The sequence below is a fragment of the Sceloporus occidentalis genome, unplaced genomic scaffold (assembly GCF_023333645.1).
Source record: "Sceloporus occidentalis isolate IW3139 unplaced genomic scaffold, rSceOcc1.0.p SCAF_42, whole genome shotgun sequence".
Classification (NCBI taxonomy): Eukaryota; Metazoa; Chordata; class Lepidosauria; order Squamata; family Phrynosomatidae; genus Sceloporus; species Sceloporus occidentalis.
The window spans coordinates 3,170,445-3,455,833 of NW_028317022.1; the positions used below are offsets into that span (position 1 = coordinate 3,170,445).

General features: G+C 39.5%; 1 protein-coding gene and 1 pseudogene across 1 annotated transcript; one reads left to right on the forward strand and one right to left on the reverse strand.

The window, feature by feature from the left end:
• Positions 1-14,070: 14,070 nt before the first annotated feature.
• Positions 14,071-16,546, forward strand: LOC149289876 (zinc finger and BTB domain-containing protein 2-like). Its single transcript, XM_089490173.1, has 2 exons — positions 14,071-14,243; positions 15,178-16,546. Exons 1-2 carry the CDS (start codon positions 14,071-14,073, stop codon positions 16,544-16,546), a joined length of 1,542 nt encoding a protein of 513 aa, XP_089346299.1.
• An 18,593-nt stretch (positions 16,547-35,139) lies between these two features.
• Positions 35,140-216,557, reverse strand: LOC149289877 (syntaxin-binding protein 5-like; annotated as a pseudogene).
• Between the last annotated feature and the right edge of the window lie 68,832 nt (positions 216,558-285,389).

Genomic DNA, 285,389 nt, shown 5'->3' on the forward strand with positions numbered 1-285,389 from the left:
CGAAGATTGCCTACCCCTGGCTTAGGATAATATGGCTTACAGTACAAAGAAGCTTGAGGTGTTATATAAGCTTATAATACATTTAAGAAATCCTTTACAGCTAAATTTTGACACACGTACAAAATGAAATATTTTTTTGAGACCTAATTTTTATATTTCATTGCTTTCTTTATTACTACTGATAGACATATTACTTTTTTAAATAATGGCATCATTATTTGCAAAATGTTTAGCTTTACATTGTGTTTGTTGCTACATTGGTTTTTGTATGAGAAAAAGTACTGTTTGTGTGTATCTGTGTGTAACATCAAGTCAGGTCCGTTCTGTTGCACCACAGACCTCTGTTGTTGCTCTCACGTGGCCTCCTTCAACTCCTACTGCTTTTTCATGTTGGCCCAATAAAAAGTTTCAACTTTAAGTTGTTTATGTTTTCAAATACAGGACAGATAAATAAGTGTTTTCGTGCCTCATCACTTCCAATGGCCCTGCATTTTCCTTGACAGCGATTCTCAGTTTACAGTCTGGTGTTCACTGACCCTTGGTGCTGAGTGACAACACGATATCAGATAACTCCCCGAGTCTCACTATTTAGGGGGATGGTAGCTAGATTTTGAGTGTTTCTCTCCTGTGGGGTAGTAGAAGTATTATTAAACACTCATTTACAGGCACCAGACAAGCCAGAAGGCTTGTTTTTCCCTCAGAAATGCACCTCATGGTGCTGAGGGAAAAACAAGCCTTCTGGCTTGTCTGGTGTCTGTAGATGAGTGTTTAATAATACTTCTACTACCCCTTAAATTTAAGTGGAAGGGTTTCCATCACCTTTTACCCACCATAACTTATGTAATGGTATCTCCTGTATTTAAAATACATTGTGTCTCTAGCAATACCTGCCCTTTACTTCCAGTTCTTTGGCTCATAAAGGTCTGAAGAACTGGAAAATGTCCACTTCTGCCCCAAAAACATAAGTTATGTATAAGCACTCTGCTGTCATGATTGGTGTATTAGTAAATATCCATAGGTATCCTGAACTGGTAGCATGCAAGCATATTCATGAAATAAAATATTTTAGTATGGACTGAAAACAGAAAATATACTGAAAATATAAAATGTGGGCAACCGTCCTAATTATTGAGTTTTCCACCCACACCCATTGCTAACAGGTATAAATGATCAAGCACATAGGCAGCCATCTCCAAAGGCAAAGTTTGGCAGTAGAATGGGTCGTACTGAAGAGCTTAGTGATATTAAATGTGACACTGTTATAGGATGCCACCTTTTTAATACAAGTCATGTCATGGAATTTCTGCCCTGCTAGATCTACCCAGCCCACTGTAAGTGCTGTTAGTGTGAAGAGGAAGTGTCTAGGTATAACAGCTGAGCCTCCAAGCAGTAGACCATGCACAGAGTGGGCAGCTGATTGCTGAAGCACATACCACATAAAAACCACCTGCGGTTTGCTGCAGAACTCACTACAGAGTGCCAAACTTCCTCTGGAAGCAACAAGAGCACAAGCACTTTGATTCCGTAGCTTCGTAAAATTGGTTTCCATGGCTTAGCTTCTGCACACAAGATGAAGATCCCCTGCACAAATCCAAGTGTCAGCTGGAGTGGTATAAAGCACACTACCACTGGAATTTGGAGGGATGAATTGCTCTAAACTATCTGAAAAGCTGATGGCTGAATCTTGGTTTGGCGGATACCAGGAGAACGATACCTACAAAAATATATATAGTGCCTAATGTAAAGAGGGAAAATGGTCTAGCGCTGTTTTTCAGGGTTTGGGCTAGGCCCCTTAGTTCCAGTGAAGAGTAATGTTGATGTTACAGCATATACAGACAACTTTGTAGCACCAGTTTGAGGAAGGTGCTTTCTTGCTCCAGCATGACTGTGTCCAGTCCATAAAGACATGGTTTGACCAGTTTAGAGTGGAGGAAATGGAGCGGCCTGAAAAGAGCCGCAACCTCAACTCCATCAAACACCTTCGGAATGCGTTGGAACACAGATTGCGAGCCATGCCTTCTCATCCAGCATCAGTCCCTGACCTTACAAATGCTCTACTGGATGAATGGGAGAACATTCCCACAGAAACACTCCAAAAATCCAGTTTTGCAAAAAGCAGGGAGTCTCCATATTAATGCCCATGGTTTTGGACATCCAACAAGCTCATATAGGTGTGATGGCCAGATGTCCATATACATTTGGTCACATACGTTAATACTGTATGACACCATCCTCCCAATCCTTTATTTTTTACATGAAGTCATTTAACAAAAGAAGACAAAAATTACAGAATTTAAAACTAAAAATTCTATTATATTTTTTGAAAAGCTTCAATTTGTTCTAACATGTCCAATAAAAGAAGTAATAAAAGTACAAAGCCATAATCTGCAGCTTTTTCCAGAGCTTTTGGAAACCTCTGAAGAAGAGATCTTAGGTCCCCATAATGTTATCACTTTACATCTTTTTTCTGTGTAAGCCCAATGAAATAAACTAACTAGGTTTTATGCATCAGATGGCCCCTGTCTGTTTATTAAAGGTCTCATCTGACAGCAAATGTATGGATGATATGATACTTATTTAATGCCACTTCAACACATGGACAACAGAGAAACAATAAGTGCATGCCGCATGCTTGACCCTGCAGCATTGAGCTCTAGGCTACCCAGTACAGAAACTGGGTAGTTTGGAGCTCATTTACAAATGTTTAGGCTGTGTGTGTCTTAGACATACACAGTTAAAACGCAATGCTGCCAGTAAACAGTGTAATTGTAACTAGGCAGTATTTTTATGCCTGGACAGACTCGAATTTGACTGGGCAGGACCCCCAAAAACACGACTATCCTGGGAACTATGGGACTGTTGGCGGGTATGATGCAGGCACCAGAGTGTGTCACCACAGTCAGAACCACCATTTATGAAGCACAGTGCATCGACTGAGAAAGACATGCTGACCCCTATGACATTTTCCTAGGACAATACCAATGTAATTATTAGATATGCATAACTCTCTTTCGTCACATAGCATAAATGTTTTTAGTAACCTACTTTACTTGGGGGCTGCCTTGGATCCTGGTTCAACCAGTCTTATTCGGTGCATATTTTACATGCCTGTTTGGTTTTTTTTTTTTTATCTTTTTAACGCCTCCTTTCAGTTCTCTTTATTAGAAATTCTCTTTCATGTTTACACCTAGTGTACTAATATAGATTATTTTTGAAAAACTGTCATTATATTACTGTTTGGAGCTATACTAAGTATTTGTATGAGACTCAAATAATAAAGCTGAACCTTTTAAGGGGCCTCCAGACAAACTGGTTGAAAAAAAAAACCTAGCTTAGAAATGGCACCAGTGAGTCTGTTCCCCTCTCCCGTGACCTGCTCTGTGGTATCCTGCGGTGCTGATGGACTTTCTTTAAAGCATTTGTCAAATTTCCAGATCCTACAATCTACAGTTCATCGCACTAAGTAGCATGTAATTGCGATTACAGATACAATATATATATATATATGTATTAAAACCCCAGTAAATATGCGTACCATGGCGAGCAACTATTTTAGCTTCCTGTTCATTTGGGTGCTTATTCCTCCCCATTAAGTTGTTTTTTTTCCGTGTTTGTTAACGTTCTTTACCTAAGCAATTACAGGAATTGTTACAAAACTGCTGCAGTTAGTATGATTATAAAATGTAATTATGCTAATAGCTTTGATGCCAACAGTTCCCCTTAAACCCTACATTTGTAAATGTTATCATGATTAGATCTTATCTAATCTCTACATTACATCTTCTAAAGCACAGTGTCCAGCGGAGACTGTAATCCTTTCCCTTGCCCCTTTCCAAGTGAGTTTGAAGCATAATGCACTTTACATTACCATGAGAACTGTATCTGTTGTACATTTTTCTTTTTTGGTCTGATGTTTTTGTATTGTTTACATTATGCATTTGCACTTAGAAACATAGAAAGTGACGGCAGATAAGAACCATTAGGCCCATCTAGTCTGCCCAACCTCTGAGTACTTTCCTTAGTACCTGGCCTTATCCTATATCTAGCTTGGCCTTATGCCTATCCCATGCTTGCTGTATTAACATCTACCACTTCTGCTGGAAGGATATTCCATGTGTCCACTACCCTTTCCGTAAAATAATATTTCCTGATGTTACCATTAAACCTTTGCCCCTCAACTTATGACTATGTCCTCTTGTTGTGGTAGTAGTTCTCCTTTTAAATAAACTCTCTTCCTTTATCGTGTTGATACCCTTTAAGTATTAAAATGTTTCTATCATATCCCCCCTGTCACGTCTTTCTTCCAGGCTATATATGTTAAGATCCTTTAACCTGTCCTGGTAAGGTTTATCCTGTAATCCATAAACCATTTTAGTAGCCCTTCTCTGAACTTTCTCTAACATATCTATATCCTTCTGGAGATACGGTCTCCAGTACTGTACACAATACTCCAAGTGAGTTCTCACCAGTGATCTGTACAAGCACTTCCCTCTCGCTATACAACCAAGTATTCTGCTAGCATTTCCTGGTGCTCTACTGCATTGTCTACCTACCTTTAAATCTTCAGAAATAATTACCCCTAAATCCCTTTCGTCGCACGTTGAGGTTAGGACAGTATCAAATATTCTATACTCTGCCCTTGGGTTTTTATGCCCCAGATGCATTACTTTGCATTTATCCACATTAAATGCCAGTTGCCACAGCTCTGACCATTTTTCCAGTTTACCTAGATCGTTTGCCAATTGGCTTCTCCCTCCAGGAACATCAACCCTGTTGCAAATTTTTGTGTCGTCAGCAAATAGACATATCTTACCATCAAGACCATCTGCAATATCACTAATAAAAATATTAAAGAGAATGGGTCCAAGTACAGATCCCTGAGGTATCCCACTGGTAACAAGACCTTGCATTAGGTAACATTACCTTTTTCATGTTTAGAACATAACATTATTCAGGATGTTTTTTTTGTTAGATTTTTGAACACTCGAGGTGCCTTGTGCATTTACCATATCAGGTCCTCAGTTTTCTTCTTCTATGGGGATATGCAGTGCATTCCCTTCCTCCCTGTCCAAAACTTAGGAAGGGTCAGCTCTCCTTGGGCCCCCCCCCCAGGAATGACCCACTGGCTGAAGTCTTCAAGGAGGTGGTGACCAAAAGACACAACCCACCACACACCAAAATCAAGTCTTCAGGGACCCAGTTCCAATGTAGCGTTTTTCAGTGAACCAAAAATCAATGTAAAAAAAAAAGAAAAAAAAGTGTAAAAAATGCTTCGGACAAATTGTTTACAGAGAACTAATTTTGTTTCCTGTCCTTTTGGTTAGAATGAAATTCGGAGTGCTTTACTCATTCAGAAACAAAATTTGTCGTCACTCACACACTCTGTCTAACACGCTCTCACTCACTCTCTCACATGCTCTCTGTCAATATCTCCCTATATTCTCCATGGCTCCGCTTCTCCTTTGCTTTCTATTTCTTCTTTCTTCTGTGGTCCGCATCTCTTGGCTCTCTTTAGTGTTATCCCAGCCTAGTGGAGCAGTTCTTTGACAGGACAGAGCCTCTGCACACACCCTCTCCCCTGATTGGTACGAAAGCTTGATCCTGAATTTTTTTCTGTCAGATTAGACTCTTCACTGGCTACCAGTTTAGGCAGGTACCCAATTTACAAATAACAGGTTACCTGCATTGGAACTTGTCATCCATTCACTGGAACAGCAAGTCAGTAGATGATTTCCTAACATATTTAAAGGCAGTTCTAGGGATCAAAAATAAGAAACATTTGACCCATCTAGTTTGCGCCTTTTTCCTGATATAAAGACTGAAACCTTCCCATGCATGTTTAAATTTCCTTATTCTATTGTTATCTACCACTTCTGCAGGAAGGCAGCTCCACTTATTTACTACCCTCTATGTGCAGTAAAACTTCCTCACATTACATCTCAGCCTCTGACCCTCTAGATTTAAATTATGACCTCTTATTCTAACATTTCTCCTCTTTTGAAATAAACTCCCCTCAAACGGGTTTAATCCTAAATTTGCTTGAGCAAAATGTATCAGGAGCATTCGAACACAAACTTCAGTAGTGTGCTAGCCTTTTTGTACTGCCCTAGGTCTGTTCCAGTCCAGCACCTCCAGCTGCCCCCTCTGCTACAGAGTGCCGACAGAGGGGGGCCATATCCTGGCCCTCTGTGTCTTAAAGAGACAAGGCAACTTTTTTAATGCAGTCTAGGGAGGCTGTGCTTAGCCTGGAACAGCCTCCATAGTGTAAATGGGCCAGTTGGGGAGATCATACTGAATACATAGTAATTCTGCTAAGGCTTTAAGTTCAATAAACGTTGTTTATATTCAGGTAAGTGCACTATTAGCAATGAAATATATTAACTTGTGCAATTGACTGTTACAAATTATACCTTCTTTTATTACAATTATTGCAATGACTCTTTTGGGAACTTTCTAAAAAAGTAATTTTTGGTTGTGGAATGCAGATTTAATCTCCCAGGAGGAATGACTCCCCCAACTCTATTCACCAGCATTCACACAGAATGCATTCCTTACATCCAGAGGATGCATAGTTCCTGAGTTTAAATCAATATGATTAATCACAGTGGACTCTAAGATGGACTCTCTTACAACCATCCACCAGTGATTTAGAAGTGACAACTGAAGTAGCTAAACTAAGTGGGATCTACAACACTCTATCTCCTGTCTGATTCTGGACCCATCATTAGTGCATCAGGACTCATTTAATAAGATCTTTCTTACTCCCAGACGTTTGGTGCCTAGACAAGCCATAACGCACACATGGCAAATCCCTGGTGTCAGGCTGCAGACTATTTTTCAGTGACCGAAATGATAAAATGGCATAAGCTCGACCATTTGAAGTGCCTGGGGCATTAATTTGGCCCATACTATAGATTCAGCTAAATCTCAGTTATCATGGGCATTCAACCTTGTGAGCTGCAAGATTTCTACATTTTGGATGTATTCATTAAGAGCGAAACCTGATAAATTATTGCCCAGAGATGAAAATGTTCACAAATTCCATTAACAGTTTGCATTTATCTGTGTTACATTTCCCGTTTACCTTTAAGAGTAGTTAAAACAAAAGTTTGGGGTCATTTAGCAATACCCTTGTTTTTGATGGGAAAGCAGATATCGTCCTTTTGTAATAACATAAAATCGATGAAAAGCTAGAAATGTATTTTCCATGAAAACAGCTAAGTGACCCCAAACTTTTGATTGTTTGGGTGTGTGTATGTATATCACTGTACTAAAAGAAACATTCAAATGTTATCCGACTACAAACAAGATTTATGTTAAAAGAATATCACTATTTACATATTCTGTGGGATATAATGTGTTATTGCTGACATTGATGTTGGTATAAAAAGCAAACAAGCAGAGGCAGAACATAAAATGTGAGCTATAGTTTTAAAAGGCAGAATGCACACATGGTCACGTGATCATTTGTTCAGGCAAGTAGAAATTATTAGTATAACAGAAATATGTTTCTCACTTCTCTCCTCTAGGGGGATTTGATATAAATATGTGATTTAACAAAGAGGGAAGTTTATTTCAACAGAAGAGGAATGTTAGAATAAACGCTCATAACCTAAAACTAGAGGGTCACAGGCTTGGCAGTAATTGTTATTATATTTTGTTTATTCAGCACCAACAATTTACACAGTGCATCTTACAACAGACACATTCAACGGGTAGCCCCTCAAGTAAGCTAATCTCCAGAGAGAGTGATGGATACCTGGAACAGAGGCCAATACAGTGAACAAATTAAAACATGCATGAGGTAGGCATGAAAGCTATACTGTGTCCAAGATAAGGCCAAACTTTTTGCTGCAGGGAAAAGGGCAGAATAGGTGGGTTGAATGGTTCTTATCTGCTATCAAATTTCCATAAGACCCCATGATGCCCAGCCAGCCAAATTTTTGTGTGATACTTGCTGAGCATCATAGGTAGTTCTCAGCAGGATATACTGGAAGCTATGCTAGTCTGTGTCCCACTATACAATGACAGAAGTCGTGCTGTACCACAATATGTGTATAATTATAGCAGTTATAGTGTACCACAACGTCCTGCTCAGTGTATAGTGATGAGAGTTTTGGTATCAGCAACTGGCTCAGTATATAGTGATGGGTGTTATGCTGTACCATCATCTGTGTCTGGCTCATTATAAGGCAGGAATCATGCTGTACCACCCCTAGTGTGTATATAGATAGGAGTCATGCTGTACCACAGTCTGTGTCTGGGGAAAAAATGTTTTATTATGCTTTTTTAAAAATTATCTGCATGTGATATATTAAAATAAACTACCTGTGTGGATATTTTTGGGACTGTACAAACAGCAAAGGGAGTTACAATGCTACTATAGCGATCATAATTAAATGGACAGTTGAGACAAAACATCTTCCTTGTATCACACAAAGAAGTATAAAGGAGTGTCAGCTCTCCCTGTAAACCATCGAATAAATCTGTGGAACATTTTGTCAGAACGGGTTTAGAAAACAAAACAAAAACATATTACATTTTAAGACTATTATCCAAAATATTAGGCCTGCGTGTGCTTTCTGCCTCGTGTGGTGGGCCACACACATTTACATGAAAGTATAAAGTTAATAAAAATGTAAATGATGGAAACCATCATGGTATCTATTCACACGTCAGTTATTTACACGCAAACAGTAAAGTATATATAAAAACAAATTTAAAGTACTGCGATCACCATCAGACAAGCTTGTAGATGTTGACTTTTTTTTTTATTCCAACCTTTATACATTTAAGAATTGTGTGACAAATTGTTGTGATTTTCCAGTTGCAGCTCTTCCGTGTTAAAGTATGTCTTGAATACCCAATTTTAGAGTTTCAAGCGATAATGGGAAATACATTATAATTCAGACTGCGTGCTGTTCTTTCAAGTGGAAGGAGGGGGAAAATTGGTATACTGACTGGTGCAATAATTTGTACATTTTATCCACTGTTAAAACAACACACACAGCATTTGTGTTTTATTAAACACACAAAGTTACATTTCCACTACTGGAATTTGTAACATAATCCTGAGTCAACACATGTGCATGTCAATGCATCCTGGAAACATAAAAATGACGAATAATCTAACAGCATCGACAATTTTTTTTTTTTTACAATAACCAGGAATATACATTTTCAAATTTGTGTTTTTAAGTAGCTTATGAACGTTTTTGTATAAATAATAAGCAACAACTTTAAAGACAGAATGCTAAAGTGTACAAATTACAAAAAGCGGTAGCAAAAGCTCTATTTTACTCGCAGTGTCAATAGCGTATCTAAAATATGTTATACGCCAGGATATGCATTATAAACAGCGTTAACTTGCCAAGTAAACACTAGTTTTGCAAGCAATTTGTCACTTTACCATTTCTTGGGCTTACGTACATGCGATTTTTTTGGTTAATAAATCATTCCCAATCAGAAAGCATGTGTGCGCATGTTTATTAATATATAAATATATATAAATAAAAAACACAATGGATCCGATCAAAAAATAAAACTTCACTTAGTATTGAACCTGTGGCATAGATCACGTACAGCAGATAACGTTTTATTATAGCGCCATCGTATTCTGCAGCACTGTACAACACGTAAGCAAGGCGTAACAAATACCGGTATCACACGAGAATCTGATTTACAGAAACAGGGGGGGTCCGGATCAAAAGAGCTGACAATCTAAAAGCTAATATGCTTTTAATGCATTGGCTAAAGAGAGTAAAAAAAAAATCAGAAGTTGGCATTTCCTAGAGGTCGCATGCAGATAGAAAGAGACAGTTGTAATCATATAGAGTAGTTTGGCAAACTAAGTGATGTGTGTAGAGTGGTGTGTGTTTAGGATCAGGAGAGAGTGTGTGAGTGTACAGGCTCTTTTTATACATTAGCGTTCCTGGTTGTGGTTGGTCAAATAAGAGCCGTGAAAGTTTGTCACAGGCCAATAAAGCAAACGCCATGTGTGAGGCTGCTATGAAGCGCTTTGCATGGGAACGGCTGAAACATGGAGCACGGCGAATACAGAACGAAATGGCGGCGGCGGCGGGGCCGAGCGGCGAGCAGCCTCGCTTGTCACGCATTCGCGCTCATACACATTGGGAGGGTTGCCCGCGGGGGGGAGGGGGAAGGCGGCTCTCGTCTAAGCACCCCCGGCGGGACAGCTTGCAAAGCTTTACTGCACGACTTTACCCTCCTCCCCCGCTGCCGGTCATGTGACCTTAACGTAACCGGACAGGAAAGCACCGACTGTTTTTTTTTTTTTTTTTCTGGTGGACTCCCCTCCTCTCGGAGAGAAAGAAAGCTGCGACGGAGAAGGAGGAGACGGTGTTTTTCTCCTCACGGAGCACGGTTCGCGCTGCCGCCGACACCTCTCCCGTAGTATCCAGCTGACACGAGGTGGGTGCAAACGGGGCTCGCGCACAGGCTCGGCCACCACGTGGGCCCTATACTGAGGGGAGGGGGGGGACTCTATTGGGCCTGTACGGTGAATAGACGTTGGTATTAGAGGAAGATGAGGTGTTTCGTGATACACGAGGTGCGGGTGGGAGTAACGCGTGACCCCGTTGGTAATAACGGAATACCATAAACGCAGCTCACGCCTTCTATGTGCAGTACCCGTGTGTATAGCCACGCGTGGTTTGTGTGGCGAGGCCCAAGCCGTTACATATGCGTTATCGAGTGCGTTGTGTGGGGGGCATGCAATCTGGTATTCCCTACGTGCGACCCTTACCCCCACCTCCGTTATCCGTTCGTGCAAATGGCTGGCGCCGTGCTGTACTAAACGTTAAGGAGCGGGTAGTCGCTAAACCCTGGTGTCCCGGGCCGCGGACAAAGGGAGGCCGAGTGCAGCCACTGTTCCCTCTCTCCTCTTCGCTCCCCCTCCCTCACCATACCACAGTCGCCGCCATGGGTGTGCGGCGCCTCCTCCCCTCCATACCCCGCCTCCTGCACCGCTCAGACCACAGCCAAGACGGGAGCCATCTTTGTTCGTTATTTTTTCCCCACTCTCTTCATACAGCTGCGCGGAAGTGGGTTGCGCGCTCTGGCTCCTCCCTCGTGTCGGTGTGGCCATGTGTGAGACTCACGCCCTTTTCCTTTCAATGGCATTCACTGCTCGGGCGGGGCTTGTTTCGTCGGGTTAGCTGCGACCCGGGCCTTGTCTGCTTGTGCTACGTCTAGTGGCGGGTGTTACCGCATGCAGGCTGTTTGTGACACCCACCAGCCGTCCTGCTTACCGAGGCCAGTCGTGCCTGTAAGGTGCAGCAGACAAAGGGCTCAAGAGATCACAGCCCTGTAATACAGCTCCATGTAATGCCGTTTAACATTCAATGTAACCGCTCATGCTTACGGAAAGTACGTAACGCAGAAATTCCATCACTACGCATACGATTAAAGATGTCATTACCAATGGCAAAGTGTACATGGCTGGTGTGATAGTGTATTTTCTTTTAGTGGAGTGTAGTAGGTTGACTTGTAGTATCTTTACAATATTTTGGTCCATCAGTTCAGGCTTCAATTTCATCAGAATGCACAGGACCTGCTGGTGTGTGTACATCGGCTCGCTCCACATTTTCACCTAGGGGCACCAAGTGAAGCCCTGCTTCTGTTTGGTCTTTCTCTGGCCCGAGGATCAGTGGCCGCGCTTTCCTTTCGCTCTCTACACACAAAAGGCTGTGGAGGACAGCCTTGCCCCTTCACAAAGCCACTCAGGAGAGTAACCATCCTTCTGAAGTATGCTGATGTGATTACCAAGGCGTGAGTGATACTGCCACCACCGCGTTGTTTGGTTTGTGTCACGCATAGCTTGTTCTGTTTTGGCCAAAAGCTCTATCTTGACCTTGCAACCAAAGTCATTTTCTTACCTCACACTCTAATGCGTTGCAGAAGATCCCACACATGATGCCATGATAGGGTTGACTGGTGCACCATAAATCTGCTCCCAGCCCCTGAACTCAGTAGCCTCTTCAGAGTTCTTATTGGCCTCCTTGTATCTTTTCTCACATGTCTTCTTGTTTGAGGGGGGTAACATTTTCTTGGTCTAGCAATACAATGGATGGACAGCTCTTCATTTTCCTTCAGATACCCAAGCCTAAACAATGAGCCTTCAACAGTGACCTATTAAGACATTCTGCTTACGCTCGTAAACTGGAGTTGAATTCTTATCCAAGCAGCGTTTACTTTATTCGCTACACATGGTTTTACCAAAATAAAACTGCCACCTTAGCAATAATTGGATTTGGATTTCATAGATTTTATATATATCGTATGGAACAAAACCTCAATGTACTATTGGTAATTCAGTAGCATGAGAAAATTGGTAAAGGGTCTGAGTGCTTTTGCAAGGTATTACATTTGTTTCAGGGAGGTCTACATTTAGCAGTCGGTCTTTGTATTGACAGGAAACACTAGCCACATACTGGCTTCTCTTTATCGTTTAGTAAAGGAAGTGCTGGTCGTTTTCCGTTATTTGGTAAAATGGGCCAGTATGTTACCGGCCCAATGAAGTAGAAATAATGCATGTATATTGGCATTGTATACAATCAAAGCTTCCCTCCACTTATGTTGTGTTAAGGAAATGGTATATTTGCACCTAAAGGAGTAAGACAGTCCAATCAAATAGTGTAAAAGCAAATTAACATTTTAGTTCTATGCTGACTACTAAGTGTCTACATGATTATGTTTTGTGAATACGCATGTGAAGTTGTGTCAAATACGCTGTGAATACACATGCATCTATTTGAGTTGGATAGATAGAATAATTTTTTATAAAATAGTGCTTGCCAGTAATTGAAGCTCGGTCACTGGAAATAAAAGTAATACTTATAAAATATACACAGCTTGCTGTCTGGTTTTCAGAAAAATGTGTCTTCACAGTAGTACATATGCCTATCCTGTATCACATTGCCACTGAATGCCAGGCGGCTGAGGGAGGCAGTTTCTTACACACTGTCAGTATTCCAAGATCCCACAATTCCAAATAAACACTAAAACCACTACTTGTTTCAGATCAACCCAGTGCCAAGCAGAACTTGTATGTCAGGCACATTGATACTTGGCGTGTAATTCCCTTTCTAAATGGGTGCTAGTAGGGATTTCTGTATGCAGTGGTCCTCTGAATGATTTTTGTATTGCCATTGGTTTAACACTACGGGAGTGTTTGCATTTTATTGCAAAGTAACTATATTCTAACTAGTCTTCTGTATGTGTATTTCTTGTAATTATTTTTTTCCCACTTTGGAAAGTTTCCCAATAAAAAGTTTAAGATCAAAGTAGAACAAAAACCGGGTAAGGTACTTACAGCACCAATGAGAGTAGGTGAAGGGTTAATCCCATGCAGTTTTTCTATCCAAAAATGTAAAACATTTTGTACTTGGTTCGAGTCCACATTACACAGCATTTAAGACAGCTATGAGTGATGCAATTCCCCCAGTGTTTTACATTTTTAGTAGAAAACTTTGATTCCCTCAACCATAACATCGAACACCTGAAGAAACCACAGTGCCCGAATGGCCCACATATTTTGTGGAATCTATTTGGGTGATAATCTTGGGAGTGTTTTTAATTCCATTTGACTGCTTTACAGGATTTTCTTGTTCCTCCAAGCGTATTCTGGAAATGGGCTCTGTAATAAAAAAAATGTTGTCCAAAAATAATATTCTATTTTAATCACGGGCTAGTAGTCGCATTTGGAACACTGCAATGGTCCTCTTATAAGTATGAGCAACAAAAAAGTGTAGACACATAACTGCAAGACTCATTGCATACATTATTTAATGAAGGTAAAAAAAACCACACCTGACACATTTTAAACGAGATGACAACTTTACTACCTATTTGAAATATTCCTACTTGTAGGGTTTTTCCCCTTTCTTCTCCCTCTTGCTTTATGTTATATAATCCTGTTTGAATGGATGTTTTCTTCCAAGTAAATAAGAAAAAAACACGATAGTTGGCCCCAATTCTTAAAAAGGCAGACGTTGGCGGGTATAATCAGTTGATTTCTGTGTTCTTCTTTTCAGATTGCGTTTAGTTAAGATGGATTTGGCCAACCACGGGCTTATCCTTCTGCAGCAACTCAATGCCCAAAGAGAGTTTGGCTTCCTGTGTGACTGCACAGTTGCCATTGGTGATGTCTACTTTAAAGCACACAAGTCTGTCCTTGCATCATTTTCCAATTATTTTAAGATGCTCTTCGTACACCAGACAAGGTAATGCTAAAATTGCAGGTTGTTTTGTTATTCAATGTAAAGTACTACATATTTATTCCTGACCGTTCTAATCCAAATCAGAAATGTTATCTTCAAATTACTGTACTTTATATGGAGGGCGTTACAGAGATTGTGCCACAGTTTGTTTATAATCATTGTGAAAATAAGACCCTGAAGTGTAACAAATCAGTCATTAACAGAGAAAACCCACCGGACCTTTCCATGAAATATACACACTGAGTTTGGCAATATACATAGTTTCACTGATGCCTCTGATTTTTGCAAACATCATCGTACACTGAGCTAAATTCTTGTTTGTGACCAACGCTAGATTTGTGTAAAAAAAGCACAACACTCCCAAGATCCTCTTTTAAACCAACCAATGTGTAGAAGCCAGTGTCAGTTATCCAAGTATGTCCAAAACCATATCTGTATAACATTGTGGTCGCTGTACCATATACCAAAACAACAACCCCATAGTCTGCAAATCTGGTTTTGTCATACATAGTATTTTGTCATACTGTAAGAAGCGCCATGTAAATTGTTGGCATTATATAAATAATAATATCTATGGAATAGCTGCAGCATGTTTAACGGTACAGAGATTAAAACCAATGAAAACAAGGTTGCATGTTTGGAGTTAAGTTCTACATGAATTTGTCCATTTACTACTATGTTTTTATACAGTACAGTAATAGGTGTATTTTTAATGCACAGAATGCTTGTGTTTTAGCCTGGGAGACCAATTGACTAGTGCAAGCTTGTGGCGGGAACCTCAAACAAGTTTTGAATCGTGTTGCCTAATAAAAGACCAACATAAATGTCTGAGTAAACTTGTATGTTGGGTTCTTATATTACATGGCAGTGTGCTCATGGCACACTTTAACAGAAGATTTTTTTTATTTTTTTTTTAAGCATTTTTTTTTTCTTACAGTGAATGTGTCCGCTTGAAATCAACAGACATCCAACCAGACATCTTCAGCTATCTTTTACACCTGATGTACACTGGCAAGATGGCACCTCAGCTCATCGACCCTGTCCGTCTGGAGCAAGGCATAAAGTTTCTGCATGCATTTCCTCTCATCCAAGAGGCTAGCCTTGCAAGTCATGGTGGGTTTTCTCACCCTGATCAAGTTTTCCCACTTGCATCTTCTCTATATGGTATTCAGATTGCAGATCACCAAATAAGGCCTCCAGCAAAAGTTGCAGCTGCTTCTGAAAAGGGGAGCCGTGATACTCGGCCACAAACTTCTAGGTTAAGTCAAGATACTGCATCTGAAAATGCTCAGATAACGCAGCTGTCATCTGCACTACCTGCCGCAAACCGGACAAATCTCACATTTTCTGAGCCTGTTAATACGCCGTTGTCTCCTGAGCCAGCCTCTTCTGTACTCCCCACAGCTGCCTCTATAGACGAAAACAGTATGGAGGAATCCCCGAACGAGGACCAGAACACTTCTCTGACAATAGCTCATGTTAAGCCCAGTATTATGAAAAGAAATGGAAGCTTCCCCAAATACTACGCCTGTCATCTTTGTGGGCGGCGCTTTAACCTGAGAAGCAGCCTACGGGAACATCTTCAGATCCATACTGGAATACCATTCACTACCACAACTGGCCAAACAGAGACCAGCCTTTCTCCTACATTCTGCAACAATGGAGCTGAAATTGGAAAAGAGTCAATGGATACAGCTGAGGCAGGTATCATTAGTGACAGTGACATGCCACAGATCTCGGACTCTCCAAACATTGATGGGCAGCAGCAGTCTGACACCCCACCTCCTACAGACATAGCAGACATAGATAATTTAGAGCAAACAGATCAAGAAAGAGAAGTAAAGCGAAGAAAGTATGAATGTACCATCTGCGGGCGTAAATTTATCCAGAAGAGCCATTGGAGGGAACACATGTACATTCACACGGGCAAACCATTCAAATGCAGCACCTGTGACAAGAGTTTCTGTAGGGCAAACCAAGCTGCTCGCCATGTGTGTCTTAAGAGCTCGGATACCTACACAGTAGTGGACAAGCAGACTCTGGAACTGTGCTCGTTTGATGAAGGCAGTCAGATGGACAACATGCTAGTCCAGACAAATAAACGTTACAAATGCAACCTTTGTGACAAAATATTCTCTACACCCAATGAGGTGGTCAAACATACGTGCCAAGGCCAAAGTTCAGATGTCTTTGCATTGGAAGAGGAAGGAAAGTCCATGTTGAGTGGTGGGGACTCAGAAGCTGCAGACAATGAGAACTCTATGATAACTTCTATTAAGAAAGAGCAAGAAACGGTGCTAGATTAGTTTTGATTGCTATGATTTTTTTTTCTTGCTAAGTACTCCCCTACCCTTAAAATGTCTAGAATTTTCCGTCCCTTTTACCATTCTCTGCAACATAGGTTTTGGAGTAGAGGGCAAATCCCTAACTTTTTCCTCAAAATGGAGAGGAAAAAATGCAAAACACCTGTCCTTGGTAAAACGTTTATAAACTCCACAGTGTATTGCATATTTTATATAATTATGATTTTTTTTATTTGATTTTTTTTTTTGTAATAGAACTGGAAAGATTGAATGGCCTCTGTTTATGTCCGTAGAACTACTGAGGTTTAATAGATTAAAACAAGTTATTCGTAGATGGGGATTGTTGAAATGTTTTTGTGTATAATGGGAAGCGAGTATTCTCAGTGAGATTACATTTAATAAATTTAAATAAATATACATGTTTATTACATCTTGCTTCTTGGTGCAAATGGGACAAACTTCATTTGTAGAAGACTGTTCATGGTAAAACAGATTTAGACAAGTCAGAATAGCCCTTTTAAGAGATTTTGTTACTCAAAGGTTACTTTAATTGCATCTTCAACTCCCTTGTAAAGAAAACTTGACATAGTTTATTAAGTCCAATTTATAACCATAGAGGGGGTATTTTCTTTCTTTTATTTCTCTATCATTGACTTCATTAATATTTCATAGAGCTGTTGTCAGGTAGGACGGCCACCACCAGGATCACATTTGAAGTGTGTTAAATACAGTCTCAACATGAAATTTAAGATTATTCATGTCTGTACCTTTAATGCGGCTCCAAAACCTAGAAAACTTGGAGTAGTATTCCAAAAAGAAAAGCCATATTTTAATAATGGTAAAACTTTTTAATGCCGTTTTTCCATTCATTGTTTGAAAATCTATTTTACAATATGAATTTCTTCCCACTAAATGCCACTGTTTTTTTATTTTTATTTATCTTTAATCGAATGCATGTATATTGGAACATTATTGTCAATTCCAAAATATTTTCATACTAGCCTGTTGTGCCTTAAAGCTTCCATAGCTACCTGCATTGATCAAAGTCATATTCATATTTCTTTTTTAGGTCATTTAATTTTTAATTACAAAAATAACTAAAGGTGAGGCTATGTCCTGCACACATGATCCTTTTTTTTTCTTTATATTACAAGTATTCCATTGTCACTTAACACCTGTTTTCGAAGCTTTATTTGTTTTACTTCCATATTTCGGAAAGAAATCTAAATGTGAAATATTGTGGGTTCTTACATGGCTCCACTTTTTTAATGTATGTAATGCTGTTTTATAAACCTTATTGGTTTCTGAATGTTTCTGGGATGTTCCATTGTTCTAGTTACTAGCTCCTTCATCGAAAACAGCATGGATTGTTTTTTATAGTTTTGCTATGTCGCCTTTATTTTTAAATAATATTTAGAAGCCGCACGTCTAGGAGAGACCCTTCCGTTAACCTGTTGCTTGATATATGTTGTCACGCATATGAATTTTATTTTCTTCAAAATAAAGCAATTTTTCATAAAAAGTTTAGAATTTTTCAAACCCACTTGGTTACTATTTTACTAATATCTTCCCTTTAACCTCTTCACGACTGGTTTTTTTTTATTTTTTAACCACGTTTGCACTAAAGGACCAGACCGTTTTTGTCCTTTTGATTGCCCACTAACTCATTTAGTGCACCTCCACACATTATATATTGGGTTTTTTTCAGCACAAGTAGGGCTTTCTTTTGAAATAATAATAATTATTTATATATAAACCATCATTTAGTATGGAAAATATCTAAAAATGTAGGGAAAGGTATGGGAAAAAAAATGAAACTATATATATATATATATATATATATATATATATATATATATATATATATATATATATATATATATATATATATATATATATATATATATATATATATATATATATATATATATATATGAGTGCAAATGGGAAAAAACCTCCAAAAGTGTACTTAGGTATTTGTCCTGTTTTTGGTAGCGCCTCATATGCCTGGTATTTTCATTTATTTTGGCACTTATAGGGTTAAACTAGATTTTAAAAAAAATTGGTATGCTGGGAATAGCGACCCAATAGCGGACAGGGAAAAGAAACTGCTAAACAAAAGTATATATTTTTTGAAAGATGACGTCCCAAAGTATTTTACTAGGGGCATTTTAACACTTTTGATTTAACCATTTTAGTGCCAGTATATCCTAAACATTGCAGTAAAATTTCATTTTTTTTGTTTTTCTTCATTTTTAACAAACCCATTCTATCCAAACACAGTATTTCAGTATTTTTTTTTCCTGGGTACATAATCACACAACTTGTGATTTGTATTTAGAAACACCCCCCAATTATAGGAATACCCCATATACATGGGTAGGGTATGTCTCTTTGGCACTGCAGGTTCAAAATTGGAACATGCGCATTTCAGTTTTCAAACATGGAATGCTTTGACAGATCAGTTTGTTGGGTCCAGGTTTCATATTTGGGTCCAGGTCCCATATTTCATTTTAACCCCTAAAACTACCGTATTTGCTCGATTATAAGATGAGGTGGTTTTCAGAGCAAATGCTCTGAAAAATACCCGTCTTATAATCGGGGTCGTCTTATAATCAGACCTCAAATGGGTCTGACTATGAGACTAAGATCCTCCCCCCCCCCTTACCGGTGCTTCTGAGTCCCCGGTGTGTAGCCATCTACGAGATTCGCGTAGGCAACTTCCGCTGCAGCCGCAAGGAGGTGCGGTTAGCAGCGGGGGTTGTCTGCGTCTATCGCGCAGACCTTCCCCGGCTGTCAGAGATCAGAGTTCCCCTCACTGGGGAATTCTTTTTTACTCTTTTAATGCTGATGCTCCAATGGAGCACAGCATTGACTGATATTTAGTCCCCACAAGCTTGTGGCAAACCACAGCAGCCGAGCCCTGTACAAAACTGGTATTGAAGGGGTTAATGCTGCACTGGCGCTGTCATGGAGCGATCAGGCAGCAAACAACCCCCTTCACTGAAGCTGCCTGTGGCAGCTGAAAACACGAATGCTGGTTTGCCGGCGATTGCATTTTGAGCCTACAGAATCGCTCCGTGGGAGTGACCAAAGGCTCTGGGTGGCTGTGATGGTCTACCCAGACACCTGGGCAGACAGCAGCGGCACCCCCGCAATCACCACATTTGTGGCGACGTGGGGGCATTTTTTTGGGATGACGTATCTGGTATGTCCCGGTCTGCAGGTACCATATAACCATGGCGTACCAGGTATGTCCTGGTCTCGAAGGGGTTAAAGTATCTTTAACACCTTTTTTATTTTTGACTACAGCCAAACCTCAAATCCTACCCATGTATATTTCTTATTTTACTCAGTAAGCACAATAAGGTAGGTTTATTTTGAGTGTAGAACTGTAGAGATTTCAGAAAAGTGACAGGCCTGCATAAACACCATAATTTTAGTCCCCATAGGCACTGTGGGTCACAAGAGAGTAGTTCCTTCCATCACATGGAAAGGAGGATCTAAACATATTAACACCTCTCCTGGAGATCAGTGTGTTTTTCTAACATAGGTAGGAAAGCAGTACTCTGGCCCAGTTTGTTGTTATTGTCAAGGCCCCATCAGGAGCCTTCTTTGCGCCTACTTCCCACAGTAGCAACCACGGAGGGACAGTGTGCTTGCGCATTATATACAACGGCTTTTGGATATTCTTGGTCCTCTATCCAAAAAGGTGAACCTCTGAATTCTTCAAGGAGTGGTCGCAAGAGTACTGTATGCCCTGAGGCTGGGCAAGTGAAGAAAAAAATAATCTTATTGCTTTTGCTCCCCTTACCACCTCCATCAGTATGTGCTCAGATGTATAGCTAAAAAGAAAAGTACTAATGTCATGCATCCACATTTTTGTTACCAAGGTTTAGATATTAATGGCTGTGTGTTGAGTTATTTGTAAGAGAACAGCAAATTTACACTGTTATACAGGCTGTACACTCACTACTTTACATTGTACCAGAGTGTCATTGCAGAGTTGGGGTAAAAGTGTGGCTGTAAAGAAGGCTCTGGGGTAAGGTGTGTGTGTGTGTGTGTGTGTGTGTGTGTGTGTGTTAACATGAGTGTGTATATTAGTATGAACGTGTATGCTTCCAGTGGTGTAACTAGAGGTGACCTGTCCCGGGACGACCTGTTGTCCCTGTCTCCTCTGTTCAAAATTGTTCAGAAAGGGCCTTCCTTCTCCAGACAACTTTGAACCAGCATGGTGATACAGGAGCGCAACAGGGTCACGTTACGTTGCGACCCTGCTGTGAAACCAAGGCCGCTTGTACGCCTGCAGGTAAGGTAAGGTGTAGTATGCGTGTGAGTGTGGATGTCTATGTGTAAGTGTATATGAGCATTAATGTCTAGGTTTATGTATATGTAAATGCGAGCATGAATGTCTATGTATAGGTGTATGTATGTATCAAATCTTATTTATGAGATTTATATTCACCTGTAGGTTATAACAGAATGGCACAATCATAAAACAAAACATGTCAACAAAGAAAAAATGAAGTGGCCCCTGTTCAAAAGTCGGCATACCCTTAGTTCTTAATACCGTGTATTGACCCCTTTAGCTTCAATGCCAGCATGCAGTCTTTTGTAATAGTTGTCTATGAGGCCCCAAATTCTTGCAGGTGGTATAGCTGCCCATTCGTCATGGCGAATGCCTCCAGGTCATGCAAAATCTTTGGCTGTCTTGCATGAACAGCATGTTTGAGATCACCTCAGACTGGCTGTATAATATTAAGGTCAGGATACTGTGATGGCCACTCCAGAACCTTCAACTTATTCTGCTGTAACCACTGGAGGGTCAACTTGTGCTTAGGGTCATTGTCGTGCTGGAAAGTCCAAGAGCGTCCCATGCGCAGCTTTTGTGCGGAAGAATGCAAATTGTCTGCCAGTATTTTCTGATAACATGCTGCATTCATCTTGCCATCAATTTTCACAAGATTACCTGTACCTTTAGAGCTCACCCCCCACAGAGGGGATGGTATTCTTTTCACTATAGGTCTTGTTGACCCCTCTCAAAACATAGCGGTTATGGTTGTGACCATAAAGCTCTATTTTGGTCTCGTCACTCCATATTACAGTGTGCCCAAAGCTGTGAGGCGTGTCAAGGTGTTGTCAGGCATATTGTAACCAGGCTTTTCTTGTGGCATTTGTGCAGTAAAGGCTTCTTTCTGGCAACTCGACCATGCAGCTCATTTTTGTTCATTTGCTCATTTTTTGTATCATCGTATTGTGCTCCTTGAAACAACCACACCGTCTTTTTCCAGAGCAGCCTGTATTTCTCCTGAGGTTTCCTGTGGCGTTTTCCTTTGTGTCCCGACCAATTCTTCTGGCTGTTGTGCCTGAAATCTTTCTTGGTGTATCTGGCCTTGGCTTGGTATCAAGGGATCCCCAAATTTTCCACTTCTTAATTAGTGATTGAACAGTACTGACTGGGATTTTCAAGGCTTTTGATATCTTTTTATATCCCTTTCCATCTTTATAAAGTCCCATTACCTTGTTAGGCAGGTCTTTTGACCGTTCTTTTCTGCTCCCCATGGCTCAGTATCTAGTCTGCTCAGTGCGTCCATGTGAGAGCTAACAAACTCATTGACTATTTATACACAGAAACTAATCGCAATTTAAAAAGCCAGTTGTGGGAAATAAACCTTTAAATGATATTTTAACCTGTGTGTCTCACCTTGTGTGTCTGTAACAAGGCCAAACATTCAAGGGTATGCAAACTTATGATCAGGGCCATTTGGGTGATATTTGTTATCATTAAGATTTAAAAAGGAGTCAAACAACTATGTGATATTACATTTTCACATGATCACTAGCCTTAAATAAAAGACTGATTTTTTGCATGATCAGTCATTTTTAAAATCAATGTCAACATTTCACAATTTCTGCCAGGGTATGCAAATGTTTGAGCACAACTGTATGTATAAGTGTGTGTTAACATGAATCTGTATGTGAAAGCATTTGTATGTACGAGCATGAATGTGTAAGTGCGTTAGAATAGATGTGTATGTTTAAGTGTTTGTGTGAGAATGTATGTGCGTGAGTGTATGTGATAACAAATGGATGAATGTGTATATATATGTGGTTTGAGAGGGAGTGTGTTAGAATGAGTGTGAGCGAGTATGAGTAAGTATGTGTGTTAGCATGTGTAAGGGGGAAAGAAGGCACAGACAAGCTGTTTGGGGACAAATATAGGACAGGCAGTGTTTGGGAGTTAGCATGGCACTGATCTACTTGGGGAAAAGGTGGCACTCAAAAGGTGTTTGGGGGCAAATGTGGCACTGTGGGACATGTTGCTTGGTGTAGTTGGGGTTTCTAGTTACTCCCCTAAATGTGTGTGTTAGAGGGAGTGTGTAAGGGTATGTTAAAGTGCCTGTTGGTGTGAGTATGTGTGTATGTTAGTGTGAGTGTATACGTTTCTACAAGTGTGAGACGTGTGTAAATGTGTGTGCCAGTGCATATGTTAGTTACCCGGTTTGAGGGCAAGTGGCTGATGGGGCCACTTGACTTTACCTGCCCCCCAGGCCAGAAGGTGCCCTTCTCCTGATATTTTCTATACAATATACAATTTTACCTGAAAAATAAAACAAGAACATTACATGTTGTCTGGAGAGATTTCAATAGTTTATTTTGCCCAATAAAGAGCCCTTCAGCATAATGACACATACATAATGAACATTTTTTTATTTTATTTTTCATTTTGAGCCATTAACTTATAATACATTTTTAAACACATTTGCTGCAAGAGTCTCCACTTTCTATGCTCAGAGCAACTCTCGGCAGGTCTCTGTAATACTAATGAATTTAACCGTTTGAGTGCATAGGAGGCGAGCAACACGTTGCCCTACAACCCATTCCGCACTGTATGGGTTAAATTATGTTTTACACCTATTCAAAATGTATTTTTTTATTTACAAAAATAATCATTTACCTAAGGTTACCCCCCTTTTTTCCCCATTATGCTGACATTGTTTAGTTCAAGTACACGTAAGTAAATTAACGCTACACAATCTAAAGTATTTCTGTATTTTAATCATTGTTTTGCTTTATTTTTTGGATCAGATGCGATTTACACACGCAGAATTGCAAGCCCTAGAAATGCATATCCCTGTAGTAACCAGAGCTTTTTTGAGTCACATCTGCAAAGAAGCCTGTGTATAGAGCAATTACATCTTGACACTGCAAAGATTAATGCACGCATTTATTCATATATAGGAATAATAATAAAAAAAAAACTGCAATAGGTATTTTCTTTTTCCAAAGTTGGGATAGATATTAATTATGTACAATTTCTTAACCATGCCTTTTATTGGTAACTTTTGTCTATACATGTTGAGCTTTTACAGTGTTCAGTATTAGAGCAAGAATCGCATAAAATGGAGTGAGCTACTACATTTACTCACTACTCACAGCAGGAGGCGAGAGAGATCCAAACTATATAATCATAAACAGACAGGTAATTGGCGTTTACTTAATGGTTTTGTATCAGTTTGGATATTTTGATTTAAAAAAAAAGAAAACTTGTTTCAAATTGAGGTAAATAATGTCATGATAATTAAAATAGGCCACTTATTTTTTATTTTTTTTTAAGTACTTTTAAGTCTAGAAACAAAACACTTTGAAGTCACTTAATTTCTATCACCAGTCTTGTAAATGGCACTGCTGATTTTCAGTCGAACGGATGACTTTTTTTTAGAGACAAAACTCTAAGAGGACCTTTGCCAGTATCACAGCACTTTGCATGGAGTATTACACACCTTATTGCAGCTACATTGTTGTTTTATTTAGAAAATAACTACTGGTAGGTTGGATGATGGTTTCTAGTACTAACAGTAACTCTTTACATCGTGGATTAACATTTGACAGCAGATAAGAACCATTTGCCCAATGTAGTCTATGCCAGACCTTAATCAGTCCTTGGTCTTGTCTCAGGTTTGAGATAGCTTGCATGTTTATATTCCCTTACTGTCTTAATTTCTACTACTTCTGCTGCTAAGCTGTTCCCCTCTTACCTACCACCTTCTTAGTAAAGTAACCTAAAGGTTTGGCAAAGGTGAAACAACCCACTTCCTTCAAAATTGTGGGTTTTTTCTTAAAAGGACATTTGCTGGTGTAGTCAACATTTCTACTAGATCACTGTATCAGAAAAAAATGGTTCTCTTCAAGAGGAACATGAACCAATTTATGCAATTAAAAGTATGTAGCTATGTTCTCATTACTCGTATATAAAAACGGTTACTTATATAAAGAATCCAGCGCTAAAAGCGTGTTTTCACCTGCCCACTGGGACCTGACACCATTGACTCTTCTAGTTGACTTCTACACTGTGCAGTGGTGTCCTGTGCCCTTGGGGTGAAAGTGGACAGGTCATATACCCTATATACACATATATAATTGAGAAGTCCACAATTCTAACAATTAATAGCAATTGTACCGGTTTGAACATTTAACCCACATCTTTTCACCTTTTAAAAGGAAACGGAAAAATCCATATTTGTGCTTAACAACATCAATGCATTGGCTTATTATTTATAATGGCAAAATGTTAAAACGAGGGAATTGGCATGGGAGTTGTAAAGGTATATTTCTCCTTCTATCTTGTCCCAGAAATGATCCACATTTGCCTTTTTCTAAAACTTCCTGTTTATTATATTATATCATTTATGACGTCAGAACTCTCTCTGGTACCTATATACTAGAACAAAGCGTGTAGAGCAAATATAGTAGACAGAAAATTGGGGAATCGCCAATGTCTGCCCCGCTTTCAATAAAAGTATCTGTGGCAAGTTTGTATTGTGTGGCAGGGAGCTTCTGGTTTTCCTTTAATTCTACTGATGAGGACACCAGTTGAGTTAATATACTAAATTTCTGGAACATTTGAAGGAAATGGGAAACATGGCATCTTAAGTAGTCTAATCCAGTTTGATAAACATGACATATCAGTAAAAAAATACATTTACCTTTGATGATTAAAATACACATTTTTTCCAACTTTTTATTACACTTTTGATCCATTTCACAGTTAATATCTATTTACAGATTCTTTGATTGTTTAACTTTGAGGCAGCAGATAGTCACACACTCACAGAATTGAAAATGGCACATTTTTTTGTATTTTTTTTTTGTTTTTGTTTACCATTAGGCTAGAGTGAGGGATGGCTGATTATCTACATTAATCTACATCAGGTAAAGACGCCAGCTGTGTTAAAGAGAAACAAACATAAATAAAATACTCTTTAAGAGAATAGAACATGGTTGCCATCAATGTGGAATGAGTACCAAGTCAAGCAAACTACTTTAGAGGCCACTTCATTTGGCAAAACATACATTTCCGAAGCAATTAAAGAAACATATTATTAAGTACGGTTCTATGTCTTAAGTCTTTTCGCCAGCAACCAAAGACAAGTGATGAGCAGCCATTTTGTAAGCAACCTTGTCCACTCAAACAGCTGCCTGATGGCTACACAGCTTCCCAGAGATTATACAGTAAAAACAACAAAATTATTTCTTCAAAAACAAGTGCGCTTTAATACATTTCTTTCTAGTAACATATACTTGCTTATTTACAGGCACATACATTTAATAATGCCCATACCTAGCAGGACATCCGGTTGTAATAAAAAAAAAAAATTAATCCAAAAAAATCTGGTTAAATAGAAAAGAAAAAAAAGTCAAGCCTACAATGTGAAATACATTTATGTCCAAGAAGGGCATAACATGTAGAAGAGACTGAACAACTTTATGATGGAAGGAAAATTGTACAAGACACAAGTGAGAAGAATTTCGAGCAGAAATTAGTGAAAAACTGTTGGCCTTTCATTACATGTCTTGAGTAACATAAAAGTGAAGGAGAGGTGGCGGCCAATCGTACTTTGTGCGTTACTCGGTCTAAGACCAGCCATGTCACTGTCTTATCGCCCAGGGTAAATGGTGACTTTTTACATATCATTAACGTGGTGGTGCTTGGCCTTCAACGGGGATCTAATAATGAAAAACTATAGCGAAAAAGGACAAATGTAAATGATGTGCAGTTAATTTACACAATCTCAAAATATCTTACCGACCATAAACCACTTCCACCAAAAAAGCCATAACTAATGCTAAAACAAATTGGCTCAAAGGATGTCAGACAGACAAAATGGCTGAATGGATGTCAGGAGCCTTTGGTTACTACTGGTTGAACGTTAGCCAATTGAATAATGGTTCTTAAATGTGTGTGTGTAAACGTATATATATAACTAGTTTTTATAAACATATAATATACACTAATGCTGGAGTAGTAATAGCCTGAAAGCACTCAAGTGTTTCACATTTTCTAGTTTGGTAGGATCAACACATAAAAAACAAAGGGACTTGTGATTATTTAACCGTTTTGAAAGAGGCTATAAAGTGTGCCATTATAATTAAGTGTAAATCGGTTCTTTTGATACAGGTCCTGCAAGTAACACAGCAGCAACTTAATACATAGAAACGCAGCCAATTATGATTGTGCCATGCACCGGAAAATCGAATAGCTTTGTATATATTGTATACATATTTGATCCGTTTGCATCACAAAGATGCTTGTCGCTTTCAAGAAAGCTATAGGATCAGATCTGCAAGTACAAATATTACAGGTTTCCCCACCTGTAAATAAAAATCAATGCATTTGTAGGTGAATTGCGTGTAAAGAAATATAGTCAGGGTCTAACCAAAGGTGGGTCAACCTAACACTTATCCACACCAACTCATCTCAACTGGTGCTCCTAGCGCTCTACCCAAGCAAATTCGTTAAGACTAATGTTTACATCATCTATTTCCCTTGGACATTCGTTTCACATTTAAAACGTGATTGATATCATCTACGTGACAGCAATGTTAGATACATGCATTAAATACGGTCTACAACATGGAGATTTTTTCCCCAAATATGGCAGCTGCAGTAGAACAGCCCTTATATTATACACATAAATAATTTCTGTATACTATATTTTAATGTAGATTAAAAAAAACAATATAAATTCCCTAGTTCTTTCATTCTAAGAATTATCTTAATTATCTTTAAAGTTTGTTGTTCATTCGTTATATTCGTTGTTGTATAAGGATCTGAAAAATAACTTTATTAACACGTTAACGCTGTGAACATTAACCGGGAAGTATACAGATCACATAACTTTCAGTTGGAGACAAATTCAATATGCTCTTTTGTCTTTGATAAGGGCAGCTGGGACTGGCCTCAAGAGGAGGGCCAGAGTTTGCAGGGGAAGGGGGTCTGCTTGGCCTGCAAAACAATGATCCAATTACAGGATGTCAAGAAGGGCAGATGGGGAAGCTCGACAATTATGCTGAATGCGGGGGCTGTCAAACAAGGCAGCCACACTTAACTAGTGTAACAACACAGTAGCACTGCCCTTTTGCACGCAAAAAAGTTGTTTCAGATAGGAAATACAGTATTAAGTACTCAATAGGTAAATTCGCACATAGGCCATGCCGCCTTTAGAACATTTCTTACATAAGTAGCTGCCACAGTTTCATGACCACTATTACGGGGCATCTCTGGTATGGCCTTGCATGGCATATCTAGATGCCTATGCAGAAAGAGTTAAATGTATGTATGGCATATATCGTTATAACATATATACGCTACCAGGGGGGTGGAAATACCGGCTTGAACTGGGGTCATAGTTCCCCTAATAACTGCCCTGCTAATTTCAAGGCATTCACCATAAAACGAATATATGTCACAGTGTTTGGGACATGCATTTCGAATTGGAAATAAATAACCAAAACATTAAATGAACCATGTCCTCTTAGCAACACTATAAAAATACCATATGCAAATTAACTACTGCACTGCAGCTCTTCATTTGCATATGAAGTCAGATTTTAAAGTCACAGAATAGCTATTTCAATGAAAACAATTTTTCCTATTAGTATTTTAACTTAATATTGAGTCTGCATTTGCCATTTTTTAACACATAAAAACCTGCCCAGGACTGGTTTTGATAAAATATTTAATTTGTTGGCCCATAAGGTGCTGCATTATGATAACGGGAGTAACAAGGGTAAGGCACAAAATTAATGAAAATTAATGAAAATTGTATTAATTATTAGACTTGTAACTAGAATCCAACAATTTAATACAGACATTAAGGTATATAACTTATAGGAACATCAAGCATGCTCATGATGCGCATGCTCATGATGCTCCTGCTTACACCTATGATAATTTTTCTTAGCGTGCCTTTTATACGTAAATTTCAATATCACTGTTTTAATCATATTATCCTAAAAACATAATTAAACTGGCATTATATGATGACATCAACACAATTTGGGGCTAAAACATTTCAATAATTAATCAGAAATATTAAATGTATATAATATATTTATATATTATGTATGTATATATATATATATATATATGTTTAGAATACATATATTTATTTTTTATATATATAAAAATACAAATTAAACAGCTACTTTAGAGAAAAAATATGAAAATATAGGGGGTTATTAACATAAAGGGGGCTATATTAAATATGTCCAATGGTCTGTTATTAAATATGGCCTATAATTTGTATAGCACTTCCAAACATATGAAAATGATGATTGACTAAGATCAGTAACATCAAGTATTACATAATAACTTATTTTAAATTAATATTCCAAATAATTTAAATGGATTCTATACTATGTGTAATCAAATACAGTTTTTAATTGCATTTTGAAGCATTTAGGTGTATAGAAGTTGTATAAGGAATTCTGTATATGACAATGGAGTTAACCTCTTAACATCAGGCTAGCTTGCAACAATGTCACTCTTATACTTATATTTACTGTAAAATAGTACAAGCAAATAAAAATTCAACTGAGCTACTGTCAAGAACACCTTACTAAGACTGTTGGTCAGAATTAGTAAATTAGGTTTACAAGTTTTGCCGGAATAATTACGATTTACTAAATCAGTAAAGTCTACTTAGAAAAAGTTTGGCCTGTGTGTCCTTGGCTGTGAAGAAGTGGGACCTGGTACATCAGTGATCTAATACAGTATAATCCATGTGTTTCAGGCTATTTGGGGCCATTAGGTTCATCCTAGCGGGCCACCATTTTAAGAAAACACTGCCTGTGCTTTTGTCGGTTACCAAATACCAAAATTCGAAACGCTTCTCCATTGAGCAGCCCACAACACATGCAGGTATCATATTATAAAATATGTTGCTTTTCATACCTTTCCTAATAGCGTAATAAAAATATAAAACACTAACATACTCAAGATTTCAGAGCTTTAAGCATCTTGTCCAATTACACAATGAGAAGTCTCCAATAAAAAAATATGCCATATTATCGATTAAAATGAAAGTTAATTCCGGACTGGCTGAATCTGATGGTAGAGAAGTAATGAACCAACCAACCACATAAAGACCTTTATTTGTGGTGCTGTCAATAACAAGCCAACACCAAGCACTATTATGTGGTACGCTCCATTAAGGAAGCAGCGGCAGAAGTAATCGGTCACTGAGCAGCCCGTTTTATGATGTCAGATTTCTAAAATGACAGATGATGTTTGTATGGATTTAAATTGTAAAAGGTTTGGACTCAAATACTAAAATCAATACATATTTCACTTTATTTTTCTGTAACATACTACTATCTGCGTTCTTCCACTTGTACTAAAATATGTGTGTGTACATACTTGGGATCTTCTTAGGGAAGGTTACCTGGAGCACACCCTTATCTTGGTTAAGGGGCAGGGCTAGCCCCACCTTTAGTGGGTGGGAAGTGGCAAGAAATGGGCGTGGCCAAATAATGCTCCCTTGCCTGGAGAAACAAGAAACTGACTCCGAGACCCGGGTTAACAGGGCATCATGGGAGAGTTACCAGGTATGTGTCTATTTGTGTTGCTGTTGCTAGCACTAGTTGAGAGGTTACTGAGCAAGGCAAGGTTCCCCTGTACATAGATTCCAGTGACCACCACAAGGCTTATGGTTTCTGCTGGGAATCTTGTCAAATGTCAATCACAAGGTCTACTTCTGGTACTGGAAGCTGGCAGCAGCTAACGTACTCAGATATCCTAAAAAGTGCTCATTATTTATTTGGCTCTGGTTTCTCAAAGGTTTCACATTTGTCCAAGAACAACACTTACTATGCCTAATTCCACACGGACCAAGCTAATGTCTGATGCACTGCTCTAGACAACAGATTATTATCTATGTTGGCTAAATTATTCTACTTTACAAAGAATTTGGCACATACTCATTTTAAGTATGAAATTGAAAGAGAAAAAAACCCACAAACATGTAAATTTAACACAGACGCTACCACGTTACAGTATAGAAAACATTTACAACGCAAAACAAACAATCACACCATGTTATAGGACACTGTGGATCACAAAAACAAATATAAGGCAGCCATTGGCAATTTGCTGTTTATATTAGAACAAACAAAAAGAAAAATTAAAATTTGAAGGTTGCTATTAATGGTTAGAATTTCACAAGCATAATTTTGTGCAAAATAAAGTGGCTATGAGGATATTCGTAAAGTATGTCCTGTTGCTGCAACAATGTTAGATAGCGGTTTCTCCTAAAGTATTGGTGAACGACAACTCCCATGATCCTTCACCTGCCATATGGGATAGTTTTATGGAAGTCGTAGTTCCTGAGCCTCTAGATATGAGAAAAAACCTAGGTCTGTTTGTATATGAAGAACTCTGTAGCTTTGGTATACATGCAAAATCAGGCTGGATTTTCTTAGCTGTTAAATATGCACCACTATAATTTATTGTTTAAGTTTTTAATAAACCTAGTTGGCTAAAACCACAAATACAGTTATAATTGCTGGTTCAAGGGTTATGGCTGTTTGTTGACATAGCTAAAAAGAATTAGATTAATGGATTTCCTGCCTTTTTTTACATTTTCCAGTGGTACAGCATGATTACATTTGTGACATGCCACCAAATGTTCAACATTAATTCAAAATGAATGTTACGCAGGTTAATGAGAACATGCAAGGTGTGATGTCATACATAAAGCCATTTAACTGGAAGTAATGGAGGAGAAAAAGGTTTATCAACACAAGTTCATATCTACAAACTTCACATATAGGAATCTATTCAATGAGCACTTTCCAGGGCCAACTCAACTGATTAATCCATGGAGGTTACATACTCTTCATTATTCTGGACTGCTCAACTCATTAGAAAATATCTTAAGTGTCTAGCGTAACCCTTTAGTTGAGCTACTACATTAAAACTCGATTTTATGAGAAATTCAAGGCAACTTATCCAGAGGCAACAAAGAATTGTTGGTCATACCAACTAAGCATGTGGCTCACTGGGGCAATAAGATGCCCTTAGATCAGGGGAGTTTTAGCTCTACTAACAATTAGCGGTCATTGATTTCAGGCCTTAGGTTTTGTTTGCTTGTTTTTAGAAAGTAATCCTTTTGGCATTTTCAGCATTGCTTTTGTGAATATGATATGCAAAGAATTTTAAAATGAACTATATATATATATATATATATATATATATATAACACGGACATAAAATATATCAAATTGCAGAAACATTGGATTTTTCACTTTGTTTATGTATTTTCTTCTTACCATTCAACTTCTGTCCATTTTCTCTCAATTTCTTGGTTCCAAATGTATTTCTAGCCAGATTTTAATATGTAGATACAACGTCATGTTTCTATCTAACCTCTTTCACAATCTCTTCCTATCTTACAGTACATTGGACAGTTCTGTGGCTTTTGGACGCACTGCCCAAGTGTGACAATGTGTGCTGCCTCACAGATGTGCTTATCTACAGTCTTATCGACTGTGAATACGTGCAACACCACTAACGCTGCATCAGTTCTATCAATGCTATTTTTTTTATTATTTTTTTGGACCGTGGGCAGCTTTTACCTTTCATTGTGATATGTAATCACGGGCAGCCGAATCTGTCTTTTTTTTACTGCTGCAAAACAGATATAAATCAAGTATAATACAGAAACCCTTTTGATAGCCTATAAAACCAGTTTTGTATAGGATCAGATTTTGTACATTTGTACAACAATGTCTGTCGCTTCACAGAGACAACATGACACAGAAGTGTCAGGGACGTAACGAGATATAAGTCAAAGTCCAATAGCTACTAAGTTTGTATTTAGTAACCTGTACTGGTGTCCATTGGAAATAAACTCCAATGGGCATTGTGTGTAGCTTTAAATGGCCTTAGATCACTTGAGAACCCTATAGTATTTATATAGTACATCCCTGTATAAATTCTGTCCAGTCCTCCAGAACTACCTCTTAAAAACCATAGTTAGTACTATTCTAGATATTTAAGTAAATTTCTTCCAGTAGCCTAAAATATAGAAAGGCTTGGTCATGGTCCCTTCTGCAAATGGCCAACAAACTAGTTTCCCATTGGCCTTAGTGCTCATTGCCGTGTTGCATACGACCATAATGAACATGTTCTGTTCTTCCACCGAATGCCGAATCATGAGACTGATTACATGACTAAAACTAATGGTTTGTTCTGCTACTGCAAAATTAACTGCGGTCACTCAAAGGGCTTAAAATAAAAGAAAAAAAATATCTTTTAAACTGCAGGTACCAAAATACTGATAATACTGTTACTCTACATGCAACTACAAGTGTACTTGCTGTAATCAGAAAATTAACTGCAGTCCCTAGCAACTTTAATAGGCACTTAAAAGAAATGAACCATTAACAAATATATACTGTATCTCAGCAAATAGATCACATGGATGATGGGGAAAATAATAAAAACTATTCCTAATGATCAACAATGTCAATGGGTAAAAAGGTCTATGGAAAACCCAAGACAAAAAGGGCAATGAACATAGTTCTATTAGTAACTATACATTAAATTACACTTATTTGAGCAGGTTAAAAATAAATTCCCTTTTAAAATATTACATGATATCCATTGGTTTCAGAATAAAAATTAAATTTCTTTAGTAAATTACATTTTCAAATACTGGTGTTCAATGAAGAATGACAGAGCAGTCTTATTCTGTCTTTAGAGAAACACTCGCATAAATCTAACGCTGCCAAAGTAGTGTTTTATCTACAAGCAACTTAAAGATGCTTAAAGGTACTATGATTATGTATCAAATATCTTGTGGATAGCAGTCTAAGTAGTTCATTTTGTAAGAAACTGGCTTATCTGAGCTATATTAAAATATGAATAAATAGCATATATGTTTTAGATGAATGGGTCTTTTTTATTTTTTTTATTTTAGGACCCATGTTTAACTTAAGTCATTATTTGGAACATTAGAAAAAAACATTTATCTAACTGAATGTTGTGAACTTATAAACACTCCTAGTAGATAGATCAGGTACCTTCTAAATGACAGATGGTCATATCCCCTTATTAACAATAATTTAGAAGAAAGGTAACTTAACCAGCAATAATTAAAGAATGACGTAATTTACTCAAATACTATTTTTAAACAACAATCTGTCACCAGCAAAAATTTTCTAATGAAATAAACCACCCCAAAAAATTATAGTTTTGATACAGAAAATTTCCTGTATCACATATATTTTGAGCATATATCGCTGTATCTAAATGTCCACTAAAGAAACAATGGTAATCAGTCATAAATAAGGTACAGGAAATGGATTTATATATACATTTCTGTGCCTATGTTATGTTTTAATGGCTTAAAGAACTTAAACACACAATGGCAGAAGTAATATGCACTACCTGTTCTTAGCTGCGGAACACTGTTAAATACCAAAACCTTTTGCTGATTTATTTGATAGTGGCTAATAGATAACGCATTTATGCATTTCCTAGAATGGCCTGTATTTTAGAAGGCTTATCTGTAAAATGCATCATGACATAGTCAACACAAACAGTGTTATTTTTCTGTTGGGTAGGGCAGCAAAAAGGATTCATAAAACCAATGTTCTGTTATTAAAGCGTGATTGCAGAATACATTAAGGTTTGTGGAGTGTCTTCATCATGGTTGAAAATGACCACATACTCTCCAAAGATGAAAAGTTTCAGGGAATCTTCTTTCCTTGTGAAGTTCTAGAATTGTTTCTTACCCCTCCCATGTGTACTGAGCTAAACGGAAAGATCAAGGTTTTTGATGGATGAAGCAGCAATGCTTAGGCTCTTTGTCTGACTTTTAACTTCTCCGTTCAACAAAAATGATACACCCGTAAAAGACACAAAAGTATAGAAGATGCTGACATTTTAAACAGAGAGTGAGGAGGGGGTAAAAAAAGCTTTTTTTTCTTTGCCTGTTATCTCTTTTGTAATTTGTAGCCTCTCCATCCATTATCACCATCAAAGCACAGCTCAAAGACAAATACTGAGGTTTTTTTTAATGTTTTTTTTGTTTGTTTTAATGTAATGCTCCTCAGTGAAAGCCACAAGACCGAGGAAAGACAGTATATGATTTGTGCTAGGAAACAGTAACCAAAGTTGAACGTTTACTCCCTTGCTCCCAACTGTCCTGCAGAAAGAAATGAAGAGAAATGGATGCACTTTTTTGGGGGGGGGTTTAGGTCTTCGTTTCCAATGAAGTTTAACATATGCCATTTGGAATGGGGTCGCATCAGAACTGATACCATTTCTTGTCTTTGTACTTTAACATCATCTGCAAAAAAACAATGCAAATAAGTGAGTACACTCAAACAACACAAAAGATACAAAGAGGATGTGAGTATTAATAAACGTGCTATTTAGTCCATATTCCAGCAAAAGCTCACGTGACAAACCTTTTTGGGAAGGTTGAGACTTTGATCCAAGTAGATGAATAAAATAAAGTGAATCAATATTTCCTGGTAAAGTTTCTTGGAAGCTACAATTTTACCTAGGCCAACGTACATCAGTCAAATCATTTAAGTAACCGTACCTCATGAGCGTGCTTTGAGAGTGAGTCTGCGCTCGCAAGCATGGCGGCAGTCCTTTCCTCTGCTTCTCCTAACTTCTGTCCTCTCTCATCAAGAGCCAATCGGGCACGAGCCAGGTCTGCCGCTATTCCTGAGGCAGCTCCCTTTACTCCTTCAATGCCTCCTGGGCCAGGTATGTGCTGGGCAAGGCTCCTCGGTGCTTTTCCAGATACAGTTTCTCCAACTACAATATAGAAGTAGAAGACTAATTTGAAAACATATGTTGTAGTCATGATAATAACAGAGATTTGCATCTATTGTAGAAACTCTCTAACATTTAAAACATAAGTAAAAACTGTTTTTCTTAAATCCCCGTAGCAGTTTAAAGAAATTTTTAACATTTTAAAACTCACTACAGTAGTACTTTTATTTGTCGTAGTAATGACATTCACCTATTAAATACACATATTATATGTAAATAGTTTTTCTATTGGCGCTATAAAACGAGCCACTAATCCAAAACGTCACTCTCCGTTCTAGATTGGTCGCTAATAGAATGTTAAAGCTAAGAGTGATAATTATTCTGATCCTGATGCAGAGGGAAAGACTGACAGTGTATGAAAAGTTAAGTACGACTTACAGAGATCCTCTCGATCAAGTGACTGTGCTCCTCCACCAAACAAGCCTTTGAAGAAACCTCTGTTAGGAGCTTCTGGTGTTTCGACTGGAGTGAACAGCTCCCCTAACATTTCCTGTGTGATAGAAGACAGGAACCCCATATCAATGTAGACCTGATAAGATACTAATGAGGTCCAAACATATGATATGTTTCATCATTCTCCAAAATGGAAGAATCTTAGCTTCACACCAGTATACGTATTACAATTCTTTGTTGTTCTAATAGAATGCTAATATTAAGTATTTAGACTTAAGTATGTTGCTTGTTAGGTTAAGCTCGGTTTTGTGATTTGGAGTCATGGCTAAAAAAAAAATACAATTCCAAATCTGCACAAATAATTTTAATTATTGGCTTATTATACAACTCTGGTAGGTAATTACCTGTAAGTTCTCACATGTTTCTTGACTGTAGGTAATTCTCTGTATTTCTGAAGGTGAGACAAGGTACAATGCTTGTCCATTGTTTGTGAAGCAGAATGTCCGTGCTATCCGCATGTTGGTAAGCGGCAAATAATTTACATCCAACAGCGGCCTTAAACTTGGCAAACTTTAGAAGGAAACAGAATTATGGTCATAAAACAAGCTTGGAAAAAATCTACCATAGAGGTCACTGCAGCAAAAGAACTATGCATTATACAGGGCCGAGTCAGTCCTTGCTAGAGCGGAAACTTTCCAATGACGGCACTTCATCATACATAACAAATTCAATGAGCTGAAACCACAGAACTCCTGTAAACCTTCCTGGCAACTTCCACTTTAGTGAATTAACACCAGAATGTTTAATCTGACCTTAGACATTTGTAGAAGAAGATTTTGTGTCCACTATCAAATGTAAAAGATAGTGGTCAACTCATGACAAATGATATATGCATTGAAATCATAGGTAAATTATACTCTCTTCTACTATTGCAGGTAAACTATAAACAAAGGTTGATCACTAACCGTTAAGTTGAAATGATTGGAATGTTCTAGTTGTTCAATTATAACATGTCTGATGCAATGTTGTTTAGCTTACCTCTTCTCTAATTTCAGTACATTTATAATTTCAGCACTGAGACAACCTACTTATCACTCTATAAAAAATAAAGTGATACTGTCACTTATTGTGATATTTCTCATAATTATTCTTCTATAAGTTATTTACCATATTTGTGGTTTCTTTCATACAAATACAACATACATTGTTTTTGAGTTGCACATCCCATCTGAACAACACATGGCACGTATAAACCAGTATAGGAGCACCTTCAAAGTGTTTAAAAGCAGCCACTGCCTATGATTGGCAGAATGGCAGCTACAATGTAGGTGGTCACCAGTTCCTTCCACTAAAACAAGCACAGTGCTTTAATAGAAAAATAGCAAACCATGTGAGTTTCCGGTCATTCAACAAAACATGGAAAAATACAGCATGGTATGCTATTTCCTAGTTGCTTAAACCTCACACACATATAAGAATAGGACATAGAAATAATAACAGATTCTTACCTAAAAGTCATAATATGTCCATTGGCACAGAAACATGCAAGGCAGGTACCATTATTCAATGACACTATGTCACCACGAAGGACAAAAGAAGTCTCTGTTATGTTCTGTTTATGAATGCAGTTCTGAGATGGCAATGAGATCACTTTTGCTTGCTTTTCAGAGCATATCACTGCATATTGGTTTTCACTGATTTCCTGAGAGGAGGATGGTGACACTGAAACTGGCCTCCGTTTTTTCAATCGTTCCTTGTCTTCCTTTTCATCAGGAACGTTGGTTTCCCTCCAGGATTCAAATGCTGGTGGAATTAAAACCCCAACAGTATCCAGAAATGCCATACGTAAAATTGCTCCCTTTAGTCTCAGTATTGTTCCTACAAATAAAAACAGAAGAAAAATGATAGAGAAATCTGGGCATTACCTTCCTGTAGTGTCAAAGCTGGTACTACAGGAAGCATCTGTTACTGTAGTAGAAGATAAACTAAACAAAGAGAGAGAGATAAGGGTCATGTTGTGTCCTGGTTTTATGTAGTTAAATCTCTCCCCTGTGGTTAAATGTTGATGAGTGGTTTAGGAACCCATTGTTTGGGTATAAGTGAGGACTAGACATGTGCAAATGGCCCATTGGTTTTCCGGCCACAAATTAAGTTCCCTGCCAATTCGGTTCGGCCAAAAATCGGGAACGAAATTCGTTGCCTGGTGCCCACATTCACTCTCTCAAGCTCTATTTCTGTTTCCCTACCTTCTCGCCGACCATGTCTGCATCTTCTTTCTTCTCTCTTTTATCTTTGTCTGCATCTCTGCGGACATAACCCAGTGTGAACTTCGGCCAAAATGCTGGCGCTTCCGGTGACGACCTTTTGCCCCATTCTCCTATCGGGTAGGAGGATGACATCGAAAGCGCTGCAATTTTGGTGGAAGATCACTTTAGGGTCAAACTGCAGCACTTTGGGTGACATCCTACCACCTGATTGGAGGATCGGGGATAGAAGACGTCACTGGAAGCACTGCCATTATGGCAGAAGTTCTTGCCAGATTACGTCTAATCTTCAAATCGGGTGAGAGGACGTCATCAAAAGTACCACCATTTTCCACTAAGGTGAACTACTGCCAAAATTGCTGCACTTGTTTGTGGCAGCTTACAGGAAGATGCGGAAGCAGTCGGCAGAGAAGGTAGGACATTTAACGAGTGTGAGCCAGAGAATGAACGAGAATAAGATTGTGAATGGATGAAAGTGTGAGTGAAAGGGCCCGTGAATTTCGGACGAATATTGAGAGCTTTTTGCTTAGTTTTCTTCCGCTTCTTGGGTGGTCTGGTCTCGTTTTCGTGTTGTGGTACAAATGCAAATGCACAAGTCTAGTGAGGACTTCGGGACAAGAAATTGATTAGATAATGGCTCTGCCATAGGCTGCTGTTCACAGATTCCACAAGGATAAACGTTTAAATTACAGAACTCCAAAACAATTAAACTGGCAAACAAAAAGTAGTTTTAATTTTGGAACTTAGTTAAAAGCTGTGATGGTGTTCCCCTGTAAGTGCAGCATTCACAGAAGATTGAGTCTTTCTATTTTCTCATGTTAATTTCTCCTCTTATTTACTTTCACTGACATCATCTTGTCTTTTAAAACCCCTCGTTTACCAAAAAAGAGGTAAAGGCAAGACAATGTATTAGTACTTGGTAAAAGTACACCAGACAGGCACGTAGGAACTCACATTTTACATACCTTTCAGTACACAGAATGGTATAGCCTATACATGTTACAAGGGAAGCAACTAATTAATACTTAAAAAAGGAGGGGGGATCATATCAAGACAGACATCAGAACTTCATTAAGGCGGACCGTGGTTAGTTAGATTTATTAAAATGTTATTATTTGGTTGTAATCTTAAGGTTACATGGACAGGAGAAGTTTAACAGAGAATTCCATTTCTTCTTCCATTTTTGAGAAATGGTCTGGATATGGCACACACTATCGGCAAGTTGTTTCACTCTACAACTAAAAGATAAATAAAACAAACTTTTATATCAAACTATACAAACAGATCGAATTCTTATTTGCCTTGATATTATTTTCTACAGTGCGTTGTATGATATCCTGACCAACTCACGTAATTATTGTTGTATCAAATTGTATGATATGTCAAAAACTAATAAAATGTTGAAACGTAAAACCTCTTTTGATTCCCCCAGCACTTCAAATGACCCTGTAGGTCCAAGGCTCTCATTAAGTGTTCCATTTTGCCCCTGCCTGTGTACATCAATGATTACTACTATTACAGCTGCTCTTACCTCCCAAAAACAATTACATGATAACTTAATCTTACTAGTTATATGTAGATTTTCGAATTTTCATATGAACATCAACTTAAAGTCATGATCAATTAAAACATATTACTGTCAATGGTGCATCAAGAAAACTTTTACCCTAAGAATGACGGCTGTGCAACAGTCAAGAAGTTATTTACTATGATACATAAACTGGTTGTGTGCCTATTGTGATTTTAATAATAATAATAATGGTTATGACCAGGCCCGGACTGGCCATCGCGCACACCGGGCATTTGCCCGGTGGGCCGGGCGGCCCAGGGCCACATTGATGTAGGGGCTGATGGAGCTGCAGCTCCAGGCCCCTACCTTAAAATAGGCCCAGTCAGGACCGGACTCACTAGACCTATGCGGCCTCTACGGCTGTCCTTAATGCAAGGCAAAAGGGGCACCTGCCCCTTAAGCCTGCAGCAACTGCGACCGGGCCCGCCGCTCTAGTAGCGGGCCCGCTACTTACCTGGGAGACGTGCGCGAGCAACGTCTCTTCTACCGCCAGGGGGACGCAGGAATCCAACGGAGTCACGTTACGTATGTCACATGACCCTGCTGCGCGTCTGCTTCCCCTGTGCGGTAGAACAGATTGTTCGCGGAAGTCTGCGAGCGGCGCGTACATCTTCAGTTCAGGTAAGGGGGTGAGGGAGGCTGTATGAAGGAGTATGTGAGAGTGAGTGAGTGAATTAATGAGTATCTGTGAAGGAGTGAGTGAATGAATGTTTGTGAGCTGACATGAAGAGATGTTTACTCACATTAATTTTTATTTCTAACAAAAAGGAAATTGCTTCAACCATGTTTAAAAATACTGCTTAATGCAAGCACTAATATTTGTGCTTAAGAATGAAAGGTGCTTTAAAATACATGTTCTGATGGTGAAAGCAACAAAATATTTGCAACAGTTCTGCAAACCTGAACATCTGAATTTTGTAGTAAGACCAATTTGCACCACATCAAGTTGTCACGAGATGTGGAACTCATTGTTTATGAACTTGGTGATGTTTCTAAAAGCTCCAAAATTATCTCCTTTGAATGAAATGCTGAACATAACATGATTGAATGATCTAGTGTTCCAAAAATAAATTATGAGCCAAAAAAGCATCTTATGAATTTACAGAATTTTAATATTGTTCAAAAAAAAAAAAAGTGGAACAAGGACTATAGTGTAGAGAAGAAATAACTTACAGTCCATTAGAAGCTCAAACGGGTAGTAAGAACGTTAAATCAACGCAGGTGGCTAAATCATTTAGGGTTTTAATCTGAATGAGGGAATTTAATGGGTATCAATGTATGAATGAATATCTGAATGAGTGAATGATTATCTCTGAATTAGTGAATAAATATCTGTGTGGCATCGACCATCACATAAATTAATACCAAAGTGAAACCGTCTGTGGAAACGCTCCGGATGCGGGTGGCAGTGTGGCAGAGCCTGTCCTGGTGTTTGTGTGTCAGTGTGGCAGAGCCTGTCCTGGTGTGTGTCTGGGTGTCGGTGTGGAAAAGCCTGTCCTGGTGTGTGTGTTTGGTTATCTGTTTCCTGGCACTTAATTTATAGTAGGAACTATTTCATTTTTACTTATCCAGAGATAAAACGCCCTCCTGAATTTGTAGTGACTTCAGGGGACAAAACATTCAAGGCCCTGAAATCATTTAGTGGAAAAGATAAGGTATTGTGTTATTTACTATATAATATTTATTTCAAGGATTAGTCGCACTAAATTGTGGCTTCAGGCTTCCCATGTTGAATGACCAAGTATTATGTATGTATATGTGTACATTTTTGTTTTTTTAGTAATATGATTTAATGGTGGAAATTATTAATGCCCCCCAGTTTTGACTGTGGTATCTTATGTGCCCCCCAAATATATTGTTTCTAGAGTCACAACTGCGCATATTGCAGTTCTGGGAGGATGGTCATGGTGCTGCATACTTACCTGACATCACATTGCTCGGCCTAGAGGATTGGCTGAGCACGATGTGACAGGCTTAGTTGGGCTGGTCTGAGGTGTGAGTTTCCTCCCTGCAATGCTGGGCCAAAGCTCGTTCTGGATTTTTTTTTGCCAATTAGAGCTCGGCTGGCCCAAATGAGCGCCGCAATCGTGCAGTGGGATCGCATATGTGGCAGGGCTGGTCTGAGGTTTCTCCCTGCTATGCTGTAACTCACAGCACTGTAGAGAGGAAACTTCAGATCAGGCCAACTGAGCCTGTCACATATGCGATCTCGCTGCGATCACATCCACGATTGTTGCGCTCAGTTGGGCCAGACAAACTGTAGACTTGGTCTGCATAAAAAAAACCCAAAAGTGATTTATCTCCGAAATGGCAGAGAATTGAGCAGTGAGACTGCCGGGAGATGATCGATACACGAAAACGGCCTCATTAACTTAAAGTTGTTTTGGTGTTTAGAGTACCCTTTTAAGTAAACGAGGCTTAGTTTCTAAGTGAAAGTTTGTTTTTTTACAAAGTTTCTACCTCTTTCTAAGTACTAACTAAATGGTCAGAGTTTCTTCCCTGCTGTGCCGTGAGTGAGGGTGATCTGACCAGCCAAGGCCCAAGGAGTGCCACACTGCCACTAGTTTTTGTTCTAAGTACCAACTAAATGGTCAAAGATTAGTTACTGTTTTGAATCTTTCATTAAAGATATAGCACTTTATAAATTGCATGACGTTATGATTCATTTATTATATATTTATGTAATGCTAATTGATTACAGTGACAAAAGCATGCTGAAATATAACTAATAGACAACAAGAAATTGTATATTAAATTTGTCAGAATTTGGTTTAACAAAAAAATAAATTAAAAAAATGGGCTGCTTAAATGCCCGGGCCTATTTTTTGTCCTAGTCCGGGCCTGGTTATGACTAATTTATTGACCGTGTATGTATTAAGATTCTATTGACCAGAAAACCAAAAGTCATCCTTATGTTGTTGAACAATCTTCATCTTCCCCCTTTTAATGTATTCTATTCTGCTACTCACAAAATAACACCCTGTAATGCATGGTCCTCACGAGGAAAGGATGCTTGGTTGTGCACATCTCTAATTGGACTGTATACAGCGAATCACAGATTTATCAACAGCTAGCTAATTTGCACACAGAATGGGAGATAAATCTGGATGTTTAACTAAAAAAAACAAAGAAAAAAAAATATCTTACCACTTGGAGACACAATAACTGGCTGAAGAAGTCTCTGATCACCTCCTGGTGGCAGATTCAGCACTATGACTAACACAGTACCAAGGGTAGTTCCAACCCATAAGCATGGTGATGTTGATATATCAGGTTTTCTGGTGAACGTCTCACAAAAATGCAGAGCTGATATGGCCTCCCGTGATTCCTTGTCGATGCTTGTTACACTGGAACTCCGAGATCGACTGAAGGAATTGTCTCTGACATCTGTAAACACTGCATTAAATTAGTAATTAAAAACAACGACAATGCAGTTTGACCTGAGTGAATCGATCGAGCCAAGAAAGGTCATTTAGAAGCCAGCATTGTTCAGTGTATAATAAAATATTAATTTGCTACTAGGCAAAACCCAAAATATAGATAGATAGATGTCTTGTACTTAAATATTTGCCTTATGTATGTTTTGGTCATGGCTTCTTTTCCAATTCTTCTTAACAAAGATACCAAGTCATCCTTGCCTTGCTGCACTGTGGCCTTACTAGAACTCTCCCAAAAGAAACACCCTATCCCACTTATGAAGGACAATGAGGCAATGAGATGTATAACTTCCTTTGTGGTTGGGGCCGACACACACATTTTACAGGTGTCCAGATAAAGTTTAAAACATGATTGCAAGATCTGAAACTTATGGTTAACAAATAAGCACCATGTTTGTGTGGCTGCGTGTCGTAATCGATGTCAGGGGTGAGGGGGGTCACTAACAAGCAAGTCGCCTAGCAGAGCAGCAAGCTCTCTGCCTCATTAATCGTAGACCCCTTCACTTCTGATAGACCTCAATGTGCTGGCTACTTAGATGCAGAGTCCGGGATATAATAGTGGATAAAGCATAGAAGACAGAATGTTGTGGAAAGAATTCTAAAAAAGCAAAGTGTGAGGTGTGCCAGGACTTGGAGCATGGTCTTATCTGCACCTTCTGCAGCTCCTATAATTATTGTACTGAGCTAAAAAAGAAAGCTTACCCAATTCAGGCTTTAATTCTGTCGGTAGGCTCAACTTCCTTGACATCTTTGCTGAAAAGAAAAATAATTTCTTAATCAGGAAAATTTGTATTTTCAGCCTGACTGAATAACAACCAGTCCACATGCATTTAGATTAATCACAGGGTAGATTTTACAGACTGAAAGCAAAAATTGGTTAATGCATTAAAACTTCTCATCAAAAATAGGTTACTACTCTTTTGATATGTAAAGCTTTGGTTCGTTAACAGTGTCGCTTGTTAAAAAGGAAGTTCCAGTACCTGCATTTTAATGACATCACAGCAGCGATTCGAAGGTGCTTGTATTTGGTACATTTATAAAGACAATACTGTCAATTATAGAACAGAAACAAGTAGAAAAAAATGCATCTATAAACGGAGAAAGAAACTAAGAGAAAATCACATATAAAAGAGTGCGTGTGACACATACCAAGAGATATATGTATAAATGAAGACGGAGCAGAAAAAAAACATACAGGCAAACGCCAACAAAAAGGCACAGACAGGCTGAAATCACTGGCAGACGCAGCTAAATGCTATAGGAGTCCGTTGTTCACTAAGAAATTTGATATCGTCAAAAAGATCAATTACAACACATGCTATATACTGTAGATACACAACATGTACGGTGCTATTTTTGTGGAATATCCAATTACACTTTAGTAAAGAACTTAACTTAAGTACCCCTGATAAAATAAAGGCTGCTAAAGAGCCAGATCTCAATCAGCTCAGAATTCGCTTTAGAAAACTTATTACATTAATAATTTTATTTTTATTTATAGAAAGCACATTAGACCCAAGAAATAATGCAGCTGTATGTGAACATGGCTTACTTCTTCTAGAACTGTGATATATTTAACTTTCTATACTAAACATACAAAGGTGATTTGAAAACATATGACTAGAAGCATGATCTAATCTAGGTAATGTGTCTGGAAACTTCTCTAAAGATGGTAGCAAACCTGGAACAATATACTAAAATACGTATTAGTTGACATACGTCATATCAAACACACACAAAATTGCAATATTGATATGGAATTTACCATAGTGCATGGGCCAACATAATGTGGAAAAGACCCACAAATCCATTTTTTTTGAATTTACAAAAATGTTTTGATTTTTAATATACTTTTCTTTCCTTATGCAGAATGTCCCAATAATCAGCCATTTTTATCTAAAAGTCAAAATGATGATACACCCAACTCATTGGCATAAGGACATAGACCACAAAGGAACTTAAGGGTCACGCTACAAAATATAATTACAAAACATCTGTGAGAACTCTACAAGACGTGACTGGAAAATGATTTCTTACAAGAGGTTATGAGAAGTACTGTATACCAAGACCCATACCTCAATATTACTTGATAAAAGTAATCAATATATACATAATATAGCTACACTGTCTTGTTAAAGTTATCTAGTCAGACATATAGACACGGGATATGCTGTACCACAGAACAATTTATTTACATATGAATGTATTACGGGGTTGGAGATGATCATTTCACCTTTTAGTCCAACAATAAATTAGATTATTCCTGCCCTACATGTGTTCCAAATAGTGTTAAACACAGTCTTTAATCGCTTGGTTTTATAGATAGTTTGTAAGGCCTGTAATGACTCCCAGAATTAACAGCAGGCAATGTTTTCACTACAAACCTATAAACAATATAAAGTATAAGGTCCTCTCTGTTGATCTACTGTATATTTAGTGTGAAGAAAGAATTACTATTAACAGCAGCATATTGGGTACTTAAATGGTTCAACTTAATGGACTTTATTCAGTCTGATGGTCTTTTATTCAATTAACAATGTCATTTATGAATCCTCCAAATGTGCAAAGAAAATACCTAAAAATAATATTAACCATTTGAATATAGGGATTGATATGGAGATAATAATATGAGAATGTAGATACAGGTTGACTTTAGGGCTGAAACAACTAATCGATTAATCGAATCGATTTTTATCGATTATAAAGAGGTTTTTTTCAGAGCAAATGCTCTGAAAAACTCCTCTCCTTTATATAATCCGACCTCAAACAGAGATCGGATTATAAAACTAGAATCCAGGAGGAGCCAAAGTGATGTATGGGAGGGGAGGAGCCAGAGTGGAGTATGGGAGGGGGAAGGAGCCAGAGTGGTGTATGTGAGGGGGAGGAGCCAGAGTGGTGTATGTGAGGGGGAGGAGCCAGAGTGGTGTATGGGAGGGGGAGGAGCCAGTGTGGTGTCTGGGAGGGGGAGGAGCCAGAGTGTTGTCTGGGAGGGGGAGGAGCCAGAGTGGTGTATGGGTGAGTTATAGTGGTGTATGGGGGTATTATGAATTTCAGGGCATATAGGGGTATAAGGCATATCGATATTAGGCATATCAGGGGGGCATAAAACATATCTGGGGGTAAAAGGTATATCAGGGGGCTCAGTTGCATATCACTGGCATATAAGGAGTATAAGGCATATCAGGGGCACAGTGGCATATCAGGGGGCACAGTGGAATCTGGCATATAAGAGGTATAAGGCATATATGGGGGCAGAGTGGCAAGCTGGGGCCCAGATGTGCATAACCGGGGGCAGTTTGGTAAATAAAAGAAAATTTAAACAAGGCTTTTTTCTCATAGTTTTTATTAAACATGAAAAAGAGTTAACATACGAATTAATATTTACTAATAACTTTGTATTAAGACCTAGTTTGAGAAACACTGTGTTTGGGTTCTTGTTGCTCATTATTATGTCAGTAAAATAAGAAGCTGAATAGAGAGAGGCCATTGCAATAAAGAGATGAAAGTGTAAATTGTACGTTTTTTATTACATTATTTTAAATTGAAAAAAATTGCATTTTTTATCCGATTAATCGAAAAAATAATCGGCCAACTAATCGATTATTAAAATAATCGTTAGTTGCAGCCCTAGTTGACTTTTCCCAGGAACAAGAAAAAATGATTACACCTTGAAATTGTCACACAGTAGGTGCTTGTTATTTCCTAAGACCGAAACCCACGAAATTAATGTTGCTCTGTCACTTGGCACGAGCTGCTTGATGGATATACATGTATGTATAGTGAAAATACACTTCATATTTGAACAACCTGAGAAAACCGGAGACACTATGGTCTGGCATTTTAACAGTTCAGTTTAAAAACTGTAGCAGGTGCTGCTGGTTGATTCATGGGATAAATTTTTGATGTTTAAAACCTTGCAGTAATGAAAAATAATTTACTGTAAACATTAAGTTTCAAAGGAAGAATATTCTATCTCTGAAATCATATGACATACAGTGTATTAGCCTTTGTGCCAATCTTATATATTTTATTGATTTTATATACAATATCGCATAGGTTTCTTATCTCTCAGGTTCTGCTACCTAAAACAACCCACTGTAGTAAACCACAGAATGGTTGGGCCTTGATCTATGAGGAAAATACCGTATTGGCTCGAATAAAGGCCGCACTTTTTCCCCCCACTTTAAGTCTTTAAAGTGGGAGTGCGGCCTATATTCGGGGTCTAGCGCCCGACGCCCGGGACATGCAGTTAGGATACAGATCCACCGCAGCGGTGCAGGGGACCTGTATCCTACTCTCTGATACGCTCAGACAGCCTCCCCTGCCGGCACTTCCCACGGGGGGGAGTGCCAGCACGGCAGATTGTCTAAGCGCATCGTGCAGACGTTCACCGGCTGCGGCGATGAGCGTGAACGACCTCCGCTGCCGGCACGTCTGCTCGGTGTGCTTTAACAATCTCCCTTGCCGGGAATTCCCACAGGGGGATGTCCCGGCAAGGGAGATTGTTAAAGCACATCGTGCAGACATGCCGGCAGAGGAGGTCGTTTACGCGCATCGCCGCAGCCAGTGAACGTCTGCATGATGGGCTTAGACAATCGGCAGTGCCGGCACCGGAAGTTGTCTACGCGTATTGCGTAGGTGTCCCCTGCCGGTCCCGCAAGACACACGGGAGTCTGCTTTGGTAAGTCGTGGGGGGGCCACATCTTGGGGGCAGAGTGGCATCGTATCTCGGGGGGGCAGAGTGGCAGTATATATCGGGTGGAGGGCAGAGTGGCAGCGTATCTCGGGGGGCAGAGTGGCAGTATATATCGGGTGGAGGGCAGAGTGGCAGCGTATCTGGGGGGAGCAGAGTGGCAGTATATATCGGGTGGAGGGCAGAGTGGCAGCGTATCTCGGGGGGGCAGAGTGGCAGTATATATCGGGAGGGGGCAGAGTGGCAGCATATCTATTCTACGTTTTTTTTTAACTAAGAAAAAAGCACAGTGTGGTTTGTGGACAGATGGTGGCACAAACATGTTACAATCACCCCTCCAACCATCATAGATCCATCACTACTATAACTGGTTCATGGGGAATTTACACACACACACACACATATAACAATAGTTTACAACAGGGGATAAGCAAAAAAGAAGCTTGCCAGCTGTTACTCATGTGTCTCTGGTGATCTCCGGCTAAACCCAGGTTAGCTGAATTTTAGATTGACCACACCTGGAAAGCTACCCGTTGGCTCTGCAGGTCTACCGATTAAGAAACAAAATATAACTACAATGTAGATCAAACATTAACGTGTCACCTTGACTCCAAGGAGGTCAATGCTAACGGCAGCATGTATGAATGGGAAGCTAGGATAATTTAACAGATGGCTCCATTAATTTGACAGATGGCCCTACTACCCTACTAGTTTCACATTTTTTTTTATTTAGATACATTCACAGAGTTCAATATTTTAAAGCTACGTATATTTCATTGTCTGGAAGTTGATACCTACATATCTTCACATGGACACTGAATCTATTGCACAAGTACCCTGTAAGGATCCTTGATGAACCTGCACAGTTGAATACTGTGAGGGTATTATTTTGAATCCTTATCAACTCCACTGCAAGAACCAAAGTCCTTGAATGCCCTACAACCTCCTCTTTGACGTGTGATTTTTCATCTATGAACCACTGGGGAGCTGCTGATCCCTCGCTAATTAAAATCAGATCTCATTTTACAGTTATCTGTAGCATAAATACTATACCTGAGAATGAAGAGGACCTGCTGGGCAGCTCTCCGTGGTATACTTAGAGTCAGAAGCAACAGTCAATATAGCCAATAGTATCAATATTATTGGCACAAAGAACATCACACACACAAACAAGTTTGCAAACTGCCTCCCGAAGTATAGACATAAAGCACCTCAGCTGAATGACTTGCCAGTTGGCAAGAACCAGCGCCCCAACTTGTACGTCCCATTCACAGACTGGTAAAAGAGCAGGGTTCAATTCCAAAATATGTAAATAAAAGAGACATTCAGAAAATGTCTGCATAGGATGAGGTTTCCTTAAAGTAAATTATCTGTACAAACCATGAGCATGGATGCTAGTGACTAGGTTTCATCAATGTAGTGATTGAACCTTGCTAGTTCCCAGACATATTTTTCCCCAAATCAACTAACAAGTTATTCATTTGCGTATAAGAAATTAGAGGGAGAATTATATTCCAAAAGCCCTTGATTATGGTTAATGAATCAGCATCCAAACACCAGAGCAGAAGAAGAAAAAATAGTGATTACCCTTTTTTTTTTGTCTTAATTAAAGAAACCATTTCCCCGGTGGTTAGTTTTTGTAAAGAGCAAGACACTGGAAACGGGCAAAAAGAAAATTTCTTGATTTCCTACCTAGATCAGTGGCTACGGCCTTGGAAAATTTTCTGCCTTTGCTCTTAACTGCAAATAACATTGTGATACAAAAGGTCAAAAGCTAATAATGAGGAGGATTTGGTAAAAATAAAATTGTGTAATACTGTGAACAACAAATAAATACTGTACCCTTTTCTATAAATTTATTCATTGATTGCTCGTCATCAGAAGATGTGGGTGAGGTAAAACCTACACGTAAAGACAAGATTTAATAGACAAAAACGATAAAAAATTTAAAATCATGCTGAAAAACATAATTATGCCACCCATGGTTTAGAAAAGCAGCCATAATGACAACTATTAATTAAATCATTATAATTTTAAGCTTGGTTAGATGCTTAATGACCTGCCATATGTAATTAGATGCAGTACTAGTATGCGTTCTTCCATTCAGAAACATGGGTGCTATTTATTTCAGCAAAAGTCAAAGTCGATTCCTCTTAGTAGTGCAAGACAGAGGAAGATGTAAAGTAAATCTCTTCTTTAGATTGATTCCATCTAAGTTCTTCCTTTTTTAAGGCTGTAGACTCTATTTTCTCTTGGACCACCATGGCTAAATCCATCTAATTTAGTAATATTTGTAAAGAAACATTTCATTAGGTGTCTTGGACACCCAAGCGTTATATGCAAAAACCTTACCTATGCCTTTCTAATAAGTTATACACGTTTTCAGTCTAAATGATAGACTAAGCTGTGACACAAACTGTCCGCTGCTGGTCGTCACATGAGGATGTCACTACTTAGTGGTCATGAAAAATGTAATTAAATACATAAATGATAAAAGAACCACTAAAACATGAAGGAGTCAACTAACAGTCATCTGTAACACCCTATAACCAACACTTTTCCTCCATTGATGACATTACCAACTACAATGAACACCTGCCTGCATATGGTGGCAGATATGAAGGATTACCTGAACAACAGAATCATCATTTTTTAGGTAAAGCAATTCCCTTCAGAACAAACAAATAAATAGTACTAGTTTCTTATTGAATAGGATTGTATACTGTCTTAAACAATTTGCCATTCTCTTTGTTTCTCTCCCATTTTTATGATGACATACATAAACCTGACTGCTTAAAACGTGACCAGTGGATCACACTTCACAACTTCTTCCGAAGACTGTAAACAAGGCACAGAATTGTTTGTTGTTTTAAGGGTGGTGGGGAAAGCCAATTTTTTATTTCTGTAACATAATTAACAGCACTACGTGTTTATAGCTCATGCATACAAAATCAGGGGGGGGGCAGGTACCCTACCTTTAGAATGCCCATTGAAGAAAGCCTTGCTATTTTACATGATCTGCACATAAATTCAATGCAGTGGTTTAGAAAATTACATTGTGCCCAAAACTGCAAGTGTTAATTAAAGACCATAGATAATCTGTCTAGGTTGAAGATATACAAAAGTAATAATCCATTAACATTTAACATTAATATAATTTCATATAAGGTTATTGTCTGATGTATGGCAGCTCCACTGGATAATTGTTGGTCATGCATCTATAATTCAGCTTTCATTTATATAAGCACACCCCGATTTGATGTCAGCATGTAAGGATCGTTTTTCATTATATTTTATATATTTCTACAAAAAGTCCAAAGTTGGCAGTTCTAATTAAACCTATTGAATCTGTCCAAACATTGCGGAACTGAGTTTCAGCGAAACAAAAATCTCCCAAAATCAGATGGATGCATTTAATAATTTACCAACGTAGTTCTTTGTAGCCTATTGATAAAACGTAGGAATTCAACGCAAGTGTTATTTAACTTCCAAATCAATAACAAATTGTAGCGTATCTTAATTTTGAAGGGTCGTTTAGAACATTTTTGTTGACACTGTTCTATATATCAGTGTTTAAAATACATTTGTGTTAAATCCATGCTTTTACATGTACATGGATCTAAAAACTGACCAGACAAAAAAAGCAAGCAAGATCAATTATAAATTGGTTCTGTGAAGCTACTAGATTTTTTTTCCGCACAAAAGCTTAAGATATATACAAAATTAATTTGGCCCTGTATATTGGAACACAATATTTTCATATACTGCAAGATTAAGTTACCAGAACACTCTAATTATTGATTAACATAGTTAGGCCATGAATCACTTCCACCTACATGGTTTCTTACAATTATAAAACCATTGGTATTTATTCTCTTTTTTCCTTTTTGTTTTCTTTCCTGGGTTACTACCTTTTCTTATTCTCATTATCACCTTTGATTAAGACCATGGGCGAAACGCGCCAGTTTAACTTGTTTTTTTAGTATATTCATGTAGTGTATGTACTTGCACACATTGTTTTTAATTCTGTAACATTTGTAACCAGCACACACATCAGTCATCTATACCATATTGTTTTCTCACTGGTAGTGTTTGCTTGGGTTACCTCATTTTTATTCTTTTATTCCTTTTTTTGCTCTTTATCTAATCTTATCACCATCTTTGGTTTTCAATTGGCGTAGATTTATACAGAATTTCCAAGATTAAGTTGTAGGACAAAGAGTAATCGTAAACATAGCCCTGTCCAGAATCTCTACATTGGGATCATTACAGGCCTTACAGAGGTGAGCTAGGTTGTATTTTCAGAACAAAACAAAAGTTTGTTAAACAATGAATTCACCAGCTATATTGCTGTATCTTGAACGTAACACATATAAAATATTGCTTCATCTGTTTTGCGTCTAGCAAAACAATATACAGGTAAACCGTTATTCGTTCTTTGTACAATGTATGCCATGGTTAGCCTATTGGTTCATCAGTTGGTGAAGGATAAATCCTGTATTAGGTTTGCAAAAAGGCAAGAACAAGTTCTGCGGCAAATTAGCCTGAGTGTTAACGCGATTATTACATTTGCTATTAATAATGAATTTTGAACATATGCACCATTTTTTTTGCAGGTGAAAGTGACAAACTGTTAGATAACATTTACTATATCTGGAATTATGTTTCTCATACATCTCTTCTGACACTCCCGAGGCACCCACTACTATGCTCTTTTAAAGCATTTGTAGAACACACCATACATAAGAAGAAAGTCCCATCTCTCTTCTCCAATTTCATAATTACCAGCATAAGTGGCTGATGTCCTCCACAGCAAAAATAAAATATGGAAGCCTTATTTATCTTTAATTTTAGGAATATATCCCAAACTCATTCAAAGAGCTCTGTGAAATCACAGTCAACCAAACAATTTCAGGATGTTCCTAGTTCTCAAGAGTTGAGTTTTCAGTGATGTCAATGAGGCATCAGTTTAGGTGATAAGCCAAGTGCATGGAGAATTGTAGCAGGTTTTGTACATTGGACTTGGCAGTATCCATAATTCACATGGAGCCCCATTTTCACCAGTAAATCCCTTGACAACAGTATTTACTAGATAGATCCACTATATCTTCTAATGTATGGTGACGCATATCATCTATTGTTCTACTGGCATCTAAGGGGTATACATAATAAACTTTTTTTTTTGTTAAAGAAATTCTGAAGTTACGCTGTGTTATATAGTTAGCTCATTAGAAAAACATGCATATGATTTAAAATTGGTTTGGACTGTAAACATATTTAAGCTTACCTGAAGTAGGGGATTTACAACGGTCTTCTGTTGTTACAGTGGTTTCATTAATGTCACAAAGACCTGCTGAAACATTAAATATGCAATCAATGATTATTAAATTGCAGACGAAGAAGATTTATACCCACGTCAGACTCTAAGACAACACAGATGGAACCAGTTTAGTCAGGCACTCTTTAGTCCGTCAGCAATTGCACGGATTTGAAAAATTCTTAGTTTTGGCATAAATCAGTAACCCAGAAATATAATTTTGAAGATAGCATTGTCTGGTTCCGTTTAGGCCATTCTAAGAAAGGCTCAGCTGTACTGAATTATTTTTAGTTAGTATTTTCAGATGTGTTTATGCTTTTGTAACACCATGATTACAAACACCATCAAAAGCAACAATTGGGTTTAATTAACAATTACCGTATTTGCTCGATTATAAGACGACCCTGATTATAAGACGACCCCCCAAAATCTGAATATTAACTTAGGAAAAAAAGAAAAAGCCTGAATATAAGACGACCCTAAAGGAAAAAAGTTTTACCAGTAAATGTTAATTCATGTAAACTATTTTTTTTAATAAAAGCTATGATTGAGAAAAATATTTTTTTTGTTTTTATTTCTTGTATTTTCCAACCTGTCCCCCAGTTACGCACATCTGCCCCCAGGCTTGCCACTCCAATATGGCACTGTGGCCCATGATATGCCTTTTAACCCTCTATATGCCACTGTGCCCCATGGTATGCCTTTTGACCCCCTATGTGCCACTCTGCCTCCAGAAATGCCTTATACCCCTATATGCCACTCTGCCTCCAGAAATGCCTTATACCCCTATATCCCATTCTGGCATTTAGGGGGTTAAAATGCATATTATGGGGCAGAGTGGCATATAGGGAGGTATAAGGCATTTCAGGAGGCAGAGTGGCATTAAGGGAGTTAAAAGGCATTGTATAGAGCACTCTGCCTCCAGAAATGCCTTATACCCCTATATGCCACTCTGGCATTTAGGGGGTTAAAATGCATATTATGGGGCAGAGTGGCATATAGGTGTATAAGGCATTTCAGGAGGCAGAGTGCTCTATTAAATGCCCCCTTAACGCCACTCCAGAAATGCCCTATGCCCCCATTTAACACACACACACACACACACACACACCCTATACCCCCATTTAACTAACACACACACACACACACACTCTCCCCTCCCCTCCCCTCTCAGCCCTCTCTTACCGGTGCTTCCAGCCGGGGCAGCGGGTTGACGTCGCCTTCTGCTGCAGCCGGAAGGAGGTGGAGTTGGCAGCGGGGGTTTGTATCCGTCCGTCGCGTATACTTTCCCCGGCTGTCAGAGATCAGAGTTCCCCGCACCGGTGCGGGGAACTCTGATCTCTGACAGTCGGGGAAGGTTTGCGCGACGGACGCAGACAACCCCCGCTGCTAGCCACACCTCCTTCCGGCTGCAGCGGACGTTGTCTACGCGGATCGCTGCCCCGGCAATACAGCAGGAAGCACCGGTAAGTGTGTGTATGATGGGGGGGGGGTGAGACAGGAGGATCCAGGTCCCCTGCAGCGGTGCGGGGGATCTGGATCTTAGTCTCCTAATCAGACTCTATTTGAGGTCTGATTAGAAGACGACCCCGATTAGAAGACGAGGGGTATTTTTCAGAGCATTTGCTCTGAAAAAAACCTCGTCTTATAATCGAGCAAATACGGTAGTCTAGAAAAAATATTGAAACTTTTATTGCTTTTAGTTGCTAAAACTCAATAAGAGCACACATTTCCAGAGCACATGCCATAAACTCTTCCTATAAATCCCCCCCCCAAAAAAAAATCACTGCAATTAATATAAACAGAAATGTAACATATGACATGTAACAGATGACATGAAAACACTGTTATAAAGTGATATATTCTTCATATTCAGCAATTAGCAAGCAGACTGTTAACAGTGTTTGCCACAAGAGGGCAGAAAAGAACTTTGCGAGCAGCGTGGATATTACAAGGATTTGGTATGATCGTCTCTGTTTTGCCTAAAAAGAACCACTTATAATAAGCCGGCTTGGTTTATTGAAGACACATTTTTAACACCTTTTTATTAAACACAGATAAAAAAAAAAATCGGAATACTTTTGTTTCTCCATCATGAACGTGTCTTTGGTGTTTATCCACTAAAAGGAGACTGTTGTTGCAGGCGAGTTGTTTAAACTCACTTCACTATTCATTTCAAAGAGCCAACGCTGGCAAAGGTTCTCCAGAAAAAACGGCTGAGCCAGCCTCGCAGGACCAGCCAAGCTCACTCTGGCCGTTCCTCAGAATGTATAGCGAAGTCAAGCAGTTGAAACAGCTCTCCCTGGTGAAGAGAAGCATTTATTTAACTATGTGCCTGGTGCCAAACGCGACATTTCTTTTCTATAACGTATTTGATTTGAACCATAATGTTACTTATTGTAACTATGGCTTACTGATCCAAGGAGAAATCTGACTGCCATTTTGGGGTCAAGAAGGAAATTTTTCTCTGGTTAGTGCAAAATTGGAAAGAGCCAAACTGGGGGGTTTTTTGCCTTCTTTTTGGAACAGCAACAAATTAACAGATATAGGAAAGGCTGAACTTGATGGACGCATGTCTTTTTTCAGCCTATATAACTATGTAACTTCTTTAGTCCATGTAGGAAATGTCATAAGTAAAGGCACCTCAGTGGGTTACGATATTCTGCTATATAAGACATTTCTTATATAAACCAGAAGCAATACAAAACATATCACATCACGCTAGTACGCTGGCATAACATGATATTTTTGTTCAGTGTTCCACATGTAAATCTTCTGCACACATCTCTGTTAAGTTAGAACACTATGCATTGTGTGTGTCCCCTTGTGATTTATGAAAATGACATTAAATAGGAAAGCTGGAGTATCATGGGTCATGCATATCCTTGGAGCTGTCCCCATTAATTTATTGATGTGCTTTCCATTGAACGTAATATCTTGCCATTTTCAATTCCAAAAAATATGGTGTAAGCAAAGTCTGAATTTACGGCACACAATAAGCATCCATAATATTAGGCAGCAATGGTTATAATTTTACATCACTGCAGACTATATACTAAACCTCCTTATTACCAGAAGAAAAATAAATCTTAGGTGCTTATATAGAGCTCCCTACATTTCAAATGGCCAAAGCAGCACACTTCTGTTCTATAAATAGCAATTTTGGCACATTTTCTGGTGTCTCCATACACATTTTGACTTTTAGGGCTGTAGAAGACTGATACACTCATACCTAGCAAACATTCTGAGCTCATAGCAAAAGAGAAAAGGAAAAAAGCATATGGATTTGGGTACAAAAGAAGAAATGCTGCTCCTAAAACATAACACATAAAAATCTAATGTTCTGAAAATAGTAATCTATGAAGTTATTTACGCACATCTCCTTTATACACCTCTCCTTACCGCTCACATGGGCTACAATATAAAAAAGTATTGCATCAATGGATTATGATTGCCTGTAGTCAACAAATGATTTTAACTCAACTTATAGTAGTAATGTGGTTCAGCTCATCAGGAATCAGACAAGAGGAAGCCTGGCTACAACATTACATATTTTGACCATGGCAGACAAGATATCACTGGAAGCAAGTTGGTCGTCTTTGTTTTTATTTTTTACAGCAATCAATACCTCTATATCAGAACCTTGCATGGGGTCTGATCTAAAGACTTGAATGCTGAGAATGTAAATCTTTAAAGGAAAGTATCATAAAAAATTAACCATGACGTCCTTACTTCACACGGTGCTATGCTTTCTGCTGCTAGGATGTATCGATTACCCTTCATCAGGTCTCTAATAATGGTGGCTTGGAAATAAACAATGTATATTAGACTTTGTTAACATTAGATCTGAGTGGTAGGGGACTTCATGGCCTCGTCAAATGACCACAGTTGGAATCATCTGTGTCTAAAAATCAGTGCTACTGGGAATATGTAAAAATGTGTCTTCAGAAACTCAGACTTCCTTAATATCACATGGATCGACTGCCATTTATAGCCAGAGCTAGGCAAAATATTAAATATTTTGGCTGCTTCTCTGCAGACTTAAAATGTGGCATAAAAAGAGCATTTGTCCAAAGGTCCAAAATTTACTAATGTTATCGTAGTTACAAAGTTTCTGCAAGTTGCAAATATATCAAACAACATGGATTTGATATCAGTGGGTTAAAACTATAGGCAATTTGCAGAAACCCTGTGGATGAAAATATTTAGATGGTGGCTGGAAGAATCATCATATTACCGTTTATCACCTACTCAATTGAATGCTTTTCGCTATATTTTATATATAAATAAATAATAAATCTACTATAATAATTAAGTAGCACTGTGCTATGTGTTTGTACCCATGGTTTATAGCATGGAGAAGTTAACTACAGGCTGTAACCCTGACAGTTTCCGTACAAGTCACTTCAAAGGGTTGCCATCAAAAGGAAAGGGAGCCACAAACGTATGGAAAACACGTTATATCCATGCTGCAAATGGTGACCCCTAAAGGTGTTAGCCACAGGCCGTAATCAGTACAGATATGGCATTGATTTCATTATATCCCACCCCTCTGCCCACGTGTAGATTACAGGCTAATCCATAGTCTGTTACGAAATAACATTAATAATTCAATTTCCTTGTCCACAGACAACCTAAGTAAGCATTCAAATGTTTATTTGTGGTGTGCGCACATGGGAGGAGAAAGTGACATATGGATTTGGGTACAAAAGAAGAAATGTCGCTCCTAAAACATAACACATAAAAACCTAATGTTCTGAAAATAGTAATCTATGAAGTTATTTACTCACATCTCCTGTGCAAATCATTTACAGGATGTATACAACTTTGCAACTTTGTTATGCTAACATGACATTATATACTCAAAGAGTTTTTCTGATTTATTGATTTATGTAGATGCCATCATATACTATGGAATACTGCTTTGGACGCCCTTGTCTGGGAGCTATACTGACAATAAATAAACGTTATTGATAACTTGCATTCTAATTTGCGAAGGAGGATTCTGAGAGTCAGAAAGCAAATGGGAGGCAAACACGTTCATAGTAAGAAAAATGTTATTTCATTGCTGCGAGATGACTTACTTACGAAGGAGGTGCGAAGTTTTTTCACAGACTCAGAATATAAACTAGAAAGACCGCACATGCAAGAAGCCACTTTCAGCAAACCTTAATGAGGTAATGGAAAAGACAGACACAAGAGCAATACAAGCAACAGAGAAATCTATTGAACAAAACGAAAAAATGGCATGTCAGATATTCTTTACATGGAGAAGAGAACACGCTGGCGGACCTACAGCTGTTGCTGGACTCTAAGATCGTAAGTCAACATCACCTGGGTTGCCACCTAAATGGTATTTTACTCGCATGTTATTGATGAGCCAATCTCATGTAATTTCTTATCTATTTGGATAGAAGCTAACTGATCTATCTGTGCTCATCTGGGGGGTTCCTGAAATAAGAAATTGTTGAGAGCATTTAAGAATAACATTAAGAAACCCTGCCCTAAGTTAGCCAAGGCAGTTTTTTAGTCCAACAACAGTTTGAGGAAACCGCTAGTTGCTGTCATCTTATGTACGGAGCAATGAGAAATAAAAATAACACACATAGATGACTAAATTAGACATGGTAAATGACAGTTTCATGACTTAAAACACAGCCAAAAACAACATATCAAGTTCCCTCTATTCCTTACGACATGGCATTTTATGATTTAATATGTCTGGAAGTAGCTAAAAATTCTGCTGTGCAAATTAAATGGTGGCCAGAGATTTTGCCAGTCCCCCGATGCCCCTATAAAGCCGGTACCCTATGCCTTGTGAGTCCTAAGGGAATTAAAGCTGTGGTTGATCTGTACACTCTTTTTAAACAAATCAGATTGGCTAAGTGATATTTTAAACAACACACATATTGTGGTCAAGCGGAATAGGAATCATGCATGTGCTTGTGTATGCATGAGAGAAGACAGCAATTATTTGGGTTAGACATCTATAACAAGCGTGTACCTAACTCACTTCAGTGCTTAAAAAACAGGCAAATACTGCTTTCCAATTTTACACCAATAAACATTCACATCACACAAAAAATTGTTCCTGAAAAGTTTGACAAAACCTTGAACAAAGATAATCATAAACAACATTTACTGAAACAGTTTAATCTATGTGTCTCTTGATTCATGAAAAAAGACTTCTATTATACTTCTAATACTTCTATTGAGGGAACATTGCTAAAGATAAGCTTGTTTTCTGTGTTTTTTTGGTTGCACCGGCCATTAACCATTGTCTCCCAATTACCCTTGTTTTCTGTATTGCATCTCAACTAACTTGGGAGAGCTACAATCCAAGGCTTGCAAAATATTTGTAAAATGAATTACCTCCTGAGGGCTGCCGTGTCTTCCGGGGTGACCTTGGCTGTCTCTGATAGGGGTCATTGGAGCCATAAAGTTCAACTGTACCAAGATTCAACAGAACTGTCTTCTGGATGTAGTCAACCATGGCAATGCCATTACAGTTGCCAAAAACTACTCTGAAAGTTGGGTAGAGAAGTAAAAGAAAGAAACATAAAATTAATTCCAAAGATTAAATTAAATTCATAAAAAGTCAGTTCTTACTGACTATTTCCCTCTGAAAGCTTTGTTTACAAACATATGCCTCATAAACCTGTTACTCAATCTTTGTATGAAGCCAATATAAGAAAGGTATATACACCATATGGACAATTTTATTGTGACACCTGACCATTACACCAACAGGCACCAGATGACACAATATGTCTTGGTTTGTCCCCTCCAGCATACCGAGACATTTTAGCCAATGTTATACTTCCAACTTTGTGGGAACAGTTTGGGGAAGGTTCTTTTTCTATTCTATCAGGAATTGCATCATGGATGGCGTCCCGTTACCTAAAGCTCAACATCTCTAAAAGCGAACTCATGGTAATCCCGCCATCGGCTATGTACACTTTTCCTGACATCTATATTACTGTTGATAACTCCACTATCCATCCAACAGACCAGGTTCGCTGCCTTGGTGTCACCCTCGACTCTGCTCTCTCCTTCATCCCTCACATCCAGTCCCTCACCAAATCCTGCCGCCTCCACCTGAAAAACATCTCCCGAATCCGCCCTTTCCTCACACAAAATACCACCAAGTTACTAATCCACTCCCTTGTGATATCCCGCCTGGATTATTGCAACTCCCTACTGACCGGTCTCCCCCTCTCCTGCCTTTCACCGCTTCAATCTATCCTCAACACTGCAGCTAGATTAATCTTTCTCTGCCGCCGCTCCTCATCTGATGCTCCACTATGCCAATCACTTCACTGGCTCCCCATACCCTTCAGAATCAAATTTAAACTTCTAACCCTGACCTATAGAGCCCTCAACAACTCGGCACCCCCTTACATCTCTACCCTCCTATCCAAATACATCCCTACCCGCCCTCTTCGCTCCTGTCATGACCTGCTGCTTTCTTCTACTGTTGTTACCTCTTCCCACTCCCGTATTCAGGATTTCACCCGTGCCGCTCCCCTCCTGTGGAATCCCCTTCCCCGTTCAGTCAGACTTTCTGCCTCGTACGCGACTTTCAAAACCTCTCTGAAAACCCACTTGTTCAGGGAAGCGTACAACATTGCTTTACAGTGTTCCCAACCATCATCCTAATCACATCCATCGGAACAAACGGCTTCAACACATCAGAAGCAGATCAACTCATCCTCACCCAAGCTGTCCTCTCCTATTGTCTCACTCCCCTCAACCACTGACTAGATTGTAAGCTCGCAAGAGCAGGGCCCTCTTCTCCTTTGCACCAGTTTGTTATTGTATGTGTTATTGTGTTTGTTTATAAATTGCGCTGCGGAATCGGCCGGCGCTTTATAAATAAATGTAATGTAATAACTGCAAAAGAGGGACCAACTACATATTAATGTCTATGTATTTAGAATGCAATATCATAAAAGTCCATGCTGGTGTAAAGGTCAGGTGTCCCAATACTTTTGTCCATATAGTGTACCAAGGTATACGTTTGATCCAAAGATTTAGGGGAAAATAGCTACATTTCTTTTTCTATTGTAAACACTAAAAAGATTTTTCCCCAAAGAAGACAAAATGTTCTACAGCAATGACTTCTCGTATTCCCATGTTTTGGAGAACATTGCATGAGAAATGTCTTCAGAATAAAGGATCATGTTACCTTTTATATGTTGAAAAGTGGCATACTCCATAAACAAATCAGTCAATTACAATAGACAAGACAGATGGGACACAAGGAATTAATTTGTTAGAGATGACTTTAATCAGTACGAAGAAACAATGCTGTTTAAAAAAACTAATTTACTTACTACACATTTAACTCAATCTTATAAATTATAAGAAAACACCACCCTGACAGGGAATGGTTTATCCTTGCAGTAATATGTACACGCATAGACAAAACTAGGCTGCTAAAACTCCATGGATCTCTTGGTACACTTTAGCCATGTTGCTGTCCACTGGACCATGCCTAATAATGAGAATCAGAGCAAACTCACTATTAGGCATGGTCCAGTGGACAGTGAGGCAAAAGTGCCAAATAATTTACTTCTTGTATGGCATAATATGGAGCTTGGCTCAAGCACTCTTCATTGGACATTGGCTCTGAGTGGACACTTTTTTACAATTCAGTTACAATGGCTGCTGTCCTAAGTACATAAAAAAAAACTCCCTTTAGACTTTTTGGACATTAAAATAATACAATAATCAAACTTTGTATCAGCAAATTAATGGACTTTATTCAAAGTGTACAGTTTGAGCAGTTTTTCAAAAACTCTTAATACGGAACCTTGAAGAATCTGAGGTATTGCCAAGTTCACTTTAAGAATCTAGATGAGTCAACTCTGATGTTTTAGTATGATCCCAATAACTGTAAAATTTTCAGCCTCTAAAATCATGCTTTCCATATACTGCAACAGAATAATAGAAAACAAGCGGTGTGTATTGGAATAGGTAGCCAATACTCACAGGCCATAGGCAGAGTTTATGGCCAGACTGGTGATTTGCTGTGGAGGTTCTCCGCTGACCCATACAAGCTGTGTAACCAGTTCTACCTGATAGCCTGGGGACTGTTTTAAAGGAGTGCTTTTAACCCTGTAACAGAAAGAATAACATTACACATGAAGACAGGCCACATACTGAGAGACAATCAAGTTTTATCATCTATCCGTTGAAAACAGGTTACAACAATATGCTTAAAACATATGGTTCTAAGCTACTAAATTAGATGTGATATAGCAATGTTTTGATCCAATTAGGGATACCATTTTTTCTAAAGTCTCCTTTACATTGTGATTGTAATTAGTGCTGTGCTTCCTATTTACGAAGGGGCCTAGCCGAAACCCTGAGAAACAGCCCCAGACCATTTTCTCTCCTCCACCAAACTTTGCAGTAGGCCCTATTCTTTCAAGCAGGTAGAATTCTCCTGGCATCTGCCAAACCCAGATTCATCCATCAGACTTCCAGATAGCAAAGCATCATGGAAACCCATTTCATGAAGCTCCTGGCGCACAGTGCTTGCACTAATGTTGCTTCCAGAGGCAGCCTGGAATTCTGTAGTGAGGGACGCAGTGAGGAAAGGCGATTTTAACACACTACATGCTTCAGCAGCCCTGCTCTGTGAGTGTGCGTGGTCTACCACTGCTCTTACTCTTCACAGTAATAGCACTTACAGTGGACTGGGGTCAGATCTAACAGGGCAAACATTTCATGAACTGACTTGTGGCAAAGGTGGCATCCTATGACACTGCCACGTTTAAAGTTACTGAGCTTCAGTTAGACCTATTCCACTGCCATTGTTAGTCTATGTAGATGGCTGCCTATGTGCTTTATTTTATACACCTGTTAGCAATTGGTATCACTGAAACAACTAAATTCAATAATTAGGAGGGGTGCCCACATACTTTTGGTTATATAGTGCACGTCAGACTTTGGGTGGGCAGCTATTTACAGTCATGTGAAAAAGAAAGAACACCCTTAAGAGAGCTGTGCATAAACAAATGGCCTCAAACCTCAATAAACTGAAGCAACGTTGTAAAGAAGAATGTGCCAAAACAATGTGAGAGGCTGATAAAGTCATACAAAAAACTATTTCTTCAACCTGTTGCTGCTAAAGGTGGTTCTACAAGCTATTGAATCATAACGTGTACTTTTAACAAGTGGCTTCTCCATTTTGGCTTTATTTTTGTTGAATAAATCATGACATGGTATAATATGCCATGTGTTGTTGTATTTACATCATTTTTAGACCTGCTAAGGAACAAATGATTGTTATATCCTGATACGTAAAAGTTCTCAGGTCTGTTACTTTAATACTGCCAATAAACAGTAAATCCAAAAAAGTGATTTAGATATAATGCTTACATTTCAAGTTTAGATATATCACTACACTGCTTACCTTAAACAGGGTACGTTATCCCGGATGCCATCAGAAGAACTGCTGCTTGTGGATGGGTGAGACTGAAGAACAATGGGCTGAGAGTTGGGACCTCCACTTGGAGTTGGCACTTGTTCAATGTCAGGGGATTCTAGGTCATTAATTTCATACAGCAGCCGCACTTCCAGCATCTTTAACCAAAAAGCAACACACAACAAACCTAAGTACACTAATACCGATAATGGAAAGTCATGTCTAGTACAGTGAGGTATGAGCATGGCACAACAGAAATAGCCAACACTGCATTATAAAGATAATTCTAGAACCACATTAATGAAGACAACACTAAAAGCAGTTTTGGGGCAAAGTGCTAAAAAAACCAATCAATCCACTGCTTTATATGGCAATTACTCCAAATGTCTTGATAAACATGGACCTGCACACAATACCCTAGTGTTCAATCTTTTTTCCCATTACCATGCGCAGAAATATTACATAAATGTTTGACCCTGTTAGTATTCTTACAGGGGAGGGCAGGTACCATTCGTCCCAAGGGTCAAGCCCAGCCAAGTGGCCCAGTAATACAGTAGCACATTTGGAACACCGTAACCAACTTAAATGTAATTATACAGTGTACAGTGGATATAAAAAGTCCACACACCCCTGTTAAAATGCCAGGTTCTTGTGATGTTAAAGAATGAGACAAAGATAAATCATGCCAGAACTTTTTCCACCTTTAATGTGACCTTTAATGTGAACAATTCAATTGCAAAACAAGCTGAAATCTTTGAGGGGGGAAAAAAAATAAAGAAAAACTCACAATAACCTGGTTGCATAAGTGTGCACACCCTCTTATAACTGGGGCTGTGTTCAGAATTAACCAATCACATTCAAAGTCATGTTAAATATAAGTCATTACACACCTGCCATCATTTAAAGTGACTCTGATGAATCACAAATAAAGTTCAGTTGCTCTAGTAGAATTTACCTGACATTTGCTTAGTTGCATCTCAGAGCATAAGCCATAGTCCGCAGAGAGCTTCCAAAGCATCAGAGGGATCTCATTGTTGAAATATATCAGTCAGGAGAAGGGTACAAAAGAATTTCCAAAGCATTAGATATACCATGGAACACAGTGAAGACAGTCATCATCAAGTGGAGACAATATGGCACAACAGAGACATTACCAAGAACTGGATGTTCCTCCACAATTGATGAAAAGACAAGAAGAAAACTGGTCAGGGAGGCTTACAAGAGGCCTACTGCAACATTAAAGGAACTGCAGGAATTTCTGGCACGTACTGACTGTGTACTACATGTGACAACAATCTCCCGTATTCTTCATATGAATGTGCTATGGGGTAGGGTGGTAAGATGGAAGCCTTTTCTTACAAAGAAAATCATCTGTTATGGTCTGATGAAACCAAGGTTGAACTTTTTGGTCATAATTCCAAAAGGTATGTTTGGTGCAAAAACAACACTGCACATGACCCAAAGAACACCATACCCACAGCGAAGCATGGTGGTGGCAGCATCATGCTTTGGGGCTGTTTTTCTTCAGCTGGAACCGGGGCCTTGGTGAGGGTGGAGGGAATTATTAACAGTTCCAAATACCAGGCAATTTTGGCACAAAACCTTCAGGCGTCCGTTAGGAAGCTGAAGAGGAAGTTCATCTTTCAGCACGACAATGACCCAAAGCACACATCCCAATCCACAAAAGCATGGCTTCACCAGAAGAAGATTACTGTTTTGGAATGGCCCAGCCAGAGCCCAGACTTGAATCCAATTGAACATCTGTGGGGTGATCTGAAGAGGGCTGTGCACAGGAGATGTCCCCGCAATCTGACAGATTTGGAGCGCTTTTGCAAAGAGTGTGCAAATATTGCCACGTCAAGATGTGCCATGCTAATAGACCCCTACCCAAAAGGACTGATTACTGTAATAATATCAAAAGGCGCTTCAACAAAGTATTAGTTTAAGGGCGTGCACACTTATGCAACCAGGTTATTGTGATTTTTTTCCCCTCAAAGATTTCAGCTTGTTTTGCAATTGAATTGTTCACGTTATAGATCACGTTATAGGTCACATTAAAGGTGGAAAAAATTCTGACATGATTTATCTTTGTCTCATTCCTTAAAATCACAAGAACCTGGCATTTTAACAGGGGTGTGTAGACTTTTTATGTCCACTGTAGTTCTTGGTTTAGTAAGGGCATAGTGAGAGTGCAGGTGTGACCCACTGATGGGTTTCTTGCATGATCGCACCAATGCCACATAAGGTTAAGTACTAAACACATGTGCTACTTTAAAACCCTCTTAGCAAAGCAAAAAAGCAAACTAATATCTTTACCGGTATGACGTCTGCCGTCACTTCCTGTTTGCTGAATCTGTAAACGATTACATGGGCAGAGACACCTGCCACACACAACATCCTGCTTTCTGGGCACCAAGAGATCATCTGAATGGCATACGGATCTTCATCTACAATATCTGTACTTGGTTTGTCATCTTTATTTCGAGATTTCTCAAAAACCTTGGCTGTCTTCAGCTTGTAAAGGACTTGCAGTGTTACTGAAAAGAGACACACATAAAGCATAAGAGACATAGGGGTAACAAGAATAAGCCTAATATGATGAATCATTTTGAATAATGTGGAACAATAAGATACACACGTGCTCGTGTGCAAGTGTTCCTTAAGTGGGCAGCCCAACTTGAAAATAGTTAAAGAGGGGGCTAATTTTGAAAATGCCTCATACAAAGTTCAATTGAGCATCTATGCTTCCTGAAGGCTGATTTCTTCTATAAATCATTTTTAGCTCTGGGGTGCTCATCCTACCAGGCGCCAGCTTGTGTTTAATGCCCAAACTTTCCTCTGAAATATATATTTTTTAATCATGTTAAGAGTTTGTTATCTGCCAAGAACACTTAGATTGTTGCCATAGAAAAAGCACCCAAACATTGCTATGTTGCTTTTAGTGTGATTAAACCTTCAGGAAGGAGCTAAATACCCGATATATTAAGGTTTATCTGCACCGCATGCTACAGAACTGAACTAGCATATTGTAGAACTGGAAAAAAACACCAAAAGAAGGGAGTTGCAATGAAATGGTCAAAAACAGTATTACAAATACAAGAACCATGGAATTAACAACCAACTTATTATTATGTAGGAGATATGCCACATGTAGTTTGTGATAAATTTGTTTTCTTGACAGTTTCCACACAGTTGACTTGATGACCTAACATTCCTTTAGCGTGCATATGCAAAATGATATTTTCTTTTTTTATTTTAAAATATCCTGACTCAATACAACTAAAAATGACCAATTCCAAGTATTCATTCATTAAATATTACAGGACTTATAATGAGTAAACTTACTCGCTGAGGCATCCCAAAACTTAATTGATCCATCCGCATGACTGTGAAATAAAAAAAAGAAGCCTCCATTAATAAACACTATACATATATGAATTACTGGCATAAAGCATAAACAAATAGAATCGATATGACAGAAATATATTTATTGTATAAGGTAAAGATTTACATGTAGTTTCACGTAAACCCAATAGGAATGTCCCTCTGAAATATTACACATTTCATTTTAAGTAACATATTGCTTTACCATATACACCTCTATGTGTATATATTTCATTAAACATTTCAAGACATTTTTCTCATATTATCTAGGCAAATCTAGAAGGGCAAGTCATTTTAAAGGGATATTTTCTGCCCCACCGCATTACTTAAAATGAAATGTGTAATATTTCAGAGGGACATTCATATTGGGGAACATTTCTACTCCCTGATTTCATTGTGCATTATGAAGGCCAACCCTGGTGTTCACCTTTACTGCCAACTCATAGTTTAGTGTATGCAAGGGAAGTTATATTAGCCCATTTGCCTGGGATGAGTAAGAAAACCAAGAGACATATATAGAAAACTGTCTTTTTTTGTATAACACAATATTGCGTGGACTAATAACATTTCAGTGCTATCACAGCACATATTTAAAGAATTGTGCCATTAAAATATGCTTTCTCTATTAACTGCCATCACTGACTAGCTAATGATAATATTATTATTGATGCTATTATTAATAATATTATTGATAAAATGCCACACAATATTGTACAAGTGGCAGGACTAAAAGTTAACATAAAACGAGAACAATTTACTTAAGGTTTTTCTACGTACCCTGTGATAATTATTTCCGGATAGCTTTGTGTCCCTACTCCCCAGTTTCCGCCACTGATAGGCCATTCCTGAAAGAAACAATATAAGACAATTACACTTCATCCTGGCTGATTAGTATTTCTGATGGAGAACAGCTTAATTATTAGGTACCTTTTTACTGTAACCTTGTCGCTTTTGTCTAGCGCCGACCGAGTAAAGTGCAGGAATGAGGTCCACGGGGCAATCAGCAAAGTATTCACAGCATGTAACAGGAGATTCGTGTATATTCAGAGGATAGGGGTTTTCAAATATAGGATATCTTAAACAAAGACAGATGTTGACATTTATTCAATAAACTTTTAACAAGGCCATTCAAGAACTTCAAATACTACATCCCACAGTGTATTTTAAGTGCTGTACCAGGCTCTATCAGGCCCGCCCTGTCCACCCACCCTCTTGTAGGCACTTACATGTCTTTCATTTCGTGTAATACATTTACAAGATACCATAATTAACCCTTAAACATTACACAGGCCATTTTTGTCCACATTGTCATCACCATTCTCTTTGTATGTGAATAATAAATGACTGAAAGCATGTAGTTAAGAGCTTATTAGGTACCCTACCTTACTTATTGATAGATAAATATGTAAAACAAGTTTGACCCCCTTATTTATAGAACACTTATCAGCTTCAGAAACACTAGGCTCTACTTCATTCAATATTCTTTCGAACATTCTTACCCATTTTGTGCAAGATCTATAACAACTAAATCTTTTTCTAGGAGGACGACCACAGCATAGGGTTCTTGGAAATCTGAAACAGAAGATAAGAATAAAAACGATTCAACGGTGCCACACACACTATGTCTTAAAAGGACATATTTTTCTATAGTAACTGAAAGTGAGTTTAGTCATTTCAATGCCTTCTTCTTTTAGAAAGCCACAAACATTTTGGTTAGTATATCGAGAAGCTTTGTTGAGGTCAAGCTCTGGGAAACCCCTAGAATGGAAACCGGTTATTCTTAGCTTTCCTCCGAGCTCCCAGGAGGTCCTATTGGTTATCTGCTGACAAACACGTGAAATCAAATATTTTTTCTGAGCTCATCCACTAGAAACGGGAATACAATCCCTAGATGACACTGCAGTTTCCTTTTAAGAGAAGGCAGAAAGTATTGATAGCTGGACGACAGCCACAGTGATTTGCAATAACAAATGTCCAAAATAAGTACATTACCAAAAGGAATTTTCTGGGGAACATTCAGAATGATAAAGAATGTCAATCCATAGTAATAGGTCAACCAGGCTGTAAACTTAATAGGGGTTGGAAAAGCAGCAGAAAGAAACCTAAATCTAAAACAATGGAGCTTCAGTTTCTAGCAGGTGAGAAGGATCTATACTAGAAAGCCTCATTTTCTTTAAATTGCTTAGAGTCTTTAAACAGTTCAGTCACTTTAAGAATCAAGTGTGGGTTCCTGTCATTGCTACAGAAAAGTGGTCTTTAGAAGCTTACGATACCCACTAGTTTGCCTAAATTTACACTGTATTACATAAGGGTATATTTAATAATATATCAAAAGTTATTCATTTGAATCCTCAATTTCTAGCACAATTTTAATTCAAAAACGTTTTGCTTTTACCAACTTTTACTCAACTCTGTACACATGAACAGCCTACATATTCACTGTGGGATTTTTTTTAAAACTCTGAACATGATATTTTTTATTTTGAATATTTGCAGGACAATGATCAAATAGGTAAAGCACCTATAACACTCACCATTAGAATATGGAGTTTCGCAAAGGGTTAGAAAATCCACAATAGAATAATCCATTTCCAAAACAGCTGTACTTTTACCATGCATGACCGTTAAGCATGGTCTTCTTCCAACTGTATCATATGCTAAGCCACCAGATAGTATTATAAAGGGCTCCCTGAAATTAAAAAACAAACGATTATTGGGTAAAACATGCTATTTTTTTTACTTAGTAAAAGAGTAATGGACTGTGAGTTCCAAGATTAGGATCAAGCCTGAAAATATATCATCAGTTACAATTGTATTACTCAATCTATGCCTTATACTTAGTCATATGCTAAGTATTATTATAATAAAGTAACATCGACAGCCTTCAAGAACCAGAGATTGACACATTCGAATGTCAATAAAATGTAGCATCCATCAATGTCAACTTCCTTTACACAGGACTATACAGCAGACTTCTGCATTCGGATTCATACAAATTGCAAATTTACTAAATTTTGGTAAGAAGCCCCCCGAAAATGAGACCAGACCCCCCCCATGAAACGATCAAAAAATTGTTTGCAAATTAGTTTTATTTTTTAAGCATACTATTTAGTCTGAAACAATATGTCAGAAAAACACCTGTAAATTTACCAGACTAAACTCACAATAAACAAACAACATGATTAAATATTTAAAATAAAAACACCTGGTTTCAAAGGGAAAAAAAGCATGTATGAAATACATAAAGCAAACTCAAGGCTAGTTGAAATAAAATAAAAAAATAGAAATTGTCATTATCAGTTCACTTTTCTTATTTCTTATGATGAAAGAGCTTCATGTTTCCATTTCTTACCAAAACAATCATGCTCCATAATGTAAGCAAAACGGGGTGGTTTAGCAGCTATAAAATCTCTTCCTCGTTTCCAGTTCCTGCAACATGCAGAGCTGGTGGCAACGCAACCCCTGGGAGTAAAGCCACTGTAAGGCACCTACCTTAAGTAGCTCCCGGCCGTCCTCTTCTCCTCCCCGGCAGAAACGCCGGCACCGCAGACTGGAGCTGGAAGCAGCCGCTCGCGCACGCGGCCGCTTCATGAATATTCATGAAGCGGACCGCCGGCTGGATTCCGCTGCGTCGCTATGGCGACGCAGGACGCGATCACGTCCCGGACGTCGGGGAACGCCCCCCCGGGCTATTTAAACCTCGAGCACAGTATCCTCAGTGCTCAGTTATACTGGTTCTGTCCGTGTTACGTGAGCTTCCCCCGTATCCTGTATTCATATATATCTTGTTCCTGTTCTCCCGGTATCCGACCCTGGTCTGCTAAACGGCTTCCTGTATTTCTCTGGTTTCCTGACCCTGGCTCTCCCTGCTACTACGTGTACCTCTGGCATCCTGACCTTGGCTCTCCAACCCGACTACGTGTACCTCTGGCATCCTGACCTTGGCTATTCGACCCGACTACGTGTACCTCTGGCGTCCCGACCCTGGTCTTCTAAACGGTTGCCCTCTGACCACTCGTGCTTACAGCTACACCACCAAGTGCCCTGTTATCCTCTCCAGGCCCCTTGCGTGTGTTCTGTTCTTGAGCAAGTGTGTTCCAGTCCTGCATATCGGATTCCTTCCGGTAAGACAAACCTTACAGAATAACTGAGCCACGACATGGAATCCGCAGGAATTTCTGATGCTCTTGCAGCCATCGCTGGACAGATTACTGCACTTACTCGCTCCTTCCAGGACCTCCAAGCCAGCCATGCGCATATGCAGCACCAGCTTCATGAACTGCAAACTAACCCCCCTGGCTCTGGGGCACCATCTCCTGCTCCCGCTCCGCTTCCACCAATGGAGGGGCCCTCTGCTGCTGCTGCTACTCCTGAACCCAAGGCTATTCTTCCCGAGCGCTTCTCAGGAGACAGAGCCAGTTATCGTACCTTCATGACGTCCTGCCAAATCCTGTTCTCTCTCCAACCCAGAACCTACGCCTCTGATCATGTGAAGGTACGAACTGTGATTTCTTTATTATCAGGGGAACCACAGATCTGGGCTCACCATCTACTGCGCACCAATAATCCAGTCCTGAACTCATGGACCGAGTTCAGTCACGCTATGGACACTTTATTTGACGATCCTTTTCGCACTACCTCTGCACATGCTGCCATACGTGCTTTACGACAAGGGAAGAGGCCAGTAGAGGAATACGTGACCGAATTCCGAAGCTTGGCTATGGAAAGCAAGTGGAACGAACCAGCACTGTTAGATCAGTTCCGTCTGGGTTTGGCCGAAGGATTGAAGGATGAACTGGCTCGCGTGGGCATTCCTGATTCCTTAGAAGACCTCATACACCTGGTCATACAGCTTGACCGCAGATTTCGGGAGAGACGCCTGGAACGCGCAGCTTCAGCCATTCCTACCCCGAGACGCCACTTCCCTCCTACGGTTCATACTGCTCCTACGGTTCCTACCGGTCCTCCTCTCCAGTTTCCAGCGATCATGCCTCCTCCAGAAGAACCTATGCAGATCGGAGTGGCACGTGGCCCACTATCAGAAGCCGAGAAGGCCCGTCGTCGGAGGAACAATCTGTGTCTATACTGTGGTGAACCTGGACATCTGATATCTACCTGTCCGCGACGCCCTCCCAGGGGTAAGCCTGCACCTGATAAAGCTTGCCTAAGTTCCTTCCCTAAGGACGGTTCTCCTCACCTGTACATCTCCTTGTTTTTACAGTGGACCAATAATTCTACCACCGTTTCTGCTATCATCGACTCGGGAGCCAGCAGTTGCTTCATGGACCAGGACTTTGCCAAACAACTGCATATACCAACTTCAATTAAGCCAACTCCCATACATATACAAGTGGTCGACGGGTCCCCCCTGTCTACTGGACCCGTTACACACGAAACATCACCACTTCATGCTCTATTGGGGAATAATCATACGGAATACTTGAACTTTGACCTTATTCCGTCACCCATGTTTCCAGTAATTCTTGGCCTACCCTGGCTAAGACTCCATAATCCTACAATTGATTGGTCCAAGGGGACCATCTCCTTCCAATCCCTGTTTTGCCGCAATCAATGCCGGACAGACCACCCTACACTTCTATTGCTTCCTGATTGTTCGCCTCCTCCTCCTGATCCACGTATTCCTAAACAATATGCAGAGTTCCGTGATGTTTTCGAGAAGAAGGGAGCTGATACACTTCCTCCCCAAAGGACTTATGACTGTCCCATTGATCTCCTCCCTGGCGCTCCCATCCCATTCGGCAGGATATTTCCATTATCCGAACCTGAATTACAGCACCTTAAGGATTATATCCAAGAAAATATAGCTAAAGGGTTCATCAGACCTTCCACTTCTCCAGCAGGCGCAGGAATCTTTTTTGTAGAAAAGAAAGATGGGAGTCTGCGACCATGTGTAGACTATCGGGAACTAAATAAGATCACCATTAAAAACAGATATCCGTTACCTCTTATTCCTGAACTCCTGGATCGACTAAAAACTGCGCGGATCTTTTCCAAGATTGATCTCCGAGGGGCTTATAATTTGGTCCGCATACGTAAAGGAGATGAGTGGAAGACCGCTTTCCGAAGTCGATATGGACATTTCGAATATCTTGTCATGCCCTTTGGGCTCTGCAATGCCCCTGCTACCTTCCAACATTTTTTAAATGACGTCTTTCGGGACTATCTGGATGTCTTTATGGTGGTCTATCTGGACGATATTCTCATATTCTCGTCAAACCTATCTGATCACCGCGACCAGGTCAAAATGGTTCTCGACCGTCTACGCACACATCACCTTTATGCTAAGCTGGAAAAATGCCAATTTGAAGCTGATCAGGTAGAATTCCTGGGATTCATCATTACGCCTGGAAACCTACAGATGGATCCTAAAAAGGTGTCAGCTATCTTGGAGTGGCCAGTACCTTCTGATAAAAAAGGGGTCCAACGTTTTATTGGCTTTGCTAACTATTATCGCAAATTCATTAGAAACTTCTCTCATGTTATCGCGCCCATCACCAAGTTGACTCGTCAATACTCCCGTTTTGCCTGGACACTAGAAGCACAGAACGCGTTCGACGCTCTCAAACAACACTTCACCACTGCTCCCATCCTTATTCAACCCATGGTGGCGGAACCGTTCCATTTGGAGGTGGATGCTTCGGATCTAGCGGTAGGAGCAGTTCTGTCCCAACGACATGGGGAGAAACAAAATTTGCATCCTGTGGCCTACTACTCGCGTAAACTCACCCCGGCCGAGATGAACTATAGTGTGGGGGACAGAGAACTACTGGCCATCAAACAGGCTCTGGATACCTGGCGTCATCTGCTAGAAGGGACTCAACATCCAGTAACGGTATATACTGACCACCGGAACCTGGAGTATCTTCGCTCCGCACGGCGTCTATGCTCCAGACAGGCTCGGTGGGCTCTCTTTTTCACGAGATTTAACCTTCATATTACGTATCGCCCTGGATCCCGTAATACCAAAGCAGACGCCTTGTCTCGGTTACCTACTGTATCGAGTTGTCCCGAGACTCAACCGGATACTATTCTTCCTTCCAGCCTCTTCCTCACACACCAACCATCTCTCATGGACTTCATTCGCTCCTTATCCCGCAGAGCCGTAGTTCCGAGAACTAATCCTCCGGTTCATCGTACCCGAAACTTATTATACTATCGGGATAAGATATTTGTACCGACCCCGGCCCGTTTAAAGGTTCTACAAGCATGCCATGATTCTCTCCTCTCCGGACATGGGGGCATTAAGAAGACTACAGACCTCGTTCGACGTCAATTCTGGTGGCCTTCGCTAGACCAAGATGTGACCTCGTTTGTCCGTTCATGTACTACCTGCGCTCGTACCAAGACCCTCCGTAGAAAACCAACGGGCCTTCTCCGCCCATTACCTATTCCTTCGGTTCCCTGGTCTAAAATTTCTATGGACTTTATTGTCGATCTACCACCCTCCAAGAAACATGACACAATCATGGTGGTGATCGATAGATTCACCAAAATGGCACATTTTATTCCCACAATTGGCATTCCTTCCGCTTCCATCACAGCCACCTTGTTCCTGGACACAGTGTTCCGGCTTCATGGATTACCACGAACTATCACTTCAGACCGTGGAGTGCAATTCACATCTCGTTTCTGGAAGGTGTTCTGCCGCAAGCTGCACATTCGTCCCACTTTGTCCACGGCCTTTCATCTGCAAACCAACGGTCAGACCGAACGTCTAAATCAAATATTAGAGCATTACTTAAGATGTTACACCACGCACCTTCAGAATGATTGGCTCCAATTTCTCCCTTCCGCAGAATTCACCTATAATAATCAAACACAGCGATCTATAAAGATGTCTCCATTCTTCGCAAACTATGGTTACCATCCTATCATGATTCCAGGTCTGCCAACCGAACCTACGATTCCCGGGATCTCGGATCGAGTCACCGTGCTAACAAGACAATTTCAAGTCCTGAAGCAAAACTTAATCAAGGCCAGAAAGGCCTACAAATCATATGCAGATCGCCACCGTTCCAGTCCCCCTACTTACCATTGTGGCGACAAAGTCTGGCTGTCCACAAGTCATTTGCGCCTACAGATTCCTTCCAAGAAACTGGGACCTAAGTTCATTGGCCCATACACTATCACGAAAATCATCAACCCAGTGACAGTGCAATTGAAACTTCCCTCTAGCTGTCGGATTCATCCGGTTTTCCATGTATCGCTGGTCAAACCTTGGGTGGCCAACCCTTTTCCTAACCGGGTACCTCCTCCTCCTGCACCAGTGGTCATCGACGGGATTGAAGAATACGTGGTACAAAAAGTGGTAGATTCCAGGATCCGTCGAGGGCATCTAGAATACCTTATACAATGGAAAGGATATAGCCCAGAAGAAAGGACCTGGGAACCGGCAAGTCAAGTTCATGCTCCATTATGTGTTCAAAAGTTTCATAAACTACATCCTCTCAAGCCAGGCCATCCTCGCCCCCGGAGGTCGCGTCTTGCGGGGGGATCCTGTAAGGCACCTACCTTAAGTAGCTCCCGGCCGTCCTCTTCTCCTCCCCGGCAGAAACGCCGGCACCGCAGACTGGAGCTGGAAGCAGCCGCTCGCGCACGCGGCCGCTTCATGAATATTCATGAAGCGGACCGCCGGCTGGATTCCGCTGCGTCGCTATGGCGACGCAGGACGCGATCACGTCCCGGACGTCGGGGAACGCCCCCCCGGGCTATTTAAACCTCGAGCACAGTATCCTCAGTGCTGTTATACTGGTTCTGTCCGTGTTACGTGAGCTTCCCCCGTATCCTGTATTCATATATATCTTGTTCCTGTTCTCCCGGTATCCGACCCTGGTCTGCTAAACGGCTTCCTGTATTTCTCTGGTTTCCTGACCCTGGCTCTCCCTGCTACTACGTGTACCTCTGGCATCCTGACCTTGGCTCTCCAACCCGACTACGTGTACCTCTGGCATCCTGACCTTGGCTATTCGACCCGACTACGTGTACCTCTGGCGTCCCGACCCTGGTCTTCTAAACGGTTGCCCTCTGACCACTCGTGCTTACAGCTACACCACCAAGTGCCCTGTTATCCTCTCCAGGCCCCTTGCGTGTGTTCTGTTCTTGAGCAAGTGTGTTCCAGTCCTGCATATCGGATTCCTTCCGGTAAGACAAACCTTACAGCCACAATGCAACAACCAAAGTGGGCACTGTGAGTGGTGTCTTGCAAGTTGAAACGATGTATTGAAATGCATCTATGCTTAACCAAGACAACATTTCATCGAGCTCTATGCTAATAAAGTCCGTTCCTCCATAAACTTTCATCAGTCAGAGCGTCTGGCTGGGTGATTAAGACTGAACCATTCTGCTTTTTGCGACAGGCAGCGCGATAAGGAGCCAAGAGTGTTTATCGAGTAGATTTGGCTATGATCACAGAGTTTGAACACGTACAAATGGATAATATGCAGCTGTCTGAAAACATTATGCAGAAACTACAACAATACAGCACAATATTTCTGAAACTGAAATTTGAATGGCCTCTGGCCAAATGCCTGGTGGGCTGCTGGACAGCAGCACTGCTCGCCCACCCGAGCTGCCTCTCCAGTGGCAGCTCGGGTGCTGTGGTGTGCGGCTACCTGCTGGATATGCCCTGTCGCAATTCTCATCAGATGGTCACCTTCTCCATCACCAACCCGGCCCTGGTGGACGTTTGCCTTTAACCTGGGTTTTTTGGTTTTTTTTATAGCAGTAACTAGTGTTGGTTGTCATATTTGTTATCGCCAGTAACTAACACTTGAAGGAAATGCAGAATATGCCAAACAGATTTAGCTTTTTTAGACACACATCAATGTAAGTTTCTTATCATGCACCACTTACCTAAAATAACTTTTAATGAACTATTAAGCTCAAATAACCAATGTTCTCTGTTCTTATATCATGCTATTCCCCTTGGCCCAGCTCATCCTCCCTGTTCCAATCTATGATTCCTGTCACACGTTCCCATCTCACTTTACTCACTTGTCACCAATTGTGGCTCTGCTGCGAAATGGCTTTTCATATGCCGTGCTATAATAAAGGCAATTTTACGCCTCGATAGCTAAATCATTATGTTGCACGTCGTGACAGCAAAGTAATATATCTATTTTTTTTTTAGTTTTATACATTTTGATTTGCAAACTTCTATAATATAATACTGCTCTAATAGGTTCTCACTAGTCATGGCACAATACAAACCACGAGAGCAGCTTTAAAAAAAAACCCCAAAGGCTTAAAGATATTTAGAAAGTATTATATAGAGATACAGGATTATAATTATTTTTCAGACTTGGTGATGCACATTTCTTTATGCAGAAGTCCTAAAAAGGAGAGACATCAGGGGGAAAAAAGAGATAGAAGGATCTGGATTATTCATATGGCTTACTATCACTTCCCGTCATTAATATTATATTTTATTTTCTTGAGTGCCAGCAGATTCTGTAGCACTATTTCAATAACAATAATATCAAAACTGACAATAACATTTAAACACGTAAATATATAAAAGAAGAAAATCAGGTGCAAGCTCTGCTCTCCTATAATCTATGGTCTCCAGTTGTGGTGGGAAAAGCCATATGGAATAACGGTGGATAGTGACATTAGATATTGAGATGATGACATGACTATGATTTCAAGAGTAACTGGCCATCTGGCACACTGTGTGAATGCACCGACACTGCTCCATATGCACCCACGGGCAGACTGGGCGCTCTAGTGTGCGGCTACCGGCTGGGTTTGCCCATAAACATGTGGCCTGTCATATGCAGCCGTTGGCTGCACTTACGTCATTAGGCAGCCAACACCAGCCCTAAAATGCCTGGGCCACTTCGCTATCCCCAGTCCGGCCCTAGCAGGAGTGAATACTAGTCATAACTACTCTATGTTTGCTTCAATATATCAGCACGGTTTGCAAATTAGCAACACTTTTGTAAATTAAGATGAATTCAAGTAAATAAGAAAACTTTTTGTATTTTGTTTTTGGGAAGATACATTTAAGCTCTCTCTTTTGAATGTAGATGTTCAATACCTAATTAAACATGTGTACTTCCTGAAATCAGGTACCATACATCCTCTAAGTAAATCGATAAGTACGGGTTTGAAATGGCCTTAGAGAGCATGGACATTATGCAAGACCTTAGATGTCCTTGCACAAAATAATGGGACCTAATTACTGGAAAGCCATTAACCTAAATTTAGCATAAGGTTTTATTGATTGCAATACAGAGTTCACACTGAATTATAAAGCAATGATTCTTGCTTAATTTCAGGACCTCGTATGCTGCACACATCTACAACAAGACAAACAATGAACAAAATAATAAGAACATATTCTGCAAAGTATAGCATAGGAACAATGGTGTATATTTTGGTGCCTTTTCTGTAAAACCCCTCTCATAATTAACTTGATAAAGGTTCAAATAAAGCCTAGCCAGATTGATGTCCATCTGGGCCATTTAAAACTAAAAAGTGATCTCCACGCAAAATCCGCTAGTTGGCAAGATGCACAATCATGGCCACTTGCCCAACAGTTCCAATTCATCAATCTTTCATAAAAATATTAAGGCTATTATTCAATAAAAAGCATAAAATATTAAACAATATTCCTCTAATTTACAATACCTTTTACATTTGCTTTTTTAATACAGCATTCTACTAATGTAAAAGGTGCTTTTAAAGGGTGTGAAACATGGTAATTAAACATTATATTTCTGTCTCAATGGTCAATAACAGGACAACGTATGCTAGCATGGACTAAGGGTGAGTAGGAGAGGACATCAGTGTTTATATATCGGAAAGACCTTCTTTAGCAACAAGAGAAGGGACATCATCGACAGCAGAGGAAGCCGCCACTGAAAGCTCATGTGACTCTACATGTTATGTTGTAGAAGTCATTAAAGTCTAAAAATTTAAGGTATATGAGGGAAAATGCATGAGACCCATGAGAGGAGGGAAGCATATGAGACGGTAAGATGTTAGGTGGATATTCTGGTTCTAACACCTTTTATAGCTTGTCAATCTTCAGTCGCCTTTACTGAAAGGGTTAACACACACTGCAACCAGCCTTACAGCTGCAGCATGAGCGTTAGAGTGAAGTAATTATAAGTTGTCTTAGCATTTGTCCTTCAGAATAAAACAGAACATTGTACTGATTGAAGTGTTACCATTCGTTGTATCCGATAATGATCTGCACAGAGAAGGGGGGAGGACAAATCTATATAATATCTGACCTTGCCTGGGATGGAGATGTTTATCAGCATGTTGAAGCACGGAGTGTGTTAATTTCTAAGGTTGATAAGCAACTCATTGGATGGGTTTTTGAGTAAAATCTCATTTTAGGTATCCACGAGCACGATTACTGCATAGCTGTAACACCAGGAGAGGAAAATGGGACTTTGGGATCTTAGCCCCAAAGAGGGACTGTGCCTCCTGCAGAAGGGCACTGGGAATATATGTGTACATCATTTAAAAACTTAGCCTGTTAAAATGCCGTAATCAGGCTAAAAAAGAAAACACGAAATTGGGGGTTATAACAAAGTACAACATTAATCAGGTGGCAACATCACAATCATTCTCTATAATGGAAGTAAATATTATAAGACACATTTAAGAATCGTTTACATTTCTGATTAGAATGATTTATGCCCATTATTACTTCTATTTTCGAAGGTAATAAAATATAATTTAATGTAGACTAAAAAAAAGAATTATTAGCTGTGTAAAACCCAGATGCTGCAAAGTCAAGGCAGTGATTCAGAATATTAAATTATGCATAAGCCAAGATTCACTAGTATGATTCTATTTGTCTTGATTCTGTCTATTTTACTTGTTATAATACAAACTTTATTTCAACATAATAATAAAAGACGAAATGGTATATTTCAAAGTAATAAGAGAATCGTATTGATCACACGTCACAGATGGCAGAGTTTGAAATGTCTACAATAATGAGAGCTGGGGTGCCGTAATGCTCCAATAAATGGCCAAGAGAGCAAATTGAGAATGTGATAAAAAAAAAACCACTGCAAATGCTATTCAAACATGACAAAAAAGAAAATAATATAAAATTAGGTAATTACAGCAGGCAGCAAAACATTGCAAGACCTAAAAACAGACACTATTAGCACACAAGGTCAAGACCTCTATGGCATTACACACAGACATAGCGGAGTTAAAACTGTGTGCCGCTTGGACTATTTTTCCAGATCTTTATTAAAATCGCAATTGCTACTTCTGTAGCCTTTCTCCAAGCTCTTATACAAACGCAAGGCAATTCTTGGTCTATAAATCAAGATCCAGACAAATATGTCTAGCCTTGCAGTAAGTGTTTATTTCTATTCGATTTCTTGTATTCATGAATATTGTTTTTATTACAGAACTATCTAGAAACCCATCATGGCTGCTTGATCGACAATAAGGGAACGAGAACAAGCCTCTGAATGAACAGTAATTAGAAAAGGTGGAATATCACAGGAAATTCTTTTTTATTCCCCTAGAAACCTTGGCATCCCATGCTAACATGTGCACTGTGATACTGTATTCATTTGTTTCCCATAGCAACAGCAGAATAATTTACCATAAAGGTAAATGGTCCTCATAATAGATGACTATTTTATAATTTGTTGCCCTAGCTATAGATTCTGAAACGTAATTAGAGATTTTTTAATGTCCATCAAAGAAAGTGGGTTTGAAGTTGTCCCCCCCCCCCCCCCCCGATGTCACTATTTCACTCCACCTGCCACTGTGTTTTGCTTGGATGAAAGCGTATGGGACGTAACCGAGGCATCTACACTGTAGTGGCTGTGCGTGAAACCAGAGTGATTTTAATAGACATGACATCCTCGTAAATTAGTGCCTCAGTCAAATAAAACCGAATGCCTACTTTGAGTAAGTTTAGGGATACCTCTTAGTGGAGTGTAACATGAATAGTCACAAAAAGGCCTCAGCGCTCCCTTCTTCACACTTTTAATCATCTACAAATCATCTAAAGCTGTAGTGTAATCCCTGTGGTATCATGCTAGATGTGAGCTGTAAAGAGCAATAGCGGTAATGTGACTTTGCGCTCCTCCTTCAAGAGGGAGTACCAATAATGGCCATGTATGCAACTTTTCTGACAGTATAGTAGAATTTTTTTTTCTCTGCTTCTACTTTCTGTAACATAGAGAACTAGAGATTACGCAGCCCCTGAGAGAAAACACCAGAGAAGACTATATGCACAAGTAAGGCTCTATACAACTCTATGGTATGTTTTATCAACAACTAACTAGCATTCAGTAGTCAGTAGAACACAATCCTCTACACCACACTTCCTTTTCGCCTTCCACTTACTCATCACATACTTTCTTGTGACAAAGTATATTTTTGTATGACAAACAATCTAGCTCCTCCACATGCACAATCTTGACTATACCGATTCAACATCCCCCCTAATCCCATTAATGCTTAGCTGGGATGTTGGTAAAAAAGATGTCCTCACATTTAACCTTCACAGCTATTCTTCACCGCATTAGATATCAGTGACTGCATTAACCTAAATAGAATCTGAAAGCTCTATAAATGCATTCTGCTTTAATCAGTTTGCTGTGATAGCCGATTTAATGGGATCAGTGTTGGAAAAGGTTGAGTCCTTGAATTCGGAATATCTCTAAAGCACCAAAATCTGTAAAATGTTTACCACTGTTAAAATTGTATAGATTTACAATGCACGGGGTGGTGGTTTTGCTTTAACTGGAAATAAAAAGGGACCCCTCTGCAGCTGAAATTATGTGACACCAAAATCTATTACTGAATCATTCTGAATGAGATCCATTGCATGCTGTCAATATTACAGTGGTGGCGCTACGAACACTCAACACATTTCATCCAAGTAGTGCCTGTGAATCCTAAAAGGTAATCGCATACACCTGCTATTTCAAATTTGGTTTATTAAAGGGACAATGTATCCAGCCTCACCAACAAGGAATTTATACTAAAGTACTTTAATGTGCAGACGTTGCCTGTAGAGAAGCTGCAAGCTCTGGAGCTGCACTCTACAGCAACCACCATTGTCCAATTTTCAAGACAAAACCAAGGGTAGTGCTTTTCCATATGCATAGGGGGGTCTCTTTAGACCCCCTGGAAGTCTTCCGTGAGCTAGCTCTGGAGCTGGTGTTGGGTGTACCGAACGTACGCACCGGCAACCAAGAGATGTGTTCGGCTGAGCCTCCTTCGGAGCAGGGAAATAGATCAAATGCATAGGGGGGTCCTAATCAATCCCTTCATTACTTTGCATAATTTAAAGTGGACATTCATGTATCACATGCATTAAAGTGCACATAATGGTTGAAGTGTTCCTTTACTTATACATTCTGCATGGTAGCAGTGCTCTGAAGTAGTCAAGGGATTTATAAAAGGTCCCTTTAAAGTAACCTATTCTACCAAAGTCGGAAAACTAACAGGCTGTACATAATATAACAACAAAGTTAGTCACTAATAACCTTCAGTTGAGTTGGGGTGAAATATTTCATTTTCACTGACATCACTGTGCACTGTAAAGGGCAAAACCTGTTGGGATTCTCCTGCAGGTGTAGTCAAAAACTAACTAAGAGGCATGTCTTAAGGTTTCCTGAAGCTATAGGGGACAAGAAAAATCTAAATCCCAGTATGTGGTCAACAAGAAACTTTTTAATGTAAACCCCTTTTAAATTTTGCAGAAAAACAAACATGGGTACAAAATAAACTAAAAAAAAAGCAAGAAATAAAATGAAGAACAGCTCAATCCATTCACCGTTGCTAATGCCAGAAATCAAGTACATATCCATCAAAATCCTTTAGAGTTTGAACAAATGATACGTACTTCAATCAAGAGGCAATTATAATATAGTCTCATAATTATTAACACAATACATAATAAGCTAAGCAAATCCTTCAGACTGGAGGAGGAAATAAAACGTTAGAAACATTGGCTTAAACAAGAACCCTGTGTAGACCTCTTCATCTAGCTGACGAAAAAAATTTACCAAAGGTCATTATTATCAACATAACTGCAACTGCAAATGGTGTGAAGACAGAGATACCCAGGGGAGTTGATTTATTAGTTGATGTAAGTCTTCACCAATTTGGTTTTTATAAAGAAGCTTATAGTGGCGTGGACATGGAACAGGAGGATGGGATTTAGGGAGCAAAGATGGAATGCTAAGGGTCGCTGAACAGATTGGAAAGGGAGAGCAACAGGCAAAGCTCCACCACATAGGGGCAAAATACTGTCCCAAACCCAATTTATGTGGACTGCACCTACCCACAAGTGATTGATTCATTAAAGCCTGATGACTTCCAGCTCATGCCTGGGTGAAGGTTTGTACAGACTTTCATGTTATAGATTCACCCAATAATTCCTAGTTACTATTCAGGATACATGCTAAAGCATGCATGACACTGTTAAAGATATTTAAGGTATTAGAAGGATATCTAATATGTGGATTTCACACTGTTACTTACTACTAAATTGTTTATGTATTTATTCTAAATTAGAGAAAAGCTGTGAAATCAAGGTTATTCAAATTGGGGGTCTAGACCAAATACTGGATATTACAAGACACCTTACCTGGGTCTCATCTAGGCTCTCACCGCTCTGTACAATAGCATTTAAGTTGATTAATGTCTTCCAAATTTGTTTTAGGTGCCAGCCACTGTAGTACTGGGCTACTTGGCTGGGCTTGACCCATACACAGTAGCGTACCTAGCGGGGGGCGGGGGGGGGGGGGGTCCGCACCGGGTGCCGCTCATCAGGGGGGTGCCAACTTGCCGGCACCCGGCACCCCTCCAGAGACGGACAGCAACCTGGAGGAGCAGGCTCGCGACTCAAGGGAGCCGGAGGTCTGTTAAAGACCTCCGATATCGCTCCCTTGTGATCCGCGCGGCAACAGCTGCTGTGCGCCGGGATTTGTTGTCAGATCCCGGCGCACAACACTGAAGCCGCGCCCACTGCCGTCCGTGACCTCTGACCCGGAAGAAGACAGAAGAACTGAAGAAGAGGAGCGAAGAGGAGGAAAAGAAGCTGTAAGGAGAAAAGAGGAAAGTTAGGAAAGCATTCAGTGAGTGAGAGTTGATTGGTATGTGTGTTGATTGGTATGTGTGTGGATTGGTATGTGTGGATTAGTATATGTGTGGATTGGTATGTGTGGATTGGTATATGTGTGGACTGGTGTATGTGTGTGGATTAGTATATGCGTGGATTGGTATATGTGTGGATTGGTATGCGTGTGGATTGGTATGCGTGTGGATTGGTATGCATGTGGATTGGTATGCATGTGGATTGGTGTGTGTGTGGATTGGTATGTGTGTGGATTGGTATGTGTGTGGATTGGTGTGTGTGTGGATTGGTGTGTGTGTGGATTGGTATGTGTGTGGATTGGTATGTGTGCGGATTGGTAAGTGTGTGAGAGTGATGGGCGTTATGCTGTACCATTTCCAATGTATTTTTCATTATATAATTATGCTCTAGTACATCATAACTCCCATCACTCTATACTGTTCCATACAGTGGCAGAGCTGGGAGACAGAGGCCTTGCACCCCCACCGCAGGACTCCCGAAAGGTAAGTGAACTTCAAAGTGGGAGAGGGTAGATAGTTAGGAGGGGGTAGATAGGGAGAAGGGAGTGAGACGGGGGGATAGGGAGAAGGGAGTGAGAAGGGGTAGGTAGGACAAAAGGGAGTGAGAAGGGGTAGATAGGGCAATCATACTCCTATCATGCCAAGTCTGCGAGTACATCCTGGAATCTGGGTATGCCTGGGCATGATAGAAATGTGATTGCTGTTAACAATCATATATATATATATATATATATATATATTAATATTGTTATTTAATTGTTTTGTCCTATTTTGGTGTGTTACTTACTTGAAATAAAAGTGTTAGATTTTTTTTTATGGTGTGGGGGGCCCATATTCGGTTTCAGCCAGGTAAATGCTGCATTTTCGGTTTCAGTCCAGAATTCGTTTCGGTGCATCCCTACTACTAATGAAGTGGTAGGCCTACACCACATCAATGTTTGGCTTAGTATATAGTGATAGGAGTTATTGCACTATTGTCAATGTCTGGCTCAATGTATAGTGATAGGGATTACGCTGTACCACCGTCAATGTGTGCCTCAGTATATAGTGATAGGTGTTATGTTGTACCACCCTCATTGTCTGCCTCAGTATATAGTGGTAGGTGTTATGCTGTACCACCGTCAATGTCTGCCTCAGTATATAGTGATAGGTGTTATGCTGTACCACCGTCAATTTCTGCCTCAGTATATACGGATAAGTGTTATGCTGTACCACCGTCAATGTCTGCCTCAGTATATAATGATAACAGTAAGTGTTATGCTGTACCACCTTCAGTGTCTGCGCCGGTATATAACGGTAGAAGCTATGCAGTTTTAAAGTGTGGGGGGGTGCCACATACATGATCCGCCCCAGGTGCCAAATACTCTAGGTACGCCCCTGCCCATACACCAAAAGTTACCTGCCCATCCCTGTATGCACAAGAGTGTATGTGATACTACTGCACTGGGTCACTGGAAAACGAGTCTGAAGAACACTACTTTAGAAAGTATGGTGGTTCAGTGGTTAAAAACAATTCTGTAAGTTTTAACAACTTCAAAACCTGTTCCTTTTTATATAAGTCACCCTCCCATAGCCATATGAACAGAACTCATTGTTGTCTACCACCTCTAAGAAAGTACAAAACAAATTGTGTTTACAATGTTGTACAGATGGTTGGTGACGAGAAGTAGCAAAATTGAACTGTATATCCTTTTTGCACAAGCACCATGGCAGAAACTGAAACAAATCATAATTCAACAAATCACTCAAGGTGAAAATCTACCACTTCTTATCCTTCTGCAACCTGGAAAACAGGTTTCATGAGGTGAGAGAGTGAGGTGTGTTCTACGATTTATCTAATGTAGGGCACACCTTGATTGTTTCAGAGTGAATGGTATTTTTGCTTAATGTAATATAATCTTGTAGACCTCTTGTAGACATCTGGGGTTCTGACAACATTGGGGTGGAATGGATACTTTTATTTTAATCTTCTCAGGAAGAACAATATATTCAGTTTGCTGGTTCATGTTTCAGCTACACTTCATTGTGTGGACTCCAATACTCTATGCACACACAAAATAAAGCTTGTGATGATCCAAAAGAATCAATAGTGCTCACCCATATCTTGTTGTTTTGTATTCCACTTTAAGGATAGGCTTGCATGGCTCTGGCTTTTTACCATCTTTTATCTGTTTACCTGGAAGATAAAAATACAATCAGTAAACCATCTAAGGAGAGCATCAGAGGGAACACACACACAGCACATTCATGGGAAACATTAACAATTACTATAAAGAAAAGGTTTTCCGGACAACGCTAATCCACTAATAATTCATTTTTTGAATGGGTACAGTATAATACACAGACTTTCCATTTGGTGGCAGTACAGTTTAGTGAGGCAACCACTGCTTGCATTACGGATGCCTAGACAAAAAGGTGCATTATTGTCATGGCCAAAGATCATAAACATCAGCATTGTAGATAGAAAGAGATCTGTATTTTACCCAGGTTGAATAAGAACCACATATATCAAACACTCTACATCAGCCTAGTATATTTTACACCTCCGTGTTCTTTTGATGATTACAATGGGTATATCATAGTCTGTTTTTCTTACAATCAATGGTAATTAATAAGAAACAGCAATTAAAATCTTCATGTTGTGGGTACTTGATAGGAGAAATCAAGTATTAAAGCTAGTAAGGGATACATTAAAAAGCTAAACATTAATAGTAAGTGCATAAAAACCTAAATATAAACATGGTAATCTTTAGACAGCATTAAAACCCTACAGCTAAAATAATGTTATCAAATAAAATATGTAAACGCATTTTTTTTACATTTAGAACCTTGTCTCCTTTTCAAAAAGGTTAGCCATATCTCATTTTGTTAAACCTAAAAGAAAATTGATATATAATTCAAGATCAATTTATAGGAGACATTTAAAGATTAGCAAACAAAATCAAATATTGTAAATTTATAAGTTATATAACCATAATCCATAGAAATCAATCCTGTTCTCTATAACTTCTGCTTTAAAGTGCCCATATAGGGAACAAATCATGCAAATTTCACTCTAAAATTCTAATAAATGACAGTTTAAAAGTTTAGAACAAAGAATGGCAATTCCATTTACCCCCAGGGGAAAAGCAAGTAAAAAGTTTAACAACAAAAATTGAATGCACACTTATTAGCAGGTAAGGATTTCAAATGCTTTGGGAATGACAAGTTAATGTGTTTGAAAAGTGTTTCTCATCAATCAGCCAGGTGAATCTCTTTTAGAGAAGAGTTATCTTTAAAAATGTGATATGCAATTTTCCCTTCAAAAAGGTGACTAAAAAACTCAAAGGAGAGGGAATAACGTTTTCAGAGAAATATAATGGTTGAAATTTTCTTAAAATTGGGTTATTTTATTCATTGTTTGGGGGGAAAAATTTCTTCAACGATCAGATGAAGTCTTTCAAGAGGTTCTTCTACAGCTTTTAAATTCAGAAATGTTATTCTGTGAGAAATGTGCAAATTTTCATATTGGTCACTCAAACTGTAATATATAAGAATCACATTTATCTTTGTAGTTTAGATTATTCTAGCAACCTCATACTTTTGATAGCGCAATACTTTACTGCATTCAAATACACAGCTGCATGTGCATAAAACTGTTAAATGAAATTGCCTCAGCCTATGACTATTCTCGATAAATTCAAAATTGTCAAAATCAGATATCCATTTAATCCATATTCACAATACACAGTGGCAGATTATCCATTACGTAGGTGCCTAGAGGACCTGAGCTCTGGTCTAATGGATAATCTGGCAATAGACCACCACAGGTGATCGGTGCAACATTTCCTATCATGCTGGAGCAGGACAGGAGCCATGCGCTTCAGAGGTAAGAAGATTTACGTGTATGTACATGTGTGTAGTATGTAAACGTGTGTCCTCATAATACACAAACATTGGTTGACATCCTATTTACTTCAAAGTAAATCAATCAAGCAGTTGAAAAAGAAAAGTGGTTCATGGCGGTAGGTACGCAATGAAAACTCAATGAGACATCATAAATCACACAGGGCCGCACGTAGGTCAGGGCAAGCGAGGCTCATGTCATGGGACTGGCATTTAGGAGGACATGCAGCGATGCTACTTACCGCACTTCCCACTCACACCTGTGGTCTCTGCATCAACTAGGGGAGCAGATGCCAAGACCCCAACCCCTCATTGCCCCAGGTCCTGCAAACAATGAGGGTAGCCCTGCACAGAACTCATTAAAACTTTAAAGATATACTATCTCTGATACGGAGCAGATGCCCTCAGCTGAGTCACATTCTATATATCATTCAACCATTGGTCTCAAGATATGCCTTTGGAATTTCCCAGGTCATTCCTTATTAACAAACATCCCAAGATACAAATTTCCAGACTTCCTTGTTTAGACAATGGCACCCTAATGAACATTACTGGTACATACAGTGATCTGGTAGCTCCCACTGTGGCTTTGTTTCTCTCAAATAATAAAACAACATGACAACTAAGCATGTGTGCTCTAATGCATTTGGATAAATCTGATTTAGAATTTACAAATACATTACAAGAAATTACACAGTTATTATGTTTCATCTCCGAGTGTACCTTGTCAAGGCTATGCAAAAAATGACTTATTTATTACTGTGGATGATAAAATAATATGTCTATATTTCACTGTGTTTGGACAATAGGCAACGAGTTTTCAATTTACAATAAGCTACACGACATCTCTGCTGTTTCAAGTCAGGATGCGATAATGTTCAGTTTGCATGTCGTTTCCATGGGGATGATTATTTTCCACACTCTAATTAGAGCCATAAAGGAGTATTTAGTGCCTTCCATTAATGTTCGGAACTGAATTCCAATACAGACATTGACAAAATGATAATAACCCCCTTGTAAACATATACCTGCCTACACACATTATTAAACTTGTTAAAGCATGTACAGTCTAGTGCATTATCCTTCAAAAACAAGGCACAAAGCAATCTGTCACAGCCCCAAAGGATCAATATTACAAAAATCAGCCTAGACGTGAAGCTTTTGGTATTAAGATTCTGACAGTACAACTTGAAAATTAATGTAGGGAGAATGAGCAACACTCCCAATGTATGAAGGAACACAAATAAAGGAGCGGGAGAACGTTAAAGCAGAACCCCTCAGATACACATATTGGTGAGAATTTTGTTAACTGGTACTACTATGTTACAACATATACTTTGTATACTATTCTATGTCTCTGTAATCTTTTCTATGTTCCCATCTCTGAGTGTATTTCTGGAGATCAACTGTAGCTTTCTCATTCCTAGAAACTTTGACCACCCATGAAGTACCGTATTTGCTCGATTATAAGACAAGGTTTTTTGAAAAATACCCCTCATCTTATAATCAGACCTCAAATGGGGCCAGGCTGCTTACCGGTGCTTTGGTCGCACAGTATGCGAGCAGCATCTCTTGTACCGGTCAGGAGAACAGGAACCCAGCAGAGTCAAGTGAATGCACGTCACATGCCTCTGCTCCCCTCCTTCTTCCTCTGGGGGCGGGACAAGAGAAGTTGCAGAGGGAAGAAGCCGGGCCCCTGCAGAAGTCTGCGAGTGAGAGATCTGCAGTTCAGGTAAGGGGTGGGGAACGGTTTATGAGCAAGCATGCGTGATTAAGGGAATGAATGAGTATTTAAATGTTTGTGAATGAGTGTGTAGCATGGCATAGGGAGGCTGTAATCACACTCCTATCATGCCCAGGTTCCAGCATGTACTGGCTGCCTGGGCATGATAGGAGTGTGATTGCTGTTAGCAATCATATATGTATATATGCCTCCAGAGTGGCATATAGGGGATTAAAAGACATATCATGGAGCACAGTCGCATACAGGAGGGTATAAGGCATTTCTGGAGGGAGTGGCATATAGGGGGGTATAAGGCAATTCTGGGGGCAGAGTGGCGAGCCTGGGGGCAGATGTGCATAACTGGGGGGCAGGTTGGCAAACAAAAAAATATTTTTCTCAATCATAGCTTTTATTAAATATGAAAAAAAAAGTTTACTAGTAAAAGTTTTTTCCTATAGGGTAGTGTTATATTCAGGCATTTTCTTTTTTTCCTAAATTAATACTCTGATTTTTTGGGGGGTGGTGTCTTATAATCAGGGTCATCTTGTAATAGAGCAAATACGGTATTACATTTCTGTTGTGAATTGACTTTTGTTACTGACCCAAAAGCAAGTCATTCTAAGAGCGTTGGAAAGATTCAGATCTTTAAATCTATGGCATTTGCTTTACAGAAGAGACAAACACTGCTGATCAAATCAGACCTGTTTTTGTGCTGTTTATGGTATTTGGACCCCAATACTTTGTTCCAGCAAACTAATAATCTTCAAATAGTTTTTTTTTCTGCTAAATTCAATTTCTTTCAAACTCCTGTCATCCTGTGGAATAACAACGGACACATGAACTACACTCATAAATGTTAAGAATAAGAATGTAGCCTCAAACTTTAACAGAATAAGGTTAGATTGGGTTTGATGGATAGAAAGATAGAGTATCCTGGTCCCATGCTAGCACTGTAATCAACTGTGTTGTAATATTGTGCTCTGTCTGCCCTATGTGTTGTGTGGAGGCTCAACACCACTTTTTTGATTGTACTTCTGGTAGTTAAAAAACATCCACTCTCCTACAGACTTTGGGGTGTAAAGCATGCGTTTGCAGGATAGTCGTGGTTCCAATTCATTGAATCACTATCACATTGAATACATTATGAAGGACCAACCTTGGCAAGTTTCCTTGTAGAACTAGACTTCCACTTCTAACCACTCACCCACCTGCTTAAGTTGTCTGACTAGCCCTGCCTGCATCACTGTCCTACAAGAAGAGCTAGCGTGGCCCCTTAAGATATATTGTTGTATAAGCCATCTCATTGATCTCACTGCATAATTTGTATTACCAAACACAGCTCCTCTTCTGGAAAAATAGAAAACGTACAGCGCTTTGCCCTGAGACTATGGGTTAAACCAGGAGAGTTCCCAAATATTGATATTAAAACACAGTAGAAGAGTTTTCAAATTAGCATGCGAGAACTCAGATTACTGAAGTATGCACCAAAAAGACTCCACTGCCAATTTATATTTTTCTTTTATCCTATAATTTTTTTAACATTTACAAAGAAAAAATCTCCAAAAAAAGAACTATCAAACAAGCAGGGAGGGGCAAAAAAATTTGTGTTATGGGTTTTTTTTGCTGTTGTCTTTAACATCCATTCGGAACACATTAATCCTTCCTTAAAGAATGGGGGAGCTCTCTATTTATTTCCAAAGCGTTTTCAAGAGTATTGAATACACTTAGATTTCTTCTGTCACTCTGAACACAAAACAAAGCATGGTGCTTTTATGCCAGGCCTTTAATTAAGCTTTAATATTCTGCAGTTCCTGTTGTTCACATGTAGCATTTCATTGTGGTTGTGATCACACAATTTTCTCCTCTTCTCAAGTCCTAGATAACGCGCTTCTCTGCAGTTGCCTCTTCGCAGAACTTTCAAAAGTAAAACTCTTCAATAAATGATAAACCTCCCATAAGAATGACGAATGCCAATGTTTGGCTCTAACGTCATACACAATAGCTATATAAAATCAGGTGAAAAATTTACTCAGAAATGAAGACTTAGTGCCAGGGGTGTAACTAGAAATCATAGGGCCTCGGTGCAAAAATTGCCTCAGGGCCCACCGGTCCAGGTCCTTTTCTGAATAATTTTGAAGCGGCATGAGGAGACAGGGACAAGTGGTCACAGGGGTCACCCCAGGCCCTCCTACAGAGATGAGTCCCGTCACCATTGCAGCCCCTGTAGTTACACCACTGCTTGGGGCTTAGAAATTGTCAGGTCACCTAGAAAAATTCCAAACTCAGGCTGCCTTTTGGTCTTACTATTTCTCTAGCACACTATAATCCAAAGGGATACAGGAGCAAATAAGTTAGGCATTCTGACTAACAGGCCTTTTCGGTTTGACCAGTCCCTCTACGAATTGTCACAAATGTGAAGGATTTTTTGTCTCTATTTATTTACCAAATAACGTCAAAAGAACCATCAGCTTGGACATGAGGTCAGATACCCTTACCCCAGCTAAGACAAACATGAGCACTATGAAGTACCATACAATAAAATCATCCAAGGAGTTGACCTTGATTGAACGCTTAAATTAACAGTAACACACATCTGAAGGGGACTCTTAGTATCAATATCCCAGAGTTAAGCCTAAACAAAAATACATCTCTATCCCATAATACTAGGGCTGCAACAACTAATCGATAAAATCGATGATAATCGATAATGAAATTCGTTGGCAACGAATTTCATTATCGATTAGTTGAATCGATTTTTATCGATTATAAAATGAGGGTTTTTTCAGAGCAAATGCTCTGAAAAATACCCCTCGTGTTATAATCCGTTTAGTGTGACTCACAGGAGTCACAGCAGCAGTTGCTACTTACAGTTCCTTTTTCCAGTCCCTCCCTGCAATCGCTGCTGGAGAAAGAAAGGGGCGGGGCCAATCGGCAGTGACTGCAGGGAGGGACAGGGAGGATGAAAGGGGCGGAACCAAGCAGACGATTGGCTCCGCCCATTTCCTTAGATTCGCCATGGCTGTGACACTCATCTAACTGCGAGTATAAAATTAATATTTGGGCTGCTGAAAGTTAGGGGAGGTGGGGGTTAATTTAGGGGCAGTTGTAGTTAATAGGGTGTTTAGGGTTAACTTAGGGGAAGTTATAGTTAATGGGGTGTCTAGGGTTAACTTAGGGGCAGTTATAGTTCATGGGGTGTTTAGGGTTAACTTAGGGGCAGTTATTGTTAATGGGGTGTTTAGGGTTAACTTAGGGGCAGTTATAGTTAATGGGGTGTTTAGGGTTAACTTAGGGGCAGTTATAGTTAATGGGGTGTTTAGGGTTAATTTAGGGGCAGTTGTGGTTGATGGGGTGTTTAGGCTTAACTTAGGGGCAGTTATTGTTAATGGGGTGTTTAGGGTTAACTTAGGGGCAGTTATTGTTAATGGGGTGTTTAGGGTTAATTTAGGGGCAGTTGTGGTTGATGGGGTGCTTAGGGTTAATTTAGGGGCAGTTGTGGTTGATGGGGTCTTCAGGGTTAATTTAGGGGCAGTTGTGGTTAATGGGGTCTTCTCTTCAGGATTAATTTAATGCTGAGGACTGAGGGTTAATTTAATAAAATTAACTTAAGGTGCAGTTAGAGGTAAAGGGGGGCAAACTGAGGGGAATCTAACTCCTGGGGGCAGTGAAGATTAATCCTGTATTTATTTATAAAAGTATTGTGTCTGTGAACGAGTCTGCAAATCCTATGAGGGCACTATGGCATATCAGGGGGGTATACGGCATACCTGAGGAGGACAGAGTGACATATCAGGGGGTATAAGGCATATAGGGTATATAAGGCATATGTGGGGAGGGCAGTGTGGCAAGCCTGGGCTCAAATATGCACAACTGGGGGGCAGGTTGGGGAAATAAAAACAAGAAAAAAAATTTATTCTGCTGTTTGTTTTTTTTTGTTTTTTTTATAAATTCTCCGTTTATTAAAAGGTATGAAAGCAAAATACAGACATGTCAGCAGTAGCATACAGACATACAATAACAATGGTCTATGCACAGTCAATGGCATCGGGCCGATATCAAAAGAGAGGCAAGTACAAGTGCAGCTCAAGTATAAGTGTCACAGTACAGCGTATAACACGTGCCCCAGTACACATAAGAAGCGTGACTAGGTATCGTATCGGAAAAATACAATACAACATACGAGGAAGTCACCAGTGCCTACAAAGGTACATAGGCGGTGTGCATACATGACAGTTGAGTAGCAGATAGGAGAATGAGCACATAACTCAAATACAAACTGAAACGGAGAAAACCATAAAAACAAAAATGGGAAGTTCCGTCCGGCGGAGAACCAGAAGACGAAGGAGCAGAACACATGTCCTAAAGAAGACTCATACCGAAGACTCGTAAGGTAAGCGTTACAAGGCAAGGGAAGCGGTCCAAACCAAACTGTATATATGGAGATTATAAAACATAGCATGCGAGAGGCCAAAGGAAATAGAATACGTAACGTAAGGTTAGCAGAACTTAATCCAGAGAGCAACCCCCTAGCATGGCAGTAAAGGAAGAGGAGGCCAGAAAAGAATTCCACGGCAACCACTTCAACCCATGTTTATACGCCGAACCCCTCGAGGAGTGCACTAGTTCCTCCATTTGCTGAACGAAATTCACCCGACTCAACCACGCAGAAAGCGGGGGGGCCTTAGCCTGCTTCCAGAATCTAGGGATCACGGACTTCGCCGCATTAAGGAGATGGATAGAGAGGGAACGTTTATATGTTCCAATGGGGGAATCATTGATATGGAGAAGTACACTAGCGGGAGTAAAAGTGAAATCGGTAACTTCCACATGTTTTATAATCCGAATAATAACCTCCCAGAAGGGCCTCACCAAAGGACACTCCCACCACAAATGGAGGTAAGTCCCCTCAGGGGAGCCGCACCTCCAACAATCGGGTGGAACCTGCGGCAAAAAATGGTGGAGCACCGCTGGGACCCTAAACCAACGTGTCAGCAATTTATAGGCGGACTCCTGCACCCTACTGGAGGTAGAGCAACAATGGGTCAAAGCAATAGCCTTATCCCATTCAGCCGCCTCCATCGTCAAGCCCAGGTCGTCCTCCCAGAGACTTAAATAATATAGCTTAGTGGAGGTTTGAGTATCTATAAAGATTTTATACAGCCGGGACAGGAGATGAGAGGAGCTGGCGGGATCGTCACAGATGAGTTCGAAAGGCGTCAGAGGTCTGTCCATCGAGCAAAGCGGGGCGACAGAGGAAACAAAATGCTTAAGCTGGTGGTAGAGAAACTGAAGCCGAAAGGTCGGATGCGCGTCTCTCAGGAGGTCCGTAAGGGGAAGAAAGCGCCCCCCCCGCAATAGCCTAGAAACCCTAAGGACCCTGTCACCTGGTAAAAGAAACGGGCGGGTAACCGTACCAGTCATTGCAGCTGGGAAGGCTGGGTTAAAGGACAATGGTAGGAGAGGACTAGGAAAGGCAGTGAGATTGTATTGACGCTGCGCTCGTTTCAGAACCGTGAGGGTGGGTCCTATGGTGGGATGCGGACGCACAAGAGGGACCCAAAACTTCTCCGCCACCCAAGGCACGACCGAGATGGGAATATCAAAGAAAGAGGCCTCCAGCTGCACCCAGAGCGCAGGGGCACCATGCGTCCATTCCACCACCCTCCGCAAGTGCGAGGATACCCAGTACCCCTCTATATCCGGCAAGCCCATACCCCCCGCAGATTTAAATCTAGTCAAGTAGTGGTACGCCAATCTGGGTGATGTGTCGGACCAGATATACCTGGCGAAGGTCCTGCGACAAGACTTAAAAAAGGCCCTAGGAACAAAAATGGGAAGAGATTGGATCAAATACAATAAACGCGGCAGAATGTTCATTTTAAGGACCCCCATCTTACCGAACCACGAGATATGTTTATAGGACCATTTCCGCAAGTCCGCGGAGCATGAGGTCAAAAGAGGCAAAAAATTGTAAGTAAACAGGTCAGCGGGGTCCGCCGTGATATCAATCCCCAAATACTTAATGCGGTCGGCCGACCAGCGGAACGGATGGCTATGGGCTAGAAGGGAGCGAAGGGCGGGAGGGACGTTAATACCAAGAATTTCTGATTTCTGCAAATTAATTTTATAATTAGAAATGGAAGAAAAAACGTCAAGTTCGGAAGTGACCTGAGTAATGGAAATGCCAGGATCAGTGACAAAACACAACATATCATCGGCATAGATGGCCAGTTTGTGCTCCATCCCCCGTACTGTGACCCCCTTAATCAAGGAATTAAAATGTATGGCATTGGCCAGTGGTTCTAACGTAAGAATAAACAGGAGTGGGGACAAAGGGCATCCCTGCCGCGTGCCATTGGAGAGCATGATCGTGTCCGACAGGGTCCCATTAACACGGACCCGTGCCGAAGAACGCGTGTACAGAGCCCTAATCTGTTGAATGAAGCCGGGACCAAGTCCCACAGCCTCAAGGAGTTTAAACAAAAACGGCCAAGACACTCTATCGAACGCTTTTTCAGCGTCCATAGAGATCAGCAATAGGGGAGTGTCCTGATGCCTAGCCAAAGTAATCAGATTTAGAACTTTAATGACATTGTCCCTAGCCTCCCGCCCAGGCACGAACCCTACCTGATCCTTGTGTATCAGTTTAGGAATAAACGGTTGCAGCCTCAAAGCAAGGACCTTCGCCAGGAGCTTCAAATCGGTGTTAATGAGTGAGATTGGCCTGTAACTGCTACAGAGCTCAGGATCCTTCCCCGGCTTGGGAAGAACCGTGACGTGGGCAGTGTTAGACTGGAAATCCAAAGGAGTACCCCCGGCCATCGCACCGAAGAGAGAAATCAGACGTGGCCCGAGAATGGGCCAAAATTTCTGGTAATAAAGGGGAGTGAACCCATCCGGGCCAGGACACTTCCCCCTTGGCATGGACTTGAGTGCGCCAGACAGCTCCTCCAGCGTTATAGGAGCGTCCAAGTCAAGTTGCGCGTCCCGCGGGAGTTTACAACGAAGATGTTTCGCCAAGTAGGCTTCGGAAAGATCCGACGGGGATGAATGCGTGGCCCGATCGGGAGGCAAATTATAGAGAGTAGTGTAAAAATCATGGAAGCATTTTGCAATCTCACTAGTTTCATGGTGGAGGACGCCCCCGGAGTCTCGCACCTTAGGAATAAAGGTGGCGGTCCTCTGTGCCCGCAATGCCCGAGCTAGTAACTTCCCAGGCTTATCGCCCAATTCATAGAAAAGACTCCTGGTGGCCAAAAACTGCCTCTTTACTCTAGAGTCAAGAAGAACCGAGAGACGGCTCCTAAGAGAGGTCAGTTGAGCCAGGAGAGCCGGGTCCAAGGAGAACTTATGCCGGATTTCAAGGTCTGCAATTTGTCGTGCCACCGATACAATAGACAATTGGTCCGCCCTTTTGAGCTTAGCCCCCAACTGAATGAAATGACCCCTAATGACAGCCTTATGGGCCTCCCAAAGTGTCGGGATCGGAGTACCCTCCAAGTCATTTTCAGAAAAATAAAGTTTAAGATGATTGGAAAAGTCAGCCACGTGAGCGGGGTTATCCAGCAAATTCTCATTAAGACGCCAGCACCATTGCCTTTTAGGAGCGTGGGGTAATCGGAGAGCAAGGTGAATGGACGCATGGTCGCTAAGAGTCTGGGAGCCTATAGAGGTGGACCGCAGATAGGAGAGATGTTTATGGGAGATAAAAAGAGTGTCTATACGCGTATACCTGTCATGTAAAGAAGAATAAAACGTATAGTCTCGGGTGGTCGGGTGTTGGGATCTCCAGGAGTCCGCCAGCTGATTCACGAGTAACATACGCTTAACGCGCTTGATTTTCGAATAGGAGATGTGAGGTTGAGGTCGCCCCCAAAAATGGTGAGACCCTCCTGATAGTCTGCCAACCTCGAGAGTATTTTCACCAAAAACGGGACCTGATCCCTGTTGGGGGCATAAACAGTGGCCAAAGTGACCCTATGTAAGCCAATATAACCCTTGAGAAATAAGGCCCTGCCCTCCTGTTCCCTCCAAATGTCGGTACATTGAAACAGAACAGATTTATGGAAGAGAATCGCAACCCCTTTAGTCTTGGAGGAGGGCGAACTTGCAAAATAAGCGGAGTGGAAATATTTATTTGTTAACGTGAATTGTTTAGAGGAGAGGAAATGTGTTTCCTGGAGGAACGCTATATGAGTATGAGAAGACTGTAAAGTATAAAGCAGTTTGGACCGCTGTTGAGGTTTATTAAGACCCCTAACATTTAGGGATGTAACCTTGAGTGAGTCTAGAGACATAGCACAATATCAGAAAGGCTAAAACAGGAAAATGTCATCATATAGAACATGTAGCATATGGTTCTCCACCGGGGAAGGAACGGGTAACATAATACAGATAAACAAAACCCAAAAAACATATTCCAACCTGGGCAAAAACTAAGCCCGATGCCTAAGCATCCAATTGTGAGCCAAAGGACCAGGAACATGGTCAGTAACCCAACCCATGCCCAGAGAAGGCAAGGAGGGCAGGCTCTGGTGGGGGTATGTGTGGGTGCAGAACAGAAAGAGGCAACAGAGCACTCAAAAGTAGCATAACACATAAAATGTAGTGTATGAGGAGCATGATGGTACCTGCAGCCTCTCCGGCAGGCACCAGAAGGTGCCACTGTGGCATTAAAGCAGTGCGAGCAGTAATGCCCCCTTAAAGGGGGTATAGACATGGGGAAGGGGGGGACATCCCAAGTATAATGTGTGTAGTGTAGTATGAGAACTGGACAAACCAGTGAGTATGAGTGCAAGTATGGGCAGGCGCATGTCCTAAATAGAGCCCCCCTGGTGCCAGGGACCACAGATCCCAATGAGAGACATATGGCCCTAAGGAGCCGAGGAGGCAAGCTAACAAAACCGGGACTCGCGAGGAGAGGCGCATAGCCCCGAACTGGGTAGCCAGAGGTGGCATATCATAAATGTGTGAGATAGTGTAACGTGTGTACATAGCGCAACGTGTGTGTGAGGAGCATGTAAGACAGCACATGGGGGAAAGACACTCAAAGGAGGCAGATCTCCTGCAGCACCGGAGTGTCTCAGTATCATACTGCATGGCATAAATCAGACAACTAAATAAAAACGAGTCGGAAAAACAAAATACATAGCGCGCGGCAAAATAAACAGTAACGAGAGACCAAAAAAGAAAGGAAAGAAAGAGGAAAACAAAAACAAAACAAAAAAAAAAAACAACAAAAAACCCCAGTCCGGGCAGAAGCCATGGGCATCGAGGTGGCAGTCGACGGCACAGAGGAAAGTACTCATACCGTCTAGTACATCAACCACCAGGATGTCATAAATCCACAGGTGCTAAAGATGTCCCAAGGGCGACGATGAGCGGACTCAGTGAAGACAAAAGGCGACAAAGTGCACCCCAAATCCAGAAGGTGAGTAGAAATTGCAGCAACTCCACGGGAAAGACGAGAAGGTATCCAGACGAGAATCACGGACGCGGTGTCTTTTGACGCTTGTGTCTCCTCGGCTTGGGAGACCATTCCAGCGAGGGATCTCGCAGAGGCTGTGGCATTTCGAAGGAAGATTCCCAATCCGGGACATGGATTGTAGGGAGACCAAGGGCATCCAGAAACGCCGGCACGTCTGAGATCTGACGAACGATGTGAGTAGCAGAGCCCCGGCGAACAATAAGGGCAAATGGAAAGCCCCATTGGTACGGTATGGAAGCTTCCCGTAGAACCGTAGTCAGGGGTTTCAGGATCCTCCGATTTTGCAATGTGATAGGAGACAAGTCAGGAAACAAAGATATGTCAGAATCCTGCCATTTGAGGATCGTGCGAGAACGACAATTGCGCATGATCTGATCCTTAAGAGGATAGTCGTGCAGACGACATATAACATCTCTCGGGGGACCCCCGGAGTCTCCTCTAGGACGCAAAGCTCTGTGAGCCCGATCAAGCTTTACCGGGGTATCCGGGGGCCGCTGAATCAAATCATTAAATATATGCTGCAAAGCGGGAGCAATGTCTTCAGGCGCTACTGATTCTGGTAGGCCTCTAACCCGGATATTATTCCTCCGGCCCCTGTTATCTAGATCCTCCAGCCTCCGTGAGAGGAGTTTAATAGTTTCGGTTTGGGAGGAAAAGTGTTGCGAGAGGAGATCCACCGTGCCCATAATGCGTACATTATCCTCTTCCGTAGCCGCTACTCGTTCTCCCAACTGCCGAACATCCGAACGAATTTCAGACAGGGTCTCTCTCATACCTTGTGTAGCTTTTTCGATCAGTGGTATCATTTCGTCTTTCGTCGGCAGGAGCTTCAACACTTGACGAATAGCTGGATCCTCTGCAGGAGACAGTTCAGAAGCATTATCATCCACGCCGTCCTCGTGGGAGCTGGCGGGAGAAGGCGCCATCTTGGAGGCAGAATCGCCATACTCCGGGTCAGACAGACCCTGAAAATATTTCCTGACCGAGGTATGTGGCCCCTTTTCTTTCAGCGGTTGTGTTCTAGGGGTGCCAGGCAGTCGGTTGTGCTTCCCCATGGTAGAAAAAACGGAGAAGAATCGCACTGGTAGCGTAATATAACGGAGAGAAACTGCAGAGCTCAAAGCCTAGGCAGCCATTCCGTTGAGCAGCCCTGCTGTTTGTTTTTAACATCCTATGTTACTTTATTAAATAATTTAAAGCAAATGAAAAATTTATTTTTTTTAATCCGATTAATCGAAAAAATAATCGGCCAACTAATCGATTATGAAAATAATCGTTAGTTGCAGCCCTACATAATACCATGCAATATTGCACAAAAATCAAACTCTTCCTAATCTAAATCCTTATCTAAAAATGGCTCCATTTAGTTCCTCATTAACTGTTCTATGAAAACATTATTTCTGAACATATGAGTCAAAAGACCAGTTGTTTTACTCAAGCATATGTTAATAATATAATGAATCACCAGTCATCACAACAGACTGTAATGTAATTGGTAATCTGTTTGAATATTTCTCATACAGTAAATGTATTCTTCAATAAAAAGAGACTGAATGTTGAGGTTTTACCCAATATGGTGAACTAGTGTGTCCAAAATGTTGTATTTTACACAGTATATGCATAGCTATCAAATATCTTAATGTGTGACATATTACGCATTCTTCTTCGTTAACCATTAACTGGTTTTAACTATTTGTATTTTTACAATTCCAGAAACACTATAGCCATAGTACCATATCTTACCATGTGGTACGATTGTCTGCATGGGCCTGGCTGGAGATCGTACATTCCATATGGTCAAGGTACCATCTGAATGGCTACATATGAACTGTTTTCCTTCGTGATGCCAAGCAACGGAATGGATAGCCTGCACAAAAAAAGGATAAAAGGAATTACCACTAATAGGAACCTCTTACAGGGAACTAGGTGTCACAGCTTTTAGCATAACCATTTAAAAACCTATAGCTTGTCATTTTTGTTTGGTAAGCAATTTAATCCTTTTGGACGCATAAGGTTGTGTGAAAAAGTAAGTACACCCTCTTTAAATTCTATGATTTTACATATCAGGCAATAATAACAATCATCTGTTCCTTAGCAGTATTGGTGACCTTAGTCTTTCACACGTGGCTTCTCCATTTTGGCTTTATTTTTGTTTAATAAATCATGACACTGTGTAATATGTCATGTGTTGTTGTTCATCTGATGTTGTATTTACCTAATTTTTAGACCTTCTAAGGAACAGATGATTGTTATTATGACCTGAGATGTAAAACCATAGAATTCAAAGAGGGTGTGGTTTCTTCTTCACACGACTGTACTTTTAAAAAAATCGTATCTCATGTTGAGATCAGCAGTGCCAGCATGATGTAAAGTTTCCTGTCCTGAAGTTTGCTCACATCCCCACAGCAAGAGCGGTTTGAAGCAACGAACATTATAAGCAAAGGAGAGATAACAGAAAGAATAATGCAGATCCCCAGAATAATTTGACTACTCCCATGGTATACAGGTCATGTGGGTTTCTAATACATTCATATTTCTTGCATATTTTACACCTACTACACTTTACTACTAACGTATAGAACAGGAAAGTGGGACAGATATTGTTTAAGGAGAGTGTAATCCTTAACGCGGCGCAAAGCCTTATCCCACTGCACGGGAGGCAAACTTTCATTCCTACAATTAGGGATTGGGTCCCCAAAGTGGGAGAGATCTGCCAATTGGAGGACTTACCTTCCTATTCTACAGAAAATAGAGAGATACACAGCCATCTGGTTCTGTTGGCTAGACTTCCTGCCCCAACACACTTCTATCGCCCTACTATAAACCTTAGCTGGCCCAACATTTTGAAAAAAAGAGACTGTATTTCTAATATAAATACATAAAATATGACACAGAGAGAAACTTAAATGGGAAGGATATTTTCCTTCTATGTTTTCTATGCCAATCATCCAGTATTTTAGAGAAAGAATATAATAAGAGTGGGAAAGTAATGGGCATTATAAGGCTCAAGTGCCTTAGATCTTGCTTAACTTACATAAAAAAGGTATCACAATCTAAAACTGACTCTCTTTAACAGGGACACTTGAGAGGTATGTACACTACATATACACTACAGTTCAAAAGTTTGGGGTCACTTAGCTGTTTTCATGGAATCAAGGACATTTCTCGCTGTATAACATAATTGTACATTGGTTTTATAATGATCAATTAGTCTTTTAAACTAAAACTTGGGTTAGCCAACACAACATGCCGTTGGAACACAGGAGTGATGATTACTGATAAAGGGATCTGTAACCCTATGAAAATATTCCATTACAACCGTTTCCAGCTACAATAGTCATTTAAGACATTAACAACGTCTACACTGTATTTCTGATCCATTTGATATTATTTTAATGGCCAAAAACAAGGACATTTCTAATTGACTCCAAACTTTGGAACAGTAGTGTACATCAGTATGCACGTAGACTTCATCATTAGTGATCTTCAGCTTTCCAAGATGCATGGCATATAAATAACTGCTACACTTCCGCATTCAGAACCGCCGGAAAAAAATAAGAGCACATAACATTCTTCGTATATCGAAGAAGAAAAGTCCACAATACTCTAGTCCTGATCATATATATTGTTTGGTCATGCTGCAAGATCAGTTTTAAAGAAACTGGCTAATTAACCCCTGATTCAGAGTATGGTTTTTAGGATCAGTGTACAAACTATGACTTGAATTACGTTTTCAGCAGATTATCTGCAGAAACAAAAGGAAAGGCTCATCTCTCTGTAATCTGAAGATCTATTCTAAATTATTAGTAGCAGCTAGAAAATCAAGTGGGATTAAACCATCTGCGGAAATCATAGTAATGGCTTCAGATGGAAGCTACAAAACATTAGGAAAAGTTAGTCAGTAGGGAGTGGGCTTATGACAGATGCACATGAAATCTCCTCACATGACCTTTCAGTGCTGTTACTTAACAGACGGAGTATTAGCTGCCAGATGTTAATCCCCCAATTGGCATTTTCTGCTTAAAGAGGTTATCTTCTAAGCAGTAACTATACTGTGTTAAGACTGGATACACGGATCATCAGGAATCTACAGGAACTATGCCCAGCAAAACTAGCGCAATTCACTAAGCTCTTCTTGTTTCTGGAGAAAAGCATCAGGGCACAGCCGACTCACTTCTGAGCACACGTGCCATTCAAAACCTTTGTGAGCTCCAAGTGTTAACTCCTCAGATCAGACCAGTCAGATCAGCACGACACATATCAGAAGTTGATATAAGGGTTGTCAGAATGGTGAGCATAACATCAGATGGCATGCTCAATAAAAGCACTGTATATTCCAATATAGCTACATAGAATGATTTTGTTTCTTGAAACTGGACATCTTAACACCATTGGACCAACAAAAACAAGACAAAACAGAAAATACACTGTTGGCAAAATTTCTAAAAGAGCGCTGCTGTCTAATAAGCAAACCATTCCGCCCTAAAACAATTCATTGGAGTCTGCAGTGATGTTAAAAAAAATAAACTCAACATTTAGGTCAGCATTTATGATCCATGTTTGAGAAAAAAAACACTATTTAAACCAATCAACAACAGGAAACAAGTAACATAACAGGGAAGAATACCCACCGATGAAAGGAGGTTAAAATATTATTGTCATACATCTTAGGAGGGTTTTTTTTAACCTACGTATTACATTGTACATTGTATAGTGTATAGACGTACAAAAATGTAGGATTTGGGAAAAGTGACTGATTTTCAACGCTTTAACAGTACAAAACAATGATCTCCTCTTGGGTTGCTGGTTAATGCTTGCATGCATTTTCACCAAAAGGGGGTCAGTGCTAAGCAAGATGTCTTCTTCTACAAACAGGTTTCTAACTTTTAATTTGTAAGCGCACTGTGCACCAATAACACTACAAACATTTAAACAGACAAACCTCCTCAGCATTTGGTTTACCTCATCATAGGTGTATCTGTAATCAGCCTTCTTTGATTTGAGATCCCATAATACGACTATTCCACTCTCGTAACCAATCAGGAGCTGGAAGACCGAAATGAATATTGTTACCTATTACCTGTAACATATATTTCCAAGGAACAGAGCTCTCTAAGATAGAACTGTAGTAGATGCAACATACTGAGAAAGAGTTAGAAGTCTACCATTCTATAGAAATCAACGAACAGACATATGGAGTGAAGCTAGAAAACAATGCTCAGAAAGAATATTTATGGGATTTGAAAAATAAACTGGTCCATAGAAATAATGGAGGTAGCTTCAAATATTGTAAGTGGGTAAATCACATATCAGCAAACTGAAATAAAAGACGTAGTAACACGAGACAAGCCCAACGTTAAATATGACACGTAATGAAGAATGCGCTTCAACACTGAAAATAAATGTCTAAAATAGCTATAACTGGCTAAACGGCTAGAACTTGATGGACTTCTATCAGGCACACTCAACAGAAATACATCTCTGTGGACAGGGGCTTTGCCACCAGACAGATCAAGAGTGCTCCACGTCTTGCCACCCCACGGGCACCTGCCCCTCTTGAGAATTTCTCTGAGGGAATGCACTCCTCTTATAACCAGAGTTTCATACTCTTGTGGTTGTTAGATGCTGCCATGAAGAATGAGAAGTTGTAACTATGGCTTCACTGGCACCAGCAGCATGAATTTAAATATGGTATATGTATATCTGCTTTAAATTAGGGTTACCATATGGATTTTTTTTTATGAGGGACACATATACACGTTTGATGTTGCTGACCAACCCTGCAGTATGTTGGATGTTTAACACATCCAATATTAATGCATCCTATTGTGACTATACATGAGACATACTGTAGGGAAACACTTTACTTTGTGTCCCTAAAAAATGGTAAATATGGAAGTTTCCTAAGAAAAAAGTTAACGTCATGTCAAAAGTTCTCTGAATTAGACCTTAGGCTAGAAGTATACCAAATTCTCACATATACTCACACCTTTCATATCTTTTGAGAAAGAGGGTGGGACCAGGTTATCAGAGAGAGAGAGAGAGAGAGAGTGGAGGACAAGTCTGGATCACAGCCAAGAATGGCAGGGTTTACTAGACTTGAGTGGGCTGGGGTATTATGTAGTCCCTGCCACCCAAGATCAACATTTTTTATTGTTTGTTTGTAGACAGAATAAGGTATATTATATAGGTAGGTAAAGACATTAGAAAAAAATATTACTGCTTGTCTAATGCCAGACTTTTGCTAAAGACTTTTGCTACATCAGATTATAGTCTATAAATGGACTGTAATGCCCATGACCCCTTAGATTATATTTTTGGGCCCTACAGACAGATTGCAGCTGTAGGTCGACAGGTTGCTTACCCCAGCAATGTGGCGGAAATGATTACAGTTGAGACTGCTGCATGTTGAAATGACTGCCGCTTTTGAAATGAGGGTCAAAATCACGCTATGTGCACAGCAGATGTTCAAATTATACCGTGAAAGGCGCTAATTTTTATTTAGCGAGGAGAATTTAACACTTGTATTGTTATTTACAACAGACGTCAGCACTCAAGAGAATAGCTGATCTTGTTGCCTGTCTGACTAATGCATACTTTACCACATATTGAGATGAGTGGAGAAATCATAGTATGACCACACGCACATCAACAGCAAAAATCTTTACCGAGGATGTGACATAAGGTACACCGCATACAAGAGACAGAACTTAAACCCATACTAGCTACCCTTTCCCATATTTAAAAGCTAGGATATTACAATCTTCACTCATCGTCTCTCTACAAGTTCTTTTCTGACCCTTTCAAGAAGCCATTATCACTAAAGTGTCTCTTCCAATCTCATTTCCTGTCTTTTCAGAATGTACTTAGAACAGAACATGGTAACATATACTAACGTGAACTGCCCCAGTCCCTTCTCTATATAGACACTCACCATCGCGAGTTTAGTATATAGAATCATTTATGTGGAGCCAATCAAAATAGCTTTTATGATAGCATTACACATATCTGGAATGTATAGACTTATGGAAAGGAACCAATTAGTCAGCTATACATCTCTTCCAAACGGCAGGGCAGCATTATGTAAAAATTATGTGTGTTCTAGAAAACATGGCTGATGTGGTCACCTATTGGGAACTCCCCGGGGTAGGCTACCTGGAGCTCTCCCTCTTATGGGGGAGTGCTTTGCAAAGGGTGGGATTAGCTGTGCATAGGGGCAGGGCGAGCCCCAGCCTTTAGTTGGAGGGGAAGTGGATGGGAATAAAAGGAAAATATATATATATTGAAGTGGGCTAAATGCCACTCCCCTGTCTCAAAAGAATAAACTGACCTGAAGACCTGCCAGGTAAATGCTGAACAAATTAAACAAAGTAACTTCATGCTGTAAAGGTGGTAGATAAATGGAACAGTTTCCCAGCAGAAGTCGATAGAGAATAATACACTACAGGAATTTAAAGATGTATGGGATAGGCATATAGCTATTGTGTATCAGTTTTAGACTTTACATCAGGAAAACTAGATGGACTGACTGGTTCTTATCGTTTGTCAAATTCTATGTAAAGAATAAAAAATAACAGGTAAATTCAATGGGTAGTTCTGACCCTACCTTTCCCTCGTCCATTGGATTATCGCTGATGTGCACAACAGGCCCTGGGTGTGATTTGGATGACCTGAAAAATAGAGAATAGAAAAAAAAAAAATAAAGAGTTAAATGACTTAATTTACATACACACTCAATAGAAGGGGGGCGGGGGGGTAATGGATGTGGAACCTACACAACTTCCCACAAAGGAACAAAATGCACAAAACTCTTTATTTTGTTAACGTTTCTACCTGTCAAGCTCTCTGACATTTTAGGTTTCTGTTACTTGTTCTCTCCAGGGAGTAAACTACCATATTTGCTTGATTATAAGACAGGATTTTTTTTCAGAAAAGAATCCGTGCACAGCTGACTAATTCTAGGGGCTTACCACTTGCCCTTACTCAGACTCACTCTCTTTCTCAATTCCTCTCTACCTTCTCTGCCGACTGCTTCTGTGTCCCTGTCTCCTTTTCTACATCTCATCTTCTTCTCTTGCCTTTTCTTGTTCTTCTGTATTGTTTCTTTGCCCCCTCTCCCTAGTATCAGCTCCGTTATACAGATACTTCCTCAAAATGGTGGAGCCTCTGTGCACCCCCCCTCCCCTGATTGGAGGAATGGGAGAGGAGCCTGTCCCCGAGCTGTGCTCCTCCAATCACAGGAAAGGCAAGAAGAGATGCGGAAAAGGAGACGGGACATGAAAGCAGTCTGTGGAGACGGTAAGGAGACATTGAGCAAGAGCTTGAGAGAGTGAGAGAGCAACTAAAGCAAAAACAGTGGTTCTGATTTCCCCCCCAATAGAGTCATCTTATATTCACGCCTTTTTTTTTCCTTTCATTAAAATTTTAAGTTTGGGTTGTTACAAATACAATATTAATTGTTTAATAATGCCAGAAGTATATTCGGTTCTTCTTAAGTTACAAGTTTCACTAAAACAGTATGGACAGTTTTATGCTCCGATGACAGTGTAAAAACATCCTCAGCAAAATAATACAGTTATTTAAGAGGGATTTGATTTAAAGTAAGTTATTTAAAGCAAACTATTGACATATTGATTTTTTACATTTTAGTATTTCGTTCAACAAGGAATGCAATTATTAGTTTGCCCTTGATGGGTTATTAGTTCTGTTTTACCTATGGACAGTTATAGGTTGTTTGGGCCGTTAAGCAAAATAAAAAGATTTAGAGCATTAGAATATTGAATAGACTATACTAACTGAGAAACAGAATATATTGATTTTTGCGGGGAAAAAACATCTTAATTAATTATGTTAGACTTTTGCTTTATCCATCATCAATTGTTGGGCCCCATAAATAACAATGACCCCAAGCTACTTGATATGCTTACATGGTAGTGTCAGTTCAAGTAAAACCTGATATTTTTGTGATTTAAGGGGAAGACATTAGTAAAACCATACTATTTTTAAACTCAACAATCTTAGTTCACCAATATGCTGTAAAATGGCAAAATAATGAGATCACAGGTCACCACTCAACACAGATGTTATTGATAAAGTTTTCAATGAGAAACACTGACTCTGTTTCAGTAAACAAGCTATATTTACAAAAGAGGGCTGCTAGGTCTAAGGTCAAAATGCGGAGCAATGGAGTGCTCTTTCTGCTAACTACTTCAAATTTAACTACATGCCCCAGAATTGCTTGTGTGCGCGGTCAGTTATAAATACGTGCATTCACATGTTTTAAACAGACGTGTGCAAACGGTCCAAAAACGATTTGGATACACTTTTCGGTTTGTAGCTGACCCGTTCTTTTCAGACCACCTGTTTCCTGCCCATTCATTTCAGACAAAAGTCAGGGGGCTTTTAAAATTGAGAAACCAAATCCGCTGTCCGACGCCCACATTCACTCACACTCTCAATCGCTCTTTCTATCATGCTCTCGGAATTTCCCCCTACCTTCTCCGCTTCTTCTCTAGCACCCTCCTCATCTTCTTGTTCTTCTTTCTTTTGTCTTCCATCATCTTTTTTTCTTCAGCATCTCCGTGGACATGGCATCCCGGTAAACATCCGCAAAATTGGTGAGAAGATGAGAAGCTTCATCATTTTTGCGGACATTCATTGGAGGATATCTTCTGGCTATCTTCCGTGCACACGCTCTCCCGCAATCAACCATTGAGGAAAAAGGTCACTAGAAGCTCCGTCATTCTTGCGGAAGTTCACCAGGAAGTCATGTCCGTGGAGATAGGGACGAAGAAAGAAGATGGAAGACGGAAGAGATAAGTACAAGAAGATGCTAAAGAAGAGCAGAGCTGCGAGACACAGATGTGGTCGGAGGAGAAGAAACATGAATGAGAGTGTGAGCGAGTGGGAGTAAATGAGCTCACAAAATTAGAACAAAAATTTGTTGCTTTTTGCTTAATTTTCGTTCGATTCATGGGGGGTTTTGCCTAATTTTCAGAGATTCATACAAACTGACAAAGTATGCAGTTCATACGAATCCAAATTAAAAAATTCTAGTTTTAAATTATAAGAATTTTCAATGTTTTTGTAAATGTGTTCCATGTAGACTATATATTTTCTTTAAGATCGTTTCTAAATTTTCAGTTATGTTGAGTAGAAATCATCCTGATTCAAATTTTAACACAGTGTCCTCTTTTGGTCATTTAAAATGTTGAGAGTGATGATTTTTTGTTCCAATCCATTATTTATGGCTCTACATATATCCCTATATATATTCACATATAAATATAAGCTCAGACTTCCAAGTATTCCCAGTTCAATCAACTTAATTTGCTAATTGTCATAAGCTTTTCATTTGGCAGTACAATACTGGATATATGATGACCCCTAGGACATACCTGGGACATTTCCAGGGTAGGCTACCCAGAGCTTGCCCTCTTCAGGGGTGGCTTCAGGTAGGGGTGGGGGCTAGTCCAAAAGAGCCGTTAGTGAGAGGGGTCTGGGAGGGGAGAATGGGAAACATGGCAGAAGATAGGTGGAGAGTTGGCATGGCCACATGCCATTCCCCTGCCCAGAGTAAGAAGAAACTGACCTGGAAATTCCAGGTACGGATAGAAAGCAATAGCTTTTGAAAACTTTTGCCAACTCAACTTAATTGACCAGATATCTTCACATGTACCTCGTGATTTCTAAATACCATGATAAGAAGCAGCCTATTTAAATCTTGATGCATGTAAAAATAAAAATCTGACACCGTAAGTTTGCTGGAATTCTGATTATAATGAACATCATTTATTGTTGTATCTAGCGCCATCATATTCCATGCTGTACAATGGGTAAACAGGACATACCAAGTAGTCCATAACATTACAATTTGACTTACAGAAACAAGAGGTAAGAACGCCCTGCTCAAACAAGCTTACAACCCAAAAGCAGGACAATAATCAATACATTTTATATTCAATAAATTTGGAAAATATGTGGAATATTGAGGCCAATATAGCATACATATTATAAAATGAACAAGGCGCTGCTTGCATTTACAATATGGATTAGCGGTTCTTGCTGCCATATTCTGGCACACATGAAGGTAACAGAATTTGCCTCTTCATTACCCAGCCTTTTGATTTTAACATGGTATATGCATGCCAGGTATCTATATTATAATATATACCAGCTCCCATTATGATCCTATGTATGTAAGTCTGATATACTATCCAATGGAATGAGCTGCTCTGAGTCTTCTGAATAACTGTGCTGACCTATTTCAAGCACAGGCAGTCCGTATAATACTTTTCCTAATTCCAATGTTTTATCATGTTGCAAAGCACAAATGAATAATTTTTGCCCCGACTATTTGGCCTGCCATCTCCGGTTTGTCACTGTCATAACATATTTGAGTTTCTTGACAGGCCTTGCTGTATATATATATCACTTGGTCATCTTTTTTCTGTGTAAAAAAAGCTTTGCCAAGCATTAAAAACCGTTGTGGCGTGTCAGAAAGAATGGAAAGCAGTGCAGATCTTGCATTTTATTCTGTGCAGCAAAGAATAGAATAATAACTTTAAAAGATAATGATATGGGAACAATTGTTGAATAACTGGCATATCCATGTGCTACTTATAGCACCAGTTATGATGCATGTTGGCCTTTTTGGATGTGTGCCCTTTAAAGTTTCCCATGTTAAATCAAAATACATACTGTGGGCTGCCAATGGCATATAACAATACAATTTCTCAATAAGTATTACCAACCAATATTGCTTTTATTTTTTTTAGTAGTTTAAGTAATATTTATGTTTATGATTCCAAACAAAGGAGTATTATTGCCTGGAGTCCCGGGACACTTGTTGAGTTCCCCAGGTATGATGTGTGCACACAACAGAGACGCTCACACGGCTCACTGCATTTACAGAGAAAAGGGAGACCTGTACAAAACGACTCAATGGGACCATGTGGTTCTCTAGTGCATTCGGCTTAAAGACTTGACATTTTTTCAGACTGGATCTCTAGTGTTGCCTGGCCTTGGCTTGTTTTCCTTGACAGTGCTTGTGTTGCTTGGGACTTGTTGGCTGACTTGTACTTCTGTACCTTGATTCCTATGCCATTTTGTATCTGGCAGTTTCCTGCATAGGGCAGCCAAATCTTTCTTAACAATTATCATACTGGGGTATACCACGGTTGATAATCCTGCTTCAATATTGGTGGTAAAAATATATTAATCTCGTGACGAGTAAAAATTTTTATAAGCATTGTTATTAGACCAATTTGGTTGCCACTGTCAACTAATTGCAACAGTGGTCTCTATGTGATTGACTATTGAAGGGTTAATACTTTATAAAGATCCCAGGTGTATATACAGTATTATGGAAAAGTTTTAGGCAAGTTTGAAAAATGCTGTATAGTAAGAACACTTTCAAAAATAGACATGCTAATAGTTTATTTAACAAAATGTAAAGTGAGTGAACAGAAGAAAAATCTAAATCAATATTTGGTGGGACCTCTCTTTGCCTTCGAAACAGCATCAATTCTTCCACAAAGTCGGAGATTTTGTCGGCATATAGTTAGGGGTATGATTTAACAATTATACCAAACAGGTGCTAATGATCATTTATTTAATATGTAGGGAAAACACAAGAATTAACTGAAACAGAAACAGTGTAGGAGAAATAAAACTGGGTGAGGAACAGCCAAATACACTAACAAGGTGAGGTGGCTAAAGACCGTTTAATGTCAAAAGTCATACGCCATGACAAAACTGGTATACTTTTGTGTTTTTCTTGCTGCTATCTCACAGCTGAAATTCCGGTTTGAAGACTAAGTTCACAATATGTTTACCTTCAAAGCATGGTTTTCTTAAGGACTATAGTTAAAACTACCTTTGGCGAGTTAGCGTAGCAGAATTTTTGTGATGGGTTATTAAAGGGTTAATTATAATATGCTCTGGATCGCCTCATCTAAACTGTTCCTGGGTACGACCATTTGGTGTATTGACATCACACAAATACTAGACTTCGTAGACTTCCAGTTGCTCAGTTCTAGCTTTGCAGGCAACACTGATATTTATTCACTGCACAGGGAGTTGTGAAACAATGTTTGGTGAACAACCCCCTACTATTGTCTTTTCCTGTCTACTTATTTCTGAGGAAAAAGGGAACACATTAAATTCATAACAACTGCATGTGATAAAACACATATGCCCCGGCACCCAAATCCTAATTTAACACATTACCTTTCCGTACTTCAGATTATTCCAAGTAGCCTACCATAGCAACCCCTTACACCATAATCATATAGCAACACACATAGGCATACATCTACTGCTGGTTTACAATACGGCTGCCAACCAATAATAGCTTTTTGGTGACTAGTTTCAGCAAAGTCCTGCACAAACCCTGCTAGAGGCTAATATTTAGAGAACAGTAATTGGAAAGTTCAAACACAACTTGAAATCACCCAATGAATCACTTTAAACCTACAGAAGCCAAATAGTGGTTTTGTGGGAAGATTCAGTAAAGTGGTCATTTTAGTAAATCAATTATATTATTAAAAACAAAAAAAGTATCTGAACTATTGTAATTACTATGCTATGTAGTGCTAACCTTGTGGTATAGCCCAATTTTAACTGTGACATGACTTATGTAGTAATTTTATTTGGTAAATAAAATTTTACGACTTTTGAAAGAAATATGATTCATCCTATTTTTTTAGAATTTGATTTGACCATTAATAGGCGATGATTCATGCACAACGTAAAACAGATTTTTATTTTCTTTGATACATCAAAAGTTTTATTGCTTAATTCACAAGCATAAAACCTGTAGAAGTATTAAAAAAGTGGATTCCAAGCAAATTTATCCATCTCAAATAACGTGTGTGGGATAGTACCACAAGAGTGCAAGATTAGTTAGTACATGTAATTCAAGCCTTTATTTACAATGGTATGTATTTTCCTCGCTATTCAGTTTACCCCATTGTAATAATGGCAAATATTGGTAATAGGTTAAGAATTTCTTTGTTTACCACACCATAGTAAGGCAGCGAAAATTCCTCTAAAATAACAAGAATAATAGCTTAAACTACACATTCAGTTATCTTCAACAATCAGTGACAGCATGCAAGTTGGCAGAGTATGCAAGTTCTTACAAGTATATTAATATCCAATTCCCAGATTCCCTTCTTCACATTTGTATTTGTAGAAGTTAACATGATACACAAACTTCATAAGGGTTGAGTTGATTCAAATTCATTAACCCGCATATTGCTTGCACGCATGATAACAATAATGGCTAAACTACATAATCAGGTCTATTCAACGACCAGTGGCTGCATGTGAGTCATAAGAGAACAGGAATTTGCAGAGGGAAACTCTTACAAGATGTACAGTGTTGTGAAAAAGTATTTGCTACCCTCCAGATTTCCTCTATTTTTGCATATTTGTCATACACTGCTCAAAATAATAAAGGGAACACTAAGATTACACACCCTAGATCTGAATGAATGAACTAATCGTATGACATACTTTCGTCTTTACATAGTTGAATGTGCCGACAACAAAATCACACAAAAATTCTCAATGGAAATCAAATTTATCAACCCATAGGGGTCTGGATATGGAGTCACACTCAAAATCACAATGGAAAACCACACTACAGGCTGATCCAACTTTGATGTAATGTCCTTAAAACAAGTCACAATGAGGCTCAGTAGAGCGTGTGGCCTCCACGTGCCCGTATGACCTCCCTACAATGCCTGGGCATGCTCCTGATGAGGTTGCGGATGGTCTCCTGAGGGATGTCCTCCCAGACATGGACTAAAGCATCCGCCAACTCCTGGACAGTCTGTGGTGCAACGTGGCGTTGGTGGATGGAGCGAAACAGGATGTCCCAGATGTGCCCAATCGGATTCAGGTCTGGGGAACGGGCGGGCCAGTCCATAGCATCAATGCCTTCCTCTTGCAGGAACTGCTGACGCACTCCAGTCACATGAGGTCTAGCATTGTCTTGCATTAGGAGGAACCCAGGGCCAACCGCACCAGCATATGGTCTCACAAGGGGTCTGAGGATCTCATCTCGGTACCTAATGGCAGTCAGGCTATCTCTGGCAAGCACATGGAGGGCTGTGCGGCCCCCCAAAGAAATGCCACCCCACACCATTACTGACCCACCGCCAAACCGGTCATGCTGGAGGATGTTGAAGGCAGCAGAACGTTCTCCACGGCGTCTCCAGACTCTGTCACATGTGCTCAGTGTGAACCTGCTTTCATCTGTGAAGAGCACAGGGCGCCAGTGGCGAATATGCCAATCCTGGTGTTCTCTGGCAAATACCAAACGTCCTGCACGGTGTTGGGTGGTAAGCACAACCCCCACCTGTGGACTTCGGGCCCTCATACCACCCTCATGGAGTCTGTTTTCTGCACATTTGTGGCCTTCTGGAGGTCATTTTGCAGGGCTCTGGCAGTGCTCCTCCTGCTCCTCCTTGCACAAAGGCGGAGGTAGCGGTCCTGCTGCAGGGTTGTTGCCCTCCTACGGCCTCCTCCACGTCTCCTGATGTACTGGCCTGTCTCCTGGTAGCGCCTCCATGCTCTGGACACTACGCTGACAGACACAGCAAACCTTCCAGCCACAGCTCGCATTGATGTGCCATCCTGGATGAGCTGCACTACCTGAGCCACTTGTGTGGGTTGTAGACTCCGTCTCATGCTACCACTAGAGTGAAAGCACCGCCAACATTCAAAAGTGACCAAAACATCAGCCAGGAAGCATAGGAACTGAGAAGTGGTCTGTGGTCACCACCTGCAGAACATTTATTGGGGTGTCTTGCTAATTGCCTATAATTTCCACCTGTTGTCTGTTCCATTTGCACAACAGCATGTGAAATTGATTGTCCATCAGTGTTGCTTCCTGAGTGGACAGTGTGATTTCACAGAAGTGTGACTGACTTCGAGTTGCATTGTGTTGTTTAAGTGTTCCCTTTATTATTTTGAGCAGTGTAATTTGTCACATTTTAGATCATCTAGCTAATTTTAGTATAAGACAAAGACTAAGTGAATAAACACAAAATGTATCTTTTAAATTATCATTTCATTTATTGAAGGTAAAGAGTTAATGAAAACCATCTGAAAAAATAATTGCCCCATAAACCAAATAACTGGTTGTGCCACCCTTTGCGACAACTGAAATCAAACATTTGCAATAACTGGCAATGAGTGCTTTACATCTTTATGAAGGGATTTTGGGAACTCCTCTTGCCAGAATTGTTTTAAATCAGTTACACTGGAGGGTTTTTTAAGCATAAAGAGTCTTTTTGAGGTCATGCCACATCATGTCAATCAGATTTAAGTCAGGAGTTTGACCAGGGGACTTCAAAAATTAAATTTTGTTTGTTTTGAGCCATTCAGAGGTGGACTTGCTTGCATGCTTAGGATCATTGTTCTGCTGCACAAGCCAACTGTGCTTGAGCTGTAGGTTATGAACTGATGGGCATTCTTCTTCAGAATCACAGAGAGCAGAGTTCCTGGTTCCATAAATAATGACGGGTTGGACAGGTTCTGAAGCAGCAAAGTAGCCTTAGACCATCATACTACCACCATTGGTTTTGACTGTTGGTATTATGTTTTTATTGTAGAATGCGGTGTTAGCTTTTTTGCCAGAAGTAAAGGGACACATATCTTTCAAAAAGTGTCACTTTTGACTCATCTGTCCACAGAAGTATTTGGGGGGTCATCAAGATGTTTTTTTGGCAAATGTGAGCTGAGCCTTGGTGTCTTTTTTGGTCAGCAGTGGTTTTCACCTTGCAAATCTCCCATGGATGCCTTTTTCTTAACTTTTTCTGAACACTGATCATAACTGAGGCAAATGAGGCCTGCAGGTTCTTACATGTTAGTCTGGGTTCTTCTATGACCTTTGGATGAGCTCTTGGAGCTTCAAGGTTTTTCTCCATTTGTAGACCTATCACTGTGGTTTGCAGGAGTCTCAGAGCCTTGGGATTGGCTTTGTAACCCTCTCTAGACTGATAGATGTCAATGACTTTGTACGTCTGTTATAGAATTTATTTAGACCCCAACAGAATATGCTCCTTTTTGAGACCTCTTAATCTACTTTAAGACAACTTCTATATAATTGAGGATAACTAAGGGAGCAAATACTTTTTTTCACAGTGTCAGGTTGGGGTGGATAGCTTTTCTCCTTCTATACATGTCGTCATCATTTAAAAACAGCATTTTGTTTACTCAGTCTTCAAACATTTAAGTGTTTCAAATATGCAAAATAAAAGACACTGGGAAGGGGCAAATACTTTTCCACAGCACTGTATTAAAGTCCAACTCACAAATTCACCATTTCCACCTCACATTTGCACCGACATAAATGGCATACACACTACCAATTGAAGAAGGATAAAAAAGCACAAGCAACGCTTCCTTAACGCACAAATTGCTTGCAAGTTGCAAATACAAGTCTCATGGTCAATGAAATAGGAGGTTAAGAGATAATAAACTATCTTATGGGAGGTACAGAGCTCATCTTCTTTCTCCCAGTATGACCTGCATCATATTTCTGGTGGGGTAGGGGGTAGAATCACTGTTAGATACATAAAACCCATCTAAGAAATGTCCCCATCCCATGGCTTATGAGATTATGAGGGGTTACTTTACAAGTTTAAAAAACTCCACCCAGATACATTCTAGGTGCCAGGAAGATAGACCAAAAAAAGTAGTTACACAGGTCATTTAGTTATCCACATCATTGACAGTTCCTTGGACTTTATCTTTGGTCCAAGGAAGGGGACTGGCCTTCAAAAAATGGAAAAACAAAGCCTGACTGTAAAAAAAAAAAAAAAAAAGAAAAAAAAGAAAAAAAGAAAAAACAAGACCAAATAAATCATCCTCTCAGGGCTCAATGGCCAGCAGTGGCCACAAAAGGATGCAGGAGGCATTGCATCCTCCACAGACCTGAATGTAAGTAGCAGTCTGTTCTATATTTGCAGCTTCTCCTCTCACCTACCCCTAGCTACCCCTTTATGACGGGAAGAGGTCTATTAAAATATAACATGTCCAAAGTAAACAGAGAAGCCGGATACATGGTGTAGTCTGTAAGCCATGAATCAATACGTGTAACAAGATAAAGTTAGGTCAGGTTACGCTCCAGAGAATCACAAGGCAAATCTAATTGCAACTCGTAAGGGATGAGGATGTATTTCAATAACGCAGACAGTGGTGAATAATCATCGTGTTGTGGATTTTTTTTTCTTTTCCTTTTCAAATGGTGATAGAAATACAAAAAGGTTAATTCGTATTTATTTGTGTTCCATTAAAGTGAATCTGTCACTTATCCACTAAATAAACGCTGGGTTTACAGATTAAAATGAGCAAAAAATGTGTGTTAAAATCAGAACCGAGAGAAATGTTTTGCGCATATCTAAATACCGACAGAAAGTAGCCATTTCTGCCTCATGGAAACTTTAATGAAACGGTAATGGTAAACGAATAAATAATAAATAATGACATAGATAGAGGGTATGGTTTAAAGGTTCTCTTCCACTTGGGGGGTCTTTACAATATCACTAGATAAGTGCTGCATCAGGTACAGAGAAGAAAAATGAATCTGTCATTTTGCTTTTCTCTTAAAAACCCCCTGTCACTTAAAAGCGTGTTTAAAGGTTTATTGAAATACTACAGTTGCCTAAAACAGAATTCTGTCATCCCTACAAAGCCCTCTTCCCTACATCACTGGTGGGAGCGAGTGAAGTGTTGTGTTAGTAGGTGTGATGGGAGTCATGTGTGATAGGTGTGAGGTGGTTTGGGTGATAGGTGTAAGGAAGGTCCCTTTAAACTAGACAATCTTAAAGATAACGCCAATTTCGTGATCTCAGATATAAGTAGGCAGAGCAGTACTAACAGGTGCCCAGCTGAACCGTTTCCAAGAAGAAAATGCAGCAAAACTGTACATTAATAAAGAAATATGTTTATTTAAGATGCATACCATAGTAGAACACAATAACATAAGAATCTAGGAAAGGTGGGGGGGAAACACCTACGTGGAACAGTTAAACAGTGGAAGACTGAGGCGTACTGTGTGAAAGCTCTACCACAGAGGGTAGTTGACACCTGAGATACACTTCCAGTGGAAGTAGTACAGGCAAACAGAGTCAAGAATTTTAAGAAAGCTTGATGTGTACATAAAGCTATTCTAAAAGGTTAGTAAGTAAAAAGTGAGTTAAATAGGGCAGGCAAGATGGGTCAATTTATTCTTCAACAATATGTATGAGTTTTTCAAAATTATTAAAAACCCACCTAATGTGTACCCTATAGTGAACTTTAAGTTCCTTTTCTCAAGATCTGGATGGCCAGTCACCCCATTGTGTCTTTTATTGTTAGCTAACTGTTGGGTCGGGCTCATCTAGCATTTAGTTTAAATTCAAAATCACAAAAAAATGAACATCTTTATTACAATTATCACCAGGCTTTATTGTATATTTAACTTGCCAAAATAGGGTTGGACATTAAGTATGGTACTTAAGTTATTATCATAGAAAATGTGATGATTTAATTATAATAATTTAAAACAAAAACTATTAGCAAATGTTTTAATTTTAGTGTATGACATGGAAACGAAGTAGCCCAGTCGTTAAAGGACATTTTGAGAATTAAAAACATTTTGTCTTTAAAGAGAATCTAATTTGGGTAGTTTACAATGTCTATAAAGGCCTTAATGTGGACCTGCTATCATGAAAATGTGGTTCATTATAGCATGGTCATTAATAATATTACTACTAATGTTAAAATGACAGACTAAACAACTATTTAATAAAACAATGTTAGACTTCATATGCATAATTCAAATGCAAAGCCTTGCGGGCACCAAATGACATATATGCTATGCTCTTACACTCTTAAAGAATGCAGTCGCGTGTATCCAGTAGTCGGTAAAGGTATGTTTTTTGTGGCACCACCGATCGCTGGGCTCAGGCTCAGACTCAAGCTTGCATTTTATTTTCAAATGCAACAAGCTCATGCAATTACTGGGTGCATGGCAATTATTGGGTGCATGGGAGCCTAGACCAAAATTAGAAAAAAAACCTCATCTGCTATAATTCCCTGGATAACGTTCCGAGTCTGCGACATAAATTCTCTTTTTGAGGAAATAAGCAGGACTGTTTTCTCCTTAAGTTATTATTGTTAGGGATATAAATTCCTACACAGAAATTATAATATACCTATTGAGGCCATTTTCCAAATGTCTGACATTCACCAGGTAAACAGTAGCATGGGTAAGATGGCATATTATATGCCTATGCATTTGTTTAGTAATAGCGGTTAATCATCAAAATACTAATTATAAAACAGTAACAGGATCTGACCCAACTCACATTGGTCTATGTGACCCTTCAGACTCGATAAGGCACTGGAGCAATATAGTAAATCCACAAAATACCACTATTTCTTTTTTTTCTGTGGCTGCTGTTACTGCTTGGATCTCCTGTCCACAGTTTTGGGGCTATAGTTGGAGGTGCAGTTCCTATTGCCTCACCTGGTGTCAATGTAAATCAAGGCAATACTATAACCTAGCTACCCAGATGATATAGATTTTCTACAAAGATACAGTTTGCAGCCAATCTTAAAACGTCTAAAGCTCCAGGGGGGAGGGGGGAATGTTGGTTGAGCAACGCTCAATAGTCTAATGTCCCCCTATTATAGAAGAATGCATAAAAATGAGAATGAGTAATATGCATTCTTCCAAAACGAAAAAAAAATAAAATAACTTAGCAGATGCAAAATCATCCTTATTCCTCTATGATCTTAAATTTCTTGTCACTGATTGGCTAAAGGGACTCCAGCATGCAGCGTTCAGCAGAGGCAGCGCTGGAGCTGAATGAAGGTGGGTACATCAGCAAGATGCAGAATCCCCCATGCATGGACCACAAAAAATGTAAAGGGACCACATATCTATCACATCCATTAAAGTACATATGATGGCTGGAGAGGAGAACTAGGCAGTGAAACATTTCACATAGAAGAGTCAGACAGCAATTATGGACTTCAGAGTACACTTTGGACCAGACCTACAAGGTAAGCTTGTACTGGATTTAATAATAATATGGAAGAAATCCTGTATAATGAAAATCACTAGTTCATAATTGCAAGCTTAATTTACAATTATTAATAGGCCATTTTATTTTACATGTGTGCATAGGGACAGAATGGTGAAAAATAAAAAAAGTGCCTAGACATTTATATCAGACCAGCTCATAGGTTAAGGGGAAATACTCAGTGGCTCACCGGACGCTAAATTCATATGCCCTATGATCCGTTCATGCCTGCTGGTATATAATATACACAAGCTTTCTCCATGCACTAAAGGGAAAAATGTACTATGCTGTAAACACATCAACATCATCAAAATATATTGTTTTCCATACTAGAGTAATTGCACTATGCCTCAAACCATATCTTCGCTAGGTTGTCAGGTAGCTCGTAAGCAGCGCAAGCAACTGCCACTCTAGAGTGATTTGTCTTACATTATGATGCAACATGTTTCTATAGATTTCTACAGATTTCCATGCTTTAGCTAACAGATTAACCAACTGTGGCTCAACCGATTTATTAGAACGCCACAAATTAATATGGCGGGAAAGCGTTGCACAATTAACTGGAGAGAGCCTTGGCAATTAATGAATTAGAGATATGCAAAGTGTCTATCGGCACTCAAGGGGCCTAATTAAAGCTTGCAGACGCCATGAGAACTGCTGATCATTCTTAAAAAGGCTCTAATCCATCAAAAAAAAAAAAAAAAGTTATATACCCTTTAACATTTCATTTTCCAAACACTTCTATTATGGATAACGTAAACACGATGGACAATAATACATATGTTCTATTTAAGAATAAGACAAAAAAAAAATCTGTTCTCTAGATTGTAAGCGTGCAAGCAGTGTACTCTTTACTAATGTATCAGTTTGTCTTAGACTGTCTAGTTTTGTCATACCCTTTGAATGTTTGTATAGTAAGTAGCGCTGGATAAATTGTTGGCAAGATATAAATGAAATATAATAATACTCACAATACAGGAAAGATGTTACTTCCTAAGCTACTGTATACCCAGCCCATGACTTTAATTAACCTGTAAGCACGAGCGTGCTACAAGACTCACTGTCTGCATTTGTTTCTAAACCATCAAAGACACTCATGATATTTACTGAGTGCTGAATTTATCCAGCACTCTGCCAGTTGGACACGATTTCTCCCATAGAGCCAGCTGGACGCTGTTTACACAGCTGGTTTGAACAGTGATATAGTTTATACATGGCGCACATGATTGGTAACATTTACCAAGAGGAATAGTGCAACTGGCTTCTGTTTGTACATTCACCAATCACAATTCCATACCGTAACCATTGCACGATTCATGTACAGTACGTCCCTGGGACACGGAGCCCTTAACTATATTTAGCTTTCTAAAACAGGCTACCGTGTAAAGTCTGAGATTATGCCCAAGAGTAGTTAAAATCACGCAGCTGTCAGAAGACTTTAAAAAAAATAATGAAAGCAAAAGAAAATTTCATAGCGGATCTGCGTAACATGGTAACAGTGTTATGCCATATATATATATATATATATATATATATATATATATCTGCTGCAAGTGATTTTTATCTGCATGGATTTCTCGTCAGTCAGTAGTCAAGCCTCCAAAAAGTAATTAGCTCTCAGTGCAAGTACTGACGTTATATAAACTGATAATCTAGTGAGGCATCGGATTCTCTGCAACCAATTAGAGGGAATTTAAGCATCTTTTACATGGCTTCATGCCATTATTTCCAGAGGGCTGCTCAGAGCAACATCATGCAGCCCTGGCACAGACATCCTCATTAATGTCACTCGCTACGTAGAACTTACAGTTCAATGGCTTTATTCCACATGATGACGTAGCCTGAGAGAGTGAACGACTCCACGTTGACTATGTGAATATTTCCTTTTTCGGTGCCCACGTACAACCATTTGCTCTGGAAAGGCAGGTGGCAAAATGTTATCCTGGATAAAGAAAAGAAAATCTTATGAAACAACAACTCAATCCAGAGAAGCTTCATCCATTATACACATTTTTTCAACAATCAATTGCAAAAGAATAATAACGTGAAGCTTACTATTGTTATTTGGAATAATATCCACCCACTACCTTATGTTTTTTTATTATGCATTTCTCTTTATTTCAGATACACTAAAAGTATTTTCAGTATATTTTTAACATATACTTACCTATACACAAATTATATACATACTCAAACACACACATAGTCTTACACTTCTAATTTAGACAGGTGCTACTCCAAACAACATCACCAAAAGTATAAATATTAGGAAGCTGAAACATTCATAATTTCATCACAAAGACACACAAACACATTGGAAAAGCCTTGTCCCAAAGCCACTCCTCTGATCATTTGTAACATTGGGATATGTGCGAGTACATTATATATATATATATATATATATATATATATATATATATATATATATATATATATATATATACACACACACACACCGTATTTGCTCGATTATAAGACGACCCCCCCAAATCTGAATATTAATTTATGAAAAAAAGCCTGAATATAAGATGACCCTATAGGAAAAAAGTTTTACCAGTAAATGTTAATTCATGTAAACTATGTGAACAATTGTTTGTTAATAAAAGCTAAGATTGAGAAAAATATTTTGTTTATTTTCTTTTTTTACAACCTGCCCCCCCCCAGTTATGCACATCTGCCCCCAGGCTTGCCACTCTGCCCCAGAAATGCCTTATACCCCATATATGCCACTGTGCCCCATGATATGCCTTTTAACCCTCTAAATGCCACTGTGCCCCATGATAGACCTTTTAACCCTCTATATGCCACTGTGCCCCATGATATGCCTTTTGACCCCCTATGTGCCACTCTGCCTCCAGAAATGCCTTATACCCCTATATGCCACTCTGGCGTATAGAGGGTTAAAAGGCATTTCTGGAGGCAGAGTGGTATTAAGGTGGTTAACAGTCATTTCACAGAGCACTCTGCCTCCAGAAATGCGTTATGCCCCCCATTTTACACTCCCTCCCTCCTCCAAACTTACCGGTGCTTCTGAGTCCCCCGGTGTTTGGTCCGGGCAGCGTGTAGAGCTCTACGCGATTCGCTTTGACAACTTCCGCTCTACACGGTAAGTAGGGGGGGCATAACACAGGAGGATCCAGGTCCCCTGCATCTGCAGGGGACCTGGATCCCCCTGTGTTTTGCCCCCCCCCCCAACTTACTGGTGCTTCTGAGTCCCAGGTGGCTGCGCTCTCACGGATGTGTATGAGATATATAAAAGAAAAAAAAAACACAATAGTGCAATATGTCTCAAAGCTTATTTGTGTTTGAAATAAAGGCCAAAAAGGGCTACTCACATTTGGTAGGGGCTTCTTCAGTTAGCCCCAAAGTATACGCTTGGGCGATATAATCCTCGCCTTAAAGATTTCTTTATTATTTTTATCTTGCTCCTGGACCTTTTTTAATTTATAAGACAAAATATCTTGTCAGCCACAACTATATCCTTGGTGGGGATTTTACCACCTATGCGCTGAGGAGTGAGCAACTCTATCATTGCTCACCAAAAAGGAACTGTGGACACTCCAGACTGCTTCAAAGGCTGAGGCTAAAGAAATTCCAAGGCAAGGATTATACCACCTAAATGCACATCTTGGGGCTAACTGAAGAAGCCCATATTACATAGTGCTGCCAAAGAAATCTTTAAGGCGAGGATTATATCGCCCAAGCGTATACTTTGGGGCTAACTGAAGAAGCCCCTACCAAACGTGAGTAGCCCTTTTTGGCCTTTATTTCAAACACAAATAAGCTTTGAGACATATTGCACTATTGTGTTTTTTTTTTCTTTTATATATCTCATACACATCCGTGAGAGCGCAGCCACTAACCCCCTTGTGAACTACTCTACCTGTCTAAGCCAAGAAGAGGAAACCTTGGCAAGTGGTTCTGCTGCTACATCATCATCTATAATAACTTTGTTTTAAAAAGGACTTTTTTATTTTTTTTATTTTTTTATTTTTATTTTTTGCTGTTGTTGTTGTTGTTGCTTTTAGCGCTTTTATCCTACCCCTTTTAAGTTTACTCTGAGTCCCAGGTGCTTAGTCCGGGCAGCGTGTAGAGCTCTTTATAAGACGAGGGGTATTTTTCAGAGCATTTGCTCTGGAAAAAACCTTGTCTTATAATCAAGCAAATACGGTATATATTGTGACAGTGTAAACCCCAGGGAGATGATTAGCATGGCATCTGGGTACAGCTGCTATGCAGATTATACATATGGCTCCCTGGGGTGGAGTAATTGGAGAGCAGGGTGGGCCAATGCTCCGTTTCCCCATTTTGTGGAAATTCCATGCCGGGTATTCCAGGAGACAAGAAGTCTGCAGGATCTGGTCCGGGATTTCTATGAGGCCAGCATCAGACACAGGTGCTGAGCATTAAAAACCCCTGGAGCCTGAAACTCAGATAGACTGTTGGGGGAGGAGGAAGTTCCCTGCGCTCCCAGGGCAAGGAGAGGCCCTGAACAAGACCATCCCTGAGCCAAGTGAGGCAATACCTGCCTGGACCTGTGTGTGCTGTCTGGGGGAGGTTTTCCAGAGCCTGGCGTAGCTGGGTCTGGCTGGGAGGTTGAGGTAGTGGGTGATTAGGCTGGTCAGTCTGGACCAGCATAGTTTAGTTAGAGAGGGCTCCAATTGGGAGCTAGGTTTTCTTTTTATGATTTGGTTTTGGGGTTTGAGCGATTAAAAATTAAGCACTGTTTTGCTACAAACTGGTGTTCCTGACTCTGATTGCCCTAGAGGACTGTGCTTAAGACCCCTAACTGTGACGTTTATGGCCCTCGTGCTACAGGGGTTGTCACAATATATACACACACACACACGCACACACACACACACACACATACATGCATGCACACAGTGGCAAGAAAAAGCAAGTGAACCATTACCAGCATTTTTGTATCAATTTGTCTTACAATATGATATGATCTTCATCTTAAGTTACAATAATGAACAAACACTATCTGTTTTAACCAATAACATACAAATTATTGTATTGTTCTTGTCCATATTGAATACATTATTCAAACATTTACAGTGTTAGTTGGAAAAATTATGTGAACCCCTAGGCTAATCACTTCAACAAAAGCTAATTTGAGTCAGGAGTTAGCATACTTTGAGTCTAATCAATGAAACAGGATTGGATGCGTTTTGAACTTTGACAGAAAAACACTCAAACATTTTGAGTTTGCTATTCATAGGAAGCATCTGCTGGTGTGAACCATGCTTCACAAAAAAGAACTCTCAGAAGACCTACAATCAAGAAATGTTGATTTGCATAAAGCTGGAAAGGGTCCCAAAGTAGTCTCAAAGAGTTCACATATCCATCAGTCCACAGTTAGGCAATTTGTTTGTAAATGGAGACAATTTAGTACTGTGGTGCCTTAGCCAAGATGACTCCAAGGGCACATCACAGAATGCTCAATGTCATATTGATGTCTCTTGAGGAAGCCTACCGGGCGAAACGTGTCAGAAGGGATACACAGGACTTTTCTCTGATTGAGTTTTGGTGGACTTCATTTTACCTTACGCTTTTATATGCGCTTGGTGCATGGATAAACTGTGAGTGCATTCTTATCAACTCCAATCACTTGTATTGAAGATACTGCACTATTTTCAGTTTTGTTTTTATAGATTCAACATGAAGATTTATTAAAGATATTTTGTTCAACACACTTTTGATGGGCTGGAAACATATTTGTTTGTGAGTGCAACTACAAACATCACCTATCTAAATTAGCATTTATACATGTTACACTATATTTTATTTTTTTCCTTACATGTACCTGCACCCCAATTATTTGTTCAAATTACACCACCATGGCTGGACACCACGGAGGAAGCTGTTACTCTCCAAAAAGGCTGAATTGTTTGCAAAGACCATACAGTGCTACGCATAACAACATGAGTTTATCAAAGTATCATACAGGATAACATCAGGATGGCTGTCCGCCAGCTGAAGCTCAGCAAGAGAATGACCCTAAACATCGAAGTAAATCTACTGCAGAATGGCTTTAAAAAATAATTTTGGAGTGGCACCGTCAGATCCCAGACATTAACTCATTACAGTTGCTATGGAAAGAACTCAAGAGAGCCATTTACATCCAAAATCCTAAGAAAATGACTGAGCTTAGGCAGTTCTGTAACATTTCTCTTGAACGCTGTGCAGGTCTGAACTATGGAAGCCCTTTTTTTGAGGTTATTGCTGCCAAAAGAGGTTCGACCAGTTATTAAATTCAAAGGTTCACTTACTTTTCCCACCAGCGCAGTGAATGTTTAACCAGTGTGTTCAATAAAGACACAAAAGATTATCATTGTTTGTGTGTTATTAACTTTAGCAGATTGCATTTGTCTATACTGGTGACTTAATTAATGCAAAAAAATCAGGTAATTCCAAAGGGTTCATTTAATATTTCTTTACTTTTGAAAGATTATTCAAAAGTAGTAAACATTTAAGACAGTCACCAATCTTCCCAGGAGTGGATGTTCCAGCAAATCCACTGCAAGGTCAGACCATGCAATGCTCAGAGAATCGCAAAAAAACCCAAGAGTTACATTTCAGACTCTATAGGCCTCAGTTGGCATGTTAAATGTTAAAGTTCAGGACAATTACAATTAGAAAAAGGAAAGGTTTTTTTGGAAGGGTTGCCAGGAGAATTCCTCCACAACGATGTGAGAGACTGATAAAGTCATAAAACTATTACTTCAAGTTATTGCAGCTAAAGGAGGTTTTACAAGAAATTGAATCATAAGGTGTAGTTGGTTTTTCATACATGGCTTCTACATTTTGGCTTTATTTTTTGCTGAATAAATCATGACATGGTGCAATATGTCATGTGTTGTTGTTCATCTGAAGTTGTGTTTACCTAATGTTTTGACACATACACACATCATAATCTTCTCAATAGTGGAGGGTGATAAAATTCCGCAGTAGTTTCAAGGTCAAAGTGATCAGTGGTGACCTAAGCAAATACCTTTTTAGGGGCCAATCAGTTTCTCCTTTCCTGTAGAACAAAATTTATCAGACTTTTTAATTACCAAGAAAGACAAGGTCAGACATGAAACCAAGAATAGAACACTTTATTCTTTTATCATCTAAAAGAACTTCCTGAGCCTTTTTATGATACTGTATCTGGAATGCACATATTTAATGAATTTTAAATGCACAAAATTATTCTGCAGTATTGTATAATGGGGAAAAGCAGCACAGAAATTTCATACAGTCGGAAACAAAAGAAATAGGTGACGTTAGATTAAGATTCCATGTTAAACACTTTGTTCATAACACTGAGTGGATTAAATGTTAATCTGTTCAACACCCCTAACCCACTGTAGTCCTCATATGTCACTGATGGTCAATATAATTAAACAAAATATCTCTTTTCTGTAATTAATGCAAACTCTAGTTCCTCAACTAATAATGTAAGGAAGAAGCAAGGTAGCTCGTTCAACCGTGTTTTATTAAAAAGGGCTAATAGAGATATTTGATGGCTTATAATTTAGAGATCAACTTTTACACCAGATCAAAGTATTTAAAATATATATCTATGGTGTTGGTACTATGTATGTTCAAATAATATGACAGGCATGGAATGATATGGTGCTTTGTTATGCATTAATAAATGCCACAGCCTTTTTCATGCATTAGATTTTGTGTTGCAATTTTTTCTTCTTCTTACACTAACCTTTGTGATATATCATTATTTTGGAAATATTGCTATAGCCTAGAATGCTATTTTCTGTGAATTGTGATCTAGGATGTTAGGACAGGGCCTAGGGTAGTCTATTGTTTCATTTAAAACAAGCATTAATAGACTTAAGATAGAGGGTCAGTGGTTTAGGTGTAATGTAAGGGTCTTTTACTATACTTAGAGGGTGGTAGATAAATGAAACAGCCTCCCATCAGAAAAGGTTGATGCTGATAGAGTGTGGGAATGTAAACATACATGGGATAGGCATACAGCTATCCTGAATCTATTTCAAGATCAACGACTTGAGTCTCACAGCAGGAAAAATGGTCAGACTAGATGGGCAAAATGGTTCTTATCTGCCATCAAAGTCTTTGTTTCACTTAGAGGAACACCATTGACATGAATCGTTGCCCCCCCTTCTGTCTGAACCCTTCCCACGAAGTAATATGCCTTTATTTCAGGGGAACATAAAACTCCAACTCCGTTGACTTAATCATTTGTACACTCCTTGGGGGGAAAGTGCACAACACCAGGGTATGATGGTGGGTTTTTATTAAAATAAGGAGGGTGCTCTGTTCCTAGAGACAAAGATATGAAAATGAAGTTGGTGAGGAAGAAGTGAATAAGGGTTTGGGAAGGGACGCAGAAGTAGATTTTGTTAAAGAGACTAGTTTAAATGTTTGGCTTGATTTTCAATTGGAGCATGCCAGTTTGATGATCAAATCCCATTGAAATGAAATATGGTTCTAGGAAAGAGATTGCTTTAAGGGGCACCATCAGAGAATGCAATACACAGATTCCAAAAGTTGCATCTATTTTAACACTTGTGATCACAAGGATTAGGTTCCTGTATCATTATAATATCTTCCCAGTGTGGGAGAGAAAGGGATTTGAAGAACAAAGACAGGTAAAAAAATGGCTTTGGCAGGTGTGTGCATTTGGTCAGGCTTTGGGTAGTACAAAAGCTAAATACATCCCTAAAAATGCCTATTATGTCCCTGTGGAACAGGATTCATTGTAGCTTTAGAGACATCCACTATGATTAGAAAGGATGGTGTGTAATTAGACAGAAAGGCTGCCAAAACAATGGAAATAACACCTAACTAGTTTTATGGCTGTTTTGCATGCTGTGAAAAAGATAATGCTAAATAGGAGATGTATACTTTTATAGTGGATCTGTCACCTACACAGCCATACGCATCGTTAAATGCATTTATCTAAGCTATCTGTGGCATGGGGTTTCTCACTTTCAATCAGTGTTACTGTTTTTACAAAGACTCCAAAAACATCACTAAGTGGAAGCGCTATATTGAGAAGATACAGTTTTCTGGAAATAGCTATTGGAAGACTAATTTTCCTGTAATACACCATCCACATTTGAGACCTAGACAGGGACGATTTCAAAGTGCACGGCAAGGAAAAGACAATCCAAGATAAGGTCAAAAGCATACCAGAGGCCAAGGAAGATAAATCAAGAGAAAGAAAGACAAAGATAAGTTACAGGCATTGAAACACTAGAAAAAAAAAAAAGAAGCACAAGCTGAGAAATATGGGTTCCTCTAAGGCAAGCATTACGAACCGTGGCCTGTGTGCAATGTAATAATGATTATTTTAAAATCAATTGGTCTTAAGAAAGTAAAAAATATACAATCACTGAAATAATATTTAAATTAATTTATATTAAATGAAATAAACAAAATCTAAACATTTTCATGTTTTTTTTTTCCCTTTCCTTTTTGTAGTCCACTGAACACTGGATATATTTAAATAACTAATAAAATAATGAATTTCCTTTTCTGGAAGAAGTTAGAAAAGCTTTGCAAAATAGTAGTTAAAGGCAAATGAGTATAGCGAATGACTCATGACATACATAGATAGATATTACTTCAAAAAAAGACGACACAAAAAGCCTACTTAGGAGATTATAGAGGTGTCACAAGCGGAACCAAACATCTGAACTTCTGCTTTCATGCATGTCTGCATTTCAAGGACACAGAAGAGCTACCTTGAAATAATGATTCATGTTTCCAGATCAACTGTTTTTCCTCTCACAAAGGCGGATGTCAAGGTGAAAAAAAATAGCTTTCACTAGAGAGAGATCTGCAAATAAAAGAGCTTTCAAGAATTTTTCACCAAGAAAAAAAAAACACTTGCCAATGAACAGGAAGCAAAAAATGTTGTAGATTCCTTGGGGAAAAAGTGGAGCGGGGGATCGGCCTTGCTTATTGACAATCATTTACTATTCATTATTCCTAATGTGAGTACGTCTAGGTATAATGAATATCATCCTTGGATTTGTCAAGATTGCACTAAAAAGTGAAAGCAGTTGTCACTAGCAGCGAACTTTACAGGGACGTTTATACTATTCAGGAACCTGCTCAATTTCATTTATTATTCTATTAATCTGACTCAGACAAGCTTTCTGGCCAGAAAATACAGACAGATACAATATGAAATTTTATTAAATAATCTATAATAAGGAAACTCAACGATTAACTCCAACTAACATTAAATCTTGACGTTAGTAAACAGTGCCCTTGTCACTTAAGACAGTTTGCACATGTGATTGTCTTTAACAGAGTATACGTACAGGGATGAGCCTACGGTTAGTGACGCCTGGGTGCAGTATTTTTTTGGCACCCCTTGGAAAATAACACACATACAAACATACTAACATGCAAACTCACTCTAACACCATCCACTAACACAAACTCACTCTAATACCATATACTTACGCATACATATAGATACTCTCTCCCTCTACCAGGGGCTACTAACCCTAGGCATACCCCTGACACAAACACTATATACTCACACACAACCTAACACTTACAACAGTATACATCCACACACTCACGTTCCCTCTCTTCTACTCTTTCTATCTCACCCTGTCCTCCTTTCCCTCTCTCTCTCACATCTCGATATCTACCTTTCTCATCCTATCCTTTGCTACCTCTCTCATCCTCTACTTCTTTCCAGCTCTCCCTGCTTCTAACCTCAGATCCTTTAGTGCAGCTTGCGTTCTCTGTCCAAGCTGCCACCACTACCTCGAGCACTACCTCGAGCACTAACTCGGTTATAGGGGCACATAAGTGCCATGAAAAAACCAGCTCGCCCCTGTTCACACATATGGAAATGCTGGTGTCTGGCGATACACCAACAACTCCTACCTTGAAGCAATGAGCAACAAACTAACCCCAGTCATCCCATGCATGTTTGGTAATGCTTTGGGGTTTTAAATCATGACATAACAGGTATATTACCTTCCCTCAAGGACAAGTTTTTTGGTACATCATCTGTTGCAAAGTGAGTTATGTATCCAAAACTAATACTATAAAAAGTTTTCTATTCACAACTGTAAGCTAACTGAATGTGGGTATGAAAGCTGTGTGAAGATTGCAGTTATGTATAACAAGTTATCCTGGTATATGTTTTTAAATTAGTCTTTATCAACAGAATCTTGCAATGGTCCTCAGGCTACCAAAATTCACTTTGATTTCATAATTACTTTTCATAGAAAAACACATGTGAGTGAGGTATGCATGCAAATCCACACGTTATGTAATATTCAGGAATTTAATATCTAATGTAATGTGTAGTTTATTGACCTTTTTTTTTACTGCATTTCCCTTCTTATATTTGTAAAAAAAATTCTAAGCAATTAGACCACACAACTAAAGCCCCAAACAAATATCTATAATGTGGGGCCAGATTTAGCAGATTTACTAAAATTAGCTTAAAGGATGGAGATGTCTTTTCATTTCTTCTCTTTCTTGCCCTGTCTTTTCTTTCTTTTTTCAATAACTAAGTCTAAGGATAGTAAGCTCACCTCCTCAACTGTACAAATGAATAATTCAAATTATGCTGCAAATAACTCAATAAAACTGAAAGCAATAAATAAAACTGGCGTAGAGTGCACCTTACTGTCGAAAGTATTCTATATTTAGCATAATACAAATGCTGTAAAAGTCTTTTTTTTTCTCAGTTTTTCCCAGCACTCTTTGCTTTGTTTCTAAAATGCCTTTAAATAAAATTTTCCCACAAAAAAGAAAGTGTTTTGGGTTTAAAGACTTGGAATCATCTGCCTCAGTAATTATAACAATGGCGTTCAAGCCACGCGTCCATCTTGTATACACTGATTTCATCTCAGCAGCAAGACACAGATAATGGTTTTAGAAAATATACTTCTTTATGAGTTAATTAACATGGATCTAGACACACAAATCAATAGAGATCAAACAAATCTGGAGCCACTCTAAAGGAAATAGAAATTTTCAATGTGACACCATTTTTTCTAACTTCTTATTAAATATGTGAGATATCTTATTCCCTTGTAGAGTGGTGTGCCAGTCTTTAATTCATGGGTCTCCAACACGTTGCTCACGCGCTACTGGTAACTCTCTTGCTGCCACTAAGTATCTAGTTTTAGAGAAAGGCACATTCCATGTCTGAGAATGGGGGGATATCTATTCAAGCACATTTAATAATTAGAAAAATATTACATTTATATAGTAGCTGTTAAAATGTACATTAATTAGATGTAGCTCTTACTGAAGGTTGGAGCCTGACCTGCTTTAAATGTCCAGCAATCCCTACACACATAAAAACGTTGTCACAGAGGAATTGTTGGTGATGCAGGACGGGGCTTAGAAACCAAAGTGCGCTTCGCTGTATGCCCCAGCCATACAGCAAAGTGTCCCAATGTGCATGCTGGGATTACCGTTATTATTGTTCCTAGTTTTGTGTGCCAGAGGAGGGGGCTGCTGGAAAGTGTTGGGTGAAGGAGGTGGAGTTGAGAATCTACTGGTTAGTGTTGTGTGAAGACAAGGCAGGGCCTTCTGAATAGTGTTGTATACCGGGAGGTACAAGCTGCCAGACTGTGCTCTGTGTGGGGTGAGGATCTACCCACAAGTGTAAGGGGAGGGAGACTCAAAAAATGGACAGAGAGGGAAAAGGGAAAGGGCTGAGACAACAAATCTATAAAATCAGTAATAATCCATAATGAAAATCGTTGCCAATGATTTCCATTATCGATTAGTTGTGTTGATTTTATGGAATATAAGATGAGGGTCTTTTCAGAGCAAATGCTCAAACAGAGGTCAGATAATAACACTAAGATCCAGATCCCCCGCAGCGCTGCAGGGGATCTTGATGCTCCTCTCTGACAGCCGGCGGGCGTCTGTGCGATGTGCGCAGACATCCTCCGCTACTGTCCTCCACTTCCGTTGGGGCTTCTATGATGGAGCACCAGCGCGACACATTCTGGTGCTCCATCATAGAAGCCCTGGTGGAAGTACCAGCAGCGGTGGAGGTTGACTGCGCGCATTGCGCAACGTTCGCCAGCTGTCAGAGAGGAGGGTCCCCCGCAGCGCTGCAGAAGACCTGGATCTTCCTGCGCAGATGTTCACCAGTTGCCCCTACTAGACACCAAGGAGTCTGGAGCACAGGGGTAAGTCTGTGGGGGGGGGGGGTGCAGAGTGCCATATCAAGGGGTATAAGGCATATCAGAGGGCAGAGTGGCATTTAGGGGGTTATAAGGCAATTCAGGGGGCACAGTGGCATATAGTGGGTATAAGGAATATCTAGGGGCACAGTGGCATAACAGTGGTATAAGGCATATTTGGGGGCAGAGGGGCATATCTGGGGGGCAGAGGCATATAGGGAGTTTTAAGGCATATCAGGGGGCAGAGTGGCATATAGGGGGTATAAGGCATATCAGAGGACACTATGGCATATAGGGGGTATAAGGAATATCTGGGGGCAGTGGCATATCGGGGGGATAAAAGGCATAGCTGGGGGGCAGAGTGGCATATCTGGGGGTATAAGGCATATCAGGGGGTATAAGGTATATCAGAGGGCACAGTGGCATATCAGGGGGGCATAAGGCATATAGGCGGTATAAAGCATATCTGGGAGTGTGGCAAGCCTGGGCTCAAATGTGCATAACTGTGGGGGCAGGTTGGCAAATAAAAACAAGAAATGCATTTAACATCCAGTTTGTTCATTCAATTATTTTAAATAAACAAAAATTGACTTTTTTTTTAACCGATCAATCGAAAACTCGAAAAAAAAAAATCGACCAACTAATCGATTATGAAAATAATCATTAGTTGCAGCCCTAAAAAAGAGAGGATAGTGTAAAAAATAGGCACACCATTTTAGCAATGTGCACATTGCAGGTCGAGATGCAGGACTAGTCTTTTTTTTATTTTTAAAGAGTGCATATTAACGTAGCCATAAAGTACTTTAATATGCATTCTTCTTTAGTTAGGGTGTCAGATATGGCAAACTGTCCTTTTAAGATGGATGTCTCTTTAAGCTGTGATTAAATCAGAAAATACATGGGGAAGCTAATAGTATGTTCTTTCATATATAGCATACTTATCTTTTACTACTACCACACCTTTCAATTCCATGGTTGACAGCTCAGGGTGGAACCTGGACTAATTAAGTAGCAAATAATGAGAAAAGATAAACAGAATAGAATAGGAGTTTGTAGGATTAAGAAGACACATATCAAGTAACTGATTGAAATTCAATGCTTTTAGAGTACATGATCAGGTTAAGGATTGAGACACCTCCTACAAAACATACTGACAAGGATAAGGATAAAGTGGACTGTATTAGTATATTTCACGCTAATCTTAAAGCCATTATTCAGGCAATATTACAAAACAGAAATGCAGACTTAACAGTTCAGCCTTTAATTTACAGTCTTCTGTCACAGTTGACACCTTTTAGTGGGCTAAAATGGAAAAAGGTATGTAGCTTCAGAGGTCTTTTAGATGGAAACAAAGAAGGAACCTCTGTGGTCACGAAAGCTTATCGAACGCTAAATGGTTTTATATTTTGGCCCAATAAAAGGTATCAACTTCGGCTAAAGACTCTATTTTCCTTTTGACCAATAAAGCTATATCCATAAGCAAGTCTACAGCAGACTGGGCGAGGAACAAGAAATTCAGTAAAAATCTGAACCCTGCTGAGATGTGTTAGCACCTGAAACAAGCACTTCATGCTCAAAAACCCACATGGACTTCTGCATGAAGGAGTGGGTCAGAATTCCTCCACGTTGTTGTGAGAGACTGATCAATAACTATATGATGTCTGGTAGCAGTTAGTACTGTAAAAGGTGGCATTGCCAGATTTTGAGTCTGAGTCGGTTTTTTTTCTTTAAACAGCCATTTGGTGTTGCATAAAAATTTCTTTAATAAACAAAATAAATTACATTAATATCAAAAAAAGTCTTAATTCTTAACTCAGGCTCCATATTTTCAAGTAGGTCCTGGTTGAGGATCTAATAATCAAAAAATGATGTCCACGTAGCACCTTGTATTTTAACACAATAACAGTAATAGTAATCTAGTAGAGGCTCAAACAACTCACTACTGAGCAACAGCAATAAGCAGGAAAATAACTATAGAATTCACCAGCCGTGAAGTCTATTTTTACAACTGGTTAAGAATCTGTTACGATGAATTCTATCATAAGTTCTTTTCTTAATTTCCTTTTTTACAAACCAACAGACACATGAGTATCATGTTGTAACATAGCAACTTAGTTGATTTTAAACTCTTAGTTGAGTGTTTATTTTCTGAAGATCTCATAATTGCCAATGCCAAAGAATATACAACGCAGAAAATCAGAGAAGCTTGCCTACAAGTCATTGATCAGTAACTGAACCCCTAAGACAAGCCCACTTAGATTCCTAGCTAAACCCCTCTATGTCTCTGTACGCAGCTCACCGTGTGGAACAGAAAAGAAGCTGAAAGCACCGCATTTAAAAGTGGTCTTATTTCATGACACAGGGGAGTTTGGCTGGGGGTCCATGGTTCAGGGTCTGTCTTTGTCAACTTCATACCATGTTACTGGCCAGCTCAGCCACCTACAAAGCTCTGCTTGATCATCTCTTAGATAATTCAACGATTCCCTTTGGAATATGTACATGTTTGGAAGAATATTCATGCCATTTTGTCTGCATTCGTGTTTAGTATTTATTAAGGCCACCCACGTTTCCCTTGCTCTGAATAGTAGTTCTCATGAAGCTTTGAGCAAAGCCATTTGGTTCCACTGCTTTACCCCTTTAAAGCAATTTGAATTCCCAAGGGAAGACGTACACTGATGCTCTCCAGGCAAATACCGTTGTGTCTTGTAGATTAAAGATTGATTTAACTATTAATGGCGCCTCATTGGCTCCATTAATTGCTTATGAAAAGCTCTTGTAGAACATCATCCACCACATTGTCTTTATACACCTACATCACTTTCAAAATAAAGCCAGCTAATAAGGCCTTTGCAGCAACATAACATGCTGCTATATACTTCATGCATCATCTGATCCACCTTAAGGAGTGACCCGTGACTTTATTCTCTGCAATTCTGGGCTCTCTGCTGCAGTCATTAGGTAACAAAAATCGATCAAGCAGAATGGCTGATGTAAGAGAGAAACAAAACCATTGTTTCTCTATTTAATTGTCTTCTAGCGGTAAGACAACAACAAGAAAAACAATAAACAGTGTCACAGATTAGACTAACAAAAGACTTGGGAATATGCAAGTATTTGCAGATTTCTTATATACTACATTGGGAGCACTGAATTAACAACATGAGAGTTCCCCATGAACAGTTTCTTTAACCGTCCAACAACAGAATTTAGATGTATGGATGGATACACAGACGACTATAACATATATATATATATATATATATATATATATTTATATATTGCAATCATATACAGAGTCTTTGCGGTTTGCGGTTTTTTGCATCACTAAGAAAAGCAGAGCATTAGATACGACATCACTTCTTACACGTCATAAGCAATGACAAGGCGGTGCCCACCTAAGAGTAGAGTCCAGGCCAGAAGTCCTGCTTGACCCTGCTGAAGGTGGATCTGCCCCTCAGAAACATTTGCAAATCTAGTATTTACTTTTAAAGCATTAGTCACATGCCACTTTACAAAACACTGTATTACAAATACCGTATTTGCTCGATTATAAGACGACCCTGATTATAAGACCCCCCAAATCTGAATATTAATTTAGGAAAAAAAGAAAAAGCCTGAATATAAGACGACCCTATAGGAAAAAAGTTTTACCAGTAAATGTTAATTCATGTAAACTATTAAATTTTTTAATAAAAGCTATGATTGAGAAAAATATTTTTTTGTTTTTATTTCCTTGTATTTTCCAACCTGCCCCCCAGTTACGCACATCTGCCCCCAGGCTTGCCACTCCAATATGGCACTGTGGCCCATGATATGCCTTTTAACCCTCTATATGCCACTGTGCCCCATGATATGCCTTTTAACCCCCTATGTGCCACTCTGCCTCCAGAAATGCCTTATACCCCTATATGTCACTCTGGAATTTAGGGGGTTAAAAGGCATATTATGGGGCAGAGTGGCATATAGGGAGGTATAAGGCATTTCAGGAGGCAGAGTGGCGTTCAGGGGGTTAAAAGGCATTTCATAGAGCACTCTGCCTCCAGAAATGCCCTATGCCTCCATTTAACACTCCCCCCCACACACACACACACTTACCGGTGCTTCCAATTTCCTGCTGTATACCGGGGCAGCAGTTTGTGCCGGTGCGGGGAACTCTGATCTCTGACAGTCGGGGAAGGTCTGCACGATGGACGCAGACAACCCCTGCTGCTAGCCACACCTCCATCCGGCTGCAGCGGAAGTTGTCTACGCGGATTGCGTGGACGTCAACCCGCTGCCCCGGTATACAGCAGGAAATTGGAAGCACCGGTAAGTGTGTGGGGGGGAAGTGTTAAATGGGGGGGAGACAGAAGGATCCAGGTCCCCTGCAGCAGTCTCATAGTCAGACCTCTATTTGAGGTCTGATTATAAGACGACCCCGATTAGAAGATGAGGGGTATTTTTCAGAGCATTTGCTCTGAAAAAAACCTCGTCTTATAATCGAGCAAATACGGTACATGCTTGGACAGGAACAAAATCATGTGGAAATCACGGGCAATTCAGACACACATTTTATATTTCTATGTATCGTTCATTTAGGTACCATATTATATTTTTTTCATGAAGTCATCATTTATTATGAAGTCCCTACTTTCATTGAACTGTATATTTTGTCTCAAACCACAGAATACATTTTGTGGTTTCTATTTGTCTGTAATGACAAAATTGGTCATGTATAATGTTAACTATCATCTTAGAGACATTTATTGTGAATAAACGTGACTTAAGTCTATGAGAGCGTCAAGGTTAAAAGGGAATTGTATGTTACCATTATATGTAACAGTCAGAGACTACTACACCCCACTCCGCTTCACCAAGCTGCATCAAGGGACAAAAGGAATGTTAACTGCTCCTTTTGCAAAACTTCTCTCTGTATAGCAGGGATGTCCAACCTGCTCCTTACCTGGGCCAGGTCCTTAGCTGAAAGAGCATTATGGGAGATGTAGTCCTGCAGCAGCTGGAAGGCCGCAGGTTGGACACCCCTGCTGTATAGGATAATGTCTGGTTAGAACATATGCTGCATGGCTTGGAAGTGGGAAGCATTGATTGGACTCTCTAGCAAGCTTTTCCCCATTGGCCCACATCTGTTTTGTGTCAGTAAGCCTATCTGTCTTTACCCTCCTTATCAAACTCTTGTCTGGTTATTAGAGGGGATTCAGCTGAAAAAAAGCTATATTTTACTCACCGGTTTAGGAGCACCGAGAAGTAGAAATGCTTACTAGAGGTAAGACTGGCAATGATGACCAGGTAACCCACGGCCCCACAGGGGTCTGGTAATAGCCCTTCTGGTTACTCTCACTCAGTCTTAGCAGGACTTTCATGGTAAGACACCAGCCTCACAACCCATAAAACCTGTAACAACTGAGACGGAAGTCTTGCCGCATACAAGATGCGTGGGCCATTTTCAGTGCTTTTCTCAGTCTACTGATACTTCAATTGTTTATCCTTTCATGTGCAAGGAAGTTCATCATTGAACACATTTACCCACAAGGCTCTAAATACCACAGGTAATGGCAGCAATCCTTAAACTGCCTGAATGGAGAGGGGGTTAAATACACAAAAGGATCCCTATACACATATCTTGACATATGCTTATTATGAAGGGTTACACAGGTAGGACATACTTTAATATGTCATGCTGCTCACGGGTTTCTCTCAGCTCTTTGCAGAATCATGTATTTTAACAATAATTATAGCATTTAAAAAGACAAAACAATACGTCAAAGACCATGCCAAGCACTATAAAGAATCATTCTGGGGAAAAAAACATCTTGTTAACAAAATCCCCAACATATCTTACCAACTTACATGCATCAAATAGTATTTTAAATTTAAATAAAATTAGAACATAACCGTTAACAAAATGCTAAAACCAATATGCAAATGATCCTTTATATCTAACATTAAAAGTAATATGCTACCTTGTTTTTCCAGTCACTTATTCCCACTGAAGGATTTTCCAAATACGTACTTAAATGTACTATTTGGTGTGCTGGAATCTAATAAATTCCAAGACATGGCAGACTATTCATTCAGACACATTGTACAGTCTGGATTAAATGGTTTTTAAAATATGGTTAAATGATTATGTCTTCCTAATGCCACGCTTCCTCTAGAATGGCGCATCTCCCTCATGCACAGAACCAAAAAGAATTTGTCATCTGTATCAAGGGTCTGAAGCTGATCAGCTACCCACTGTGGGCAGTATTGTCCCCTCACCAACAAGGGATCGATTTTGTAATGTACAATTGTGCAGTGTCGCGCAGGTTGATATTAGGAAAGATGCCAATTCAAGTTTTACTTATTTTGGCAACTATGTCATAATAAATGCCACCCAGATGCTTCATACCTGTGCCATACCAGCAACTTCTAATGTCATGATATGCTACAACCCGGTTCTATGTGGTGAAATGGTAGGTGAACCTAGAGAGAGAACCTGGATGGGAATGAGTGGGAAGACAATTGGGAGGCCACATTACAGATGTCAATTTGTGTCACCTACAAAAACCTGGCATAGGAGGAAGGGGTGTAGACATACGGGCATGTGTGTACATAAGTGGCAGACCTGCAATCACAACATCAATACCGGAAACTAAAATGTGGTTGGAAGCAAACCAGCCTAAGATCCATAGTCAAAAGGTTATGGACAATAAGTCAATAAATAAGTTAACCATTTTAGTTTGTAATAATGTTTCCCTTTTATTAGGTATAAACTGCATGAGTTAAAAGTCTTGCTTTTTAAAAGTTCAAATATTATATTCCTCAAAAGTTTGCTGCTCTGGGCCCAAGGTACCAGTTTACAAGCCTCTCTATGTTATATAATGCAGAGAGGATTGTGAGGATGTGTATCCCACTGGATGGGTAAATATCTATAATCACCATTGGATCTATGCCAGTATACCAATATTTAATGGCATAGAGAACAACTCTTTCAACTAAAGCTAAATTTATTTTCACCTATATAATCAAATTTCTAGCAACATGGATTGCACAGTGTATTAAATGTTAAGTACAACATAATCACATTGACGATGCAATCCATCATAAAAATCTAGTTCTTCCAGACTTCATTCCACCTTGATCTCTTACATTTTTACCTAGTAGTGACCTATAAATAACTAAGTAGTAGAATACCAAAATACAGACCACCATCAATGTTGTACATATTGGCATTTTCGTGACCAATCTAGGTTGTCCGCTATTAAAACACAAACAACTATGCTTTGAAACTGAGAATCTGGAATAATAGAATATGAGGGATAAAGTATGGGAGAGGCAAAACTCGAAACTTCATGGTTGATTACATACAATGAACTCACATATTGCTAAGCAACAGTAAATGCAGAATACACAAAGAATATGAACTAATGAAACTATAATATTTAATTCATAGGAATTTTTCAATTATGCATATCTCATTATATATGTATTGTCTATCTATTGTCCAGAGACCTTCTGCGGCTGGTCATGATCAAGATGTGTAATGTGGTGACGTCAGACCGTGGGCATAGCTTATCCAGAAGCGAACACTAGCAACCTTTCTGATTCACGGTGTTTGAAAGTACAAAGACACATCTCTACTTACTTTGATGTAAGAGGAGATATTGTTCTTGTTTATTAAACTATTTTATTTTATTCTGGTGTTTCTCCGTCTCTCATTGTGAGATGTCTGCGAGGCACTCTGATGCATGAAGATTTGCTATGACTTCTGAAGTTGCATATAAGGGCATTCCGAGATGTGCGTCTTGAGCAGCATATATATTAATAGTTTTCTTGAAGGTTTTCGTGGGCAGGTATGATCTCCCTTTAAATGCCCATCTTTAAATCTGTGACAAACATAATTTTTCTAAAAGGACTTTTCCATAAGTCAGCATAGCCTTTCAAGATAACAATTCTAGTAACACCTGTCATGCGAAAATCTAAGCTGCATTAATACTGCAAAAGGTGAAAATCTATTGCATAGAAGCTCTTGTAATTTCCTCAGCCTAGGAGAGACTTACACTTAGCATCTGTCAGTTACTCAAATACCTACAAGGCTACTGCTATATTCCCGACATTGTATTTTTTTTAAATTAAAAATAAGGCGCAGAAGTGAAAAATGTCTTGTTTTCCTATAAAGGAATACATCAAAAACTGCAATAAGATAAAATTGAATCCATCACAACAAAAACAGATTGAGAACTATCGCAACATATTACCATTGTTGTTCTTTCAGACCCAAATTACGGTTGTAAACAAAAACGCAACTAGAATCCCCGAAGCTGTGACAAACATATCTTTCATGTGAAGGAATACTAGCAATAGTTCTTACCAAATCTATTCTTACCTACATGGCAGCAAAGTGTGAATTTAACATTAGCCTGCTAATGCAGCAAAAATCACACTTCCCAAACGTGCCGCATGACATTAGCTCAGCCAAACCTCCGAAGTCCCCCGTGTTAGAGGGGACAGTCTCTTTTCAGGATTCTCTGTCCCTTATTTCTAGAAGCTTGTAATGTTTGGTGGATATGAGTGTATCACTGCGTTCTAGAGCTGCAAAATTCGCAATAATGTGTATATCAACCACACAAAAATGTTTCCATACATAAAATACATTCTTCTTCTTCTTCTAAATTACTTACTTAATGATATTATTGAGCAAACGTTTTTTTAAAAAGTCATGCTAAAGCCCTCCCTCTAACCATACTCCCTAAAACACATGTGTTCCCCTTATTTGGCCATTTGAAATGTTGAGTCTCCACGATTACAACACAGAAATATTGCCATAATTTAATGGGTTATTGTCATGATTAACTCATATAACGTAGTGGATGCATGGAAGGGTAACCCAGCAGAGGTGGTTAGTTTCTTTGTTTAAGCATTCAATGAGTTAATCTGAGGTTGATTTAATGTGTTTCTTTGCGAATGCCCTCTGTATCTGTTCTGGCTAGAGGTGTCATCTTCCCAAAGGACCCCTGTGGTGATTCATGGCCTAACAGATAAGGACCCTGAGTTATAGGAATTCCATTCCTATCTTAAGTGGGGGGTTTCCATCACCTTTACCCCACCATAACTTATTGGCACATCAAAGATGGGACCCGATTCTTGGGGATGGTGTCATATAATCAGTCATGTGGTCAGAGGGGCGTTTGCTTGCAAAAGTCTGATTTAGGGACAAAGCAGCGACCTCAAAGCAGAACTCCATGATATACTCTGATCGGAACAACATCGTAAGAATCCATCTGGACTTAAGGAGTTCCCACAGGCCTATTTATTGGAGAAACTCGTGAGTGAGGGTCCTGTGTTTAAGTCCCATTGTTTTTAAGAACTGTTTGCTGTTTTATTTTTATTTTGTATGTCTTGTTTTTGTAATTCTGGCACTGTGTAATCTTTGTCTTTTTGTTATTAAAATATTCATAATCCAAGTCTGTCTTTGGGCTCTAGTATCGATATCCACAAACCCTAAGAGAGGATAACACGTTACCATATTGTTGTTATTAAGTTTTACAGGATATATATATATATATATATATATATATATATATATATATATATATATATATATATATATATGTTGGTTGCCCAGGGTGGGTTGATATATATATATAGAGATAGAGGTTCTAATTCGGATTTCTCACGAATCCGGTATCAAAATCGTGAGTGGTGGCAGACTACCTGGGGGGATACAGGCAGGATTTGGGGGTTAATTTGGTGTAGCTTATGCCTTGTTAAGGGGTCAGGTTAGTAAATCCAGAGGCCTGGTGCTATTAACCCCTTCATGCCCACGCCCTCCACCCAGTCACGGCTTGGCAAGTAGTCCTGACCGTGACAGTTATTATATCATCACTGTACAATATGAGCACACACACACACTTAGGTATTTTTAGCCAGCTTTGCATGAAAATGCATTTATGAAATAAATAGCTTGTTTTATTGTGCAGTGAAGCATCAGTATAGCAGAGTTGTATCCTCTACTGCCCACGCTACCTGCTACTTTTCTGACTTGGAGACCACCCTGCTCTCAGAGAGAGAGAAAAATGGTATTTAGCTGCACAGTGGGAGAGCTATTTAAAAAAAATATTGTGTGATTAGGACAAAGAATTGTAAAAGCATCACCTGCAGTAATCCCCCAATGTACATGAATATAAGATTTTCCATTTAGAAATACCTCTATTTACAGACATGCACACTTCTTCTCTGGAAAGAAACCAATTATCTGTGCATAAAATGTTAGCCGTTTAAAAGACTAAGAGGTGTCTCCCCATTTAAGCTAAAATCATTCTGCCAAAGCAAGCCTCACACACACACACACATATTGAACACCAAGGTATAAGGAATTAAAAAATATAGCCAACAAAGAAAATATATATTTATAACTCATTTTGTAAATGGAAGTGTCACTAAAGTTGTATTGCTTATTACAACAGAATTCAGTACATAAGTCATCAATGCTAAGCAATAAATTGAATTATGTGCACAGTTTTCATATGTGATATCACTTCATTCACATTTCTTCAAGCCCAACGGAAATGGTACCAAGTCCTACAGAATACATTTTGCTCTCATATGGTTTCCTGTCACTGAGTGTGGGGGGAAAAAAACAATACTGACACAATCAAGCCCGACTTTGAACTAATTTGGTACCTGGCATGTAGAAAGATAAAGGTAGCAAATCATCAATGTTCAACTCATTAGCCTTATAATGGATGGCCTCATTTTTTCAGAACCTTTCAGCTACCATCTTCCCCCCATGATGGCAGCTTGCTGGTAACAAGCTACCATCAGGTTATTAGATCTTTACCCAAAGCCTAGTATTAGATCCATGGAAACCTGAGTGAAGAAACAACAATTCTTTTGTCATTTATTAATAAATGTATGCAATACCTAATGAATATGTGAACATTTAATCACCCTCTTCTACAAGATTTAGTCACCTTTGGCACCAATAGCTGCAGTCAAAACATTAGTATCTGATGGTATAGTTATGAATACGGACTTCAGCTGAGGTGAGTAAGACCTGCATGTAATTCTATGGTTGTTTATGACTGTGGATGATTTTAGGCCATACTCATTGAGAGAATATAGCAAGACACACTCCTCGGTAGATTAACTACCATCTCAAATCGTCCCCTTTGGGTAAATATAGTTCTGACAGTGGTGCAGTGAAGCCCCAGAGTCTTAGAAATGGTTGTGTAATTTTTCAAGAATGTCATTTAAACATATCACGATGTGACACTGAAACCATGTGTGCTGACAGATTCAATCAGATAGCAAAAACGTACATTAGCTAGATTTATATTATGAAGAGCTGTCCCAAATCAGGCCTGGTTGCTCACCAAGGTCTGAGAGAGAGGGAGAAATATGCGACAAGTGAAAGTGATATGCAGTATTCAGAAGATGATAGCTTTACAATCAGTGACTTCTCAGTTCCAACTTTCATTGCTGCTATACGTTAATCTATATTTGCAGTATAAATTGCATGATCAAGAATATTGTCTCCTGGATTGCACTAGTGCTGTGAAAAAAGTATTTTCTCCTTCCTAATTTCTTCTATTTTTGCATAGTTGTCACACTTTAATGTTCCAGATAATCAAACTAATTTTAAGACAAAGACAACCTGAGTAAACACAAAAGGCAGTTTTTAAATGAAGATTTCATGTACAGAAGGAAAAGGCTATCCAAACCTACCTGGCCCTGTGTGAAAAAGTATTGCCCCCTTAGTTACTAAATAAACCAATGAACCAAATTTAGTTGATAATTGGTTCAATTTCCCAAGCATGATAACAGTCAGCACTGTTGAAACTAAACATCAATTATATGGAATCTGTCTTGCAAAGTGAAGTAGGTGAAAAGGTCTTAAAAGTCTGCACATGATGCCACAATCTAAAGAAATTCAAGAAACAAAGTCATTGACATCTATCAGTCTGGAAAGGGTTACAAAGCCATTTCTAAGGGTCTGGTGCTCGAGTGAACCAAAGTGAATTATGTACAAATGGAGATAATTTGGAACAGTGGTGAACCTTCCCATGAGTGGCATACCTAAATTCCTCCAAGAGCGCATCGACGACTCATTCAGGAGGTCACAAAAGAACCCATACTAACATGGCAGCAGATGCTCTGGACTGATGAGTCCAAAGTTGAAATATTTGGCTGTAGCAGAAGGCAGTTTGTTCGCCGAAGGCCTGGAGAGTGGTAAAAGTATGAGTGTTTCGGGGCACCAGTGAAGCATGGTGGAGATTCCTTGCATGTTTGGGGCTGCGTTTCTGGAAATTGATTTGATACTTATCCATCATGCAATACCATCAAAGAGACATCCAATTGGACCCAAATTAATTTTGAAGCATGACAACGACCCCAAACATAACGAAGAACAAGGAGTCCTGGAAGTGATTGTATGGCACCCAGAGGGCCCTGATCTCAGCATCATCAAGACTGTCTAAAGAGATATCCATTTTTGAAAGCACAGTACTAATTATATATATATATATATATATATATACACACATACATACATCCTAAGCAGCAATGAGTGACTGGAGAATATGTGCATAAACTGGCCGATCACTTAAATGCTGAGCATAGAGATCTGGCTGCCAAATAACGTGAGTGGAGGGAGGCGTCCGATCCGTGTGGAGGTTATAATGAAATTCACACAGCTCTTCGCTTGTAGGCAAGTTTAAGATTAAAGCCACTGTCTCAGGGCTCACTGATGAAACTGAAAATATGAAATACAGTTTATAAATAGCTACTCTTCCATTGAGGAAAAAATATAAACTTTAAAAGGCAGAAAAAAAAAACCCGAAGTGAAAATCTTGAATATTGAAAAGAAACTGATACAGAAAATATGTTAATTATTCTGCCAACACGCATTTGCTGCAAATTATTCTATGTAGTGGTTAACCTCAAGAACAATACTTGGAGAAGGATTGATAGTGATGAACAGCAGATGGAATCTGGCTCATGGAAGGCCACAGAATAATGTGAATATAGCAGTTTTCCTTTTTTTCCTTTTACAAGTGTATTACCTTTAAATCATGTCCATTACTTCCAACCTTTCCATGATATCAGTACATAGATCAAGATAAAGTTAAACAAAAACCCATTCTAAGCACCTGTCAGGGTTGTCCAGAAAGGGCAGCAGAAAACTTGCATAAATTCACTAAAGCCAACTTGCAACCTCGACTTGTACAAAATTACCCTAAATTTGTTGTCCATTGCAGGAGAGTGCATGCAAGTTAATGAAAGCAATCAACTTGAGAATTCAATAGTCATTCATGGAAGCTTCCAGGCTCCAGCTATCTGAAGACCTTCGAGGGAGTGGCTTCATGGTGGGTGTTCTTATCTTCATGAGAGGGGGGAGGTCTAGCCACGTATGTGGGGAGAGATAGCCCCAAACACCTTAACTTTACAAGGGTTGGGAGAAGAATAAGCCGAGGAGCGGGCATGCCAAAACACTGCTCCCCATAACTGGAGAATAAGTGCACTGAACCGGAGGAACAAAATTTTATCTGAAGCCTCCGGGCAAAACCCGGAGAGTTTCCCAGTATGTCCGTTTTCATCCACCCTTTGTGTGTTGGGGTGAGGTGTAATAAAAGCAACCGGAAGGCGGTATAGAGCCAGGTATACCCAACTCACCTGCATCCCTTGTCAAGGGGATGGGGGGATAAAGTTACTAAATATAAAGCACAGAAGGCACTGATCCCATCCTGCACCCAATCCCATTCCCAGTGAGATGAATTAAAAATGAATAAAATAACCCTGGGGAATCATTGGACCCTTGATGATTGGGTTGGGGGGTTAAAGTAGCACATATCTCCACCCATTTCCTCTCCCTATCCTCCATAGCTACCCTGTGTCATTCAACAACTCATATATTGGTTCATATATACAGTAAGTTTGGGGAGTTTTAGCATGCAAGCTCAGATCAGTCTGGTCAGTCAAGTTAATACTTAAATGAACTAACCACTCAACATCTTAATGAATAGACCCAAACTTAAAAACCTAACCAGTCCCTGCATTCACTATTCCAGGGGCTATTTCCAACATTTACAGCACTCACTGTGAAGAACACTGATAGATGGACAGACATATAGTGAGATCAATAGACAAACAGAAAGACTTTTTGCAAAAACATTTTTTGACTTTAATTCCATCAGAGGAATTGGGCTTACACCCATTTGAACGATTTCATAGGCTACGTAAACCCAAAGCCCAAGATGCCTCTTATCCAGCAGACGTTATTGTAAGGTTCTCAAGTCCCTCTATCTTAAAACTCGCATTACACAGGAACTTAGAAAAGATGATTAAGAATGGATCCACTTAAAGGAATTCAAATATTTCAAGATCTCTCCCAAGCTACAAGAATTGCCAGGAAATCCTTCCAAGAACTCACACAAATTCTTAGGAAAAAATCAATACGCTATAGATGGGGATTTCCAACAGCATTAATTATCTACTACGAAGACAATGTATACCAACTCAGGGCCAGGCTTCCCTTAGAGAAAAGATGCTCCACTGGGGAATAATAGAAAGCTGAACACACGCTAAGTTAAGGTTTTGAACACATGGGCAGTACCTATTTATTTCACTTTTTCTTTTTTTTTTTTATACACACACTTAATTGGTCTCCATATAACACAAGACTGTGGTCTCTTAAATGATATTTTTTCTTACACTTCACTCATTCCTAACACATAGCTATTTAAAAGGTAACTATTCATTGTTTCACGTTGATATATATTATATTACATCAAAAATTTTTATTTTTTTTTTTTTTACTCGCTTATAAGGGGACCAATAAACAAAATCTTATAAACTTTCACCTAGATTCAATTTTCATTTTACACAATTTAAGACACTTAATGATTAATGTTTGGGGGGTTTTTTCTCTCCCTACTGCACTACGGATATTAGGAACGACATTGAATACTTAGATCTTTATCTGCTATACTTATCAAGTGTCTGTTATTCCACAAGTTTTTTCTTTTTTCTAAAATATTAGTACAACTTACGTTATGCAGAGTTGAGTAGTTATTCTACACCCACGGAATTTTTTTCTTTTTTATAAATCTATTAATGTGCGATTCGCTTTAGCACTGTCTGTATCAAGTACTTGAGTGCCTGTTACTACCTATATTCATAATATAGAACTGTCTTTTTCTTTTACACCTATCTTTAAATTACACTTTGATTTGTTTAGATACACCAGTCATATTCTGTCTTATACATTAATTTCCATTCTTTTTTTTTTTTTTTCCTTTTCTTCTTTCTATAACTTGAGTATATAGATTGGATCTAAGCACCCTACTATGAGTTTGCGTAAGAAATTGTGAGAATTTAACTCTCGTATAATCGTATACTGGTAATTGTGCTCACTATAGATTACATTGATAGTTATTAGTAAACTTGGGGTTTACCATAGGGGCCCCATAAGTTTCTCTTAGATACGATTTGGAACGTACCATGTCGAAACCCACAAATTTTCTTGGCTCTTGATATACGTGACTTTCTTTCTCATATTACTATTGACCATAAGGCTCAAGGAGCTGTCTATATTGAACGGCACATTGTGAGATGTTGTATGATACATCCTGAATATTATGCCTCGATTCGATCACACGTTCATTTAGAATGTTATATTGAGGGGATGTTATGATGCAATTTAAATATCACGCCTTGACCTGACTATATAGTGTAAACTCACTAAGAAACCGTACGATATACACTGAGTTTTTTGAATGGCACACTGTGAGGTGTTGTGTGATACAATTTGAATATTATACCTCGACTTTAGGGCTGCAACTAACGATTATTTTAATAATCGATTTTTTTTTCGATTAATCGATTAATCGGATAAAAAAAAATATGCAAATTTTTCGTTTATTTAAAATAATTTAATGAACTGGATGTTAAAAAACAACTTAAAATTTACATTAACATTCTTATTTTGTTAAGATGTAATAAAAAACAATATTTTCAAAGTACAAGAACCCAAACACAATATTTATGAAACAAAATAACCCCAAACATTCTGAAAAGAGGTGGACTATTACTGTTCAAGAAACTTTGCCCCAGCCCTGGCACTTTGCACCCAGCACTTTGCACCCAGCACTTTGCCCCAGCCCTGGCACTTTGCACCCAGCACTTTGCCCCAGCCCTGGCACTTTGCACCCAGCCATGGCACTTTGCACCCAGAACTTTGCACCCAGCCCTGGCACTTTGCGCCCAGCCCTGGCACTTTGCACCCAGCACTTTGCACCCACCCCTGGCACTTTGCACCCAGCACTCAGTACTTTGCCCCAGCCCTGGCACTTTGCACCCAGCACTTTGCACCCAGCCCTGGCACTTTGCACCCAGCACTCTGCACCCAGCACTCTGCACCCAGCACTTTTGCCCCAGCCCTGGCACTTTGCACCCAGCACGTTGCACCCAGCACGTTGCACCCAGCACTTTGCCCCAGCCCTGGCACTTTGCACCCAGCACTGTGCCCCTGCACCTAGTCTCCAACTCTGCCCTGCCCCCACATTCTGCCCTGCCCCCACACTCACACCCTGCACCCACTCTGCCCTGCACCCACACTCACACCCTGCATCCCCACCCCCACTCTGCCCTGCACCCAGTCTCCTGCCCCCCCCACTCACACCCTGCCCTGCATCCCCACTCTGCCCTGCACCCAGTCTCCTGCCCCCCACCCCCACTCTGCCCTGCACCCACACTCACACCCTGCCCTGCATCCCCACCCCCACTCTGCCCTGCACTCAGTCTCTTACCCTGGCCTGCCCCCCCACCCCCACTCTGCCCTGCACCCACACTCACACCCTGCCCTGCATCCCCACCCCCACTCTGCCCTGCACTCAGTCTCCTACCCTGGCCTGCCCCCCCACCCCCACTCTGCCCTGCACCCACACTCACACCCTGCCCTGCATCCCCTGAAACCCCACCCCCACCCTGCCGTGGACCCCCACTCCGCCGTGGACCCCCACCCCCAGAACCGCTCTGTGCGAATGGAGCCACTCGCACAGAGCGAACCGCTCTGTGCAAATAGAGCCACTCGCACAGAGCGATTCGCACATAGACATGAAGAATACTTACCTCCGCTACGGACTCGTTCCACTTTCAAGCTTCAAGTCTAAAACTTTATTAAACTCTTGATGCGCGTCACATCCGTCACGTACGTATGCAGAAGGCGGAGACTGCAGAAACGGGGCAACGCTCGCGGAGGTAAGTAAAAGGAGCCAAGTGCTCCAACAACGAATCGATCCCTCGATTAATCGATAACGGAAATCGTTGACAACGATTTCCGTTATCGATTATTATCGATTCGTTGTTTCAGCCCTACTCGACTTGACCACTTTTGTTTTCAGAAAGATACACTGAGGCGATGCTATGACGCAATTTGACTTGCCTATATACTCGGATGTTAGGCACGGTACTAAGAAATTGTATGATATGTACTGAGCTCTTTGAATGCCACATCGTGAGGTGCTGTATGACACAACTTGAATGATATGCCTCGACTTGACTACATGCGCATTTAGAACGCTACGACGAGGGGATGCTATGACGCAATTTGAATATCATGCTTTACTTGTCTATACAGTTATTATTATTATTATTATTATACCTCCTCTCTCTTCCTTCCTCACTACACAACTCCTGTGGTGGATACAGGAATTTTTAGGGTTAGCAACATAATTAGTTCACTTGAACTCAAGAGAAGATGTATGCATGTTATGATTGTTTTGTAAAATTGAAGTATGGAAGAAAGAGGAGAGAAGCATCAGGGGCAACATATCACCCTCCATGACCACTAGGGTCATTACTTTAAACGCCCAGGGACTGAACTCCCCGCAAAAAAGAAGTGTTCTATTTAAAACGTTAGAAGATAATAATATTGATCTTGCTTTTATCCAAGAAACCCACTGGATTAAAGCACCCACCTCCTTATGGAAATTCAAAAAATACCCCTATATTTATTCAGCCAACTTGGAAGGTGTTAAAAAGAAAAGGGGAGTAGCAATAATTTTTTCTAAACAACTTAAAATAGATTCCATATATGAGGAAGCAGATCCTTATGGACGTTTCCTGATACTAATAGTTAAAATTAACGTTTACATTAGTTAATGTCTATGCCCCACACAGGCTTTCGGGCCGTTTCTTGGACAATCTTATTACTAAAATTGATTCTCTTCAGACGGGTACCCTCTTACTAGGCGGCGACTTTAATTCCGTTCAGGACTCTAAGTTAGACCGCAGCTATTCTAAGCATTACACTAATAAATACACTTATTCTTCTTATGGGATTCAGGATTTTTTATTGAGAAATTCTTTATTTGATTGCTGGCGTACTAGCCATCCACTAGAGAGAGACTATACCTTTTTTTCAAATATGCACCAAACATACTTGCGAATTGATTTTCCTTGAAAATGGTGAAAGACTCCAAGATAGGAAACATTACATGGTCGGACCACGCGCCGGTCTTCTTGGACATAACTAACAATCCCGACTATAAAATAAGAAATAAATGGAGATTAAACTAATCTTTATTGAGAAATACAACAACTTTAGATGAAGTGTTACGGGAAGCTAAGCAATTCTGTCAGGTAAACGACAATGGGGAAGTATCAGACCCTACTCTTTGATGTGCCTTCAAGGCATACATGAGGGGCGTACTGATAAGAATAGGCTCCAGAGAGAGGAAACGGAGGGGCTCCACGCTGGCAGAACTTTACATAAAACTAGCCGCGCTAGAGAGAATTAATAAAAATAACAGGGATCTTCCCTTGCTTTACCAGATAAAATCCATCAGAAAGGAAATTGTAACTAAAGAACAAGAAAAAATCAACTTGATGCTTTTACAACTACGCCAGAAATACTATTATTCTAGCAATAGGGTAGGGAAAATATTATCTAACAAACAAAATTAAACAAAAAAACTGAAACTATAAAAAAATTTATAGTTGGAAATAATCACTTTCTTACCCCTAAAGCTATATCTAATGCTTTTGCAAACTATTATAAAACGTTATATAATCTTCCTGAGGTTTCATACTCTTTGGAAATTTGGAAATAAAAAAATTCTTACAAAATTTAAAGCTCCCAAAAATCTCGGCCTCACAAATAGAATTTCTAAATCAACCCTTCTCATTACTAGAAATTAATAAGTCTATAAAGGAAATGAAATTAGGAAAGGCTCCTGGCCCAGACGGATTCTCTTCCTTTTTTTTATATATCATTACATCAAATGATTGCCCCGCTATTATTGCGACTTTTTTCCTCTTTCCCTTTAAAGGCGCAACTACCGGCAGAATTCCTTCAAGCAGTAATAACCCCAATTCCCAAGGAAGGCAAGGACCTAAGCTCAACGCTCAACTATAGACCTATTTCTCTAATTAATTTAGATACTAAGATCTACTCTAAATATTTAGCACAGAGATTAAAACAAGTGATTCCACATATCATTAATAAAGACTAGACAGGATTTGTGGAAGGCAGAAGCCCTACAAACACCACCCGTAAGATTCTAAATCTTATACATAAGGCAAATTCCCTTCGCATTAAATCAGCTTTTTTGGCGCTTGACGCCGAAAAAGCTTTTGATCGTGTGAACTGGAGATACTTAGAAGCGGTGCTTACAAACTACGGTATTGTAGGAACATTTAAGAACTATGTCATGAATCTCTACACTAATCCAACAGCTAAAGTGGTCGGTCATTTACTGGATTCAGACTGTTTCCCGATAAAAAATGGAACCCGCCAAGGATGTCCACTTGCCCCTTTACTATACATCCTTAGTATAGAGCCTTTTGCTGAACTATTGAGACAATCACCCGATATATTCGGTATACAAATCAACTCGGAGTCATTTAAAATTTCTCTCTACGCAGATGACGTAATTTTGTCAATGACGAACTTAAAATCTTCTCTTCCTGCACTTTTTAAAATATTGGATAAATATGGCCTAATCTCCAACTACAAAATCAACCTTGGGAAAACGCAGCTTATCACGACCAGCTTTACGCAAGATGAAAAAACTGAGCTTGGGTCCCTGTGTTCACTTGATTGGAATTCACAAACTATAGACTATCTCAGAATTAATATTACAAAAGAACTTCCTTTGCTTATTGATTTCAACTAAAAATAATCTTGACCTTGAAATTTCTTGGCTTGGCCGAATCCATTTAATAAATGGATATTTAATTCCTAAAATTCTTTACTTTTTTAGAACAATTCCTCTGAGAGTTTACCCCCTATTTTGAAACATATTGAGCAAATTATCGACCCGAGTATCAACAAACTCCATGATGCCACAATGTTGGCCCACTATCTGGCCTGGGACAAAAAAATCTAATAATTCCCCACGATGGCTTTATATAGAGGAGTCTTGGTGAACTATATTTTTTGTTTTGGGCTGATACACTTCGACTGAAAAATATAAAAATCCTGAACCCCATAATTTACGATACACTTAAAACATTGTTTAAACTTAAACGGACTATGGGGATAAAAAGATCTCTTATGCCTTCTACCCCAATTGAGGCTATCCGCCATTTTATTAGAGATATAGACCAAATGGCAAGGATGCAGTATCTCTTGCATTGGAAACTTGTTAAACCAAGATACCATTGCGCCCCTTCCCCAGATACACAAATCGTTTTGTCTACCATCATCTGAATTATTCTCTTTTTTGAGGATTAAGAATCTTATTAACCAAGTAGGAATTGAAAGGAATCCGGAACTAGAACATTGGCTTACAACACACACAAAAAAAGAAACAAATCTCAAGTTCATCTAAACTCTTATTATCTACGCAAACAGATGAGAAAGATCCACCAATCCTGAAGTGGGAAAGTGAGCTAGGTTTTGAGTCCTCCTTGGATCAGCGGCATCAGGCCTTGGTTCTCATAAGAAAGTACGTTCATTCAATAAACTTAATAGAGACTTACATTAAGATAACTTATAGATGGTTTCTGGTTCCAACTAAACTCAACAAAATTAGTAGTATACACCTAAACAGATGCTGGCGTTGCCTCTCCCATATGGGCTCATTTGCCCATATCTGGTGGGAGTGTCCGCAACTACTGAATCTAAGATTTAATTTATCTCAATTACTTGGCTCACTTTTTCACTTCCAGGATCAACTAGATCCACAGATGTTTCTTTTCCATCTGGGACTCGGGAAACTCCATCTAAATCACAGAATTTTAATTATTCATATATTTATGGCCGGAAAAATATGCATAGCTAGAAACTGGAGACAGGTAGGCCCACTTGAATGGAGTTTAGTTATTAATCAAATTAATCACCAGTACTCAATGGAAAGAGGATTTTACATTGAAATCAATAAGCTCGATAAATTTGATAATATCTGGTTACTTTGGAAACACCTTCGAGATACTGATCTAGAGAACGTTAGAAATTCTATTACTTGAGGTCTAACTCTTAATTTCCCTCTTACGCCACCCCTGGGCGGACGTTACACTATATCATATCATGACCTAACCCATGAGTAATAGCTAGCCCCCAAGTGCTTCTTATTGTCTCCCATGTGTGACAGTTTGATGTATGAATGTTACGTGTGGTTTTGTAACTGGCACTTGGTTGCCAAATCTACAGCCTATACCAGATAATAACCTATTTTTTGCACCTTTTTTTCCCTATTCGGTTGGGCTAGGAGTATACTGTTTGTCTGTTTATAAAATCTCTAAACAATCAAATAACACTCAGTAGAACGAAATATAGAAATGAATAAGGATTGGACGTCTTGTTTGTTTTGAGTAAGAGTTTAATTTCTTACAATTCCACTCAGGAATTCCCTTCTTTTTTTCTTTTCCTTCTTTTGACATTGTAATACCCTACTGATGTAATTCGAACTTGTGAACAAAATGTTTAAAAAATCTTAAATAAAATAAAGAGAAAAAAAATAGACAAACAGAAAGACAGACAAAAACATAGAAATTGACTGCATGTAAGAACCATTTGGCGCATATAGCCTGTCTGGTTTTTTTCAGGATGTAATGATTCAAACCTTAATCTGTCTGGTCTGTTCTTAGTCACAGGATAGCCATATGCCTATCCCATGTTTATATTCCTTTACTGTATAAGCCTCTACCACTGAATTAGCCCACTAGAAAAACAATGTTTTGTAACTCTGTAGCACTGTTTCTTTTATATATAAAGTTAGACAATATAGTTTTCCAAGGTCTTAATTACGGTTTGGCATCTGTAAGCGATGGAGTTTATCTTACCATATCATCAGATGTCAAGAGATATACACAGAATTTGGCTGTCTACATAAGATCCTGATATGAGTATGCAATAGTTATTTGACATAACATAATCTTATGCCTATGCACAGTTGTTAGCAACCTGAATGTAAATTCTTATGGGCCATGCTCATGTGGTTCTCCATTGTTACTATATAGTAAGGGTCCCCACTTCTAGCAAATGATGGCAGAAGACCCTTTTGACAGCCATCCATAGTTTATTTACCAGATTCCTAGATGCTTCTTCATATCTAGTGTTTTACGTTACCCCATACTGCATATACCCTGGTTCATGCAATGCTAACAAAAACCATAATATCTGTCACAACCTGCTTATCCCAATTTTTACACAAGTCTACGAATCTGACATGGGAACATCATCCATAGTTAGTAATACACCACAACTGGCTAACATATATCATTAACCTCAAAAAGGTGATTTTGTTAAGTTAGGTTAAGAAAACTAACTTAACTTAAGTCTCCAATCATAATATTACAACAATGTGTGCTTGATTATATTCTTACCAGGATGTTTCAGAGTCCTGAATGTATTCTTAAAATAATTTCCAGGGACATATATATATTTTTTTTAGCTCTGGACAATTCAGTCACCATCTTGCAATATGTTGTAGTTGTTCACTTGTTTTTTTGGGGTTTTTTTAAGACTGCTTGATCCCACAGAAAAATGTCCATCTTACAGTGCTATTCTAATCTTGCAGCACTATTTGACATGTTGGAGTAGCTCCTCTTGGAAGGTTGACACGCAAACATGGATTGAAGGCATATAAAGCCAAAAGAGTGGAAAATATTTGTTCATAGCCATAGCTAAAATGGTAATGTGTGTCTACATTTTAGCAATAAGAGGCTGTATGTGGCCTTCTCCCACTGCCATACCTGCTGATAGGGTACAAAGGAGGCAGAACTGGATGTTTCCATGGAAACTATGAAAGCAGAAGTGAATCTGCTTTAAAAGGTTTGTCGGAACGTCTGTAGATGATTTTATCGTTCAGTTTAATTTGAGTTATCTTCCTGAAATGTAATTCTGCCTACTCCACATGCATTTTGCAGGCTATTTTAACCAGAAATGTAGTTATTGCTGTAAAAAGTTAGAAAAGCCATTGGCTCAAAATGCATAGCATTCGAAATTTAAATAGATTTGCTTAGTAGTAATTAAATCGTTAAATTAGCCTTCTGATGTCCAAAAAATTATTAGAAGTATACCATTTAAACATACAATATAATACCAGAATAAGAGAGGCATGGTCTTCAGCCTGGAGTCAATTCTACATTACTATAATTGTGTTCTCTACTCATCATAATACAAGGAGAGGTTGCAATCAGTCTATACATGATTTAGCAAGTTCCCATTTGTGCCTATTCTCAGAAACTGAGTGAATTTGGTACACCAGTACATATTTTACTAAACATTACCTAATGTACAAATTGTGTATTGAAATCCATTTTGCATGGGGATGTGGTTTTTGTAATTAGAAAGTTAGATATCAGTCTCATTTAACACCTCCCCGAGCTACTTCTACTAAACGTGGGGAGCATTCATCAGTACCCGTTTTGTACATGCTCACTGATATCGATGGGAGTAGCAGCAGCCAATCACACATAAGTTTGCTAGCATACATGTGATAGACTGCTGCCTTGATGACTTACTGATGCTTTATGGTTTTGGTAGTGCTAGCCAGGGGACAAGCTAAATGAGACAAAAGCCTCATTTTCTAACTCCAATAACTAAAGGATGCATGCAGTCGATGCAAAATGTACTTCCATACACATAAAAAGTAAAATGTGCTTTCTGTAGTGTCTGGTTATTACTCAAGTGATCCACAATGTAAATACTTCGTCATAACACATATCATGCACTGTTTAAAAAAAATACAGTTTTGTGGATTAAAACCGTAATAAAAATTAGATGTCTGGAGTATTATCTGTAATCATAATGATAACAAATTGTGTGAATTTTATTTAATTAAAAACATGATGGATATCACTGGTATATGTTCACGAGTCACAACTGTCTGTTATCGAGGCACATCAGAGTATCACATCAGATTGACTAAAATCTGTACAAAAAAGAACAAGCATGTTTATGTATCTGAAATATGATAGATTGTTCCAGCTGACTGGACCATACCATTGGTTGCTAAAGGGATATAACTATTTTTCCCAAAGCTCCCATCAAACATTTTCTATACCTTTCTTTTTTATCTTAATACACAAATATTTAAGAATGCTACTTAAAAAAATAAAGTTATAATTTAAAATTAGCCAATTTTTCATTTGTTTCTGATCATTGATCGTTATTAGCATCTTTTTTCATGAGACACAAAAAAGAAAATCTACATATGCTGGTATATCTTTAGTTAATTACTGGTTTGTTTTTACCTTTCTCTGTTAAATTTCAAGGAATGTAGTATGGCAGGTCTCTTCTGTCGGAGATTCCATAGGTGTAAAGTGTCATCCTCCAAGGCACTCACAAGCGCTCCCTATATAAAAATATAAAAGGTTTAAAAGGAAATGGCTTTAGACATACTCATGCGTTACCATTAATCAACTATTCTGTTGCCAGTACAAATGAGGATAATCATTGAAAAAGAAAATATCTTAACCTGATGATACAAAATCTAGTGTTTGAGGCACTAAAATGTCACAAAAAATCTATTAACTATTTGTTGACTGAAGTGGTGGATTAAATCTGTTTTCTCCTTTTACCAACTGTTAACGGAAGTTGGTCTTACACAGATAACCAACACGTAGGGCGATTCTATGTTCTCTTACGGACAGTTGCTACACCATATGACCAAAAGTATGGTGCCAGGCATTCTCGTCCAACATCGCTGCCTGACCTAACAAATGCTTTTTTTGGCTGAATGGTCACATATTCCCACAGAAACACTCCACAATCTTGTGGAAAGCCTTCCCAGAAGAGTAGTGGCTTTTATAGCTGTAGGGGGGGGTCCACTTCACATAAATGTCCATGGTTTTGGAAAAGGTTGCCCAACAAGCTCATAGAGGTATGTTGGTTAGGTGTCCATATACTTTTGGTCATATAGTGTGCTTTTATTTCTATTCCAAATAATCAAAATACTGATATGCATTGAAAATATAAGCTTACAGAAGTATTAAAGCTCATTAGATCCTGCTTTTGCCTCCTATACATGCAGATAATTTTTTCAGAGTCCTCCCCAGTTGGACAACAATGGATGAAGTTGTGTTAATGATATCACCGAATGTGGTTTTTACCTTGAGAAAATGTGTAATATGTAATGTTTATACGCATTAACAGGTTAGGATGATGAACCCTATTAAAAGAATGGTATATGTGAGAGAACTAGGGCTGCAACAACTAATCGATAATAATCGATAATGAAAATCGTTGCCAACGAATTTCATTATCGATTAGTTGAATCGATTTTTATCGATTATTAAATGAGGGTTTTTTCAGAGCAAACGCTCTGAAAAATACCCCTCATTATATAATCCGTTTTAGTGACTCACAGCAGCAGCTCCTACTTACCAGCCCCTCCCTGTAATCTCTGTGACAACTGGCCCCACCCCCTTCCTTCTCCCAGAAGGCCAGAACCACATGGCTGTGACACTCATCTAACTGTAAGTATAAAATTAATATTTGGGCTACTGAAAGTTAGGGGAGGTGGGAGTTAATTTAGGGGCAGTTATGGTTAATAGGGTGTTTAGGGTTAATTTAGGGGCAGCTATGGTTAATGGTGTGTTTAGGGTTAATTTAGGAGCAGCTGTGGTTAATGGGGTGTTTGGGGTTAATTTGAGGCAGTTTTGGTTAATGGTATGTTTAGGGTTAATTTAGGGGATGTTGTGGTTGATGGGGTCTTTAGGGTTAATTTAGGGGCAGTTATGGTTAATGGGGTGTTTAGGGTTAATTTATTGATGAGGACTGAGGGTTAATTTTATTAATTTATTAAAGTTAACTTAAGGTGCAGTTAGAGATAAAGTGGGGCAAACTAAGGGGACTCTAAATCCTGGGGGCAGTGAAGATTAACCCTGTATTTATTTATAAAAGTATGGTCTGTGACTCTGAGGGGACTATGAGATATCTGGGGGGTATAAGGCATATCTGGGGAGGACGGAGTGACATATCTGGGGGTATAAGGCATATAGGGTATATAAGGCATATGTGGGGAGGGCAGTGTGGCATGTCTGGGGAGGACAGAGTGGTGTATCAGGGTGTATAAGGCAGATCTGGGGCCACAGTGGCATATCTGGGGGTAGAGTGGAGTGGCGTATCTGGGGGTAGAGTGGAGTGGCATATGTGGGGAGGGCAGTGTGGCATGTCTGGGGAGGATGGAGTGGTGTATCGGGGTATAAGGTGTATCAGGCACAGTGGCATATGTGGGAGGCAGAGTGGAGTGGCATATGTGGGAGGCAGCGTGGAGTGGCATATGTGGGAGGCAGAGTGGAGTGGCATATGTGGGAGGCAGAGTGGAGTGGCATATGTGGGAGGCAGCGTGGAGTGGCATATGTGGGAGGCAGCGTGGAGTGGCATATGTGGGAGGCAGCGTGGAGTGGCATATGTGGGAGGCAGCGTGGAGTGGCATATGTGGGAGGCAGCGTGGAGTGGCATATGTGGGAGGCAGCGTGGAGTGGCATATGTGGGAGGCAGCGTGGAGTGGCATATGTGGGAGGCAGCGTGGAGCGGCATATGTGGGAGGCAGCGTGGAGCGGCATATGTGGGAGGCAGCGTGGAGCGGTATATGTGGGAGGCAGCGTGGAGTGGCATATGTGGGAGGCAGAGTGGAGTGGTATATGTGGGGGGCAGCGTGGAGTGGTATATGTGGGGGGCAGCGTGGAGTGGCATATGTGGGGGGCAGTGTGGAGTGGCATATGTGGGAGGCAGCGTGGCATGTCTGGGAGGCAGCGTGGCAAGCCTGGGCTCAAACGTGCATAAATTGGGGGGGGCTGGTTGTGAAATAAAGGCAAGAAATGCATTTTATCAAAGTTTTTTTATTCTGCTGTTTGTATTTAATATAATTTGTTTATTACATTATTTTAAATAAATGAAACATTTACATTAATTTTTTTATCCGATTAATCGAAAAAATAATCGGCCAACTAATCGATTATGAAAATAATCGTTAGTTGCAGCCCTAGAGAGAACATTTAAAATCTTTCCAGCATGTTGAAGCGGGGATAGTACAAAGACCTTTCAGGGCCACCAGATGAACAATACTTTGCCAATTCTATTTTTCTGTTAATACATTGATCGTTTTCATGCTCTATAAACCTGTCCACAATATGCAGACATGTACAACAAATGGTTCTGATATATTTTTCTGGTTAACAACAGGCTATTAGCTACACCAGAGGAAGAGAGCATGTTATAAAGCATGTAGTGTAATAATGTTAAAATAAATAAACCAACGTCTGGTGTGTCATCATACGGCAAATATGATGCCACATGTACAAAAAGTGCTTCTGACAATTAGCAGGGATGTTTTGTTGTTTTCCATGGTGATTCCTTCACATTTAGCTTGGCTCCACAATCTCTCTTTAACACTTAATATATGCACAATTCCAACATGGAAAGCACACAAAGGCATACATGCACATTGCAGCCGCGCAACAAAATTTACTGTATGCTTAATTATCTACCAATGTTGGTTCTAATCATAGCTTTTAGGCATCCAATATAGTCTCAATATAGTGTACAAATATTATACATACATACATATATATATATATATATATATATATATATATATATATATATAAAATTTATGTATATACACACATGCAGACACACAAAGTACATACACATGCATACATAAAATTACACAGCAATAGAAAATTAACAATGGATAACAAAAGGAAGTGGGAAAGACATGATATATATAAGCCAGTGATGTCAGAGAAGAGATTAAAGTGATTGTACTAACCTCATTAATCAGGAACTGAAGTTGGATTACCGCAGCTCCGCTGTCATGCTGGCAAAAGCATTCAACTCCTGGCCGACCGAACCTGACATTAATTATGTTAAGGAAGAGCTGCTTTAGACTTTCACTTAATAAAAAATATTTACAGACGACACAGGCATGAACATAACAAGCAGTGTGAATGCCAGGAGGCTGCACATTGCCTTTGATCAAAGGTGAAGTTAGAAGCTTATAACAGCGCGAGTGTGTAGAGTCAGATTATGATGGGTTTTTGTTTTTGGGAAAACAGCAGTGTCATCAGAAAAATGAAACCTGGTATAAATAGATGTCCATGTTATACAAAATATATTTAACAAATACCAGAGGGCAAGAACCCTGGATTTGTGACATTTACCTGGTGACACCTAGCTCTTTGAATTTCTATATAGGCCTATTTTGCCAGCTAGTGAAGAAGAGACCCTGGGTGTCAAAAAGTCCCTTTTGTGCTTTTTCTGTATTCATATGTCAAGTAGAAATTATCATATCAGATAAAGGGATTCATCGTTACGCATCACATAAAGCTAGTTTTACATGCATGATATTTGTAAATATTAAAAACATAGCAAATTAATATAATGTAGGATAATACACTGGTAACATTTCTTCCGTTGGAGTTAAATATATATTTTTTCTTCTTCCCTTATATATATGCAATGGATATTACTTTTGGGAAACTTCAATGTTTAATAGGAGCTGTCATGTCAAAAAGACCCACTAAAAATAGCAGTCTGATTTTATACATCTCCAAAACCATAAAACCAGCAGGAACACGAGCTACTCTGTAAATTTAGATAGATTTGGAAATATAAATCTGATTGGCAGTAAATCTGACAGTCTTGTGATAAAATAAGTGATTTTTATTATTACCATATACATTTTACATATTGCTTCCATGACATTTGAAGGCCGACAACCTAAATCAAAACGTAAAAAAAAAAAAAAAAAAAAAAGAAATCAACATGACAGCTGTGTCACCTGTATGGGCTATATGGGACATTGGAGTATCTCTATAATAGTATCCCTAAATGCATTAGATACATATACAATAGACAGAAATCACATTATACAGCAAAACGTTGGATCAATCTTTACAAAATAATCAGCACACGAGAGGACAACTAACGGAAACATGAATGGCTGAGAGGGGTACAGCTCAATGTCTTTCCTTCTGCAAAACACAACAAAAAAACACAAGTCTAGGGACTGCCATACCGTTCAATCATTTGCAAACGCCACATAACAGTATGCTTTTATTGTTGGATTTGCTTGTTGGTAATTTAATTATTATTCGCACATCTGCACTCCAGGAAAAAGAAACGTCCAATTTTCAATCTCATATAACCATACCTGGGAACTCTCCGAGTTTGACCCGGAGATTGCCGGGTGAGAACTGCTCCTCCGGTTCAAGACCTGAATCCTCCGGGTCGCGGGAGCGGGGTCTTGACACGCCCCGCTCCTCGCCCCTTTTTTCCTTGAAATGGGACCGTCCACCGACGTCAGCGGGACCGTCCACCGACGTCAGCGGGACCGTCCACCGACGTCAGTGGGCAGTCCTGGTTGCGTCCCGCAAGGGAAGGCTCTGGGTAGCCAGAGCTGAGAAATTCCCAGGTATGCATATAACTTCTAATCCACTAATGCATCAATGGTTTAATATTTAAGATTACAAATGCGTAAAACACGCTGGCAGGCGTAAAAGAAAAAAAAGAGACCAAGAGTATTCTATAGTGCTGTAATGGACAATATGAGTAACATTTAGGAAATGTATTCAGACTCAAAAGATAGAAAGTGGGAGCATATTTAGACAGGTTAGATTAAGCAGAAAAAGTCTTAGAACACATCAAAATTAATGAAAAGGGGATCATGTGGTAGTGAGAGATACCTTACAAAAAGAAAAAGATCAAGTGTTTGAGAAAGAGACATGGTATACAATAGAAAAGACTATTCTTTAAGTAAGGTGCCTAGGACCAAGGTAGGTTTGAGGTTCTACAGGTATAAAGATCGGCTTAAACATTTATCCCTTTCTCTATGAAGTTCTTCAAAAAGAAAAAAAACGGGACCTACTTACAAAAACAATTTGTGGTGTAAACATTTAAAAGATCTAATCACCATAGCAAAACTTCCCACCAGTCAAAATAATAATGATTCTATTTTAAATCCACAATTCCAATTTTTATTTAAATTTTTTATTTTCATAGCACGTTAAATCTGATTTCCCAAAAAAGAAAACAGCTAGGGGAGTTATTCTACTCTATAATAAAGTTAAGCTATCAATGAGCAAAAACAAAAGAAACTGTTAAAATAAAAAGGAAAAAAAAGACCTAGTCTTTTCTCACATTCAAATTCCCATAACTGTTTGTCCAGCCTACACATAAACACGTTTCCAATAAACATGCTTGTTTTTATTGGTGTTTGCTTAAGCTGAACTACAGCTCGGATTTCAACAACACAATATTGATTTGCAATTTATTTTCTAGCAAGGATGTGAAAGTTAAGAAGTACAATAACATTTTACAATAGAAAATGTCTGGTAAAGCAGATCAGATCCATTTTAACACTTAGGTCCTAGGAACCGAACTGGTTCCAAAAAAAAAAAAAAAAATGTTCAGTAGGGAACAACTTTAAAACCCTATGGCGTTGCTTATAAAGGTGTATTTAGGTAAAAGGAGTCAACCACTACTTAGGGAATTATAGTGTGACAAATTACCCACTGGTTTGAATATAGGGACACAAGTCTACAGACATCTCCAACCTAATTTATTCACCGTTACTTATTATTACAATTCTAAAAGCTACTATGAAAATGTATCAAGAAGAAAAGTGTTGTTTACGGGATTGATGGTTTATTTCAAACTTTTTATTCATATATATATATATAAAATATATTTTTAGATTTCATTCCATGGGTTAGTTGCCTTGGATTTGATACATTCACCCACCTCCTGTGAGCATGGATACTCCAGTCACACGGATCTACAGTGGAGGGAAGAAAGCTAAATGTTGGAGACTCCTGGTCTGTAGCAATCTAGACAACAGAGAACGATCCGTAGGTTGTTCCATTTTTTTTCTAGAGGTTTACATTTTCCATACACTTATCTTGCAGGAACAGATCTATATTATAAAGACTATGTATCCAATGATGAATAACAAATAAACTAAATAAAGAACTAAAGGAAAAAAAAAATCTCCCTTTAGATTCAAAGAGCATAGTTTATCAAATCAGTCTACAATCTACATCAATTTTTACATACAGTTGTGTGAAAAAGATAGTTTACCCTCTTTGAATTCTATGGTTTAACAGGACATAATAACAATATAACATATGTTCCTTATCAAATCTACAAATTAGGCAAATACAGCCTCAGATGAACATGACCAATTATACCGTGTCATGATTCATTCAACATAAATAAAGCCAAAATGGAGAAGCCATGTGTGAAAAACTAAGTACAGGTTATGACCCAGTAGCTTGTAGAACAATCTTTACCAGCAATTATGTGAAGTAATTGTTTTGACTGGGCTATTGCAACACCTTGATTATTTTCTTTTGTAAGGCATCCAGTGGTAGATTGGCTGGTGTGCTTGGGTACATTGTCCTGTATACTGATATTTGACTCTAGAATACTTTGGTATACATGGTCGACTCAATGACTGCAAGGTTCCCCTGGTCCTGTGGCGGCAAAATAAGCCCAAATCATCACCCCTCCAACACGTGCTTGACCGTTGGTATGAGGTGTTTGTGCCGTTATGCTGTGTTTGTTTTTGGCGAAATATTTTGGAGATGTCTTGTCTTTCCAAAGGACATCGTTCCAGAAGTCTTGTGGTTTATCCAGACTTCATAATCGATTAGTTGGCCGATTATTTTTTCGATTAATCGATTAATCGGGTAAAAAAAAAAATATGCAAATTTTTCGTTTATTTTAAATAAAAACGTATAATTTACAATGGCATTTCACGATTCGCCTTCTTATTTTACTGACATAATAATTAAAGCTATATTTTAACAAGAACTCAAAAAATACCAAAAAAAGCTTTACTAGTAAATATTCATGTAAACTATTTTTGCCCAGTTATGCACATCTCACCCCCAGCTTGCCTCTCTGTCCCAGAAATGCATATCAGGAGGGGTATAAGGCATATCAGGGGACAGAGTGGCATATAGGAGGTATAAGGGGATACCTCCTATATGCCACTCTGTCCCCTGATATGCATTATACCCCTCCTGATATGCCTTATAGCCCCCTATATGCCACTGATATGCCACTTTGTCCCCTAATATGCCACTGTCCCCCCTGATACACCTTATAGCGCCTTCATGCCACTGTCCCCCCTGATACACCTTATAGCCCCTTTATGCCACTGTCCCCCCTGATATGCCTTATAGCCCCTTTATGCCACTGTCCCCCCTGATATGCCTTATAGCCCCTTTATGCCACTGTCCCCCCTGATACACCTTATAGCGCCTTCATGCCACTGTCCCCCCTGATACTCCTTATAGCCCCTTTATGCCACTGTCCCCCCTGATATGCCTTATAGCCCCTTTATGCCACTGTCCCCCCTGATATGCCTTATAGCCCCTTTATGCCACTGTGCCCCCTGATATGTCTTATGCCCCCCCGATATAAGAAAAACTGACATCACTAAAATTGTTTTTTATATTTATATTTATTAAATATAGACAAAAAAAATACACAATACAATATAAATATATATAAATATATGGACAATAAATCAAATATTATAGACATAAAAAAAAAAACACAAATGCACATAATTAATAGATCCCGCAAAAATTCTACCTGCCCCACCAGGGGTTAATATATCAACAGAAGAAACACAGGGCAAATGAGCATAAAAATAAAGATAATACTTACCCAGTGCTGCTTACTTGTCCTGTTTTTCTTCTGTTGATATATTAACCCCTGGTGGGGCAGGTGGAAGTGGCAGCGAGATGAAGTACCGGAGGTTGCGCACATCGCGCACTAAAATCCAAATCCCCTGCAGGCGCTGCAGCGGGACCTGGATCCTCTCCGGCAGCCGGTAGGGGTCTGTGTGATGCGCGCAGACAGCCGCTTCTCCCCTCCGCTTCCGCCGGGTTCAGTAATAGAAGCCCCGGCGGAAGTGGAGGGGAGAAGCGGAAGGGGAGAAGCGGAGGATGTCTGTGTGTTTTGCAAAGACCCTCACCGGGTGGCAGAGAGGATCCAGGTCTCCTGCAGCTTTGCGGGGGGTCTGGATTCTACAGTTATAATCCGATCTCTGTTTGAGATCGGATTATAGAAGGACGGGAGTTTTTCAGAGCGTTTGCTCTGAAAAACATAATTTTATAAATCGATAAAAATCGATTCAACTAATCGATTATGAAAATCGTTGACGATTTTCATAATCGATTATTATCGATTTTATCGATTCGTTGTTGCAGCCCTAATCCAGATGCAACTTTGCAAACCTAAGCCATGCTGCCGTGTTCTTTTTAGGAGAGGCTTTCTCCTGGCAACTCTTCCAAACAAATCATAGAATGTACTTTCTTTTTCACATGACTGTAGAGCCCAGCTGAGTATCCTATTTTTTATTCTTTTTTCCAGCAGGCATACAAGTCAAAATTAGGTGGTTTAGAACTAGTATCTTATGAAGGCTTATTAGAACTTAATACATTTTTGTGTTTATTTAGATGGGCAGGTTTTTGATAAGTCCTTTTTTGTATACAGTGCTAGTGATTAAAAAAACTCTACCGCCAGGTAAAAAGCCACATAGCTGCAATCAAGGCTAGAACTTACTGGGCTACTGTATACTAATACTAGTCTTTCTTTCCTTTGAATTGCTCATCATTTCTTACTGAATAATTTTGAACCTTTGTGAAAAAGTTACATTGATTCTAACTCTGAAAACAATCAAATACTGTAACAGAACAATACAGCAATTTACATCCAAAGATACAGCTGCCATGTTGTTAGCAGTGCAATTTCTTTCTTCACAGCTTTTTTTTTTTCTTTGTAAAATATTAATAAAATGAATAAATCGCCATACAAGCAAGCTATTAAATGTCTTAACACGTTCCACCGGAGGGGGGGGGAGCAGCACTCAACAGGATCAGTTCCAATATCACAAAAGACCGCCTTTGCAAAAAATATTGTTATTCCACTAGTAAAGACTACAGGGCAACCTAATACATATTTCACAAGACACTTAAAGGACCACTCCAGCTCTATTGTCATGTTAAATACAGTCTATTTTGCATTAACGCCAAAGCATTTTACTGTATACATTCTTTAGTTATTAGCAATAGAAAATACGCCTTCTCCTCTGGCTTCCTCTACTAAAAGAAGGAAGCATACTTAACCATGGTTCTTACAGATGCTCAATAGCATGAGCATTCTAATTAAAATGGAGCTGAGCTCCAACTGCAATAAACGGGAGTAGCAGCTGCCAATCAAATGTTTGTTGGCTGCACACTGATGTTAGTATTCTTTATGCTTACACTTTCTGATTTCAGAAAAGGCAACTGGGGAAGTGTAAATTAAAACAGAAATCTAACTCCAATAACTAAAAACGTATGCACCAAAATGCACTGAAATTAGTACAAAATGCAACATGATTAAAAAAATAAAAATAAGACCGTCCCTAATCAGTCTTTTAGGGGCAGTTCCTATTGACTGCTACTTCTTCACTCCAGTTGAACATGTGGGTGTTAAAGAAGCGACCCATTTAATTCAATATTTGCCCAGCAGCCCATCATTGCTTTGACCTGTTACTCTAAAATTATTAAACGGAAGACGGCATTTATTTTCACTCTTAAGTAGACTGCCACATTAATTATACCGATTCAGTGTTCTAGAGTCTGAAGTCTACTCTTAGTCTACTAGGTGCAACAAGTAGAGTTGGATGCTTCACTGCCAAAGGTGAGCAGTACAAGCTGCAAACAGAAGTGACTTAGAGAGAAATGTTAACATTTGCCATATCCAACTAGAGCTAAGAGCATCTCTGCGGTTATAACATGAAACATTTGGGAACAAGATCCTCTTGCCAGAGATCTCAAGTTCTCCATGTTGGTGGGACACAGAAACAGAGAAAAACACAGCTGCCAAACCTCAAGATAACTAACATTAAGTTAATATGCACCTAACATGGTGATCCCTCTTTTAAGCAAATGAGCGAAATCATCTTAGCATCATAAAAAAACAAGTTTTTATAATGTCAGCTACTCCTTTTTCAGTGCATGTGCCGTCCAGTTGAGTATCTTCTAGTGTGTTTCTAATCACTGTGTAAATTTTATCGTTCATGTATCTGCATACCTGAAATTATTAAAGCAATGATATACAATTTATCCTATGGAGTTTCATATACAGGTTGGGTACCATGGAAGAGCAACTCTGATACACAGAGATATTGAGTGATGAAACGGGTAGAGCTTTCCTGGAAGCTGTTCAAGTGAAAATCTAATAATACAGTGCACTTTCATTAAACTGGAAGACGCAAGGTTGTCTTTGACACAAGGTCACTAAAGATAGGAAACCCTGGTTTTTTAACATTTTCTTTTCACCTTTTCAATTAATTTACTCCTAGCTAAATTGACATTATTTCCTCATCTGCAGTAATTTAGACACACTAATGCACTCCTCATCGCCACTTTAACCTAATTTTCAATCGAGAAAAATATACAAAAGTCAATGTATGAGTCATATTTCTTAGAATCTAGACATTGGATTCTTGAAATAGAAGCTTATGGGATCACAGAATCCAAGAATACTTTGGCTTACATGTTGGTTAGGAGATGGCTCTGAGATTTGGAATACTGACAGTTTCATTTTTCAGATACATTCATAAAATGTCAGTGTTTGGTAAATGGACCCCTTATTTTCTGCTTACGTTTCTTTTAATAAAACAAGCATGAACTAGGAGCCACATGTAGGTGAGGGGAATATCATTCAATTTTTGCTAAATTGTAAGTAAGTAGATTTGTTTTAGGCTATGAGAGGGCAATTTTAACATATTTAGTGATTTATCTGAAACAGGACTTCACAGTATATAGGTAAAAGTTTCAAGGGGACCATTCATTAATCTGGTACACACACAATGTGGGGTAACTAAGCAATGCAGAAAGAAAATATATGATAACCTTTTATGCTGAGACTGTACATCCTGATTCCTGGTCATCATCACAGTATCAACATGACAGGACGATGGAAGTTGTATCCTTTGAGGCTCAGGATTTTGTATATACCACAGTCTGGGGCAATCAAATTTTTATACAGTATATGGCATTGGTTGGGTCAATAACAATTTTATATATAGCACAGATGGAGGCAATCAGGATTTTTTATATGTTTGAGCCAATCAGGATATTTTATATATCCTGATTGGATATTTTATATATCCTGATTGGATATTTTATATATGGCATAGGAAGGCTGTTTGTGGACAAAGATGGCAAAGGTAGGCTGTATAGGGGCACTGACCAGTTTGGAACAAAGATGGCGCAGGCATGCTGTTTGGGGACCAAGATGGCACTGAAAAACTGTATGAGGGCACAGGCAAGTTTTTCAGGAGATGGCACAGGAAGGCTCTTTGGGGGCAATGACAAGCTGTGTGGTGGCAAAGATGGCACAACCAAACTGTTTAGGGGCTTATATGGCACAGACAAGTTATTTGGGGGCAAAGGTGGCACTGTGGGACTTGGGCTTGATTTGCAGGGACAATTTTCACACCAGAGCCCTCTGGCACGGTAAATATAGTCAACAGCATTCCACATTCAGCTTAGGAAAATACTTCCCTTACCTTTCAATGCTGCACAGAAGAAACACTTAAACTAGTATCTAAACCAGTGATGGGCAACCTTTTTGGCGTGGTGTGTCAAAAATCGGCAAAAAATCGAGCATAACTCGCGTGGTGTGTCACTTCGACAAAAAAACATGCACCTCTGCCCCCAGGCTTGCCACTCTGCCCCCCCTGATATGCCTTCTAACCCCCTATATGCCACTCTGCCTCCAGAAATGCCTTATACCCCCTATATGCCACTCTGTCCCATGATATGCCTTCTAACCCCCTATATGCCATATAGGGGGTTAAAAGGCATATCATGGGACAGAATGGCATATAGGGGGGGGTATAAGGCATTTCTGGAGGCAGAGTGGCATATAGGGGGACACACTTACATACACACATGCCGATTTTTTTTGTTTTTAACAAATACAAAAAACATTATACAGTACAAAAAATACATCATTTTACTCACCTTCTACTTGTCTTGACTTCCTGGTAGCTGCACACTGTTCTCCTCTATGCTGACAGGATGCCACTGACCTGACATCCGGTGCTGCAGCAGTCTGAGTGCGAGGGGGCGGAGCTTCCACCTCACGCTGCTCCCATCACTATGCAGCCATCAGACTGCTGGGAATGTAATCTAAACGGCCGGTGCGTGCTGATGCCGCCGGCCGGAGCTACTTTAACACTTTTTTTTTATTTATATGGTAAGCTGGATCGGCTTGCCATATAAAGTAAAAAAAAAAGCATTGAAGCAGAGGCGGCCGGCGGCATCAGCACGCACCGGCCGTTTAGATTACATTCCCAGCAATCTGATGGCCGCATAGTGATGGGAGCAGCGTGAGGAGTGAAAGGTCAGTGCGAGGGGGCGGAGCTTTCACCCCTCACACTGCTCCCATCACTAGACGGCCATCGCACACGGCTGCTCGGTGCACAGATTCTTTCATCCTCGGCGGCCGTGCAGGAGCCGAGGATGAATCGCAGGAAATCCTGCGCGTGTCACCCCAAATGGCTACGCGTGTCATAGGTTCGCCATCACTGATCTAAACCATTCTACTTTGTTATAACTGACTTCTAAGCTTTCATACATTTCTGTCCTGTTCCACTTAGACAAAAAATTTATTAGACCTTTCTGTATGTTAAGCAAATGAAGCAGATATGTATTTTATCTCCCTGAATAATTGCTCACACACAAAAAATTTAAGATGATTTTATAATTTCTATGGCAACAACATATCAGTGCCTGCTTTTATGTCACATGATCATTAAGTATTCCCTGCAAGGAATTTAAGAATTCATTCTTGGAACAGCATGGACATTCAACAGGGCTAGGAAAGATGTTTCCAATGCTACATTTAGATGTAAAAAACACCGTTAATTTAAGAAGATGAGATGGAACAGCACCTTTAAGTACTGTTGCATAGCAGAACTGCTGGTAAGGTCCTTGAGGACAAGTCTGACTATCCATGATAAGGAAAACTGCTAATGAGGTCCTCAAGGATCAGTCTGAGCATCAGTGCTCTGCAGAATGGCTGGTGGGGTCCTTGAGGGCTGGCTTGTTTATCCTTGATAAACAAAACTGATGGTGAGGTCAGTTAATACTGAAATGAGAATCCTTGCTTTACAGAATTGGTGGATTTATCCTCAAGGACCAACTTGTTTATGGACTGTTACTTTATAAAAGTGCTAGTAAGTTACTGATGGCTATTTTAAGTGTTCCTGCTTTTTACCACTATAGATACAGACCAAGACTTCCATATTCATTAACTAAGGAAAACACAACTTGTTAAAATGGCCCTAAGCAACAATGGCACACTCCAGTCATCATGTCTACTTTAATGCATATGATAACTGAGGGGTCCCTTTATATTTTTGTGGTGCTCCCTTGCAAATTCATTAGGGCATTATGCAGAATTCCAGCATATGCATTTGCCCTTCTACCATCCCCACACCTTTCTTCTACCACCCACAAAAGTGCTTGACCCGACACATCTCCTGGCATGTGACATACTGGTCGCCAGCACATTCCAGGGAGGTCTAATGAGACCCTCAATGCACATGCTCTGCATGACCAATTTTAACAATTCAAGTACTTGTGACTAATTTGCTGCTTCGAAAAGCTAATTAGTAGCGGAAAACATCGGACCGCAGAAAGGGCATTCTTCTGAAGCTCTTGAGCTGCAGCTTCTCCTTAAGGAAAGTGCTTTTTTTTCATGTTTGAAGAATGCATATGAAAGTACTAACAAAGTTCTTTGTTCAGGGGACTCCCTGTGAGGTGGAGTGTCCCTTTAGTTTCACAGTTCATCATATATTATTAGAGAGATACTGTACAGCGCCCACATAATCAGCTCTGTTTTAGTATCAGCAATATTATGACACACATTACATTTATTTATACAGCGCCATCAGATTCCGTAGCTCTGTAGAGTAAGTTAGATCACAAACAATAACAAACTGGTACAAAAGTAGAAGAGGGCCCTGCTCTTGCAAGCTTACAATCTAGTTGGCGGTTGAGGGGTAAGTAAAACAGTAAGAGAGTAACTGCTTGGATGGGGATGAGTTGGTTGAGTCAGGATGATCGCCAGAGGTTGTTGGCCACTCAGCTGGCTTGATTAGGATGTTGGCTGAGGGTGTTAGAAGGAAAGTGGGTTCTCAGGGAGCTTTCAAAAGTTGCGTACGAGGGAGAAAGTCTGACAGAACGAGGAAGGGAATTCCAGAGAAGGGGTACAGCACGTGTGAAACCCTGAATGCAGGAGTGAGAAGAGGTAATGACAGTAGAAGAGTTACTCAGGCCATGAGAGGAACTAAGTGGGCAGATAAGCTTGTATTTAGATAGGAGGGATGAAATATAAGGGAGTGCAGAGTTGTTTAGGGCTGTGTAGGTGAGTAGGTAATTAAGTTGATCCTTTATTTTGAAACAATACAATTCATAAAAAAAAATAAAGTGAAATATAAAAAAATGCAATGGGGAGTTTTGATAAATTAATTTAGTTACGCTGAAGGCTGTAACGGAGCAAAACATTCTAGTAGCTGTGTTAATATACAAGAAAAACAAGTTTAGTTTAATAACACTGTGATGACCATGCAGCATTATAACGAAGTTCATTATAGGAAGTTAGTACGTGTCCTACTTTAGTAATACTTCTAAAAGCGGTGCTTTTTTTGTAACTAAACAATTGCTTTTGTTGAGTTTTTTTCAGTGTGATCCTTCAAACAATTACTCAGTAACAGATCACCTGAAGCATTACAGCTTCTTCAACAAAGAAATGACAACCTTTCAATAATGTAAAATTAATTCTCATTGTAAAGAGGCAGAAAATTATGCCGGCACTGAATAAATATGAGTCATTTTAACTCCTGCATCAATTCCTGGAGACTAAATTGGCCACATGATTTTATAGCGGTGTTGATGATTGATCAACAATGCAACGGATCTCATTCCTTTAGTCCAAAGTACATTTTGTTATACCCGAGATGTTTAACATTGAACGAGAGAGTCCTATTTTCTTAGCACAATTCTTAATTTACAATAAATTTAGAACATAAAATGTCTGTACTGTTAATTTATGTCAGAGTTTTCATTGTTGAAGGTAATGAAGGAAAAGACAAAATATGTTACTATGCGAAACAGTGAAAAAGGACATTTTGAGGGATTTATTAGAACAATTGCTGCATTGTGTAAAATGGATATGTTTTACTATAGGGAGGATGGAGACCAAACCAGAATGTAAAACGAAAGCTATTATTATTACATTAAATTTTTTTTTATAGAGGGCCAGTATAGTCTGTAGTGTTATAACCATAGGGAGAGAGTACAAAAATAATAACTAATAAAAATTATCAGTAATACAAGCACACATACTGGTCATCCTAAATGTTAGGAGTTTAAATTGAAAACTCAGGGCCCTCCTCACTTGTTGTTTCTGTATGTCATCTTGTTATGCTATATGCTTATTGTTATGTCCAGTGCTGCAGAATCTGATGGCGCTATTGAAAACAATACATAATAAAACTCTTTATTTACGGAACAGAAGCAGAATTTTTTCCATTTTGCATGCAGACATTCTTTAGTGTAGTTAGAAAATGTGGTTTGTTTCATTTAACTCCTCCCCTAGATGCCTCTACTGATAACAGGAAGCATTCATATGTACGCTGTACATTATATTTTATTTGTAGAGCATCAGCAGATTCTGCAGTACTATCACGAAAGCAAAAAATACAAAACTGCCAATAACATTAATAAAGATTATATACTAAACAAACAATAACATGGACTCTTGTTAGGAGATACTACCTATAAGGTCACTATCCCTTATGGCGTATGCTTATTAGCACCCCTACTATATTGAGTGTGATAGAAGTCTTAAAATGGTCTCCAGCGTGCACTAAAACAATAGAGCTAGAAATATGTCTCTTGCTTTGGGGTTTTATCAGTCAGTAGTGGATGAGTTTTGGTTTTTTGACACCCACATAGAGATGTAAAGAAGACTACAGAACACAATACATCTGCCAGATGTCAAGTCGTACATTCAGCAGAAAACAAAAGTTAAAAAATAAAAAGGTAAATCAATAAAAAAAAATTCTAGCTGTGTCCTACTTAGTACATCTTTTGTCTCGTTTCCCCTTGTAAGCTTGCAAGAGCAGGGCCCGCTTCTCCTTCTGTATCAGTATATTAACTATTATTAACCAGAGATGTTAGCAGCAATCTACGCTATGGAATCTGCTGGTGCGCTACATACAAAATGTCTACTATTGGCTATTTAAGGCAATATTAATACTAAATAAACCTATATAAAACTCTGCTGCTTTTATGGTCACAAGGGATTCCAAGAAATAAAATGAGTCCCAAAAGGCAGGGATTCCAGATGACTACATAATGATGATGACGACAATAATAATCAGTTTTGGGTTTTATAGCTACATGGCCTTGCACAAATAGATTCCATTTGAAGGCACACTACACCTGTCTTTTTGCATACAAAAATGCAAAAAATTTATCATTTTGCAATTTAAATCCTATAATCGTCAGGCGGATCTTAAGAACAAGAAAAAATTGAGATGCTGCTCCCAAAGTATACTTATAAGGCGAGTCTTCAACACACATTTTGCTTAAACTTGTAAACATCATTACATATGTTTACTTAAGGCACGGAACTGTAAAATGTAGGATTTGGAAAAGTGACAGGTCCTCTTTAAATCTGTTCTTATGAAATTCTATGCCATAGTGACATAGTTACATAGGCTGAAAAAAGTCATGCGTCCATCAAGTTCAGCCTTTCCCATATCCGTTTATTTCTTGCCATTGACCCAGGTTGGAAATAAATCTTACTGCAACTATGTTAGTACTGAGACAAGACGCAGACACAATTATATGGACCCTAGGAATGTGATATTTACAAACCAACTTTATTTTTAAGTACTGAGGGAACCATGGCAACTAGGTTTGGCTTTCTGGCACCTAGGCTTTACCTACTGGACACTAATTAGCTCTATTCAAAGCTGGCCTTCTCTTTCTATGTGCTTTCGGCTCCCGGCTCTACCTCTCTACACATTCAACATGTTCTTCTGTAAATGATGTTTTTAGGATGCACGGTTTCCTAGCTGGTGCAGGTTATCTAGCCCTGGTATTTGTATAGGCGGTATAAAAATGGCTTCTCTAGAACTTTGTAAACAATTACTTTGTCTGATCTTCAGGGAGCGCAGTTTTCTGATCAGTACGTACAACCATTCCTTTGATGCCTTAGGTTTCATAGCACCGCTTAGTACATAGAACCCATCTTTGCCATTTATCATACTTCATAGTTATAGAAATACACATGGAAAGAGAATACATTCTCTGGCACGGATTGGACTTTGGGCAAGTGCCACGGTCAACAAAAATGGATAGCAGGGAGGATAACCTTTCTCAATGGAGGATCTGCCTTTTCCGAGACGTGTTCAGGAGCCAAGAGGAAGAGAACAATGGTTTTCCAGAATTACAGGCTACTGTTTCTACAACTGCATCAATGAACACAAACTCCCCATTCTTTTTATAGTATAGCCATTCTACAAAAGTTTTGTGTACATATTCTCATATTAATTGCAATGTGTATTCGATTTGCATCTCAGCCAACTATTCATTTATCTAAGGAAAATATCTCACTGCATTACAGGTATGGTGTCAGTTTAAAACCACGCCAAGCTGCTTGCTAGGACTTGCCGAACTGATGAACGGGATACTTGGAGATGTCCTTGTCGTCGATCTCTAAATTCACAGCTAGGCTGCAGATTTCACCTGAATGAATCCAGGTAGGGAACTGTTGTTAGAACTCAATTATATATGAAAGATACCAGTAAAATAAGAATAGCTGGATTGGAAAACTTTATGTATTTGATATAAGTCGGACAGACACACTTAAGAACTTAGAAAGGAAACGTCCAAAGAGGTCAGTTTTCTTTGTGACTCAGAATTCACAATGTGTTAGAAAGTGGCTGTGGAAGCCGCACACAATGTCAGACATCACCGGAGAACTATGAAACTTACTCTGAATACTGAAAAGACACAACATTACAGTCATCATTGGTGTATTTGGGGTAAAGGTGAATTGAACTTGCTAACGTTTGGGCCGTTGAATACAAGGTGCAATACAAGATATATCATGCTCAAAAGCAGGTGATGATTTCCCAAGCAACATCCCTAGATGGTACCTGGAAGCCCCTTATCTCTTTATAATAAACCATATTTCCAACATGTTGGGTTCTCATCCGACAAGGGCATCCCTTTGAGTTTCATCTGCAGTAAGGGCTAAGCAAGCCATATATAATGCATAGTCCAATATATGAATTGATTTTTAACAAATTTCACTGGTTTAAATATTTCTTATGCAGAGTCAACAAAGCTCTTCTTACAACAATACGTCACTGAAGTTGGCTACCAGGCTTTGTCCCACCTTGGTCAGGCTATATATAGCCTTTCATGTTTGTGATGGAACAGCTCAAATGAGCATTACAGCACCCAAAACGATCTCTGGTATGTGGCAATTTTTCATTATAGAATACTCTGACGTTATGTAACTAAATATCAGAGTAGAGTCCACAGCCAATTTACTAAATGAAGATTTCCCTTTAAGCACTAATAAATAAAAGATGACTAGTTAACAATCAAGAATATACAATTTTTTGTGTGCTTTATTCCAGCCAGACTTCATGCATATCAATACAATTATCAAAAGATTACTAAAGAAAATGTGCTTAATTTATGAAAATGAATTGGCCAGGGAGACAGCATCCCCCAGGGTCACCTATTTAATCATGCAGATAAATTTAGGAAGAAATATAGTTACGGCTAATTGAAAGGGTTGAAAATGGAACGTTAACTTCTGTTCTAGGCTGACAATGCAATTATTACCCTCAATGTTCCTAAAAATGGACAACGAAGCTCATAGGAATGAAAGAGATCCTACATTTCTGATTCTATGCAGCTGCCTTGACAGCCAATTTCATTATAACTCCCAAATTTAACACAAATTAACGGTTTAGAAATTGGTTCTAACATAGTAGCGTTAGTAATGTAAAAACTAGATCCTCTTCTTATAAAAACCTCTCACTGACTAAACAGAAAAATAGAGTCATTGATACTTCACTATATTTATGTGAAACACAGGTAGAGTGCCTTGCAAAAGGCATTCACTCTCCATGGCATTTTTCCTATTTTGTTGCATTACAACCTGGAATTAAAATTGATTTTTATTTGGATTTCATGTAATGCACATACACAAAATAGTCCAGATTGGTTAAGTAAAAAGAAAAAAGTAAAGTTTTTTTTAAAAAAAATTCTGAAAAAAAAAAAAAAAAAAAGGTAGTGCATCCATATGTATTCACCCTCTTGTGCTATGAACTAAGATCTGGTGCTACCAATTCCGTTCAGAAGTCACGTAATTAGTCCATCAGCGTGCAATTTAAGCATCACATCACCTCACTATACATACACCTGTTCTGAAAGGCCCCAGAGTCTGCAACACCACTGAGCAAAGAGGAACCATGAACACCAAGTAGCTCTCCAAACAGGTCAGGGACAAAGCGGAGGAGTAGTAAAGATCAGGGTTGGGTTATAAAAAAATATCTGAAAATCTGAACATTCCACAGAGAACCATTAAATCCATTATTAAGAAATGGAAAGAATATGGCACCACAACAAACCTGCCCAGAGAGGGCCTGCCAAACCAAAACTCATGGCCCAGGCAAGAAGGGCATTAATTAAAGAGTCCAAAGATAACTCCAAAGAAGGAGCTTCAAGGCTCAATAGCAGAGATTGGAGTATCTGACATCTAGCATACACCATACCAGCTGAGCTGCCTTAGTTTATGTAGTTGCCTCCAAAGCTATGATGGTAATTAGAAAAACTTTAAACAACCCATTAATACATCTGTAAATAACCATAAATCCATATATCAAAGAAAGAGTAAAAGGCTTGATTTAATACTGATTAGTAGTGTGGATTTTGAATAAGCGAAACCGTTAAAATTGCTTTGGATACAATTCCAACACGTAAGATCCATGCTAGACGACTCGATGACTCTACGCTACACGGCAAAATCCTTCAGCAGCCAAAAATTACCCTTAACAAGGCAGGATCAAATACTGAATTATGGCAAACGACCTGCTTATTTTCTCACAGTTAGTAGCAGGAAAGAGTCCAAGAAGACATTTCTTTATTTCTGGCTACTGAAACACTTACTTAGAAAGTTGTCTCTCGTAACTCTTTAATAAATAGGTTCTTGCAATTTCTTTTTGCAGTTTCTCAATTAAGCAGTTGATTCCTTAATACACTTGACCTTATCAAATCAAACACTGTGTTACAGCTAACATTATTAATTAAATAAGACTCCCCCACCCTTCTTTGTATAAGAGGCCAAACTCCTCTAATAATAAACAATTTGGTATTATTATAAGAAGGGTGGAGGGCATATTTGTTGTAAACCAATTCTCACCATTAACCTTTTGGGTGCCCAGGGTCAGGGCCCTCTTTATCTATGGCTTATTTTTATGCACTGTTTAATGACTGTACGGTGCTGCAGGATACTACAGAGCTATATTATTCAGTAATGAAAAACAGTATATATGCACATATATTCCCCAGCAATACGATAAGCCTAATTTCAGACAATATACCGTATGTGATTGTACGTACCTATAGACTGAGCACAAAGCGCATGCAAGGGGCAGAATAGAACATATTGCTGTTTAGGCACTTATAAGATGTTAATAATGATACCAATCCAGGGATAAAATATATATGTTTATACAACTCTGGTGCAACCACTACTGTGGGTTATTGTTCAGATGACCCTCATCATCATTCTGGAAGATGATGAGAGCTGTAGTCTCATCTGGCTCTTCTTTTTAAAATAAAAAAAAGTGTAAAAAAGATTTTTGTATATTTTTTGGTTTGTTTGTTTGTGTACCTTTGAGGGTGCTTTGAGAGATGAGGCGGTGCTGATGCTTCCATTATGGCAAGGATCACACAATTGATCCTGTATGCTTACAGGCAGGACTAACTTTTACCATACAGGTTCTTTTTTTAATACATGAAGCTGCTGGTCTCAGGCACAGACCTATTATAAGAAGCAGGGGTTGGAGTATTTTCGTTCCCTTTTCACCGCTCCTTAGCTTCAACAAAAAAAAGTATTCTGAATTAATTTCTAAGAAGCTATGCTGCTAGGGTTACTTGTAGGGAGCAATTCTGCTGTAAAACTCAGGCTAATTGATGTAATGTACCAACTAATCATTCCACTTTTTTGCCTTTCACCAATATCCCTCATTACAAAAGCGTCATACAAACTTTATTTTCCTTAACGGACAATGCCTACATTCAAACCACCTCATCTCACTCAGCATACCATGCACATATGGGGACAGCCATATTACATTCATGTTCTCTGAATTGAAATTATTCTCTCTTATGATTAAGTTATTTCTCCCCTTATGTTAGGTTGGTGCCCCCTTTTGGAGACAGGTGACCATTTTATGGCTGTTTTTTAAGAGAGGGGAGGAAAAAAGAGGCGATAATACCATTATTGGAAACTGACGGTACATTTATTTGTGCTTAAGATTGTAAGCTCGAGAGCAGGGCCCCCTTTCCCTAATGTATCGCTTTGTCTTGGTCTGTCAATTCTAGTTTGTTTCTTAAACATATGTATTCCAATAAGCTCTGCATACATTGTTGGTGCTATATAAATAAAAGATAATAATGCTTTATCAGTGACAGTTCTCCATTAAAAAAAACATTAAAACCACTAGAAAAATCAAGGTGGTGAAAAGGAAAATAAAATATTGTATATACTCAGACTTAACAGACTCTCATCTTTAAGTCACATTTTGGACGTATACATAAATATATACATATCTGTTATGCATTTAATTACTTGTTAGTAAGTGTCTTACTATTAGATCAAGCCATACTTAGAACTTGTCTTTAAGATCATGGGAAATGTTTTACTGCATCAATAAAGTATATTTACAGTACAATTGGATGGATAAAGCAGTTCGTTTACTTAGAGGGTTGTGGTCAAAGACGGTATCCAGGATGTAAACATTGTAAATATTACAAAGATCTGCAATAAATTGTGATTATGGGGTCATCCTCAGTGATTTTTCCTGGGTTATTGAGACACATATTATCTCACTTAGTTACACATAATTTATTTTGCACCAGTCAGTTGTCCCAAGTGCACTTAACAAGGAGTATGCAGGAGAGCTGAACATTCTAGTTCCCAGTCTTCGCTATGCATAATGAAGGGCTAGACCCAGAGAGCTTATCCAGCCAGAAGACATGATGTGGACCAGCATTACAACCAGCAATGAAACTGTTGTGTGTTCACCTACAAACTCTTGCTATGAGGAAGGCACTCTTCAGATATTTTAATTTTCAACAATTATCATCTTGAATTATCTTCTAGAACCTTTGCAGGGCCAACATGTCCCAACTAAGGAAAAACATCTCACCAGTTGTAAGGTAGATGTTTGTTTTAGTTTATTATACAACAAGAAATTATAGCCTGGTCATATTGTCAGTCTCTTAATGTAATATTTCATAATGTATTGACCTCCCTTGGTAAAACTGGAGTGGTATTGCAGTATATATGGACACCCCTATAAATAAAGAACAGGAAAATGATAGTAAATTTAAACATGGATTTATTCACAAAGGTGGTTTTCACTACACATTATGAAGAACCAACCCGAGTGAGCTGCTGCTGAAGAGCTTGGCTAACCCTGTATAAGTTACAGATAAATAAAAAAAAAAATATTTCTTCAAAGTTACCCATAGAATTATGCAGGGCCAGATAACATAACTAACATATATCCAATACTGCAGCAGTGTAAGGAACTCTCACCAATGGAAAAACAGCCCAACTACACTAAGCTTTAAAAATAGACAAACATTTTCTACAGTTTAAGTAAAGAACTTATTTTAATTAAACTGCTTTTAAAAGGCAGCAGTGCTAACTTTTTGGTACCCAAGAAAATACATTATTAATGCTCTATTTGTACTGATTGTGCTCAAAGGTATCTGCTTAATGAATTCAAAATGAGTTGCCTTCAAAGTCTGATAACCAAGGCAACAAATCCACAGTTTTATCTTGTCTATTGAGTCATATATATCTGACCTAGAATATGTTCTTAATGTAGCCAGCATCTATCAGGCCAAAAGCACGGTATATTAGATGACAGACATTACACTTAATCCAGAGTCTTATCATAAGTGAATTAAGTGCATCCCAAGGCAATTTTTCCCCATCCCACTAACCCACAGGACTGGCCAAGATGCCACTATCGACTCATCCAAGTTGAAAGCCTAATGGTTTCAGAAAGATGATTATGTTCTTTGCACTGGTTCCAAGGTTGTCGGGGACAGTACTGAGTACAGCTTCTTAAAAGAAAAAGTCAACAAACTAAAATCACTGACCTGTGATGAAAAAGTCAAAGCTCACCTTTCACAACACAAAAAAACGTTTATTACTGTTATATGTATCGGAGTATTACTCATTCCCTCATTATATATGAATGTCTGCCGTCTTAGAGCACTCTAAGCAGCCATCTGGTGGCTTTTCAAAAACAGATATCCTCTTTGTATTCACTATGAGAAGTTGTGACAATGTGCCATATATCACAATTTTTCAGCTGATACTTAGAACGAGCGAGGAAGAAGAAATGGAAACTTGGTAACCTGTCTGCCTCTTAATATCATTCCTTAGCAATTTATGATGGTCCTTCATTCTGTCTCTAAAAAGATGCATTTTATACTTTATTGTCAGGGTCCTTTCCCGGAAGAGTGTTGTTCTCTCAGAGGATTTGATACACTTGATGTCTGGGACTGGGACTGAAAAATGTCCATCATCACATATTGTAAAACTATCTTTACCTTGTATCATTCTTCCACAAAGGATAATCATTACACTCACAATGAAGGTCCATGCAACCTAACCCAAGTTCCCCTCACGAAAAGTTCCAGCACACATATTCTTTTGGATCAACAGCAACAAATAAACAGATATGGGAAAGGCTGAACTTGATGGAGGCATGTCTTTTTTCAACTTAACTATGTAACATATATGCATATTATTTTTCCATGTGCTGTTCAAAACAGACAAAACATTAACATGCCAAGCAAACCATACCAGATATGTCATCTTAATTGTTCCACCAAAGGCCACATAAAACAACACAAAAATATATTTTTTTTAAATTGTAAGGGAACAACCTCACACTTCTGTTTTGTTTTGTGTCACACGACAATTAAGTATTCATGGTTAAATAATTTCTAGCTCTTATTATAATCTATAACACCTGGACAAGTTAACTAAACTACCGTAACATGGCTGTAGCCATCTTATTTTTCTAACATTCTCATACAAGGCAGCTGTTCTAAAAACTGCTGATAAAGTGTGATATCAACTGACAGTTCAGTTACATCACTTAGGTTTAAACAGCACTTTTAAGGATATGTTGGCATAACAACAACAAGAAACGTAAAATAACTGTAATCAAACACTATCACTATCAAATAGGTATTGACACACTTTCTCATTTTAAAATAAATGGCCATGCTATTGAATGTACACATTTTCGGAAATTTCTTGTTGTTTTCGGTTAGCTTTAAACCCTATTACATGCTTTTACCTACTGCTTACCACCCTAATTCTTGACTGAAAATAGAGCGGGGGTATTCTGTAACCTTGAGATGATGCTTGTAGAGCATCTCCACAATTTCTTCACAGCATTTGGCGCAAGGCTTCCCCAGCGCTTCATCGTGGAGGAGAAAGAAGCAATGAAAAGGGCTTATGAACAAAAGCTAATGGACACTGTAAACTATACGCCATTTTAATTGAGAGAATAGATTTATATCTTTGTAGGTTCATAATGAATATTGTACATGCAATTCAGAAGATTGAGTCTTTAGTTGTAGGCGATACCTTTTACTTGGCCAACACACAAAAAAAAAGGACATCAGACGTTTCTTTTCGGTTTACTCTCACACCTAAAATAAATTGTAAATCAAAAATTGTGAATGTTTTGGGTAGGGGGCTGGGGACATAAGAATCCAGGTATGCAGTCTTAAAAAATAGAATTTAGATAGAAACATATAGTAAAGAATACCATTATTTGCTTTATTTATGCCCTTTATGCCTGGCGATGAGGCTATTTTAACTAGCGCCATAAGCAGCCATCTTCAGTAATTTATATTGATGCACACAACATGAAATGAAAGGAAGATGGACAAGTGACTAAATAAGAAGTAAATGCTACGGGCACAATCTCAGAATGTCGCTATATTTTACCCTGCAGTGTTAGAAATTACATAAAATGCACCGTAAAAAAATAAAATCAGAATGCATTTCATTTCTAGGTTTGCCTTCAAAAAAATGTCCTCTGATGTTTGAATATGTTGGGTAACGTGACAAGGCTTAAAGTTAAAAAAGAAATGGGAGCAAAAAAAAACAATTTTATTAAATCCAGATAAATGTTTAAGTTACAACATGATATATTTTGTCTTGTTTTGCTACATTATCCTGCAACAATGGCTAATGAAAAATGTAGCAGCCGATTAATTAATCTAATTCTTAAAAAGACAAGTTGCTCAAACCATGCGTTTGGGACTTTAAAAAAAAAATGGAATCTGATAAAAAGGCGTAGATTATGTATATGTGTAAAAATATTAATCCTATCAGGATATTTAGATATGTAATTCAATGTCATCACGTTAGACATTACTCTTCAACATCCAAATTATTACAAGGAATCACCTTATATGTTGACGATCCATATGTATGTTAGTGGAGAACATATCATCTACCATTGTCTTACACCTTTTAAATACTTTGCAATAAAGGAGCCAGCAGGAATGCATTTTAAACCAATAAAGTAGTTCACAGTTATGAGAGAAAGGGAAACATGATCTTGTGATCCCATTCCCTCTTGCCTTCCAAGAATCAGCACACAAGCTACAGTTCTTCAGAGATCCAAGAGATCATTACTGAGCCAATCACAAACACAACATCTATGTCAATTCAACAACAAAAAAGGAATATTTCAAACAAAGTACGGGTTGAGCATTACAGGACTTGTTGACTAGTTATCCAACAAGGATTCACAGAAGACTTCAGAATTCTTTTCAAAGCATTACACATATTGACCCTCCAGGTACACTCAATGATGTCTCATTTTGCACACTGTCTCTATGTACTCAAGAATATGATTGACCATAATTACAGGAGAATGCTTCGTGACACAGTCTGACAGCATCTTCTTAGATGTTGACATTTGTCTTGTGTTCATAATGGAAAGTACTTTTACGTGAAAGAAATAGAAAGTGTTATGATTTAAATCCAAGTGTTCATGAATCTTCTATGTATACTTTTCATGTAGACATTTTCCCCTGTGTTTTTGTGTGATTGAAAACTCATTTTTATTGAGGCCTTTATCTTAATGGAACACCAATGAAGGCTTTGAAGTTGATTGGGGCTGAAATTCATATTAGTAGTATTCACATCTACAACAATGGTAAATGTATTCAAAACTAGCAACATTCTTCATGGGAGATGCCAAAAGACCTGGGTATACAACCTGAGCATAAGTCACTATGCCTTTCATTTAGGGCTGAAACAACTAATCGATAAAATCGATAATGAAAATCGTTGTCAACGATTTTCATTATCGATTAATCGAATCGATTTTTATCGATTATAAAAATTATAATCCGCCCTCAAACAGAGATCGGATTATAACACTAGAATCCAGATCCCCCGCAACGCTGCAGGGGACCTGGATTCCCCTCACTGTCGGCCGGTCTCTCACTTCCGTCTCTCTCCCCCTCCCATACACCCCTCTGACTCCTCCCCCCTCCCATACATCACTCTGCCTCTCTACCCGGCTCCATAACTGACTTCATAGAAGCCTCAGCGTAAGTGAAGGGCAGTAACGGAGGCTTCTATGAAGCGGCAGTGAAAGTTCCTGTCAGTAACAGAGCCGGGTAGAGAGGCAGAGCGGTGTATGGGAGGGGGGAGGAGTCAGAGGGCTGTATGGGAGTCACCCTCCCCATACACCACTCTGGCTCCTCCCCCTCCCATACGGCACTCTGCCTCTCTACCCGGCTCCCTGGTGTCTTGTGAACCTCCGTGGCTGACAGGAGGCAGAGTGGAGTATGGGAGGGGGGGGAGCCAAAGTGATGTATGGGAGGGGGAGGAGTCAGAGGGGTGTATGGGAGCCACCCTCCCATACACCACTCTGGCTCCCCCCCCTCCCATACGGCACTCTGCCTCTCTACCCGGCTCCCTGGTGTCTTGTGAACCTCCGTGGCTGACAGGAGGCAGAGTGGAGTATGGGAGGGGGTAGGAGGCAGAGTGGAGTATGGGAGGGGGTAGGATGCACAGTGGAGTATTGGAGGGGGGAGGAGTCAAAGTGATGTATGGGAGGGGGAGGAGGCAGAGTGGTGTATGGGAGGGGGAGGAGCCAGAGTGGAGTATGGGAGGGGGCAAAGTGGTATATGGGAGGGGGAGGAGGCAGAGTGGTGTATGGGAGGGGGGAGGAGGCAGAGTGGTGTATGGGAGGGGGGAGGAGCCAGAGTGGTGTATGGGAGGGGGGAGGAGCCAGAGTGGTGTATGGGAGGGGGGAGGAGCCAGAGTGGTGTATGGGAGGGGGAGGAGCCAGAGTGGTGTATGGGTGAGTTATAGTGGTGTATGGGGGGTATTATGAATTTCAGGGCATATAGGGGGTGATATAGGCGATATATAAGGCATTTCGATATTAGGCATTTCAGGGGGGCATAAAACATATCTGGGGGTAAAAGGTATATCAGGGGGCTCAGTGGCATATAGGGGGTATAAGGCATATCGATATTAGGCATATTACGGGGGCATAAAACATATCTGGGGTAAAAGGTATATCAGGGGGCTCAGTTGCATATCACTGGCATATAAGAGGTATAAGGGATATATGGGGGCAGAGTGGCAAGCTGGGGGTCAGATGTGCATAACCGGGGGCAGTTTGGTAAATAAAAAAAAATTTAAACAAGGCTTTTTTCTCATAGTTTTTATTAAATATGAAAAATAGTTAACATATGAATTAATATTTACTAATAACTTTGTATTAAAACCTAGTTTGAGAAACACAGTGTTTGGGTTCTTGTAGCTTTTATTATTATGTCAGTAAAATAAGAAGGTGAATAGAGAGAGGCCATTGCAATACAGAGATGAAAGTGTAAATTGTAAGTTTTTTATTACATTATTTTAAATTGAAAAAAAAATTACATTTTTTTATCCGATTAATCGAAAAAATAATCGGCCAACTAATCGATTATTAAAATAATCGTTAGTTGCAGCCCTACTTTCATTAAAATCTAAAATAAGTAATCCATTAAAACCTCTGACAGACCTGGGAGTACTCAGTATCACACATACACACACACACACTATATGGACAAACATATTGGGACACCTGACCATTACACCAACAGGGACTTTTATGACCGCATTCTAAATACATAGACATTAATATGTAGTTGGTCCCCCCCATAGCAGTTATAACATCGTCCACTCTTCTGCAAAGGCTTTTCACAAGATTTTGGAGTGTTTCTGTGGTTTTTTTCCCCATTCACTCAGTAGAGCATTTGTAAGGTCAGGCACCGATGTTGGAATGGAAGACCTGGCTCATAATCTCCATTCCAGTTCATCCCAAAGGTGTTCGATGGGGTTGAGGTCAGGGCTCTGTGCGGCCAGTCAAGTTCTTCCACACCAAACTCATCCAACCATGTCTTTATGGACCTTGCTTTGTGCACTGGGGCACAGTCATACTGGAATGGAAAAAGGCCTTCCCCAAACTGTTTCCACAAAGTTGGAAGCAGTCCAAAATCTCTTGGTATGTCCCCTTCGCTAGTTTTCTTGTTACTAGGTTCCTGTATATTGACTATCATAGAAATTGCTTAATAAAGTCTTCCTGAATTGAGAAATTTATAGCTCTGCTAGCATGAGAAAATATTTAGAATTTTTTTTTTACAAAAATATACTGGGTTTTATGATTAAGTGTATCCGTCAAAAAAAGGAGGAACATTTAGCAATAATAGCAAAATCAAGTAAAGCACTGTTTGCATAAAATAATTAGCACCTGCAAAAACATTTCTGCTCCTGCTGCACACAAAAATAAAAGAAAAGTGATTTGATGTCAACAAAAGAATGTATGTAATAAAAATTCATAAAGTTGCTCCATTTTTACATCAGTACATTATGGTAAAAACGGTTGCCAATCATTCCCTGGTGTTGTCTGATGGTGCAATAGTAACAGCACCACTTTTTATAGACAATCCCCATTGCTCCTTTAATACAAAATGAAACCACAGCCAACACAATCCACACAAAAAAAAAAACCAATAAGCACATACATACTAGTAGAGAAGGTGTTTTTTTTTGCAATATTGCAACTTTCAGGAATAAAATAGTAGAAAGCCTGAAATGTCCCATTAAGAATTTGGTGGCAACGTGCTTTCCTCACTCCCTGTTATACACTTAACTTGGCAGTAAGATTATGTGAAAACAGAAGCCGAAATCAAGCAGGGGGTGAAACAATAGCGCAATCAAAGTGTTTTTCATTAATTCAAATGGTGCAGCAGCAGGATTCCGAAATAAAACAGGTAATAGTTGTTTTTTCCTGAATGCACAGCTGCAGCCTTATACCAATTTACATTGACAAACACATTCCATCTTCAAAACACACACATTATATATATATCTATATATATATATATATATATATATATATAGATAGATATATATATAGTTTAAGAATACAGTTATTTATTTTTTACACTGAATGATTAGAATATGGTGTCACCTTTTAACAGTAAATGAACACCATATACACCGCTTAAAGTTTCTTCCTGATAGGGTCTTTCCTACCATGCAGTATTTAGTGTAAAACGTGTTGTAACGGATTTGATTTACATCAAACAACATTTTTAAGATAAAAGGACTCAGGGCTGGATTAATTTCAGGAAGTGTCTAAAATTATCAGCGGTAGCTCCTATCATTTTACTGCTGTTATGTATTGATATTAAGGGTTGTTGCAGCAGCAAGAAATTGTCAGATCGACTCCCAAATTCTACATGTGTCCAACCTTATTCATTGGATCTGGAGTTGACAAAGGCTCTTTCCTGAGGTGTCAATTTCTAGGTCATATCAGGTATTTATCAAGGTAACCATGAATCCAACTGGGGAGCTTCAGTAGGATCTTCAATGGAAAGCCTAGAGGAGCTGTACCAATGGTTATTTTTTTTCTCTTCCAACCATTAAAGTATTTATATATTTTTAAGCAAGAATTTCAGCTTAATTACTTTTTTTGTCACAGTCAAGATGTACTGTCTGTAAAATTTTAGGACACATAGGGCACATTTAAATCTTGTTGCAGAAATGCTACAAGAGCATCAGCAAAGTACTTTAGTTCCTCTTTGAATGGTCACGTTGAGCTGTGGGCCAGTATTTATCAAAATCTACATTTGGAGTGATAACCGAAAGAAATCAGCTGGTTGCTTAAAAACTTGCACAGGAATTATTCTTGCTCCAAAAATTTGAAGTACTCTGGAAAGGACGCGCAAATCCAAATATTCGTCATTCTACTTAACAGTGGTGTCTATATCAGAAATGGTAGAGGTAAATGCATCTCAAATCGTCAAAACAGTAAGTGCTGGTTTTCACAAACTAGGCAATTTTCCATAGATAACACAACAGGAGAACCATTACTGAGTGAGCACATATACCCTGACTGACCTATTTTAACTACCGTACCAGAGCTTCAAAGAAAACAATATTTACACCAATAAGTAAAAACACAGTTTTTAAGAGAAATTTAAGAGAAAGGGGTATTGGCATTTAAAAACACATTAGGCCAGACATTTATAACTGTAAATACAGATTTTGACACTTTAAATATATAGATACTAAGAGCAAATTGCCTACCTGTATATCTCTACTGCATACAACAACAAAAAAAAGGCTAAAGCTATCAATTTTTGTTAGACTTGAGGGAGTACTTGAGAACTCAAAAGTTGTTCACATGACAGCATTTTCTCACGAATAGCACTGCCGTTTCAATAACCATAAAGCTACATTCAAAGATGTGAAATTTGATAGCTTTGTTGAAACCAAATTTATTACCATAACGAGAAATGTCAGGTGGATAACAGAGGTGTTGCTATTAAACAAATTACCCTGATACTTGTACTAAGAATAATAGCTTTGCTCAGTAAGAGTTGTTTTAAGAATGCAAAAAGACAAAAAAAAAGGTAGATATAATTTACATAATACATGACATTTCTGTCATACTAATTATATCTGAAGAAGGGAACTCTGAGGTCTCAAAACAGTATGTTATACTACACCTTATTCTATAAATTTCTTGAGACTAATATTAACTGGGAGCCAGTCATGTATCCCAGCCAAGGTAGACTAGGCCCAAGCTCAGGCCCACTGCCACCCTGGTATAAAGCCAGGAGACCGATCTCTCTCTCGGGTGATCAAACCACCTGGTGTCCCGCCATCGCTATTTACGTTATGGACACTATGCCGGCTTTATTCATTAAAAGCCACGGCACACCTTTAAGATACCGCCGCCAGGATGTGACGTCATATGCCAATGCTCTGATACAATAAAAGGTGCTTCATGCCTTTGAGTATCGGAGATGCTGACCGTGGAGGAACTGGGGGGGCTGCCATAGGTTGGGCATAGGGGAGCCACCAAAAGGTATATACATCACTGCTGAGGATGATAATGAAGACACAAAATAAACATATTGTATTCAAACTGACTAGAGGAAATAATTGTCCCGGTCTGGTGATTTGATTTGTGAAAAAAGTATTTGCATATTTTCTGAAGTGCAGATAACCTACTAGGTGCCAGCCATAACAGCTCACCCTGTTAATGGTAGTAAATAGTATGCATCCTACTTACTGAACTAGCATAGCGGACAATAACACATTTTAAGAGAAATCAACCTCTCCCATAATCCCCTATCGATATTACAATAATTATTGCTGGCTGGTGTTTGCCCCTTTACTTATTAAATATGCTTTCTTCCAGAGATCCGACTACTGCTCAAATAATAAATCATAATCATGGCCAACTACTAGACTCTAATTTTCTGTAACATGCAGAGAAATGCTTTTGCTCACCATGTAGTTAGGAAAGCCAAGTGGCACACCAGCCAAAGCCACCTACATAACATTAAGACAGTATGCAGCACTGTGGAAAGCTGTTAAAATAAACAGCAATAATAATAAAATACTCAGGGCTGGGATTGTAATGGCATTTCTCATTTTTGTTCTCATTGTGCTTATGACTTTTGTACTTTTTACCTGTAGTTTATTGAAAAGTACAATGAAAATGCAGCCTTGGAGCTGGCTCCCTTACGAGTCAGCATTTTGGTGGTGCGCGATGCCAACTTGCCTTGAAGAGTAAAGTGGTTCCCCTCTTTGAAGGGGTCCAAGAACATTCCTGGCCTCCTGCTGGCCTTTGCGCCATGGAGGGAAGTGGTCACATATCCCTTCGGGAAGGCAATACCACAAGAGGAAGATTGGTGACTCTAAGAACCACTCTGGCTCAAAATAATAAAATACAATGCAAAATAAATGTAAGATAGATACATTTCCACTGATGTGCATATCATACAATTTAGAGAGAGAGAGAGGCAGAAACATATAGCTTACATTTTCTACTCAGCAGGAGCAATACCAAAGTCAATAACTTCTAGTTCAATTGCTCAGGGAGTTAGCCGACTACATTAGATCATCAGGTTTGAATTGCCCATAATAACTTCAATTGAATGCTCTCTTCCAATATGGCATCTGTCCAAGTTAATTCAAGGAGCTTTCATTTAAACAAGAGCCAAAGATGTGTTATCTTTACTGCATTACACACAAATAGTAAGGGCTGCGTTCGTCCTTCCTATCTCCCCAGCCTACTTGCTTACTAAGATGGTCATGCTTGGGCAACTCTTTATTTGAAAGTGATACCTTTTTTTTTGTTTTTTGTTTTTTAAACACTCCTGAGAAAACGTAAATTTTTGGAGGACTCTCCTAGTGCCCAACATGCTTATTGCACTTATGCTTGTGAACTCAAATTCACAACTGAAGATTGGTTTGCGACCAAAAGGATCACCAGACTTTAAAAAAACATTTGCTGGCATAGTTATAATACACTTTATCATTTTGTCAATTTTTACTCAATAACGAATAGGTGGTAACCTGCAGAGCGGGACAAGTTTAGCATAAGCCTGTAGAAATCAAAGAGTTAAATGTACCAATGCAGTATAATCAGACCAAAAGAGAAACTGCTACTGTCCTCACCACACGATACCTAATTACAGTAACACACAAGTAGACAAAGGCCCGTTAAGCTGTTTTCGGTCCATCTGTTGTTTGTAATTACCAAAAAAGGTACTTTCTCCCTCATCAAAAGCAACGCCAAGTGCGAATGCATGCAGCAGACAATTACAGGCTGACCCAAACGGCAATGTCCTAAATACAGCAAAGCCAATTTATTTAGTCATCCACCAACACAAATTCCCAGGGAGACCCAAGTCATTGTCTTTGTGGCAAAGCATTTTGGTGTTTTGAAATATTATATTATAACGAAAGGGTAAATAAACAGACACCTGTGCAAAGCAGAGACTTAATTCCCAACAAGATCAGGTTATCCTTCTGCAATGCATAATGAGAGATCTAATTATAATTAGGCAATTATGTGCTAGCTTTTAGAAGTACTTCATATACAGGGTAAAGTGAATAAATAAAAATTATTCAGACTAGGGCTGAAACAACTAATCGATAAAATCGATAATCGATAATGAAAATCGTTGTCACCGATTTTCATTATCGATTAGTCAAATCGATTTTTATCGATTATAAAAAGAGGTTTTTTTCAGAGCAAATGCTCTGAAAAACTCCTCTCCTTATATAATCTGACCTCAAACAGAGATCAAATTATAACACTAGAATCCAGATCCCCCGCAACGCTGCAGGGGACCTGGATTCCCCTCACTGTCGGCCGGTGGGTGTCCGTGCGATGCGCACAGACAACTTCCGCCTCTCCCCTCCACTTCCATACACCCCTCTGACTCCTCCCCCTCCCATACACCGCTCTGCCTCTCTCCCGACTCCCTGGTGTTTTGTGAACCTCCGTTGCTGACAGGCACTTTCACTGCAGCTTCATAGAAGCCTCAGCGTAAGTGAAGGTGAGTAACGGAGGCTGTCTGTGCACACCGGAAGGGGTCTGCGCGATGTGCACAGACAGCCTCCGTTGCAGCCCTAATTCAGACATAATCAATTGTCATGTACTGGAAATATGTACCATACCAACATGTGTTGGCAAAAAACCTAAACTTCAGATTTTAATGGGGAAAAAAATATTTCTTTACATTTTCAATATTTATAAACCTTCCCAGCAAAAATTGTCAAATGTTGCTAAATAAGTTTTCTAGGTCTGGTTGCAGATGATCCCTTTCTTCCCAAGAATCGGAGTAAAAATCCTTTCAACCGAGGCAACCAAGGTAAAAAAAAACCGCATAAATCATGGACACAACACTTGACTGGAATGTCTTTCTCCTAGTAGACTACAACCAATCTCCCACCCCATTTATATTTTTCTTCCCCATTAAGATTGTTAATATCTTGTTAGTACTTGTATTTATGCTTAGGTTGGCATCAGTACCAGAGGCCAAAGAGTAAGTAACTGCAAATGCCACAGAACCCCAAGTCAAAAAGTGAATGTTTATATCCATGGTTCTTTTATTTTGACAACACCCAAATATGGCGCTGACTTAACATTTTAATTCGATTCCTTCTACCTGTGCTTAATGCCTTCTGGTTACGTAGAATTTAGTCTATTAAAAAGTAAATTCAGATACCAAAGCCCATGAGCACAACTGAGCAAATCGTAATAGCTAGATAACCATGGCTATTAAAATTTTACTGCTGGTTTTTATGTGATCTTGTATTAATCTATTTCGTTATAGGTTTCTCATCTACCTCCAACACAACGCTAAGCTGTTTTCTCTCCAGTACATATATTTTTCATTGGTTTGTCCAGCAATGCATTTTTTCCTTTCAGAAGTTCACTAAACTATCAATGTTATGCATGTTGGATAATCAGTTACCTTTCTAAATGCTGCTTCTTAGGTGGCTTCCAAACACGTTCTGTTGGCTCATCAGGCTGCTACCTTCAAGCGTGGACATAATTGTAGAAGATGACTGAGGTTTGATTGAGCAACTGAAGGACATCAAGTTTCTTTTCTGTAGATTTTGAATTCTGGTCTTCAAGTATGGGTTTCTAATTTCTTATTTTAAAAGGGTGGCAATCTTGGTTATACACAAAATATCTCATATCTCAAGAAAAGAGATGGTAGCCAAGTCACATCATTCTCTTGCTCTCTTCTCTATAAAATCTGGCATTGATTAATTTTTATATTACTGTAAATTGATGTGAGGTTTATTAAAAAAAAGGTTTTGCAGTGAGATACAAAAATGTAATCAAGATACTTTATCAATATATTATAAAAGGTCAAGTTAGCCTTTCTTGTGATTTTTTTTAGCCTCCTAGGACTATCCCTCAAAAAAATTCAGTGCAGTATTAGCAATTATTTTCAGAGTTCTCATCATCCTCTCTAAACTGCATTTACATATTTTGTTATGTTTATTTATCTTTAAATTTATCCCATTCCTAAACTTGCTATTTTTAAACCACTGCCAGCTTAACCTCTGGGTCTTTGAGGACAACAAATTAAATATTTCTTGGTGCAGAAAGCACTGCCAATTTGCATCAATAATGGAAAGAGGCATAAAAAAAATTACAGCTAGCAGAATCTAGCCTGTGTCAGAATACATGAACAATGGAAATGCATATAGAAACGGCTTAGGGACTTTCACGCCCTGAGCCAAAGCAAAATTAGCCCATGACAGAGGTGATGGGTTCAAGCTCTCGAGACACAAGGGCATTTTTCAAGACCCAACAGCAACGTTCAGTCAGCAAATGAGATGACAGGTCAGGTAGCCTCAGGATTAAAAAACAATGCGTGGTCAGAACAGTTGTCTAAAGAGACAAAGCGCAGTATTAGCTGAAAAAACAGTGCAAGCTATCCATGTATGCCTGAGGTTACTTCAGCTCCAATTTAGAACAATTTTACTATTCAGATGGAATCCTTCAATACAAAATGTGCAAAAGCATTCTGTGTATTGGGTTTACTCGGCAAAGGAATATGTCCCTTAGAATTTAAACTGGGACAATACGCCAAGTAAGGAAAAACTGCCCCCCCCCACACATACACACACAAACAAAAATGCAAGTGCTTAGGTAGAGGACAAGCTTCTATCATTAGCTTGATACAAATGTATCAGTACCTTTTATGTATTTATTACAGTAGTAAAAACTGTATTGAAAAATTATTATTTTATATTTCCAAGCTTCAAGGCTACTGCGGTCGTTTACTACATTATATATTTATATACTCTCTCAAAGAGCCTAAAACAAGGTTTACTTATTCTATATCTACTTTTGTTAAGCCCAAGAGTCAAAGAACCAGGATTCTACTGTTGCGTTCCAGTAGAGTAATTTGCCCAAAGTTTGTCTGTTTCTCTTTATGTCCTATGATCTCAGACCTTACCTGGACCTTGGGCTTGGACTTATGCTCAGGATGGCCTTGTACTCATCCCATGCATCCTTCAATTCCTTCTCTGTAATAAATCTACCATTTCTGCTAGATGACGATCCTATCTCATTATCCCATGCAATGCATTACCATGTTATATGGTACGAGATGGATGAACAATGCATCTACCTGTCCATGCAGACATTTATAGATTTTACAAATGAAATATACAGATCTGAAGTTCTCTGGAAAACTGACCAGATGCTATTGTTAAAAAAACAAAAACAAAAAAACCCAAAACAATAGCCCAAGAAAAGCATCCATATAGAAAAACTTCTAAAGTAATATCCTGGGGTGCCTAAAACTCTTGAGACCCCCATGCACCAGGGTCACACAAGAGACAAAGCACAAGACATACATGACATATAACATATGTTCTATGGACTCACAGTGAGCTCCCGGCACTGGTAATAATGAGGGATCTGATTAATCTAAATTTACTAAAGTAGGAGGCAGTGTAACAATGCTATACATAATATTATTAACCAAATATTAAAAAGTTAGGTTCCAACTACCAATTTATAAACATAGTACCACTAATTCATATAGAATCATGAAATATCCAATCCGAGCAATATTCATGTAAGAGTGGGTATTCTTTTATTATAGTATTTGCATACAAATATGTAAAACTATACAACCACATTTCTATAGAATTTGGCAGCATACCTGCAGTAGATTATGTAGGGAAAGACAGACTTAAAAACACAAAACAGTGTTTAGGTCAAGGGTTTAAAAGCTACAGTTCCCTGGAAAATAAACATTAGAGACTGGTCAAATTTAAAATAAGATTATTTATTTAGTATTATATGCTCCATAAATCACGATAGTATAAAAAGGTATAATTTCCATAAAGTGCAGCGTGCCACATCTGGTGTTCTCCATAAAGGCAAGCCCTGTTTCAGAAGATAGAGTAATTGTTTCTGTCTATACCGCGAACTGCATGTTTTAGGGTTGAAAACGCAACATAGGTGCGTGAGCATTAAAGAGTCTATGGTAGCAGGCTGTGACCTTGGCATGTCAATCTAATTGTCTTAGTCCTGAAAGCAAAACCCTTGGATGTTTGTGTTGGGGATTTTCCCTTAACCAGGTCACAACACCTTTAAAATGGGTTAAGCTTCAAGGGGATCTAGATGGTACTCAAGTTCATCTGCAACCTAATGACGTTTAAGGAATAAGCACTATTATATTAACTACTAAAATGCAAAGGAGCAAATGCACCAGACCTTTTTTTGCCTAAAGGCGGCATACACATGGTTTCCTCGACCAGGCTTTTTAGCAAATATTACGAAGTCAGAAAATGACCACAAGCTAATTAACTAAGCATTTATGATGCTTTAATGTAAGAGTAGTAACGCAACCCAAAATTGTCCCATTTACTGTCCTATGCAAGAGTTTGGTGAAATTCACTTTCTTGAGTTAAAAATGTGTTTTACTCCAAAAATGTTCATAATATTTATATTGCTTTTATTGATTTATACCTTCTTGATATCATTTTTGCTCCAACTTTGCCTGGAGTTCTTGGATACAATATCTCATCAAGAATTACATTCTCAAGTAAACCTTTGATGCTCCAACCCTGTCTTGTTTTGGCTGATAAACTTGCCAAGCAGGTGACAAGGCATTAATACAAACTCCAAAAGAATCCTCAAAGTCATCTACTTAAAAATAGAAATCTGTCTGCATACAAACATTATCTTTTATAGGTAGGCTATGGATATTTCTTCCAAATCTGCATGCCAGGTCAGAACATTGTTTCTTTGATGAAATTCTGCCAGCACAATGTATAAACCATCTTATAACGCTCTTCCCTAAACACAGTGTAGGTGACTGATCTGCTTTAGCATCAGCTGATGGATTTCCATTCGCAGCTGTTATTATAGATGAGCAAGCAGGCTTAGAATCCATACTTGTGCTGCTAACACAGTCACGGTTTGACATGAGGAATACAGTCTAATGTTGGTAATTGGTTTAAGGAAGTTGCGTTCATTTTACAAAATATAATTGGCCAACGTCATAAAAAGCCAATTAAAGCAAGCCAATTTGCTATTGGACTTAAGCTTGCCACGCAGACCATTTTTGCAATAACTTGAGATCAGATTGCCCTATTAACCCAAGGACCCTTCTGAACATATTTTTTTTCATGCTACAATGATTCAACAGCAGGTGCCCGACTTTTTTTTCCCAGGCATTAATGACGTATTCTACTGAATCCCATCAGATGTACTCAATGGGGTTAAGAAAATGTTTGGAGCCTACCTTCATTATTCACTTGGAAAATAAACTCATTAAAGGAAATCTGTTTAGCCAGCAGAGCACAAGAAGGTTTGGGAAGGACAGTATTAACTTAACACTAAAAGAAATAGAAAATACAAGGGTCTACCACTCACTTGCCCTTTCAGTACTACAGAGATGTGCAACCTATTGAGTTGCACAGTCCCACTGAAAAGGTCGAAGCCTCTCTCGTTAAATTGAATTTAGTAAATCACAAAATAAATTATACTTTTTAAAATATTCATATATACTCCAACGATATTTTTAATGAAACACATTCATGGAAGATTTGCCTTCTATTGAAAATAGGAAGAATATTTCAATGCTTTAAATATATATTAAATACCCAAGCCTGAGTATCCGCTTTTGCATCATATCCTTATACGTTTCTGGTATTTATAGCTTAGGTGCACTAAATCCCAACTGAAAACTAAAGCCACGTAAAATGTCAAGAATGAATCAAACAGCATAGAGCAGATAAAAAAAAAAGGTCATCTTACACATCACTGACTGACCTGAAAATTAAACCCTAGGCACTGCCGGAATAAAACCACACATATGATTGAGCTTTGATATGGAATTGCAAGCACGTAAATGCAAGTTTTCAGAAACCATTACATTTCAGACGTTTCTCTGCGTACGTCCTGGTGATGCGATTCAATACAATGTGCTACCACGCAGGAGGTCCTGGCTGTGCTTAATGAAAACTAAGCATATCACCCCAGGCGCGGCTTTGTGTACCGTCGGATTGGCACCAGCCAGCTTACTAAAGCACCTTTTGATACAAATTTCAAAGTGCAAAGTCAGTGGTTGTCAACTAGAATAAAACAAAAAGCAATTACAGGAAAACATACCGATATTGATAATTTGAGCGATATGTATAAACAGCAATGATGGAGCAAACGGCTAAAAGTGGTGCAATCACCATAGCAACAAATGGAACCTTCTTGCAGACTGCTCTACACTTTACCAGTTACTGATATGTAACCCCTTTTTGTAGGCTTATGGTAAATATCTCCATATTCATATGTCATACTAGAAACGTTCGACGTAATGTTTCCAGATGATGGCAATGGAAATAACCATAATCCTTAAGCATCGTGTGTCGAGATTTCTCGCCCAGTAACAGCGGGCGTGCACAGCACTGCTTTAAACTTATGAAAAAATAACCTTTCAATGTCGGTGATTTATAAAGGTTTTCGTGGGCACAGATATGAAAATGTAAAAGCACCTGCGAAAGTGCCTAAATTTTGCAGCAACATTTTCTGGAATATAACACTCGTGTCAAAAAAAATCTGTGGATGAAAAGGTACACAATTACGCCATACAATGCAGCAAAAAAAAATGAACCGCTACAATTGAAGAGGTCATTTCGGACCTTCAGAAAACAACATTCGCCAAATTTTATGTGTATGAGCCTTTTCTATAAATACCCCCATTTTCTATGTTAAACGTAGGGGTACATTTTCTTGCAATGTGTTTTGTACATTTTGATATCTGCTCTCATAACCAAACAACATTTCTTATTTTTGTACAAAAATTATATTTCTAAATACAGGTCATAAAAATATGAAGGTATATCCAAAAAAAACCATATCCATCTCTTTTAGAAGCAAGAACAAACACCTAAAGTATACTCGGGTCACGGACTAAAATCTACTCATCTATAGAAGAGGTGCCGTTGAGCCGAAGTAAAAATGAACATTTCTTCCAATACAGATTTTGCTTGTCAACCATCTGCCTTCGCGTTCCCAAAGGAGCGATTTATACAGGAAACTAAAAACATGCAAGTTATAATTAGCACGGTATGTAAATCACTGCAGGTTAATAGCCAAAATGTGAAGTTCCATCCAGTTATCATAAAACTGTAATTGCTTAAGTGTTTTTGCCACCCTCCAGCACTCATGGGGTTAAACGTTCTGTCTCTTTCACAGCGAAATAAAACACTGGATATATTTGTTCGTATGAAAAGACCGCTCACAGAAATTTACAGATTCCCGGATAAAGCAAACGTTTTCAATAAATGTATTTTTTATTTTATTTTTTTAAATAAAGGGTTCTTATGCCAAAGCTAGACTGCCTACATTTCTGAATGCGTGCGGCTTTGAGCACAGAACAATAGTCCACCGGATGAACAAGGTTAAATGAAAGACAAAATCATTTAGGGATTCTTGTCCTCCCCCCTTTCTATTCCGAATGAATATGCGTTCAGAAAGCACAATTCTACCTGACCAACGGCTGTAGCATACACAATCTATTGAGACTAGATGTTAACGATGATCATGTAAGAAGCACGAGAAGAGCTCTAAACATCTCCCCATACAAGTCTCTCTGCTTCTTACACTTATGTATAATACTCCCATTATGTGCCAAAATATGTCAATTTTAAAGAGTAAATGATAATGCCTCCAAAATCCAGATAATGTTGGCCTTCTGACTGTTTAAAATCAACACATCCTGGATGTTACGGAATTCAACAGTAAATGTATAGTTTATTTTTAAGAATTAAATGAATTAAAAATCATAGCGTCTTTCAACCCTTTAAAGGATATATATATATATATCTATATCTATCTATCTATATGTATATATATATATATATATATATATATATATATATATATATATATATATATATCCTTTAAAGGGTTGAAAGACGCTATGATTTTTAATTCATTTAATTCTTAAAAATAAACTATATATATATAATTTGTAAGATGTCATTTAAAAAAAATCTTTGGAACTATAGCTAAAATGGTGCTTACAGATCATTTTCTATGCAGCTATTTCCCACACCAATCTCTTATAAAGCATGTGCCATATTTTGCAGCCAGTAACAGCTTGCCCACCAAAACTGCCAAGTCTGTGCTTGATCCACCACATTATGAGATCTTCGTCGTGGAAGGGTTACCAGTTAACCAGCATCCTTAACTAAAAGAGCCAAAAAGTACTACGGCTAAAGGCAGTATGGTATGTTTTATATACCTTGTTTGCATTAATCAAATTTAAACCTTGAAACACATACAGAGAGCTAGAGAAATAGGGTATATTAACTAAGGGAGAGATATTAAGAGAGGTTACAGGAGGGCCGTTTTTTTTTTAATGACTGGTCATTACTAAAAATGATGAAGGTCTAACATCAGTGAGCTTCTGCGGTAGAAAGCGCTTGGCTGGCCCTGTATGATGTATTGTCTCCTCACCCATTTAATTATGCATTATACAAGGCCAGCTCAGCCCTTGTTGCTGGAGAAATTGCCAGCGTTGGTCTTCAAAGTGAATAGTAAAGTGAGTGAATAAACCCCAATGTGAGCATGTTTTGTGGCAATGTAGGAAAGTGTAAGGGCCTTCCTGACAGGCATGAGGTAGGTGACCAAAGCAACTTTCCCATAAAATCTCCCTTTTAGTGAGTAAACCCTTTTGCGTCTAACTTCTAACTCCCTGAGGGACCCAGTAGAGTTTCTTCATTAAACTCAGTCAATTGCCCAAGTTGAAAAGCATCCTCTTGGGTCTATGCTCGGGCCAAATTGCCCCTCGCTTAAACAGACCCATTTAATTGCCAAACTGAATAGGACTGTGTAATTTTAAGACTACTGGCAGAAAATATGCAATCTGCAAAATAAACCAGGCGTCTGTAAATAATACATGTCACAGGATAAACTGATCATTAAGTAATTAAGTAAACCTGCCTGATTGTTAAGCATTTTTGTTTGTTTTATCCACCTACAAGGCACCATCTCAAAAGGAACAACATTACCATTTAATTCAAATAAAGCATGTTTAGCAACATCAGCTCCTATAAATACATCCCTGTAGTAGTATATGTTTGCAGTAACTGCAATTTATCTTTTCAATGGATTTAGGCAATTAAGAGTTTCACAAAACACGAAAATCAAAACGGAAACATTAAAAACAGGTGTTCAAAATATGAGAACTTTTATCCAGAGTTCCTTCTCCAAAAAAAAAAAAGCTAGAAATCAAATTGCATTTGGCTGTCATTGTAAATGTAAAAATACTGAAATATTTTTTTTTTCATATAAGAGAGAGAATATTTTTCTACAAAAAGCTTAAAAAAAACTCTTAAAACATATATGAATAAATATGTTAATGGTGCACCCGGGAACGCTTAAAAAGTACCATATGAATGTTTGAGGGTAAGCAGCTGATGCTATGTTAGCACAGAAGCCAAGTACATCTTCTAATGTTCCATCTCTTGCCTCTACTTCTTTATTCTGAACCCCCAACCCCCCTATACTTGTTATACTGAATAAGACAAATGCACATGAAAGATTATTCTAAAATATACTGCAGTTGATAGCTAGAAGTCATTTTCTTATTAACACATTATCAATAAGGGAAGCTCACCGATACTTAGGTGCTAATTAATCTTTTCCTTTACTAAGAATTCAGTTTCCACTGCATATATGAATTATTTACTTAGGGATTCCACAATTCCCTTTCAGGTTCATTTGACAATGTCACCTTCAAAACACGGGAATAATTGTTAGAAAGCTGTAGATAACTTAGCCACAAACCTCTGATATAAGTAAATTAAAGAACTTTGAGTCAACACTAGAAAAAGTGTGTGTGGGGGTTGTATTCAAATTAAAAAAAGAAAGTGAGCATACCATATTATGCTTCTCGCACATGCCAAAATTTAAAGGCATATTTCCAGATGCTCTGTCCAAGCTCCTTTGAAGAAGCACAAAGAAATGGGCAATGTTGGGGACCTTAGATGCAGTAGTCAGCCAAGGAAACTTGCAGCAGATGAAAGACACATCCTGCTTACATCCTTCGTAATCAGAAGATGTCCAGCAGTGCCATCGCCTCAGATTGGAAGAAAAAGGTTGGAGGTCTGGAGAAATCTGGTCAGACGTTGTCTTAATGGAATACTTTAAGCCATAAAGCCATACCACCAACATGGAAGCAAGGCCAAGTGACTTGATTTTTCAAAAAACACAGAAATTGGGGTGCAGAAAAAAGGCAGCAGGGGCTCTGAAAAGATGAGTGAAATGTGAAGCAGAAGTCGCTTGTTCGACGAAGGGCTGGGGAGCGGTACAATTATGAGTGTTTGCAGGCAAAAGGTGACGCATGCAAGTTTGGGGCTGCATTTCTGAAAACGGAGTTGGGGATTTGGTCAGAATTAATGGTCTCCTCAATGCTGAGAAGTACAGGCAGATATTTATACATCATGCAAAAAAACAAGGAGTCCTGGAAGAGATGTGGCCCCTACAGGGCCCTGATCTAAACATCGATTCTGTCTGGTATTACATGAAGAAAAAAAAAGCAACTAAGGCTACCTAAATCCACAGAAGAACTGTGGTTAGTTTTCCAAGATGTTTAGAATAAGCCTACCTGCCAAGTTCATAAAAAAAATACAGATTTGATTTAGATTTTTCTTCTGCTCACTCACTTTGTATTTTGTTAAATGATAAAAATAAACCATTAGCATTAAAATGTTTGTAAAACACTATATATTGCTATTTATATACAGTTTACATACAGTTCCACTAGAATGTAAGACATTATTGAATTATTTAAGTACTCATTATGAAAGAGCAAGAATGTATATCCTTTATCAAAGTTACAGCATCATTGAAAGGAAGAAATAGAATGACATCTAGATTTTTTGTTTTTTTGCAACTGCAAAATATTTGTTATTATCATATAATTATGTGTGGACAACTCAGTTAGTAAAGGAATATGAGACATAGAAAAATGAGCAGTGAGCAGTCAAAAAGTCAAAATGACCAAACAAGTTTTTTAAAGAAAGAGTTGTTGATGCCAGTACATCATTTAAGCCATAGTGTAAGCAATACTGTAGATAGAAGGAACAGGCAAAACTTGGCTAATTGGTTTATACAGTGACCTTGGACAGAGGAGACCACAAGATTATCACAATGTATCTTAAAAGACAACAATAAGATTCTGAATCAGGATTTTACCTTAAAAGGGCTTAATGGTTAAATTAAGCTCCAAAAATCTCACAGGTAATGGATCCATCTCTCCTATGGCCCAAAAAAACGAAAACAAAGATGTCAAACCGGCTTCCAAAAAAACCTGTATTGCATTTAAAATTCTACATTTCTGCGTGACTCCACTCAAATCAGCTCTACAGAATGCATACTTGTCAACATTCTGGATTGCCTGGACACACTTTAGTGGGCTATAGGGAAATTTCTGCTTAATTGGGTTAACAGATATTTGAAGGACTAAGGACAGACCAATTTTAGACATTTCTTACTTATCTTTATATTGAAAAGTTCAAGAATCTGGCATACCAGGAAAAAAAAAAGATGATGAGTATTCTTGGCCACCGAACCGAGCTATACATTTACAAAGAAATTATCCAATTTGAAGAGTCAGAATATTTCCATCTTCTGGTACAGATGTACAGAAATTCCATTTCCTTCTACTACAGAAATGGATCACAACATTACCAAGGCTTCAACTGATAAAACAAACTCACAGCTGTCAATGAATTCCTAATCAACCAAGCATCTTCTCCTTCATGTGCACAATAACAAGTATTAACCTAAATCTGGGGGAAAAATTAAAAAAATGAAACATATCGTAAACTCACGCGCAACAACAATTATGTTCCTTCCAATTTGAACTTTTAAGGCTTTTTGTAATGGGCAAAACATTTTTGTTACTCAGATTTCCTCTACGTCACTCCTTTTACATTTGCGAAGAAACAAATAGTAAGGAGAAAAAAAAATCACAGATAGACTAAAAGGCAAAGGCCTTTATGCAAAACCTCAAAAAGCACACTGATGCAGACATCACTTCTGCCAATCCATTTTAAGCATGTATCTATTCCTATTTCCTAGCTAGACCTTCAGAAATATTAGATTACCTTCTACTGAATACCACTGCAGAGGTTACTGTCCTCAAATACACTTTATAGCCCATAGATTTAAAGGCATCAACACAAAAGGGATAATTACCGATTAAGGCAATCGTATTATGTCACCTGTACTCATTCAGTGTTAAAGCCTAACATGTTCTCTATAGTTGAGTGATAAGCATGTTTTGGGGGGGCATTAATAGAGTAACTATGACCATTACAGGAGCATTCAATTTTTACACAAGGTGGCAATGTGAGGTGCCCAGAAGAAGTAGTCTATCAGATCCTTGTATTGTTATCTCCTAGGTCAATAAAATATGAAAGCAACAGCCATTACATATTAAGACCAAATTTGTTCCTCTGGCTGCCCTTTTCCAATAGAATTCCTTTCATTTGTAAAAATTCCTGTCTAGCCGGCCTCTTTTTTTTTTGGTGATGGCCATGGCACCAACTATACGTTCCTGTCCATTACACAACGTAGAATGCTTTGTTGCAGATTAGACACATCAATGTGTTTCTGGGCATTTTGGAGATATTAGTGTTACGTGAATCCTGCTTTCAAAAAAGGGTAGACTGAAGTAAATGTCTTAACAGCAAAGTTGTGTAGGATAAAGAAAGGTGTGGACCCAGAACACAAATATTTTTTACAGAATAGCCACAAAAAATGGACACATTAGCGCATAGGAGGTGACTATAGCGACTAATATCTTACAGATAAATGGTTGAACGCATAGAGGAGGCAGCCCTAATATAATGGAGCAAAGCAAATATCAGTTATAAAGCTCCCAAGTGGAAAACAAAGCGAAGACATTAAGACTGAACTCTTTAGGTAGATAAGGGATGAGCTACATAGGCTGTGTTTTTTTGTCATGCATCAAATTTTGTACTTCTAATTAAAAAGGAAAGAGAGCCAACATTCATCTTGTGCTAATAGGAGAAAGCCCTGCGACTAAAGCTTGATCTTCAGAATCTCCTTCAGCTTTCCAGGACGCTCCTTGTGATCAATGTATTGAATTATCAGAAACAGTGTGTAATCTGCTACCATATACCAGCCACGATAGCAGACAATGCATTTCAACTCAACATATCTGCTGGTAAATGCCGGTATTTAAACTAAGGACCAAAAACGTCTGGTAAAAATTTAAGGGAATACAGAACAGCACATCAGACCTCTAAAATCTACAATTTTCATTACCACCTGATCCTGATGCACCACTGTCTCCTAAAATGTATTTGTCTCAAATGAATCTGTTGATTAGAGAACTGGTGCATATATATATATATATATATATATATATATATATATATATATACACACACATATATTATATTATACAGTATACATGCTTCTTTTATTCACAAGCTGAATTAAAAAAAGGCTACATGTATCTGAATCTCAATTTCACACAAATACTTTAAAAAAAATCCCTGTTTCTGGTGATTTTACATGTACAATAGTTGTGTTTGCATATTTTATTTGCAGACTTTGATCCAAATTGGAAGAGACAACTAATACACGTGAATCTGGCAGCTCACTATTATTACATTTCTAGACTAAAATGGCTTCAGAAACAGCACTGATAGACCAAATGAATAACGACGGTATCTGCCCAGTACACAAATTTTTTTTAAAATTTATTTACAAAAGCAAGGTTGACATTATATATATTATTTATGTTTACTAAATTAAGTTTTAAAAAATGCTGCGCCTTTAATGCATTCAAAAAGCATTTTTTTTCCAACTGATGTGTGGCTGTTCACCTTAAAATTTGTTCTGATTTCTCTCTATATAAGGAAATACCAGGGCCTCAGAGACTGCCATTAAATGAAAATGTTCATGAAATATTAAAAGTTGCTAATTTGCTCTAGGGCATAAAGACGACGAAGGAAAAAAAGGCAACCACCGTTACAGAGTAAGCAAGCAATATAAGAAGGATGCCATCTTTTGAATGTGATGCTGCACAAAAGCAACACAAATTACCTCATGTTTCCACTAATATGCGATCATAGAGGCCTGAACTACTACTTTATTAGTAAACAGGGTTCACTTAAGAGACGGCAATCCCCAAAGCCTTGTTTCAGATGCAACAACGCAGCGTGTGGTAATAAATTGCAATAAAACATAACCTTGGGATTACGTTTACTATATTTTATTTTTTTGTGATGGCATCTCTAAAAGAAAATTTTTTGGATAATATTTTCTCTTTTAAAAATGAGGAGAAGCAATGTGTTAATTTCTGTTATTTTTATTTTGCTTTTATCTAATTCTTAAGTTCCGCCAAACACCGCACCAGCCTTTCATATATATTTTCAAATTGTCTCTCAGAAAAGGGACGTATGAAACCTAATGAAGTAGGCCGTTTTAACGTAGCGTCTACATGTACTGTTTTAATAAACTGTCAGGCTAACGCTTGAGATTGTTTAAAACAGCACAGGCTATATTATAAGAATAGCAAATATACTTTAGTAATCCTGCCATTTTATTTTTTCTTCTGAAGGTTTAATCACATAAAAACATTTTTTGACAAGTTTGTGCTTTCATTTTCTATAACAACAACATGGCTGCTTTAATTTGCATCATGTGACAAGAATTCAATGAGAAAATATGATTTTTTTTTCTTTTCTGAGAAGGGTTTGGAGATTCAGCAGTACCATGAAGGACATTTCTAATGCTGCCTTCAGTTACAAAAAATGTAAAGTTTATAAAGTATATGGAACAGCTTAAAAACCAAATGGCATAAAACCAGTCAGGTGGACATTGGGGGTCAAACATGTTTTAAATGTGGTCCTCCAGCAAGACCACCTGGTTAAAGTAAAAAACATTTTAACACAAACTAATTAAGTATACTTTCACATCTGAAGGAGTAAAGTACATTTACATAATTTGCATTGTCATGCATTTTTTGGCCACTTTCCAAAGATATTTCCTTTATGTGTTGCTCAGTTGAAAGTTTCTTAGGTCGAGCCCAATAGTAAACCTGATGACGTTCTACATGTTCTATATTTGCCTTCAGTTGTAAATCTGAGTGCTGGCCCGTTATGGAAGAAATGGCTTGCCTATAAATTGATCTTTAAATGGTTTTGTTTTAAAAAGGGGAATATCCTGGTTTATTGGGATCATGTTTCATCTGCACAGATCTTTGTTTTAGGATTATACGTTTCTACTGCTCTGCACATTTAGATATAGGCCATTGAAAGTCCCGGAAAAAAAAATTGAATATTTATGGAAAAAGACCAGATTCAACCTAAGGAAAACCTAGAAATAGTTTCAGTCCGTTTCATGTACCTTATGCTCACATTTGATTCATAGATTTGTAGTTTTGCATTTTAAATGTTTGTGAATCTCAGCACCAGGTAAAATGAATACAAGCACAATAGTTTTCAGCAGATCTACAATAAATCAGGAATTTGGGGGCTGTAGGGGTGGTTGGTCTACAGATCTCTTAGGTTTAAACATTTATTTTCCTGCAGTAACAGTTCCAGAAGTCACAATATTACAGCCTGTTTTAAGGTTCCAAGGGGAATATACAGCACACATTTAAGCTTAGTAACATTCTTGAAAAGCCCATAACATAAGGGTATATAGGTGATTCTGGAATTGAAATCACTCCATACAGGGGAACAAACTAAAATTAATTCATTTAAACTCTTTGGCAACGATAGTACAGACACATTTCACCAGCCCATTCTAGCACTTACTATAAAATATGCACATTTAAACATCTTCTCACACATCTGTGCACAGCACCCCAAATCCCACCATATCTCTCAGATCACTCCCCCTGTCAGTCGAATCCATGTAACTATTTAGGAGGGCATTATAATAGGATTTTCACATAGAGTACTTTGAACCTGAATCATGACATGAGATAAGATGAAATGACACAATGGTACAAGGAGATTGGGCTCACCACCCATGCAATATCATCTTCCAGGCAACGGATAACATCATTTGTATCAGTTTATTAGGGGGGTGCACGTCCCTCTGTGATTCCAAACAGGCAGACCCCTCAGTTGTAAGGGGAAAAAAAAGACCAAAACCCATGTGTTTCCCTTTATGGACAAAAGTATTGTCATGAAGACAGATATCTAAACCATAACTGCAAGTTAACCAGTCAGTACACTTCTCCCTTAAAGGTCGGTTATTTGAACTAACAAACATATGCAAGTATTAATTTAGACACAAATGCGATTGACTAATGAGTACTAAAGGGTATTTGGTGGAGAATATAACAGCAGTATTTTATTTCTTGCTGGCCCTCATCTATGCTTTCTTAAGAGGCCTCCATCATGGTTGGATTTTCAGAGGTCTGGATTATGTTAAAGTGACTTGATCAATTTGGTGAAGAACTTTATATATATTATAGTCCATATGCTGTGAATTATATTACATATGGCCCATTTATTAGGGACTTCAGCAGTCTTCAAAATAATATTATCGATAGTCTTAGCATTGTCCTCAGCATTATGGCAGTGCCCAAAGTTAGAAATTATAATGACTTTGGACATGGACAAGTAAACAATGGTCAATTAAACTCCTGTCTGCGGAGATATTACTTCTTTGATGCTGCCATTGTTTCTCAAAGATGAATTTATCACTTCACACCAACCTTTGGTTAATCTACAACAGGCTTTCATGGAAATGTAGAAGCGATATCCTCAATAAAACTCATGTTCCTTTGTGACGTCTGACCCAATGAAGTATTTCCAGGTAAAGCTTCACTTACTTGTAGATCTGTATATTTTGTATTTGCTGTTTCTTCTCTCCTTTAAGCCATCTGGTAATATGGACAGATCCTATGGTTAATTTGCTACTTTACACCAACACATTCTCAGGCACATATACACTATGGGATCTGTTCACCAAAGGAAAGTTGGGAAAGTTGGCACAGTTGGATAGTCTGCAGGAGGGTTGTTGTTTCCACCCCCTCACTTCCATATTCGTAACGGATATTTAGAAGGGCTTAGTTGGCCCTGCATAATGCAATAATTAAATGGGTGAGGCGACTGCAGAAATATTACCGATTTAACTATAACTTATACAGGGCCAGCCAAGCAGAAACTCATTGGGGTTGGGCCTTCAAAAAGTAGAGCCAAGCCAGTGAGCTGAGGTCACAACACTCTTGCAAAATCTCCCAACATAATTTCAGACTTTAACTGGCTGTGACCATTTGGTCATTTCAGACATGGCTCAACAAATCCAAGGAGCCAGATAGCCATGGCTTCTAGATTTTAAGATCCAATGGTTGTGCTATTTTATATTGATCCTCTGGCTGTACCTCCTAGCTTCTAAAATATTGAGTCAGCTTCCATATTTGTCTGACTGGCTCCCAACGTCTACAGAAAATATGTTGAGCCCCGATTTAAGGGAAACATAGTTATTGTGGATATCCATACATATCCATTACCAGCTGAAAGAGGTGAAAAGTCTGCAGCACTACATCAACACGTACAGAAAACCCAAAGAGATAACAATAATAAAAATATTCAAAAAGAGATAACAATAATAAAAATATTCACTTTCATAAAAGAACAAAACAGTAAAATCATTGTTGTTTTCACTTTCTCCTTGCCCAACTACAAATACCTGTCTTGGTTGACTCAATGAAGCCTCCAGAGTGATGAACTTGAATACGAAGGATTCTGTGGGTTTAGAATAATAAAACAAAAGGATACAGCCGTAGAGCCCCGCTCTGAGTTCCAATTGCAAGGATCTTCTGCACTGGGTCAAATGCCAAGGCTGAAGGTTCGAAGGGGAATCCATGACGGACAGTCTAGCCACACAGCAGAGGTCAAGGACAAGAAAAACAAAGTATTAGTGACATGGTTTATCACAAACATCAGTACATATAATGGCAGTTAAATATCAGTAAGGGATCATGCACACACCAAGACATACAATGTGCATGATGAGGCTGTCGCATGGGGTTTGTATGGATGATCTTTTTGACGGCTGTGGCACACTCTCAGAAAATGTTAACCCGTTCCATACCAACACCAGGTACACAAAGGCTTTCTTTTGCATGTTATCAAATACACTTCAACGCTCTCTTCATTTTGCATAAGATCCTTAATATATGATCCTAGTTATGTGATCCCAACTTCTGCATTTCCTTCTTCATATAAGCCCAATATATTTACCTATTTGTCTAATAATAGCAATAGTAACAACATAATATAGCCAAATAATCTAGAACAGTCGGGGTTAATTAACTTGTACTACAATATTAGTTATTGCACAAAATGCCTATATAACTTCTAAAGCCTTCCAGAATTTAAAATAATCCAATCTAACAACCAAACAGATTGACCGATTTAAGCCCATTCAAGTAATCTGGGATCTAATGCAACATCTCTTCCACGTCAATGTTCCCTTGGCCTCTCTGCAATGACTTCTATCCAATTTATTTAACCTACAAAAGCTAACAAGCTGCAATTTGGAAACTGGATCTGATTCTTTATCTAAACCCAATCCGTTCAACAGCAAATGACACAATTCCCCAAAAAGCCGAGATTATGGTTAAAATCTATATGGGAAGTATCACTTTTTCCCTTGGCTGCAGTTTCAAACTGCTCCTCTGCCTTCTGCTCATAAATATTTGGTGCACTGAATTCAAACCTGCAGTCATTCATTCATTATTTGAAACAGAAGCCAGTGTCCACTACTAACAAATGCAATAACAACAAATAATGGTTCAGTGCACCGTATATTATATACAGTTATTGCACATACATGTACGTTATATTGTGTTTACAAATGAGTTTGCAATAGAGGTGTGTTATATGTTGTTATGTACATGTCCTGCGAGAAGGGCTGAATTGACCGTGCATAATGCATTGTTTAAGAAATCTCACTGATTTCACTATGTATTACTTCAGGCAGGAGGAGCTCTTGGGTACGTCCCTTCATATTGCTTTAATTGAACACCCCAGGTCCTAAACAGCAGTCTATGTACTAGCCAGCGACAATATGAGTGAGCTACTGCACTAGTACAACAAGATGATGTCATCTGAACCTGCAGAGTGGCTTCCTCCAGGGAGCCCACCAAAGCACAAAGCCGTCTGATGGCCACTCATATAGAACAGTTTAGTGTGCCAAGTACGTAAACCCTGGGTGCCTGGAATTTGCCTAACCCTGGCCTACTATAATGGGTACATTAAACAAACCGCTATATTACAATTTTAAATTTATATTTCAGTTAGCATAGCACTGATCGCCAACCCTATACTAAAGCATGGTGTTCCTATAAGAGACATCTTTTATACACAAGATCCTCAGCTTCCTATGCACCAGCTTCATGGCCTACCTAACAGGTTGGTGTGCCAGTCACGAACAAGAAGCTGCTGTATGAACGCTGGGAGCTTGTGCACATGCACAGACAGCTGGTATCATCTGGAGGCAGCCTTGGCGTACGCAACAAAGCAGTGTTCCTCAATGAAGCACTGCTCAGTTTGCAGTGAGATAGGGACTATAAATCAAACAATAGCCTTCACTGATGCTCAAAACAAAAAGCATTTAAAAAACAAAAGAGATTTGGGGACACAGTCTACGTTTTATTAGCAGCCTTTATATATATTTTTTTCAATCAAATAATTAAAGGGTCCAGCATTCATCTTTTACAGCTACTGGACCTTCAATTCCAAAACTAGCATGAGAAGTCTGGCTTCGTCTACCCATAAACGTTACAGCAGAGTCATTCAACACAGTTGTTGCATTTGCCAAAAGGGTCCTTGTGGTCTACTCAGCAGAACTTCTGTCCTGATGGCCATTCACACCATACCATCAACTAAGTATTGCCACCCTCCGCAACACAGCTACACTCTGTCCTGATGAATCAGGGCAATTATGACTATTGATGATTTATTATCACGTTGCTTATTATATCAAGCGCAAATGCTGGTGACTGGTACCTATCCAAGTGCTGCTGAGCGAAACACACATACTGTTGGCCCAACTGTGGTCTTTAGTACATGGTTAGCCAACATGCAGTTGTTTTGGAACTACAAACCCAATGATGCTAAAAAGGGGTCCTTAAAAGAAAGGCAGTGTGCTTTTTGATCTGAACATCATGGGAGGTATAATTCCATAATAGCTGAAAGGCTAATTACTGGCTACCACTACTACTACCACCATCACCAAGCGCAACTCAGAGTACAAGCTGCTTCCCCTTCCCACGCAATAAATACATGTGCATTTACTTTTGCTGTTTTGATAACATTTGTAATTCAGAATCACATATGTGTAATATGCATAAAAGTAGTACCTTCAAAAACACTTTAAAAAAATAAAATAGAACATTGAAGAAGTTGAAATGAGTATGTATTTTTCTGAACAGTTCTGAAGATTATTTCTCAAAGCAAATGTAAGAACAATGAGGACAAGCTTCTTTGTGTTTTTAGAAGATAATTAGATTTAAAATCATGATCAAACACAGGCCTCATTCATAAAAACAAAAATGTAACTTAAAATCACCCTTTTCACCAAATTTACCAAACTAATTTTTGTTTCCAATCATTCATATTTAAAAGGGGCATATTACACAATGGTTGTTTCTGTTGTCAATTTTGTTATGTTATAATTGCTATATCATGTCTACCCGTTGTACAGCGCTAAGGAATATGATTGTGCTATATAAAACGATAAATAATAATAAAAACAAAACAAATTTATCAATCCGACAGGGAATATGAGTAAACATATGACCTTTGCATGAACCTTGCTAACAATGGGTTCACTACAAGAAACCAAATGACTATGTCAAACCAGAAATATCTAAAGCCATAGTAAAGCTAATTTGTTGGCCACGAGTTGGTTTCATCTGAAAATGTTTTTTTTTCTTCAAAAAATGTCCATGCACCCTGATACATCAACGTTCAGGCATTTTGAGATCTGTGTGTGTACAAACATTGTACAATTGAAAACATTTATACAAACAAAAAGGAGTACCATGGTAATTAGAACTAATTTTTTAATGACCCACTACAACAGAACGGCAAATGGTAGCCATAGATTTACAGTAAGAGCTTGCAAAACATTAGTTGCCGTGGTAACAACAAATGGCAACTTTCCGCGATAATTATAGTTTTTCTAAGCACAGAACATGATTTTCTAGCGACAATGCCAAACATATAAAACGCCTATATACCCCAAAATTATTTCTGAACCTATTGTAGGTACCTACAAGGAAAAGGGGAAAATGTTACGGAAGTTCACCAAAACGGGGGAAGAAGTTCAAAATCACACAACTGCCCACAGATGAGATAGTGGGTCATCAGCCTTGGACATGCCAGTTCAGTAGGGTCCACAGCGGTGGCGGGGCGGCTCCTGGCACACGGATTTTGTCTCTCTCTCATGGAATGAATATGTCAAGCCCTGTTTTAAGGGTTAGAGTGTATGGGGTATATCGTGTTTAGAACCTACATGTTTGTGGTTGGAGTTGTTTGACATCTACTAAAGCTATTATGGTCTTAATCACTGGTTTTTGACATTTCCTTATTTATTTGAAAAGTGTATATATTAAAAAACTAACTTTATAAAAACGAGCAGCACCTTTTAGCTTTAATAGCCTGGTCTTCTAAAAATGGTTAAAAATAAACATCAAGGCATCGTATCTATCGGTCTTCTACATTAAAGTAAATATATGTTGCCTGCCAAATCAGATACTTTTTCTGGAGCGGGTAGATACAGCTTAATTATACTAGGGACTCTGAAATAATATAAGTAATATTAATTGCATCCCCAGGTCACACACTGGTTTTGAAATCAAAAGTTACTTTTGTCTACTTTATTCTTAACTAAAATCACTAAACATTACAATGTGAGCATTCGGTCCATGATAAAAAATTAATCCCTCAGAGCTGAAACCCAAGATATATATATATATATATATATATATATATACATATACACATGCCATTAAGCACTAGGCTTTATCCTTGACTCCATTGGACTTCGGTAACAGAACTGTTGCTCATAAGTAATAATACTAATTATTATTATTGTTGTTATTGTTATTATTTTTATTACAGTCAGGTTTTTCATGGTCACCATGAACCAATTCCCGACAGAGAATTATAGTTACAAGCTATCCAACGCTTTCCACAGTTTTAATAAAAATAAAAACAGTGTTTTTCTCCATTCATTGGGCAGTTACATGGCCTATCCACCCTGGGGTCCACAGCTGCCTTCTTTTTTGACTGTCACACATAAATGGAAATGTAAGAAAAACATCAGTTATATAGATATATAAACTATATAATGCACGCCGCTTGGGGCAGTTTGCTCTAAAGAGCTTGCAATCTATTCTTGTACTCATGGAATAATCTCAAAAGGTCTGCCAAGAACCCAAAGGCTAAACGTGGACATATGAGCCTTCCTACAGCATCACTTTGCGCTGGTATAAAGCAATCTCCAGATACAAGCCAACAAGTCTATCTACATGGTTCCAAACATAGGAAGGCCACAGGTAGGCCACAAATGCTTGTGTCCACCAGCAGAACACAGCACGTAAGACAAGACTCAATGCATCATTGGCTATCTTGAATATAATGTGTCCAACCATACATTATATACATTGAAAAACATTATATAGAGCATGCTTAGATGCAAAAAGATCCAGAGGCACTATATACATTATATAAATATATATATATATATTGTATGTAAATATTTTCACGAGAAAGGAGGATGATGAAAGACGACGATATTGCAATCAGAATTGGGAAATTGACAAGAGGAGGAGTGAATGGGGGAGGAATTGACAAGCTTGAGAGGGGGCTGTTCTCGGCAAACACAACCCAAAAAAAAATTATAAATGGTGCAGAGCTTTCTCAGATGCCCTTCAAGGTACACGAGGACAAGATGATCCGAAAGAGCACATTTTTTTTTTTTTTTTTAAAGCCACTCTCACTGTCAACATGGGGGAAAACCATTATTTAAATACATTTCAACTTACAGCTCCTGTGCAGGAGTATCACATGTATTCTGAGTGTGGCTTTACATTATACACTACAATGGACTTTTACAGTCAATGAATCACTAGGCGGTTATACGCTCTTACATCTTTTTTTTTGCTTATGTTTTGTAAATAAATGTCCATCACATCCTGATTGGTGAAAGTATACATGCATTGTTTCCAAACATGCATTTTTTTTTAATGGCCTGTGCTACACTGTAGTGACACAGAGTAATGGAGATAGGTGGAGGAGTGTAGTGTGCAAGCAGCATTCAGTTTTAGAATCCCTCTAGTACAGCTGGTTCTAGAAAGACATAACAGACAGACAGACAGGATAGATAGATAGACAGACAGACAGATATATGTACACCAAGGAAGCGCTCATTTCCTTGCATGCAGAGATACAAGTAAATACAAGTATACATGGGGGAGGGATTATTGCAGGAGATGATGACAAGGCTGATAATAAATAGTACTCATCCCAATTCACCTTGCAGAGCTGGAAGTGCTCGGACTGGAGGGTTTCCGGGATGTCCAACTCCCTATTGCCAGGCTGGGATGTTGAAGACGATGAAGAAGAGGAGGAAGCTGCTGCCAAGTTATCCAGCACTTTCCTGATGGTCTTCATGGTCACCGCTTCCCTTCTCTGCCTCTTCATGTACCACCGCCACCACCTTCTCCTCCTCCCGATCCCTCGCTTTCCTCTCACCCCCCACCTTTCCTTCTCCTCCTCCCTTTTCCTCTCTGTCTATTATCTGTTACCCCCCCTCGGGCTGACTGGCACCCCACACAGGATGGTCCTGGCCCCTGGGGCTGGGGGAGGAGGACGCTAATGTAGCGGTGGGGGGGCTGCAGGTGATGTGTGTGCTGAGAGGAGGGGGCAGCTTGAGAAAGGAGGGTGGCAGGGGAGGAGGAGGAAAAGGGGTAAGGGAGGAGAGGGGGGGATACTTGATGTCTTATGGCGTTGTCCAGGAGAGGAAAAAAAGCTCATCCAACCAGCAAAACTAGAAGAAAAAAGGCTATTGCACAATGGGTGGCTTTAAAAAAAAATAGAGCCAAGAAATAGATCCAATTGGTGGCTTTAATGGATAAATCCTCTACTGCGATTGCTTGGCAGCCCTGGGCAGCGCTTCTCTGCTCAGCGGGAGGGAGTGTCACACAAGTGCCCCCTGCCCAGGTTGGCGTACTGATGTGCCAGCCCGGCTCACTAGATCTCTGTACCTCTGCCTGTGCTGCACTGGAAGTGACAGCAGCTTCTGCCACTGGCTCCTCTGCCCTCCCCTTCCTTCCTGTCTCTCTCTGTCTGCCGTACACCCCTCCCCTTCCCTCACTGTCACATTTTCCTGGTTTTGCTCACTCCTGCAGACTCCATGTTAGCTGGGGCACTGCTGTCATATCACTCCTTTTATTATTATTTCCGGTCGCTCTGTGTCCTCTACTGGAAGTGAGGGCCACTGAAGCGTACATGCAGACTCAGTCCTCACTACACCTGTGTATTCGGGCTGTTAGCGTACAGTCCCTCCCCTACCCCCTCCTGTCAGTGTGTAAACGTGCTGACTGACCCTCCTTCCCTTTTTCTGGTTCCGCCTCCAAAACTAATATGTTTCTCTTTTTTTTTTATTTCCCCCTTTGGCATATTTTGCTTTGTTTGTATACTTAAAATTAATGTTTTTCATAATAAAAGTCTCAAACATAGTAACGTTAAGCAAAAATCCAAACACTAGAAAAATACAAGTTAAAATTATGAATGGAGCCTATAGTGAATCAATATCCTGCAATGGAATACCTAATAATCACTGGCACCTGTATAAAAATACATCTTGTCTCACCACTACAGTATAGTTCCCTGCATTCACCAAGTACATACTCCAGAGAATATTTAAGGGTTAAGCTAGTGAGGAATAGTCCTAGACAACATGTCAGCAGGCACCTATGGCTTCCTCAAAGACTTCATTTTCCCTCTGCCATATTAAAATTACATTGGTAAATTATCAAGATTCCATAATTGGAAATGCTTATGTTTTAATGTTTAGAATACACAATGTTAACTTAGCCTATGAAGAAATGAAAATAATACTAAATATTTAGTCCAGAGCTTATTAAACTGAAACAGCCAATCATTGACAGGAAAGCGTTCCTAATAAAATCAATGGGATCAATTTCCATGCATGTGCACAGGGAGTGTCATTGGATACCTACCTTGGAGCAAAGCTGAAGCTTCTAACTTCCATGGTCCAACAATTTCCAGTTGCAAGATATCAATGGGAGAACTTTTTGTGCATGCACCTGAAGGGTCTTGCTGAGCCAGTGCTGGAGCTGACTGGCAGTAAGTACCGTATTGGCTCGGATATAGGCCGCACCCGAATATAGGCCGCACCCTAAAAGTTAGGTGCTTTTTTAAAGAAAAAAATTTCTTAGTAAAAAAAAAACACTTACATATGCTGCCACTCTGCCCCCGCGAGATATGCTGCCACTCTGCCCCCCCCCGAGATATGTTGCCACTCTATCCCCCCCTGAGATGTGCCCCCCCAAGATATGCTGCCACTCTGCCCCGAAGAGGTCCCCCCCCCCCTAGACTTACCGGTGCAGACTCCCCGGGGTCTTGCAGGGCCGGCGGGGGACAGCTACGCAGTACGCGTACTCAACTTCCGGTGCTGGCACTTCCGCCGTGGGAAGTGCCGGCAAGGAAGATTGTTAGCGTACATCGCGTAGACGTTCACCGGCTGCGGCGATGCAAGCGTTAACAACCTCTGCTGCCGGCACGTCTGCACGATGTGCTTTAACAATCTCCCTTGCCGGGACTCCCCCGTGGGAAGTACCGGCAAGGAAGATTGTTAAAGCACATCGTGCAGACGTGCCGGCAGCGGAGGCTGTTTCTGCTCGCATCGCCGCTGCCGGTGAACGATACACTTAGACAATCTCCCGTGCCGGCACTCCCCCCGTGGGAAGTGCTGGCAGGGGAGGCTGAGTGTATCAGAGAGTAGGATGCAGGTCCCCTGCACCGTTGCGGGGGATCTGTATCCTAACCCCGCTGCCCACCCGGCACCCGGAACTGCATGTCCCGGGCGTTAGACCCCGAATATAGGCCGCACCCCCACTTTAAAGACTTAAAGTGGGGGGGGGAAGTGCGGCCTATATTCGAGCCAATACGGTATATCACATGAACACTCAGCTCTCTTATACATTAAAGTACCTACAATGGTAGTAGTAACAATTTGAAAAAATATTTAATTTCCATTACTTTTACTCTTTGGCATTTATGGTGACACAACGGAGGAAAAATTACATTTTGGTTTTAGTACTATTTCATGTTATGTGATTCACAGTTTGTCCTATACTAGGTATCTATGAATTGCTGAACCCCTTCACGACCCACTATCACAGTTCCTGATCACAATGGTACTCCAGACCCTCCAGGTGTAAGGCCTGCACAATGCTGACTCACCACAAGATACTTTCATTCTGCAGTGCTCTGATCAAGAGGCTATTGCTGAACTCTAAGGATTCTACACCTGTGGAGGATCAGAGAATAATTTGAGGCCTTTAGATAACCAGCAAACACAGCGCCTTTGCCCTTCGATGGTTCTGCCTGTGTCCAGTACCAGTGCATTATTGGTTTTCTAATTCCCCTTGTGACCCTGCTTCTTTCCTATGGCTCCTGACTTCTGGCATCCTGACCTCGGCTTTGGCATTAATTTATGCAATTTCTCCTATCCTGACCTTTTGGCTAGACTGACTATTCCACCAACTACCAGATTGAGGAAGGCACTTGAGGTTCTGGTGGATCAAAAGGTGTTAAATGGGATTAAGGTCAGGGCTTTTCGTAGGCCACTCTAGTTCTTCCACACATACCTCGTCAACCTATGTCTTTATAAACCTTTGTGAACAGGGGCACAGTCATACTGGATGAGGAAAGGGTCTTCCCCAAAAAGCATTCATTTGTCTAAAATGTCTTTGCATGCTGTGGCATTACCATTACTCTTTACCGGAACAAAGGGGCCTAGCCCAAACCCTGAAAAACAGGCTCAAACCATTAACCGTCCAACACCAAACATTGTAGTAGGCACTATGCATACCAGAAGGTAGCGTTCTCTTGTCATCTGCCAAATCCAGATTCGTTCCATCCGACTTCAAAATAGTGAAGCATGATTTTTTACTCTATTTCCATTGCTCTACAGTCCAGTGCCTTATACCAGTCCAGCTGACCTTGCGCATAGTGATCTTCGGCTTGTGTGCAGCTGTTCGCCCATGGAAACCCATTTCATGAAGCTCCAGACCCACAGAGCTTGTGCTGATGTTACTTCCAGATACAGTTTAAAACTCTGTAGTGATGCTACAGAGTACAGGCAATTCTTACATGCTATGTGCTTTAGCACTTAGCGTCCCTGCTGTATGAGTGTGTTTAGACTACTGATTTGTGGCTGAGCTGTTGTTACTTCTAGATGCTTCCACTTCACAATAATAGCACTTACCAGGGATTTGGGCAGATCTAGGATGGCATAAACTTCAAGAACTGACTTATAGCAAATGTCCTTGTAACTCTGCTCTTTCAAGGGCTCCTCATTGGCTGAAAACACCATCTATCATTTGTTCTTGCCCTGCCGTTGCCAATATATAACCATGAGCACAGAGGAGTGTTTCCATGTAGGCATGAGGCAGCAGGCTCCTTCTCATTTTCTCTGTCATTGTCTGTCTTTTTTCTCTTCTTATATATATATATATCCTTATTTTTTTGTGGGATACAGGGTCCATGTAGCCCAACTGAAAGAACCATTGAGGCCCTCTATAAGGGCCTCTAAGTTAGTTTAGACTCTGCTATCTTGCTGCTAGTTATGATTGGCAGTGTAGGGTGCAAATCAGGCCTCTGGGTGCTAACTAGTGCAGATAGAGTACCGCTGTTGGAGATTGTGGAGCTCAGCTGCCCAGTGGAGTGGTTGGGGCTCAGCTGACACTGTGAGGGGGCACGTAAACCTATCTTATTGAAAAGCTATGCTGAAGCACCACATCACACATCAGCTTCAGTCACCCAGACCATCTCAAAGACACCCAAATGCACACTTTGACACAATGTCATAGATACTACACACAAACAAACTGATACGTACCTTTCAGCCAGACAAAATTAGCACTTCAATGGCAGATATTTCAGGCACTCACTGTGGAGTTTCCCCTTCCTTGTAGCACACCTCCACATTAAAAAAATGTAATAATAGGTGCCCAAACACCTCATGCCCCTCATGCTAGAATTATAATTAAAAAAAAACCTTTATTGCCCCCAAAGAACAAAAATTAAAAAAAATAATGTAGAATGTAGACATTTTACACCCTTATAAAATACCAATCCGATACTTGTACATATAATGTGGAAAAAATTGGTATTTTCAACACCATAACGACCAATGACGTGCCAGGTACATCAAAGTACTTTGACAAAGGCTGGTGGTAGAATTAGCGAATGGAAAGTGTTAAAATACCTGCATTTAAAAAATGCTGGGGTGTCTATAAATATATGGTTTGATTGGGTAAACTGAAATGGCTGGCCTTAAAGATACCCAAACTAGGACATGGGGCGTAGGATGACCAGATCTCAAAATATCAAGTTGACAAACAATTAGGCATATCCCAAAAGTGGTCTTTTAGCCACCAAACCACCCAACAAACCTGTGCATAGGTGATACCACTGTACTAAGGAGATGTTCCTGAACACATATTAGGGTGTTGTTTGTCAGTGACAAAGGCTGGTGGTAGAAGTAGCTCATGTAAAATGTTAAAATACCAGCATTTGAAGTACCCTGGGGTGTCTAGTTTTCAGACGTATATGGTTTGATGGTGGTAATTTCAACTGGTCGGCTTCGAAGATGTTACAAATACAACAAGGGTACAGGATGACAAGATTTGGAAAAAATGGTTTTGAAATAGCAAAATGCTACTTCTACTTATTGCCCTATAACAAGCAAAAAGAAAGTTTTTTTTGTCCCGGAAAAAAACAATTTATATCTTGTGTGGGTACAGTTAATGAGCATCACATGTCCCCCGGAGAAATGTTAAAACAACCTTGATCACACAGGGTACCAAAACTAAAAAGCCAAAAATGCAAAAGTGACTAGATGGTTTATTAGCCTTCAGCCCTTTTCCATGGAACATAGACCTGGTAAAGATCAAGGAAATGCAGATGGTCTCTCAAGAGTTTATTGCTTGTGGACAAGGGTTGCTAAGACTCAGTGGTTTAAACTGGTGAAGATGTGTGAGTATATGGGAGGATTATAGAGGGAAGGTATTCAGGACCCAGATTTCTCCATAGTCTATCGCCCTCACCTTTTCCAAGTTAGCAGGTTCAACAATCTCTAAATCCCAGGTTGAAGAGATTATTAAGGCAAGGAGAGTCAAAAGCAGTACAACACAATTAAACAATGTTGGTTATACCTGTGATAATTTTAATAGCTTATTATCCTGAGAATTTAATTTATGTCAAGTTAGTTCTGACACGGATAGTTCCCGGGTAAGGGCAGCCCTCCTAAGGTAGCCCATATCACACTATTAATGAACTTTAAGAAATATTATAGGAGCATAAAGGTGTTATAGAACAGGGAGATGAGTAATCCCTGTATTAGTATCTAGTAATCAAAAAGGATTTAACTTTTTTAATTGACTCAGTTACTGCTGAGGCTAGGTTTATACAAGAGGAAAGAAAAACAGCTTCTGGATATATTTTATAAGGCATTCCATAAGAACAGGATGTGGACATATGAACCTGCTATACACAGCAACCTTGTACAATTTACCTATGTAACACACAGCTGGATTCAAGTGGTTCTGCTGCCTAACAAACTGCTTATCATAAGTTTTTTGCATAACAAACGTTATTTAATCATAAACAATAACTTGTAGTAACATAATTCTTAGGTAAACAGAGTATATAGTAAAATATGAAATGGATTACGAAATGATCTCAGGAGGCCAAATGTTTTAATGAGTACCCTAGAAAGTAGGCAAACATCATCATGCGCACTATGCAAGAACCTACGATCTACAAATAGGTGCCTCCTGCCAAGGCAAGTGCCATCCATACCTTTACCTGTACTTAACTGGAATTACTAGAAGCAATGCTGATATGGACTACAAAGGTAATACAGAGAAAACTGTTCCACACTGTTAAGAGACCTTTTTTACAGTGTGCAGGGCATTGTTGCCACTTCCTTCCCTTTCCAACTATCTCCACCAATCTGAAATGTACTACTTCCCTGGGTACATAACAAGAGACACAGCCAGGTCACACTTAGAAGGGGAAAAAGCATGACAGGGGGGAGGTCAGCAGCGATACAGGAGACCTCCAATATCCATTTGAAATATTAACAAATTTAAGCAAAATCAAATAGTGGAGAAAAAAGTCACCCAAATGCCTCATGTACTCAATCTTATACTGACAAATTACCTGGAGTGTCACTCATCCAAGGCCAGTTGTAGTTTCCAAACACCACTACTTGGTCATATTCCTCCATCTCTGTCAAGAGTGACCCAATCACAAGCACCACAGCCCATGAAATGTATTACGGTTGTCCAAGTAGAGATAGTAGCTATGTCTTAAAAGAACTGTATTTTCCTCACAAAATCCTTAAGCGTTGGTTGGGAAGCTTTCTAACATTTAGCTACACAGCATCTGGCACAGAGACATCTGAGGAACGTCGAAACATTTTAACTGGACACAGAAAGATTCCATCTCATAAGACCTTTCACTGTGTTCTTTCAGTAATAGAAAGGTGCATTGTCTTGCCCTCTATTATTTTTGAACACTGCTGATCCTCGTCACTCTATGGTTTGCTTACATCATTGCTTACATCATTGCACGTAAGGAAGTCGGGAAGGACAATTGTGTTTGTTAGTTATATATAGTCAAGTAATTGCCTGATGTGCCTTCTTCCCTTAAAAATGTAGAAACCGATAAGCCTTTTTAAGAAATCTTACAGCAGCTATAAAATACAGTTTGCAAAAATTTCAACATACCTGTCGTGAGGCGACCATTTGAATCAGGGCTGGACTAGGAATATAAATCACCCTTAGACAAAATTGAACATGAGCCTCAAATGTTATAGTGCTCTTATTGTGCACACAATACCCCTCCATCATTGTGCCCCCGTCACCATGCATGCTTTTTTAATCAATGTGCTTATGACCTTAGAATTATGGTAAGCATTTAAAGGGTTCTTACCTTATTCTGACTAGACACATACGAAGTAGATCCATGCCACATGAGCTTACAATATTTTCTATATACAAATTATCCAAAAAACAAAAAATGGGATATGTACACAAGGTACCTTAGTAAAGAAATGAAAAGTCAGCTATGCCCAAATGTGCTCCTGCTCCAATGAATGCACCATAAGACATCAATTCAAGAACCTAGGTGCACATTGATAAAGGGGTGTGCCCTGAAACATTTGTGCTTCCACCTTGTCAGTCATCACAATTAATTAATGGGTAAATGTTTGGTAAGTTTTGCACATTAAATGACATTAAATAGGGCAAATAACACCTTAACACACGCTGCTCCTAGAACACCGATGGCACTCCATTTCTCAGGATTCTGCCACTCCAGATCTTTGGAGTCACATTATATTGCCTGTCCTCATGGCCAACCATAGGTCTCTGTGGCAGCCAGTCATATGGAGGAGTATTCTAGACAGCCCATGGACAGAAAGCTCCCTGGAAATGTATAGATTGATAATGAAGGTATGATCAAAATAGTAATTTGTGATGTTTTTCAGTCATTAAATATACACAATCTACGTACATCCATACTCTTTTTAATAGTAGTTAAACAGATTATTGGTAGAACTTTTCTAAAAAGGAAAAGTCTGTAGGCAGTGTGTGCCATTTAGGCAGCAATACTGCACAAGATAAAAAAAGAGAGAAGCATTTTGCATAGGCAAATGTTGGTCTAAACTAATCCTCAAACATCATGTTATTCGCATTCGTCTTCGGGCGAACATGTAAACGAGCACGAAGAGGCCGTTTTTTTGTTCGTGCTGAAGATGCGCCGAAGAGAATACAGTGCCGGCAAAACGTAGGAGAAGAATCGAAGATTCTTTGTGATCGTCTTCGTTTTCGCCGCGCAGCCGCCACAATTTCAAACAGGAGTGAGCTGATCCTCGTCTCTCCAATCAGCTCACTCTTGTGACGTCATGCTAAGGGTCTCGTCTAATGCCTGTGCTGCTGTTTTTTGAATTCTGAAGGCGCCTTTATAAGACCAGAGCTTGCCTGAGAGATCCATTCATTTTTCGCTGTGACTGCTTTGGCAACACTGCTGTGCTGCATCCGAGCGTTACAGAGAGAGATTGTTCTGTTCTGTGTGAGACTGGTAAGCCTCAGCCTGCCATTTCTCACAGTGTACTTTTCCTCACTTCAGTTCTACTGAATTAATAATATTTAATAATAATAATTTTATTAATTTAATATTTTTTTTCTTTAATTTGTCATCAACTGTGTAGTGCTGTTGAGTTGACAGTGCACTCAGTGCCTCACTGGCACTGGGGTGCCCTTGCCCTGGGCTGGCACTAGTGCCTACTGCCTGTCCTGCTTAAATAAATTAAATAATAGAATTTATAAATAATTTAATAGAATATATTATTAATAATTGAATACATATAAAATTATATATATATTTGTCAGTTATATATACTATAGTTAGTATAGTATTAGTAATAGTATACTAGTGTAGAGTGTACTGTAGACATTCAAGACATCTACTAGTGTCTAATCTAAAATCAGTAATATTAATAATTAATAATTGAATACATTATACAATTATATATATATTTGTCAGTTATATATACTATAGTTAGTAATAGTATACTAGTGTAGAGTGTACTGTAGACATTCAAGACATCTACTAGTGTCTAATCTAAAATCATTATTATCAATAATTCAATAATTCTTATCTTAATAGTTAATTAAATTAGCTATAAATAAAATTATTAATTAATTACTACTAGCTTATAGTTCAGCTAATCTTATTAGTACTGGTGCTGCAGCTCTATAGTTTGTGCTTTGTTTTAGCAACAGCAAGAGACCAAGTCAATTTTTCTTAATTAATAATATTTCATTTTATTTCATTTGTTTTGCTCACCTCAGTCCATCAGTGAAGTGAACTTGTTGGGCTAGTGAGTGCAGCCGCATAAGTGCTGTGTTCTTTTTTGAACAGCAAGCAGTGACGTTAACTGTTTTGCAAAGATTTTCTCATTTATTTTACATTTTATTTTAATTTTATTAAAAGTACCCTTAGTGTTTTGCTCACCTCAGTCCATCAGTGAAGTGAACTTGTTGGGCTAGTGAGTGCAGCCGCATAAGTGCTGTGTGTTTCAGCAAGCAGTGAAGCTAACTGTTTTGCTGTAAACATTTTATTTTATTTCTAATTTCTTTTCAAGAAAAATTGACTGTGTGACGACAACAACTGTACTAAGCAAAGCTTCAAACTACTAGCTGTAGTACTAAAATAATTCTAATCTTTAATCTTCTTAATCTATAATATATTATATAATATAATATAAATTATAATTCATAATCTATAATATATATAAGTAATTCTTTCTAATTCATAATCTATATTCTATCTATAATCCATAATATAAGTAATTCTAATCTATTAATAATATAATATTATATATAATTTAACCTCACTTTAGCTTAGTGGGCTTGAGAGCGTCTGCCTAGAGTTTGACTAGAATACTAATATAGCTTTAGGTTTAGCATAATAGTAGGATAGGCTCTTAGGCCCGTGTAAATTCAAAGTCTTTAATTTTTTAAAGTTTTTTTAAACACTACACTACACACACAACACAAAATTTTAAATGGATCCTCCTTTTGGGACTAAGGAGGGACAAGCTCCATCTACCACCAGCACCAGCACCACCACCAGTTCTAAGATGCAGCCTTTGCGTCAGTCTAGTTGGCCAAGTAGGCCAAGCTCTCGCTTATCATTTGGGGAAGCATTGCTTGAAGGATCATCAAGTACAGGAAAGGCACCAAAAGCAGGCAGTAGTAGTGCGGCTAGGCCCACAAGCTCTATGTTTTTTTACGGAAAGCCTAAAGCACCAGAAGCACGTTCAAAGTTAAAGGGTAGCACAACTAGTACTTCTACTAGCCCAGTGAGTAAAAAGAAGTGCCTTTTGCCCCAAGCAGCATCTTCCCCATCCACAAGCAGCATGCAAGGTACCAAGCAGAGCCAAATTAGCAGCAAGACTCAGAGGGGTCCCAAACCAAAGCAATCTCATTCCTTTGTAGGGAAAACCACCACCACCACCCCCACCTCTACCGCCTCTACCACCACTAGTGCTACGCCTACTGTTCCCACCGGTACCGCCACGCCATGTCCTCCTAGTACCTCTAGCAAGCCACCAAGTCCTTACAATATTTTTGTAAAGACAGTTAGAGAGAGGGCTACACATAGTGGAACTCCACCTAGCGAGGTAGCAGAGGAGCCTGAGACTGAGAGGCCAAGTGCAGAGTCTGTTCTTCCTGCTCGCACTACTACTAGTCACGAGTCTCATGACGATATCAGACTTAGCTCCAGCCTAGCAGGAATTCCATTTGATCTGGCTAATGAAGAACTAGACTATGAGCCAGAGGAAGTAGAGGAGATGAGTGGTCAGGAATCAGATTCCTCAGGGAGCAGTGCCCAAATGACTAGTGTACAATTTTCCCCTGAGCCTCCACCTTCTCCGCTCCGATCATCACCATCACCACCACCAGCAGCAGCAAAACCTAGCAAATCTAAAGTTAAAGCAATTAGCAGTCCCACTATGGCCTGTACTGTTAACACCAGTCCCACCACCACTTGTTCTGCCTCTGTTCATCCACCCCGAGCAGTAGGAGCAGCACCCAAGGCACACTCCAAGGCTATGCGCGCCCCAATTTGGGAGCACATTGAAAATGTTGAAGAAGGGCGCTATGGAAAGTACAAACATTGTGGGAAGCTAATAAGCAGAGAGAAAGTGTCTGGCCATTTTACCAGTGCTAGCATGAAGCATCACCTCAGCATTCAACATAACGCTGTGCTATTGGGGAAAGATGCAGAAGTAAAGCTTAGTGCAGGCAGCATAGCTGGTGGCCGTGGAAAAACCCCAACAGCTGCTTCTGAGCCAATAGCAGCAGCAGCAGCAGCTAGTGCTGGCAGCCAGAGACCAAGACAGGTTGGAGCACTGCATGTCCAGCCCACCCTGGAACAATTTGTGGCATTCCAATCCAAAAGGTCAATGCCCAAACAGCAGGCCAATAAAGTAACGCGACTTATTGGTCAGTTCATTGCTGTTGGAGGGGCATCCTTCTCTATGATCGAAGGGGAGCCTTTCAAACAATTGATGGCGGCTGTGGCTCCACAATATACAGTTCGGTCACGTTCCACTTTCAGCAGGAACATTGTCCCCTCATTGTATCGGCCCTGTGTTGCAGCAGTGAAAGAGGAGCTTTCCAAGGCTGCTGGTCAGTCTGTTTATTTCACAACAGATTTGTGGAGTGCACCTAGTGGGCAGCATGCCTTTCTTTCTTTGACAGCACACTGGTGGCAGCCCGGTGTGCCCAAGGAAGCTGCTGCAGCAGGCTACCGATCATTCCTTCTCCATGCAGAAGTGATGGATGAAAAGCACACTTCCCAAAATATTCTGCATGCGATGAGGAAAATGTTTAGCCTTTGGGTAGGAGCAGAGGCAGGCACCAATGTTGAAGTTGGTTTTGTGGTAACTGACGAAGGTGCCAATATGGTGAAAGCGCTGCGAGATGGTCATATTGTTGGTGTGCGCTGTGCAGCCCACATCATAAATCTTGTAGTGAAGGCAGCAATGTCAGAAGGAACTAATGTGGCAGCAGTAGTTCTGTCCCGCTGCAGAAAGATCGCTGGGCACTTTCACCATAGTGTTAAGGCTAGCCAACTTTTGAGGAAAGAGCAAGAGAGGTCAGTTCTTCCTGTACACTGCCTACGTCAGTACACAGCGGAACTCCACGTTAGACATACTGGAGAGGATTTTGGAGCAGCAGAGGGCAATCCATAATCTTGCCTCAGAGCAAAATATTGGGATTACATCTCCATTGAATAGGGAGGATTGGACAGTGATTGCCCAGCTAGTGGCAGTCCTTAAACCATTCAGGGATGCCACTGAAAATTTAAGCTCAAACACTGTCAGTCTGGCCCAGGTAATCCCAGTGTTCTCCCATCTAGGCAGCAAGATGGATGTGTTCCTTGAAAACCGTGAGGCTGTTCAAGGTGGCACTCTACATCCTGACGTAGCAGCCATAGTCAGGAAGCTGAAGGATCTGCTAAAAGTACACCTTCGCAAACGCATGGAAGAGAGTCCCGAAATGATGCTAGCATCCCTTTGCGATCCAAGAATTAAGGGAAAGCTAGCTTTGAAATTCAATGTTCTCAGTAGCTACCAGGAGCAATTGGTCAACAAGGTGCGTGACTGGCAGCGTAAAATGGGAATGCTGTCCGAGGAGGGAGAGGTGCAGGAGGAGGAAGAGATTATGTGGTCTACTACTCCTAGCAGCAGCATCAGCAGCAGTGCCACAAGCATCACAACAACACAGCTGAGTGGAGGAGCTGCGTTTTGGGAAGAGGCACTTGGGAGTATAGTTGGACCATCTGACAGAGCTAGCAGCAGAAAGGAGAGTAGTGCTGCTGAAATGGTCAAACTTTACCTCTGTGAAGTTCCTTCTGCACCTAATGTTGATCCTCTTAGCTACTGGGATGAAAAGAAGAGTGTGTGGCCTGCACTCTCATGGGTTGCGCAGCAGCTTCTATCATGTCCGCCAGCGCTCACGCATGGCACCTCATCTGATGGAGCAGATTGCCTTTCTTAAATTCAATCTGCTCAAGTTGGGTTACCCAGCTCTTAGCTTGGAAAGTTAATTTTTTTTCCTCTAATGTTTAAGGTAGTTTCTCCCCCTGGTTGCACGTGTTTGCGGTGTGGCAACGTCTGCTACCTCCGCCGGTGTAGCCAATTTACGCTAGGGCCTAGTGTCTGAGTTCTGGAAGTCCGCTCCCAAACGCCATGGACTGACAGACTTTCATGCTTTGCCCTGGGGTGAAACAGGTGAGCGGGTCGTCAATTGCCCACTCATTCAACTTTCCCAATGCTGCTGCTGCTTGTGGTGCCAGCGTCTCTTCTCTGCCAGTTCGCTTCCTGGCTAGTGTCATGCCTCAAATGTCCAAAATGTTTAAGGTAGTTTCTCCCCCTGGCTGCGTCTGTTTGCGGTGTGGCAACGTCCGCCGGTGTAGCCAATTTACGCTAGGGCCTAGTGTCTGAGTTCTGGAAGTCCGCTCCCAAACGCCATGGACTGACAGAATTTCTTGCTTTGCCCTGGGGTGAAACAGGTGAGTGGGTTGTCAATTGCCCACTCATTCAGCTTTCCCAATGCTGCTGCTGCTGGTGGTGGTGCCAGCGTCTCTTCTCTGCCAGTTCGCTTCCTGGCTAGTGTCATGCCTCAAATGTCCAAAATGTTTAAGGTAGTTTCTCCCCCTGGCTGCGTCTGTTTGCGGTGTGGCAACATCTGCTACCTCCGCCGGTGTAGCCAATTTACGCTAGGGCCTAGTGTCTGAGATCTGGAAGTCCCCTCTCCGCCATGGACTGACAGTCTTTGGATGCTTTGCTCTGGGGTGGAACAGGTGAGCGGGTCGTCAATTGCCCACTCATTCGCCTTTCCCAATGCTGCTGCTGCTGCTGGTTGTGGTGGTGGTAGTGCCAGCGTCTCTTCAATGCCAGTTCGCTTCCTGGCTAGTCATGCCCAAAATGTCCCTAATGGTAAGGGCAGTTTCTCCCCCCTGGCTGAGTCTGTTTGCGGTGTGGCAACGCCTGCTACCTCCGCCGGAGTAGCCAGCTTACGCTAGGGCCTAGTGTCTGAGCTCTGGAAGTCCGCTGCCAAACGTCTAGGACTGACAGTTGTTTGGATGCTTTGCCCTGGGGTGAAACAGATGAGTGGGTCGCCAATTGCCCACTCATTCGCCTTTTCCATTTCCTTTTCCATTTCCATTTCATTTTTTTCCGTCTGATACACAACCTACCAGACATAACACACACAATAACACATATAACACAGTGACATAACACATATAACACAGTGACATAACACATAACACACATAACACACACATGTACAATTCACAAATCACAAGGACCATTCCTCCTGTTATTTGCCCTGGTCTTCACTTCTACACTAACTAGCATTAACGCTATAACTCACACTTCACCCTATAACATTTTTCCATCCACATAGCTGCCAACAGACCCAACTTTTTCAGGGACAGTCCTGCTTTTTTCCTGTCCCATCAAATTTAGCTAAACTAGGTATGCTAGTGCACATAGGTATAGCTGGATAGGGTAGCACTACAACATTAAATAAATATAATAAAGTAAATAATAATAAATATAACTTTAAAATAAAATTCAATAAACCCATTAAAATTAAAATTAAATTATTATTTAGACATAATACATCTTTAACCAAAACAGTGCACTGCTAATAATCTTAAAAATAACCGTACATTGACCCTAAGCTATTTTTTAGTTCTTGTCCAACATTTTTCCAAAATAATCCAATTAAACTTTTTGACTAGGTAATTAAAATATTAGACCAGAGAGAAGCAGTAGATATAGCCTATCTAGATTTCAATGAGGCATTCAACACTCATGTCCCTCATAAGCAACTTAAATAAATTGCAGTGTTTGGGTTTGAGTGTTAAAAAAGTTGAATGGATTGCCGCCTCTCATTTTTGCTTTAGCCTTGGAACCCCTAGCACTAAAAATTAAAACCACTCCAATTATTTTAGGCCTAACTGTCCATGATTATACATATACTCTAAACCTCTTTGCAGACAACATTCTCCTCACCTTGGCTGACCCAGCGAAATCACTGTCTCTCCTTTTATTCAACTGCTAGAAATGTATGGATCAATCTCCTACTATGAAAACAATCTTTCTGAAGCTCAAGCACTGCCAATCAACATCCCACAAGCTACAATTGATGCACTTAAGGATCAATGTTTGTCCTCTGGAGAAAAGACTATCTAACATACACTGGGATACAACTTACTAAATCTTATTCCATCTGGTTTCAGGCAAAGTATGGCAAGCCATACAAACGTGGAAAAAAATGTAGATCCAATGGGTGGGTCGTATTGCAGCGACTAAGATGGGACTACTGCATTTCTCATAAAATGCCTCCACTGGACTCTTCCCATTGAACGATATTTTAAATGCACATCTGGCACGAAAGGTGCTATATCATGATGTCATGACTCTCTCATTACTTATAACCTACCCAACAAACTCTTGCACATGATCCAATGAAGAAGATAATGTAGAGAAAAGAATGGAGTAGAGCGTGTGCCAGTTATATAGGAGTGTCCTCGTGCAAAAAACCTCTTGGATCCTTGGTCCCAGTTAAGTTAGCAACAATGTATTATTTTTGCTCTAACACCTACTGGAGATGTAGGAATGATACAGGAATGATTAGTCATATCTGGTGGCACTGTGATTCTGGAGTTCTGTCTCTTAAGTTATCAACACCTTCTTGGGTACCCATGTCCAACCTACACTTCCAGTTGCATTAGTAGACATGGTAACAACCCTAAAAGTGAAAAAAAAAAAATCTTAACAGGCACCAAACAGTGACATTCTAGTAGGGACATGCTGAGTACATATGTAATGTATTTAGTCCCCTATATGGTATTGCCATCACTAAGTTTTAACAAGGGAAATATAAATATCATATCACACACAGTCCCATTCCTGGCCACCCTAACCAACACTAACACCATGACTAGATCCTTTCTTTGCTCCTTTGGTAGGCTATATATGAAACTGCTGTGGTGATTGTATGTTGTACAGAACTGGATAATGTATCCTTGGAAAACTCCATCTGCAAAATTTTATTCATAGTTAATGAAAACTGCCAAACTACCCGTTTTAGTAGTTATTTTAAGAAATTGATCCTGCTTTCCCTTTAAGTGATTTAAAGAGTGAGTTGTAGTGAATGTACACAAAATCATACGATTTATCATATGATGCAGTACATCTCTTATCAGTCTGTGCAGAGGCTGCTACAGTTTCCTTCTGTTTCTGTAACTCGTCCCCTTATAGCTTTAGAAGAAAAGACAGCTGAACGTTAGTTTGAATTAAAAATGTAAAATCTTATATACTTCTGTCATACATAATTAAGGAGGGTAAAGCCCTAGTGTCAACCCACTTGGCTTCAGCTTGTATGCCTCATCACCCAAGCCAAGTCATGTGGCAAACAACACATGTGTAAAATCTGAATTTATTGTTGTTGCTATTGTTCAGATAAAATATGCTTTGCATTTTGAAATTGCTCCCATGGACAGAATTAGTCTCATACACTGCAGGAGGTTTTCCTAATGGTTCAAGTGAGTGAAAAAGATCCAAAATACTTCCTGGTGGGCAAGATCATATAGTCTCAGTCATATCTTGGATATATTTCAGGGGCTCTCCCTAGGATTAGTAGGGTAGTCCGTATATAAATGTCCCACCTTTGCCCCCCAAAAAGCTTGTGAGTGACACCTTTGCTGCCCAAGCTTGTCAGTGCCCCCAAATAGCTTATCTGTGTTATATTTGCCCCTAAACAGCTTGTCTGTGCCATCATTGCGTTTTGTCCACCCAACATACACCCTGGCCCACATATGTAAACACACTTACACCCTCACAAATTTACACATGCTAACATACACACTTATACTCACTAACACACACGTACACACTCATTCAAACACACACTTACTCATACTCACTTATACTCACTAACACACACGTACACACTCATTCAAACACACACTCATACTCACTAACACACATTTCTCATGATAACACACACTCCATCTAACATCCCTTACACATACATACACGTACATATACATGCTCTCTCACACATTCACACATACATACACTTATACATACATATTCATGCTCTCGCACACTTATACATAAGACATCCATGCTCACATACACACAAACATACATACCCCCTCCCGCCAACACCTCTTGCTTCTCCTGCAGATTTTGGTTTGGTGATTAGTCTGATGCACGCTGTGCGAGCAGCCTCGGTTTCACCATGGGGTCGCATGACCTAACATAACCCCAGCTGTGTTCCTGTCTCCCTGTGCCAGTTCAAAAAATTATTTACAAAGGGCCCTTCCAACTTGCACCAGGTCACAGAGGTCGCTGTTGTCACTTAGGCTGGTTTCAAAGATTTTCACATTTACATTTTTCTTTAAAATTTCACTTTCTCTGGCCAGAAAACAACTATTTTTGTTGTGATGTTACATCTGCTCTGGGTCTATATTTCCTCTCTTACTCTTTTTCTTTCTTTACTTCCAGAAGTTTCCAGAAATGTGGATAGTCCTGAGGATTAAATCAATCAATAAAATGCTGAGTAGAATGCTCATTCACAACCACAGTGAAGCAGCAAGGGCAGCTGTCATGAGGTGGAATACAAAAGTCTCTTGTAGAGATAACAGACATTCCAGCATCATTGGTTTTCTAGGTCACTGAAAATACTTTAAAACATGCTACTTAATTTTATTACATAATACAACATGACATGACACTTTTAAGGCTGTTGTATATTCTCTTTAATCTCCCTACATACAAAACTGATTTTTTTTGCAGGACTCCTATCTACAGTAAAATTAAAATAGTGATTCTGGTGCAGGTTATGAATTAAGTGTGAATTATTTTTAATTCATATCTGGTTGGTTTGATTTACACCATTACGATTGTGTCAACAAACTTTCAAAGTGCAAATTTTTTAAAAATATATTTATATTTTCAAAATAGAAAAGAAAACAGCAATATAGGGCAATAAAGTAATGTAAAATAGACACAATCCCACACATGAAAAAGGTTCTGGGGCAGTTTTAGCAGCCAGCATCCGAAGCTTCAGCCTGGGGCGTCTGAATCATAAGGGCACCAGGCAGCAGAATATTCTTCCTAGGGTGACATGCTTTAATAGGAGCAGATTGCCCTAATGGGACTAAAATCCATGTGCCCTTTCCTTCCCTGATGTCCCATCTCACAAAGAGATTACATAGTTACTACCGTATTGGCTCGGATATAGGCCGCCCCCGTATATAGGCCGCACCCTAAAAGTTTGGTGCTTTTTTAAAGAAAAAGTTTTTTTCTTTAAAAAAGCACCAAAAAAACATGCTGCCACTCTGTCCCCCCCCCGAGATATGCTGCCACTCCCCCCCGAGATATGCTGCCACTGTCCCCCCCGAGATATGCTGCCACTGTCCTCCTCCCCCCCGAGATATGCTGCCACTGTCCCCCCCCCGAGATATGCTGCCACTGTCCTCCTCCTCCCCCCCCTCCCCGAGATATGCTGCCACTGTCCTCCTCCTCCCCCCCCGAGATATGCTGCCACTCTGCCCCCCCGACTTACCAGAGCTGAAACGGGTATACAACTTCTGGAGTGTCCACAGTTCCTTTTTGGTGAGCAATGATATTGCTCACTCCTCAGGGCATATGATATAGTGGTGGCTGACAAGGCTGAGTAGCCACTTGCGGCCTTCATTTTACAAAAATAAGCTTTGAGACATATTGCACTATTGTGTTTCTCTTTCTTTCACATATTCACATATTCACATCGGTGAGAGCGCAGCCACTAACCCTCCTGTGAACTACATCCACTGCAACACCCTGATCGACACTTCTACCTACTTCTTCGTAGAATGCAATTAAATTAGTTTGACAGGACCTATGTTTCATAAAACCATGCTGATTTTTGCTAATAATACTGTCATTGGGAAGAACAGTATTTTTGCTAATAATACTGTTCTTCCCAATGAACTCTTGAATATTATCCCTAAACAGCCCTTCAAATACTTTCCCAACCACAGAAGTTAAGCTCACAGATCTATAATTTCCAGGCACAGATATTTTGTGTAAGCACACAACAATTGTTAAAAAACATAAAACATTATAAAAAGGATATTAATAAAAAAATATTAAACCTCAATTTTTCTGAGAGACATACTACCTATTTTTCACACAGCTACTATCTTTATTAGCACATGCAAATAGCACAATGGAGGTTTGTTTAAATATGCATCTGTGAGTTGATTATGGCTTGTCATCTTACAGTCCTACTTGTTCAACCTATCCGGACCTTGGCTATTTCTCTTATTATTATTATTATTATTATTATTATTATTATATTTTATTTATATAGCACCAACAATGTGTCTTGCCTCATAGCATCAACACAATTGCTACTTATCCAGTTAGTTCTCATGTGCAAATTCACTTTAATGCTGTAGAAAGAGATGAACTATTAATCTTATGGTACACTCCCTGTAAAGTCTCTGTTGTAGTTATTCAAGAAATCACTCATATGGGTACCAAAAGCCTATAGCATGAACAGTTAGTTTAGTATAGCTAATGGTGGATGAACTATGCTAAAACATTAAAAGACTAGGGCACAGACTGCGGTGACTAGTGGTCTGTCATTTCCGTAAGTGATTCTACATATTACTCTAAGAATATGTTGGTCACTGAAAGGTATCACTAACACCTACAGTATCTGTATCAGTATCTGGAGTAATTTGACAATACTATCCATTTTTTAATATGGAATATTTTAATGCGTAATGCAGCTATTATCCTAAGAATGAGTGTTTCAACAACATAAAGCTTGCTAAAAACCACAACTAGTAATTTTAGATGAAAAATACATATTTTATGGCCTTCACTACTAAGTAATCAACCCAAGATGTCTGCCAGATGTCTTGGCATCACAATCACCATAATAATGGACCAGGTCATTTTTTCTTTGGTACTGTGACTAGGTTGTCATTTCTAACAACAGACATTGATGAGAGACTCATTTAAATAGTATAATTTTAGAGAAATCATTTTCAGCTGATGTCTGTAGCACATAGCATTCAGAGTACTAGAGGTTCTAATTATGTTAACTCATTATGAGATGCTATGATTTGAGATATTTTATGTTCACTTATTTATTTGATGTTTCATCTCAATCTACTTGTCACCCGCTCCCGTAGATCCGCGGTACCCCGTCGTCCTGCGTCCGTCCGTCCGGCTCCCGGCTCGCCGCTACACTTACCTCCTGGCGAGGTCAGGAGGAAGCGGCGGCCGGGTGCTCGGCATTGCGGTCGTGCTCCCCCTGCCGGACACGCGCGTTACTGCAGCTAGGTTTAGCCGCAGCTGCCGCGTTTTGGCAGGTAGGGGGCGCGTGTGACGTCAGCGTTGGGGGCGTGGTGGCTACCGGCGCCAAATTTAAAAATCCGGAAGCCCTGTTACCGGTACCCTGGTGTGGTCTTTTGCTGGTTACCCGTTTTGTAGCGTTCTATGATTAATCTGACCTTTGGCTTGTCCTGACTACCCTCTGATCTGTGATTTGGCTGTGTTCGTTCCTCCACGTGTATGACCTGGATCGTCTGACCTGGATTTGACCCACCTTCTGGCTGACTACCCGTCCTGTGTATGACCCCTGGCTCGTCTGACTGTGCGTTTGGTTTTGCTCTCTGCCTCATTTAGCGAATTGTGCCCTGACCAATTATCTCCGCCTTCCCTATTTTGTGTGGATCTCTCCAGCTATACCCAGAGACTATCTACCTCTCCATATCTGCCTACTCCGGGGCCTCCTCACTGTTGGGATCATCGAATACCTGGGGGTTGCTTCTCAGCGCACTCCTCCAGGAGAAGAACTTCCGCGGTGAGTGCTCTGGCTTATGGTAGACATGACACTACTTTTGTTTGACACATGATTTTGGGGGAAACATTGTACATAACTATATTTGTTTGTTCAGGAATATCTTTGATTTTAAACCTAGCTATTTGTTAATGAGGTTTGATGGCCAGCTTTGATCCTTCATGAGACCACCTCATGGAGAGTCTGAGACAATTAAAGAGATAAGCCTCGTAAAAATGTCAAGATAACACATACTTGACTTGTAGAACTCTTATAGTTAAACAACTTCTCATACTGGAGAGGAAGTTTACAGAAGAGTTGAACATTAACGTTCTCTAATGCATAGGCAAACCCTGCTGAACTTCTCCTGCAAGGGCTGAGTAGGCCCTGTATCATGTGTAGCTAAATCAATGAAGAGAGTTTTAATAGATTTCTTTACATATACTATACATTAGCATCAGCAGACAGTTAAAATGTTCAACTCTCCTGCAAACTCCCTTAGAGTTAGAACCGGTAAAGTTAGTTTTAATCAGTGTCACCACATTGGTCTGGACATGCCAAAGCTGCATGAGCAGATGACAAGGGCATGTCGTGAATGGCCATTCGGGGAGGCCTCCCCCTAAGGACATTTATGTATGCTGTGCTGATACAGGTAATGCCCATAAAGCATCAAGTGCAGAAGAGATTTCACTACATCTGCTCAAGCAGTGTCCTTTTGCATGACCTTTGGAACACAGAAAAAACAAACTCATCGAAGAATCCCGGTGCCTAATGTCTTGTGTTGAGGATGCTTCTTGGTTTGCTAGGAACAACTTAATTATAAGGAGGGAACAGGTCACTGTCCAAGATTATTGCAGATTGATCATCAGTTCCATTTTTGTCAGTCTTAAGGACAATTATTCAAGCCCCCTCCCCTGATCAGTGCTTGGACTTTCTCAAGACCCATTCCCCTTACCCACCCTTTTTCACCTATACCCAGGCTCCATTGCTATTGCAATCTTACATTTTGTTTGTACCCTTGGAATTGTTTAGTGTTTCATCTACTTTTATGTATAATGCTTTTGTGAAGTGTTTTTACCTTGGCAGTGTATGCTTGATTGTTGTTCATATGCTTCCACATGGTACAGTATGTGTGTGTTAGTCGTACTGATTTATTATTGCCTCTATGTACTTGGTTATGCTGTTGATGTTTTTGTTAAGTGTGTTTCTTGTATATGTCATGAATTACCAGTCTTGAAACAATCTCATGCTTGATGTTCAGGAGGCAAATCAGTTGTATAAGGTTAAAATCGTTCAGTTGGAGGCTGTATTTTGATCAGCTATGCACGAACTTCACCTTACTGCTAGGAGTGTATGGTGTTAGAGTGTGTGTGTTACTATAAGGTTTTAGTGTTTGTGAGCATATGATGTTAGCATGTGTGTGTCTGTTACTGTATGGCGTTAGGGTGTGTAAGTATATGTTAGTGTATAGTGTTAGGATGAGTGTATGTATTTTACTATTTGTGTTAGAGTGTGGGTGGGTGTTAGCAAATTATGTTATCATGAGTTTGTGTGTCAGTGTATGGTGTTGGAGAGTCAGGAACAAGTCTAGGATTAGTGGTCCCTGGGAGAAGAGCAGAAGAGAAGCAGGAGAAAGAATGTGTGACTATGAAAATGTACAGTGTAAGAGTGAGTGGGTGTTAGTTAGTATGTGTAATAGTTAGAAGGGGGGCATTGGAGAAATGCAGCACCCAGTAGCCACTAACTCTAGGTTTGCTCCTTTTTTTCCCCTCCTTATCGGAGAACCTTAAGGCAGAGTGAAAGAGCCTGGGTGGAGCAATGGATGGGGCAATGGGATGGACAAGGGCTGGGCTGATGAGACCGGCATAGGGCCCAGGCATTAAGAAGGTTCTAGGACCCAATATTTCTGATGGCGGCCTTGTTTCCATTATAATAAGAAGTTAAAGTGAAAAAAAACATGATTGTGGGACTGGAAATCAACCAGAGGTAGGGTGGCAGTGTGTGAATAATGTAACTATGTGGATGGTATACCATGGGACCTTATGCCTTTTTCGCATGCTTTTTATGTTTTTACCATCGTCGCAAGCAGTGATATGGCCCTAATACTGGAACATACCATTGGCTGCAAAGGTGAGACCACATTTCAAACTTAGAATTAGAATCACTTTTATATATAACCATCACATTCTCTGATGACTTTTATTATTACTGTTGATTTATAAAAAAATCTGAAGGTCCTGGTTCTTATCATACCAAACTTACCTGTGAAACAGATATTCCAGGCTTATTCTGTGTGCATATAATATTCAGTTAACATAGTGGAGACTGCAGTTCCCAGGGATGTTTTGTAACATATTTATCAAATTCTAGCAATTTAAATTGGTGCAATGCACAGTGAGGTTGGGACCCAGTAATACACAACAACAAAATATTTTTCTTTTGAGTTTGTATATTGTATTGTATACAGATTTGGTTTTTGGTTTACTTAGTCATTGATAATGGCTGTCATGTTGCTATGATGATATTACTTGTGTTGAAAACACTTATATTTGAAGGATTACAGATCAAAAGGATAATGTTCTACAATGTGTTGGTTTAATGTGCTTAATATCATCTAAATCTTCTAACATAGGTAAAGAAAAACATTGGTGACATCCCCCATCAGCTCAGTGCCTTAAGCAGCCATCTAGGCCTCCTATATGGCAAGACTATCCCTGGCACTTTGTCATAGTCTAGCAGAAGTGAGCAGATTCCTTCTGCCACCATTGTAGGGCTCTTCAGTTTCAGAGACTGAAAGCATATCTTACAGATATGACATTATACACCAGTACCTGAGTCAGTAATATTGCAGACTTTAAGAGATCAAGGGAGGTGCAGATCAGCTGCCTCTGGTACAAATTAGCTGACACAACCTAGACACAGTATCAGTAAAAGAAAAACAGTCATGAGCTGACCGGGCTCGTACAATATTGTACTAATGCCAAATAGTACTTCCAAAGAATAACCTCACACAAGTTTTTTTTTTACTTAAATCAAAGAGGAAGTCTTCAATGACATGCGTAGTCACTGTAGGTAAAACACAGTTCCACACATTTCGTACAATTTCCTGCATAACAGGATTAGCTTCTAAATATACCAAATCAATGTGACATATGTTTCTATAAGGGCCAGTCCTTGGCTCTGTCTGAGAAGTTGTGATTTTGCAAGATCATTACCAGATTTCTGTGACAGCCTTTTATCTGTGGGTGAAGAGAGCGATACCTACTTTTAATGGTATGGGGTATTTCCTATCCTTACCATACCCTTTAATGCGTAGCCATGTCCCTTGGACAGCTCTGTCTTATCCAGACTCTTATAGGGGGAAAGATTGTGATTATGTGTCATAGAAAGCTAGTGTGGAAAGTATGTAGAAGCCATGGAACTGCCTAATTCTTGGTTGGAATTGGGCTAACATTTGCCTAGCATTGTAGGAATATTGAATTATGTTGGCTACCCTGAGTTCCATTTTTCACACCCACTTCCCAGGAACAATGTGCAAGATAATTATTATTATTCCTATTCAATTTATGTTATTGATGGCTACTACTCTTCAGTGCCCCATCCCTAATGGATGTGCTCTGTATGACTTCATATACTGTGGCTTAGTATCCACCTTATGAATTTTTGTCTCCCTGCTGTGTTGTTGGAAACACCTGCAGGTGACTTGCTGCCTGTCTCAGAAGTCCAACTCATAGCTAGACCAGAATATGCAGCCGATTTGATTATGCAAAATGGAAAATGTCCTAATTAAAAAAAGAAACACACACCTAGAAAGAAAAAAACAAACAAACAAAAGTAAATAGACAAAGTGTTCATTCAAAGCCAACCCTACATTTTGCAATTCTTGCTATGTGGCTGGAAGAAAGAACTTGACTGTTTTCACAGCCATGTGGGCTCAAATTTAATTCCTGCTGATTAGTAGGAGTAACACTGTGTAGAATGAAAAAAAGTGAGCTCTTATAATAATCAGTTTCTTTGAAGTTCATACTTATTTTGTTCCAGTACCACATTTGCGACAAATGTATGAGTGCATTTTTGAAGGAAAAAAAAAGAACTGTATAAAGTACTAATTTGGTGCCTAATACAATACAAGCTGAATGAGAATATGTTGGCAATGACTGAGTTGAAAAAAAGGATTATGTTTCATTATAGAGCCAAAAGGACTCTGTTCCCAGGAAATGTATCAGCTTTTTTAATGAAATGTTAATAACTTGTTCATTCATGTTTTTGTATGCTATCGGGTATTACTTTATCACATAGGAAAAACTGAGTTTGAGTGTTCTGCTACAATACAGAGGTTACTTTGGTATATGGAAAGACAAAAATCGTTTCAAGAGAACTGCATCTATCAAAGCTTGAAAATAAAATCAAGTTGTGTGAAAACTTCCACTACTACGGCTGTTTCTGAAGATGAAGGCATCATGCAATTATCACATATTATATGTAAAATAAAACATTTTACCCTCGGGGGTCATAGAAAAGGAAGTTAAGTGTTTGCTTCATCAATGCCCTTGTTTCAACTAAATAAGGGGTGTTTCATTTATTTTTTGGTAGATGTGCGCAAGTCTTATATTTAGATAAAAACATGATACATACATGGGGAGGGGCCTCACTGCTTTCACCGGCAACACCTAGGATAAATCCCTTTGCTTACTCCTTCTTCACTCAGTAGTAAACCTTTTAATAATGTGAATTAATTACTTCAATCTATTGAGCTAGTTTTTGTTATACTGGAAGAGTGCACTCCATAGCCACATCTTGCCCACCACAAATATTTATCCAGCCCACAGCAAATTGAGAAGCAACTTGTTCAGGTAGCAGGTGCCAATTGAGGCACAGATCTCCCATCCACTGCGCGTTTGCCAGTTAGTGTTGCAATAGATATGACATCATATCCGCCATGACGCTGATGGTCAGAAACACAGAGCAAGATCACACCGCAAACTGACAGACTTGGTCTGGGGCAGGGAGGTCAGATGAAACACACAAATATGAATTGGGGCAAGCTGGGGGAGGGTAGTAAGGTAAAATGATACTGGGTGCCGAGATAGAAGGGGTGCAATATGGGGTGTTGATGGGGATGGAAATGATGGTGGAGACGAATATGATGATGATGATGGGAGGTATGACTATGCTGGTTTGGGGACATGAATTATATGAATTATGATGTAAGTGGGTGTGATGATGGTCAGGGGCAGCTCTACATATACTGTATATACACACACACACATAAATATACATACACACATAAACATCTTATGCATACATACACAGCCACTCTAACATCATACACATGCACAGCAACTTCACATATACATACGTTTTTTTCAAATTAAAATTGAATATCTTGTTAGGGTATTTATTACATTTTTTTTAAAGACAATCAATGGTTCTCAGTTGATCTAAACCTGCAATGAAGGGTGTGCATGTGATATTCAGCTGATCTCTGTTTCAATGTGGTTCTCATTTGACCTATACCTGCAATGCAGGTGTAAGCACAGCATCCTTTGTTTGTAATTGTTACATTCCTCTTTTGTTCTTGATCATATCATGCTGATTACCCCAAAACGATCCAAAATTATTAACTCATTTATAAAAATATATTTTTTTCTTTGGCCGTGGGAAAATGTAAAAAATATAGGATGTGGGCCTCGTACCGAAAAGTTTAGTAACCCTTTTCTTCATAATTTCTTTATCTTTCTGGAGATGGGGTTTCCAGTGCTGTGTTATCCACATCATCAAAGGTAATTCAGCCTCTGAAAGAGACAGCTATTTTACTTTTTATCTGACATTCACCAGCTCAGGCAGTGAAGCAGAATCTCTAAAGAGTTTTGTTTGGTATCTAGGAAAAGTATGTAATCTAATATGAGAAAGTATGAAATTTGCTCAAGTGCACACATGAGTGTATGATTAGAAAATTATTCCAAAGCTCTGAATGGCTCTTAAGCCTCTCTTGGCAAAACATAGCATATTATTCTTACCTTGACATAGAGATGTTGCCAATTGCATACATTAACTTCCTAGAAAGCGTCCCGTTTACGCTATAAGATTATCAATATAAAGAAGGAATAGATTTCATTATTTTTGAAACAGGTCCACAAAGTGTGCATTTGGACTCAAATTCGAACACTAGCTAGACTTTGTAGCTAAAGTGTAACATACATTGCTGTGAAATCTTGCATATAATAACATACACATTATTTTAAGCATGTCTGTCAATAAATAGTGGCAAGGCAGCAGTTATTTGAACAAGATCATTTACCAAAGCAATGTGCTAACCTTTTTGTTAACAAATGTACAGATTAGAAGTTACTCTACTGCCTATTCTATTCCCCCAACTGTTGAAAGCGTAGAATACATACAAACAGTATATAACACAAAAGAATCCAACCACACTTTTCACAAATAACATAATGTTATAGATATTGTGGCATGTATAAAGGATCTCATCCTCAAAACAGGGGAACTCCTGTAAACTTGTACACCTGACAGAAAAAAAGGGGAGTTGCACACAAGCCCTTATATAAAATATATTATTTATTTTACAAGTATTCAATTCATAAAAAACATTACATTATATAAACAACAGAGGTTATAAATAGGAAAATAATCAGAGCATATGGAGGCAATATGGCTATGTATATATAAAGTGTCTTGAGTGCATGTAAACCATCATAAGAATTATAAAGTGCTAAATCATTCAAGTACAATTAAATTTTGCTCTATATAGAGTGCACCTATTTATACTACAATCATAATAAATTTTACATGGTTCAAAAACTTCACTATGGAGTTGGTAAATATATAAGGCACTTATAGACATATATACTAAATATTAAAGCAAGTCCAAAAAATCGGGATAATAGCTACGAGCAATGTGCTCCTTACCCATATTGCCAACCACTTCCCCAACGCCGTTTCGGTTCTCCTTTTTCAAGGGGTCGCTGCTATTACCTTGTCCTGTACTGATATTTATACCCCTCCCCTCAGAAGTTTCGCGCTGAAGCCTTAATTGGCGCCGGTGCTGCGCCTCCGCCCCAGGATTCACTGCCCCACGTATCGGACGCCCCTCCCCATGGCACGCAAGCCCGAGAGTCTATCTCCCGAGCCTGCGTGCCACGGGCGGGGCGCCCAACCGAGAGCAGGACCTCAGGACGGCCATCGCCGCGCCGGCGCACCAGGTTTCGATTCGGAACTTCCTAAGGATATACAACAGTTATATTGTGCCAACGTAAACCTTGAGTACATCTCCAAAAAATGAGCCTAATAAATATGTGCATATAAATATAAATATAAAGTGCATAAAGTTTCTATTAATGAATAAATATAATATATAAATATATATAATTAATAATTAAATAATTAAAGTGACAATGTGCAAAAAAATATATATATATCCCCTCTTACATATAATGCCTATTGACAAATCAATAAATAATGTGCAAAACATACACAGAATGCATATGGATGAATTAATTAATCAACATACAAAAATTCATCAAGTGATATAAAAATTAATCAATCTATATATAATCAATAAAGTGACTGTGCAAAAAACATACTAATGGCATTAAATAAAAAATACAAATAGTGTATGTACATATTTAGTATTGTTAACTCATTACTGGCTGTTCTTGATGATGATTTTCATGGCTATTCATTTTCCACATCTGGATCTTCAAAAAAATTGTTGCTGAGGGTAGCATGCCATAACATATATACTATAAAACGGAAATAAGAAACAAAATATTAAAATTACCAATGGAAGAAAAAGGGAACAAAACTTATTTACAAAAAAGCAGAAAAAGACAAAGGCAGCAGTTATTTGAACAAGATCATTTACCAAAGCAATGTGCTAACCTTTTTGTTAACAAATGTACAGATTAGAAGTTACTCTACTGCCTATTCTATTCCCCCAACTGTTGAAAGCATAGAATACATACAAACAGTATAATTGCATGGCTGCCTAAATGCACGTGTATATTTCCACAGTGCTCTCTGAAGAATACAAATGCATGCTGTTGAGTGCAGTGCATCCTGGTACTGAACAGAGAGGATCTAACGCATGCCTGGGAGCTCTCTGTGTTTAACCCGAAATCTTCAAGTGAAGACCTGCTTCCCCGGGCCTCCTAGTCAATTAATTCTTTGGGGGCCAGTGTCTGGCCATGCTCACTCCCACGCAAATTGTTTACTAAATGTCTGTGTTTCCATCAGGCCCAGGCATTTAAGACTGAGCAGCCCATTTTTTATGAAAAAAACATATACCGTATTTGCTCGATTATAAGACGACCCTGATTATAAGACAACCCCCCAAAATCTGAATATTAATTTAGGAAAAAAAGAAAAAGTCTGATTATAAGACGACCCTATAGGAAAAAAGTTTTACTAGTAAATAATAATTCATGTCTATTTTTTTTTTGTTTTTAATTTCCCTTTATTTACCAACCTGCCCCCAGTAATGCTCATCTGCCGCCAGTTATGCACATCTGCCCCCAGGCATGCCTTATACCCTCCTATATGCCACTCTGCCCCATGTTATGCCTTTTAACCCCCTATATGCCACTCTGGCATATAGGGGGTTAAAAGGCATATCATGGGACAGAGTGGCATATAGGGGGACACTTACATACCCAGACACTAATATACCCACCCAGACACTTACACTTACCTACCCACTCTGACACTTACCTACCTACCCAGACACTAATATACTCAGGCACTTCACTCACCGCGATGCCTCAGCAGGCGCTTGCTGCAGCTCCCACGGGATTTCAGCATGACGCTGTGTGACCCCACTAGGCCCCGCCTCCTCCAGAAAATTGAAGAGGTCTACCGGATCTGCTTTGGGACGGCACAGTGCCGCCGGGTCCTGATCCTGCAGCAATCTCCCCAACCGGCTCTGCTTCCCCGCAGTGGGCGGGCTATCCCGGGAGCAGGAAGGTACGCGCATATGCAACCTCGGCTGCTGCCGGCACTTTCGCCGGCGCTCGGTGATAGACGCCGGCAGCAGCTGAGGTTACCATACAGGAGGATCCAGGTCCCCTGCAGCGATGCGGGGGATCTGGATCTTAGTCTAATAGTCAGACCTCATTTGAGGTCTGATTAGAAGACGACCCCGATTACAAGACGAGGGGTATTTTTCAGAGCATTTGCTCTGAAAAAAACCTTGTCTTATAATCGAGCAAATACGGTATATACAAATATATACATAATACTTGGTCATTCAACATGGGATGCCTGAAGCCACAATTTAGTGCGACTAATCCTTGAAATAATAACACATTACCTTATCTTTTCCACTAAAGGATTTTAGGGCCTTGAATGTTTTGTCCCCTGAAGTCACTACAAATTCTGGAGGGCGTTTTATCTGTGGATAAGTAAAAATGAAATAATTCCTACTGTAAATTAAGTGTCAGGAAACAGATAACCATACACACACACCAGGACAGGCTTTTCCACACAAACACACACACCAGGACAGGCTCTGCCACACCGACACCCAAACACACACCCCAGGACAGGCTCTGCCACACTGATACCCAAACACACACACCAGGACAGGCTCTGCCACACCGACATCCAAACACACACACCAGGACATCCTCTGCCACACCAACACCCAGACACACACATCAGGACAAGCTCTGCCACACCGACACCCAAACACACACCAGGACAGGCTCTGTCACACCAACACCCATACACACACACACACCAGGGCAGGCTCTGTCACACCAACACCCATACACACACACCAGGGCAGACTCTGCTACACTGACACCCACACAATCACACCAGGACAGGCTCTGCCACACCGACACCCAAATATACACACACACACACACACGGACAGGCTCTGCCACACTGACATCCAAACACACACACCAGGACAGGCTCTGCCACACCAACACCATGACACACACACCAGGACAAGCTCTGCCACACCGACACCCAAACACATACACCAGGACAGACTCTGTCACACTAACACCAATACACACACACACACACACCAGGACAGGCTCTGCTACACTGACACCCACACACACACACCAGGACAGGCTCTGCCACACCAACACCCATACACACAATAGGACAGGCTCCGCTATACTGATAACCAAAAACACACAAACAGCAGGACACAATCTACGACACAGACATCTACAACAGGATGGATTTTCCACACTGCATTGTCGTTGATACCCCCCTTAGTGTTTTTGTGCCTCAGCCAGCACCTTTTTAGCATAGATTAATGTGGTCCCCCCAGACCCTTGTATGATCGCCTCCAGCCAGCACTATTTGTATTAATGCCCCCAGCAAGCCCCTCCCTTTATTATTGATTTTTGTGACGGCCCCATCACATATACGCATTAGACATGCATTTTTAACTACATAATAAGTATTTATCTCTTGAAATATGATTTCAAAATAACAGCTGAACTGGCAGTTTCTTTAATATTAGACCCTGCTGACGAGATATATATATATATATATATATATATAAATATTAGACCCTGCTGCCGATTTGTATTATTAGACCCTGCTGCCCATATATATTAATATTAGCCCCTGCTGCCGAAATATATATATATATATATAAATATTAGACCCTAATGCTGATAGCAGCTATAGATCAACACATTAACACACAAACCCAGCTTTGCATGTAGAGATCAATTGAAATTCACGTGTGATCTCAGCACTGAAGGTATAGATCAAATAAACAGAAACCGACATACCAATCCTGTATTTGCAGGTATACAATAATAATGTATGGAAACATAGCATAGCAGATATGGATCTACAGAATAACCAAAAAAACCCAGCTTTGCGGATATAGATCAATTGAATTCCCATTCAATTCACATAAAAACTCAGCATTAAAGGTAAAGATAAAACCCCCTAAATTACAGGCATAGATCACAGGCTGCACACCCCAAAGCCAACCCAAATTATACACATAGGACTTGCCCCAAACAGCCCAGCACGAGTCAACTTTGTCCCCAAACAGCCCGGCCTGTGCCATCTTTGTCCCATAAACACCCTGCCTGTGCCACCTTGGTGCCCATTGTTCCAACACCCTGCTTGTGCCATTTTTGCCTTTCCACAATTATATACCTGATACACACAAACACTTTTACAGTCACTCACTAATTCACACTTTCATTCACATAAATCATTCACACAATCATTTATTCTCTCACACATTCACACAAATCATTTACACATATTCATCTACCCTCTCCCCTACCCACTATCTACCCTCTCCCCCTCCCCTACCCACTATCTACCCTCTCCCCACCCACTCTCTACCCTACCCTCCTCCCCTACCCACTATCTCCCCTCCCCACTATCTACCCTCTCCCCTACCCACTATCTACCCTCTCCCCCTCCCCACCCCACTATCTACCCTCTCACCCCTACCTGTAGTTCACTTACCTTGAAGTTCTGCGGTGGGAGTGCGAGGCCTCCGTCACCCTGCTCTGCGGCGGTGCGCGCTGCTTCACTGCTGAGCGCCAGAATATGACTTCATATGCCGGCGCTCAGCATGAAATGCCGGCACCGCAACGGAGGTAGAGGCCTCGTGGAGGAGGCCGAGGGGGGCCGAGCGGTTGCTAGGTGCCCCTCTGTCTCCTCCGCGTCCAAAAAAAAAATTCTATTTACAGCCCAATTACAGCTAGACTGGCCCGGCCCTACGGTGTGCCCGATGGCCAGTCCGGGCCTGGTTTCCATGCTTCAACACCTCTAAAAGCTGCCTCGTGATAGCTGTACCCTGCAAGCAAGCAAAGCCAGTCTTGCAGAAGAGGTAGACCTCCAGGTAGCCAATTCTTGTAAGTTCCCAGCTATGATTTGGGGCATGTGCACATGTACTATGATCTTGATATCACAGTTATTAAATAATCTATTTTTGATTTGTATCCTCTGTTCATTTAAGCTTAGACTGAATCTAAACATGAAAATAAATGGTAGGGAATAGTTATTTTTTTTATTTGTTAATGATAAACTGCTATGCTATTAACCTGAACTACTGAGGCTGATGATCTTCTGAGGAGAGGATGCTTCAAGTTTTTAACTTTTTTATTAAAACAGTGAGCGGCTTGGTCTCTTAAACATAAGAATTGTTTTGAAGAGATAGTTGGCAGTTTACGGAAAAGTGAAGTAATCTCTTCTGTTTAAATATTTGGCAACGAGTTCTGCACAGCAGTAAGTAAATTCTTGTATTAGACTGCAACACTGCTTCTCTTCAGAAATGATTTTGTCAGTTTTTGATGATAATTGCAAGTTACTGTGTGAATATATAACCAATGATTTTGAGTTGAACATCAAGCAACATTCTATCTTTGACAAAAAAACCCTTTTTTTTAAAAAGCCATCCTTCTCTTTGGAACTGTTCTTGAGAAGATCAAACATGAACCCATCATGCGCTTACGGTGGCGTCACTTTCACATACTTTCTTATGGCCCCTATGGGAGTGGTCACTGCGCAGTTACTAAAGAAAGCTTGCAGGAAAGCAAGCGCCATGTGTGTGAGGCTCAAAAGCAAAAAACCCCCCCAAAAAACAGGTTACCCAAATACGGTAGCTTCGGGTGTCACCTATGCTGATGGTGTGACGCAATGTGATAGTATGTCTTTTGATTTTTACGCTGGTGGGAATATTTACGACAGCCTGAAGTCTCCTTGGCCAGCAGCGAGCACCGGTTACACTTCAATACTGGTGAATTTTTGAACTCTCCTTTGGGTAGTTTCTTTCAGTAGTGTCAACACTGTACAGATCTTAATGTTCCTGGACAGTGTATGCAGACCTAGCTGGGATCTCCAATGACACCTTTGCTGGCTAATCAGTACCCTGCTTGGTGATAGCACTGTGATCAGTTGCAGTGGAGGTCAGAAAGAGAGAACACGATAAAATAGAAAAAAAATAATAATAAAAACAAAATAAAATACCATTTAAAAAATATAAATAAATATATAGACCCCCAAATTACATCAAAAGAAGTACTGTTTGGTTAGGAGAGTGATCCCTGAGGTCTATAAAGACTAGACATATGCAAATAGGCCAACAAATTTTCTTCCCTGACCGTTTGGTTTGGTCTAAAATTCGGGGGCATTTTGGGTTCACCTTCTATCTTCTTTTCTCCATTCTATCTTCGATCTTCAACCCTTAATTTTCTTTCTGTGTCCGCACCTCCAGCGAGAACTTGTCAACTTAGGGCAATATGGCAGCGCTTGCCCCGATCCTTCAATAGGCATTTTGGGGAAAGTTCCAGCTGGGTTATGTCAGTGGAGATGTGAACAAAAAAAGAAGATTCAGTTAAGATTAAAGATAGAATAGAGAAGAGAAGGGAGAAGATGCTGAAGCAGAAGTGTTCGGCAGAAACGGAAGTGGTCGCCAGAGAAGGTACGGAAACAAGTAGAGAATGTGAGAGAAAGTGAACCAGAATGCGAGTGTGAGTGAGTGAATCGACAAATTTGGGAAAATTCTGAGCTTTTTGCTTAATTTTCATCTGATTCGTGGGGGGGGGGGGGTTCTGGACCTTTACAGGGCCTTGTATGAATCGCAGAATTTACCAAGATTCTGTAAATTTACGTTTTGTATGAATATGAATGCACCAGTCTAATAAAGACCCAAAAGGGATCTCAAGTAAAAAAAAAAGTAAAAAATTATATTAAAAAAGTGGGGGAAGGTGGAAAAATGAAAAAATGGTTCTGCACTCAACTCCCAGGAAGCTGGGTGCTAGCAGGAAAAAAGGGACAGCATAAACCCTCTTGAAGCACACAAAGAAAAGGAATCCCAGCATTCCAAACAGCTTCCAATCTTTAGGATACTTTATTAAGAGAAAGCAAAAAAAAAGCAACGTTTTGGCCAGACAGGGCCTTTGTCACCAGTTCAGTTTTCTAGGCACACCTATAGCCCAACTTATATGAATATACTTACTTACTGGGACGGGGTAGTTGACTGTTGGGACAGATCAAGATCAGGTGGGCCTTGGGGCAACAAGGAGCCTCCCCAAAATAATTATATATAATTATATGATCCAATGGAAACTCATAGTCAGTTGCTTCCCCAGGGATCTTATTTAAAAGCATAGGAAGGGTATCACAGACAAAGCATATAGCCAACAGCAAGAGGTCACTGGGTAAGATCAAGGGCAAACCCTAGTGCCTTTCTTTCTACAATCACGACTAAAATAAATATTTATCTGGACTATGGGAGGTAACCAAATACACCATTGTCAAAATAAAAATTGTTATTTTTATAAGATTAGAAGTATTCCACACTGCTATACAGTGGAATGTGTATATACCGGTGTATGTATATATATATATATATATATATATATATATATATATATATATATAATCTGTATCCAGATGGTTTTGCATTAAATTTTATTTCATTTTAATGTATATGATAGAGTGCAAATGCAAGGGGAAGGACTTAATCAAATACATGGACATTATACCCGCCAGCCTTGGCTCACATGAGAGTTCTGGGGGTCTAATTAGACAGTTCGACCACTAAAATTTAAATTTTTATGCTTTTCTGTCAGTGGCTGCTTAAGTCTGGCTCCAAACGGAAACCAAAAGATTTTTATTATATATATTTTTATTTTTTTTTTACAGGAAAATAATACATATTAAAGTACTTAAAAGGTTACTGGCGGGGCTGTCCATTTAATCTGAGTTTTTTACTTTCCATAGCTGCACATACACGCTTCATCTCTGCTTAAAGTCTTGACAGATAAGCAAATAGCAGAGCATTCTAAACAATACTGTTCACATATGCATTTCCTGTCCTCTACCAGCTAACAGCGATAAAATTACTGATAATGTTATCGGGAATGTACACACAGCATTTGTCAGAACACTATCTTTCAGTTTCTAACTCACGTATTATAAAATGTAGGTTTACTAAGGACAGCTTAACTTTTTCAGTTCTCAAGCAGTATATTTTCATAGGAAACTGAAACTATTTTTTTTTTTAAGAACACATACACAATAGTGCACTTTTCATTTGAAAGTGACACTGGATTAACTATAATATTAACTATACTAATATTATTATAACAATATTTATTAAAACATACATACTATTACATGCATATAAAGAAAAAGGAATCACGGCAAGGGTAGGCAAAAATGTTGGCATGCTGACTCTGTCACAGGGACTATTGGGCTTTAGCCCCAGATCTATTCGGAACCTGGCAGTGCCCCTGACCCCTTACTTAGAGTTTTGTGTTTACTCAAACCTGGAAGTTTTTCACATGCACCCACTGGCATAACTACAGGGGCCTCTAGAGGGCCCGGTGTGACCCCTTCTTCCTGTCTCCTTGTACCAGTTCAAAACTGCACCAATCCTGGTTGGCCCTTTCTAAGCTTTTTTGAACTGGCACGGGGAGACAGGAACGTATCGGGGTCACATGAAACCAAGACTGCTTGCACAGTGTGCGTCAGCAGCCAGAGGGAAAGCTGCAGGAGCGATGAGAGGTAAGCGGAGGCGGGAAATGTATGTGTTTGCATATATATATATATATATATATATATATGCGTGTGTGTACTTGTGTTTGAGCATACATGTGTACTTCTGCATGTGTGTGAGCATGCATGTGTACTTCTGTGTTTGTGTGAGCATGCATGTGTACTTCTATGTGTGTGTGTGTAAGCATGAATGTGTACGTCTGTGTGTGAGCATGCATGTGTACTTGTGTGTGTCTGTGAGCATGCATGTGTACTTGTGTGTGTGTGTGTGTGTGTGTGTGCGAGCATGCATGTGTAAAAGTGGGGTGAGATGGAGTGTGTTAGTGAGTATGTGTAATTTGTGTAAGTGTGTTTACATATATTGTATGTTGAAAGGGAGGCAAGGGACAAAGAAGGCACAGACCAATTGTGTGGGGGTAATGATGCCACAGACCAGCAGCTGAAGTTGGGGGGCCCAGAGCAATTTTTCACACCAGGGCCCTGTGGTTTCTAGTTATGCTCCTGCATGCACCTACCTAGAATCCCTTGTTGTTGTGGCAGCACCATGAGATTTCTGAGGAAAAAACAAGCCTTCTGGCTTGTCTGGTGTCTGTAGATGAGTGTTGAATAATGCTTCTACCCCCGAACTTTTAGTGGAAAAAGTTAAATGGAAATACTTGTTTGAAGTTAGGCAACTGGCTTAGTTTCAATTAGCCAGGTGAAAATTGAAAATATAAAGTGGGGTCAATGTAATAAAATTGAGTGAACATTAGAAGAGTGATCAAATCTTCCTCTCTTTGTCCTTAAATTAACTTTTGATGTCAAATTTTATGTCTACAAATCACTCCCATGGATTAAAGCTCTCCAATAAGGATTATTGTAGTTGCCTATTATAATCCAGATCCCAATCATGTGATTTAGCAAATTCCTACAAATTTTCCATGATTCATCACGAATAAGTACTTTTAGTTACTGACCAGCATTTATGTAAAAGGCCATACAAGTTTTTTATCTGGCAAAGACTGTGTCAAACATCTATGATTTTGGTGGAGTTGGTCCAGACATTCTTCCTTCATAATACCATCCATCAAAAATGAATAGGTTTGACCATTAAATGGACTGACTAATCAATCAAAAAAAAATAATAATTGTGATATGATCCGCTTCTCCCCGCTATCTGCAGCATTGTTCTGGCCTTCTGGAGTGCCTCTACAAAAAAGGAAGAGCCTCTGTGCTTCTCTTTCTCTGTGGATCCAACTTTATAATTCTGGCCTCTTGGAGTACTTCCACAAAAGTGCGGAGCTACGGCATACCCAACGGGTGCAGCCTTTCCTCCGATTAGGGAGATTGTGTGTGCGGAGGTTCCGTCCTTTTGTGGAAGTGGAGAAGAACAAGAAGGACCCTTTGCGTGCCTAAAGATAGTTTTAAAAAATACATTTAATGGTGGGGAAATTTGTGTATATGACAAGTTCACCTTTAGCTGGATGACAGATACTATACCTATTCCTAAACCAACATTTCAACCGGATTTTCAATTTGGGGTAATGAAAACAGAATGGTCTCCATTGTCTATACAACAAAACCTCAAACATTGCAGAGACATAAAAACTATAAAAAGAACATCTGACATCTGATGTTTTTGTCTTTTGCTATTATATTAAATATCTTTTTTATCACATGCACTTCCAATAACAGCAAAGAATCTTACATTTTATATGTTATGTAAGGAAGTATAATAAATTACGTACTTGGATTGGGAAAAGTCACTGTTGTAGCAAAACAATATGCACTTTATAAATAAGAATTAAACTGTACAAACTGACAACATGGAAGTCGGGATGGGAACAGTAGCTGATAAAAGAAAAGCTGATAAAAAGAAAAGGTTCATTTGGCTATAGTGTAACTTGAAAGGGACATACTGGATTTGAATGATATGCAAAGTATATTTAAACACTCATTAAAATGATTAATAAGAAAAACCTAACCTACAGACTTTTACTCCCTGAGCAAGTCTGCTCATATAAACAAATACAGATAAGGGAGTATATATATATATATATATATATATATATATATATATATATATATATTTAGGGTTCTGAAGTTAAAAACATTTATTGGCCTAGGGCTATGTACCGCACAAATATGGCCCTAAGAAATTTGTCTGGTGTTCAATTTCTTCTGGTCTTTACTCCCTGCTCATCCCTAATCACATGGGAGTCATACCTGGGAACTCTCTGTGTTTGACCTGAAGTTTCCAGATCGCACTCTTCATTCTACGGGGCAGGGGAGAGGCATTTGGCCCTTGAACATTTAACCATTCCCAGTGACGTCGCTACAGGGGGGCAAGGGGGGGCAATTGCCCCCCCTAGGTTAATCCTTGACCCCCCTGTTGCCCCCCTGCCGAATTTTGAATAAAGTCTCAATGCGACTTTAAATACCGTCTTTTTATTATTTTTATTTTTTTTTAATGCGGAGGAGAGAGAGGGTGCGGCCCACGTAAGATCGGCAGCCAGGGCAACCGATTTTACGCGCGCCGCACCTCGAGCCCTGTTACTTACCTGTGGGAGGGTCTTCTGTACTGCATAGAGGAAGCGGAACCTAGCAGAGTTCACGTGACATCACATCACTCTGCTCCAGTCCTGCTTCCTCTGGGCAGTACCAGAGAACACAGAGGGAGCCCGCGCCCTCTGCTGAAGTCTGTGAGCGGCATCGATGAGCTGCAGTGCAGGTAAGGGCGTGGGGAGGGTGTTTGAATGAGTATGCGTGATTGAGGGAATTAATCTGTGAATTAATGTGTATATGAATGAATGAGTGTGTGTGTGATAGCATGGATGTGTAAGTGCTGGAACCTAGGCATGATGGGACTTTGATTGCTGTTAGCAATCACACTCCTATCATGCCAAGTCAGCCAATACATGCTGAAACCTAGCTAGCTGCCCCCCTTGTGTATTGATGCTGCCAGCAGTATGGGATCTGCACATCACTTACAGCCACCCTATACCAGCATGTACTGGATGACTTGGCATGATAGGAGTGTGATTGCTAACAGCAATCACAGCAAGCACAGTCCTATCATGCCTAGGGACCAGCATTTACTGGTTGCCTGGGTATGATAGGAGTGTGATTGCTGTGTGGGCAGTGTGGACGCCAGGGCTGGCTTTGGGGTGTGCAACCTGTGATCTATGCCTGTAATTTAGGGGGTTTTAAATATACCTTTTAATGAGGTGTTTTTATGTGAATTCCAATTGATCTATACCTGCAAAGCTGGGTTTTTGCGTTATTCTGTAGATCCATATCTATATATGTCCATACATTATTTATGTATACCTGCAAATACAGTGTTTGTATGTCTTATTCAGTTGATTAATACCTGCAATGCTGTTTCCATGTATTTATTTGATCTATACCTGCAATGCTACGTTTCATATACTATTGTATACCTGCAAATACAGGATTTATATGTCTGATTCTGTTTATTTGATATATACCTTCAGTGCTGAGATCACAAGTGAATTTCAGTTGATCTATACATGCAAAGCTTGGTTTGTGTGTTAATGTGTTGATCTATACCTGCTATCGGCAACTGGGGATAATATTAATATATATGGGCAGCAGGGGCATCAATACACAAGGGGCAAAAACACTAAGGGGAGTATAAACGACAATGCAGTGTGAAAAATCCATCCTGATGTAGACGTCTGTGACGTAGATTGTGTCCTGCTGTTTGTGTGTTTTTGGTTATCAGTGTAGCAGAGCCTGTCCTCGGGTGTGTGTGTATAGGTGATGGTGCGGCAGAGCCTGTCCTGGTGTGTGTTTGGGTGTTGGTGTGGCAGAGCCTGTCCTGGTGTGTGTGTTCGGTTGTCGGTGTGGCAGAGCCTGTCCTAGGGTGTGTGTTTGGGTGTCAGTGTGTCAGAGCCTGTCCTGGTGTGTGTGTGTGTGTGTTTGGATGTGGGTGTGGCAGAGCCTGTCCTAATGTGTGTGGGTGTCTGTGTGGCAGAGCCTGTCCTGGTGTGTGTGTGTGTTTGGTTGTCGATGTGGCAGAGTCTATCCTGGTGTGTGTGTCTGGTCATCTGTTTCCTGGCACTTAACTTACAGTAGGAATTATTTAATTTATATTTATCCAGAGATAAAATGCCCTCCTGAAGTTGTAGTGACTTCAGCGGACAAAACTTTCAAGGCCCTGAAATCATTTAGTGGAAAAGTTATTTATTGTGTTATAACAGGGCTCGACAAATCCCAGGCGCCAGGTCGCCATGGCGACTGATAATTTTGTCCTGGTGCCTAGGTGTGAGCCAAACCTATAATTGGGTTTAGGATCCCGATCCCCCGCGGCGTTGCAGGGGACTTGGATCCTGCTTTCCGGCAGCAGCGGGCGTCTGTGCGATGCAGACAACCCCGCTGCTGCCGGCGGCTCTTCCCACCCTCCTCACTGAACGGGGCTGGCACCGCCCACGAATGTCACTAAGTTACGCTGACCAGCTGACTCAATTCTATTTTGGATCAACGGGGACGGCTTACTAAAATGCCACCCCTGTCGATTCAAAATAGAAGTGAGTCAGCCGGCACCACTCAATACCTTTTGCGGGCGGCACCAGCGCTGCTCAATGACCTTTGTGGGCGGTGCCAGCCCCTTTCAGTGAGGAGGGTGGAGCCGCCGGCAGCAGCAGCAGGAATCCAACAGAGTGCACATCGGGGTCAGGTAAGTGGAAGTAACTGGGGGCATGCTTGGCAGTGGGAGGCTGGGACAAAGGCAAATTCTGTCCCCAGTTTCCTATAGACATCTTTGTTACTAAATAGCTTCCCATAATCTCATGTTTAGTGACAGATGCCTATGGGAGACTAGGGGCAAAGGCAAACTCTGTCCCCAATTTCCTATAGGCATCTTTGTCACTAAACATGGGACTATGGGAAGCTATTTAGTGACAAAGATGCCTATAGGAAATTGGGGACAGAATTTGCTTTTGCCCCCAGTCTCCCATAGGCATTTGTCACTAAACATGAGATTATGGGAAGCTAAGGCAAATTCTGTCCCCAATTTCCTATAGGCATCTTTGTCACTAAATAGCTTCCCATAGTCTCATGTTTAGTGACAAAGATGCCTATGGGAGACTGGGGGCAATGGCAAACTCTGTCCCCAGTTTCCCATAGGCATCTTTGTCACTAAACATGGTACTATGGGAAGCTATTTAGTGACAAAGATGCCTATGGGAAACTGGGGACATAGTTAATTAATGGGATTAATTAATAGTAATTAAAAGTATGCACTGGTGCTTTTTAGTGTGGGCAAAGTGCTGGGGCAAAGTGTGAGTGCTGGGGCAAAGTGCTGGGGTAAAGTGAGGGCTAGGGTAAAGTGTGAGACTGTGAGTGCTGGGCAAAGTGTGGGTGCAGGGCAAAGTGCTGGGGCAAAGTGTGAGTGCTGGGGCAAAGTGTATAGGGCAAAAAAATGTCCTGGCTCCTAACTTTTTTAGCTGGCTCCTAGATTTAAAAAAATTTGTCAAGCCTTGTGTTATAATATTTATTTCAAGGATTAGTCGCACTCAATTGTGGCTTCAGGCTTCCCATGTTGAATGATCAAGTATTATTTTAGTCCAATAACAAAAGTATAATTCCATAGCACATTACTTTTGGAAATTATGAATGTGGTATCTTGTGTGCCCCCCCTATATATTGTTTCTAGAGTCGCCACTGACCATGCCCCTCATGTGGTTATCCTCACCCTTGTCATAAGAGACAGAGATCTTGGTAGCCTATAGTGGGAAGTCCTTCTGTATGAAAAATCTATATGGGCCCTACATATGCTTGCCTTGAATGCCATAAATAAATTGTTTACTATGTCCTTAGCAGCTGTGTAATATGCATACACACTCCTTTGCTTGGTTTACTACTTCAGAGATTGAACCAATACTCTGGCGCTAGAAACGAAGGCATAGTTTACTAAACACATTCCATACAAAAACGTATAAAGCGGAGAACATGTTCAATGTCAAGAGACATAGATTTAATGCATGGTTTACATAATGTGTACATAAACAAAATTCCAGTTGGACAAAATTTTGTCTTAATATTAATACAATCTGTGTTTTAGAGACACTTAGTGCAGCACAACAGTTTTATTAAATCTTGTGAGAATTATTAGAATCTTCTAGAGTGTCAGAAGAGTTTCTGTAATGAAATGCCATTTTATTAGAAAACAATGCAGAAATGAATCCAAAATATAGTATTATGTGGGCATGGCCAAAATTTGGGTTTAAGATAAGCTGTTATGGGTTAGACCAATTATCTTCTATCTTTCGTCTAAAACTGGCCAGTACCTGACATTTCCGACAGTCATCTATATGTGCCTCATTTGATGTTATGATCACATTCCTTGTGCATACTTATACATTGTGGCAGTTGTCACTTTAATACCCACATCTTGTTTGATATAGCAGTCTAATATATAGTATTCTACTTGATATGTCATTAGAGATATTGTTTGTGATGTGTAGCATCCACTTCATGGATTCATGTAAAAATAGAGAGATTTTTTGGATGTACTATTTACTCTCATTTCCTAAGATGTGTCATATATTAAGAAAAAGCCAATATTCATAAATTATATTATTCATTAATATCCATACTTTATATTAATCATATTAATCTTCCTCTCTGTGTGTGTGTGTATATATATATATATATATATATATATATATATATATATATATATATATACTTCATTAGCATCAGCCTAACATGGACTGGAATGTTAGGCTGATGCACTTTAGGATAATTATTCTCTGTTAACTACATAGTCTACTAAATGGCACCAGGAGAATGTTAAAATCCATAAATGAAGCTTTTAAGCATTGCCTATTCCCAGTGGATCATCTGTGACCTTATTTTGTTGTACGGAGATAACCTTTATGTTGACACCCTTGGGGAATTAAACACATCTAAACATAGACAGATCTTTTGCTCCTTGCTGATCTTCAATGTATGGCTGATCATATTTTTTGTTTAAAGGGATGGTTACCACTTCAAGGCTGGACTGCCAAAGTAACTGGCTTCTGCATACAGATATTAAAGAACGGATATTAAAGAACTTAGCATGCCCTTTAATATAAATTGTATATTCTATAGTCCCTGAAACTCTTGCACCAGCTGGAGCTGGCTGGTGGTGAGCATGCCACAGATGCCCACTGAATAACACGAGATGCTTTTGGCCGAATGCTTTTCCTACCATCCAAGTGGCTGCAGGTGGAAAATAAATGTTAATTTTATGGTGACACTATCATATCCATCAGAGTGCATATGAAGGCTGGAGTGTCTTTTAAAATTACATTTTTACTGCCATTTGATACCTTAATACTTTTTTTTATAATACTAGCTTTAGTAGTCAATAGTTTTCTCCAATATTTGTCTGTGTATATAATTTCTTTTAAGATACAGCCAGTAAACCACGCTAATATATAATAGTAAAAACGCAAAAACATTAGAAGAGGAAATATTTAAGAGAATGACAGAATAGTTTTTGATGTATTTTCTACTGACAGACCAAAAAAAACAGCAGATGTGAAGCTATTTCCAATATGCTGATATGGCAGGGACGAAGAAAGAACAACGCCCTCAAGATGTAATAGGGTTCGGTTGCTTAGTAAGCTGACACTTTGAAACTGACATATTTGAAAATTAGCTATTTTAAGAGCAGAACATCTGAAATACATGAAGCAGGTTCGGCATAATTCCAGATTAAGGTTAGTGGGGAAAACAACGCCACATAACTAAGAACTCAATTTAGATTTTAGAATTGGACTAAGAAGAAAACTTTTGTTTTTTCAAAAAGTCATCAGAATAAAAAAGTTGTATCGTGCGGGCACCAGGGTCCCTACCATTACCATTTTTTACAGGATGCTCAGGGCCAGAGGTATCTATAGCCAAGGTATGTGTCGGCCTAGAGCATAGATCAGTTTGGGCCACCTCCTTTTGTGGGTGCTGGACTGCCTGCCTCTGGAGGAGCAGGGCTGTTGGTGAGATCATGGATCTGACTTAACTGGTGGTATGCTCAAATTGCCAGGCAGCATCATGAGGGAATCAGTGATCACTGCTCCCTCGTGATCCTGGCAGCAATTAATGCTGAACGCCAGGAGAGATAATGAGAAAAGGGGGAGAGAATACGTAAAGGGAGAGAAGAAGAAGAAGAAAAAAACCTTATCAACCAACCTTTGTTTTCCCGTATCATAAGCAGGTTCGTGTATGAGGACTTGCTTAGATTGCAGATTCAAATATGAGGTTCGGATATGAGGACCCCATGGACGTACCTAGAGTATTCGGCAACCAGGACGGATCCTTTAATTGGTACCTGACATATGCATACACATTTCTACACACACTCTCTCTTATGCATGCATGCCAGCACACATGCACACACATACTCACAAACACACACTTACACACTCATGTTAACACAAATTTTCACACACACACGGATCCATGCTCACACACATTTACACACCCATTCTCACACACTTACATATATATACCCATGCTCAGACACATGAATACACATTCATGCACACACGCTTATACATACACATCCATGCTTACATACACATCCATTCTCACACACATCTTCACATACATACTCATATTTAGACACTTACACATACACACCCATACTCACACACACTTACAGATACACATCCATGCTCACACATATACTTCCTTGCACGCATAAACTTGGACATACACTTCCTTGCTCACACATCTACACTCTTGGCAGTGGACAGGGGTCAGCATGGGCTGCCTGACTGGTGTGCAGCTACGCGGCCCCATACACAACAAACTGTGATGAACTGTGTGTTCTGACACCATTTTATCAGAACCAGCATTAACTTTTTTCAGCAATTTTAGCTACTGTAGCTTATCTGTTGGATTTGACCACATGCGCCAGCCTTTGCCCCCCCCACGTGCATCACTGAACCTTGGCTGCCCATGACCCTGTCGCCAGTTCGCCTCTATTCCTTCTTCTGACCACTTTTGATAGGTACTAACCACTGCAGACCGGGAACACCCCACAAGAGCTGCAGATTTGTAGATGCTCTGTAGATAATTTGGCACTTGTCAAAGTTGCTCATATCCTTAACACTTGCCCATTTTGCCCGCTTCATCAACTTTGAGGATGAAATGGTCTGTTGAGATATAATCTGAAAGTGCTCTCACAGTGCTATAGCCTATGTGATACAATTGTATGGTTAAGATAAGTATAAATACAGTTTATGTTGTTATCTCCTCCTTCCTCCTGAACAGGAAGAGAAGCAGTTAATATGTTTCAATAAAGACACAGAAGCAAGGAGTACCTGTGTGTTTTGTCTCCATCTTTATATATATAAATTTCTTATATACCCGGTTATCCTATCCTAATAATTCAAATGGCAACAGGTTATGGGCCCAGGAAGGATGCAGGAAACCGATGGAGCAGACTTTGCTTTGATGGAGATGAAAAGAATTATGAACTTTGGGAGAATAAGTTCTTGGGACATCTGAGGTTAATGAATCTTAAAGACCATCCTGAATGTGCCTGCAGACACTGAAGATGAGGATGAAGATAACAGTAAGAATGAAGAAGCATATGCTGAATTAATTCAATTTTTAGATGATAAAAGTTTGTCCCTGGTTATGAGAGAAGCAGCTGATGATGGAAGAAAAGCACTTCAAATATTGAGAGACTATTATGCAGGTAAAGGAAAGCCACCCATAATCAGTTTATATACTGAACTAACATCTCTACAGAAGGCTGTAAATGAGAGTGTAACTGACTATATTATACGTGCAGAGACAGCCATTACAGCACTGAGAAATGCTGGAGAAACATTAAGTGACGGACTGTTGATTGCAATGATTTTGAAAGGTTTACCTGAACCATTTAAACTATTTGCCATCCACATTACACAAGGGGATGAAAAAGTAACTTTTGCAGAGTTTAAAAAACAATTGGAAAGTTTTGAGGATACTGAAAAATACAGCAGCAGTGCAATTAATGATAATATATTAAAAGTGAGTAACACAACTCCAAGATTTAAAGAGAGAGATAATCCTAGCGTTGTTTGTTACAATTGCTGCCAAAAGGGACACAGGGCCCGAGCGTGTTCAAAAAATAAAAATAAAGGTCAATCGCTGTGGTGTAGCTATTGCAAAAGCTCAACACACAAAGATGCAAATTGCAGGCGCAAAAAGAAAGACAATGTCAGACAAGCAACAGATGACGCCGACAACAGACACTCATTTGCTTTTAAAATTAGAGATGACCCACTAGATGAGTTAAAACTAAAGGGACTAATGGTTGATACAGGAGCAACGTCCCATATAATTACTGACAGAAAAATTAATAGCTTTGATGACACTTTTAAACCGGAGAAACATTCAATGGAACTTGCAGATGGAAAAAAGACAACTGGTGTGGCACTGAGAAGAGGCGATGCAGAGGTTTGTTTGCTTGACAGCGAGGGAAAGCGAAAGATGATAACACTGAAGAATGCGTTGTTCATACGCCCAAGACATCTTCTCTGTAGATACAGCAACAAACAGTGGAGCATTAGTCAGCTTCCAGCAAGGCAGGAATGAACTCGTGCATAAAAACGGTACCAAATTCACAATCCAGAAGTACAATAGACTTTACTATCTGAATGTGTTTGTTAAAAATGATGACAGTTGTCATGAATGTCATGATATACAAATGTGGCATGAAATCCTAGGTCACTGTAATTATGATGATATTGCAAAACTACAAAATGTGGTAGAAGGAATGAAAATTAAGGGTAAGATTGATAAGTCTAATCTAAATTGTGAAGTTTGCATTCAAGGAAAATTTGATACAAGAGCCACAGCTATATTAGAGCTGGTACACACTGATTTAGCAGGTCCTATAGAACCACCAGCTAAAGAAGGTTTCAGATATACAATAGCATTCACTGATGATTACTCTGGTGCAATATTTGTATATTTCCTAAAACACAAGAGTGATGCAGTGTTAGCCACTGAAAGGTTTATTGCTGACACAGCCTTGTATGGAGTCATAAAATGTATAAGATCTGATAATGGTACAGAGTTTATGGCAAGCAGCTTTCAGTCACTGCTAAATAAGAGAGGCATAAGACATGAAACCTCAGCACCTTACTTACCCCACCAAAATGGGACTGCTGAGAGAAATTGGAGAACGCTATTTGAAATGGCAAGATGTCTGTTAGTTGAGAGTAAATTACCAAAATAATTATGGACATATGCAGTAATGACTGCCGCTCATATCCGAAACAGGTGTTTTAACAACCGTTTAGCACAAACTCCATATTACCTTTTAACGGGCAGAAAACCTAATCTTTCTAAGATGACAGTTTTTGGGTCAGAGTGTTTTGCATACAGGTATGACAGAAAGAAACTAGACTCAAAATGTGAGAGAGGGATTTTCATTGGCTATGACAAGAACGGTCCTTCTTACCTAGTGTTTTACCCAGACACTGGAAAGGTCCTTAAACACAGACTTGTGAAGTTTATCACAAAGAGAGTTTTTGAAAGAGAGACTCAAACTGACCTGTTACATGATGATGAGGAATGCCATAGTGAGAACTATGTACCCTCTATACCAAAGATTAATCCAACTGAAACTGAGTGTCCAAACTCGATTCAAATTTCTGAAAAAGAAACTTTGAAGAGCAAGGACAATGGTCAAGCAGGGAATGACCATAGTACACGTTATCCTAAAAGAGACAGAAAAACTCCTCAGTATTTGGAGGACTATGTTTCAGAAGCGGAATGTGATGATCAAATACAAACATTGGTTATTGCTACAAGGTGTTTGATGTACCACAAAACTTTAAAGAAGCTATAAGCTCACCTCAGTCACAGAATTGGTTTAATGCTATGACAGAGGAAATTGATTCATTGAAAGAAAATGACACCTTCACCTTGACAACTTTACCAGTAGGTAAATGTTCAGTGGGGGGACGATGGGTGTATGCAGTGAAAAATAATGTTGACGGATTAGAGACGTATAGGGCTGCAACTAACGATTATTTTACTAATCGATTAGTTGGCCGATTATTTTTTCGATTAATCGATTAATCAGATAAAAAATGCAATTTTTTAAAATTTAAAATAATGTAATAAAAAACTTACAATTTACACTTTCATGTCTTTATCACAATGGCCTCTCTCTCTCTATTCACCTTCTTATTTTACTGACATAATAATAAAACCTACAAGAACCCAAACACAGTGTTTCTCAAACTAGGTTTTAATACAAAGTTATTAGTAAATATTAATTCAGATTTTCATATTTAATAAAAACTATGAGAAAAAAGCCTTGTTTATATTTTCTTTTATTTACCAAACTTCCCCCAGTTATGCACATCTGACCCCCAGCTTGCCACTCTGCCCCCATATATGCCTTACACTTCTTATATACCAGATTCCACTGTGCCCCCTGATATGCCACTGTGCCCCCGATATGCCTTATACTCCTTATATGCCAGTGATACGCAGCTGAGCCCCCTGATATACCTTTTACCCTCAGATATGTTTTATGCCCCTCCTGATATGCCTTATACCCCCTATATGCCCTGAAATTCATAATACCCCCCCATGCACCACTCTGGCTCCTCCCCCTCCCATACACCACTCTGGCTCCTCCCTCTCCCATTCACCACTCTGCCTCCTCCCCCTCCCATACACCACTTTGGCTCCTCCCCCTCCAATACTCCACTCTGGCTCCTCCCCCCTCCCATACTCCACTCTGCCTCCTCCCCCCTCCCATACTCCACTCTGCCTCCTCCCCCCTCCCATACTCCACTCTGCCTCCTCCCCCTCCCATACTCCACTCTCCCTCCTCCCCCCTCCCATACTCCACTCTGCCTCCTGTCAGCAACGGAGGTTCACAAGACACCAGGGAGCCGGGTAGAGAGCCAGAGTGGCATATGGGAGGGGGAGGAGCCAGAGTGGTGTATGGGAGGGTGGCTCCCATACACCCCTCTGACTCCTCCCCCCTCCCATACACCGCTCTGCCTCTCTACCCGGCTCCGTTGCTGACAGGCACTTTCACTGCAGCTTCATAGAAGCCTCAGCGTAAGTGAAGGGCAGACCCCCACCGGCTGACAGAGAGGATGATCCTCTGCAGGAGACCTTGATTCTCTGTCAGCCGGTGGGGGTCTGCATCGCACAGACAGCCTCCGTTACTCACCTTCACTTATGCTGAGGCTTCTATGAAGCTGCAGTGAAAGTGCCTGTCAGCAACGGAGCCGGGTAGAGAGTCAGAGCGATGTATGGGAGGGGGGAGGAGTCAGAGGGGTGTATGGGAGGGGGGAGAGAGACGGAAGTGAGAACCGGCCGACAGTGAGGGGAATCCAGGTCCCCTCCAGCGTTGCGGGGGATCTGGATTCTAGTGTTATAATCCGATCTCTGTTTGAGGTCGGATTATATAAGGAGAGGAGTTTTTCAGAGCATTTGCTCTGAAAAAAAACTCTTTTTATAACCGATAAAAATCGATTTGAACAATCGTTGACAACGATTTTCATTATCGATTTTATCGATTAGTTGTTTCAGCCCTAGAAACGTACAAAGCCAGATATGTTGCTAAAGGTTATTGTCAAGTAAAGGGAATTGATTACAAGAAGCAGAAAAAAAAAAGGGATTAAACATTTGAGAGCAAGTGGGGGTGTTGAGATATAATCTGAAAGTGCTCTCACAGTGCTATAGCCTATGTGATACAATTGTATGGTTAAGATAAGTATAAATAAAGTTTATGTTGTTATCTCCTCCTTCCTCCTGAACAGGAAGAGAAGCAGTTAATATGTTTCAATAAAGACACAGAAGCAAGGAGTACCTGTGTGTTTTGCCTCCATCTTTATATATATAAATTTCTTATATACCCGGTTATCCTATCCTACCCTTACAAAAAATTACTGCAGTTTTTCTGAAGTAATACTGCAGTTTTTTGGACATGAAAAAACTGCAATACTGCACATTTACTGCAGTATTACTGCACATTTACTGCAGTTTTACTGCATTTGTACTTCACTGTACTGCAGTTGTACTGCAGTATTACTGCACATTTAGTGCACTTTTTTTTTTATACTGCAAACCTACAGTTGTAATTCAATGTACTGCAGCTTTATTGCATTTGTACTTCCGTGCAAAAATAACTGCAGTAAAACTGCAGTACAGTGAAGTACAAATGCAGTAATACTGCAGTAAATGTGCAGTATTGCAGTTTTTTCATGTCCAAAAAACTGCAGTATTACTTCAGAAAAACTGCAGTAATTTTTTCGTAAGGGTAATAATTCAAATGGCAACATGGTCACTTGCTGCCAAATATATTTTATTCACTGACAGGTGCCATGCTAACAAGATTATCAGTGTTATTCACTTCACCTGTCAGTGGTCAAAATGTTATGGCTAATCGGTGTATATGTGTATTACGTGTGAGTGTATGTATGCGTATATGTAAAGTAAACATTCCTGGGATAGTCATACAGCTATCATGAATCTAAGACAACACTGATAAAGGTCTGAGTCTCTACATCAGGAAAATTGGGCAGAGGGTAGATGGTCTGATGGTCTGAAGATGGTAGATGGTTCTTATCTGCCGTCAAATTCTGTTTCTAAATGAACCCAGCCTAAAGTTGGTGAGGTTTCCTGGTTAGGATTAATTACAAATATACTGACCCCTTTATCATGAAAAATCATAAATTCAGATGAGGCACGATATCATCTTAAATGGATGCCAAATTAAGCAAAAGATGTGCTCTTTAATATTTTTATTAGTGATATTGCAGATGGTCTTGATGGAAAGGTATGTTTATTTGCTGACGATACAAAAATTTGCAACATGGTTGATGTTCCTGGAGGAAGAAGCCAAATGGCAAACGATCTAGGTAAACTGGAAAAATGGTCAGAGCTGTGGCAATTGGCATTTAATGTAGATAAATGCAAAGTAATGCACCTGGGGCATAAAAACCCAAGGGCAGAGTATAGAATATTTGATACTGTCCTAGCCTCAACGTGTGAGGAAAGGGATTTAGGGGTAAGTATTTCTGAGGATTTAAAGGTAGGCAGACAATGCAGTAGAGCAGCAGGTAATGCTAGCAGAATGCTTGGTTGTATAGCAAGAGGTATTAGCAGTAGAAAGAGAGAAGTGCTCATGCCGTTGTACAGATCACTGGTGAGACCTCACTTGGAGTATTGTGTACAGTACTGGAGACCGTATCTCCAGAAGGATATAGAAATGTTGGAAGAAGGGCTACTAAAATGGTTTATGGATTACAAGATAAACCTTACCAGGACAGGTTAAGGGATCTTAACCTATATAGCCTGGAAAAAAGACGTGACAGGGGGGATATGATAGAAACATTTAAATACTTAAAGGGAATCAACAAGGTAAAGGAAGATAGCTTATTTAAAAGGAGAAATACTACCACAACAAGAGGACACAACCATAAACTAGAGGGGCAAAGGTTTAATGGTAACATCAGAAAATATTACTTTACGGAAAGGGTAGTGGACGCATGGAATAGCCTTCCAGCAGAAGTGGTAGATGTTAATACAGTAAGGTCATTTAAGCAAGCATGGGATAGGCATAAGGCAAAGCTAGATATAGGATAAGGGCAAGTACTAAAGGAAAGTACTCGGAGGTTGGGCAGACTGGATGGGCCTAGTGGTTCTTATCTGCCGTCACTTTCTATGTTTCTATGTGGAAGTTGACATGAACGTCATCTAACCATTTATAGCTAACAACTTACTGTATTTGCTCGATTATAAGATGAGTTTTTTTTCAGAGCAAATGCTCTGAAAAATACCCCTCGTCTTATAATCGGGGTCGTCTTATAATCAGACCTCAAATAGGTCTGACTATGAGACGACTAAGATCCAGATCCCCCGCAGCTGCAGGGGACCTGGATCCTCCTGTCCCCCGCCCCACTTACTTCTGAGTACTTCTACGGCACCGGTGCGGGGAACTCTGATCTCTGACAGTCGGGGAAGGTCTGCGCGATGGACGCATACAAACCCCGCTGCTAGCCACGCCTCCTTCCGGCTGCAGCGTAAGTGCGTGGGATCGACACGTTGCCCCGGCTAAGTGTTAAATGGGGGGCATAAGGCATTTCTGGAGGCAGAGTGCTCTGTGAAATGCCTTTTAACCCCCTTAATGCCACTCTGCCTCCAGAAATGTCTTTTTTAACCCTCTATACGCCACTCTGCCTCCTGAATGCCTTAAACCTCCCTATATGCCACTCTTCCCCATAATATGCCTTTTAACCCTCTAAATGCCAGAGTGGCATATAGGGGTATTAGGCATTTCTGGAGGCAGAGTGGAACATAGGTGGTCAAAAGGCATATCATGGGGCACAGTGGCATATAGGGTTAAAAGGCATATCATGGGGCACAGTGGCATTTAGAGGGTTCAAAGGCATATCATGGGGCACAGTGGCATATAGGGGGTATGAGGCATTTCTGGGGAAGATGTGCATAACTGGGGGGCAGGTTGGAAAATAGAAGGAAATAAAACCAAAATATTTTTCTCAATCATAGCTTTTATTAAAAAAAAATAGTTTAGATGAATTAACATTTACTGGTAAAACTTTTTTCCTATAGGGTCATCTTATATTCAGCCTTTTTCTTTTTTCCCTAAATTAATATTCAGATTTGGGGGGTCGTCTTATAATCGAGCAAATACGGTATTTCAAGACATTATCTATGCCTCAAGCACCCTTAGGTTGTATATCGTTCTCAAAAACATGTTCTAGCCAATATTGGCCTAAAGCTCATTTATAACATGTTTGCACAGTGTTGTGCTGGTTATTTTGTGGTTACGCGTAGAGAGCTCTTTACAGCTATTCTAGTTTTGCTTTCAGCATTACCCTGGGGGAAGCTGAGTACTGCTGCAAAAGAACAAAAACTTTAAGCAATGCCATTTTACCACCCATGGTCCAAAGCTGTGAACTGCACAGATGTTCCTCAACCAAACATTTCTAAATAGCAGCTCTTATGTGGTATTTGAGAACAATCCTTTCAAGCTCTAGTAGCTTCCTGTGGTTGAATACAATTAAAAAATGATCAGCATTTCCAAAACATCTGTGTGTGTTAATGAAATTCATCAGATTATTCTTACAATAAAAACATTGGTGGATATATAACATGTAGAAAAAAAGTTCACCCTCAACCAAACGCCACACTGGATAGTATGAATTAAAATTAAAATATATGTAAGTGTATTAAAAAATACCATATTTTAAACGTTGTATATCAGTGTTCTTCCAATTTGTTTTCCTGTGATTAAGTGCAGTAATATCATATATACTCAATACAGTATGGTGCTTACAGGGGATGGGGGTAACTTTAATACACACAGTAATACAGTGGCAGTTAAAAACACTTGAAAGAGGATTCCACTTGGAAGATGAATCTGATCCTTAAGAAGAAGCACTCTTTCTTACAAAAAAAGTGCACTTACTTTCATTACATCAAATCCAAGTATACCTAGCAAGGGAATTCCAGAAAGAGAATTGATGCAAGAAATCCATGACAGAGCATGGAATGTTCATTAAGTATATGTTAGTTTTAGGGCAGGAGGCTTTCCAGTATAGCCTAATAAAAGTCTGTATCAACAAATAGTAGGATAGACAGTGAAGGGAGCAGGTTAGGTAGGCTGGGCAAGTGAGCTTAGAACAAGCTGGTAAGCAGCTTTATGAAAATGCTGCCCAACTGCATCCTAATAATTTACAAGTTCATGGGAATTTATTAGGACACAGAGTCATATGTTCAGGATAGGAGTGTTTAGGCTCGAGGGTTTAGATAGCAACACACAACTCAGCTTCAATGAAGAGGCTGCTTGCCTGGACATGGAACATCATTAACATACACAGTGCCCAGGCTTTATGTTTTTATTTTAATATAATCTAATATAGATCGCTGGATAACATGCAGGCAATGTTTTTTAAATAATTTTTTTTATTTTTACTATTGATGATATGGCAGCATACATATAAAAATGTTATTAACCCTCTCTCCGGATCGGTTACAATGTGTCCTGGGGTGGGTGTTCGGTGTTACTGAATGCCTCGGTATCGAGGCATTTCATCAACACCATTGAAGCTTAGGAGGCGATAAACTTTTTTAAAACAGGCATCCACCGTTATACATTGTAAGTTGGACATTGATGTCCCGGGGAGGGGCCACACAGGGCCTCCGATGCCGATCTCTGTACAGCTGAATGCCTTGACATCGAGGCATTACACCAACGCTGTTTAAGCGAAGAAAGCAATCATAGATCTTACCTGGCACATCATTGGTCGTTAAGGAGTTAAAGGAAGGAATTTATACATACCGTGAGGTTTGTCTTACCAGGAGGAATCCGGAATGCAGGAATAGAACACACTTGCTCAGAACAGAACACGCACAAGGGGCCTGGTGAGGGTAACAGGGCGCTTGGCAGTGTAGCTGTAAGCACGGGTGGTCAGAAGGAAGCCGTTTAGTAGACCAGGGTCGGGATGCCAGAGGTACACAGGAACCGTTGAGATAGCGGGGGTCAGGAAGCCAGAGGTACACGTAGTCGGTATGGATAGCCAGGGTCAGGATGCCAGAGGTACACGAAGTCGTAGGGAGAGCCGGGGTCAGGATGCCAGAGATACACAGAGTCGTAGGATAGCCAGAGTCAGGAGGCCAGAAGTACACGGGAACCGTTAAGCAGACCAGGGTCGGATACCAGATAAACGAGAAAGCAATTAGGAATACTGGAGGGGCTCAAGAGATACAGGAAGCACCAGTATAACTGAGCACTGAGGACAAGGTAAGAGAGGTTTAAATAGCCCGGGGGGGCGTTCCCCGACGTCCGAGACGTGATCGCGTCCTGCGTCGCCATAGCGACGCAGCGGAATCCAGTCGGCGCTCAGCCTCATAAATATTCATGAAGCGGCCGCGCGCGTGAGCGGCTGCTTCAAGTTCCAACGAGCGGTGCCGCCGGGGGTGAGAAGAGGACGACCGGGAGCTGTTTAAGGTAGGTGCCTTACACATACCTTGGAACTTTATGAGTCGGGCTACCCGGATCTCCCCCTTTGTGGGATGCGAGCAGGAAGTTCAGCTGATGTCAGTGTGCGGCCCCACTGATATCGCAGGCTGTCCCGCTGAGGGACACAGTTGTTGAACTGGGAAATGAGTGGGGAGTGGAGCACGGGTCCTGTGACCCAGAGTTTTCTAGTGATGACCCGTAGGCCCAGAGAAGTGGCATTTTCCAGGTATAAATATACAACGTGTGTATACAGTAAAAATAAAAAGGTGAATTATGGTTGAACAAACACATGACAAAATGCTAAAAAAGTCTTCATTTTAGGGCATGAAATACCCTTTATAATAAAGGGGTAACGTTCTGTTGGAGCTCAGGAATCACATACTTAAGAGCTGAGACATTCCCATGGCGAAAGGTGGGAATAATGAATTCCACTCCACCAGGTCCTCCTATTGTTAAAGCTAACATCAAAAGAGGTGTGTTGCATGTACTTTTATTCCATTAATTAGCTTCTGTTAAAAATGTAACAATTCTGAAATATATCATTATTTTCAGTAAGATAATTAACTACAAGGAGCAATTAATTAGCTTTAAAAGGCCTTTAATTGAAAAAAGCATTACAATATTGTTAGAGGAATGTTTAATTACTCATTGGGAGGCATCAGTCTAAAATGTTGTTCACTTGCTTTGTTGGGGCTTCCTTTCACTTCCACAGGTAATAACAATGTGTAAGCTTATTATTCACCTACTATTTATGACATAATTAAGGTTTTAAGCTGCTTATTTCAAAACAATGATTTAGATTTTTGTTTTTAAAATGCTTCTAGGCTTTTAAACTCATGTGAGGTTCCTATATGGTTCCCACCAATATTTGCATTACTTTTCTCCTTTATTGTAGATCGCTATAGAATATACCAACCCTATAATAAAACAACAAAAATAACAAGTTTTTAACCTTCCACCATTCCACAGGCTATCCGAACCAATAAACAACAGCTTTAATTATGAGGAATAATCATGCATCCTGAGAACAAGAAGTTAAGGTAACTTCTCCCATGGTATACACACAAAATTATGTGATAAGTGATTCTAAATAGTAAGTTTAACCCCTTCGTGACAATGGACGATTTTATTTTTTGTACGGTTCATGGTAATGGCTGTTTTAACATTTTTACGGTGCTTGTGTTTAGCTGTAATTTTCTTCTTTCCCATTTACTGAACCCACACAAGTTATATTTTTTTCAGGACAAGAAGGGCTTTCTTTAGATGTGATTATTTTGATATAAAAAATATTGATTCTAAAATAGTGACTTTTACTTGAAAAATCTTTTACTCATCTATAAAAACTAATGACGTTATCTGCACGTTATGGGGCAATAATTACAAGTAGCGTTTTGCTATTTCAAAATATTTTTTTTCCAAATCTGGTAATTCTGCCCCCATGTGCTATTTGGAACATCTTTGAAGCCGGTCAATGCAATTTACCCAATCAAATCATACCCCAGGGTATTTCATATGCTAGTATTCTAACCATTTCCATGGACACATTTTACCACCAGCCTTCATCAAAGTTAGCAGTAGTATTTTTGTTTTTTTTCCCCACACACATTCTTCTTCAGGTATGGATGTACAGCTCCTGGTATATGACACTGTCAAACAACAACCTAATATGTGTTCAGCAGCATTTCCTGAGTACAGTGATACCCCCCCATGCATTGGTTTGTTGGGTTGTTTGGGGGCTAAAAGGCCATAATTGAGACGTGTGCACACAGACGTGTAAGCGAGGGACACATACCTGGGCCAACCACATGCTGTAAAGGAAAATGTGATTTATTGGACCAGGCCACCTTCTTCCATTACTCTGTGGTCCAGTTCTTATTTTCACACTCTCATACTCTCTTATTCGTGTTCACTCACATTTGCACTCACGCCCTCTCTCACGTTCTCACAGTCTTACACATTTTCACTCGCACTCTCACTCAGTCTTATTCATGCTATCTCACTCTCTCTCACATTTTCTCACTCACTCCCATACTCTCTCACACACTCTCGCTGTCTCACTGTCAGGATTGGGCTGGGAGCGTAAGAGCAGAGGATAGTCCAAAGTGCTGTCTGTAAACAAATCAATAGGTCAGGGGCAGGCGGCGTTTAGAGTAAATGGTAATCCAGGCAAGGGTCAGGAAACTGTCAAATTGGGTAGTCCAATAGGGAAGCCAAAGGTCAAGTAACGGAGAATTCAATAGAGGGTCTGTAGCAGAGTGAGCAGAGGAGAACTGGAAGCTGAAGTCCACGGACATACAGGAACCAAAGTTCTGGAACACTGGAGTAAAGTGTTCACAGTTGGAGGGGTTTTTATAGTGCTGCAGGTATCTACTCCTCCCCTGTGCTGAACAAGCTCCTTACTGGATTGTTTACCAGGCAGGGGTGAATCCATAGCACCTAGTTCTATATGTGGCGTTTATTGGTGGATAGTTGATGGGGATTACAGGTGTTACCTCCCCTCCACAGGTGTACTGCATTATGTTGATGTTTGGTCAACACCTGGAAGTCCTCCCTGCGGTTTGAAGAAACTTTAGGCCGTGGTTTTGGCCTACTACAGCCTGCGGCTTCGGGCCTACTCCGTGGAGTTTCCAGGAGACCTGCAGTGACGGAGGACAGCTGAGGAGAGCAGGTAAGGGTCAGAGAGGCATGACACTCACACTCTCATTCATGCTTTCTTACACTCTCATTCACTTCCTCTCACACGCTCTTACTCTCTCTCAGTGTCTCCCTACATATTCTGCTGACAGCTTCCATGTCCTTGTCTCATTTCCTGCAACTCCACTTCTTCTCTTGTCTCTTCTTCTTCAATTGTCTTTGTTCTGCCATTTTAGATTTTATTGTAGAATTGGGTGATAGTCCTAAAACCCTTGTGTAGGCCTTGACTGTCTGGCAAATGTAGGTCACTTACTTTCACAGCAGCTTGTATGACATATTTGCTTCTTGAGTGTGCAAGAATGTAAGAACGTAGTTTGTGGCTGTGTGTATACCACATCTGATTTATGTCCTTCGTCTGGCCCTGTCTTTGCACCATACTAAATACAGATTAAATTCCCATTGTTACCCCCAAACTGTTGGCTTTTTTCTTTACAGTTACACCAAGAGTTTACAAAGCTAGGTGTCTGACGAGCTGGCTCTGTCACATTTGGTTCAAGTGGTCCTAAATCATCCCTGGTTTAATCCCTAGCATCATAATTGTTAGGTTAGGTATATCAGACTCTAGTCAATCAGGCTATAGGCAGAGCAGAAGCGTAGGTAATTTTTAAGTGTTTCTCAGTAAATCCTAACATACTGGAAGATTCTGGGTCTCAATAAATAGATTGTGTTTTAAGACCTCAGATGAATACTTTTCTTTTTAAGGATTACATTAAATTACATTTTATAAAAAAGATCCAGCAGATTCTGTAGTGCTATTACAATAAGGGCAATTTGCAAAATTGACAATTACATTAACACAGAAATACTGATAGGGAAGGAGATGAAGGTCCTGATCTTGGTTGCAGCAAGGGTGATGTGAATAGGTCATTGGAGTGAGGGAAACGGTTGGTTTCTTTCAGAATATATGTTGTGAGTATTAGGAGGAAATATTGTACAATGCAGCATGTTGGGTTTTTTTGGTGAGTGCTTATAGCTAGATTATGTAGGAAAGAGTGATAGAACTAGAAAGAAAATTCCAGAAAAAAAGGTCCTGGATGCATGAGTGGGAAGTTGGATGAGTGGGAAGTGATAGCAGCTCAAGAGAAATGCAAGTTGCAGGAGGAGCAAAGAGTGTGGTTAGAAAAGTATTTGGAGATAGAAGCAGAGATATGGGGGATTGCAATGTTGTGAAATGCTCTGTAGGTAGTAGTCACGAGATTAATTTTGCCGGGCAGTGGAGAGTCTGACAATGTGGGGGAGTATATAAAACCTGACAGGATAAGGAAATCAGTTTGGCAGAACATTTGAATAATCAGAATAAGCTAACTGGACATATACCAGTAGCAAAATGATACAGAACAAACAGCAACAGTTCATTTTCTCTGTTGACTATACTATAAGACTGGAGAGGCATATATGGTCTTGTAGAAATGCTACCATTGTGTCTCATGCACGTTTTTTTTAATCATATGTATCTCCTTATTTATTATGTTATGACTAAAGGCCTTGATTTGATTATGAATCATCTTTCTTGACATTCATTAAATTCCTCCAAACTACATCGGGAATAAACTGTAGATTCCTTCCCTAAAACATAGAGAATTTAAAAAGGTTATCTGCCATCTTGATCAATGGTTGGTAGAACCAATTTATTTTGAAATTACATTATTCTGAAAAAACCCCCTTTGATTTACCCCCACCATCATCATTTAAAACCTAGAAAATTAAAGCCTTTAGTTTATTTGTCTCCCAAACAGCTGATGTGTGTGTTAAAATGAAGGGAATTAATTACAGAATCTAGAGGTGTCATTCACTCCTAACAGCACCCCTCTAAGAAAACAGAACATATATTTATCTTGTCTTTCTTATTTGATTTTTCCTTTCTTATCCTATACATAATTACAGAGTCCATTTAGTTTTATTCACCAGTGATCATCTCATACAACTTCTTTATAGTCGTATGCACAATGGAACATATATTATGTTCTAGTAACAAAGAACTGCAGATGGAATTACATGTAAACAACATGTAAACAACTGCAAACTGGCCTTAAAGAGACACCCCAGTTATCATATGCACTTTAATAGCTAAGCACGCCCTTAAAGTTCTATGTGGGCTCCTTCTGCAGAATCCTCCAATGCATTCGTTTCTCCTCCCTCCTACTGTGGGTACACTCACCTCCAGTCAGCTCCACCACTGGCTTAATGGGAGGTCTGGAGAGGCCTAATGAGCCACCTTGTGTGTATGCACAAAAAGCGCTCACATTGATTCCAGTGTGATCACTTTCCTGCCAAGCAACCAATCAGTGTGACAAAATAAGGCCACAGAGAAGGTGGTGTGCTACAGTTCTGAAGCTGCAGCTTTTTCTAGAGGTAAGTGTTATTTGTTTAAAAAGAGACATACAAAGTACTTTAATATGTATTCTTCATTCAATAGGCGCCATGGGACACTGGAGTGTTTCTTTAAAGGGGAGCTACTTGCTGTTAATGATATAACATACCTCAACTGACCACTTCAATATATTAACCAACGTTTATTTATTAGATTTAGTATAAATAGGTATTAAATGACCTGATAATGATACCCCAAGGTATTTATAGACCCTTTATTGCCATAAGAAGCAACATGTGTGGCAGGAGCAGGCAGATATCTTATGTCCATGGGAGGCAGAGAGACCACCAACCAAAAGCCACCTGGTGAGTTAATGGTTAGGTGTACTACCATAAGGTCGAACTCCCATGGCTCCTGACAGTAATGGGGGATTCAGCCTAGCCACACTGTGCAACAGTGGCTCATATAGCAACAGAATAAGTACACATAAGACCACGTCAAGGTAGAAGTACATATAGCCCTGGAAAACCAAGTCAAGGTAGAAGTACTTCTTATAGCCCTGACAACGTCTACAAAAATCATGCCACCATTTGTTGACTACTTTCATATACATAAATATGTTACATGGATAATATTAGTATATTCTAACTTCAAATGCATTTATACATAGTATAAGAACCAATGTCCTGTCTACCCATTGTACAGCGCTACGGAATTTGATGGCGCTATATAAAACAATAAATAATAATAAATAATGTCAGCAAGCTTGCCTTTGTATTCTAAGCATCCCCAAAATTTCTTCCCTCTTCCTTCTTTGCTACACATTGATACCTTTAGAGTTGACTAAAAGTTGAAAATAGATAGTGGCTAAGTCACAGTGAAATTAAATGAAATGCTTGAAAGCACAGCGTGGCACACATTTGGCTTCAAGAAATACAACATATTCCCTAACTTTTATAATTGCTGTCTTCATACGGAGAAATATACATTTACATAGAAATTGAAAGTGATGACAGATAAGCCCACCTGGTCCTTCTATTGCTTTAGCTTCAGTGAAAACATTAGATTCTATTTAACACTTGCCTTTCCATATCAATGTAGCCTGATCTTCATGACCAGAGCCGGCCTTAGGCGTTGTGGCGCCCTGTGCGGACTACTCCTCTGGTGCCCCCCCTCTCTGCCCCTTCAAACTACCCCCCCTCTCTGCCCCTTCAAACTACCCCCCCTCAAACTACCCCTCCCCTCTACCCCTTCAAACTACCCCCCCTGCCCATTCAAACTACCCCCCCTCTGCCCCTTCAAACTACACCCCCCTCTGTCCCTTCAAACTACACCCCCCCTCTGCCCCTTCAAACTACACCCCCCCTCTGCCCCTTCAAACTACACCCCCCTCCCTCTGCCCCTTCAAACTACACCCCCCTCCCTCTGCCCCTTCAAACTACACCCCCCACCCTCTGCCCCTTCAAACTACACCCCCCACCCTCTGCCCCTTCAAACTACACCCCCCTCCCTCTGCCCCTTCAAACTACACCCCCCTCCCTCTGCCCCTTCAAACTACACCCCCCCCTCTGCCCCTTCAAACTACACCCCCCCTTTACCTTGTTGCCGGAGTCCTGCGGTGAGAGCGGGAGGTATCCGTCTTCTCGCTCTGCCGCGGTGCCGGCATTTCATGTTGAGCGCCGGAATAGTCCGGCGCTCAACCTGAGATGCCTGCATCGCAACGGAGTCACGGAGAGTAAGGGGCGCTGAGCGGTTGCTGAGAACTTCACGAGCAACCGCTCGGCGCCCCTGACCGGGACTTAGATTAAAGCATCGTTGCTTTAATCTAAGTCCCGGTCAGGCGCCCCTGCAAACATGGCGCCCTGTGCGGTCGCACAGGTCGCACACCCCTAAGGCCGGCCCTGTTCATGACATAGTAGTTTTTTCCAGGAAAGTACCAGAAACTAAAGTAAAACCATGGCAAAAGCAATGAAGCAGCCCTAATGTTATTGTAAAGTGACTAAAATTCCCAAATGGGTTGCTATGATTGGATCTCTTAGATAAAACATTTTAACTGCATTACGCATTAGGATGGGACAACCTATCAAGCTTCTCCTGTAGGAAGATCTGAGCTAATTTTCCATAATGCATGGTTAAATTAGTTGGTACGCTTTCTATGCATCAATTTATCAGTTTGTGCCTATCCTTGCCACTACTTCATGAGAGACTGTGTAGATGGTGTTCATGTAGCCCCTTTCCTTGAGCTGACATGAGGGCTGCATTGGTTTACAGGTTGCTCTCTTTCTGATGTCAAGAGAGCAGACACCAATGTATTCTATCTACCCCTGGCAAACAAAGGGTCCAAAGAATCTACCTGAACCCCCTTTACTTGGTGAGGCTACTTGGAGGAAAAGATGATTGGTAGGGAATTATATCATATCAGCAGGCTAGTGGGGGCTTAGTTAACCTAATATGTTTAAGCAATATAGTCTTATATTTTAGTGTCAGAGGTCATGCGTGTACATTGTAGATAAAGGTAACACATTCATTTTTACAAATTAAAGTGAATTATTTGAAATATCCTGATTCCTAACAATATATTAAATTGCTTTTATCTCTATTAAAAAGGTTAAACTAATAATTTATCATTTAATTCATATACTGATGTAACATAATTGGGAAACATTATGTAATTATTTTTAACAACTCTTATAAACCTAATGCTTTAGATTTTGAATAATCCTATCTCAGAAAAGATTAAAAAGCTGTATTTAATGTATGAAGGATTCCCCACCTTTTGGCTAGTGTTGGTAAGAACCTTGCTACAAAGAGTTTTCCCAAATGAACAAAGCACTGCAGTCTCTCATCTATAATTATTTATTTATTATTTATTGTTTTATATAGTGCCATCAAATTCCGTAGAGCTGTACAATGGGTAGACAGGACATAACGAGTAGTATGTAACATAACATTTTTTGATTTACAGAGACATCAGGTGACGAGGGCCCTGCTCAAACAAGTTTACAATCTAGAGATAATCTATAATAATTCGATCACATAGCTACCTTCTGCAAAAGGTAACTTTAAATGTAAGGCAAGGTTGCTTTTTTCAGATAAATTTTTTAAAGATTTTCTTTTATTAAATTCAAACAAATGGCGGCCTCCAAGTGAACGATGAGATGGAACAGAACACAAATTAGATAAGCCAGGTTCTGTCAATACTAACCTACATTACTGTATACTGAGCTTGGTGTTATAAAAAAAATATTTTTTCCTTGGGACATCCGCATTACCATAAATAACACTAATATTACATACCTGCCAACAGTCCTCAATATAAAGTGTCAGTCCCTAAATTCTTAAATCATATAGGCAAATTTTAAGCAGCATTTCACACCGGATATAAAGAGGGTAATAATAATCAGAGAACAATAAACTACACAAGATCCCTATAGAACATCTGCACACAAGGCTGTAATACTCAAGGTCACAGAGGTTGCAGCTGCGACCAGGCCCACCACTCTGGGGGAGGGTTTACCCCATGTCCCACTTGTCCACCCATTTAAAGCCACTTGGTGCAGGTATTACCCACAGCTAGTGGGAAGCCAGGTGCGGGCTGGTATAGGGGCAAATTCTCCTCTGGGCTGGTCCAAAATAGTTCACCAAGGGATGGTCCAAACTGGATGTGTATAAGTAAGTGTTTGTATGTTAGCATAAATGTGTATTTGTAACCTGTTGGGGCAAAGCTGGCAGCCTGGCATTGTTGGATTGCTGATTCAGTGCCTCAAAAAAGACAAAATGGTGCTAATAAAGCCCCCTCCTTTCTGAATGTTCATGCAGTTCCAGACTTTAGTACAGCCATATAATAAATTAAATAAGAACATTATATTTTAATATAATATACTGTATGAAATATTCTATAATTGTCTAGTTATTGGATCCTCACTGCTCCATCTGCTCTTCGCAGTTATTACATTGCCGACCCCTTGCCAGCAATCCAGGGTCATGTGATAACGTGACCTTATGTCTCGCACAAGCCGGCTGTCTTAAAGGGGAACGAAACACAGACAATGCAGCTAAGTGTGTAAGTTATGGTTACTGGGACAATTGTCCTAGTGCCCCTGGGCCAATCTGGCTTGCTTGCTCTAATGCCGATCCTTTTATCAGGGGAAGGGGGGATTGGCCCGTTGCCCCCCTTGGATTCGCCCATGCAGTGAGTCCTTTTTGACGCTTCCTCTTGAGGCTGAAGTGGAGGTCCTGGGACAACACGGAGGATAAACGCGAGGTAAAGTTTTCCGGGAGTCCTGGAGATGACACAGTAGAATCTAGGTGGAAGTTAGAGCTATCTAGGTATTGTTGACATGGAACTCTCTTTGCCTGATCCTCTTAACAGTGTGCTTTTTCTTTGTCAATCAATGTTATTGATTGGAGATATCTAGTTTAAAATTTCATCTCATGGAAGATTAGCTTAGGTAAATATCACTTGGTAGGGCCAGCATTAACTGCCTTGTAATTATTACTGATCACCTCCCTACTTTTGCAAAGGATGTCTGAGCCAATCAACAATTAATATGGAAGAGATTTAATAATCATGTTGATTCTGAGGAAAGAAAGTTAAGATGTGTTTCACCATGTATAGATTCAATTGGCCAGTCTTCCTGTGCTGTGAATCTTTTGAGGACATGATCTTAAAACAACCATGGCACACCTCAGAGACCTACCTATCCTTTGCTAACATTACTTTGAGGTGTATATATTCTATAACAAACTACCATACCTAGTAACATTCTAAATATGCTGACGCTGAAACATTTTTAATATTAGCAATTCAATAGCGTATTACAAAGATTATATTGCAGTGGATCTTTAATGTTGACAAGTAACTTGTTTTAATAGTGGTCTTCATTAAAAATGTTACTTGTCTGGAGAAATATTTTAAATGAAATCACATGTATTTAATCAGGAATTTAGCTTGATATATATATATACATACCAAATCATAAACTATCATTAAATCACAAAATGACAAAGGAGCCAACTCCAGATGGAAGGATCCTATGACTTAATTTGCTGACCCAATACTTTTGACCATAGAGTGTATGTTTGTGATTATATGTATGTAAGTTGTGTGTGTGACTGTATGTATGACTATGAAAGTTACTGTGTATGTTAGGTGACCCCTGTTGTATTAAAAGTATTAAAACAGTAGTATTTGTATTCATACACACACACAAATAAAACTACCCTCTGTCTGCGGCCTGCAATCTGTGTCTGTGCCCAGGCAGGGTCTCTCTGTGTATGAAGAAGTAGCCACCAGAGTGAAGAAGAAGAGAGGGAGAAAGCAGACCAGACCTAAGAATTAAATAACATCTTTTTTTGAGGACATTGATTTTCTGGAGGGGGAGGCAAATGCCCCCTCTTGCCCCCCACCCTCTGGACACCATGTCCTGTTGTTCTGGGAAAATAGGGTGTCTAGGTCTATTAACCATTTGTGTTATGTAGAAAATTATATCTCTTAGAATCAGCAAAGAAATCATGGAAACATAACATATACAAGAAATATCCTACTTTCCTTGCCAAAATATGGAGTATAACTTAATTAAACTAAATCTGCTTATTTTGGCTTAGAAATAATTAGTTGTATGACTTGATTTATATAAAAAATAATGTCAATGTCTAATACATATTTTTGTGAAGGCTTCTTTCCTGACTGTCTAATAGTCTATGGAATTTTTTTTTTGCTCCAGCTGAAATATAATTCAAACATAATTTAATTTGCATATAAATTACAAGTGGTTGTACAATATAATTATCACTCGGAGCTGAGAAAGTCCCTTTTGGTCGAAAACTAGACATGAAACACAGTAACAAGTAATTCTGGAATTACCAATTAAAGGAGAATTTTGTGTTAAAAATTACTAGTTGCTGTAAAAGCAGACACTTTTCTTGCAGTAACTATTGTGCCTTTGAAAGATATGGCACTACCTAATTTTGTAATTATCACTTGCTTGCTTATGCAGCCAGCTGCATCTTCAAATCGTTTTAACAGTTTTTACTATTTTTTAATACATACTGAAGACTACAGCTTGAAGATTTGCTAATAATAGGTATCCAATTCAAAACATAGTGCATGTGTTTAATAGATCTTCTAGTATCCCATTTTAGTCTACAAAACTACAATTGGTGTGAAGGGTGTGAAAAAGTCCAAAAGTCCAATAGTGGCAACAGTTTGAACTGTTCTTGTCTACATATTTCTGAAGGGAACAATGATGCAAAAAGGTAGATCATTGTTTTTGGGGAGGTGGGTACAAGGGGTCCATTAGGACTACTTTTTCCCCCTGCTACAGAGTGTCAGGTTTCCCCAATTACTAGAGACTCTAAAGACTGTGGAGCTCAGATACAGATTTGGGGTATCTGCATTTTGGGAGGGGGTTTAATGTGTGGTTTTTTAATCTCCAACTGGTCAGAATTTACAGGACAGAGACATCTATGGACAGTATTTGCACCAAGAACTGATATCCAGCCGTTCTAAACTGCTTTCGGCCAGAAGTCAGGGAACCACCTGTGTTTAACATTAGCAACCCCCTCCTAGGGGTGAGGTGGGGCAGAGTGCAAATACTGAGCAGTGTGCCAAGGAAGGCCTGATTGAGAACCGTGCTTGTGTTGCTTTGACTATTGTATTACTATTACCCCAGGTACTGTTTTAAATAGTGTGTTTCCCATTAAATTGAGCTCCTGATTATACTCTTCAGCATCTAGTCTCGGCTAGTATTTCTTGAGAGGGAGGGCTCATGATAAGCAAGAGGTTCGTTGGAGTAGCGGAGGAAGCCAACTTTAGCAGATACACACATTCAGGGTACCCAGGTCCATTACATTGGTGGCAGTGGTGAAATGCTTACTAGCTATGAGGCCCTGAGCAGCACTTCAAAGATGTCTCGACGGCAGTTGGTGAAGGATCAGAGGCAGACAATTATGGAAGATGCGGAGGGAAAATTCCACTGCAGAGATGGAGATGGTTGGCAGTCTACGGAGCCAACCCATCTGAAGCAGCAGTCTGGGTACGAGGACCAGGGTGGAGAAGCAGATCACCAGGTATCGAAATATTCGTTCTGGCTGAGATGTAATTGTAATACAAGTGGAAATCTTCAATATGGGACTTCGAACGGAAAGTTGAAGTCGCCCTCACTGTACTAGGAGGGCCGATTCCTAAAGGGATGTGCCTGGAATTTAGAGCCCTGATTAAGCTAGAGGTGTGGGAAGATGAACAGCAGCAGCAGGAGAACCAGGGAGGGGATGTTGGTGGCATCACTCCCGAGTAAAACTCACATATAATTCAATTATGTTAATATTTATAAGTATTTATTAAAGCAAACCTTCTTAATATAAATATTGCTTTATATACATTTGGTGTTAGTTTGGAACGGTAGCCATTTTAAATGATGGACTAAATGTACGGTAGGATAAATGTTTTCATTTTACAATCTATCATGATAAAAAAAAAAATTTGTTTACAAATTAGTCATAGTGTACAAAAATGTACAATACAGAACGAGAGATGAGGAAAACCTTCAATGGAAACCCAAAAAGGTCTTCAAGAGTCTTCCAATAATGATCATCTGATAAACAAAAAATATAGAAAAAAACATAGGTAGATAAAAAATATAATTCCAAAAGAGCCACTCACGCAGAATAGAGCACCAAATGCTCATGTAACAGGCACAGCAGGAGTTAACAAGTTGGCTCACCTATGCAAATCACAGGTAAAAGGCTTGAGGCACATCCAATAAAATATATTTATTTCTCCAAAAAAAAAGTAAAAATGAATGCTTACAGAGCTTTTACACCTTCTTGAGACTCACATATACAGCTTAACCGAATAGATCTTGCAATCGTTCCCAATATTCTTGTTTGACCTCATGCCAAGCTAAAGGCATGGATTTTAACATTGTAGAGCCCAGTGTGCACAGGCACGTTCTCCTCCATTCTTACTTGCTAGATATGCCCACACTGACGGACTTCACCTACCAATCAGGCTTCATCAAAGTGCTTGCGTTCCGTTTAACAATATGTATATATAGACCTTGAGTCTTAATTAAATGATGGCCATCATCTGTCTATACACATTCAGCTTTCCTAGTTAATTTATCGTAAATTAACTAGGGTAAACATCGTTTTATATCTGAAAAAATTATTGAGAAAAAATCTAATATAGTATAGTATATAGTATAATAAAAAAA

Coding starts and splice junctions, on each gene's coding strand:
- LOC149289876 (XM_089490173.1), top strand. CDS start 14,071: ATGGATTTGGCCAACCACGGGCTTATCCTTCTGCAGCAACTCAATGCC. Junction 14,244..15,177: donor CTCTTCGTACACCAGACAAG/GTAATGCTAAAA, acceptor TTTTTCTTACAG/TGAATGTGTCCGCTTGAAAT.